A 233,296-nucleotide genomic window follows, 5' to 3' on the forward strand; every position below is an offset into this window, starting at 1 on the left:
GAACGCCGCATTTTAAACTGAGAATTAGAATATTTGAATTAAAATTAGCCTTTTTTTCTAAAGATGAATGCCACCACCATGATTTGTGCAAAAATAGCCTCAAACCAGTTCTGAAATCTTGAGTTGACCTTTTTGCCCATTACTATCTTGTTTTTTGAAACTGGACATAGCAAGTGAGAGATGAATCTGAGTGAGGAACCAAGAACACTGGACTCTCAGATGTTTGTCAAGCACAAATTAAGTATACTCTAAAACATTTATTTGATCTTAAATTTAACCAACAAAGCAAACATTAAGTTGCATTTAGTGAATATTACACTAAACTCACGAAAAAAGGTTTCTATTTACAAAAAGTGAGTCCTATAGTTATTTTTCCACAGATTTATGTACAACCAGGCTTCAGACCTTTCTCAGACCTGAAGGTCAGAATCCTTCTTATATTTATCATTTACATTCAAGTTTCTAAGAAAATAAGAGGGAACAGCATAAGTGAGGTGTGAGTCATCTTCTTTGCAGACGCTATTATCTCAAATAGTTTAACAGAAAATGTTTGTGTGCTCCTATGTTACCCTCCAAAGAAAAGCTGGTTAAGGTTCTAATTTTCAAGAATTTCCATGTAAAACTAATTTGGCACTAATAACAGGGAAATATCAGGCTTTTATCTATCCAGTAAAATTAGATTAGCAAGTAACTGTACCTAATGGACACTGCTTTTATTTCCCCTATAATTAGTACCAAATTGCGCAGCTCTTTCCTGGCAGCCACACAGGAAATTACCAACCCATAATTTAGTGTCATCTTCACATCCAATAATGGTTGCACTTTTTAAAAACACAGGTAGCAGGAGGTTTTTCAAACACACACACACACACACACACACACACACACACACACACACACACACACACACACACACACACACACACACATATATATGTGTGGATTCTTGTGTCAGTATTGTGTCACTGCTGCCTATTGCATGCAGTAAACCACGGTCGTTGTCTGGTATTGCAGGTTGTGATGTTATCCTTGCAGACACGTTACATAACAGCTTGGCACACATTTTTATTCCGCTTTCTGAGACAAGTGAACATATTGTTGAATGCACATCTCAGTGATAGACTGCAGGCAGACGGACTCCTGGAAAATTTACTCCAGTTGCTTTGTGCACCTCCACCTTTATGTCTCACTTTTACCATCTATCTCTTGCTCCTTTGTTTGGCCACCTCCCTGCTGTCTTTGGCAGGGCCCCAGTCAGTCTGGCATGGTCCCTGCTGCAAGGTTCCCTTCTCCCCATCTATCACCATCATTGGCTCAGATTTTCTGCATAGTGGAAGCACCTCTCCGGAAGACCTGCCGGAATTCCACACAGCGATGCAGTCTCACACACACACACACACACACACACACACACACACACACACACACACACACACACACACACACACACACACACACACACTGTTCATTTAGACACACAATCACGACTTGGACAAAATGCTGCTCCGCAAGGAATAGACAGGTGGATATATCATTTTTATCTTTTTATTTATTCATCTCTATCTGTCCAAGTATCCCCTGGCTTTTTGTCTCCTGGGCGGAAATCAGCCTGTTGAATAATTTAGTGCTGTTAAAAAGAGACCACCTGAGGGGAACAGAAGGGGGAGAGAAGGAAACAGAATAAGGAGAGATAAAGTGAGGAAGGAAAGACAAAAAGAGAGACCTTTGGAAGAGAAACGCAATCCCGATTTGGGAGATAGTGGGGCACACCGATGCAAAGCAAAGCACACAGAGAGACATGATCATGTTTAATTAATAATGGAGAGATCAGCCTATTTAACAAGGACACAGGCTGAAAGACTAGCCTGAGAGGAAAGCATGGGCTGGTGGGAGGAAGAGGTCAGGGAAGTGGCAGATAGTTTTCCTGCTTGGGTGTAAATGAGCAATGAAGAGGATGCTGGGGTCTGAGAGAGGAAAGAGAGGCATAAGGTTCCACCCGGGCTCGTCTGCTGTTCTATTAATAGAAGCCCTTGCACATTGGGGAGGGAAATCCAGCCAATTAGAATCAAGCTCCAGTACCAGCGGTAAACCCCTTACTCAGTCTCTCTCTCGAACATTCATAGAGATGTCAGCTGCGTTGTCTTTGTCACTTATTGTCACCTGGATCTTCTCTTCAGGGACCTCCGTGGGAAGCTTTCCACCAAGAACACTAATGATGTCCCCTCACCGATGTTTGGTTGGTTGTGTTGTGAGAAGGAACATCACAAGAAATGGTTGAAATTCACAGGTCTGATTATGTGATGCTGTGCTGGTTTTGGGGAATTTTGAAAGTAATGGTGATCTAAATTAGGAGTTGCAGCAATTGATACACAAGCTATGAATTTGTTTTGTGTAAGCATAATTACTATACAGAGGCAATAGACTAGGAAATTTATTTTATCTAGATCATCCCCTTGAAATGCAACATCTCATTTTCAATTAGTCTAAAAATGTCTTTATTTATATCCGTTAGCCAGTAAACACTAGATGCTGAATGGTGTTTGGAGATTACACTTCAAACCGTATAGGTTTTCAATGAGGAGAGCCTAATGAAAAAAGGCAATTATTTTTGATAGGCAGACAAGGCTGTCTGCCAATCACACAATCATGTCCTTGGTTCGCACACAAGGACGTTGCTTTCCGAATTGTTTCGGTCTGTTTACAACAATTCGTTCATAAGGAGGTGTGTGTTTGCTCTCCAGGAAAAGTGGGGGGAAGTTTCATTCACAAAACTGCAACCTAAGAAGAAGCTGCCAAATTGTGACACATGGAGGCGTGTTGTCTGCAGTCACTTGTGTCACTATAAGAAATGCTGCTAAATAATAAATGCTACTACTACTGCAACTAAGATGGGCATGAAATATATCTTCATTGATCCAGGCAGAGACGCTCCAGCTTTGCATATTATATATCAAAAGTATAAGAAGCAAGGTGCAGCCAAGGTTCAGCTCCTCGGGATCAGGATGTAAGCCACCACCTTGTTATAGGCCGCAACAACATGAGAATTTACCTACTTTGTTTTTGAGAAATCAGAAGAATCCCACAATCCCAGGTTTGAATTCATAGTTAATATTAGAGTTGTAGGAATGACTGAATATTATATGATGTTGAGGTTACAGGATGATCGTTTACACCAAACTGCATAAATAAGGCAACAGCAATGATGCTCTGCTGAAATATATCAACAAAGCCTGAAGAAAAACTGATTTTATAATAATTTTACATTACATAAATCTTTGTTCATGTAAATGTTTCATTTGCTTTTGGAAGTATTAAGAAAATTCAGCAAAGAAACCAGGAATATAGTTTCACCATATGGGGTAAAACAAATGTTTCTTTATCCTTCTTCAAAACAGTTATGAGCGATACAATTTACAAAATTAGCATCATGTTGTCTTCAACAAGATGTGAAGCCAGTGATTAAGCACAATTATTGATCAGGAAATTTAAAGGGCATATTCCATTGTTATAGATCAACTTGTGACTATTTTTCACCCACAGAGGTCGCCCCCTGCTGCCATTACTAAATATATTCAGCTGTTGGCTTCAGTTTTGTGCTCCAGAGGTATGCCCGTGTTTTATCTACAGATAATGGTCCACTTCAAGAATATGCCAGTGATCTTTGATCATATTCTCTATAAACTCATTTTACATCGTGGGCCACATGCAGTTCATTTTGATCTTAAGTAGGCCACACCAGCGAAACTGTCCTTTCTGTCAGTGAAAAGAAGTTTAACGGCACATTTAGCGGAGATGTTATTTCAGCTGTATTTCTTAGTTTCTCTACATGATAAAGAAATTCTGCCGCACTAAATGAAAGAAATGTGTCAGCATGACTCTTTTGGCTTATGCTGTAAGAAATAAATGAGTAGAACTGCAGAAAAAGTGCTGTCAGACTGTGCTGTAACAGATAGTTTCTGTTAATCAACAGTAACGAACATTAGTTTTCTTTTTCTTTCTTTCTTTTTTTTTGTTTCTTTACCATGGGCCCAACCATTTTCCAAAGACGTCCAGTGGGCCAGTTTGGAGTCTTTGCCAGGCCGATTACAGCCACCAGGCCTTATGTTTGACACCGTACAGCATTAGATACAAGTGAACACTGTATAATGCAAATGATTTTATGTTGCTTTTCTTTTCAGTTGAAAGTAGCAAAACATTTAGTTTGTGACAAGTTGGAAAAGTTTAATTATAAATTTTCTGACTCAGTTATCCAAAAGCCTAATTTGGATGCAAAAGTCCCCTTTTAGAGCTGCAGATCTGTTTAATTCTGTTAAACTGACTTTGGATGATTTAACTGCGTTGGTTTGTTTTGGTATCACATACTGTATCTTTACTGAGATGAAGGGTCAATGACTGTAGGGTTTATGCGTTTTTGATCTTTGCAGCTGTGCTTCATGCAGCTTGTTGACATGCCAAGTTGGAGACATCATCTCTCATACCGTAGTCAGGAATCCAGCACATCTCATTTGTTCCACAGACTCGAGGCTGAGATGAAAAGTGAACACTTGCTGCCTATAATTCGGTCTGAACTAACCAATGTATATACAGTGAAGGCATGACTCACATCACTTTCATACTCATCAAACCATTCAGTGAGCTTCTTTGCCCTTTAGGGAAGCATTTGTTATGCTTCACAAATCATTTATTCAAGTTATTCATGTTTGTCACGCCTCTGTAGTTGTCAGACATATCTGGACCTGCTCCCGAGAACTTTTTGTTTAATTCAAGTCAGACATCTGAGAAAAGAAAACTTTTTAAAATACAATTAAATAGGTCTAGGTGTAATTTAATCTAATGGTTTTGAATAGTTCAGGGTTAAATTAAATTACACTGAACACCAAAGCCTCTATATTTAAATTTATTTGTACTTGAATGACAATATAAATGACAGGCATGCAAGAAATAAAGTCCACACAGACAACACTGTAGAATCACTGGGGAAACATAAACCTCGTGCTGACAGCAGCAGTCGCCTTTCGTATGAGTTATGATGACAGAGTTTTCAAGCTTGATTGTGTCCTGCGTAACAATATGCGTATTCTGCACGAACTGCGAAGAGAGTCCACCAATTTGCATGTAATACAGTTCCACTTGCTGTGTAACATTAAAAGTCTAAAAATATCAGCTCACATAAAGCAGGACAGTTCATCGCTGTTGTTGTCTTGGCAAGAACCCAGCTCTTAAGCTCGAAATATCGCCTCGCTTCATTCAAGTGAATTTGAAAGCTGAAACCATAGACTGTATATAAAGATGGATAACATGACCACGTCCTGTTCAGTCGTCCCCTGGTGGCTGGTTGCAGTATAGGTTAAAAATATCTACCAGCTCCATGTTTAACATGGATGGAATTTTTCTCATCTCGATAGATAGATAGATAGATAGATAGATAGATAGATAGATAGATAGATAGATAGATAGATAGATAGATAGATAGATAGATAGATAGATAGATAGATAGATAGATAGATAGATAGCTAGCTAGCACTGGTCACATGTATTACAATACCAGAAGGGAAAAAAGGAACTACATGGAAGGTGTAGGTTATCTGTGCCAAACAAGTGTACTATTGGAATAATACACAGGCCTACTACATGCATCAGGGTAGTTGGAAAACAGTGCTTGGATGCATGAGTCACTCTGTCACTTCTGTCTCTCAGCTACAGAGTCTCACTGACCTCACACCTATGGCTCTGCCTCACAGTGTAACAAGGAAGGACCTCTGCACTCTTCTATTCTCCTGACTCTTCAGCCTCGTCTAAGGAGAGGAATATAGTTTTTCTTATTATAAACTTCAGTGGTTCACACATCCTCCAACCACACACCCCCATATTTTGCTTCATTGCAGTTTATTTCACACCTCAAACATTTAGTAAACAATTAAGCAAATACAAGTAATCTGCAATAAATTACAGGTAATAATAAAATAAACTACTAACTCTTTTACGCTACGTCAGCACCTACACGGGTATCTTTGAAAACGCAGCTGTTTCGTCTACACGTAAACAGCGTTTGGAATCAAAGGTATGTGCCTTTTTTCATGTCACGCTGTGCGCCACGTTATTGTTTACATGAGATGAATTGCAGAATGGCAGATAGAGACAAAATACTGTTAATCTGACTATCTGCAGTTTTTACACGCAGTTACTTTCCCTCTATTTACAAAGGCAGAGGCGTCACGGTGTGATTATTTTACGTGTAGTTTTTTTTCCCTGTGTAATAAAATTCAACATTGCTAGCAATACATTTTTCAAAAAATGCCTCTCTGTGCAAAATGGGTTTAAAAACATAAACAGCTGTGGGATACTGTTTGTCCGTGATTTGAACCAGGGGAACAAATCGTGGCAGGATCAGCCTGATATCATTTGTATCCCGCTGTAACTTTACTGTACAAAGTATAGTATAGTATGTATATCTCCAAAATGTCAGGAGTAGTCATTACAAGAAGTGTTTGTGAACTAAAAATCATGAATGTGGGATACTGTTTGTCCGTGATTTAAACAGCCCAGCGCTGCTCCTGATGAAGGGAAAACCAATTCTGCAGGGAGACCTACCTCGGCACTTGTGCACGTGAAACCAAAGGGCAGATATGCTTCACCATATTTTATAGTCTTTGGCTTAGAATGAAGTTGGTTTGGAAACATATTCAGTGATGCCTCATCTCCTGCTTTGCGTTTCTGTAGGCGCCCGTGCTAGCAGTGTCCAAGTGTTTTGTTTTTTTTCCCCCCTTTTCATGCCACGCCCCCCCTGCCATGGGCCCCAAACTTTGGGAAGGTCTGTTATAAACAAACTCTGCTGTCTTCAAGCTCTTTATTTTTATTTTTTCACAGTACTCATATTAGTGACTCACCTCATATTAAGCCACTTAAAATGAAGAAGCAAAGTATTTCTGCAGCAGAGATGATTTTATCCACTTTGTTCATACTTGGATGGAAAGTAACAGAAGAAAACCGAACACAGCTCATAAACACAAACACCTCATACTAACTGCAGAGCACGATGGTGGAGGTGTGATTTGTTTTGTAGCGTGGGCACAAGCTTCAGTCAATGAGTCGACCATGAAATCCGTCTGATAGGTAAGATGTGGGTATAACTGGGTCATGCAGCAGGTTTACGATCCCAGATACAGCAGCAAATCTACAACAGCATGGCTGAAAAAGAAAAGAATCAAGATGTTGCAATGACCCAGGCAAAGTCCAGACGTCAACCTGAAACCCTGTGATGTGAAGAGAGCTGTGCATAAACAAATGACCGCAGTCTCTTTTATTTTCTTTATGTAAAGAAGATGGGCCAGAATTCCTCCACAGAAACTGATAAAGAGATAACAGAAAGCAATTACTTAAATTATTGCCGCTAAAAGCTGTTCTATAAGCTACTCAACGCTTGGCTGTATTTGTTTTGTTTTATTTTATTTTTTATTTTTTCACAGTTCTCGGTCTTCAGAGAGGTACTTCAGTGTGTATATCACCAGATGCAGGAAATGTTTGCTTTTCTGACTTATTACCTGGTACTGGACTTTAACCCTGAGCTCCTGGAATATACTGTGTCCTTTGTCCGGGACCTCCCCTTCACTGAACCACTACAGGCGAGGTTCCCGCTCAGCCCACATTATTGATTCCCTGCATTATTCCATCCTCGCTACCTTGCCTCTTGTTCCCCTTTCATCCTCTAATTTGATCTCTCTCCCTCCCACAGAGTCTCTCTTCATTGAGATGCCGTCCCCTTCCCCACATCCATCAGAGCATCGCCTCCCTCTCCCACTCCTCTTATCTCATTACTCTCTCTAATTAGCCCCAAACGAGCCCGTAGGAACCAATAACACGCCTTTGCTCACACATATCAATGAGTTTCTCACACACGCACAGACACATGCACATCTGCAAAGCCACATTTCATTTGTGTCTGTGTGTGTGGATCTGCGAGTGTGACTCACATCAGTCTTTTTGACTATTTGAACTTGCTGATATGGCCATTAGTTTAGACAGACCTTTCTTTGGTTCATTATGCAAGTAGGAAAGGAAGTGTGTGTGTGTGTGTGTGTGTGTGTGTGTGTGTGTGTGTGTGTGTGTGTGCTCGCTGGTCACCTCCTGGTATATAGTTCTGCCTGGGACAGAGTGGTTCACCATCAACTGTTCCCAAACAAACACCCATTTCCTGTGCCCAACTGAGATGCAAGCTGGTCTCACACACACACACACACACACACACACACACACACACACACACACACACACACACACACACACACGGTGTTCACACATGCAAACCCATGTGCAAACACGCAAGCAAACAGACAAGTGTGCAAGTCCATTCATGCGATTAACTCTGAGCCCCAGCAAAAGTAATGAGATAATTTCCTGTTTGTTGGTTTTTTTTACTGTCATTTCACCAAATGTCATGTTCCTCTGTTTGTGAATGTGTTGTTGGGACATTTTATAATGTAAACATTGCGTGTTGACAGTCAGACAGTTTTAAATGGAGCACTGTGTTTAATTATGGCAAGAGAAAATCGTGTCTGACCGAGAATGGGAAGCAACCCAGGCACAGCTGCAAGTGCAGCTAAACAAACACTCATACATAAAAGATGAGTCCCCCAACCCCACCGCCCTCCCCACGACATACACACATACACGCGCTGCACTATATCTATAAGTGTTTACCTGAGTCTATTGACTAATCTCCTTTTCGTGGGATTTCATTTACCACCTCTCCGTGTACCCTGGAAGTGGACAAACAAGGTTCCTCCGTTCCACTTGTTATTTTAAACCTGTATGGATCTGTGCACCTGTGCGTTTATTTCCGACTTTTCCGTCTCTCCTCTCCGTTTTCCTCTCCCCTCCTTCAGGCCCCAAGTCGGTCTGAGAGGACAGAAAAATACCTTTAGGTGTTTTTCATCAGCGCCACTCACCTATCTGTGTATAAAATGGGTTATATGCTGCCTCACCGAGCCTCAGCTCAGCCTGTTTAGCATTGTGTAATGAATTAAGAGTGCTGCCCATTATGAGTGTGTGTGCAAGCAGGTTAGAGTGGATCAATAGCATCCGTGGAGTGAAAGGAAACTAAATCTCTCATCTCTGTCCCCATCTCACTCAGCTGTATCTGTCTCCTTTATTATCGGTGCTCCCCCCATCCTCACCCCCAACCCCCTGCTATCCCTCTCTCCTTCTATTTCTCTCTGCCTCTCTCTCTCACCCAGAAGCAATGAGTGACTTGAAGGGCAGAGGGTGAAAATAGGAATTAACCACAGAGAGCGAGTGAGTGACAGAGCCTGAGAGGAGAAGGAAACGGAGGGATAGACCATGTAAAAGAGATGGGAGAGAAAGATTGTCCCCGATATTGATCTGGTAATCCTCGTTGTGCTCTCTGGCGATTCTAATCTTCCTCCTACACAAGATAAGGAGACGTAAGGAAAGGGCAAGAGAGAGAGGGAGAGAGAGAGAAACAGACTACATGGTGGGAGGGAGTCGTGGGTGAAATGAAACTGTGGGAGGAGGAGCAGTGCCATCCAGTGGTTCAGAGAAACCCTGCACTCAGGGTTTCTTATTATGTCATTATCATACACGTGATAGTGCTCGTGGTAATGTTTCGTCAACATTGAGAGGTGCCTATTCGTAATGCCGTGATCAAACACTCGAACATATCACCTCCTTTCCCCTCAGCACAGAAGGAGCTACAAGAGTTCAACATGCTTTAAATGTAGGGCGACATGTGTGGCATTATGTAGACACAAATACACGTTGAGATACACAATTTGTCCCATTAAACACAGTAAAATACTGTCAGATATCGCAGGTGTTTTAATGTGTTTAAACTGTTTTCATGCACTTTCTCACTTGTTTGTTTCCTTGGTTTTCTGCACATTATTTAACTTATTTTTTTTCTTGAGCGAAGACAAAATCACAGCTTCCGTGGCAAATCCTGTGCGTTTACATTTCCCACAGGGGTGCAGCTTAGTTAGTGTTCAAGTGACCGCTCTGCAAAAGAACGCTGACTGGCTGACTACATGTAGTTATTCAGCCAGAGTGTTGATGTCCCCACATCCACACACGTCCCCACACACTCTCTGCCACACAAACATTAGAGACCACATTACGCACCCATAACAAATACAGTACTTTAGAGCCCGAGCATTTACACTGGCATCAGTCACTACTTTTGCCACTGCAGACCTGAGGGACAGCCTCTGCAGTTCACTTTGTCATTTTACAGCTTTTTAAAGATCACTTGTTAAACAAGGTCAAGGAACTTGATATAACGTGATTTCACACAGATGAGTTATGGGTGGACTCAAGCAAAAGAGGACTCGAGTGTGACTTAGAAAGAATAAAAAAGTACTGTATAATACAATACAGTGGTGTACACTTGGAAAAGCACCAAGGTCACTGCAGTTAAATAACACTAAAATAACTTCTGAAATTAACTGTGGAAAAAACTATTTAGTTTGCTGGCACAAAAACTTGCACAAAAATATATCTGAAACAACACTGTGTGTCAAAATAACTCAAAAAGCATACAGGAAATGTGTCTTCACTTTGAATTTTGCTCATTTTTGTCACATTTGTTAACACAACACTTAGTGCTGCATATGTTTACTTAGAGTGGAGCTATCTGTGTGAATGGTATATTTCAGTCACATTGCTGCCTCCAGTTTCACTCATTTGCATCTTCAGTTGTAAGCTACATGTATGTTACCTGCCCAGCTAACACAGTCAAAGACTAGCTGGTGAACCTATTGGAGCATTAAGTCGGTCTATATTCAGATATTACCATTAAAAGTTGACAGAGTTTAAAAACAGAAGTAAAAAGAGAATTTGTATTGATCTGCAGGCTTGAAACTCCAGATGAATTGTAATGCTGCTCCACATCTACTGAATGCATAATTAAGCAGCTGCTTGCTCGACATTCCACCATGACAGTTTTATAAGGTAATGGGTTTTGGCCACTAAAGTTAAAATGTAAAGTGCAGCCATCATCAGATCATTCGCTCTGAGAATGAATTCCTAGACCTGAATATCAGCATTGCTTAGGAGGTGAGACTACATGCAGGGTCCAGGTACTACCTGGAGGTACCTGGAACTCCTGGAAATACCTGGAAGTGTGCTGTTGATTAACCCCAACCACACTTTACTATTGCAGCTGCCTCAAGTGTGTTTTCTGATGCTAAAAAAGAGGCCCAGTTATAGAAAAAGGGATCAACATAAGGATTTTTTTATTATACTGTCTGCAAAATCAACATAAATCATCATAGGACATAAAACATAACTAACATTGATATAGAACATTTAAAACATTAACAGTGACAAAAGGCAGGTTGCTTACCATATTTGCACTACCTTTTACCTTTTTATCACAGAGCTAAGTCATCCTGAGTGATAACAACCCTTACATGTGTGTTTTTTGTTTGTTTTGTTGGGTTTTTTTGGACAAGCTGGACTATTTTGAGATGAGTTTTTTAAAGGGTTTTCGATATGTGGGTAATTCCATGTTATGCAGCCAATTTTTAGGACATTTTCAGCTCAAATATCTTCAATTTGCAATATGGTATAAGGTCTGAACATATACAAAGAGTCCTGTGAGATTTTAGCTTCATATATCAAATAGTTTTCAAAATATATATTTCTGAAAAATGATCCTTTGACCCACTTGCAAATTATTTTTTACACTTTGAAATCTGTGGCAACGTTTGAACATGAATATGTCAACAACTATTAAAGATGAAAGCTGATATTTTCACTGGTCTTTTGTGCCATCACAATGATTTACGATCTGTAATTTTGGACAGATACATCACAAAACTTCTGAGCGTTGGCTAATACTGTCTATGGATATAACTTTCTGAAGTGTTTAACTGAGAACTATGGTCATGTTCCGGTAACTCTCAAGACTTTGAAAAACCGAAAAAACACAAATATTTTAGAAATCTGTCAAAAACTTGTTTAAAACTAAAAATTATGGAATATTCACAGAACTCACATTTTTATGCTCAAATCTGAGCCGCCACACTGGACTAACAGAAACTAATCAAGCATAACATCCAATCACTGAAATGATTTTTCCTCTCCAGTAAGTAAATAACTATAATTTTTCATCTCAATCAAAATAATAATAATTTACTTTACTATTTTTTCTGCTTTTGGACAACAACAGTTTTAGCAATTAGATTTAATAGCTTGAACAAACTAGATGATTAACCATTATATAAACATAAATTAAACTGAATTACCAATGCTGGCTTAAACCTTACTTTAGGTGGTGGTGTGATAAATTTCTTTTAAGCACTCTATGTATTCTGAAAGTACAGGTTGGGGTCATCAGAGGTGATGACTCGGATCTCACTGGGTTAAACCTGGAAAAGTGTTGCGTTATCAACTAAGAATGGAAATAAAGAACTTGTTTGCTCACAGTATGTCACGGTTCTGGGTCCGTTGGACCCAGTATTTTGAGTTTATTATGTTTTGGTTTATTTTTGCATTATGGATTGTTTTCTGATGTTCTGGTGCTTTGTTTATTATTATCATTATGGATCTGTTTCTGTTATTCTTGGTGAGGGATCAGTTCTTGGGTTTTGGGTTCTCATGTGTGTTGCAGTTTCTGTTCAGTGTCTAGTCTGTCTCTCAGTGTCATGTCTGTATCTGGTTTAGTAATTCTTGTTTCCTGTCTTATTGTGAAAGTCTTTGTCTTATGTTAGTGTGTGCAGCTTAGCTCCCCCGTCTCGTTAGCCCTGATCTCCCCCAACTGTGTCTCCCTTCTGTTGCCCATTCCCTCATTACTACCCTGTGTATTTAAGCCCTGTGTTTTCCCATGCTCGGTGTCGCGTCGTACCATCAGATTATGCCTGTGTGTTTCTGTTCTCCATAGTTCGTGTTCACTTCATGTTTTGTTTTCGTACCAGCAATAAAGCCGAGGTTTTTGAGTTTCAAGTTAGTGTCTGAGTCCTGCGTTTGGATCCTCCTTTCCGTCTGCCCGCACACAGAGCCCTGACACAGTAGCTTACTTAAGTTGCTTACTAAACAGCAACAAGGAAATACTGTATGTGCTCCATCTGAAACATGCCTCTGTATAAACTACAACAGTTACTCAAAGAGCAACCAGGTAATGGGAATCCCTCAAAATCTTGTGGAGCTCAAACTTAAAGGCTCTTTTAGGTGCACTTTCAACCAATATCTCTAGCTGGATACAACATTTTGGACAATATGTGAACACTCTTAATTTAACACAAACACTCCTTTTCTTCCTTCCTTTCTATCTCCCCTTTTCCTCCAGCCGCATTTGACATCCTCAAGGGCCATTTATTAACATGGATTATTTGTCGAAACGAACAAAACCTGGCAGGAAAATAGCAGCCTCTCTACCGACCCCTCATCCCCACCCCTTTTCTCTGAGCCAATACACCACCAGAAGCCCCGCAGCAAGACTGAGATAAAATGAAAGAAAGACAGAGAGACATGTGAGAACAGCAGAAAGAATCCACTTTTTTATTGACCTTTTCTTGGAACATCATTCACAAGGCCCTGGGTTTGATTGCATCTCTGTGTTTGAGATTAGCCATCAATAACTGTGTCGTTAATGTCAAGCCACCGCTGACCTGACTTCCTCTGGTAGGCAGATAGGAAGGAAAAAAGAGAGAGCAGCTAGCTGTCTAGTAACCCAAGCACCACAAAAGCTGGATCACAACTCCAGTGTTTGAACTGTGCAGGAAATCAAATAAAAAGGAGCCACATCCAGAAAGCACTGGCATTTGTACAGTATAAGACAATATCGATCCCTTTATTCACCACACCTGCTGCTGTACGTCCTACGAGTGATGTAACAGTTTCAGTTCCACTGCAGTTGATTTTGGTCAGAAAATTAGGAATGTTGCCAGGGAAACAGGACTGTAAAATCAGTCAGTAAACGTGACAACATGACACACTGGTACATTACATGCCCAACATTTTTTACATATAATCAGTTACAGTTACATTTTTGTCACTATAACAAGACTATGTGAGGAATAATAATATTCACATTTACTACTGTTACAGGAAAAATGATTCTATGTTTCTTTACCTTCTTTTAAATGTACAAAGATGCCTTTTGTCTGCCCTCTGCCTATGGTTAGATTAGTTTAGAATTATCTTTTTAGACTTTCCCAGCAAACACATCTTGTTTCTGGGACATATTGTTTTAGATTGTTTTATCTTCCCTAGCTCTCTGCTGACGAGACTAGCACCATATATGGAGTTGTTTTATTTTATCTGTTTATTATTTGTTATCCTGTTCTCACTGTCTCTGTGCTCTGTGCCTATAAAAATTACCAAGCCACTGTGCATGGTGTGAGTTGTTCTTCGCAGCTCACCCGTGTACACGTTTGATAAAGAAAGTAACTTTGTCTCATTGTGTCTTTATTTCTCCTGGGTCTTTTGCAGAGTTTTCCCCCAACAACTACTGTACATTCCATGAAATATATTACATGAAATTTTAACATCCTGTTTCCTGCAAATATTTTAGAAATGTTTGTTAATGTAATGTTAAGCTGTTTTGTTTTATAAGCAGTTAATTTGTTTTACTTTACTATTATAAATAAATAGATATTTATTAGCATTACTACATTATCTGTATTTGAAACCACAATATTGTAAATGAAAGAATAATGTATAAATGTTTATGTATGGTATGACGTTGATAAGTTTGATAATACATTTAAAAATTACATTTCTTTACCATATTCCCACAGACATGCATTTGTAGCTAACTGGTATGAATGTGAGAGTGAATGATTGTCTTTCTCTCTGTGTGTTAGCCTTGCATTAGACTGAACAGCTGTTAAAACCATGGTGTAACTAGCCTTTCTCCCTATGACAGCTGGAATAGGCTCCAGCCCCATTGCAAACTTGAATTAGACGAGCAGAAGAAAACGAATGGATGATTTATATATTTTGAATTGTATGATTGGAAGATATATTTGTACAAATTATTCTCAGGTTGAACTGGGTCCTGAAAACCTTGCAGACAGTGAAGTAGATGAGACAGATGTTCTGTAGATATTTTGTATATAAAGCACCAGGTGTTTCTGTGTGACCAGTCACTGCTTCAGGGAGCAGATCAGGGAGACTGGGATATGCTGGAAGGTAATATGTTAAGATTTTGCAGAACTGGGTGAGCTGACTTCAGATCATGACGTTGGGGATCAAAGGTTGCCAGGTTTGCCTCTTTGGAGCAGGAAAGAAAAAACAAGTTTACTGTACAGATGATGTGCGCGCCCTGCACTGTCTGCAGGATGTGAATTCCAAAAAGGCTGACAATCTTGAGAAACCTTAATAATAACATGGAATTTGATCAAGTGTGTTTATTTTTATCATTTTCATCATGTGGATTTTATTTATTAATTAATTTTTATTTTTTATTTATATTAGGGGAAAATCCCAGACCAGTACAAACCATTTACACTTACACAGTATGACACTGCTGCCTACCTGTAAGCAAGGATGCAGACCGGGAACACCATGCTAGCGTGATGAGGAGGAAGGCCGAGGCACCAAAGCTACGGTCGAATATGGGGATAGCAACAGAGCTGTTGGCAAAATTGGTATTATACATAAGGAGACAGACGCAGAGGAAATCAACGGCTGCCAGGTCCTTCAGGTAGATCCCAATCCTCCTGGAAGCCTGCTGATGAGCTTGGCAGAAGTGAAACGCCTTGCCAGCGAAGAGAACAGAAGCTGAGGGAGCAGATTTACAACTGAAGGAAAAAGTTTCAACAGTTTGAGATTGGTTTAATTACTCGTGAAATTCTGCAAAGGAAAATAAATTAGGTCCCTGTGTCTGTGATCCTTTTCCTTTAGTCAATTAAAACATAAAACTAATGAGCAATGCTCTGCTGAGCCACATGTGACACACTCTACTGTTTATGAAATACCCAAGATCCAACAACATCGCTAAACATCAACATGAGAATGATGGACTCAAATGTCAAGCTGTGCACAGATCACAGCCGAGAAAATACGAGTCCAACAGAAGAGCCAGACCATCCAGTGCAATTCAAGTTCATTTTTAGAGCAATTTAGAATAAATAAAACTAAAAAAGTCTGAAAAAAAGATTATTAAGTGTCAAATAACTGAGTAGAAGCTAACTCTAATCCCGTGGAGAACATGTTTGTTTTCAAAAGGGATTTTAAAATGTCAAGTGTAGGAGCCATCTTAATATAGAGAGGCAGTTCATTCCATTATTTGTAACCACAACAGGAAACGCTCGTCCCGTGGGTGCTTCAGTCTTCACAACAAGAAATGACCGGACAGAGGATCCGAGAGATATGTGCAGAAGATGTGCCAGGTAGGCAGGAGCCAGACCGTTTCAAAATTTAATGAAAAGCGGTTCAGGGCACTTTCCCAAAGTGATGGAACTGTTTCCTACAAAGCTAATGTGACTTTGTTTTTTGTTTCTCACTAATCTTAGTTACTTTCACATTAACACTTGGTAAAAACTTAACTTTTAATTTCACAGAGGTGAAAATTTGCTTTGCATTCAGAAGTCAATTAAGAAAGCTCATGTTAGTGTCTTAAAAGTTTGAGTTAGGTTTCCCCAAACTTTTACTTACAAGCTCTCAGTTCTGAAAAAGCAACTGAAAATTGCAAAATCTAATTTTTCAAGGGCAGCATTTTTTTCCAGTGGCAGAAGCAAGCTTCTATAGTCAGCAGTATAGCCTGTAGAAAAACTAGGATTGTAACGTATTCCTCTGCCTTTGTTTGCCTGCACAGTGAAGGTTTGTCATTTTTCACTTACAAATAACCTTCTTCCTTTCTAGCTTTGATGGCTAAAAGACTTCACACAAGGCTGATTGGATGCCTGTTTGAGTCGAGTTTTTCAAATTACACTATAAAAAGAGTTTTTTCCTTCAGCGAGTAAAAGAGAAAGCTCTCTGGGCATCTTCAGGGCAAAGAGTCAAAATTCAGTAAAAATCCTTGGATCTTTTTCTTCCTACATTTTCAAATGGTCTTAGTAACGTCTTCATAGTATAAGGGACACATTTCAGAATATTGATTTGATAATGTCAAATATCTGTTTAATAATTCAGAGTATTAAACATAATATTTACATATTTTCTTTAAACTAAAGCAGAATGCTGGGAGCCAAAGGTATAATTTAAGCACTATAGTATAGTAATACTATCCAAGTATGCTAAAACATCAGCATTGTTGCTACTATTACTAACTGGTTTTGCCTTGTTACCAAATCTTTATTTTCACATTATCACCCCCAGTTTCTGGCCACATTTCAGTGGAGTCAACTGTAATCACTGTTCCTACCATGTTATTACTGATAATTAATTAATAATTTAGAAATTTCCACATTATTTCCTTCTTGATTCTAACTTGTTACCGTGCTATTACCACTTTTTAACAATTGTGCTGTGCTGAAAAAAAAGTGCTACCCAGAATGTTTTGGTTTGTCTCATTAAAAAAATAAATCAGAGTTAGATATGAATGTAACAAAAATTGACCAGTATATTTTATCAGACTGTGGGTGTCTACAGACAAACGCCCATGTCACATGACTCCACAGACAGACCCTGCTTGGACTATTTAAAACTGTCCCTCCTCTGAGATCCTTTACCATAGACTGACCTGAACAGGAGACCCACCTCCACATTACGATGATGCAGGTAAGAATAATGCAAGCTACACATTAACGACACCCCCCCCCCCCCCCCCCCCCCCCCAAAAAAAAATGTTAAATTTAAAATGATATGATGATAGGGTATGGTATATTCTGCATCTGACAGAATATACCATATATACTTCAATATTGGGGTTGAAGGCTGCAGACATCAACAAAAATGCCAGACTACCTCGTCCTAACAGACAACCTACGTGTGCTGCCTGTAATCTCTTTCTACTGTTGACTTTATCCTGTTACCTGATATTTTTAGTTAACCATTAGCAGGCACTCCCAGTTCCGCTGACAACGTGTCATCAGTTTACAGACGCCTGACCTGTGACCTCACTCTCTGTGACGCATGCACAGAACAAATGTGGGGGAATAAAACAGATTTTGCTTCACTGAGCCTGTGTAACACCCTGTTCTCCAGAGAAGTTACACAAATAATTGCAAAACTTTATGGCAAACATCAGAGTCATCCTGCAGGGAAACCCCAAATGTCATCACTGCTGGATACTGGTGGTATCATAGCAGAGGTGGCAAAATTACACACATTGCTTACTGAAGTAGAAGTACAGGAACATGTGTTAAAAAATATACCAGTAAAAGCTGGTAAGTACTGAAGGATCTTCTTTTCTCAGGTACAAGTGAAAAAGTACAGACTCTGAAATATAAGTATTTTTAAGAGGCGATCAAAAGAACAAAATATCTGCATGATTTTCCGTGATAAATAAGACAAACATTTTTCTAGGGTACAGGAAACCAGTGTAGATACTGGAGGTGCTATAATCTCTTTCCTCTCCTCTAGGAGACATTCCTCGTAGCTCTGCTCGTTCTTGTGGCCTCAGTCCACTCCAGCTCCCAGTTTTACCTTCCCATTGACTGTGATGACATATATCGCAATGACAACACAAGCTCCAGTGGAGTCTACAAAATCTACCCAGGAGGTCCCACTACTCCCCTGCATGTCTACTGCGACATGGACACTGATGGAGGGAGATGGACTGTCAGTATCAAATCCTATCATCATATTTTCAAATAAATGTCAAAGTTTTTTGGGGGGTGGGGGGGTGTCACCGTGCTGCAGAATAAAACATGTATTTTTGTGCTGACAAACATGTCTGTTTGTCAGCACAAAAATACCAAGCTGAATTTCACGAAACCCTCTGGAGTGGTGGCACCTGGGCAAAAATGAAAAATTACATCTTTAATTATGATATATGTTTTTGGCATCAGTGGAGAATGCAGATGTGACCAACTAATAATGTTAGATAAATATATAGCATTTAATGTTAGTAAACATTAAAGGTCTCAGTTTGTTTCGTATTCTCCCTCTCAGGTATTTCAGAGGAGGATCGATGGGACAGAAAGCTTCTTCAGGCCCTGGAGGCACTATAAGACAGGGTTTGGGAATGTGGCTGGAGAATATTGGCTGGGTGAGTGCAGGAAGGAGAAGTGCATTAAATACAAGGCGCTTGTGCTGCTTTTAATCTAAACTTGGTGTGGCGAGATGAAATGATGGAGCCTGGGAAAGAAACAGTGTCAGAAATAGGATGCTGGTGCACGATGCAAAGTGAAACAGAGCTGTGTGTGTGTGTCTTTCCAGGTCTGGAAAACATCTTCCTGCTGACTATGAGGAAGGAGAACGAGCTGCGGGTCGACATGGAGGACTGGAACGGAGAAAGGAGGTCCGCACAGTACTCCTCTTTCTCAATTGAGTCTGAGACTGTTGGGTATCAGCTTCACCTGGGCAGCTTCACTGGCGGTGCAGCAGGTGAGGAGTGTGTCGAGCACAAGAGACTGTGGATCATTTTTAAACCTGGCCAAAAATAAAATTATAATAATGAAAGAACATACTGATTTTTAAAATTTTGTTTAAGTGGAAAAATCCTATTAAAGAGATATGCCAGTGTAGCTTATTAATTTGAATAATGTTTTTTTTTTTTATCTTAATGGTTTGCAAAGTGCAGTATTTGGTCTGTACAGAGTCATTCTCTTCCTTTGAAAGGAAAAACAGCTAAAGAGACAATTGTTAAGATAATAATTAGGAATTAACTGCTGAAAATAAAGGCTGAGGAAAAGTTCCAAACTATTTTCCTCTACATATTATCTCCAAGTAAATTAACTACTTCTGTCAAACACAAAAAGCCAAATAACAAATACAAACCCGTGTGAGAAAAGTAAAAAAGACCATAGAACCTTCTTAGTCTTGACTGCACTCACATTTTCCCTGTTTTCTTCTTCTAGGGGACAGTTTATCTGAACACAACTCCATGAAGTTCACCACGTACGACAAAGATCAGGATCTGTGGGATAAAAACTGCGCTCAGCATTATTTGGGTGGGTTCTGGTACAATCAGTGTCACATCACTAACCCAAACGGCATGTATGCGCCTCATGGTGCCATTGGGTATGATAACGTCCACGTGATTTGGCATACATGGAAGGGCTGGAACTACTCCCTCAAGACCATTGCCATGAAAATTCGATTAAGACCTAAGTGTTCATGCAGAAATTAACCTGATTTTCTAAAGATAAACAAGATTATGATAGTACCCACCCTCCATTGCACGAGAAGAGCTGGGATGTGTGGGGACACCATCTCTAACACCCAAGTTGTTCTTGCTGAAATTAATTTACAAGCAATAAAGAAACAGTTAAAACACCCATTTATTTCCTTTTTTTTTTTAGTTTAGTGCCTTGTTTCAAAAATACAAACTGTAATAATAGTTTAAATCTGCATACATCTACTTTTGAAATTTCTTATTACAATATTATGTTATTTAATAACATATCGACCCAAATATCAGTAGTATTGATACTAACGCTGGTAATGGCATCTGATCGATACTAGCGCTACAGGACTGGTGCTTTCTCTCTATCCTCTAAGATAGAGTAGACTAAGTTTAAAAGTTGCAGTTAGTAGGAGGAGGAGAAGGAGGTGCCATTCAGCTCCTATTAGAAACCCAATGATATGCTACTGGAAAAGGTGAAAGGCATTTTCATTGTGCTAGCTCTTTCATAAATATAATAAATGGTGTTTTTTTTTAACTATCTCTGTTCTTGACTTCTGTCATTTTTCAAAGAGTCTACATGCTTGCCAGGAGACTAACATCAGGGGCAGCAGAGCTTTGAGCTTAAAGCTAATTTCATCTGGCTAACTAGCTAACAGGGATAATGCTAGCATGTTCGTCGATGGCTTTCTGATGGTTTTTTAATTCTTATTTTGATATTCGCTGTTTTCACACTCATTTAAAGTCCATACCTTGTACTTCACCATTTTCATTTACTTACTATTAGTAGCGGCCTCTCACAAAGCACATTATATGTTCCCAATTTTTAGTTGAATCTGCCAAAGATAACCCAGTTAGACAGGTATTAAATATTATATTAGCAATATTTATTAATATTCCCAAGTGTAAATTGCCCTATGGAGTTACAAATCAAAGTTAAAAATTTTGGGGACAAACGGGGAAGTTTGGGAGAGAGGTAGACATCTGTTAAACATGGTGGACGCTCTGTCATGGTTTAGGGCGAAATTTCAGCCTGTGGTATTAGAGAGATCTCCAAAATTGATGGAATTATGAACTCAGAAAAGTACCGTCAGGTTTTGGTCCATTAAGCAATATTATTTAGAAAGCATCTGAATGGCAAATGCTTCACTTTCATCATGACAATGATCCCAAACTGACTGCCAATGCAGTGAAAGCATACCTGGATGTAACACTATCAGTCATGTATGTCAGGAAGAGTTCAGGCTGTGTTGAAGAATAAAGGTGGTCATACTAGATTTGACTCTGAAGCTCATTAGAATTGCACAAACTCTGTTTGTGCCTTATATGGTGTATTTCCATGTTCATTTACATATTTCGGTAAATCACTGCACCTATTTTGCGTTTTCATAGCAAAACATAGAGGAATGTCTAAAGACTTTTGCAGTGGTATAAAAAGAAGAGCCCGAGTGACACTGCCCACTAGTTAGTGAAGTGACTCTTATTTTTAAAAAAAACCCAGAAGTCACAGGTTTAGACTGCTATATCATCTGTTTTTCTTTAAATTTGACTATAATTTACAAAATTAACACCACGTTACATTATCAGAAACTAGTGAGATCATAAACACATCTGGAACGTGTGCACTGATGTCATAGAACAACACAGCTGGAGAATTTTTTTCCCCAAAATGGGCTATACAAGGGCGCTCCTTGAGGTCGCCCCCTGCTGGCCATTAAAAAACTTTTATACTTTTTAAACACAAAAAAGGGCCCTCACAAGGAAGGTGCTGTTTTATGTTACAACGAGGGTAAAAAAAAAAAGAGTTTTAAGTAGCTTAAAGAATGTTCTTACTTCCTCTATCAGTGCTGTGGGGGAAAAAGTTAATTAGTTTATTTGGTTTAATCTTATGTGTAATGTTGTGAGTTATCTGACGAGCACTGGATACATCATTGGGTTAAAGTTTGGAGCCCAACACCAGCTTTTATTATGAAAAAAACAACAACCTCAAGCTGCTTCTTTAAGATAAAACAAACAGAAAGGCCGCTTCCTCCTCCTCCTCCCTCTCTCGGACCCAGAGTTGTTTCAGGAACACTTTTTTTTTGCGCTCGCTGCCTGCTGGAAGAAACAGGACAGTCGCGTCCGTGCCAAGGAGAAGGCGTAGACTTCCTTCAAACATTTCCTCTACCATCTCCGCTTTCGTGCCTCAAAGTTTTGTTCCGAGAAGAGTTTTACTTTAAAGAACATACTAATAATTAAAAAACAATCTCTGCCTGATCGCCTTTTGCCTTTGCTTTAACACACCGAAGAGTCCTGCTCTGCGAATCTTCTCGCATCTGAACTTTTTTGGCGACATGGACTGGGGAACACAGCTCTGGGTAAGTTGACAGCTGGCTCAGAAGAAGCGGAGGAGCCTTCTGGGATAAGTCCTTAGAGGACAGCGTTCCGCCTTTTCACTGTTTCTTTAAGTGCGGTGCCCTCTTAATTGTTTTCGTCGACATTCACCGTAGCACACGGTTGTTTTTCAGTAGCTGGCCTTGGCTAAGCAAGACAACAGCAGGAGTCTATCTGTAAAGCCTGCAGCGACAGGATTTCGCAACTCCTGCTGCATACCTTATCATAAGCAGAGGGGAAAGGAGAGGTTTATTACTCTTTTCTGGTGCACTTTTGTGTACACACAGTGAGCTTAGGGTGTGCTCCACCACACACACTGTTTTATCCTCTTCTTTCATATGAGCTCAAACCTGAAATTTTCCTTTGTGACAGGAAGTGTCCTGGCTGCAGATACAAACAGTGCAATGTTTAGGAAAGTATAACCTCCTTGCTCTTGCCCGTGTCTCAGTTGTTGAATCATCAGTACAGTCAGCTCCCTCATCAGTCACGGCACACCAACACCAGCGCCTTCAGTTGGGTGACAGGGCATTTAAGGGACTGTGGCTACAAGCCACAAGATCTAAGGCACTGACTGATAAAGATCTCTCTCAGCGTTTGGCTCTAAAGATCAGAAATCCTCTTCCCCAAAATCCTAAAGCAAAGTTCTGTCCTGCCCGGTGTCACAGAACGACAGGAAATCCTCCCATCTGGAAAGCTCCAGATAGAGATCGTTCACCATCTCTGCTTCTTGAACAGTTCATTGATTATCAGAGTAGTTCCTAGTTAATCAGATGAGTGAAGGTGGCTGCATGTGCCTTTGACTACACATTGTTGTATTTTAGGTCAAAGAAAATGAAAACATTTGGGCACAGCGATCTGAAATGATTGCACAGATAGAGTTAGACTTAGTGAGGCTGATGGCCTGAATCTAATGTGTGTCTGTTCCAAAAGAGTTGAAAGTCATTCAACTGCATTCAATTGCTTGCAGTGGGTTTGGCTGCATACCATAAACTTGGGTGTATGACGCTTCATTGATACTGGAGCAAGAGTTAGAGGCCTAGACCTGAAACGATGAGAAAAGCGTTATTTATTTATTAGTTTAGTGAGTAAATGTCTTGTAGACAAAAGCATGATGTGACATTTGAGAATTCTTTCCAAAATCAGAAGATATTTGGTTTGTCATGGAACATAGAAACAGGTATGATTCTCACGTTCGAGGATTTGAAACCATAGCTTTTTTGCATTAAAATTGAGATAAGCGGTACTGAAATATGAAATTGAGCCTGCACAGTGCAGTGGTTAGCACTGCTGACTCATAGCAAGAAGTGTCCTGAGCCTTTCTGGGTGGAGTTTGCATGCTCTCCCTGTAGCAGTATGCTTTCTGTCCAGGTGTCCCAGCTTCCTCCCACAGTCCAAAGACATGCTGGTGATTCTAAATTGGCTCTTGGTGTGAATGTGAGCATCAGTAGATATCTGTCTCTGTGTGTTATCTCTGCAATAGACTGGGGACTTTTCCATGGTGTACCTCACCTCTTGCCCTATGATAGCTTGGAGAGGTTGAAGCCCTCCCCCTGATTTGGATAAACAAGAGAAGATAGATGGATTGATCCAGTTTTAGGTTAACATGCTCTCTCTCTGTTTGTGTAAACTGAATATCTTGGGGATGAGGAGAGACAAACCCTGGAAACACGTCATGCATTTCTTTTTCAGCTGATTTAATAGTGCTGTTTTAATTCTGGAAGAACCTTCAGCTGTTCCGGCTTCTTGGTTGTGCATCGTCACCATCTCATCAAATTAAATCATAAAAGATTTATTGGGCCTGATTTCAGACACATGCCCTCTAAAATACGCTCAGACATATTAATTGTCTTTGGTGAGCGTTCGACTCTGTGCTTGATGTCAAAATAAAGTCCTGTGGGTTTAGACAATATTTTGTTGCACGGCATAGCTTTGTAATGACCGACTTACTGGCTGCTTAGTTAAAACCACCACCAGTTCTTATTAAATATGACGCAATCCAGAAGGTGTCGAATCACCGCGGAGCCAAGTCAATCGCATGTTGTTCAAAAAAGAAAAAAAATCTTGCAATTTGTAACAAGAACGCATGATGTAAGCAGCGTACTTTGTGCAGAAGGTTCAGCATTTCTATTGTCCTATCAAAGATTTTGATTATTTAAAGCATGAGTTATCCCATTAATAGAAGTGAAACATCTCAGGTCATGTGGATTTAAACTCTTGCTTGAGGACATGCAGCTCTGTCACATTGAAAACCATCTACTTCGCAATCAGGATGATTGTGTGTCCGTGTACGTGCGTTTTGCTTTTTGCCAGTTCAGTTGGAAGAAATCTCCCTGATCACATGATGACACTAAAACAAGCTAGCTGTGGAAAATAGTGGAAACTGACTCGTTCATTTAGGTCATTTTGATAACAAATATTGTACATGTTTGCACAGAGCAGGTAATCAAACTTAAAGAATGATGTTGCTGTGGAATGGTCTCTCTTTGTTGACCTGCCTGCATCCTGCTGATATGTAATTCAGGGACCTAGATATAAATCAGCTACATCACTGCTTCCTCCATTGTGCCCAATTTCTCCTTTATCTTGATCCCAAGTTGTATTGGCATGTAAAGCAATGGTGGTTGTATAAGAAATATTAATTGTATGTTATGCATTTCTGGAAATTACGGCATGTTTATTGATGTAACGCCTATTTTGCACACAGAGCAGTGTAGTACAGTGTTTTAGGACACCACTCATTTCTTTATATTCTACTATGAAAGTTGCAAATGGGTGCAGCGATTTATTAATGTGCAAACATGAATGGAAATACAGTATATAAAGCAAAAGCAGAGTTTGTACAATTCTAACAAGCTTGAAAGTCAATATGTGGTTTGACTACATTTTTTTTAACACCGCCTGAATGGATACACACAAGTATGAAGGCGTAGTAGAGAAGGTATTGCAGGCAGCTTTCTTGTCATTTCTTTCAGCAGTTTTCAGGAATAGTTCTCCAGGCTTCTTAAAGGACTTTCAAAGCTGTTCTTTGGTATTCTGGCTCTCTTTTATTCTGCTCTCTGTCAGGATGAGCCCACACTGCTGGTTGAGGTCTCTGGCGAGGCCAATCCATCACTGATAGTGTTTCATTGTGTGTTTTCTCTATCCTGATATGATTTTAGTGCCTTGGCCGTGTGTTTGAGATTTGACAAATTAAGCATTTGGCAATAAGATGCTTTCCAGATGGTATTGCATGGTCAATCAAAATCTCACTATACTTTTTTGTGTTCATAATTCCATCACTTTTGGAGTTTTGGAAGATGCCCAACACCACTGGCTGAAATGCAGCCCCGAACCATGACATGCTTGACCAATTTTACACCTGTCAAAGTAGGTTATCTTTCAACTAACGAAATGGGAACAAATTCGTTGCAAAGCAAAGTCTAAGTTTTAAATGGTTTCTTTGGTTGAGTTGCCTGTTATATGTAAACACAGCACTGGTTCATCTTTTGAGTTAGGGGCCTTTTTTTTAATCTTTGAATGATTTAGAGAACAGTATTTAAGTGGCTTAACAAACGAAAAAGATTCCTCTGCAAATGCTCAGTTACATTGACTGCAATTTGCTAAAATATTTAACTTAACTTATTTAACTGTGCATTACGTTTTCCAGTAAATACACAGAATCCCACACTGCATATCTTTAAAGGGTGATTTCTATAAGTCATGCTTTAAGTGACAGATTTCCACTTTGGCAAAATTGACATCCACTAAGCTTTCAGCTTTTTCTTTAATTCTTTGCTGTCCATATTCTAAATTTACATTTATCGTATTTTGTAAAAATAACAACAAAAACAATTCTAAAAGAGCCTCTTTGAAAATCTTTGACTCCAATATGTCAATTAAATTCAACATGTATCTAATATTTCAGTGACAGTGTATTCAGTTTTCTGAAAATGGGTATAACATTTAGATAATTAGCTTTATTTGCACGGACAATTTAACATGAAATTCACATTCAAAAGTTGTATGATTTAAAAAAAAAAAAAATTGCAAAGTAAGTAATAGAATTCATAGTAATGCGTAGTAAACCTGCCTGGACGTGGTCTTTAAACACGAGTCGTACAACCCATTTGAGTAAATTACCACTCTGACAAAAGCTATTAATAACTTAGAAGCTGACTTACAAGTAGTTATTACAGTAAATGTTGTTGGGTGGCTTTTATGAGTAGATGAGGTAAAAACCTGACACCAGATCAGCTGCAGTCAGGAAGCACGGCTGCTGCTGGCAGTACTGTGAGGGCAGGACCAGTCAGACTGGTTCCAGGGTTTAGATAGGCCCCTGGGAGCGTCAGTCACAGGGCGGAGGTTCACGCTGAGCTAATCATTATCTCATTCTTGAACGCTCTTTGTCTTACAATCAGTTTCCTTTTGTCACACAAGCATGCACATGTATTCCAGTAAAAGTGAGGTAGTGCAACAGAAGTGGGAAATGCACGCATTAATCTGTGTCAAGAACTCGTCATACACTCTTTAATCTCTTGCATCGAAACCTGCATTAAATAATTCAATCTGATTTCCACGGTCATTTTACTTCCTGGCATAAACTATGTTGCTTTATCATACTTTCCTATTTTCTTATCCCGTTCGCCTCCTTCATGGCCTCTCATATCAAACTGTGTTACTGTGTGATCTCCATTTAGATTCCCCCTCCTCTGAGGACTCTGTATCTGTGTCTCTGGTCCCAGAAGGCCCTCCAGCACCAACGCATGCACTTAACCACACACACACACCACAACAAAGAAAAAGGTGGAGCCCTCCTTTGTGCTTCACAAGAGACACAACAAGGGACCCACCCGTGGGGCTTTATTACGTGTCCCAGACTCTCATGTTTCCATGTAATCAGATTGTTTTCTCCTCCGAGGTGCTTCTCACTGTATGTCATTAAACAGTGTAAATAAAAGCCAGCAGGGCTCCCTTACCGGTCCAACAGGTTTTTGTGTGTGTGTGGATTGATTTGCACAGATGTGTCTAAAGCGAGGGAGGAATGCTGACAGGAGAGTACTGTTGGAGCGCTTTTATTCTCTACTACACCTTCATACTTGTGTGTATCCGTGTGCAGTGAGTTATTCTTAGGCCTCCATTTTCTATTTGTGGCAGATCGACAGCCTGATTAAATGAGTTGCGAAAGGCAATTTAATTAAAGCTCAAACGATTAGCTGAGCCACAGGAAATTAATCAGTGTTCGTCTTAATAAGGGATCAATTTTTGTTGTTTTAATTATTTTTTTAATGCAAAATGGCACAAGTGAATGTTTTCTGCTTATTGTTTTATGAAGGAAATAATTTTGTTGTTTTTAAAAATTTTAATGGGCAAAAAATGAGTTACATGAAGGCATGTTGGACTGTGGGAACTTACAGCCCAACTTACATTGAGAAAAAGACCTAATATTAGCTTGATAGAAGAAGAAAAATTAAGAAGAACAATCAATAATGAGAATATTAAGTTAACTGCAACCCTAAATTAAATGCAGAATATGCGCCTTGTGAAATACATCCCGGGTTGAGCAATGAGTCTCATTTTGTGAACTAATTGTGTAAGTCAAGCAAAAAGGCCAAATATTCTCCAATGTCTGCGCTGTGAGAACTTTTGCTTCCTTTTGTGATTGCAAACTGTGTATTCTGGGCTTTCGTGACCTTGTGTCAGACAAAAGAAACAATTTCATAACATCTGTTATGGCTTCGGAAAATTCTCGTGGGCATTTAAAAGTATTTCCTGACATTTTCAAGAGCAAGTCGTCTCACTGAGAAAATACTCAGCAGCAATGATAAAAACAATAATTTTTTGCAGCCCTGCAGCACACGGCGCTGTGGATGTTTGCTTTATCAGAGTGGCTGTTGGTGAAAAACTCTTTTAAGTCCTGTGTCATAGTTTGCTGAAGCCGTGTTTTTGCTTGTGCATGGTCAGCTTACAGAGTTTTAAAAGGCAATCTGACCTACTGACATGCTATGGCATTTGTATAGTTAGGGAAGTAACAGGATGAGGAAGGAAGGACAATTTCAATGGAAGGAGAAGTTTCCATTGAAATTGTCCAGAAACCAAAGGTGATATTTTGATATAAAACATGTTTCTCTGTGCTGTTCTTCTTTCAGGATCAGTATGATGTCATCGACAAGCATACACAGTCGGGCCTTGACCTGCTGGACCGCTACATCAAATTTGTGAAGGAGCGGTCGGAGATAGAACAAAATTACGCCAAGCAGCTCAGGTGTGGTCCTTCTGAATGTTTATTCATTTTTATATGAAATGGGATCTTGAATTTATTTTTTGTGTGTGCTCTTACCCTATGCATGCTAGTCAAGTGGATGTTTTTACACTTTTCCAACAGAAATCTCACAAAGAAATATGCCAAACGAGGAAACAGGGAAGATCAAGACTGCAAGTAAGAAAACAAAAACTCGTTTCCAGCTCCAGTTTGAGTTGCATTGTTACATTTCTCCATTTCAGCTCTTATTTTTTTATTTGTATATAACATTTTCTTGGTTTTTGAGGTTTTTCTGATATAACCTTTAACTATATACTTTAATGACTGCAGATAAGTTGCAAATGGTGCAAAGTTTTTGCAGAAATGACTGAAGATTGTATGTAAGAGAATGCTGTGATCATGTGGGCTAACATTTTCAAGTTTCACGTTTAGCATCTTTTTTTCTTCTTTGCATTCACACATTCGGATAAAAAGCTTGAGCTAGTGGAGTAGCATGGCACATAATTATATATGATACTAAAAATTGTGCTAACTGTGGTTTGGAGGCTTAAAAGATTTTGAACAGATGGTCCAAAACTATGCTAATCAGTAGATAGCTATAGCTTGGTAGCATGGTAGTTAGCTTGAAGTAATAAAGGCTGCATGTCAAACATAGAGAATATGCAAACCATATACGAAACTATATCATTCTGAGTCTGAAAAACAAAGCAAATGAAGAAGTGCCTTATACCTGAAACTATGATGTCCATTATAACCTCACTCATTAGCATGTAGCGCAACTCAGTTTCTCAGTCAGACGTGCTGCTCGCCACGTCTGGTTTAAAAACACACAGACGGCAATGCAAAAACACTCCAACAGGACTTCAGTAACCAGTATGTGACATGTGATGCTATGATCACTATGTCCATTTTTTAATAGTTTGTTTATTACTTTTTTTTTTTACAACTGCTGTTCAGAGTAGGGTTTGTTTTGTTTTTTTTACCAAATAGTACGTTAAATCTTGACCTTTGGAGCCAACACTTTATCCCTTTGCCATCTTCTCGCAGGTTCAGCAACCATGCTTCATTCCAGGAGATCCTCAACGAGCTCAACGATTACGCCGGGCAACGTGAGCTCATTGCTGAAAACTTGATAACTGGCATCTGTGTTGATCTCTTGAAGAAGCTTCAGGATTTTAAACAAGAACGGAAAACGGTGAGAGAAGGAGGAAGCGAGTGTGAGAGGGAGATAGGGAGGGAGGGGGAGAAAAAGAAAGGAAGAACTGACGGGAAAGTTTGGCAGGTTAAAGACTGATTTGCACACTTTGCCGTCATCATCTTGAACCGCCTGACATTTATTGCATCCTCTTCCTTCCTCAGCACCTGGCTGATGTCAAGAAGGCCCAGCAGAATTTAGAGAGCAGCTTTAAGCACCTAGAAAATGTGAGTCTTGTGTTGTTCGCGGTTTTAGTTTGTTACTGAGCAGATCACTCAAGTGGTACCTCAAGATGAAGATATTCTTGGTAGTAATTCTTATTCTACAGATGTTACAGCAATATCTCAATGACATCATTTTTAAATTGTTAATACTACTAGGGCTGAAATTATTAAAAATAAAGTTTGTGTTTAAGTTTAATATGTGTGTGTTTATGCCTACAGACGAAGAAGCGCTATGCCAAGGAGTGGGCGGAGGCGGAAAAAGCCTCACAACAAGCAGAGAAAGCGGAGTGCGAGGTCTATGCCACCAAAGTCGATGTCGAAAAAGTAAACACACACATGCACGCGCTAGCTTTACTTGAGCAGTGTTTCGTTTTTAGTTTGTTTTTACCACTTTTGGATTTTGTGATATTTTCCCTCCATGAACTTTTACTTTCTGTCTCCCGCTCACCTCCTTGTGTATCCTCCCATCACCTCCGTGCATCTATTCCTGCATTCCACTTTGCATTTTGTTTTGTCTCTCTTCATTTCTTTTTCTTGCTGAACCCTTTTATCCTCCCATCTCTTGTTTCTGTTGTTCCATCTGCCCTTCACTCTGAAAGGCCAAGCAGCATGCCCATGCTCGCACTCACACGGCAGAGGAGTGCAGGAACGACTATGCAGCAGAACTCCAGAAATACAACAAGGAACAGAACAACCACTATTACACCGACATACCGCAGCTCCTCAATGTAAGGCAAACGTATTCATAAAAACACTGTGATGATGTAGCACAAGTGGACAAAGCTAATATGACATATGTCAATATAAACAAAACAATTCAGTGAGTTCATACATTGATGAGTGGCCATTGTAGAAATCAGCAAGTCTGATTGTGAAAGGAGGCCCTTTAATTTGTGCTGTGAACAGAAATTGCAAGGCATGGATGAGCGGAGGATCCGGAGCCTTGCGGATGGCTACTGCAAGTTTTCAGATATTGAGAAGAAGGTGCTGCCCATCATCTCGAAGTGTCTAGAAGGAATTTCTGCTGCTGGGACAAAAGTTAATGAGAAACAGGCAAGTGTGAAATGTTTGTCATATTTTTTTTCTGTCAGGTTTAGAGTCATCTCCACGAAAACACAACTTTAAGCAAAACTTGGAGATGTCACTGTTAACATTTTCGATATTGGTTAGTGGATTGGCCAATCGCAAGCCATTAGCCACTGAGTGTGTTTGGGGTCATGACATCAAGGCTGCAGCCATCTTTTATACTGTCTGACTGTCACACAGATAACGGCTAATTATTAAGCTACAGAATTTCTCTTAACGTCTGGAAAATCCAGATCTGTCATGTAAAACGTTAAGTGAAAAAAAAAAAAAAAACTCTCAGGCTACAAATTGGAAATGAGTCACTTATACAGAAATTCACCTCTTCACTGTTTTTACAGAGGGGTAAAAATGTACCTAAATGCATTTACTTCTGACCAGCGTATGTAGACAGCATCTAGTGGAAGGAATGGTGGTTTTTGACTTTGATGTTGCTTTTTAGCTGTAAAATTTGTAAAATAAAATAAATAATTAAATAAAAAGATTAAACGCCTCTAATTGCTGCACTTAAAAATCCAGTGTCACTGCCAACCCTTTTAAGGTCTCCGTTTGTTGCTTTGATGTGACTGAGTCTATTTCTTTGTTTTGTTCTCTGGAGGACTCTATTCTGGTCATCGAGCAGCACAAATCTGGTTTCGAGCCACCTGCAGATGTGGACTTTGAAGACTACTCCCAGGGCATTAAATCGGCAACCTCAGAGTCCAGCCTCAACCCGCCAAAAGTGCGCGGCCTGATCTGGCCGTTCAGCAAGAAACACAAGGTGAACTTGTACCGCACTCTTCTCTTCTGCATGTAAAAACCTGAATATCATTTCTAATCTGGGCTAAGATGATCCCAACATTTTTAAAAAGATGTGTAGCTAACTTAGTTAGTTTTGTTAGTCTTTCCTAAAATAGTACATGTTTTTACATTATTTTGAAATGAAGACACAGAGTTGATTTCACGATTGGGCATGCTAATCAACTTACAAAGACACTCTTTTTCTTTTGCCTTGAGTTATTTAAATATGGAGCTTGAAATTACAAATCTCATCAGGATGTAACATAAACCTTGTTGTTAGTATTATAGAGAGAATTTTAACCTGACAGGCAGTTTGTTTTTGTGTTGCAAGTCTCTGAAATTGTGATGAAAGACCTTTTTTTCTCTACAGACCTTTATGACCTTTTATACTGTAATACAGAAAGCACAGCCCATTTCCTTTCAGTGTCCCATTAAGCCACTGCATGGAACAAAAGCAGGACCTCCCTTAAGTGGAATGCAGCCATCATTAAGGCATCTGTGTTTTCCCTGCTGTGACGTGTCAAGTTATGAAAAAGGTCTATTATCCAGCAGACTGCAGGAAGAGCTTCATTCTGTATTTTCTTTTCATCAGCAGGTCCCATTCAAAGTCCATTTACAATACAGTGTTAGTCAGTCTCTCAACACTTTTACAGAGTTAATCTCCAAACTCTAGAAACAGAAAACCTGCAGGTGCTCGATGCAGTGTGGGACTCTGGCTCCTGTCAACCTTATCAAGAATTGCAAATACGGTCCTGTCATAGTCTTATAACAGCAGTTTCGAACAAACGCACACACGCATACATCAGACTCAGCTCACATTCCACTCATGTCGTACCCCACTACCCCATTGCCTAGGGGGCCGATTCTGATTCCAGGCTGCTGCACAGACATGCCCCAAACATATTTCTCACTGTCCCTCTTTACACACATTATTTCAAGCTGTGCACCTCTTTCACCCGCTCTCTCCCCTTTCTTCTTTTCTCATTACCATTGTTATTTTATCCCTCCTATTCTCTGCTCCCTTGCTCCTCCACCTTGTCTTGTTCTGTTCTCCATCTTCCCCTCCTTCTTTATTCCACCCCAACCCTCAGCCTCTGTCAAACTCAGGATTTCCACCTTAAAGACATTAAACAAATGTTGCTTGGTGAGTGACGCCCCCGTCTTGGTTCACGTCTGACCTCCATCCCCTCGCTTGCTGTCGTGTTCACGCCCTTGTTTTGCTGTCCTAATCTGTTTCATGTACACAAGCTTTTGTTGATATTGTATCTGTGCGTTCCATGCCATGTGTTTGATGTGTACCTGCCTCATAGTCTTTGTTTCTTTCTGTCTAGATAATGCAAGCTCACAAGCAAATGGTAACAATTATGATCACTACATAGAGGGTATACCGGTAGAACTTGATCTGGTGCTGGATTCTTTTCAAGGGGAAGTGATATATAAGGAGTAACTCCACACTAATTAATGCTGCACTGACCTTTGTGGGTAGAAAGCACAGACACCCTTGCTGTCAAGTTATCCCAGTAGCCACTCAGTAAAAAATGTCCCCTATAGACCACCACAATAATAAAAGAGACAGAGAACTGTTAAGAGGACATAATCAATTGCAAAGAAGTTTAGTTTTTACTATTTTGATCGCTCATCGCAGCTGAGGGGCATATCTGTTTCCGTTTGACAGCTTCTGTTCGTGACTGACCCCACTTTCTTGCGCTTAGCTACAGTTCAGTTGGCTTTCAGTACCTTTGACCCCTACAAAGCAAGGAATTTACTTTCTGCTTGACTTTAGATTCCTGACACAGGGAGGCATCTGCTCCAAGTCATGTCATTCAGGAAATAAATGTCACCGGATAGCTGGTTGATGTTGTACTTCCTCCAACTCTTCCAGTCACTGCTTGCAGGGGGATGCTGCAACACATTACACTGCTCATAATTAAGGAACACTTTGAAAATACATCATATCTCAATGGGGGAAAAAGTCATACTGGATATCTATACTGTAATGGACTAGGTAATGTGTTAGGACTGAAAGGTGGCCACATTGTGTGATGGAAATAAAAAATTATCAATCTACAGTGGGCTGAAAAAATGAGGTGGCAGGCGAGTCCATTTTAATTGCAATTTCATTTAATTGCAAGAGCTCAGAATGGCACTCAGTAGTTCGTTTGTATGCCTGACAACATCCTAATGATGGGTTATTACCTGGGGGATCTCCTCCACGATCTGGTCCAAGGCATCGCTGAGCTCCTGGACAGTCTGAGATGCAACCCAGCACCACTGGATGGACTGAAACATAATGTCCCAGTTCTGTTGGATTTAGGTCAGGTGAGCTTGGAAGTCAGTTAATGGTATGAAGTCTTTCAACTTCTAGGAACTGCCTGCATGCTCTCACACATGAAGCCGGGCATGGTCTCGCACCAGGAGGACCCCAGCACCCACTGCACTGATGTAGGGTCTGCCAGGTGATCCAAGGATATCTAATAGCAGTCAGGGTGTTGTTGCTTAGCCTGTATGGGTCTTTGTGTCCCTCCATGGATATGCCTGTCCAGACCACCAAATCGGTCATCCTTAACAATATTATGGGCAGCATAACACTGTCATGGCCTTTCCAGTCCAATGGCCTCCTCCTCCTGTTCCTCCTTGCAAAAAGGAGCAGACACTGGTCCTGCTGATGGGTTAAGGACCTTCTACAGCCCTGTCCAGCTCTCCTAGAGTAACTGCCTGTCTGCCGAAATCTCCTTCATGCTTGTGAGACAGTGGTTGGAAACACAGCAAACCTTCACGCAATGGCACATACCGATGAGCTATCGTGAGACTACTTGAGCAACCTCTGTAGCGTCCAGGTATCACCTCGTGGTACCAGTAGTGACACTGACCTTAGCCAAATGCAAAACTAGTTAAAAAAGCAGTCAGAAAAGATGAGGGGAAAATATCAGTGTCCTCCACCTGTGAAACAATTCCTGTTTTTGTAGTATCTCATCGTTGCCCCTCTAGTGCACCTGTTGTTACCTTCTTTAAAAACAGAACAGCTGAAACTGATTAAACCCCCCCCCCCCCCCCACCACCACCACCACCCCCCGCTAGTTAACTGAGCACGTCATTAGCCAAGAAGTTTAAATGACTTGATGCTTTTCTCTCATTTAAAAAGTGTTCCTTAAATATTTTGACCAGTATAGATGTAAACTAGAGCTCCTTCCACAGATGGGAACTATTTCCTCCAGTCATATGTGTATATAAACTACAGTTAGGTCCATAACTATTTGCACAGTGACTAAATTGTTGTCATTTTTCTTGATACATCGCAGCTGAGGATTTAAATAAAAAAAAAAAAAATCAAGATGTGATTGAAATGCAGACTTAATTAATCCCCTACTTTAACAAAAGTATGGCATTAAGTGTTTTCGAATTACAGACATTTCTTTTTTCCCAAAGCTCAAAAGCAATTGTTGAGTGACAAGCATAGCCACAGGAGGGCAGTTTCCTCTTTATCTTACGATTTAAAAATAAATTGAGTTGATCACAAACATTGAACTTGTGTTCAGTTGTTTACTGGAGCTCTCGGTTCAAAACCAAAAGAGATGTGATGGAACATCATTAGGTTTATTTTGTTTTTTCAGCCTATCAGAGAGACCAGAAAAAAATCACTGACAAACCTATCAGCACATAAAGCCCTGAAAGACCACAGAAGACCACTGAAATGGATGATTAAATAATTTTTTTAATGGGTAAGAATAACTTCTCAATATCTAACCAAGTCACGAACATTCAGAATCCCAGGTGTTCTCTAATGTGTTAGATATGCTTCAGAGTAGCCTTATCTAAGTCAAGAACAAGAGACGCCTTCGTGAATAAAATACGGGGCATTTACAACATAGCGCAAACTACTAGTTACATTCAACAACAGAAAGGCAAGATTTAACTTAAAAATCATTAGACAGATAAAACCAAGATTAACGGAGAGAAATCGCTCATGATCTGAAGCATACACATTATCTCTCAAACATGTTGGGGGCAGTGTTATGGTATGGGCATGCAAGGCTGCCAGCGGAACTGGGAAACTAGTGTTTATTGATGTTGTGCCTGCCGACAGAAGTGGCAGCATGAATTCTGAAGTATACAGAGCCATACTTTGCTCAGATTCAGCAGGTTCACTGAGCAGATAGCTAATAACCAACAACACACTGCAAAAGCAAACCAAGAATTTCTCAAGACAAAAAAATTGGATATTTCTAAATACACAAGTCAGGTACGTGATCTCAAAGCAACAGAGAACGCATTTGAGTTACGGAAGACAAAACTGAATGCACAGAGACCCACAAACAAACAGCAACTGAGTGTGGCTGCACTAAAGAGCATCTCAAGGGAGGAAACAGGGTTTCAGACTCCAGGCAATCATTGACTGCAAAAATAACTACATGGAAAAACACTATATGACTAAAATTTCTAAACATCTAATAGAATACATTTGTTAAACCCCTTTGAATTAAAACTGAAAGCCTGCACTTCAATCACATCTTGATTGTTTGATTGTAAAATCCACTGTGGTGGCGTGCAGAGGAGAAATTACAAATGTTGTCATTGTCCAGATGCTTGGAACGGCCGTACCTTTATAATTGTGTGAGCATGTAGCCTGTTTGAAGAAGAGAAGAAAGGTGCTGTTAGCATAATAGAAACGTGTCTTTTGAATCCTTTGGTAGCTCCAGGCAGTATCCAGGTACAGAGAGGGCGAGACAGCGCGAGTGCAGCTTTCATTTATCACTGACCGTGGGAAAGGAAGCTTCGCTTTGTGGGGTAATTTTCAAACAACACCAGTTCCCCGCGCTCCTAAAGCCACATGCCATTTAATTTACGCTATTATAAAGACGTTCTTATTATATAATTAATAAGCACACTTGTTTTAAAATGAAAGCGCAAGTAAGGAAGTGATGAAATAACTAATTGCCACAATAAAGAGCTCTGTAAAGGTCGGGCTGCATTGTGGGAGTTGGGCTGGTAGTGAAGCTTGTTTCTGGGCTCCCGTCTCATCAGTTCAATAAAATATTTCTCAGTTTTATTAGAACGCCTCTGATGGTGGAATGGCTGTTTTATTGCCAATATTGTAAATGTATTCATGTGTCATTTGCTTCCACCCAGCGCTGACGGATGCACATTTGAACAGCACATCATGTCATAATTTTATATAAACCAGAAAATGCTGTGTAACCTGCAGATCCCAGTCGTCTTCTACACCTGCTGGTGCATTTCTAGATGCTCCACCCTAAATGAGATTTAGCTTTTGTAGGCGATTCTCCAAGAGCAGCAGCTCGCTGCGTTTACTGTCCATTTACTGTTTCTGGACATGGAAAGTTTTGAAACACAGTCGCTGTTATCAGCATTAGTACTGGTGGCACCAGCGTGGGTTATGCTAGATAAGAGATCTGAAAGGAAATAAGTGATATGGCATTACACCTGTAATCACAGTCGGGTGTGGTGTGTGGAAAAAGGCCTAGTGGGCAGTGCACGCAGGGTTCTCAGTGTGGTTGCAGTTACTCTTTAATTCCCCCGATCAAATGCTGTTATCTCATGGGAAAATCGACTGTTTTTGTTTTTGTTCTATTGAGGACGTCCTCTGAATTTTCTCTCTCTGTGATGACATACAGGTATGTAACATTTAAGGTGAAACATTGAAGTAAATTCAGATCAATTTAATTTAAAGATTTATTTTACATACTATTTACAGTATATGTATATTATAGCTTGACCATCCAATCCAGGAAAAAGCTTAATAAAAAGTTACAAAATATGACATTTTAACCTGGAGGTTCACTTCACAAATATATTAAAAACAACAGTGAAGACAGCCAAAGTGGTTTTTATTAACTATCATGTATAACGAGTGCGCATAAAGCAGTAAAGACCCAACATTGATTGTTGCTGCTCCAGCTGTTTCCAAAAATAGATTGGACTAGATTATTGAGTCCAAAGTCCAGATTAACATTTGTTTAATGTTAAATGCTTGTGCATGTAGGCATAAGGAGCTCCTTACCTTTTCTAACTACGCTCCTTCTCCTACTTTTTAGTAGTTTAAAACATATTTCTTTTAAACTGGTGTGCCAATATTATTATTATTATTATTGTCTTACTGTAGAATCAGTAGTGCTGGCACTTTACCTTCCAGTGTAGCTTAACACAACACCTGCTACCTTCACAGAAGTCCTCGCTCTTCGTGTAAAACACTTTTTGGTTCGTAAACTAAGAACCAAAACCAGCAAGAAAGTCCCAGTATCATAAATCATACAGGGTCATATTTTTCCCAATTAGGCACATTCCTAAAAACGTATAATATAAAACAGTATTCTGTAGTTTGCATTTGCATTGTGTGTCATATTTTACTTGTTTGCTGTGCCTCTTTGTTATATTGTCTTTTAAAATTTACTATGTGTAATGAATTGAATCTTTTCTGCTACTTAAATGCGTACTTGTATACCATCACAGGAGAGAGAGTCGGCCTTGTTCTGTCTGTAAACTGTTCATCCAGTATAAACTGTAAATGCATTATTACTTACTGGGTTTTTACTATAAATGTCTCTCCCTCGTTTCTGTTTCCTTAACTAACAACCTGCATTTGCTGCATTAACCTGTGTGTGTGTGTGTGTGTGTGTGAAGATGTCTGTCTAGAGGTGGGAAAGATGAAGACAGCCGGTGGTCAGAATTCATATGATTGTTGTATACGTGATGCTCAGGAGATTTAACTGTTTGCGTGTGCGTTTCCGTTGTTGTTGGTGTCGTGTGTGTGTTTGTGTAGCAAACTCCTGCAGAAGATTACTCTCACCTTCCTCCGGAGCAGAGGAAGAAGAGGCTGCAGACGAAGATTGACGATATCCACAAAGATCTGCAGAAGGCACAGGACCAAAGGTGAAAGCGTCGGCAACACTATGACAGACGTCTCTGAAAAATGCTTTTGACTGTGACAGACAGCCGAGTGCGAGCTCCTTTGTGCATGAACTAACTTTGAAATGAAACGCGGCTGCCCGAGGCTATATCTCCCACACATGCTTCTTGTTTAAACCAAAACAGCAGCAAATATATAAGAGAGAGAGAAATGCAAAGTCATCATTTCATATCTTAAATAAATGTGTACTTCTAACTTTGTGGAAGCTTAAAAAGGTTATTTTCTGTTTGAACGTAATAGTACCTAGAGCTCATGTCAGCTCCATTAATAGATAACAAAATAACTTCACCAAGCTCTGACCCCGACCCCATTCAACAGCTTTGCAGTGATTTAAAACAGCAGCTCAACAAGTGTTCTCAAAAAGACTTCCTTAAACATCACATTCCCCAAACATTAACACCTCTCTCTTCTTGTTTCATCACTTTTGTCAGTGAAGCCCTGGAGAAGATGAAGGGTGTGTATGAGCAGAATCCACAGATGGGAGACCCCTCCAGTCTGGAACCTCGGATCCTGGAAATGACCAAGGACATGGGCCGCCTGAGGGGAGAGCTCGCCAAATACGAGGTTATCGCGCACATACATATGCACACGCAAGCTAATACCGTACTGTATTTTGGGGCAATTTTCATAAACATTTCAAATCTTCATGTTCTTGACAGACGTGGCTCTCAGAAGCTCTGGGAGGAGAGGAATCTCCATTTCCTGTCAACAACAACACAGAGTATGGGTAAGTTTAAAGGAAACGTACGAGGAGACTTCCAGTTTGCTTAGCTTAGCTTAGCTTGATGTAAATAGCACAGTACTAAAGAAATGTAGACCACCTGTCATAAAAAGAGAAGAAACTGTCCAAAACACGTTTAAAACTGAAATCACATATTTATGCTTATAGAAAATCATAATTTTCTAGTTCGGTGATCAGATTTGTGACAAAAAAGTTTGGCTGGGCCACTGAAGATGTTCACATTTTAAACTTGGCTGTGGTGGTCTGACGTTTATGTGACTTTTTTCCCCTCTCAAAAAAGCAAGGCACCTCCTTAGGAGCTATTGCTTGATGTAATTTTAAAAAGTCACATGGCCATCACATGACAGTTGTCTGAATCAGGGGTGCCTTGTGTCCTGAGTCAACTGACTGCTGGCTGTAGCTTGATGTCTGCCTTTTAGACACTGATACCAGTTACCTTAGCGTGTGAACATTTAAAGTGAAACAGAATGAGTAATCTTTTTTTTTTCCATCTGAGGACGAGCATGTCCAGCAGGGTAACACATGATCCTGATGCGAACATCTACGCAGAGTTCGATGAAGAGTTTGATGAAATAGAAAGTCCTATTGGCCAGTGCACGGCTCTGTACAGCTTTGAAGGTGAATTTTATGACTGACATGAAACTTGTTAATAAATAGGTCTCCATTTAGCCTATTATACATCTCTTACTTGGGTGTTTATGTGCAGGCAACAGCGAGGGCACCGTTTCCATTAAAGAGGGAGAGCTATTGAGCATAATGGAAGAGGATAAAGGCGACGGATGGATGAGAGTCCTTAGAGCCAGTGGAGACGAGGGCTATATACCTTCATCCTATGTCAAACTCGCATCCTAACTTCCATCACAGAGCTTGTGATGGAAGTTAACAGCCAAAGGTGAACACAAAGTCATTCCAGATAATTGGAGCTGCTCTCTACATCTTTTATCTCAGCTAGTGATGTGTATGGAGAGATGAAAGTGAGTGATTATAAAGCTTGTTATCGAGGCTGATCGCAATATCATACACTCCATCTCTGCTCGCCGTGGCAGACGTTGCCTCTAAACGCAGACGGACGACACTTTGACTTTTATAGATCTCAGCTCTTTTAAAACAAAAAACCCCAAAACTTTTGAATGTATGCCTGAACATTTTGTCACGTGTGAAGTGACCACTCCTGTAACATACTTTGATATGTTTATGGCAATGTTTGTATCCATCCACTTGACTTTCCCACTAATGATTTGAATTAACCTGCTGAACCTTTTCTTGTTTTAACACCAACTATTTACCCAATTCCTTCATGTGAGAGGATAATGTGAGGGTTTTTTATTATTATTGTTATTATTATTATTTAGAAATGTGATGTTTAATTATTTTAACTGAAAACCACTACTCAGTAGGGAGTGCACAATGACCCTCCCAGTAGACGGTGAGAGGAAAGGATAGGTTTACGTGTGTTTATGGTCTGTTTGGAACAGAACTCGGGCTCCATGTGAAGATTAGTCATTTTTCTCCATGGCTTCACCAACCGGTTATTCAAACACTTTCACTTTGTTGCTGACTCCTCCTGACCTGATTCAGACATGCCGCGACAATGATGGAGACAGTCACGCTATGGAAGTGTAACTATACTTTTGAACATTTAGATCTCGCAGCGATTGTCATGCAGAGCACAGCGTCTCTGTCTGCACGGTGCCTCTCAGAGACCTGTAGCTTGCCCGTCACACGCAGGCCCTGACAGCGAGCGAGATTTCTCTTCTAGATTGGGAATGGGGAAACTGCAGAGGTCTGTCTTAATCTTATTGGAAATTAATAACTGACTTGGCCAGATAACGAAAGCACAATGGTTGTTGCTGTCTGGGGCATTTTCTGGTGAGTCAAGCAACTCACAAAGAGCCTGTGCGCGGTCTAATCCGGCGCACGCTCCTCGGTTAACCCGTGGCATGCGTTCAGGCTCGTGTCGCGTAAAAAGTGATGTTACACATTCTAACATAGTGACGTTTACAGAAGTGTCCATGAAGCTGTCAGAATAAAGGAAGGTGGCTGAAAGGGGGCTTATGCAGGATCTGAGTACTGTGAAGACAGACTTTTTAAACCATGTGAACCTATCCTTTGTCTTCACACCAGACATTGTAGTTTCTCTGTGACAGAGGGTTGGAAGGGAACTTGCTTTGCGGTGCTTTTTGTGAATTAAAGGTTTGTCCGAAGCGAAAGGAAAAGTGCTGGCAATGAAAGATCAAAGTTGTGAAAAAAAAATGCAGAGTTTATTAATTTTTGATCCCTGTGAATTGCTTGTGTTTGAGGGTGCAGCTTCACTGGCTTTATCATATCTGTTAATACAAATGTGGTCTACAGGCAGTTTTTGGCGGTGGTCGGACTCACGCTGGAAGGGTTACAGCTCTCATGGTCAGCTGTTTGCTTTCTGTTTCTCATATTCTCAAATTGTTTAAACTGCATGTTTCCTGAATGTTTGCCTGGTCAGATTGTCTAAAATGAGGTCCTTTAAAAAGCAAAACTCTTTCCTTTTCTTTTTTTCTTTAAACTTGAAATGCCGATGGCCCCGTTCAGCCAATATTATGAAGAATCACGGCATCAGTGGAAAGGAAATGAGTTTTATGATTCACCTCCTCACTGGAATCCCTCCCAACAGCTATCAAATATTTCTAAGATCAAATCTGAAACGTTTAAAGATGAGCCACATAAGGTTTACGCACGTCTTCTCCAGCACTCTGACCCGCACGAGTAAATGTTTTCTCAACATTCAAAAGGAATCATTGTCATTTTTTAAAAGAAAATGTTTGTATTTACTTGTATCATAAAAAAGGAAAAACATTTGTCTCGTTTTATTGCAGTGTTACTCATAAGAAACAAATGACAAAGGAAAACTTATTTATGCTTCGAAACACTGAAGTGAAAAATAGAGTATCCAGTCAGGCTTCTTTAAACAATGATTTTTAAAAAAAGGATCAGAAATGTACATTTTGTAAACACATTCCAGTTTTTGGAAAAGCAATTTTGAAATCTGGCGCAGGCCTATTTCACAATAAAGGTGTGTGCACACATTCCTGTTTAAAAAAAAAAAAAGAAAAGAAAAAGAAAGTTGTTAAGCTGTTGTTTGACGAGCTCGACATACAGTCTTTTCTCAGCAAGTACAGGAAGAAAAAAACAAAACAAAACATTTCTTTCTCTATTTTATCTCCCAGTAGAAATGTCTCTTCCTTTACCTCCACAGCACGCAGAGGCTCGGCTGAAACCTTTTCTCGTTTTCCTCAAGTGAAGAAAGTGCCGATTTCGCTCTCTGCTCAGAGAAACGGAGGGCTGAGGCTCAGGTTAAAGGTTCGGGTTGTCTTTAGATTCCAGTTTTTTTGAGAGGACACAAAGAACCTTATCAAACTTCTCATATCGCTCCTTCCTCTCTGCTCTTGCGCCCAGCTGACCCCAGAACAGCCGCAGGGCGAACTCTGTGCGGAAAGCCTCGAGCAGTTCGGGGATCGGCTCCCAGCCTCCTGTTGGAACAGTGCGTTGGACACTTAGTCAGATCAGATACCACCAAGATACAAGTTTCACAATGTACACAGTTTTTGAGCATAATGCTTTTTACTTTTCCACTTCCTGTCTCAGCCAGTGTTTATTTTATATTACAATGGGCTCGGTGCAAAAGCTACTCAGATGAACCAATTATCTGTAGCCTGTGGGAGCAATCCACTTCATTTCCATATTTCACAAAACACTCTCTCGACTTACTTAATAAAGCTGAAGGAAATTGATGCACAGTGAATATTCTGCTCACCATATCACCAGGTTGCCAGTTTTGGCTTCAACATTTTCTCGACTTGAATTTCAGCTCAGTAACACAGCTGCCTCCCAGCATCTTTACACAAGCTGTATTTGCCTTAAACGTTTTACTGAATATTATTTCCCCCCTCATTTGGACTCACGTGCACTGACATTTTTGTTTCCTTAATAACACTAATGATAATGTTGTACTGTATTGTGTGGATGAACGTGCATACCTGAGAGCAGAGCGTGTGCGTGCTCCTGATAATCATGGGCATGCAACGCAGCGCTGCGAGCAGATTGGAGGACATCATAGAGTAGCTGACAGCCTCTTTCACTGTCCTCTACTGGGTCCTCACCCTCCATTAGCATCAGCAGTGGAACCAGATGTGGCAAGGCTATGGGGCCCTGGACCACAGAGCCTGCAAACAAAAGCACTGCACCCATTAATCTCACAGGGGTAATGCAAAGATTTTACACATCAGTGTTTGCTTACACATTTCAGGGAATACTACATCAACTGCATATTCATAAGAGCTTAACATATAATTAAAGCCTGACTGATGTATCAGCCAATATTAGATATTTGCCAATATTTGTATTAGCTGGCAACTGAAAATTTAGTAAAGGGAAAAAAAAGGAAAGCGATTGACCATGCTATTCATGTTGATGTTGCATAGTTTGTCTGTGAGACGGCATTCTGCAACTTGATGTTTTTGGGACACCACAAACAGCCAGCTGATGCAAGGAGAACTGTGCAGATTGTAAATGACTAATTCACAAATTGTTGCGACAATAAAGGAAAAACTGCATTGTCACATTATCTAAGAAAGGACTGATAAATGATTACATATGTCAAATTTTAGTGAAAGTTATGTTTTGTGTGTTTGCCAAAATACATCAAATCGCCAAATATTAGTATTGGTCTTGATTGTTGATTTGATTGTGCTCTATATGTAATTTCACTAGTTGGGACCACATTGTCATTTAGGTTTGACAGCTTGTCCAGTAGATGATGGCAGACGGCTTGACCATGAATTGAGGCTGCGGTTTAGGGAAGGCCGGGCAGATCCTCATGTAGTAATGAGGAGTGGCTGCATTGAGAAAGGGAGGGAGAGTGAGTGGGGCCTGAAAATGAGAATGCACAGCTTTCACACAGGGTCATAGACAGAGAACAGGAAGTGTATGGAGGCGTGGTCCTGCTCCTGAAATCCAGATAAACTATTTCCAATTATATTAAAGTTTAACCAAATGTGCACAGTACTGAGCAGAGTTACATAAAGTTCATTTTCTTGGTAGGCTTTCAAACTTAAGACTGTCCAGAGAAGAGAATGAATGATGCTGCAGGGCTTCTAGACAGGTCTTCATTATCCAGCTGCATGAAGTTATTTCATTTCTTTTTCTAACCTATACATGCTTAGCAACAATAATGAGAAAGTCTTGTTATTAATAAACCTATACATTCAAGAGGACATATTATACTTTCTTTGAATAATTAAAAAAAAATATTATTACTAAATTAGAAAAGCTTTAAATGGGGGAAAAATCCCATGCTGGTTCAGGCAGAGAAAAGCCCTCAGCTCCAGTCTCTTTCTCTCTCTGAGAGACTTTCTTCTAATTAGCTGGACCTCACCAAGCAGAACCTCCTTAGAGTTATATATGAGGAGCATAACAAGCATAACTGGACCTTAAATGAATTTGAATATTACACAGAAATCCTTGTGTTGTGAATTTACAGTGCTGTGCAAAAGTCTTGAGCCACCACTCATTTCTTTATATTTTGCCTCTAAGGAGCCAGACATCATTAATCGTTCTCCAGGTTTTTCTGATGCTCTTTCAAAGTTTCGGGCGTTGGTAGCTTTTTCACTCATTTTCGGTCCAGGCCTTGTACCTGACCACTTTCAGATGAATGGGAGTTTTTGTTTGTTTGTCAATGTTAAGATTCATCACCTAACTCATGTGATGAATCAGTGTTGTATCTGCATGTAACAGACAACTTAGCAAAGATGCACTTTAAAATTGTATCTTTAGGCACTTTGTACAGCTTGTGGGGGAAAAGTAGATAATTGTTCCTATTTCTTTAGCCGAATCTATGAAAAATGCCAAAGATAACAGTTTGACAGGCACAGAGTAGTATTTTTGCACCAGCAAGTTTTTTCCCAAAGAGCTGTTAGCTGTAAACTTGCCATATCTCAGCATTTTCTGCAGTCTCTCCTTAAAAAAGAAAGGAGGAAGGAAAGAAGGAAAACTATGCAAGTGGAGGACAAAAGAAGAAGTGGGAGGCATAAAAAAACTGTCTACAGCAGATAAACAGTCTGATATTCATGTCCTTAAGAAACAGAAAAAATACAGCAGAGGACTGAGACAGGACCTGAGTGACAAATTGATCCATTTACTGTTTGCTGAAGCCTCATCAGAAATAAGTTAGCTGTCAAGAAGCCATTCTTACGCAAGGGAAATGAGGAGAAAGGGCTGAGGTGTGCCAAATTACACTAGAGGTAGACTGAAAATCACTGCCAACTGCTAGTATAAGGAGAAGGGATACTGCAGCAAAATCATGACAGAGAGAAGAAAAGAGGGACCAAAAAGCTTCCAAAGAAGAGCTTTGATTGTTCTTCAAGAAGCCTGGAGAACTGTTCCTGAAGACTACTTAAAGAAGTTACAAGAAAACCTGCCTAAGAGAGTCTAGGCCAGGTTGAAGAATACGCTCATTAGAAATGTACAAATTCTGTTTTTGCCTTACATACTGTATTTCCGTGCATGTTTGCACAGGTTTCAATAAATTGCTGCACCTATTTCCCCATTTTACAAGCCAAATCTAAAGAAATGAAGGGTGCTCGAGACTTTTGCACAGTACTGTATCTTTGTAACGCCTGATCAAACCACAAGAAACAAATATTTCTAACCGCGCTGAACAAAAGTAACTTGCATAGACGATGTAAACACAGCCACTCACCATCTCCCTCATTCAGCGACTTCATGAACGGTTTGAGATTCTTCTCAAATAAAACTGCGCTCTCTGTGTACTCCCTCCTCAGCTCTTTCCATGTCGCCTCCAGTCGCGTTATCTGCACATTTGTATGTAAACAAATATTCAATATATGCAAGAAAACTTGAACCGCATTTTACTTTGAATAATTTTACATCCAGCAATCACAGTCCTCTGTCATAAATACTCCACCTGAGGCATCTCCAGAGCCTTCATCACAGCTGAGAAAGAGTACAAGTTGTGGGTGTGCTCTTTCAGGGCCTGAGCCAATAAGATTACTTTGTGTAAAACAGATGCTCTCTGTTCCACCCTCCCTGTGCAGCCCAGGATATCCACTGCGACTCCCAGTGCTATTAGATGATGCCTAAAAAATTCACATTGAGTGGATTAGAGGCGTCTGAGTGGACAGAAGATTGAATGCAGTAACTGGTAAGGGACATTTTTCATTTCTGAACACTGGCTTTCACCCAACCAGAGTCCAAGCAAATACAGTTGAGGTGAAACGAATTTTGTGGTACCCAGAGAATTAAAAAAAAAAAGATGTGCAAAAAACCCCAAACAAAGAAACAAACAAATAAAAACTGATCCTTTTACAGTTTCTGTGTACAGCCACGAGATAAACCAACACCTCCAAGGATGACTGACAAAGTGTAACCTTGGATTGATTTTTAAAATAGTGTGCAGGCTGCGTGTACCTCTCTAATAAATCCTGTCTTAACTGGTGTCCATGTGGCAGAGTGACAAGCTCCAGCCCTGAGCCAACTCCCATTAGCCTCTTCTGCTCATCGGTCACCCCGATGATGCGTGCAACCTGCACAATGAGCGATAAATGGCCAGTCAGATTCCTGATCCAAGAATTTCAACAGCTCATGTGTACATAAAGTGTTTATCAAACTACTCAAGATTAGAAACTACTGTTAAATTCAACACAGCTAAAGTTTTAAATGAGAAAAGAGTAAAAACCAGGGACACCTGGCAGTCAATGCTGAGCATGTGCAAAGCCATGGTTTTAGGGTCTGATCGGGTAAAGAGCTCTTTCAGCGTCACCAGGACGCTGTTCTCCAGAGGTCGGTTATTCTCAGGTAGGAGCAGCGACTTAAACTGATCCAACTGAAAACACGACTGTGACTCCATCTGTAATGAAGGCAGAAGAATATCATATACACACATGATACACATCATGCACATTAGTGTGCAGTTCTATATAACTGCACACTAATGTGCATGGATTGAATTTATTGTGAATATGAAGTTAAGACGGCAGAGTCAGGCTTTACAAACTGGCAAATACAATATGATTCTGACACCTGGTGGCAAAAAGGTAGTAAGTCAGTAATTAAAACTGCAGTAGAGAAACAACAGGAAATATGCATGCAATAGTGCAAAAAAAGTGTCACCTTTAATAACAGTCAAGGTCAATGCTGACATGATCTTAGGAACAATGGAAAACTTCCTCTTACGTCTGGGGTGGGGATCTCCAGGCCTCAAGGGCCGGTGTCCTGCAGGTTTTAGATGTGTCCTTGATCCAACACAGCTGATTCAAATGGCTAAATTTCCCCCTCAACATGTCTTCAAGTTCTCCAGAGGCCTGGTAATGAACTAATCATTTGATTCAGGCGTGTTGACCCAGGGTGCGATCTAAAACCTGCAGGACACCGGCCCTCGAGGCCTGGAGTTCCCTATTACTTTTAACTGGCAAGACTGGTACAGATACAGTTTCTGACACTGTCAGCTCTGTGTAGCTGACCAAACACTGATGTGGAAGTTGGAGCTGCTGTGCCTGTAGACGTATGCAACTATATCTAAGGTAAAGCAGATTTGATAGCACTGTGATGGATTACACAACTCCAACAATTTAAAGAGTACTCTTTTCATAAATCATAATCAAATAATTGGAAATCAACAGCCTCCCAGGGGAGCATAAAATAGATTTATGTACAGATAAGAACTTAATAGTTCCAGAAGCCTCAGAACCAATGGGAAATGTGAAAACTACAAACTGGAAGGTAATTATTATGTATACAAACATGTGGTCGTTCAAAGCACCAGTCCTCCACTTCCTTCTCTGCCTTTTTCTGGAACTGTTTGTCAAACAGCAGCTGTGAGGAGGCTTTTCTTTTCTCAGCCTCCAAAAAGCCAAAGGAAGTCTCTGTGAGGCGGGCACGGCTCTGCCACTTTTCTTCCGCACGCAGCTGATCCACATGACCTTTCCGCCGGCTCTGTGGCACCTAAACAGAACAAGAGGAGGGCTTAAGTCTCCACGGAGGATTTAGTTGTAGCTTGAAAGGCCTTCCTCATTTCTGCAAACATAAACAGTTACAACAGAAAGATGACATCAGCTGTGAAATTTTTTTCTTTTACCCGGATGACCAGCTCATTGTAGAAAGAAGAAGGGTCTTCATCCTGGTCTCTGGGTGGGGGAGGTACAGTATTGGAGAAAACAGTAGAAACCCTGAGAGGCTTAGGAGGAGCTCTGGGGTGTAGCTGCCCATCTGAACCTCTTAAAGTTGCACCACCACCTGCATCAGAGAGAGGGAAGCATGAGCTTTGTTTGTTAGATAAAGAAGTTCTCCATGCGCGTGGCTCTCCACGTTACCTGGATGGGAAGGTCGTGCGTGTCGTGGCTGTGGGCTCAGAAGGGGCTCGCTGCCTGTCCGAAACACTGGGGAGATTTGGGCAGGGCTAGTGTCCTCAGACTGAAGGTTCTGTGGAACACCTGTATGAAGAAGGTGACAGAGCACTGAAGATGGAGCGTGGATGAGTCTCCAAGCATGACAGTGACCCAAAACATATCCAAGGCAACAAAGAAGTGGCTAAAGAAGAAGCACATTAAGGCCATGGAGTGATGGAGGGGCTGAAGCTTCGAGTTGGCCTAAAGGATTTAGAGTGTTTCTGTACAGAGGAGGGGGTCAAGATCCCTCCTGAGGTGCGTCCAAATGTATGGTGACCAACTACATGGAACCTCTTACCTTTGAGCTTGCCACCAAATACTAAGTCATGTCGGGGATCAAATACTTATTTCACTTAACGTAAATTCATCAAATCAATTCATAACTTTTATATAATGTGTTCTTTCTGGATTTGTGGATAAAATCCCCCTCTCTCCATAAAACTACCATAAATACAAGAGACTGTTCATTTCTTTGGAAGCGAGCACACTTACAGCTTCAGCAGGGGATTAAATAATCATTTCCCCACCACTGTATGTGTATAATGATCTTTGAAACCCTTATCACAATCCAACACAGAAAAACAAAAACATATCAAATGTTTAAATTCCAAAAAAGAATTTAAACATATTCCTTTTTTCTGAGGGGGTCAGAACTGGTTTGGCAGCACGAGTGGTACATCAAGCAGCTGACATTAATGTTGCTGTTCTGCAAATACGCTGCATGTTTGCAATACTGTACCAGTTCGTAGGTTGCTGTCAGACTGTGCAGTCTGAAGTGAAGGCCTCCGTCCCACGTTCTCCAAGTTAGCAGGATGACTTCCACTTCTGCCACACATCAAACAACGCTCAGTAACTTTGCTTTAAATCTCAGTTCTGTGTATGAATGTGCACCACACCAATTACGTTCTCGCACCTCAGCAGCGGATTGGCAACTTCCAGTGTGTCGGCATGTGTGGAGCTGAGGCTGCGTCTTTTGCCGTGCTCGGTCTGTTTTTCTCCACCTGCAACTTTATTACAGCTGCTTTTGGACGTGGCCTGTCGCTCGGTGATGACACGCAGAGGAAGGGTCCGTGTGATTGGGTGAAAGATGACAGCGCCCGAACCCTGGGAGATGGGCCGGCGCCCGCCCACGTGGAAACGAACGAGAGCGGGAACGCTGTCAAAGCGATCCTCCTCAAACTGGAACAGCTCCCGAGAGTAGCCCTGTCACACAGATGGAGGCGCAGTCACACACACAAACTTACACACGTGTCAAGCAAAGGCAGTAAAGACGTATTGTTAACAACAACAAAAAATGGCTAGTGTAGCTTGCAGCTGTGGTGACCCAGAATCATTACTGTTACTTTTAAGTTGGTATTGATTAAAAAATAATAATAATAATTACAATTTATATGTGTATATATATACAAACATCACACAAGATCTCAAACTTCTTTAGCAGCATTAATATTTTTATCAATTATTTTTATTTATATTTGTTTTTTCTATTGATCTACGGCCAGACATATGGTATGTGCTGTGTGTGTTGTTTGAGACATGGATTGTTGTCAGGTTAGCATGAGCACACGTAGCACAGACACACCTTTTTTGGTCGGAGGACCACTCGTATGACTTTAAAGTGCATGGGGCTGTTCTTCCAAAAGCAGGTCAAAACATAGTCGCCCGCGGAGGAGCTCGATTCTCGGACCAGAAAGTCCCCATCCCTCTCCAGCAGAGACTCGGCAGCCTGGAGAAGAGTCAGCAGGTTAGCTTTGACAGCCAGACAATTACCACACACACTCTCATGTCTGTGTGATAGATACAATGAGTTGCCAGTCAGCTAAAGATAAGTGTTTTAGATGTTCAAGAATGATGTATGATTACTGTAAAGGATATTTATGGTGAGCTATGCTGTTAAACTTAGCCTTCATTTACTTATTCACCTGTTTTTAAACAGGAAGTGGCACTTGAATGAAAACTGGCAATAAGTCTGTATACTGAAGAAAACGTCAATGCTACCTTTATCCAAATGTAATAACAGTAGCAGCTACACTCATTATATCCTGTTTGCTTGTTTGATCTGCAAAATCCAAAAACTGCGAGAACAAGAAACAACTTCCTTGAGGTTTCACTGAATGCCTGACAACCCCAGATGAAGTCACAACTGCAGGAAGTTGGTTTTTTGTGTCTATTTCTGCACTGTCTGTTTACAGTCTTCATGCTAGGCTGACACACAATAACGAGCTACTAGGTGTAACTTGATATTTATTTTGTACAAACATGAAAGTCTAACTTTTCACAGTACAGCAAATAACCATATTTCCAGAGGGGAAGTAAATCTGTTGCTTAAACGTGTAGATCTGATGTGCACCTCTCGGTTCAGCGGTCCGTGGTACCACGCGTGGCTCCTTGGGTCGTCAGTGCTAAGCTTCAGCTCTTCTTCCAGCTCCTTCTTCAGTGAGTCCATCTCTTTTCGACCTCCAAACACCTACAGCACAAAACACAGCAGCCCCCGCAGAGGCCAGAGATACACTGCTGATTTCGTGCTCATATTCTGCATGAACGAGGATTTAAAGGGAAATTTATAGAATGAAAAAGAAAACAGCCAGAAAGGCCATTTGCTTAAGCTCTTACCTTCAGCTGGCTGAAGTATGCAGCAACACTTCTCCTCTTGCTGAAAAACAAGAAGTGATTCGGAGTTACTCGTCTGAACCCCAGAGAGCCACAGATGATGGTGCCATGTTTTTCCTCTGAACAAAAGCAGCACGAGGATGGAAGGTCCAAGGTCTGGGTGTGCGATTAACACCAGAAAATCTGAACAACTTTTAACAGCCTGCCTTCATTTTCTTCCTTCCTTCCTCCCCAAGCTTCCACCTTCCTGCCTCTGTATACACAAGGCTTGCAGATGAAGAGGTCAGACAACTTATAACAGGGCTGGAAAAAGATACCTCCCACAGATTATATTAACTATTCCATAAAAGGTCCATCTGTGTCACTGGAACAAATGATCTGTTTAGGGATTGCTTGTGCACAAACAGTGATGGAAGGTGATTTGAGCCTGGACATCACCACTATCAACATCTAAACAAAACCCGCCACATTTCTTATGGTTTTCTTTGGTTTATGCAGAGAAGTATATTCTGATTACAAAAACAAATTTAGGATCCTCAAATCATACGAGTGCAATTGTTCTGATGAGTCCTGTTTTGTGTCTTTTAATTGTTTGTTCAGTTTACTGTTAAATTAACCTCATCAAACTGAGTCTTTATTTTCAGATCTATACCTTTGCAAAAACCTTTGCAAACAAGTCATAATTTTATATCCCCAAATCACCAAAAATGTTCTTTTCAGACATATAATCTAAAAAACTAGAATATGCATATTTTTAAATGACAACTAAGTCTTTAACACGAGAGTTATTCAACGGTTGTTAAAAAAAAGTCCACCAACCTTCCAGAAAAAAAAAATCATATGACCTCCATGACCTCAGAGTCCTCAGTGCCGCTCATCCTACCTGCTTTCACTAGCAATGAAGCCTGACAGCAGCTTTCTCTTCCATGTTTGTCCTCACTGAATTCAAGAGCAGGCGTCCACCAGACTGACAGCAGCCCTTGAAAACTTGCTCCCTGAACAATTTTGTAACATCAGAAATCTTCATCCTGTATGCCTTTTAAATATTCCACTCAGGAGTTTTCTTCTTATTAACTAATCCACCTGTCATTTGATCTATAAATTTTACAAAATGGCAAAATAATAATAATAGTAATCACACTTTCCTAAAGCCAAAAATCCAACTTCCACATAACACAAAGCAAAACAGCAAATCCCCCAAACTGAGAAGCTGCAAAGATCTAAAAACAATTAATTAACTGGGTATGAAGCTCAATCCAAAACACAGGCCAGAGAAATAGCCTTTAATTGTGCTAAGAGGTAGTTTCAGTCTGTGTCTAAACCCTGTGGCAGTGGATAAGTACACTTTAAAAAAAAAATGAAAGGAAACACTTAAATCTCCCACATGTTTGCACTGAGGAGGAGACGCTCTGTATCTCATTGCACATCTGGATGGTGACAATAAAAGCATTCTGTTCTCTATTGTAAATCACACATCAGCGTTTGATGAAGGAAATACTCAAACTGAAAATCTTTACTGACATACACTGAGTAATTCAAAGAGAACAAAATGATGTCACAGTGGTCAGTTGGGACGATTAATCATTAACCCCTTGAAGGTTGGAACCACAATCAAACCAAAAATCTGAGATAAAAACTGAAACCACAGGCTGACACACTACAGGGAGTGCAGAATTATTAGGCAAATGAGTATTTTGTCCACATCATCCTCTTCGTGCATGTTGTCTTACTCCAAGCTGTATAGGCTCAAAAGCCTACTACCAATTAAGCATATTAGGTGATGTGCATCTCTGTAATGAGAAGGGGTGTGGTCTAATGACATCAACACCCTATATCAGGTGTGCATAATTATTAGGCAACGTCCTTTCTTTTGGCAAAATGGGTCAAAAGAAGGACTTGACAGGCTCAGAAAAGTCAAAAATAGTGAGATATCTTGCAGAGGGATGCAGCAGTCTCAAGATTGCAAAGCTTCTGAAGCGTGATCATCGAACAATCAAGCGTTTCATTCAAAATAGTCAACAGGGTCGCAAGAAGCGTGTGGAAAAACCGAGGCGCAAAATAACTGCCCATGAACTGAGAAAAGTCAAGCGTGCAGCTGCCAAGATGCCACTTGCCACCAGTTTGGCCATATTTCAGAGCTGCAACATCACTGGAGTGCCCAAAAGCACAAGGTGTGCAATACTCAGAGACATGGCCAAGGTAAGAAAGGCTGAAAGACGACCACCACTGAACAAGACACACAAGCTGAAACGTCAAGACTGGGCCAAGAAATATCTCAAGACTGGTTTTTCTAAGGTTTTATGGACTGATGAAATGAGAGTGAGTCTTGATGGGCCAGATGGATGGGCCCGTGGCTGGATTGGTAAAGGGCAGAGAGCTCCAGTCCGACGCCAGCAAGGTGGAGGTGGAGTACTGGTTTGGGCTGGTATCATCAAAGATGAGCTTGTGGGGCCTTTTCGGGTTGAGGATGGAGTCAAGCTCAACTCCCAGTCCTACTGCCAGTTTCTGGAAGACACCTTCTTCAAGCAGTGGTACAGGAAGAAGTCTGCATCCTTCAAGAAAAACATGATTTTCATGCAGGACAATGCTCCATCACACGCGTCCAAGTACTCCACAGCGTGGCTGGCAAGAAAGGGTATAAAAGAAGAAAAACTAATGACATGGCCACCTTGTTCACCTGATCTGAACCCCATTGAGAACCTGTGGTCCATCATCAAATGTGAAATTTACAAGGAGGGAAAACAGTACACCTCTCTGAACAGTGTCTGGGAGGCTGTGGTTGCTGCTGCACGCAATGTTGATGGTGAACAGATCAAAACACTGACAGAATCCATGGATGGCAGGCTTTTGAGCGTCCTTGCAAAGAAAGGTGGCTATATTGGTCGCTGATTTGTTTTTGTTTTGTTTTTGAATGTCAGAAATGTATATTTGTGAATGTGGAGATGTTATATTGGTTTCACTGGTAAAAATAAATAATTGACATGGGTATATATTTGTTTTTTGTTAAGTTGCCTAATAATTATGCACAGTAATAGTCACCTGCACACACAGATATCCCCCTAAAATAGCTAAAACTAAAAACAAACTAAAAACTACTTCCAAAAACATTCAGCTTTGATATTAATGAGTTTTTTGGGATCATTGAGAACATGGTTGTTGTTCAATAATAACATTATTCCTCAAAAATACAACTTGCCTAATAATTCTGCACTCCCTGTATTGTCGTAATGTGTCACGGTAGTGTGTATTGGCTGTGCAAACCCACAACAACCTCGGTGTGTGGGTCTATTCGGTGGAGTCACCGATACATGACATTCCAGAGGCTTTCAAATGGATTCAGGTCAGGGAAGCATCAGAACCGTAACACCATCACAGCCTTCGTACAGGTAGCAGGTTTAGTGTAATATACGAGTTATGTTGAGGGGTGTCCCATGTTGATAATAAAAACAACAACAGCAACAATAATAATAATAATGGACATTTTGAACAGAGTGAAGGAGGTTTCTTCCTGTTATAAGGGAGTTTTTCCTTTCCACTGTCGCCAAGTGCTTGTTCATAGGGGGTCGTTTACTTGCTGGGGTTTTCTCTTTGTTATTGCAAGGTCCTTACCTCACAATATAAAGTGCTTTGAGATGACTGCTATTGCGATTTGGCGCTATATAAATAAAACCGGGGGGTAAAAAACTAAAATTGAAGGACATCCGAATAAATCACAGTTGTAAGATTTTCTGTGTGGTTCTTAGTTCAACATCCGGTCTGAGGGGCGTTGGTCTGGGCAGAAACACCTGTACAACGCGCTGGACAGCCAGCTATTGAGAAATGTAACCTGACACCACATATTTCTATGTTTGATACAATTTTATTAAAGTTCTCTGGAAATTTGGCACACCAGAGGAGACAGCTGCCATTATATCCTCTAACAGCTCTTGTTGTCAACCTGAACATTCTTCGACAGCGTCTAAACTTGCCAGTGCCTTAAAATTGTGCAACAGGTCGTTAGTTCGCTGGCAGAGGTACAGGTAACAACAACCCAAAAGTAACCACTCTCGACTTTTTGGTTCTAGCTTTACCACTTCGTGTGCTGAGTTCTGAGTACTGCATGTTCAGAAAATGTCCAGAAAGCCTTGCACAATCCGCAATAAAAGGTAAATTAACTGTTGAGAAAACACCCGTCTTAACCTCCAACATCTCGCGTTAGTTAAAGTTGTTCGTTGTTTAAAAAAAACGGCACTGACGGCGGTCAGCGGTCCGTCCTACCTGTCAGCCCGACTCACAGCTCACTCTCCGCGGACATGTTTTACTGTTTGCGGTCCGAGTTCACACCAACAAACAACAGCTGGGAAGTTTAACGTTGTGTCCGTCTGTGCTGCGGTCCCTCCCAGCTCCCCCCTCCTCTCTTCTCCCTCCTGCCTGAGTCGTGCTCAGTACGAGTTCCCACAAGTTGCCCTCAGCTCTCCTCCTCCCCGCCCCTGGCCCCGGTGCTGAAACGCCGCTATCTGTCTGGCATTCCTCGGATACCGACGCAAGGTGAGCTGACACAGCAGCACCTGGGACGACAGGAAGGTGGGGAGCTGTATGGGGGTATATCCTACATGTGGAGCTGGTTTAGATGTCAACTTGGCCAACATTTTATTTTATCACACAAACTGAAGGTCGGTATTGGGCAAAACACGGTCAAGGGCGAGCATAGGATTTAAAAACAAAAGAAGCAGTTGAAGGCTGGGGGGTTACCATGAATAGAAATTAAAAAAAAAATTAAAGTAGAAAATAGATATTATTGTTATTATCATTATTATTATTATTATTATTATTATTATTATTGTTAGAAGAAGAAGAAGAAGAAGAAACAAATGGAAATTTGCTAATAGTATTGCATGAAAAATGACCTAAGCAATAATTTGGAATTGGGGTGAAAGAAGTGTTAAGACGATTTACCAAAACATACACATTACTGCACTACAGTCTATAATATTTGCACAAGTAAAAGTCCCTGCATAGAAAAGCAATAGCATCCAAATATGGCCTAAACATAGTTAGTATAAAGAACAGAGCAGTTCACAATGTTGCAGCTGCTGTTTGTTTTATTTACTTTATATACTGCTGAGTAGCTGGTACCTTTTACAATCTGGCATGATTACTGAGTTTATATTTTATATGAATAATCTAAGCAGTATTTAGTAATCAGTGTTACGTGGAGTAACTAGATTTGCCTCTTTATGTGGGAGTGGACAACATGTTTGTCCCTAGTCCTAGGAACATCATGAAGCATTGTCCCACATTTTGACTTGTTTTTGCAGGTCATGCACTTTTCTAGTCAGAAGAAGCTTATCCTGTCTAGTAACATCAGGGAACGCTACAAGTCACCAAAAAGCTTTTTTGTTGAATATGATGGGAAAAAAATAACGTAAACGTAGTATATGTGTTCATTCTTGGATGAAAATGGTTAAAACTGTCAGATATTGCTCAAAACAAGGTATGCTAGTCTATGGATAGATAGAGTAGCATACCTTGTCTATGTACCTGTCTGTCTCTCAGCATTGTTGACATGTCCCACTTTGTCCCACACAGACACAGTGTTTGCCCCACATTCAGTTTATTGGAAACCGATCACCCTGCTATTGTAGCACTCCTGCACATGCTTTCCTCATCAACAGATTTTACTAAGTCTTTCTTCAGCACAACAAATGCTGTTTGTTTTATGCCTCTTTATACTTTAACAGATGTTGATAATAGAAAGATAAATTGCTCCTGACCTGTCACATCCACTGAGGAGGAGCAACAGAAACCTTACACACAGGCATCTCAAAATTTAAAAAGTAAGTGCATGACTGGATGTTATATATTGGATATAAATAGCCTTTGGATCAGTAAAACTGATTACAGGTGAGGTGATGAGCAGACCTATAGAAAGGAGGTGATATGCTAATATGTAAACGGTCACTTCACACATTATAAAACTATCTTTTCACACACACTTGAAGCTGTATTTAGCCGTGCAGGTGGGTTTGGTTTTCCGTGCTCAAATGTTCAAATATCCACATCTACAGCTGCCCTCAGACATAGGATGCTAAACTATTGTTTATCCATCTCAGATCTGCTGAAAAACTCCATCGCTGCCTGTTTTGAGAGAAAATAACAGTTAACTGATTCTTTTATGGAGATCTTCTTCATAAGGTCTCTGGATGATTCAAACAAACTGGAACAATGGGTTTAGGAAGGACATGACTTGGTCAAGGTTGCCACTTACCAGGAATAGGGTGAAAATACATGCTTTTTGTAATTTGAATGAACTGGATTTTGTTGCTGGAGATAGTCTGGAGCTAAATCTTCTTCTTTGTAATTGTTTGGACTGTAAGGATTGAACACTTGCAGACGCGTACTTTCACTTTGTCACTGAGTTCTTGACCTTCGTCAGTGGGAGGTGGGACTCAGTGCAGCGTAACATCCTGTCATTTAATATTCATAAAGGCTTTTCATTCGTAATGTCTTTTCAGGCCCATTTATGGATAACTGATTGTTTGCCCCGCCTTACAAACTCTGAGTTAGACTTTGTGAGGTCAAATGTAATCATTAGCCAGAAGGTGGAGGCGGGGGTCACTTTACCTGTGTTTGCTGTCCTGACAGGTGTTGTTACTGATGTTGTCCTCGTCCAGGGGGCGGAGCTGCGAGCAGGAGGCCGACAGGCGATGTTTCTTGTCAGCGCGCTGGAGGCGGGGCAGAACACTCTGACGAAACAGATCCTTCGGCCTCTCCTGCACGCAAAGGCAAATCCCCAGTTAGTGTTGCCTCTGGAGCAGCTGTCTGCATTGCGTTAGGACTTCAGCTGTTTTGTGATGTTCACAGCTTGCAGTGCAAACTTTGCGAGCTCACCAGATCCATGGACGATCCCAGCGAATATTTTCGGCTCACTCTGCGCTTTATGACTTGCCCACCTCAGAGGACAGAAGGACATTTTTAATGGCACAGGTTGACATGCTGGAAAACAGAGTTAAAGAAGAGTTGAAGAAGACAAGATCCGTACCGCTGTCTTGACTGTCCGTTAGAATTGAAGCTGGAATTTAAAAAAAACATAGTCAATGTTAATTTAAATTAATTGGTGATTAAAGTCTGTTAGTTTTTGTCTTTTCATCCACAGAACTGTTCAGCATATTTGTTTATTTCCAAGCATGCACTGTGCCAGATATTAAATAAGTTGTGAGTTCATCATTCGTTCAGAGATCTTCACCTACTTTCATTTATACTAAGCACCAAGAGCCAGAAAAAACCCTAAAAAGATAACATTTGACTTCATAAACCGACTCGTCACGCACTGCGTTAATTATTCTAACAGATTCTGCTCTGTGAAAGTTAAGGATGAATCAACCCAAGATAAGATGTTATCTTTCTGTCTGTGTTCTTTCGTAACAGAGACATACACTCACTGGCCACTTTGTTAGGTACACATGTTGATGCATATATAGCACGGCGTGGTCGCTGCCTCCCAGGCTGGTCTGATTATTTCAGAAACTGCTGATTTCCTGGGATTTTTCCACACAATTATCTCAAGAATTTACAAGTGGCAGTTCTCTGGGTGAAAACGACTTGTTGATGTCAGAGGTCACGAGCGAATGGCCAAACAGCTTTGAGCTGATAGGAAGGCAGCAGTAACTCAAATAACCAGACATTAGAGGCGAGGTACTCAGAAGAGCATCTCTGACCACACATGTCAAACCTTAAATCCCTTCAGAGCACAAGACCACACAGGGTGCTACTCTATTTAGCTAGGAACAGGAAACTGAGGCCTACAGTGCGCTTGAATTCACCAAAATTGGATAGTAGGAGATTAGAAAAAACATTGCCTGGTCTGATGAGTCTTGATTTTTGCTTGGATGCAAGGTCAGAATTTGGCATAAAAAGACATGGATGCAAGCATGGATGCATCCAATAGAGCATGTTGTAGGATGTGATGAAACGGGAAATGTGGTCATGGATGTGCTGCATGTTTATTGGCTGCACATCCATGACCACATTTACTTTTGTCATGTCAGTATGAACCAAAATCTTCCAGGATATAAGTGGAGTGGGATAAACTATTGAAATACATGATTTACCAAAAGAAAGCCTGACAAAACTGTAATCTGTGATGTGATAATGCTCCACTTTATATGCTGTCGTCCAGTACGTTTCAATATTTAATCAGCATATTTATACATAATCTCCAAACTTCCCAGCCCTTGTGTGTACGTGCAAATGCATCTAGCGAATGCATGTCACCGTAGTGTGGGTCCATTCGCTCTCTCTGTTTTGAAAGCTGGTTGAGGATGGTTTCTCTGTGTGTTGCATCTTCTATCCCTGCATCCTTCAACTCTCCGTCCGTCACATTCAGCAAACCCTGTAAACAAGTAAACAAACAAACAAAGCCAGGCCGGGGAACATCATTTAAAAAAAGGCAATGATTAGGGTACAAGAAAAAAAAAGAAAAAATATGCATTTTGAATATTTACTGTTCATACCTCCAGACCATAATATTCATTTTCAAGTATCTTGGTGTACTGGGGCAGGCCAATCTGTCTCAGCCACCAGGCGATGGAGCGATTATTCATGTCTGAACAGCAAGTTGGGGGGAAGATACGGATTACATACCAGCACATATGCAAACACGCACATGCTTGCACATGTTTCTGTGCATAAGAGTTTTAGAAGAAACACAAATGAAGGATCAGCCTGATTATCAGCTTACTTCCAGAAAGCAGCCAGCTAGAAACACAAGCAGACAGTCCAGTTTGCCTTGCAGCAGCTACAGTATGCAACGCCTACCTGTTTACTGGGTCCCCCGTCTCACTCTGGGAGTCTTCTCTCTCTTCTCTTTTTAATATCTCTCTTTCATTCTGCTTTTTTCTTTCCTTACTTTTCCTCCCTTCTTTGAGTAGTCCTTGTCAAAGTTTCTTATATCATTAAGTCTGCCTCTCACTTTCTGTTTGTGGTAACAGCTCCCCCTCAAACCTGCGGGGTCAACAGAAAGCCAATCAGATTTTACACTGGGAACACAGCACCCTGCCCAAAACGGCAAATCACATCACAGGAATCCTCTTGAGTTCTCGGTAGGTGGAGAGCGCAGGTAGAGACATGCCGTGAGATAGATACAGAGTTCCAAAAAACAAGAAGGGGGATATTAAATGTTAGGCAGCTGTCAGCATGTCAAGTCAGAGATAGGCATGCAGGCCCAGCGGTATGTCTTCCAACCTGTCTGACTGTCTGTTAAGGTAGCATGTTGTGAGATACAGTCCCTGCAGGAATACTGGTGCTTTGCATGAGGCTGACACCCAGTGTTGAAGTGAAAAGTGACACAGACCTGCCAGTTTTATACAACAAAAGGCAATTTACTCAACTTGATGGCAAGTGCTCAGCATATGTAAAGCCGCAGTATGTTAATCTGAAAGTAAAGAGTGTCAGTAACTAAGGAAATTAAATGGGGACAGTTTGGGTGTTTACTTTTTCTACAGACACTATGGAGCAATAAGTATTTTTGAAGTTTCATACAAAATGCTGTTTTGTTTTTGATATGACTTTGATGTGATCGTGTTATATCATCATATGGTGCAATATTGATTTGGCACAGATAATTATCTTGGCAACTGGCACCAGTGAGTGTGTTCTTGTTTGCTGATAAGGCTGATTGCATTCAGCAAGGCCAATGCTGGCCAATACAGAGCCAGAATAGTTGTTGGAAAGTGAAAGGCTACCTGCAAAGGGGGAAAGTAAACAGTGCAGGATTAATGTCTTATTAGAACAAGACTTTTGAAGCTGTTTGGCCTCTCAACATAAAGGTTTGAAATCCCTGCTGAGCCGGGTGCTTTTCATTAAACCAGCATGTCTTCCTGTTTCCCTCCCTCTCATCTCTTTCTCTCACCGTAGCTCCTCCCAGCGAGGATGTTTAAAGGCGCATATGTAAGGGAGGCTGTATCAGTGTTTGATCGAGAACCCTCCTCGCTTTTTGATTCATAAAGGGGAACTTAAGGGATTTCAACATCTTCCATGATGGTGGTACAGTGCCAGGTTCTTGACAGGAAACATCCCCCTCTATTGTTGCGTGTGTACGAACCAAGACTGAAAGGGTTACATTGAACACATCTGTCTTTTAAGTATGGATGACTTTTAGTGAGGTGAGCCCAAAGAATACCAAGAGCCACAATCTGCCACTGTACCACCAGACTTCACAGTAGTTCATTTCCTCAGGCTGAAATCATCCTGCGCGTTTCACCATGAATAAAAGCTTTTTTCTTCTGGATGAATTATTTATTCCAACATTATCTTGCGTCTTGTTTTACAACCTAGTGCTATATAATTAACATGAATCTTAATTTTGGGGGGGAGTGGAGCACAGAGGATGCTATGAAGCATGATAAAAGCATAATGAATTTAACATTATGAGAAGCAGCAGCAGGTCTGTGGACAGAGTGTGAATAGTCAGACGCTGCTGCTTACATTTTGGGTGCCATCATTTATTTGCATAGTCTGGTTTCAAGGCTTCACTCCACATTTGGACCAGTCTCTCCAGCAAGATATGAGTTTGATGTCCGTTTTGATTGAATGTGGATTGTGAGTTGTTTTTTACTTTTAACATCCTGTGAGAATTTAGTTCAATTATTTATCTCAAAGTGCTTTTTGAGATTTTAAGGTAAACACCCTACAATAATACAGAGAAAACCTCCACAATCAGATGAGCCCCTTTGAGCAAGCACATGGTGACAGTAGGAAGGAAAAACTCAGTTTTAACGATATTGTATTACTGATACGGTTACACCCCAGGGATCAGGAAAAAGTTGTAGTCTTGTGACTCGACAGCATTAAATTCTGTTTAGGTGGTAAACTTCCTAATCTTCAGTGGAGTAAAGGTTATCATTTACCATAGTTTCAGTCATCCAGGTCATAGTAGTCTTGAGAGCTTAAAAAAAGGCAACTGTAGTTTCTCTGACAAACTTGCTACATAAAGGACGACAGTTGTTCCATTTGGTATTCATTTTGGTTTCTGACATTTTTTCCTGTGCATCTTTGCTGATTTGATTTAGGCCAACATGTGTGTACTCCTCTTCTTTTTGTCCTCCCTTAGAGATAATGTTCTTCTCCCATGGTGTAGAGGTCCTGATCACAGCTACTTTGAGTTCCAGTGGGTGATGAGAAATCCACTTTTTGTTTTGAGGACTGAAGAAGCCCTGAATGAATGAAGTATTTTCTCCAAAAATGACATCACAACCAGATACAAACTGGTTTGTCCCGAGGGTAAAACACAAGCTAAACAACATAGTGTTTGCTGTGCAGGGCAGTGAGGAGTGCTCGGACCTCTATGTAGATGAAACACCTGCTCTATAAACACAAGGTTCAACATAGAATAGCCTCATCAACAGGAGAGGACTCCGCTGTACAAACGCACCTAAAGGACAAAGGATACTTTTGAGGATGCCACATACAGCCCACTTAAGTTAGCCGGACCAGTGGTAGTCTATTTTCTGTCAGTGTAAAGAATTTTAAATATACATTAAATCAGTGAGATTAAAAATAAAGAAGAGCAATTTCAAGAATGCACATCAGTCTCTCTACACAACAAAGAAATGCTGCTGCAGTGAATGAAATAAATCTGTCAGCTGTATAAAATAAATGTGTAAAACTAGAGAAAAAGCTCTGGTAGCTCAATGCACTCAATTCATTTAGTTATAAAAGAGAAAGTCTTTGTTAACTGACAAAAAACAAGCAAAAATTATTGTACAACGAGACCTTTTCTGTCATTTAAATTTCTGAATTTAACTGTTTATCTGTTACTTGATTACTTTGGTGCAGTATGAATGGCCATGGGAGAGTCTTTACCTGTAGGAAAAACTGTAAAACATTAAAAAAAAGTAGAGTTAAAAATCCAAAATTTATGCTGTCCTTCACATTTTCCAGAGCTATCCAGTGGGCTGGATCGGGCCTTATGTTTGACACCCCTGATCTATGTCCACTGTGAACAACCAGCGTTGAATACAGGTGGTAATTTATGACACCAGCTATCAGCCCCCGATGATGCAGTCTTCCCAGATGCTTCACCCCCACTCACACCTTGTGTCAGGTGACCTCAATAAGTCTCATGATGGTTTGGGGACAAGGTCTCACAGTAGTGATGGTAATGGCCCATGTCTTTTTTTTCCACACCTTAGCTCATGTTATGACTAACATGATCAATAGTGGCTCAACGACCTGGTTCACCTCCAAAGGGGACAATGCCCACTAGGGGTTAAATACCTGGGACTCTCCATATTGCTTTTTAGAGCTGAAGAAGCCTCTTGGACGAGCTGTGAAACAGCCTTACAAACCTCCAGAAGATCTGCTGCCTTTTTTTTAATCTAGCTCTCAACCCAGGGCTTTAGGGTTCCATCATAATCACATCATTAGCACCCGTTTGAAATTTAAGATATGTAATAGCCTTGACTAAAACATGAGGGAGGTGCGTCATACCCTTCATCAGTCACGTCTTCTCTTCTGTTTCCTGGTCTACATGAATCAGCTCACTGTCCCGTCCATATATTTTAAACCAAGACTATGCCACCATAAGAAGAAATACCCATAAAACCCTCCCTCTGTGAACGCTTGGGTCAAATGTGTGTAACGCCTAATGTTGCTCAATCATCAGTAATGCTATTACTGTAATCCTGCAATTTCATCTTGTGGCCACAGTGGTTGCTGTTCACCATAAGTTAAACCGACTTTTCTTGCAAAACAGCTCTTCCATACTTCTTTCTTTTTTCCCCTTCCAACTCTAACCTAGACACTCAGATCATTTTGACACATTTCCTGCCACCTCAGAACAGAGATTTGAGTGAAAAGTTATCGGCCATTTTAAAAATAAATGCATATTTGAAAAAAAGCTCAGCAGTCTCCAAGAAGCCATACCACCAGCATAAATTTAGAAAGATAAATCTGATATTTAAAAATACAGATAACTCACAGTGGAAAGCGTTCCGGACTTGAATAGACGTGTTAATATTGCAACTTTATAGTTCTGAGGAAAGGATTGTAATCTAATTTTATCTTTATTATGATAAGTAACAGTAACTACAATGCCCCCCAAATTGCCAAAATCAACAGTGTTTACATTTTTATGTGGCTCTATCTATTATTTACTATGTGACAAATTTGTAGTCATGTGCACAACACTGCATGAAAATTCAATGTGTGGATTTTGCATATTATCCTTGTGACTGCATAGGCTCTCTGTCTGGGTACTTTGACTTCCTCCCACAGTTTAAGGGCTTGCACGTTAGGTTAAGTGGTGATTCTAAATTCACTGTAAGTGTGAAGCCGAGTGTGAGCAGTTGTCTGACTCTCTGTGTCAATCGTCCTGTAGACTGGCAAGCTCTTCATGGTTTACCAGCTTCCTGTCACTCTGAACTGGACAAACCGTCAAAAAAACATAGATGGCATTGAAATTTGAAATCAACAGTTGTATGTTTTGCAAGTAAAATGTGCAAAAGCCATTCCATTTCCTTCTCATATATTGGATGGAGTAAAAATGCAAAGTACCAGTGGAAGTACTTATATGGATAACAATATCCCAAAATTGTACTTGACTAAATACTGCTCTCCTGCTTTATTGTTAATGAGTGAAGGCTTAAATTACTGATATCACTAGACGGTACTTCCACTGTTTTTAGTCGCACAAAAAGAAATTCGTAAAGATTTAGTTTGAGATGTTACATCTGAATGAGTTTTGATTTTGGGGCGTCTCAGCTGTGAATTTTTTTTTTTTTTAAGTGCCAACATGAGGGTAAAATCACCCCTGGGTGCTGTCAGAGTGTTTGAGGAGATGTTTCATTATTCATTAGGCAGCTCGAGGATTTTCCTTTGATAGACAGTGTGTCTCTCTGCTGTTGAGCTTTAGGACAGATTAAATATGAACTCTGCAGTGTAATTTTGAATTTCACAGATTTATTGATGTGTGTTTGGTTCCTGCAGCGTTTTACTGCCACAAAAGTGGATAAAAAATCCTTATTGAGGCGAAATATCAGTGCGTAGATGACTAGACAAGTAATGTTTCTTTGTTGACAGTCCAGCGGCTTACTTGCTGCTTTTCTGTCTCATGTCTCACATACATTTTCATCAAGTCTCACTCTTTTTTTATCAGCTTGTGCCAGTTGTCACAACAGCAGCAGCAGCAGCTTTTTGAGTGTGTATGTGTGTGTGTGAGTGTGTGTGAGTGAGAGAGAGAGAGAGAGAGAGGGTGCGTCAGAGGAAAAAGGAAGTTGCGGGAAAAAAGTTAAAAGCCTTCAACACAGTGCAGCTCTGCAGAACACCCACCACGGAAGAACGACAGAACAAGAGCGCCGAAGTCTGAAAATGAGATAATGAAAGGAAGACAGGGAGGTTAACATCAGAAAGAACACATAGAAGTGCCGGGAGGAACCAGTGAAGGTAAGGACCGATGGTTAAATGGTCCTGTGTTGATTTGGACTCGTACGATCAGGTTTACTGAGACAGCGGCAACTTTTTTTTTTGTTGCATTGAGTTTCAACAAAGGTGTTTCACTGAATGACGGCGTGATAGGCATTGCTGAGTGTCTGCTGTGCGCCTTTCTGATTGAACATTCATTTTGCTCTCCATTTGATTGAACGCCGCATGTCTAAGTTCTGTCTGTGTGTTTGCCCTTTTTTCTATTTTTCATTCAGAAAACCAAGATGGAGCTGTGGCGGCAGTGCGCGATGTGGTTGATCGACTGCCGAGTTCTTCCAGAGAACCACAGGGTCACTCTGGAGGGTGCACAGGTAAATAAGCAGCGACACATTCATATTCACCTGTGTGTGAATACACAAACTCGTTTCAGTTCCTCAAATTAATTCTGTGTGTGCGCTATGACAGGTGTGCGACCTGGCTCAGGCTCTGAGAGATGGCGTGCTGCTCTGCCAGTTGCTCAACAACCTGCTGCCTCAGGCTGTCAACCTGAGAGAGATCAACCTACGCCCACAGATGTCGCAGGTAAGACACAATGCCAGAGACACACACATACGCACACACCCAGACTTTTTCCTGATGCATTTCCATAGGACATTGCTATTGTTACCACCATGGCTTACTGAGGCCCTGATGCTGCATGATAGGAAAATGCTTCAGTCATTATCGGTACATCCGGGAGCATGTAGTGATCAGGATAATGATAATGAAGGAGAACAAAAGGAGACAACTAGAAGACAAAGAGAAATAATAAATAAATGTTTAAAAAAAACTCTAAAATTTTTGTTATTTAATTATCTCTTTATACACAGGGGTTTTGTCAACATTTTCCAATTTAAAAATGTATTCTTCACTTTTATAGGATTTGATGATACCAAATTGCTGCATTGTAATCCAGAATAGTCACAGCTCAGGAAAATTCAGGATTTGTGCTCGAAGCAAGACTCTTTGTGATATGTCAACTATTTTCTTATTTGACAATTAGAAACTTTTGGACTCATATGAACGACTTCGAAGCACCGTAATCGCACTGGCAGCTGGAAAGTGCTTTAATTTGATCATATTTCTACAGAGTATACTCCACAAGGGATATGATAAAAATACTTTCACCTCTTATCGTTTCTCCTCACTTTGAATATGCCTAATATTTTGTGTATACCTTTGTTATAGACAGTCAAATGAGAAAACTGATACCATTCTATGGTTAGCTTAGCTTAGCATAAAGATAAGAAACAGGCTGTTTGTGTGAAATGGGAGCAGAAACAGCTGACTTCAGTTTTTGCAGAGATTTCACAAACTACAAGCAATGTTTTTGAGGTATGGCATGTGGTTAGGTGAACCTTTTTTTTCTGGATTGTAGCAGGCAGAATACTTTCCTATCTTCTTACATTTTCTGCTACACTACGTTAGCCAGGTGTTAGCTCCAGTACATTTACAACACAGACATAAGGGCGTGATTTCTTATATATTGCTAATATATTCATTTTTAATACATACTTAAGCTATGCATTTTTTAAATATAACTCTCAAAAAGTCCTGTTGATTCCTGCCTACATTTCCTCGTCTTTTCAACTTTGTCCAAAAAATTGTTTTTGACAGTGCATGCAAGCTAAAAAACACATTAGCTAAAAAAACAAAACAAAAAACAAAAGGGTTGAACGGCATGAGATAATTAAAAGGGTGGCAAATATGAGTTAAAAACATTTGAAAGACAGGATGGTAGAATATCATAACCTAAAGTAGAGCATGTTGGGCCTTTTTAAGCTGAAATCTTAAGAAGGCCCTCCTTACTGGAGATCTGCAAACAGTGCAGGAGTTAATGGCCTTTGACATATGCATGGGAAACTCTGGGAAATCCTATGAGGTCAAAAGTGGTTAAGAAACATCCGCTGATTAACAGAAGGCCGGACGTGTACACTGTGACGTAGACTCACAGGCGTATACAAATGTGCATACACACACACACACACACACACACACACCTGTTGACACAATTACACAATTAGACAATCTTGTCTGTGCTCTTGCAATAAGGATTATTTTAGTAGTGTAAAAACAAATACTTGATTGCATGTTAATGTGATCTCCTGGCAGGGCGACATGATGTGTGCAGCAGTATCAGTCAGAACTAAACGTTTCCCCTTTTCTCAAATTAGAGTTCCGCATTTCCCACTGCTGAAGAGACACAGAGAGAGAGACACACACACACACACACACACAGAGAGAGCAGGAAGTTATGTAAAGCGGCATATGTCTGACCACCATGTCAGTTGCACTGCACACTCTGCTCCGTGTGGTTTCTTCTGCAGTCATATTTTAGATGTCCTTCGAACTGCTTCTTTTTAGTGGCACACATTTTAGCTCATTGTGCTTGATGGTTACGTGGTCCGTGCTGCTGATGAGTATTTACAGTCTGGTCAGGGCTGTAACAAAGCGTATGTGGAATCTAAGTGTTGAAAGAAAGACAGCAGCTTGTTCCTTCTCAAACAGGCTCGTTGGCTTTGAAGATATTTATTATTAATTTGTAATCTTTCAATTTTCTAAACTTGTCAAGTTTTTATTGATTTGTTACAATTGTAGCTAAAAAAGACGTGTTTTCTTTTCGACTGCTTTTGATTTGCTTCTAAATTATTTTTAACTATTGAGAGAAATCTTTTTTTTTTTTAACTTGTTAATATAGTTCCTGTTTTCATGGATCTGTTCATTAACATTTCTGTTAATATTTTGAACTACTAAATATTACACTAAATATATACTAAGTATTTGAGCACAGTCATAAAGGCTGATCACACGTTCCCAGAGCCCATTGTGGCATCATCAGTTGCTCGTTTCATTTGATTGTCACTTCTAAAAAACACGAGACATTTCGGAACTTAAACCATCTGTGTTTAACAAAGATTGGAGGTTTTGATGGCCTTCCAGTGAAAAATCACTATAACAGTGTTTTTGGGGGAAGTTTGGTCAAACATAAAACAGGAAAATATAGATTTCTGATAAGTAAGATAAGAAATACAGTCAACACCGCTGAAGACCAGGAAAAACCCAGTAGACCTGTTTCATGGCTGCCATTCGGACACAAAGTATGGAGCTTTTCAGATCTTACTAATAATATTAATCAAGAGTTCTTCTCAGATTAAGTACAGAGCCTTAATTAATGTGATTACCAACACCTGTGTTTACCTACATATTTAAATCAGTGAGAAATAAGTCTGTTGAATTATACACATTTATTTAACTTGACTGATTGAAAAACAGATTACTCAGGATCCAGAGTAAGGCTAGAATACACTGTATGGACAAATCTACTGGACCACAGGAGCTGCTCGGCCATTTAAACCCATTACATGAAGCTCCCAGCGTACAGTTTTTGTGTTGATGTTAATGCCAGAGGTGGTTTGGAGCGCTGCAGTTATTGAGTCAGCAGAGTGTTGGAAATTTTAGTGCACCATGTATCCGTGTGTCTCTCAGCACTCTGTGACCTCGCTCTGTAACCTTATGTGCACCGAATCTTTGTAGCCGAGTTGCAGCATGTAGGAGGGAAGAAAACTCACAAATTATTACGATACCAACACATTCAGCGAGCTCTTTAGAACAACCCATGCTTTCATAAATGTTCAAGTCAAAGTCAACTTTATTGTCAGTTGTGCAATATGTGCGGGACATCCACGCGATCGAAATGCAGCTTCACTCTGATCCACACTGCACAAGCAGAATGCATCTAAAACAAAAACAACTAAGTATGAGTTTAAATATTGCACTACTACATATTAAAGCCTAGATACAAGAGGTATGGCCCAATGCCCATATTTGTTATCATGTAAAAATTGCACATGTATATTTATGGTTATTTGGTTTATAGATCAGCTGAACTGAATTGAATAATATAACTTATAAAAAAAGTGATGATTGTGTTTCTGGTTTTTTTTAGTTCCTGTGTTTAAAGAATATCCGGACATTCCTGGGAGTTTGTCAAGACAAGTTTCATCTGAAGAAGAATGAACTATTTGAAGCCTTTGATCTGTTTGATGTTCGGGACTTTGGAAAGGTATGACCATGCAAAAATCTATCTTTCGGACATATTCCCTGAGTTAATTTTAATTACTGATTAACTTTAAACAAAGTTGGGTTTGAATCTGCCCCGAACCATCCAGCACGTGTCTTCTCTCTCCTCACCCTTCCTTTCTTCTCTCCACTGCGCTATCACGATGAACGCTAAAAGCTCCAAAGCTTTTAGCTTTACACTAAATGTAGTAAACAGGAAAAACTACATTCATGTTGTGACCACATTTTACGTTTGCTTTTGAAACAAATTCTCCAGGCACTCTTGCACTTTGGAGAATCGCACTACAGTTCTCCTGTAGATTTAGCTTGCCTCAGTGTCCCATCATGCTGCCTCAGGCTGACTCTGTTTGACTGAGTTTGAGATCAGGTCCAGGCCATCATTTGTGGCACTCCTTGCTTCTCTTGTCCCAGAGGATAAGTGTTTATTACTTTGTGTCATCGTCTTTTTACGGTCGTTTATTTGCTGTATCTTGCACGGATGAAATCTCTTCCTGATGGTTACACGATGAATAAAAATTTAAAGATCTGAAGAACCCAAAATTGTACCTGAAAGGGGAACTCATGATGCACTCGTAGCTCAGTCATTACGGCAGACGTCTAAATTGAAGCATGAAGTCCTAACGCCTTACTGCAGCTTGCAGACACCCACAAAGCCCTAACAGGAAGTAGCTTGGTGATTTTCTAATGTGAAGTGTCAGAGCAAAGGCATGAATGCAGTACTCAACAGTTCTCTTTCACTTTCTATGCAGTGCAGCGATTTAAAGCAACCAAGAGTGGATTTGAAATGAGCACTTTTTTTTGTCTGTGCAAGCTAAGATGAAGCCATGTCCTCAAAATGAGTCATCAGGACATTTTATTTTTGGAGGGGGGGGGGGGGGGGTCATTTCATCAACTTTACAGTGTGTTACTGTCACTAAGCTTCTCGTTTCACTTTGCAGCTTCCACTCAGTCACCCATAACAATTTAATGTAGAAAACATGGGTGTGGTAGATCCTGTACACAAGTAAATAAAGTCCATCGGCACAAAACCTGCTCCGAGAGATATCTTATTATAATCTATTGCTTTATTAAACTGCTAACGCTTACCCGTCGGTGTGTGAGCTCTACTTTGCTGTTATAGCAGAGCTTGCATCACAAATTGCTTTTGATACAGCTTAGTTCAGTGGTTTCTAGCCATCATCTCAAGATTTAACATAGACATTTCTCTTAAGTGGAACTTCTGATAACCTATGGTGGATATAAGGATGAAAGAAGGGGTTGATGCATTTAAACAGAAAGCAAGCAGACAGCAGACGATGGGCTTAGCTAAGCATAAAACATTTTAGTATGGGAAACATCTGTTCTCTCACACAGCTGTTTGGATCTTTTTTAACCACCACTTCATCAGAAAGCTAATTAGTGTTTTCTATTGAATTCTCTGCTACTAAGATAGCAGTTTGAATTAGTTCACTGATTTCTTTTCCACAGGACTTCTCAGAACCACAGACTTTCACTTCTTGTTGGATCTTTACTCTTTTTTTCTGTCTTGAATGAAAGCAGAAATTAGACCGAAAAATGCTGACTGAGAAATGTATTCCTTAGTCCTTTTTTTTTTTTTTACTTAACCAGAAGTGTTGGAAGACAAGTTTCAGCTGAAACAAGTCAAGTGGCATCACACAGAAAGAAAACATGCTGAAAAGTGAAAAAGCGTGTCAAAGAAGCTCAAAATGTGTGACAAAAACAAACTGCCCCTTACTTACTTGGTTAGTAAGTTATAAACCAACATTTAAACTCGCTAATACATGCTTTCCTTTAAACAAAGAGCGTTCACTTTCATTTTAACCACTGTTTTTGTATGTTTCTGATCACATTTCACATGAAATTTCAACACCCACCGTGATTATGCTCTTTTTAATTGAACTGTCAAACAGAGCGAGAGTGAAACTAGGCCATTATTTAGTGTTCACATTTAAAGTGTTAAACAGTTTTACAGTTTCTCTGCCAGTGTGTGTTCCCACACTCTGTACAAGATTGTTAATTGTGTACTATACTTCTTTGTGTGTTTCTGTCTGTGTAAGGTCATAGATACGTTGTCCACCCTGTCTCATTCGTCCATTGCTGTCCAAAGAGGATTTCAGTAAGTACATTCCTGCCTGTAACTAAAATTGAAGTTTAAAGGGACCACTTGTGCTAACTGCTAAGTCCATGCTTGTATTCTTAGACTATCACCTTCCATCCAGCTCTCCTTTTAAGACGACTTTCTTATGATAAGCCCTCATATCCTAATCATATTCAGGATATCTGATCCAGTGTTGTGCAATACTGGAAATTTTGGTCTTGATCTCATGCCAAATAAATACAGGGCCAGTACTGCCAATACCAGTAGCAATACCCGTAACTTATAAAGGCAGCTCATGTATGGGAGAGCAGTGTGTCATGAATTTTTAGATGAATCATCATCAGTTCGCAAATTCTGAACACATTTTAATGACCACCAAATCACCGTGAGTTTTACTTTCCACAATAATGGGTTAACACAACAAAACACAACTTTCAGCTTTTGGGGTATTTAAATGTGCCAGTCTCCAAAGCACTTTGGGTCATCTTCTGTTGTGTAAATGGGCTATAAGCTATAAATAAAATAGATGTGACAGTCAACACAAAAAGTTTCAGACATTTTTCATGGTGCACGTCTGAGGTATATTCTCTCATTTCCCAAAAAAAGAATTAATTTAAAGCAGTCGATTACATACTGGACTTAGAATCGATACATTGTTTCTATGCTCTATCATGCTACTATCGATTTGATACCAATACTATTGTTGGTGCCGATATCTGGATCGACCTACCTTTAATGCGATCTCACTGACATCATCCAGAGCCAAACGTAACAACAAATGCCTTTAAATGCAATTGTAAAAAGCTTTATCAGCATTTTTAAATTTGTAGTATTTTATTAATTATCTGATGTGTGTGTTATCTGTTAGTGTGAAGCATTTATTATTTGTCTGTTTGCTTCCTTGAAATATTTGGGGTTTATAGAAATCACACAGACGATTTCGTTGCTGGCAGAAAGAAAACAGATGCGTTGGCAGAGAAGGGAGAAGTAACTTGTTTAAGATGGTCAACTTTTTTTTTTATAATAAATGTCCTAATCATAACTGTTTTCTGTAGAAATGTGGAAATTATGGAGTTTTAAATAACTAGTCTCAAATGGTTTATTGCACAACATGAAATTATACCCTTATCCTACCACGTGGATGTGAAAGTGCTTACTTGGGATTACTTTTTTGTTGGTCTGTGGCCATGCCACCCTAAAAGCGAGAATATAATTTTTATACAACTGAAATTGGTTATATGGACCAGAGACTTGTGGCTGTTTTTTTTCTTAGGCTGAAAGTTGGTGTAGCAGATAACAGCACTTCCTCAGTGCCAGATAAGACTGTTGTTTCTTAACTTGACAGAACGTTCCCGAAAGTTTCAAGTTTTGTAACTCATTAATTTAAGTGGCATTTAATCTTTATATTTTGAGCACAACAGGTTTTTGTTAGATTTCTGGGCACTTAAAAATTTTAATCCTTTCCATTACCATTAAATACGCCGGCTCATCAGGAAGTCAGCACCACAGTAATGGGGTTTTGTCCTTCAGCCTGGAACCTAAATTCATGCTTAATTACTAATATTATATTAACCTTTATTCAGTTGTAATTTTCACTCTCTTTTTTTGTTGCTTTAACACACTCACCTTCCCTTCAACAGGCCTTTTCCTTTAGAGGGATGCACTCTTGATGAGGAGATCTACAGCGGCCTGTCTGACCAGATAGAGTAAGCCTTTTTCTCTATAATGTCTAAATGGAGGGAGAGAGATTGTTTTAAATAGCTGCCAATTTTTCTCTCTCTCTTTTTGTTGTGTGGCTGTATGATTTGAGGATTTTCCTATAAAACTTTAACATCTTCACAAGGAAATGCTTTCATAATGCCACATTTTGACCTGTAGAAAAGTTCAAAATACTCAAACAGAAAACTACCAGCAAAAATTCTGCATTATTTTACTTTTAAGAATTCAATTTAAGAGTCTTGTCAGGACATTTTGAATTTTAATTGAATCAAACTGGGAGATGTGATGGTTTATTGCAAGTGGAGAAATGTTATATTCCACCAGCTATACAGGTGGTGTACAGGTTAGTGACGCTCCGTATACAGCACAGATATATTTAAGAAAAAAAGCCAAAGGTGATAACAGTAAGTACTTTGCATGTGTTTTGTGTATTAGTGATACAGTGGATGAAGATGATGACTTGTACGACTTTGTGGAGGATGAGGAGAACGAAGGAGATGAGATCTATGAAGACTTGATGAGGACAGATGAACCGCCTGAAACTGTGAGTGGTTCCCATGTGACCTGTAACCTGCAACAAAAAGGAGGGTGTAGCCTTCACTTGCAACCTGCAAACTTTGCAGGTCTTCCAACAAAGTACTTCTGCACTAAAATCTGGGTTTCACTGTGTTTCTTATCACCTCATGTGAGGCTATGACTCGGTAGGCAGAGTAGTCCGCATATCAAAGACTCTTAATCAGATTAGAGTTTTACTTGCAGATGTCTAATATATACACCTTCACCCGAAGCATGTTATTTTAGATTTTTTAGAAACCTTTTAGTCAGAATTATTCAGTAAGAAAAGAGCAAGAAGGACAGTTTGAAATATTAAATACAATTTTGTGTAGCAGGAATAATAATTTTTCTTTGTCTTTACAATCTTATTAATGTTCTTAAAACCTCCTTTGGTTTTTGAAAGTCTTTGTGGGTCAAGGAACCGCAGTGCCTCAGAGCCTATGTGCCAAAGTTTTCTGTTTGACTTTGATAGGGGTTGTTTAAACTTCTCTGTTAATGTTTAAATAACTACTGCTACTTAAACACCATAACCCATTTCTTTTGTATAAGGCAAGTACAAACAAAAGCAAAAAAACCCTCATTTGACTTTTTTTGTGCCCTTTAGCAGCAGAAAACTGGTGTGGACAAGAGAGAGTGCTGCCTGCAGGAGATCAGACAGACGGAAGAGAAATACTCAGAAACACTGCAATCTATACTACAGGTGTGCACACACCCACAGTCTGATCAAAGAAGATCGGTGCATTCATATGGCAATAAAAAAAACGACTCATAATGACGATGACAGAGCCCATCTTAAAAAACATAAAGGAGCTGGGGGAGAAAAAATGTGAATTTCTGAGATCTTTTAAACTTAACACAAAAATGTTTTAATATTTCTGAAATTCAAAGCTCACACATTTAAAAAAAAAAAAAGAAATCTGAATTTCTGTGAAATTAAAATCACAAATTTGCATTTTTACGTAAGTAACAACATCACTTTTTATACACCTGTTCCACACCTCTTTCAATCCTTCATCATACATCACAAGCACACAAGTATAGAGAACTCGTGCACAAAAAAAATTAAAAATAACACTCATACTCGCTCTTCTGTGCAGCACTTTATGAAGCCTCTTCAAAGGTTTCTCCAGCCACAAGACATTGAAAGTATCTTCATCAACGTACAGGTAAAGAAGGTGTTTACCTCTACACCTGCATGATATACCCACTTCATGGAAAACCTTTGTTTACATTGTGTGTGTGTGTGTGTGTGTGTGTGTGTGTGTGTGTGTGTGTGTGTGTGTGTGTGTGTGTGTGTGTGTGTGTGTGTGTGTGTGTGTGTGTGTGTAGGATTTGAATAAGACCCATTCTGAATTGCTAGAAGAAGTTCAGAACTCTATCCTAAATAATGGAGCCAGGAATCTGTTCCAGGTGTTTGTGAACTACAAGGAGAGGTATATCGCTCGTGCAGAGACACACACACAGATCCACTTGTTTATCTTACAAACAAATGTATGAAAAATATGTTTATGTATCCCATCTCTCGCCAGGCTGTTACTGTACGGTCGTTACTGCAGTCAGGTGGAGGCGGCAACAAAACACCTTGACAAGCTTTCAAATGCGAGGGAGGATATCAGGATGAAACTGGAGGTGAGGAGGAAACACACGCTCCATTTTAGACATATTTAAATAACTTCATGCAAATTTATTTGATCATCATTTCTTGTTGTTTAATACTAGTTCGCTCTGTCTGTCTCTCTCTCAGGAGTGTTCAAAGAGAGCAAACAGTGGACGTTTTTCTCTACGAGATTTACTCATGGTCCCCATGCAGAGAGTCCTCAAATACCACCTGCTATTACAGGCATGTGTTTATACTTCATACATGGTACTTACTGTATCTTCAGTTTCCAGTTGGTTTTATCCAGCAGCTTTAATTTGCCGTGGCTTGCTTGTGTCTGCAGGAGCTGGTAAAACACACCACTGACTCAACAGAGAAGGAGAACCTGCGAACAGCTCTAGATGCCATGAGAGTAAGTGTGTGTATTTGTGTATTTCTACTTGTATGTAACCTGAAAGTATGATACTTAATCCTCGTGCATGCATGTGTGTGTGTTTCCAGGATCTGGCGCAGAGTGTTAATGAGGTGAAACGAGACAATGAGATCATCAAGCAAATCACCACATTTCAGCTTTCCATAGAAAACATGGTGCGGTTACACTATTTCATTTTTAATGAGTCTCTCTTTGGTTGTTGTTTGTATTTCCTTTCTGCTCATCCTCCCTCTCGTCCTCCTTCCTCAGACTCAGTCTCTAGCTCTCTACGGTCGTCCCAAAATCGATGGAGAACTAAAGATTTGCAGCTCAGAGAAAAGATCGAAACAGGACAGGTGCGTGTGTGGCTGACGCACGTCTCATCTGATATGTTACAAGCTGTTTTTTGACGTTGCGTTTGTGTGCGCTCTGCTGTTTGTCAGGTACGCGTTCCTCTTTGATAAAGCCGTGTTTATTTGTAAGAAAAAGAGTGGAGAAACTTTTGAGCTGAAAGAGATCATTGAACTACACAGCTACCAGATACGAGATGAAACCACAGGAGAGAAGGACAATAAAAAGGTCTCCAAATCTGCACTGAGACACCTGTTACACACAAAACAAGATCGGCATAAGGCATCTCAATAGGACTGACTGTGTGTGTGTGTTTTTGTATGTGAACAGTGGTCCTATTTGTTCCTCTTGCTGGATTGCTACGGAAGGTCTGGCTATGATTTATTCTTCAAAACCAGAGAACTGAAGAAAAAATGGCTGGAACAGTTTGAGATGGCTCTGTGAGTATTAAATGTGGACGTACAGCTGAGCACTAAAAACAGCAATCAGAGAACTATGAAGAATATTTAGCAGCTAAAGTTCCAGAAACTATACTCAGACTTATAGACTAAAAAAAAACAGTGAGCTCTTTCAAAACACCTCAATATGTCAGCAAACCAGAGCTGGGATAAGTTGCTGCAGGTTTTAGGTTGTTAATTGTTTTTTCCTCCAAAATATTACATTTATGTAATGACGGACTTTTGTGTTGTCGAACATACAAAATAAGAAGCGGATCTGAAAAAGGTTGGACATGGAAACGTTTAGTTTTATGGATTTCTGTTGTTGATTTAACGCATCAACCTGCTATTTGTTACATTATTTGCAGTCTCACTGCACTGGCTTTGACTGCTTTTTCATCGCCAGTCTCTCTAAACGGATACCTTATGATTTGTACTTTTACCAGAGTGAAAGTACCAAGTATCTGGCACTGAAAAGCAGCTGTTTGAATGCCTACTTCCCCCCAGCTGAGGTCAAAACAGTTTCGCTTTATGCTTACAGGTCAAATATGAGTCCTGAGAACTCCACAGCAAATAACCATGACTTCCAGATGCACTGCTTTGAGGAAACCACCTCCTGTAAAGCTTGCTCAATGTTGTTAAGGTACTTCTGTTATTCTATTATTCCTCCAACTAGTTAACAAGTTAGCTCCTGTGGAACTGTATTAACAAGTTAACAAAAAAAAAGAAAAGGAATCTCCTCTAAAGGTAAAATTTCTCAATGTGTCTGCAGGGGGATATTTTTTCAGGGCTATCGCTGCACTCGCTGTAAGATGGCAGCACATAAAGAATGTTTAGGCAGAGTACCCGCCTGTGGACGAAACTCAGGTCTGTATACGTGCACACATGCATATGTATGTGTTTAAACACCGCTACTAATTAGTCTAATGATCAATTCTGCTTTTAAAATTACAGATCATTCTGTTTCTGCAAAAAAGGTATGTCTACATATATTTCATACTGTAAACTTCCAGCTCAGCTGGTGGATAAAGCCTCTTTGGGCTTTTTATTCCCACTATTGTACGTGCCAGTTTTAATGGATGGATGTTCTTTGGGACTTGCGCAAAACTTTGCTTCACAGTTTCTTTCTTTTGCTCCTGCAGAATAAAGCTCAAAGGTCCTCTGGTCATTCCAGCATTGGTAAGCAATTCATGATATATCAGCTTATAAAGCCTACTTCTACCAGCATGTTGAAAGCATACAGCACAAGACTTTCAGGTTCTGAGGTTATGTTTTTGTTCAACACTCAAATATAAAGCTGTAGCGATGTGTCTTCCCTAGTTATAACCTACATACAATTCATATATCTTGTGAGTTGTGTTATCATAAAAGTGCTTTCTTTGTTTGTAAAGTTATAACCAAATCTATATATAGTGACCATTTTTAAAAGCCTCTCTGCCATCAGCTTTAATCTCTCTGTGATCTTCTCTGATAAAGACCCATACCCTATTATGTCGGACAGCTAGAACTTCAGCAGGGCAATTATCATTTTCTCCTCTATTAGCAGCAGAGTTCACCATAAATAATTCAGATAGTTATATATCACATTATCAGCAAGTATTCCCAGTCTGCTTTTCCTGCCTGTATGGTTGTATTTTATTGTGATGTGTTTAACGGTGATCTATTTTCTATAAGACACTAAGTGCAAAGTGACATAGGCGCTTGGCAACCATGCTGACCAAAATAGATCGCAGCGTGTTAACAATCTGTAACTAATCTGTCTGACTGATTGCAGTCAGTATAAGTTTGACTGTGACTTTTTTGAGAGCCATCAGGTGGCTGGTTAATTCAGTTAAGGTTGAGAGTGTTGCACACTTAATCTCTGGTCTCCCCAACTGCTTGCGGCTGTTGACCGAGCAACCTGATTTTTTTCCTCGTCAAAAGAAGGTATTTTTTTACTGTAGTGTGTCTGTGTGCACGGGGTCTTATTGTTTACATCAGCACTGATTTATATTAGAGGGTATGGCTGTCTCTGTTCTTACATGTGCATAAGAGTAAAGCATAAAGCAGGAAGAACAGCAACAAAAGCTCAGCACAGAACAGAGTAGAGATCATCAGACAACGAATGAAAAAGAGTGGGGTGGAGGTGGGTTGCAGAGTGGCTTGCTGCAGCTGCAGGATTAAATAACCCCACTTTATGAGGTTTGCCTGCTGAGTCATCTGTTGTTGTGAGCTGGCATAGAAATCAGCTGGTCTTCTGGAAATGCGACGGAACTAAACTTTGCAGCCTGTCTGATTCATTTTCTTTGACGCTGATAATCTTATCGCTAGATGCACGTTTTAATACCTTATCTTTTTGCCTCTTGACCAGAAGAAGATTATTTCCCTTACTAAGAAGGCATAAGCATGGCAGATAGCTCCACCTTTTTGATTCTGAAGATTTTTTCTTTCTGATGCAACCTCAAAGAGATTTATGTTTGTAATGCGATGTCTCAACTTTAGGAATTTACGAAAGCCCACGGAGTGACCAACGGATTTTTAGGTTTCATTTTATGTAATATTTCAAAAGTCATGACTGAACTGTGACTCACTGGTTGTAATGACTGGAATAAAAGCAACACTCTTGTAAATATTTTCATTCTTACTCTTTTTGTTTTGTCAATCAGAGTCCTGAGGTCAATATCTTGGTTTATCTCCCTCCAGTTCTGCCCAGAAACATCACAGCAAGTGATTTAGCTTCACCTGTCAAACATATCAGTGTACTATACCCCCAACCCGATTTATTCAAGTTGCATAACAGGGCTGGTAAATAAATGAGGATGGTTCGCTTACGTCTGAATGAAAGTGCTTTCCCCTCATTCCCTTCGTTTTTTTATTCTTACCGATTGAGCCGTGAGTTCAGTACTTGCAGCGAATGAGATGTTCTCACAGTCTTCTTTTCTGAACCCTCTTTTAAGGTAGAAAATATCAGAGCGACAACCATTAACTAGTTTGTGGACTATTTTCAACCAATTTATGCATGTTGATGGGAACCCCACTCGTGTGTGGTTAATGGTAGCCCAGTTTAATTTATCTAAACGGAGCATCATGGTAGGCGGGGATAGGGGATGTTTTTGGTAAACTTTGTCTATCTGAAATTAAAAGTTTTTAAAAATATGCAGAGAATAGTTTGATCCAGTTTGATTCGTTTTTCCAGGAGTACTTGCCTTATTGCAGCTCTTCCAAATATCACAACCTCTCCTTTTTCCTCTTTCTGCTGTCAGGATATCCTAAGATGGAGGTAAATCAGGAGTATTATGGCATGCCGCCGCCTCCTGTGGGCTTCGGCCAAGCGCTTCATCTCTCCAGAGGGGACGTCATTGAGCTGACCCGCGCTGACGCAGAGCTGCCCTGGTGGGAGGTAGGCCTAAAAAACATAGCCATATACATGCACTCCATTCTGCATTCAGTAAACTGAAGAAGGGGAGGGGTGAGGGGGGGTCATGCATTATTTTTTAGACTTTTCAAGGCTCGTTTCCTGTGGTTACCGTGTAGGTGTGAGAGGCTTTTGTCTTTTTTCAGTCTCTTTTGACATTTTCCTCTCTGCGTCTCAGTCTTCCACTTCCTCCCTCGTGCCAAACCTGCACTTGTATCTGCATGCAGTCGCGATGCTGTGTGACAGTTTTGATTTGGAAAATAAGCGTAATCTGACGGCAGAAATCCACAGAGCCGCTCAGGTTTCGCGGCCGTGCTTTTTGTTCCCGCTGGCTCACTGTGGCACAGTTTACTGAAAGTTTCATTCATGAGAAAGAAAGCATGCGCTGAGAAGAGTGAAAAACCTTCATGCGTTTGAACCGTCTCACTGTCAGCGCTGCATAAATGGGCTCAACACAGTGTCTGTGATTTTATCCATCAGGACTTTAAAACATGTGTGAAATAGTTTTTAACATTTTGTTAATAGTTAACCAAAAAAAATTGATTCACAAATCAGGTGTCAGCCAGCTCTTTCATGCTTCACAGTACTTCCTCATTAAACCTCTGCTTACAGATTTTTGATGTGTGACTTACCTCAGATTGCTATCTTTTGTATATGAGTAAATATTTTTACAATTGGGGTCGATTGCTTGATTTACCCTTCAGTGACTGATCGGTTGACTCAGTCTGATCATGTTATTTCCTATTATGTGACATAGGGAAGAAATCTAACCAGTGGTCTAATGGGATGGTTCCCTTGCCAAAAGGTTCAGCCCTACCTCACTGTGAGTACAATCCAGCAGCCAGTAAGCACCCTACCTTTTCCATTTTGAAAACAAAACAACATTTTCAAATAGATTTAATTTCCCAGAAAGGCATAAGCTCAGAACAGCAAACAAATAACTGACTAAATTTAGCACAGCCAAGTGGTTTTTGTCAGCTTGCATATTCCTGTAAAGAAAACAAACATTAAGCAGAAGGAAATGAAAACTTGTTATCAGCCTTTTTATATGTGACTTTTCTGTGATCTCACTACTTTCCAGAGGCCACCCCAAGACCTATCTGGCTTCAACTGGTGAGTATTGACAGGAACGGGGCACAATTGCTCGCTCGCCGAGCTTCTGCTTACCTTGGTTAACCATGGTCTGATTTTTTTTTTTTTTTACAGTGCTGCAGTGTTTGCAAAACTCAGTGGGAAACACCACTGAGCCGACACATAGAGTAGTACTAGTTAACAGACGCAAAAGCAGAACCCGATACTGAAAATTACAGGCGTTTTAATGGCAGCGTTTGGAACACTCTGTAACGCTCAAACTGATGGGATGTACCGTACACTGTGGTGATATGTGATTCACCCCCAGGCTCGTGTTGATGACGATGACGACGGCATTCTGAGCCCTTAAAGTAGTGATTATAAACAGCTTTTTAATCACACCATTGCCCTCCTGAAGGACAGCGTGTTAGAAAATGTGTCAGTTTGGCGACACCTGGTGGTAATGAAAAGTATGACATTAAGGACAGGAAAGTGAACACGACTGATCATGTACAGTCAGACAACATAATTTTTCTTATAAACAGAGCTTTCCATTATCAAAATAATTGATCAGAGTTTGTAGAGAACAACATCAGCTTAAAGCTCGTTTGAAAGTATTTTTCAGAATTATGTACGCTTGTGCAGGGAAATGCAACCGATACATTTAATTTGATAGCTTTTTAAGATGTGGTTAAGGTGTGAACTGATGGGCTTTCAACTAAAGCATTGGACTAAGTGTAGCCTACTATTTTTCTTTATACAGTCTTTCTGGTAAAAACCCCTAAAGGCAAAGCTTCTTTCACTAGCTGTCAGCGAAGAGCGAAGCCAGAGGTGTTTTGTTTTAGGGCTACCCACTTTAATGAAATATCTCACAAATGTCTTCAGGGGATTTCTTCAAATTTGGCTCAAAGCTTGCCATACTGACCATTTTTCACATTTGTCTGGATCCTAAATTTTTAACACTTTGGTGCTGTTTGTGAAATGATTGTTTCTTTGTAATGACACTCATATTTGAATCATTGTCTGCTCTCACGTCTATAACTGTCAAAGAAGGCCAAGTAATGCTGTAGTGACAAAGTGTGTGTTTGATAGCAGTGTAACTTGATTGGTCTTGTGACTGTTGTCAAAAAATAACTGTGTGAATTAATGTTGCAGAGGCTACAGTATTCACTCAAAATAAAAACTGACGCTCTCGTTCTCTCTGTGTGATTGAAGGTTTGCGGGAAACATGGACCGCACGGCCGCCAAAAACCTATTAATGTCCCGCTCTGATGGTACCTTCCTCGTGCGGCAGAAAGATGGAGGAGAGTATGCTATCAGCATTAAGTAAGACATATATCAGTTAAAGTACTGTTTGATTATCTATCTGTTGATTTGAAGATGGCCAAATTACAAGCAATTTTTTAAAATATTCTATTATTGGTCCGATTGCATTTCAAACCTTAATTGTTAAAGGATAAGCTGCATATCTGCCCTAAAACAATAAGAAAGAGCACTTTTTTTTTTGCACACGCTGGAGAGATTATATATCTCGACTGGCCAAGCTAGAGGAGGTGGCTGGGGAGAGGGAGGTCTGGGCTGCTCTGCTTGGGCTGCTGCCCCCGCGACCTGGCCCCCGGATAAGCGGAAGAAAATGGATGGAAGGATGAACATCTTTTTGCATCAAAGGAGCATTTAACTTAATAAAATCATACAAAACGTCATCAGGAAATATACTGCATTGTCATCCTCTTGTAAAATAAACCTCCTCTTTAAAAAGTTCCCCATCCATAAAACGGTTTGGAAATTTGGAGCTGTTTCACCAAACACGTGTAATGCGTAAATGTGCAGTAAACGAAGTATCACTTCCTCTCAAAACCAAGGGAAACAATCCAGACTGACAAAGCATTTAATGCATGATCTGTTTATAATTCATGAGCCAACAAAATCCATTCATCTTTGCAGAAGTGAAAAATTCTCGATTCTGTCGTTGGAGAGCCATCGCTATGTTTGCCGTTCAGCCTCCACGTGGACTGAGTTCCCAGACTGTGGCTTTTAATATTCACCTCTCTCCTCCCTCAGGTTCAACATGGACATCAGACACATTAAGATCACCTCTAGTGAAGGCCTCTACCGCATCAACGACAAGAAGGCCTTCAAGGAGCTAGTAGTAAGTCATACACAGTCATAAAGCTGAAGCACTGCCTCAGAGCAAGAGAAACCAAACCTACCGCTGAACATTATCTTTAGTGCTGGATTGCTGCTGACCTCAGCTCCTCCTCTCTAACCACAACTAACATCTCTCTTACGTTTCTCACGCTTCTTTTCTCCTCCCGCCCCCCTCCCATATTAGGAGATGATTCAGTATTACCAGCAGACCTCATTGAAGGAGTACTTTAAGGACCTGGACACCACACTTTGTATACCTTTCAAACAACCGGAGCAAAGCAACCTGTCTGACAACATGCCCAATTTCACACCAGGTACAGAAGATCTCCATCACCTCCTACAGTCCTCACTGTGATCACCAAAGTCGTCCTCTGTGACTTGCAAATGTCTGTGCAAAATGACAGAGCAACCCACCTCCTAGTTTTGGAAGTGCAGATCACTACAGATCATGGAGCTCTCATATTCATTTTTATCACGTTTCTTTATTTTGAACAAAAGCAAGAGTCTAGAAATGACTTTATGATAGCCGCATGAGTTCTTTTTGCCATCTCCAGTCTTTATTGTAAGTTAAAATCTGCTTTAACTCTGTTTAACATGAGTGGTGATGATAACGCTCATGAAAACTCCTCTGCGAGGAATGGGGTAAGACTGTTTCCCCAAAACTATTCCTTTAAGCTGTTCCATGCTGCAATGTGGGCTCTGTCTCACAGGGGGCAGCATGAGGAGCTTTGGCGTCGCAAGGGCCAGGTATGACTTCTCGGCCAGGGACCGCTCCGAGCTCTCGCTGCGGGAAGGAGACACCATCAAGATCCTTTCCAAGAAGGGTCACAGTGGCTGGTGGAAAGGAGAGGTGTACGGCCGGGTGAGAGCACGGAAAAAATGTAAAAAATATATTTTTTTTTTATTTGCTGTTTTCTTGTCTGACCTGCACTGCTCCTGTGTTTCCAGGTGGGGTTCTTTCCAGCCAACTATGTGGAGGAGGATTACTCTGACTACTGCTGATGTTCCTATGGATGTGATATGTACACTCGTTCTCGATGTGTAGGGGTCTGTGTGAGGGACTGCATTAACCAACATGCAGGAGTGTGGCTGTGTGTATGAACGAGAATGCCAGTAGCTACTTGTGATTATGTGATGAGTGTCTAGTGATGTGAATAAAATCTCTGTTCAGCCAGCTTGATGATGTCTGGTTCATGTATGGATTTTAACCATATCATTATATCTACTCGAAATTTACAGTTTACAACACCACCTCTGTGTTGTTTTTAAGCTCACGTTTAAGTGTTTGTGTGATCTCATGTGAAATTAAATTAAAAACTGAAAAAAGGGTGTTTAATGTACATCGTGTATGCAGCGGATTTCCGATTACCAAAGCAGCAAATGTGACTTCATGTGGTGCAGTCTTAAAGTTAAAGCTAAACCTAAAGCTAACTGACAATTCAGTTCAGCTCGATTTTATTTATAAAGTTCCAACATTTGCCTCGAGGCGCTGTATAATGCAAAGCAAAGACCCAAAAATAACAGTGAGACAGTGAGAAGGCAAAACTCATTTTTAACAGGAAGAAACCTCCAGCAGAACCAGGCTCAGGGAGCAACAACAACAAATAAAAAGGTTTTAAAAAGAGGCCGTGAACAAGACAGTTTTCTTTATTTGGACTGCAGTCTGCAACCCGTAAGAAACCAGGAGACCAAGAACATCAGTAGACCACCAAACACAGAGAAACATAGTGGGAGGTTGGGGGTTGCAAAGTAGGTGTTTAGTGGTTAAAAGGTTTAGCCAGTGTGGAGGACTGACACTAAAACCACTACAAGAGAAACGAGTACATGATGATTTGTTTCTGCCATTGTAGGGAAAAGGTGAAGAACAGTATGTGTGAACAAGTGCCCTTACTCTTTCTTTACAGTGCATGCATGTAACTAACTGCTGTGTTATTATTAATTATTAGTAGTAGTATTAGTAGTAATAGTATTACAACAGAGTATTTTAGGCTTGGTTTGCTGTATATAGTGTGTATTGTTAGAAAGTAATGCATAAAGATTTAGAATATTGTGTCACGTCTGACCTCTCCCTCAACTTCAATAGATACATGTGAAGGTCAAAGTGATAATAATACTATGAAGAGCTATTGTAAACCTTCTTACTGCTATTGTTTGTATTGACAGCATATGGAGAATGATAAATGGGGATTCTAATTATCACATTACTTTGGACGTTACTTTGATCTCTTCTTCAACGTCAAATAAGGTAAAACTTGCCTTTTATTTTTAAAAATGATTCAAATTCTTGTATTGGCAACAATTTGGAAATGATACTAGTATATAGGGATTCTAATTATCACATTTGACGTCTTCCCTTATTCAGCAGTTGTTGTTTGTCTTTCCACAGCTGTGCACGACTGTCCTCTCATTCTTTTCCTTCTTTGATGCAGTTTTAGTAAAAGGTTTACATCAATTGCCAGAAATGTCAGTTAACCTAGAATGACTGTTGGCTAAAGCTCTGAAGTGTTGGGACAGACAATATTATCCATGTCCAATAAGACTGAGTCTATAAGTAAGTGATTTAGGTCTCCATGGCAGCAGGACTTTGCTCTCACTTTGCCAAAAGTGCTGCTTCCACTTCAAACATGTTGGATGGCTTTGTTCAGTGCAGACATGTTCTTACACACCAAACTAGGAAAATGTTTGATTATGGGCCTGGTTTTGTGCCCACATCTGTGTTGTAATGCTAAATCTAAAATCTAAAACAGAGTTGCAGGCCATGGCACTTCTTTGTAGTAGCAGCATTTATTTAGCTGCAACAAAGGTCAAAGTATCAATGCCACGGGCTTCCTGACATGTAGTACTGCAAAAATAGTTTACACAATAGACCTTTTATGAATTCACGCTGATGCAGTGAATACAAGCAGGTGGTTTTTGTACTATAGCTGTCTTATCTGATCAGTACACTACAGAAAGGTTTCTAAAATAAAAGTACATGTTAGATGCACAAAGGTCTTATAATTTCCTCTGAAATGTGGTCCAGTACCAGAGTAATGTGGTAAAGAATGGTTTAACATATCGAGGTTAAACATATAGTGTACAGGGAGTTTTAGCGCTCATACTAATTCCCCCTGGTTGCCAACCCCAGCTCACAGTCTGAGAACTGCTGCCAAAGCTGATTAATCAGTTAGTATCACTTTTTTAAGTCAAAGGACTTTTTTTGTTGTTGAAAACAGCATTTGTGTAAATCGAGCTTCTGCAACGCATATATGCGATAAACTCATTAGCTATACTGGTCTTATGTACAGAGGTAAAGCTACGACTAATTAAAAGTTTGTGGAGGAGTTGGAGCAGAAGGCCCCTAGAAAACCTGATGGTCTCTATTTGCCTCCACTGAAATTATTCATATACATCCCCACGTGAATGGTGTTGGATGCACAGCCATAGGCAAATATCATTGCCAAGATCCACTGAGAAGTTTGTAAGTCCCATTGGCACCAATTAATCCCTTCTACTTTCTACCACCAACATCAAAAGCAACTAACTCCATGTTTTTTTACATGCTTTTGCCCAACACTTTACCTTCATCCAGCAAGCTGGAAAGCAAAGAGTAATTTGGAGAAGAGTTAGCGATACATAAGGTTTCCCAGTCTCACCCAGTATGAGAAAATAATTAATGGACAACAAAGACCAGCACTCACTCTCACAGTCAGGTAAATATCAGTTTTATTTCCAAAATATCAAAAAACAAAACAAAAAAAACCTCAACGTCTCTTTCACAAAGTAATTTGAGAGGAAAAATTAAAACTTGTTGCTGTGTGAGAGTCGCTCTCGCTCCATCATGTTGTGTGAGACCTTCAATTCCAGCGGCGCATGTGTGTTTGTGTTTGTAGCAAGAAACATCTTTACATCTGTACATCTGACTCGTAGTTCCCCTCTTGCTTACTGGTAGTACAGCTCAAGGTTCATCCCATCGTGGATTTCATCTGGAGAGTTTTTGGTTAAGTACAACAAAAATAATCTTGATCTTTAAATCAAGAAAAAAAAATATTTTTTTAACCGATTTAAACAATTTATGGATACATTTATGTTATGGATCATTGTGAGTGCAATAAAAAGAACTGCAGTTGTTCTGTGAGGGTGTAATAATGTCATGGTCATTATCATTATTAAATTAAAGGTAATCTAACTAAAACCACATAAGTATAACTACAGGAAAAAAAACCTTTAAAGGATACAGTCACCCAGAGACACGTGGTCCTTGAATATGGTGTACCTGTGGAAGACAAAGGACAACATTTAGGTCCAAATAGATGAGCTTTTGTCATCAAGCACATCAAATCCCATTTGAGCAGCTCACCATTTCTTTAACACGATCTTATCATGCCGTGTTCCTGTCTGGGCAGCTATGAGCTTCTTCAGATCTCCGATGGTATCCTCAGAGCTGAAACACCAAAGTTAAGGAAGGGCAGTGTAACAGCTTGGAAAACATCCAGAGTGTTAACAAATGCGTGGTTAAAAAAATCTGAGCGTTGTCTGCTAATATCATTTTGTTTCTTTTGATCTGCAGATGGACGGCGCAGCAGCTTTGGACGCTCTGCTTTCCTCAATCAAAACACACGCAGGATGGCTAAAGTGTTCTAGCTAAACTGGTCCAACTCTCTCTGTAGCCCCGTGACAGACTGCTCCTGAACCCATTATAGGCAAAACACATCTAACACTTGATCAAACAAGATCCCTTCAAGCTGCGACACCTAGAAGTTACTGAAAATCATCAGACTTTTAGCTGATTGTCAAGTGGCGTTCATTCAAGTGGTATTATATCTGCTGTCAAGAGTTGGCAAGTGGGGGCAAGCACCATTTTTAAGCATCATTTGATGATAATAAACATAAATAGCGTCATATATTAAAAGGTAAAAGAACATGAAAGACCAAAATGTAAGACACTGACGTTTTAAATAAAGTTCACTTACAAGCTGAAATCTCAAATATGACTATTATAATCACCCACAGACTTGCAATTGTGGGATTCTGTATTAACGGAATGAAATAAGTCATAAGAAATGCCAAGATAAACAGTGACACTGAATTTTAGTCTTATAACATACTCTAGAAACTCATATGTTAATAGATTCATTGTAAAACTATTCTCCACACCATTCTATAATATAAATGAGCTTTGCTTGCGTCTTAAAAGTAAGTCCATACTTTCAGAGCAGGCGTGCGTTGAAAGCAGATGCAGATGAATGCTGTACTGTTAAAAATCCTGACTTATGTTAACTCATCTCAAGACATCCCAGATGTCTGCACCTAAAACATTATTTTGACGTGTATGTTGAGAGACAATATTCAGCATCATTTTCAGAGTTTCAGCAAAGGATACTTGCACTTGACCCGGACTTTCTTGCCTAGACGGTCGTTGCAAACCACTTCGATCATCTTTACGTCTGCAGAAAAAAGGAAGAGATGAGACAACGTTAGACAAATGAAGGTATTAGATGATAAAGTAGGTGATAACCATAGTGAGTTTGTTTTATAGAAGACGCGCTGGAAATCACAGGCACAGAAATCTACTGAAATCAGCCAGGTTGTTTTGTTTAGCTAACGTTAGCTGTTGCTCACAACACCACGTTAATGTAACAAACGGGACTTATATTTAAATACACTCATGGGCAGCTTTATGTGTTCAAAATTCGAAACATTATGATACCGTATAAAAACCGCACGTTGAAGCTGTCATCCTTACCTTGAAACGTGCAGCAGAAAAAACAATTATTTCCTTCGCTGATATTTTCTGGAAACCTCTCGGTCCTGCTTACCGTAAAGCTGGTTTAGTTGCGAATTCGCCTTCCTACCAATCAAATGAGGACTACGATGATTGGCGCTCTCACTAGACCTATCAGAGAACAAAAACCCCCACCAATGGCGGACCTAATACTGGAAACAACTTTTACCATAAACGTCAGGCCAACTGTCGTAATCTGCCTAGCTGCAGCTTGGTTCGTCACACGGCTTCTAGATTGAAATCAAATTTGAAAACGCTGCTGCAGAAAGCAACATGGCAGACGAGGAGAACCTACCGCCCGGATGGGAGAAAAGAATGAGCCGCAGTTCAGGTGATAAAACACGAGCCAAAAGAAGCTAAGTGTCCTAAATAGTGAGCTAAACTGCAGTGTATAGTGAACTTAGCTCAGTAGCTAGCAACCTCAGCATCGTGCATTAGTGCTGAAACGAGGTTGGAGTGACGTGTTTAATCATTGCAGTCTAAAAGCAGCGAGGGGTTAGTCGCTGCTGTCATTGTCTTTATTTAATTGTGGCGTTTTCTCAGCTTGTTTTAGGCACTTTAGCTTCATTATCGCGCCAAAGCTGATTCATTCAACCTGGCTGCGGCAGGGCCCTGCATGACGTCAGCCCGCCCCAGCACCTCACCTGCAGACTGAACGAGTCCCAGCAGTAGGACGCTTTTCAGAATGCTAAACTTATGCATCCTCTCTCCTCCCTCCTCACGTGACACAGTTTATCGTCATAGCTCTCGTGCTGTGGTGTTTTGTAAGGACCAGTAAATTCTAATACAGCACAGTTACACGGAGAAACACTGTAATATTTAATATACAGTTAACCTAAATATTTTAGCATCCCTCAAGGAAGCTAATTACTTAAAAAAGAAAGAAAAACAAAACAGTTACTGTGAGGTGAAAATTGCTGGGGTCGTTGCTCAAAGTCTTAAAACACTTTTATTTAATTTGTTTTTGTTTAATTTTGCATTACCTAGTTACTCCTTGGAGAAAGTAATTTCTCGTTATACTTTGCGCTACTCCACCGCAACATGACTGACAGCATGTTGTGATGCATTATAAGCCTTAGGCTACATCCCACACAGTGACAAAAACCCCTATCATAACGGAGGCTGTAAGATTTTTTTTTTTTTTTTTTTTTTTTGTAGTGATAACACGTGGCAAAGTTGAAAACCAACTCAAGGAGCCTTCAGACACACACTGATTCTACTGTTGAAACATGTACAGGTAGAAATGGAGGCTGAGCCTGATGGCTCATCACTTCCTTTATTACCTGTTGGGCTCTGGCTGCTGACTAAGGGTCAGGATACACCGACTCTGGGTTCTTCACCGTGAAGATGTTTGTAAAAAGATGTTGCATTAACAGTATACTGCAGCAGTTTCTGCTCTGGATGCAGTTTGCGCTTCGTGATCTCATCCTTTCATTCAATGAAATGGCAACATCACCACTTCTCAAATGTTGTAAACTGCTCCACCATTTTCCTCCTCCCTGCAAAAATCTGAACTCAGCTGACAGCAGCACAGGAAGAAAACTGCTGGTTTGATTTTTTTTCCTCTCTTTTCGTTCAATCTGCCCATTGCTGAGATAATTGAAGAACCTTTTCAATGCAAATAGTGAAATGATGTAATGCAGTTGCTGAAATTAGTACAGTGATATGTTACAGTGCTGCCTGTCTTGTTACCTTGTAGCCTGTTATATCAACGACTAATAAAGATAAGTAAGGAAGTAGCAATAACGCAAGTAAATAAATCAAAGGTAAATATTTGGAAGATATAAAATAAAAAATACTAATATTTTGTTTTTGTTTTTTTTAGCATATCTAAAGATGGCTCGAGAGTTTTTTTTTTTTTTTTTTTAAATTGGCCTGTTAGAGATTTGAATGACTTTCAGACTGTGAAGGAGAAGCTGCTTTAAGCTTTGAAATCGTTCTTAAGTGAGGGCTTGTGTGGGAGTCTGTGAGTTGGACAGGTGGCCCAGCTGTGCACCGTGACTCACTCTACACTGACGATAAAACCACAAAGTTCTCATTTAGCAACAGCAGCTCCTCCATCGACACGTACCGCCTTCACATCTCTCTGAGATGGCTAGGAAGAGCCGTCTCCTAGTGACAGTGCTAGCAACTAGTTGCCAACTAGTACTGGACAACAAGCTAATTGCTTTATATGAAGATGGAGCCTGACCAGAGGAAGAAAGGAGGCATGCTTGAGTCATGGAAAGCACCCAAAGCATATAAAAGCTGGGCAGAGCCACTTTAATGTCACCCCGTGGTTTGTGGGCACCAGCTTTGAAACTTGCAGTGTGGCAGTTGGGCTTTCACCATCTTGGTCTTATGAAACCACACATGAAAATGTTAGCACTGCAAAAGAGCCGATCAGTGAACATTAGCGGTAGCAGGGTTGTGTGTCAGAGCGTATACCATTTAGCAGTTTACCTGGAAGTCTTTATTTGCAAAGATAAAAACAGTCGGGTTTCATGATGTTGGACTGCAGCTTTAAGGTCACATTTGGCCTAATAAATGAATCAGTGGTCCGTGAAAACAGTCTTAAAATAAGAATTACTTTTTAAACAGAAGAAACTGTATAGTTGACTCAGTGTTTGTTAAGTACAATCGAATCCTAAACTAGAGAAAGGTGCTTCTTTTAAAAGTGTACGGCCTCAGCAGCATTTTTTTTCCTTTTACACCTTTTTGCTGAAAGGCCGTGAAGGATTCAAAGGTGGTTCTTCTATGAAGACATCCTGCGATATTTATTTTCTCCTGTGCAGATGGCCTTTAATGTCTAATATAAAAGGCTTTGCTCATAGTTGTAAACTCACACAATAAGCTTTTTTTAGTCAGTTTGGTTATTGTGGCTTTTTGATAGCATCTCTGATGCTTTTCTCTCATTACCTTTATTTACAGTCATGGCAGGAAGCAGTTTGGTTGTTTTTTTTTTTGTTTTTTGTTTTTTTCTTTTTAGCAGCTCACAACAGTGGCTTACACACATCATCAGTGATCAGCTGTCAAAGAAAGGTGGACATTTAGCAGCTTAAATGATGGCTCTAAGGCTACGTTCACACTGCAGGCGAAAGTGCATCAAATCCGATTTTTCTGACCCTGTGCGACCCATATCCGATCATGCTATGACAGTGTGAACGGCGCAAATCCGATCTGGGTCACTTTCGTATGTGGTACTGAATCTGATACATATCTGATGTTTTAGAAAGCGACTGCTGTTTGAATGGTCATGTCGCATTAAATCCGTCTTTTACGTCACCGACACAAGACAGACGCCAATTATCAGCGCCGGAGAAGCGCCCAATAAGACATCGCGAACGCTTCCTGGCCATCCCGTGTAGATGTCAGTGAAACTGTTGGGAAGACAACGTTGGAGAAACGTGATTATTTTATTTGTACTGTATAATCTGCAGATTCTGACAGAAATCTGCAGCTATCCTTTGAAGCACCGCTCCTCTCTAAAACAGCAATAAGGATCATTATTAAGTTATCTACATTATTATGTAAATAACAAAATAAAGTCCGAAGTCTTTATATTAAGGGCCATCAGTCAAACAATACTGTTTGCTCTGGGTCTAAACAGAGCGCGTTGTGTGTGACGTCTTCTTTTGCGCATGCGGGCCGCTTTGAGCGTTCACACTAGAGCGCGTTTGCTGTCGCATTTTATTTGTAGTGTGAACACGCAGACAAAAAAATTGGATTTGATCAAAAAATCGGAATTGAGCATTAAGACCTGCAGTGTGAACGTAGCCTAACTCTCAGGTGTACTCCAGGATAACTTGTTAGGTTCAGCGTCGGCCATCCCTGTGTAAAACTCAAGTCTTAGACATTTTCGTGTGAAGTGAGGCCAGTTGCTGTAGCACAGTATCCTGTACTGGGTGAATGGGTAGCTGCAGAGTCCGTGTTGTGTTTACATGTGTTTAAAAAGATCTTAATAAAGCTTAATGAATTTACTGGTTCTCTGTCATTACTTCAACAGGCAAAGTGTACTACTTCAACCACATCACTAATGCCAGCCAGTGGGAACGTCCAGTGGGAGACGGACGTGGCGAGCCAGATAAGGTTGTGTGTAATGTTTAGTTTAGTTTTTTTTGTTTGTTTTTTTATGCACGTGATGAGTCAGTGCTACTTTCCCTAAAGAGGTACTGAAACACGTTTTACACGGCATGTTCAGATTCCAGCTAGGGTACTGGTAATGCCTGCAAATTATTTATGATTCGACAACTGTTGTGAAAAATCATTTTGGCCGGGGGATAGCGTTCTCCAGGATAACATTTGAAATGTTCCTGTAAGACATCAGGGAGCTGCCTGCAATATGACACGTATGCATTTAAATAGTGATAGGAGGAACGGTGCAGAGAAATGGAATCCAGTCATTAACAGTATTTAATATTTCACATGATTATTAATAAAGACTGATGGACAACTGTGTGCTTTTACTTAGCTAATGGTTATCGTCATTGCTGATCAGTATGTATCTTATCTTATCACAATACTTAGTTATGAAGCAGACAGGGGGGAAAAAACCATCAACAGCACCACCTGGTGGACTGAAACAGTAATTAATTTTATTATTCTAGGACTAAGCAATTTAGTTGTTGTTGTTTTTTTTCTTTTACACTTGCGACTTATGTAATGTTGATTGGTGTTCTTGTATGTTCATGACATCTGGTGGAAGGTCAAAGGAAGAACCAGTCAAATGTAGTTGTAGGGCTGCATGACTTGCTGTAAAGTTGAAATTCTGCCATCCAAATTGTAAAGTGGTTCTGATACTCCAACATCTGGAGTGTTAACACACAAATACTGATATATTTGTATATGTATATATTTTTTAAAATTCAGGTACGCTGCTCTCATCTCTTGGTGAAGCATAATCAGTCGCGTCGTCCATCTTCCTGGAGGGAACAAAACATTACACGATCTAAAGATGAGGCCTTGGATTTGATTCAGAGTAAGTAAGGCAGCATGGAGAGGAGATTTTACGAAGTCTGATGAATGCATTTAATATCTTCTGTCTTCTGTGCAGAGTACATAGAACAGATCAAGTCTGGACAGGAGAAGTTTGAGTCCCTGGCATCTCAGTTTAGCGACTGCAGCTCCGCTAAGAATGGTGGAGATCTGGGACTGTTTGGTAGAGGTATGCACGGCGTGATGTCATTCTCTGTTCAGTGCAGTCTCTCATTCAGCATCTCCTTCATCTGTTTTTCTGAATAAAACAAAATCCTGCACATAGCTCTCCATCAAGTGATCAAACATTCAGTGCATGAATAACTGATAGTAGTGACAAGTTAAACCAGCAGTTTGTGAGCACAGTTTAATTCCATATTTGTCACACGTTTCAAACATCAATCCCTAATTTCCCTCGGGATTAATAAAGTATTCTGATTCTGATTTTCAATATGAGACAAGGATAACCAGAGTAAATACAGAAGTTGCAGTTTTTACCCCTCGTCCGTAAAAAGCCGATGTGGTATTGTCGTCACTCCGCCTGATGCATGGGTGGCATGAATGCACAAGTTTGTGAATGCAATAACTCAAAGCAAAGTTCACACTATAGGTGTATCTCCTAAGAATCTCGGGCAAGTTCAAATTTCATTAACCTCAACCTAAATGTAGGGCTGCTCGATTATGGCAAAAATGATAATCACGATTATTTTCACTGAAATCGAGATCTCGATTATTTGACGATATTTATTTAACAATAACAATGTATTGAATAATGACTTTAAAAAATAATATAAAATAGTGTGCAAATACTGATAACAGTGCAAATGTTTGCAATATAAAAAATAAATGAAAAATGTAAACATCTATGTTTAGTGAACTTTGCAGTGTTGGCCTGTGGTGCAGCTACCACACTGTAGCAGAGTTTACACACTATGTCTACTTGATCCACATCTGACTCTGCGAACCCATAATGGTTTTTTGTTTTGTTTTGTTTTTAACCTCTCTTTTCAACCAGCGGCAGTCACTCTCCTCTCCAAATAACTTCTGCTTAGCTTTCCGAGCTTCCCTCGGGTCCTCTTAATTGTTGTGACGCGTGTTCGAAATGCAGAGAGGTGCGCTCGATTTGCCACACGGAGCAGCGCGAGAGTAAAGCACGAGGGAGGGGCTAATAATCGGCTCAGTCATTTTTAATGATCGTTGAAAGCCCAGATCGTAATCGTGATTAAAATTCGATTAATTGAGCAGCCCTACCTAAATGTCAATATTAGAGGTGAAGTTTTCTGAAAAATCTTGTGAATGCGATAAAGAAGGAAGTCTCAATTTTCAAATTTATACCATAGGAGCATCAGCCACGAGGCTTTAAGGCTTTAGGGGTAGCACTGGTGACTGCCAGTTATTTTAAGTGATGACCTCATTTATTATGATCATCTGAAACACCAGCAAGTCCACCTCTGAATGTAGCTTTGTGTTGAGCTGATCTGGCCATTGGTTCTTGAAAACCCTCCAATGTGGCTGAATTAAAACATTTTGCAAAGAAGAGTTGGCCCAAATTTGTCCACAGCGAAGTGAAAAAGATTATTGGCAGTTATTACTAGCATTTGTTTGACCTGAAACTGTACGTTAGGCTTGTAGGAGCTGTTTTTGTGTTGTTACCTTTGTGTGCCACTAGGGGTCACTTTTTGAATGTTTATGGTGTCTTACTTAAGGTATGCACAGGTAATTATCAGAGGGTGTTGTTGTTCGGAAGGAGCAAACGGTTTGTGACACGCTGGAAACTAAGAGAACTGTTGAACAACAAATGCAACCAATTGAAAGCATTAAAGGTGTTAAATGGGCAAGATAAGCACAGCTGGATTTATTGGATTTTCTCAAGTTTCATTCATAAGAGTGGCACCGCGTCACCCCCGCCATCGAACACCTAAGTGGCTTCAAGTGTAGGCTTAGCCTGTACAAGCCTGTTATCTAGCTGCACAAACTCTGTAGAACTGAATAAAAGAAATTAATGTAATTAATCATGTAAATTAGCTAATATGTCATTAATATGAAATAGTCATACAAATGAATGATTACCTATAGATGCACGTGCTGATGTGCATCATGTTGTATGAGTTTTTATTTGGATAATGGCTCAGTGTGTGTTTCTGCTTTAGGTCAGATGCAGAAGCCTTTTGAAGACGCCTCCTTTGCTCTCAAAGTGGGAGACATGAGCGGCCCTGTTTTTACTGACTCTGGAGTCCACATCATCTTACGCACTGGTTGACAAGAAGACTCCACACGTTGTACTTTCCTCTTCCATCATCAAGCACACATACAAAGTCTAACCCAGTCAATCCTGCAGATTATTTTAATGGCACATAGCACCCCAGTAAACAAAGCTTAAAGCCTGCATCGCATCATTTGAGGCAGGATCCGTTTGTTCCAAGCACCATTAAACGATTATTCTTTAAGATCTTTTATTAACGATGACAGTGCCTGTTGAAGTGACCGCCCTATGGAAACTTTCATATAAGTGAGGATTATTTAAAGTCTACTTGGTATGTGCATGACTTCTAAAGGACCACTTACTGTATGTTTCCCCATAAGATTTCCCATTTCCACTGTATGTGTGCCAAAGCAGTTCCTTAACTGTTTTGGAAAATAGGTTCAAATACTTTCTAATATTAGCAGCATCCCTGCAGATGGAGAAAGCACTGTTGTTCTGAGTTTACTAGAGTTAATCTTTGTGTTTTCCATTATTCAAAAAATGGAATTATTTCTTTACACAATCCACTCTGAAAACGCATGATTTCTGGCCTTTGGATATGCCTTGATGGCACCGCTGAAAGCTTGCAGGTTTTAACAATAATCTCCACAGCTTTTAAAACCATCAATGTTCAGATGAACTGTTAACACTGTTGTGTCATTGAGGCAAAAATAAAATCTCCTTTTGTAAGTCTGGTTTTTGTTATTTCCATGATTTAACCACCTTCAAGCGTTTCCAGTTTAGAAACTCTTTAGGAAGAGACAGGAAGTGACTAAAGTGTAGATTGTATATCGGTTTTAAGATAAGATAAGATAAGATAAGATAACTCTTTATTGTCATTGCACAGTCATACATAGTACAGTAGTACAATGAAATTGGAAAAACTGTCCTACGTCGGCACTACATATAAGACAACACGACACGATATGACACATCACAACGTAACAAACAACACAACACAGTATATTAACTTAGTATAAAAAAGAAGAATAAGTGTATGTGTATTGCACACTGTTATTATTGCACATTAATTATTATTGCACCTTGTTATAAATATAAATATTATTGTTATCGTTTTAAACATTGTTACCTCCCCCTAAAAAGTCCAGGGAGGTATCCAGTCAGGTCAGCTATTTACATTGATCAGGGCTATTGCCCTGTTGTAAAAGCTGTCCTTGAGTCTATTTGTTCGGGACCTCAGCAGCCTGAACCTCCTGCCAGACGGCAGCAGCTTAAACACCCGGTGTCCTGGGTGTGTGCAGTCCCGTAGGATGCTGCGTGCCCTCTTGAGACAGCGAGTGCTGTACAGGTCCTTCAGGGAGGGAAGAGGATGTCCAATGATTTTTTGGGCCATGTTGATGACCCTCTGGAGTGCCTTTCTGTGTGCTGTGGTGCAGCTGGAGAACCACACACCGATGCAATATGTCAGCACACTTTCAATGGAGCAGCGGTAGAAGACGGTCAGCAGCTCCTTCTTCAGGTCCATTTTTCTGAGGATTCTCAGAAAGTGGAGACGCTGTTGGGCCTTCTTTAAGACCGCAGAGGTGTTAGAGCTCCATTGGAGGTCTGTGTCTATGTGCACACCCAGAAACTTGAAACTGGAGACCCTTTCCACGCACTTTTAAACCTCTGATCTGGTGTTATGTGTTGGGTCTTCAAAACAGGTGTGTATAGATCCTTAGTTTTTGTATGCGAGGCTTTTCTTTTTCATAGCCTATAAAAATAAAGACCTTTCAAACATGTGAGCAATGCAGCGCATTAAAGGAAAACTACTTCTTGCTTCTCATCCCAACAAAGGACATCTATAGGGGAAAAAAGGTTCCAAATGAAAAATATTAAAGGACAAATGGAAACAACAAACCGCATAAAACTGATGTAATTAAAATCTGTAAAAGCTGCTGTCAAATACTCATATTTAGGCTGTCATAAAGCACAATAATAGACATTAATTTCTGGGATGTTAGGTTTGTTTTCAAGTTGATTTATAGAAATGAAAAACTGTTTGGTGTCAACCATTGATTGGTGTAGTGGTTAACACCACACATATGTTTGACCTCGTTCAGTGCCCAAGTCTGTTCTACATAAACCTTAGTGTTGCAATTTAGTCATATCTTTAAATGTATCTTTTTAATGTACCCACAGACATGTACTGGTGGTTCTGTAGTCTCTAGACGTCTTGACTGTAAAGCCCTGGTTCTCCCTTGGCAAATGTTTTCAACATTTCACCACTATCTCCTTTCACTTTTCATACGTAAGTTGTCTTGGAGTCCTCCCAATGCTTTTATGTGTTTCCCATTCTCAGAATCAGCTCTGTTTGTAAACACACCTGACCTCTTTCACAAGCTGTTTTCTGCAGTGAAAATAACAAATCACAAGTTTTTATTGGTCAATTATTGCTTAAGCATGCGTGTCAACTTCACTACGAGGCATGTACATAAAATTAACGTCTAAATCTTTAATCTGAATTTTTATAAATAATCATGCTAATCATGATTGGGCCATTTGACACCATCACATCTGGACAAAAAACATTTCTCTTATAGAAAATGTTATAAAGGCTGTGTGGAAGTTCCTCAAACCATATGCATTATAGTGCTGTGAGATACAGCAAGTTTTGGTATTGATCTGATATCAAATACAGTCCCAGGACTGCTGATGCCAATACACATGTGCACATATACACATACTTTTAACATAAGAAGGGCAGCTTTGTTGGGGAGATTATGGAGTGTGTCATGACTTATTAATCATCATTATTCTGAACATATTTTAATGATCCCTAACTCACTGGGATTTTTACATTGCACTTAAATTAGTTAACACGACAAAAAACACCTTTTTGGAGATCTGGCGTGTAAATATGCCTGAAAGTCAGAAATTGACCCATTTCTGTTGTTTAAATGTGCAAAAGACTATTAACATGTGACAGTCAACACAAAAAGGTTCAGACAGTTTTCATAGTGTGTTTTCATTCAGTGGGCTACAGACTGAACTTGGAGGATAGAAATAAAGTATTGATCGTACGTTGCTATTATTGATCCGATACCAATACCTGCATTGGTATTGATACTATCGACTGCCGTGTTCTTTCTAAAGGCCAGCAGAGAAAAACTCCTGTAGATCACGTTATAAAAGAATATATGTAAGTAACCACAGAGAAAACTGTGGGGTCCTTTTATTTTGAGAGAAGATGAGTAAAGTCAAAGTATAAGTTTTCGAAATTTATTAGGCGGGTAAAGGTTCAAATTAAGATGGCTGCTGTGCCTCTTCCTCTGTTTAGTGAGCCAAACGGACAAAGGTCACTGCATCCAAGCAGTAAACACTTTTATCATGAGTCACACAAACAGAATATTAATATGATTGGTTAAAAAGTTGGGGAGTAGCTGTGGTTTATACTTGGCTTTTCCCTTATTTGGGATTTGGTCTGGCTCTCGCTCATCATACATCTCCAGCAGTGGGCATCTCCCTGTGGAGAGATGGAGAGAAAACTCCTCCCTACACACACACACCAGAATTTACAGCCTCCAGTACTTTTCCAGGGCATCCTGACTCCAGTCTGCACACGAGTGTGTATTCTGCTGCACACCCTGCACAATGCACAAATAGAGTAAAAGAAATCAGTTCCAACAAAACACTAATTTGATTCATGCTATGCAGTTTGAAGCATAAGCTTGTGTCGTTTTGGTCATGTTAGTGTTTTGGAGCCAGAAGTTTGCATACTTGGACAACATGATGGAGTGCTAATTTAGCAGCTCATTCTAGTTACCTTGATTCACAAGCTGTCTTCATAAACGGTGTCAGTGCAACAGGCACACATAAAAGCTATTTAGTGCTAAAGATTAGACTAATATGACACTAAGATGTATAACAATATAAGTATTTCCCCAAAATAAAGCACAAACCTCTACACCACCCAGAAATTTTGTTAATATAACCACAAATTCAGCTCAGGGTACAATTTAAGAAAAAAAATATTATTGACCATTTTGAAAATAGACTCAAAATTTTGACATAAAAGTCAAAATGTGGAGATTACACTTGTTCTTTCAAGACAAACTGCCACAGTTATTAGTGAAATCGTATTTCAGAATCGGTTTTAATAAGGAAATAATTTCTCTTTCAGCACATAAACACAGTGTGGTGATAAATTAAAAAGATTGTGCACGAAGATTCACCTGGTCAGATGGATAAACCACACAAACTTGGAAGAGTGGATTGTACAAAATGAAATGGATGGTAAAGGACAGATGAAAGGCTTTCAGTGGTCACAGCCTCGTGCTATAAAGAGGATGCTCTAGATTAAATATGAATCCTGACTTTATGGAAATCTATGAGAAAATGACCACTTGAATAAGATAAGATAAGATAAGATAAGATAACCTTTGTTAGTCCCACACGTGGGAAATTTGTTTTGTCACAGCAGGAAGTGGACAGTGCAAAAGTTATGAGGCAAAAATTAGAATACAATAAGAATAAATACAGTACACAACTGTACAGAATAGAATAAAATAAAATACTATATACAGTAGAATAAAATAAAATAAATATACAATAAGATAAAAATAGAATACAAATACAAATACTATATACAACTGAGTAAAAATACAACGATGACAGAAAGGATTATTGCACTTAGTATAGTGACCTAGTGACCTAGTATAGTGACTTAGAATAGTGACCACGGTAAGGAACCTTATTGTTGATGTGTCTCAATTACTAGTTTAAAGTCTCCTTCAGTACAATATAATGTTTGTTTTTTATATTTTGTCTGTCATGTTAGGTCTCATAGTATTCTCTACTCAAACTCCAGAAAGATTTAAATGTTACCTGTGGGTTGACTCTTCAAATGTGTGTGTGTGTGTTTATTTACCCACAAATATTTACTGTTGGTTCGGCAGTTTGTAAATATTTAATCTAAAGTCTGTGTTCTCCAAAGGCAGATGTTTTTACCATTGCTATCTTTGCCCTGTTTGTTTCCCCTTGTTTCACCCCATCTCCTGTCACTTCTCGTACGCAGTGTACTTGGATTCCTCCCAGTTGCCTTTATATGTTTCCCATTCTCAGAATCAGCTGTTTGTGAACAGGCCTGACCTCTTTCACGAGCTGTTTCCTGCAGTGAAAATAACAAAATATAACTGTTTCTTTTACATGTTTAACCCTGGAGAACCCATGGGGTCAGAGCCGACCCCACTGGTTTACTAGGGAAACCATGGGGTCAAATTTGACCCCATGGGTTCTCCAGGGTTAAGTATGCATTACAAAGTGTTAGCTTCTTTACTACTTTTAATTAGCATAGCATAAAATCCAAGGTAAGGTCCAAAGATAGTATTTTTCTAACTAATTTGGCCATCAAAAACTATTCTATACAGGCGAAACAGTTTAGAGGCTGATTTGGTTTGTTTTATCAGACTGTATATAAAAGATGGACATGGATTTCAGGTCTGAAACATGAAACCACTGAAAATGTCCTAAATCTGCATTTTTTTGTTTTTGTCCTCTGCATGTAGGTGGAGGGTTTACATTTTTCCTACACGTTTCCTGTAGCTTCTCTCTGACAAGCAGAAGCTGAATTTCTTGCTCATAGGGGGTCATATGATCGTTGGGTTTTTCTCTGTATCTATTATTTTACGATCTACTGCACAATATAAACCGCCTTGAGGTGACTGCTGTTGTGATTTGGCGCTATATAAATAAAATTGAATTGAATTGAATTGTGTTAAATACACTTGAGAAATCAAAGAAAGTGATCCTTAATGTGTAGGTATTGCTATCAAGGGGGAATTAAGGCCTCTAGATTAGATTAGATTAGATTAGATTAGATTAGATTAGATTAGATTAGATTAGATTAGATTAGATTAGATTCTATAGAACTTTATTAATCCCTCGGATGGGTTCCTCCAGGAAATTCAGTTTCCAGTTGCAGAATATCGAGAGAAGTTCCATGTTACAGAGTTAGAATATAAATATAAATAGAGGGGGATGTAAATGCATGTAAATGGTCCAGTCATCCACTTTCAGATTTGGCATGTCTGTGAATTGCACAGATGTTTCACCTGTGGTCTTCAGCAGGCTGAGACTATTTTCTCCAGTACCATCATCACAGTGATGTTAGGGAAACAGGTCAATAAATAAACCAGTGCTGTGAAACTCATCCTGGTTTTTACACTGAAAAAGTCACAAGCATCTCAGTTTAGCAACTATCAACTGTTACATCACAGCTGATGAAAGTTGAGTCATTTCTCCTTACTTTTGATTCATAGCACTGTAATATAAACTGGATCACACAATGGTTCATGCGTGATAATAAATTGATACAATACGGTCACTCTACCCTAAATATGTTGTCAGAGACTGGGTGGGTATTAAAAGGTAAATAGGATTATAAATTGTATCAATAATGCAAAATATTGTATCAACTATTGTAACGGAATTCCTTGGAAATGTTAAATACAGAGTTAAAAAGTTTTGTATTTACTAATTAGATTGTGTAAAACGTCATTCTGACTTAACTCTGCTTTAAGTCAGTTTAGTTTTAGGTTGTTTCCAAAGTGGATTTTCTTGTTTCAGTTTAGTTTTTATTGTTTGAAATGTTTTTGTTTTACTTTATTAGTTTATTAGTTTCTGTGTTTATTTTGTTCTTTATCATTTATTATTTATTATTAGTTTTATTATTGGATGAAGAGTTCAGTACAGCCATTACGTCTTGAAAACAGTTGACTGCAGTCTTTTAGCTAAAGTCTCAATGAACACATTTAAAGCCTCATTAGGCAAGTTGTGATTAAATCCTTACCAAACTAACAGATGGTAAAACTAAGAATATTCCCTATATTTATTATTTTTTTTATTTTGCTTTTTTAGTTCTCCAATCTTACAAAATTGTTTCAGTTAATTACATTTTCAGAAATGTCAAAAGTCTAGTCTAGTTCTTGTTTTTATTTTAGTTAATTAATATGTTTTTTCACATTACAAGTTTATTCACATTAAAAAAAATCATTATTATGATTACTGGTGGCAATTTTGAAAAGAAAACTTAAATGAAAGACCAATTAACTAGTGCAAATGAAAGAGCCAGTGTGACACGCGCGCGCACACACACACACACACACACACACACACACACACACACACACACACACACACACACACACACACACACACACCTTTCTCACGCATTCAGCCACTACCTCTGTGCAAATGTAAAAGATACAAATGGCAGTGGAACAATTTTAATTTTTTTATTTTTGTATAAATTGTGTAGGGGAAAAGAGAAAAAAAACATTTTTGTTCCATCCTAGAAAATGTTGCCAAGTCTTCGTTGTTCATGAAAGAGAGGAGATGCGTCAGTGCTCACCACGAATGCTTCCTGGATGCTGGTTCACATTTTGTGTATATGTATGTTTGCTACTGGAGGTCTTAGAGGGAAAGGCGACGTGATGTTTAACTGCACGTGTATGCACAAGAGACTCGGCATCTGATCTGTTGTTGCAAAGAGCTACATTCAAGTGATTGTCTTTTACCTCCTTGCACAGACTAAAGTTACATATATATATATATATATTATAAATATATATATTTCCATATATATGAACCTATTAACAAAGTGTCTTGAAAATATACCCAGGAATACAAACATCAGTAACAAATAGCAGTCTGTACTTTTTAATGTTTTTCTTTTGTTTTTTTAAGTCATTGTATAATTGACATACTTTGTGTCACCGATGAATGAATCATGGCAGTGTGTTAGTGTGCGCTGGATGAAGATGATTGTAATTAAGTCCACATTCCAGGATGAAAAAGCCTGGGATGATATCCGTGGCCTTGGATTAGCCTACTGCAGGACACCCTGGACAGGAGCTGGGGCTTTGTTCTGAAACTCTTCTGGAGTAGAGACAAGCTTCTGTGAATTTCCGGTCATCCTCTAAAAAAAAAAAGAACCTGCGACCAGTAATTAGCCGAGAACGGTTGCTTTCAACTTTTGTTCCTCGTCTTTTGATTGTAAACATACTTTCAGGAAAGGCCAGGGAGACCGTCTGATGGTACGTACTTCTGTGGGAGGTTGGATTTTTTTTTTCTTTCCTTCACTGTATGTAATTACATGGACATGTAATTTAGGTTAATGCTCATTGTTAAGTGCATTCTCAGGAAGGAGACTGATCGGCTTCCTGATAAGCATTCCTTTCTCCATTCCTTTGCTTTGCTGCTAACCATCCGGATTTTTAGTCTGGGAAGTGTGGCTCTATGTCTCACTGCTCACCGTATTGCTTTTAATCACCTCAGCTTGTCAGCCATACCTACCATATCACTGCATGGTGCTCACACACACACAGACACACTTAACCAAGAGGAAACTCTGGCTTTAGTCCTCAAATGTTAACAGTATTCATCACATTTTTTCTTTAAATTCTGTTTTTTTTTCTTGCTTATTTGCTTTTAACATCCTGCTCTGTTAAATCGCCATGTAAGTTGGAACAATCATATTTCATTTGGAGAATTTCTTTAACTGGCAAAAACCCACGTTTGTGGTTCTGATTGTTTTGTTATAATTCGATTTCTTTTTGATATAAGGAATTAAATGGATTTTTATAGTAGAAATGTACGATGGCCGTGTCTGTCATTTGGAAAGATGGAGAGGAGAAGCAGTCTACTTCATACTTCAGTACATTAGGAAATAGCCTCACTTATCATTAAAGAATGAAGAAATAAAACACAAACATGTAGAAAGCACTTGTTTGGATGTTGCTTAATCTGGAAAGGCTTCTGAATTGTAATGAAAGTCTTTGGTCTTGTTACATAAATCATCATATTTATTAAACAGGAAGTGTTGTCTTTCAGTCAACAGACAATCCCAAGAATAGCTTTTTCTTAAAAAAAAAAAGTATGTTTCTTTTGATTTCAGTACACACAAGAATAGTGTTTTATACAATCTTGAGCCAAATTTAAGTAGTGTTAAGATGTATTGCTCCCTTTGTGCCAATGTCATGCAAGTCTCTAAAGCTGTTAGGAGGAATAATCTGTATTAAAACGGATAAGAAAAAGAAGCTTTAAATGCACTTCATCCTTCATCTGTTAATACATTTAGAGCAGGCTAACCAAACAGCAAGTGTGCCTTTGAAACAGTAGTCCACCTGGAGTCTCCTTCATGCGTCTGTCACCTCCTAACTGTCACGCACGGTGTGACAGGAAGTGTTATCAAGGCACGTAATATTCTGTTTTTAACCACCACTTGGTCAAGGCACAAAACTCTGGGGACTCTCGTGTCAGCTGTTCTGATGTACTAGAGGTAAAAAGGAACTAACATACCTTTAAGCTTTTTTTGTGCCTTCAACTTGCATATTGTTGTCAGGATTATAAGGCTAATGTTATATTACAAGGCGGTAAAAAATACAATCTTTACCAAATGAAAGATGTAAAATAAACAAATTATGGCTGACTGACGAGAAATAACACAAAAAGGCACTTCTTAAGCGGAACATCAAACTTTGGAGTAATTTGGTTTGTCTAGCTTGACAAGAACAACCAGTACAGTGATGGTCTTTGCTCCCAGATACAATCAAAATAAACAATATTAAGTCTGATTGAAGGCGTCTCGAAGACTTGGCGTAACGCTGCGAAACAGTCCACGAATGTCTGTTATAACATCGCACCTCCTCTGTTATTTGCAGGAGGCTTTTGCAGGTGTCTTAAAGGCAGGCGTCCCAGCAGCAGCAGAAGAGTCGGCAATTTATCTTGGCTGCCTCCCAGTTTAAATCCTGCTATGACTGCGTAACCTTCGGATATTAATGGGTTTTAGGAATGTCCACATTAAGATCCACATGCTAGCAGGCACTTGTTAGTGAAAGCACAATTCCTCCTCCAGTCCTCAGATGGCCTCACCTGTGCTCTGGTCATCCTCCCAAAGGTCAGTGCCGACAGAGCAGGGAAAGCCTTCTGCTCGCGGTGACGAAGGAGTAGTAGCGCGTTGTGCTTCTGTAATCATGCCTGCTCATTTAAAGTGGTTGTAAAAGGGCATCCATAAATAAATAAATTACCGGGCTAAAACAAGGGCTTTGTCCTGTCCTCGCTTTTCAGTCTTTGTGATCTGCAGCCTCAGGGTTGAGATGCGCCACTGGGACAAAGGGAAGGGTTACAATAGGGAGGGATAAGTGACGAATAAGTGGTTTAGGGTCTCTTCCAACCGCTCCGGATCAACGCGTCCGCTCGCAGGAAAGGCTGGTTTCGGAGATCTGTGAGTAGGCATGGAGAGGGGGGGTGAGAGACAGGGGGACACACATGTTAGACGACCAAGAGGTCAATCTGGACATTTGCTTCTGTTTACATCTCAATTTCTTAAGAGTGTTTTTAAGCAAGAAGAGCAGAGGATGTACACTCAGTTCTCACTTTATTAGGTACACCTAATTTATATCAGTTGTTCCCTCATTTCTGTAAATGAGGTTAAGCTAAAAAAAGAAAAGCAAATAGGAACACCTTACTGTATAATGCAGTACATGAAAACAGCACCACAAACACTTCCTCTTTTTTACAATGAAGATGAAACTATGAAAAGTTGCCTTTATTGCAGGACTGTTGTTAGTCTGCATTAGTTTGAGCTCCCTAATAAACTGACAACTGAGTGTTTATTGTTATAATTTTCAAATCCAGAAAATCTGGAAACACTTGTGCAGTTAAAACTTTGGGTTAAAGCTGAAATTGTCCATAAGAGCTACAAAATTAGCAAATGTGGCAGGAATGCCACATTCCCATAGCCTTGTATTTCAACTGCTAGAAGTTGTGCTTCAAAACGGAGAAATTCAAGGCTTTGAGACGGTGATTTTGGCAAATCAGTAACACTAAACAATGAGGACGTTACAAAGTAACCACTCTGGTTACGATACAGTGGTCAACAAGCTCTTGAGTTTGCAGATTACCAAACAGGATGGCTGTCACAGAGGAAACAAAAGTGTGGATACAGACTGTGTTCACGTAAGTTTGATTCTGTTTTCTTCTAGAGCCTGTTGACCAAATAGCTGTTGAGCACACCGCAGATGACATTTAGCACAGACAAACATGGCGGACGCTGCCGACTGGTGAGAGGTAAATAAACAATGGACAACATGCAACACGTAACAGGAAGGGGTGAGGATGCCATGGGTTACCGGTCCGTTGCCATGGTAACCGGTCCGTTGCCATGGGTTACCTGTCCGTTGCCATGCGTTTACATGCGTTGTTATGGGTTAACTGTCCGTTGCCATGCGTTTACATGCGTTGTTAAGGGTTAACTGTCCGTTGCCATGGGTTACCGGTCCGTTGCCATGGTAACCGGTCCGTTGCCATGGGTTACCGGTCTGTTGCCATGGTAACTGGTCCGTTGCCATGGTAACCGGTCCGTTGCCATGGTAACCGGTCCGTTGCCATGGGTTACCTGACCGTTGCCATGGGTTAACTGTCCGTTGCCATGCGTTAACTGTCCGTTGCCATGCGTTTACATGTGTTGTTATGGGTTAACTGTCCGTTGCCATGCGTTTACATGCGTTGTTATGGGTTAACTGTCCGTTGCCATGGGTTATCTGTCCGTTGCCATGCGTTAACATGCGTTGTTATGGGTTAACTGTCCGTTGCCATGGGTTACGGTCCGTTGCCATGGTAACCGGTCCGTTGCCATGGTAACCGGTCCGTTGCCATGGGTTACCTGACCGTTGCCATGGGTTAACTGTCCGTTGCCATGCGTTAACTGTCCGTTGCCATGCGTTTACATGTGTTGTTATGGGTTAACTGTCCGTTGCCATGAGTTTACATGCGTTGTTATGGGTTAACTGTCCATTGCCATGGGTTAACTGTCCGTTGCCATGCGTTAACTGTCCGTTGCCATGCGTTTACATGCGTTGTTATGGGTTAACTGTCCGTTGTCATGGGTTACTGGTCCGTTGCCATGGTAACCGGTCCGTTGCCATGGGTTACCGGTCCGTTGCCATGGTAACCGGTCCGTTGCCATGGTAACCGGTCCGTTGCCATGGGTTAACTGTCCGTTGCCATGCGTTAACTGTCCGTTGCCATGCGTTTACATGCGTTGTTATGGGTTAACTGTCCGTTGCCATGCGTTTACATGCGTTGTTATGGGTTAACTGTCCGTTGTCATGGGTTACTGGTCCGTTGCCATGGTAACCGGTCCGTTGCCATGGGTTACCGGTCCGTTGCCATGGTAACCGGTCCGTTGCCATGGTAACCGGTCCGTTGCCATGGGTTAACTGTCCGTTGCCATGCGTTAACTGTCCGTTGCCATGCGTTTACATGTGTTGTTATGGGTTAACTGTCCGTTGCCATGCGTTTACATGCGTTGTTATGGGTTAACTGTCCGTTGCCATGGGTTATATGACCGTTGCCATGGGTTAACTGTCCGTTGCCATGCGTTAACTGCCCGTTGCCATGCGTTTACATGCGTTGTTATGGGTTAACTGTCCGTTGCCATGGGTTAACATGCGTTGTTATGGGTTAACTGTCCGTTGCCATGCGTTTACATGGGTTGTTATGGGTTAACTCTCCGTTGCCATGCGTTTACATGCGTTGTTATGGGTTAACTGTCCGTTGCCATGGGTTACTGGTCCGTTGCCATGGTAACCGGTCCGTTGCCATGGGTTACCGGTCCGTTGCCATGGTAACCGGTCCGTTGCCATGGTAACCGGTCCGTTGCCATGCGTTAACTGTCCGTTGCCATGCGTTTACATGTGTTGTTATGGGTTAACTGTCCGTTGCCATGCGTTTACATGCGTTGTTATGGGTTAACTGTCCGTTGTCATGGGTTACTGGTCCGTTGCCATGGTAACCGGTCCGTTGCCATGGGTTACCGGTCCGTTGCCATGGTAACCGGTCCGTTGCCATGGTAACCGGTCCGTTGCCATGGGTTAACTGTCCGTTGCCATGCGTTAACTGTCCGTTGCCATGCGTTTACATGCGTTGTTATGGGTTAACTGTCCGTTGCCATGGGTTATCTGTCCGTTGCCATGCGTTTACATGCGTTGTTATGGGTTAACTGTCCGTTGCCATGCGTTTACATGCGTTGTTATGGGTTAACTGTCCGTTGTCATGGGTTACTGGTCCGTTGCCATGGTAACCGGTCCGTTGCCATGGGTTACCGGTCCGTTGCCATGGTAACCGGTCCGTTGCCATGGTAACCGGTCCGTTGCCATGGGTTAACTGTCCGTTGCCATGCGTTAACTGTCCGTTGCCATGCGTTTACATGTGTTGTTATGGGTTAACTGTCCGTTGCCATGCGTTTACATGCGTTGTTATGGGTTAACTGTCCGTTGTCATGGGTTACTGGTCCGTTGCCATGGTAACCGGTCCGTTGCCATGGGTTACCGGTCCGTTGCCATGGTAACCGGTCCGTTGCCATGGTAACCGGTCCGTTGCCATGGGTTAACTGTCCGTTGCCATGCGTTAACTGTCCGTTGCCATGCATTTACATGTGTTGTTATGGGTTAACTGTCCGTTGCCATGCGTTTACATGCGTTGTTATGGGTTAACTGTCCGTTGCCATGGGTTATATGACCGTTGCCATGGGTTAACTGTCCGTTGCCATGCGTTAACTGCCCGTTGCCATGCGTTTACATGCGTTGTTATGGGTTAACTGTCCGTTGCCATGGGTTAACATGCGTTGTTATGGGTTAACTGTCCGTTGCCATGCGTTTACATGCGTTGTTATGGGTTAACTCTCCGTTGCCATGCGTTTACCTGCGTTGTTATGGGTTAACTGTCCGTTGCCATGGGTTACTGGTCCGTTGCCATGGTAACCGGTCCGTTGCCATGGGTTACCGGTCCATTGCCATGGTAACCGGTCCGTTGCCATGGGTTACCTGACCGTTGCCATGGGTTAACTGTCCGTTGCCATGCGTTAACTGTCCATTGCCATGCGTTTACATGCGTTGTTATGGGTTATCTGTCCGTTGCCATGCGTTTACATGCGTTGTTATGGGTTAACTGTCCGTTGCCATGCGTTTACATGCGTTGTTATGGGTTAACTGTCCGTTGCCATGGGTTACTGGTCCGTTGCCATGGTAACCGGTCCGTTGCCATGGGTTACCGGTCCGTTGCCATGGTAACCGGTCCGTTGCCATGGTAACCGGTCCGTTGCCATGGGTTAACTGTCCGTTGCCATGCGTTTACATGCGTTGTTATGGGTTAACTGTCCGTTGCCATGCGTTTACATGCGTTGTTATGGGTTAACTGTCCGTTGCCATGGGTTATATGACCGTTGCCATGGGTTAACTGTCCGTTGCCATGCGTTAACTGTCCGTTGCCATGCGTTTACATGCGTTGTTATGGGTTAACTGTCCGTTGCCATGGGTTAACATGCGTTGTTATGGGTTAACTGTCCGTTGCCATGCGTTTACATGCGTTGTTATGGGTTAACTGTCCGTTGCCATGCGTTTACATGCGTTGTTATGGGTTAACTGTCCATTGCCATGGGTTACTGGTCCGTTGCCATGGTAACCGGTCCGTTGCCATGGGTTACCGGTCCGTTGCCATGGTAACCGGTCCGTTGCCATGGTAACCGGTCCGTTGCCATGGGTTACCTGACCGTTGCCATGGGTTAACTGTCCGTTGCCATGCGTTAACTGTCCATTGCCATGCGTTTACATGTGTTGTTATTGGTTAACTGTCTGTTGCCATGCGTTTACATGCGTTGTTATGGGTTATCTGTCCGTTGCCATGCGTTAACATGCGTTGTTATGGGTTAACTGTCCGTTGCCATGGGTTACTGGTCTTTTTAGCAGCTCACAACAGTGGCTTACACACATCATCAGTGATCAGGTGTCAAAGAAAGGTGGACATTTAGCAGCTTAAATGATGGCTCTAAGGCTACGTTCACACTGCAGGCGAAAGTGCATCAAATCCGATTTTTCTGACCCTGTGCGACCCATATCCGATCATGCTATGACAGTGTGAACGGCGCAAATCCGATCTGGGTCACTTTCGTATGTGGTACTGAATCTGATACATATCTGATGTTTTAGAAAGCGGCTGCTGTTTGAATGGTCATGTCGCATTAAATCCGTCTTTTACGTCACCGACACAAGACAGACGCCAATTATCAGCGCCGGAGAAGCGCCCAATAAGACATCGCGAACGCTTCCTGGCCATCCCGTGTAGATGTCAGTGAAACTGTTGGGAAGACAACGTTGGAGAAACGTGATTATTTTATTTGTACTGTATAATCTGCAGATTCTGACAGAAATCTGCAGCTATCCTTTGAAGCACCGCTCCTCTCTAAAACAGCAATAAGGATCATTATTAAGTTATCTACATTATTATGTAAATAACAAAATAAAGTCTGAAGTCTTTATATTAAGGGCCATCAGTCAAACAATACTGTTTGCTCTGGGTCTAAACAGAGCGCGTTGTGTGTGACGTCTTCTTTTGCGCATGCGGGCCGCTTTGAGCGTTCACACTAGAGCGCGTTTGCTGTCGCATTTTATTTGTAGTGTGAACACGCAGACAAAAAAATTGGATTTGATCAAAAAATCGGAATTGAGCATTAAGACCTGCAGTGTGAACGTAGCCTAACTCTCAGGTGTACTCCAGGATAACTTGTTAGGTTCAGCGTCGGCCATCCCTGTGTAAAACTCAAGTCTTAGACATTTTCGTGTGAAGTGAGGCCAGTTGCTGTAGCACAGTATCCTGTACTGGGTGAATGGGTAGCTGCAGAGTCCGTGTTGTGTTTACATGTGTTTAAAAAGATCTTAATAAAGCTTAATGAATTTACTGGTTCTCTGTCATTACTTCAACAGGCAAAGTGTACTACTTCAACCACATCACTAATGCCAGCCAGTGGGAACGTCCAGTGGGAGACGGACGTGGCGAGCCAGATAAGGTTGTGTGTAATGTTTAGTTTAGTTTTTTAGGGCCCGAGCACCGAGAGTGCGAAGGCCCTATTGTATCTGCTCCGTTTCTTCTTATTATTAGGGCCCGAGCACTGATAGTGCGAAGGCCCTATTGTAATTGCTCCGTTTATTATTATTATTATTATTATTAGGGCCCGAGCACCGAGAGTGCGAAGGCCCTATTGTATCTGCTCCGTTTCTTATTATTATTATTATTATTATTATTATTATTATTCAGGCGAAACAAGGGCCTTTTTGAGGGCCTAAACATGCTCAAAAACTCATGAAATTTTGCACACATGCCAGGTCTGGTGAAAAATTTTGTATTTTAATGGTTTTACATATGAGCACTGGGAAATGGCTCTAGAGCGCCACCTATGCCTTGTTAAATGCATCCCTACGACCACATCGTTTGAGCTACATGTATGAAATTTGGCACACCTGTGTATCATGCCAAGACGAACAAAAAAGTCTGTGGGCCCATTGACGCAAACCCAACAGGAAGTCCGCCATTTGGAAGAGAATGTGACATTTTGGCTCTAATTTTGCCATTTCCATGCCTCGAACTTTTGCGAACTCCTCCTTGGGGTTTGATTTCATAACCTTCATATTTGGTCAGTGTCAACTACACCCTTGTGCCATGTTAAATTGCGGAGCTTTTGAGTTTTCACAATACTATGAGGCCGTGGCGCCATGGCGAATTTCGATGACTCGCCATGAAAATCTTATTGCCTCTCATTTTGTCATACATTTTCTGACCTTGACCAAAGTGAACACATATGATAAGGCTCCACCCCTGAACATATTTCAACTGCCATATTTGACACCAGGGACAGCGCCACCTAGTGGGAACAGGAAATGTCATGTTTTACACTTTGGGGTACAGTATAGTGATGGGTGACACCTGCAGCCTCAAATTTCTCCAGGAAAGCCTTAAGGAGTTGGTCTTGGGTTACAGTGAAAACTGTGACTTTTCGCAAAAGGGTGTGACCCCAGCAGCATGGCGAACTTTGATGTCACGCCATGAAGAAACAAATTAGTATAACTCAATGAAATCCAGTCTGTTCAGTACCAGACTTTACAGGCATGATGTCAGACCCGCCCTGAACAGATTGATGTGCCCATTGTCGGGAATACGTACAGCGCCACCTAGTGGCAACAGGAAATGTCATGGCTTTCATTTTGTTGTACTGATTTTCACAGGTTCATCGTGGCCACCTCAAAAGCGGTGAATATCAACATCAGTCCCTCGTGATGGTTCAGTGCAAAAATTGTGACTTTAAACTGAACGGCGCACCCTGGTGGCAACGCTGTTCAACATGAAAGATGAAGTGGCTTTTGAGGGTCTTGGAAAGTTTATAGAGGCTTGAAATTTGGCACACACCTCCAAATGGATGAAGGCATTGTTGTTATGTAACCATTTTCCTTGAATAGCGCAAAATGGCTCCACAGCGCCCCCTACAATATTTCAAAACATCAGCCCCAGCTCTGTGTTTTATGTATGAGTCTGAAACCTGGTAAGCTTATAGGAGATATCAAGATGTACAAAAAAGTCTCTTGGAGCAATATCCCAAATCCAACAGGAAGTCAGCCATTTTAAAATTAATGTGCAATTTTGGCAACATTTTCCCCTCTTTTCAGGCATCGTTCTTTGACGAACTCCTCCAAGGGATTTCATCAGATTGGACCGATCTGCAGTTTGTGGAATCTAAAGACCTTTGTGATGTTAAATTGCGAAGCTTTTTACGTCCAGGGAAACGGGGTGGTTATGGCGGCACGTGGAGTTTCAATCACTCGCCAAAAAGCAGTAATCTGCTGTCACTCAAAAACACAATGTCCAATCTCTCCCAAACGTCTCAGGTGTGATGAGACTCGAGCTTGGAAGTGTTTGTTATGCCATTTGTACATAATGGTTAGAGCGCCACCTAGTGGAACGACTAACTAATCATGAATGAATGAGTTGAAATGTTAGCTGGTGGTTAAATGCATGAATTCCATCAATGTGACATCACATCGGACGTGCTGGTTTTAGGTGTTGGGCGTGGCTCGACGCGCCGGGGGTGCGAGGGCCCTCATAACGCTGCTTGCAGCTTTAATTAGGGCCCGAGCACTGAGAGTGCGAAGGCCCTATTGTAATTGCTCTGTTTCTTATTATTATTATTATTATTTCGGCAAATGAATCGGCCTTTTGAGGACCTAAACATGCTCGAAAACTCATGAAATTTTGCACACGCGTCAGGTCTGGTGAAAATTTACGTATTTTAATGTTCTCAGACATGACCAGGGAAAATTAGCTCAGTAGCGCCACCTAGAAAAATGAAAAACGCGAGCCCCCGGTATGAGTATGACCTACATGTATGAAATTTGGAACACATATGTATCATGCCAAGACGAACAAAAAAGTCTGTGGGCCCATTGACGCAAACCCAACAGGAAGTCCGCCATTTGGAAGAGAAGGTGACATTTTGGCTCTAATTTTGCCATTTCCATGCCTCGAACTTTTGCGAACTCCTCCTTGGGGTTTGATTTCATAACCTTCATATTTGGTCAGTGTCAACTACACCCTTGTGCCATGTTAAATTGCGGAGCTTTTGAGTTTTCACAATACTATGAGGCCGTGGCGCCATGGCGAATTTCGATGACTCGCCATGAAAATCTTATTGCCTCTCATTTTGTCATACATTTTCTGACCTTGACCAAAGTGAACACATATGATAAGGCTCCACCCCTGAACATATTTCAACTGCCATATTTGACACCAGGGACAGCGCCACCTAGTGGGAACAGGAAATGTCATGTTTTACACTTTGGGGTACAGTATTGTGATGGGTGACATCTGCAGCCTCAAATTTCTCCAGGAAAGCCTTAAGGAGTTGGTCTTGGGTTACAGTGAAAACTGTGACTTTTCACGAAAGGGTGTGACCCCAGCAGCATGGCGAACTTTGATGTCACGCCATGAAGAAACAAATTAGTATAACTCAATGAAATCCAGTCTGATCAGTACCAGACTTTACAGGCATGATGTCAGACCCGCCCTGAACAGATTGATGTGCCCATTGTCGGAAATACGGACAGCGCCACCTAGTGGCAACAGGAAATGTCATGGCTTTAATTTTGTTGTACTGATTTTCACAGGTTCATCGTGGCCACCTCAAAAGCGGTGAATATCAACATCAGTCCCTCGTGATGCTTCAGTGCAAAAATTGTGACTTTAAACTGAACGGCGCACCCTGGTGGTAACGCGGTTCACCATGAAAGATGAAGTGGCTTTTGAGGGGCTTGGAAAGTTTATAGAGGCTTGAAATTTGGCACACACCTCCAAATGGATGAACGCTTTGTTGGCATGTGATCATTTTCATTGAATAGCATGAAATGGCTCCACAGCGCCCCCTACAATATTTCAAAACATCAGCCCCTGCTCTGTGTTTCATCTATGAGTCTGACACTTGGTAAGCTTGTGTAAGATATCAAGATGTACAAAAAAGTCTCTTGGAGCAATATCCCAAATCCAACAGGAAGTCAGCCATTTTAAAATTAATGTGTAATTTTGATGACATTTTCCCCCCTTTTCAGGCCTCATACTTTGACGAACTCCTCCAAGGGATTTCATCATATTGAAGCATTCTTCAGTGTGTAGAATCTAAAGACCTTTGTGATGTTAAATTGCGAAGCTTTTTCCGTTCAGGGAAACGGGGTGGTCATGGCGGCACGTAGAGTTTCAATCACTCGCAAAAAGCAGTAATCTGCTGTCACTAAAAAACACAATGTCCAATCTCTCCCAAAGGTTGCAGGTGTGATGAGACTCGAGCTTGGAAATGTTTGTTATGCTATTTGTCAATAATGGTTAGAGCGCCACCTAGTGGCATGACTATGATCCTGGTTGAATAAGATGAAATGTTAGCTGGTGATTAAAAGCATGAAATCCATCAATGTGACATCACATCGGACGTGCCGGTTTGAGGTGTTGGCAGTGGCTCGACGTGCCGGGGGTGCGAGGGCCCTCATAACGCTGCTTGCAGCTTTAATTATTATTATTATTATTCCGGCAAATGAATCGGCCTTTTCAGGGCCTAAACATGCTCGAAAACTCATGAAATTTTGCACACGCGTCAGGTCTGGTGAAAATTTACGTATTTTAATGTTCTCAGACATGGCCAGGGAAAATTAGCTCAGTAGCGCCACCTAGAAAAATGAAAAACGCGAGCCCCCGGTATGGGTATGACCTACATGTTTGAAAGTCGGTACACCTATATAACGTTCAGAGTCGAACAAAAAAGTCTATTATGGCAATGTCCTAAACCCAACAGGAAGTCCGCCATTTTGGATTGAAGGTGACATTTTGGCTCTGATTTTACCGTTTCCATGCCTTGTACTTTAACGAACTCCTCCTTGGGATTTGGTCCTATAAACTTCAAATTTGGACAGTGTCAACTACACCCTTGTGCCATGTTAAATTGCGGAGCTTTTGAGTTTTCACAATAGTATGAGGCCGTGGCGCCATGGCGAATTATGATGACTCGCCATGAAAATCTTATTGCCTCTCATTCTGTCATACATGTTCCGATCTGGACCAAAGAGCACACATATGATAAGGCTCCAGCCCTGAACATATTTCAACTGCCATATTTGACATCAAGGACAGCGCCACCTAGTGGGAACAGGAAATGTCATGTTTTACACTTTGGGGTACAGTATAGTGATGGGTGACATCTGCAGCCTCAAATTTCTCCAGGAAAGCCTTAAGGAGTTGGTCTTGGGTTACAGTGAAAACTGTGACTTTTCGCAAAAGGGTGTGACCCCAGCGGCGTGGCGAACTTTGATGTCACGCCATGAAGAAACAAATTAGTATAACTCAATGAAATCCAGTCTGATCAGTACCAGACTTTACAGGCATGATGTCAGACCCGCCCTGAACAGATTGATGTGCCCATTGTCGGAAATACGGACAGCGCCACCTAGTGGCAACAGGAAATGTCATGGCTTTAATTTTGTTGTACTGATTTTCACAGGTTCATCTTGGCCACCTCAAAAGCGGTGAATATCACCATCAGTCCCTCGTGATGCTTTAGTGCAAAAATTGTGACTTTAAACTGAACGGCGCACCCTGGTGGCAACGCTGTTCACCATGAAAAATGAAGTGGCTTTTGAGGGGCTTGGAAAGTTTATAGAGGCTTGAAATTTGGCGCACACCTCCATTGTCCTTAAGGCTTTGTTGTTATGTGATCATTTTCATTGAATAGCGCGAAATGGCTCCACAGCGCCCCCTACAAAATTTCAAAACATCAGCCCCAGCTCTGTGTTTTATGTATGAGTCTGAAACCTGGTAAGCTTATAGGAGATATCAAGATGTACAAAAAAGTCTCTTGGAGCAATATCCCAAATCCAACAGGAAGTCAGCCATTTTAAAGTTAATGTGTAATTTTGGCAACATTTTCCCATCTTTTCAGGCACCGTACTTTGACGAACTCCTCCAAGGGATTTTATCAGATTGGACCGATCTGCAGTGTGTGGAATCTAAAGACCTTTGTGATGTTAAATTGCGAAGCTTTTTACGTCCAGGGAAACGGGGTGGTTATGGCGGCACTTAGAGTTTCAATCACTCGCCAAAAAGCAGTAATCTGCTGTCACTCAAAAACACAATGTCCAATCTCTCCCAAACGTCTCAGGTGTGATGAGACTCGAGCTTGGAAGTGTTTGTTATGCCATTTGTACATAATGGTTAGAGCGCCACCTAGTGGAACGACTAACTAATCATGAATGAATGAGTTGAAATGTTAGCTGGTGGTTAAATGCATGAATTCCATCAATGTGACATCAGATCGGACGTGCTGGTTTTAGGTGTTGGGCGTGGCTCGACGCGCCGGGGGTGCGAGGGCCCTCATAACACTGCTTGCAGCTTTAATTAGGGCCCGAGCACCGAGAGTGCGAAGGCCCTATTGTATCTGCTCCGTTTCTTATTATTATTATTATTATTATTATTATTAGGGCCCGAGCACTGACAGTGCGAAGGCCCTATTGTAATTGCTCTGTTTATTATTATTATTATTATTATTATTATTATTATTTCGGCAAATGAATTGGCCGTTTGAGGGCCTAAACATGCTCGAAAACTCATGAAATTTTGCACACGCGTCTGGTCTGGTGAAAATTTACGTATTTTAATGTTCTCAGACATGGCCAGGGAAAATTAGCTCAGTAGCGCCACCTAGAAAAATGAAAAACGCGAGCCCCCGGTATGGGTATGACCTACATGTTTGAAAGTCGGTACACCTATATAATGTTCAGAGTCGAACAAAAAAGTCTATTATGGCAATGTCCTAAACCCAACAGGAAGTCCGCCATTTTGGATTGAAGGTGACATTTTGGCTCTGATTTTACCATTTCCATGCCTCGAACTTTGACGAACTCCTCCTTGGGGTTTGATTTCATAACCTTCATCTTTGGTCAGTGTCAACTACACACCTGGGCCATGTTAAATTGCGGAGCTTTTGAGTTTTCACAATACTATGAGGCCGTGGCGCCATGGCGAATTTCGATGACTCGCCATGAAAATCTTATTGCCTCTCATTTTGTCATACATTTTCTGACCTTGACCAAAGTGAACACATATGATAAGGCTCCACCCCTGAACATATTTCAACTGCCATATTTGACACCAGGGACAGCGCCACCTAGTGGGAACAGGAAATGTCATGTTTTACACTTTGGGGTACAGTATAGTGATGGGTGACACCTGCAGCCTCAAATTTCTCCAGGAAAGCCTTAAGGAGTTGGTCTTGGGTTACAGTGAAAACTGTGACTTTTCGCAAAAGGGTGTGACCCCAGCAGCATGGCGAACTTTGATGTCACGCCATGAAGAAACAAATTAGTATAACTCAATGAAATCCAGTCTGTTCAGTACCAGACTTTACAGGCATGATGTCAGACCCGCCCTGAACAGATTGATGTGCCCATTGTCGGGAATACGTACAGCGCCACCTAGTGGCAACAGGAAATGTCATGGCTTAAATTTTGTTGTACTGATTTTCACAGGTTCATCGTGGCCACCTCAAAAGCGGTGAATATCAACATCAGTCCCTCGTGATGCTTCAGTGCAAAAATTGTGACTTTAAACTGAACGGCGCACCCTGGTGGCAACGCTGTTCACCGTGAAAAATGAAGTGGCTTTTGAGGGGCTTGGAAAGTTTATAGAGGCTTGAAATTTGCCGCACACCTCCATTGTGCTTAAGGCTTTGTTGTTATGTGATCATTTTCATTGAATAGCGCAAAATGGCTCCACAGCGCCCCCTACAAAATTTCAAAACATCAGCCCCTGCTCTGTGTTTTATCTATGAGTCTGAAACCTGGTAAGCTTATAGGAGATATCAAGATGTACAAAAAAGTCTCTTGGAGCAATATCCCAAATCCAACAGGAAGTCAGCCATTTTAAAATTAATGTGCAATTTTGGCAACATTTTCCCCTCTTTTCAGGCATCGTTCTTTGACGAACTCCTCCAAGGGATTTCATCAGATTGCACTATTCTTCAGTGTGTGGAATCCAAAGACCTTTGTGTTGTTAAATTGCGAAGCTTTTTACGTTCAGGGAAACTGGGTGGTTATGGCGGCACGTAGACTCTCAATCACTCGCCAAAACGCAGTAATCTGCTGTTACTCAAAAACACAATGTCCAATCTCACCCAAAGGTCGCAGGCATAATGAGACTCGAGTTCGGAAATGTTTGTTATGCCATTTGTACATAATGGTTAGAGTGCCACCTAGTGGAACGACTAGCTAATCATGAATGAATGAGTTGAAATGTTAGCTGGTGGTTAAATGCATGAATTCCATCAATGTGACATCACATCGGACGTGCTGGTTTTAGGTGTTGGGCGTGGCTAGACACGCCGGGGTGCGAGGGCCCTCATAACGCTGCTTGCAGCTTTAATTATTATTATTATTCACCCCAAACAAGGGCCTTTTTGAGGGCCTAAACATGCTCAAAAACTCATGAAATTTTGCACACATGCCAGGTTTGGTGAAAAATTTTGTATTTTAATGGTTTTACATATGAGCACTGGGAAATGGCTCTACAGCGCCACCTATGCCTTGTTAAATGCAGCCCTACGACCACATCGTTTGAGCTACATGTATGAAATTTGGCACACATGTGTATCATGCCAAGACGAACAAAAAAGTCTGGGGGCCCATTGACGCAAACCCAACAGGAAGTCCGCCATTTGGAAGAGAAGGTGACATTTTGGCTCTAATTTTGCCATTTCCATGCCTCGAACTTTAACGAACTCCTCCTTGGGATTTGGTCCTATAAGCTTCAAATTTGGACAGTGTCAACTACACCCTTGTGCCATGTTAAATTGCGGAGCTTTTGAGTTTTCACAATAGTATGAGGCCGTGGCGCCATGGCGAATTTTGATGACTCGCCATGAAAATCTTATTGCCTCTCTTTCTGTCATACATGTTCCGATCTGGACCAAAGAGCACACATATGATAAGGCTCCACCCCTGAACATATTTCAACTGCCATATTTGACATCAAGGACAGCGCCACCTAGTGGGAACAGGAAATGTCATGTTTTACACTTTGGGGTACAGTATTGTGATGGGTGACATCTGCAGCCTCAAATTTCTCCAGGAAAGCCTTAAGGAGTTGGTCTTGGGTTACAGTGAAAACTGTGACTTTTCACGAAAGGGTGTGACCCCAGCAGCATGGCGAACTTTGATGTCACGCCATGAAGAAACAAATTAGTATAACTCAATGAAATCCAGTCTGATCAGTACCAGACTTTACAGGCATGATGTCAGACCCGCCCTGAACAGATTGATATGCCCATTGTCGGAAATACGGACAGCGCCACCTAGTGGCAACAGGAAATGTCATGGCTTTAACTTTGTTGTACTGATTTTCACAGGTTGATCGTGGCCACCTCAAAAGCGGTGAATATCACCATCAGTCCCTCGTGATGCTTCAGTGCAAAAATTGTGACTTTAAACTGAACGGCGCACCCTGGTGGCAACGCGGTTCATCATGAAAGATGAAGTGGCTTTTGAGGGGCTTGGAAAGTTTATAGAGGCTTGAAATTTGGCACACACCTCCAAATGGATGAAGGCATTGTTGTTATGTAACCATTTTCCTTGAGTAGCGCAAAATGGCTCCACAGCGCCCCCTACAATATTTCAAAACATCAGCCCCTGCTCTGTGTTTCATCTATGAGTCTGACACTTGGTAAGCTTGTGTAAGATATCAAGATGTACAAAAAAGTCTCTTGGAGCAATATCCCAAATCCAACAGGAAGTCAGCCATTTTAAAATTAATATGTAATTTTGATGACATTTTCCCCCCTTTTCAGGCCTCATACTTTGACGAACTCCTCCAAGGGATTTCATCATATTGAAGCATTCTTCAGTGTGTAGAATCTAAAGACCTTTGTGATGTTAAATTGCGAAGCTTTTTCCGTTCAGGGAAACGGGGTGGTCATGGCGGCACGTAGAGTTTCAATCACTCGCAAAAAGCAGTAATCTGCTGTCACTAAAAAACACAATGTCCAATCTCTCCCAAAGGTCGCAGGTGTGATGAGACTCGAGCTTGGAAATGTTTGTTATGCTATTTGTCAATAATGGTTAGAGCGCCACCTAGTGGCATGACTATAATCCTGGTTGAATAAGATGAAATGTTAGCTGGTGATTAAAAGCATGAAATCCATCAATGTGACATCACATCGGACGTGCCGGTTTGAGGTGTTGGCAGTGGCTCGACGTGCCGGGGGTGCGAGGGCCCTCATAACGCTGCTTGCAGCTTTAATTAGGGCCCGAGCACTGAGAGTGCGAAGGCCCTATTGTATCTGCTCCGTTTCTTATTATTAGGGCCCGAGCACTGACAGTGCGAAGGCCCTATTGTAATTGCTCTGTTTATTATTATTATTAGGGCCCGAGCACTGATAGTGCGAAGGCCCTATTGTAATTGCTCCGTTTATTATTATTATTATTATTATTATTCCGGCAAATGAATCGGCCTTTTGAGGGCCTAAACATGCTCGAAAACTCATGAAATTTTGCACACGCGTCAGGTCTGGTGAAAATTTACGTATTTTAATGTTCTCAGACATGGCCAGGGAAAATTAGCTCAGTAGCGCCACCTAGAAAAATGAAAAACGCGAGCCCCCGGTATGGGTATGACCTACATATTTGAAAGTCGGTACACCTATATAACGTTCAGAGTCGAACAAAAAAGTCTATTATGGCAATGTCCTAAACCCAACAGGAAGTCCGCCATTTTGGATTGAAGGTGACATTTTGGGTCTGATTTTACCGTTTCCATGCCTTGTACTTTAACGAACTCCTCCTTGGGATTTGGTCATATAAACTTCAAATTTGGACAGTGTCAACTACACCCTTGTGCCATGTTAAATTGCGGAGCTTTTGAGTTTTCACAATAGTATGAGGCCGTGGCGCCATGGCGAATTATGATGACTCGCCATGAAAATCTTATTGCCTCTCATTCTGTCATACATGTTCCGATCTGGACCAAAGAGCACACATATGATAAGGCTCCACCCCTGAACATATTTCAACTGCCATATTTGACATCAAGGACAGCGCCACCTAGTGGGAACAGGAAATGTCATGTTTTACACTTTGGGGTACAGTATAGTGATGGGTGACATCTGCAGCCTCAAATTTCTCCAGGAAAGCCTTAAGGAGTTGGTCTTGGGTTACAGTGAAAACTGTGACTTTTCGCAAAAGGGTGTGACCCCAGCGGCGTGGCGAACTTTGATGTCACGCCATGAAGAAACAAATTAGTATAACTCAATGAAATCCAGTCTGATCAGTACCAGACTTTACAGGCATGATGTCAGACCCGCCCTGAACAGATTGATGTGCCCATTGTCGGAAATACGGACAGCGCCACCTAGTGGCAACAGGAAATGTCATGGCTTTAATTTTGTTGTACTGATTTTCACAGGTTCATCGTGGCCACCTCAAAAGCGGTGAATATCACCATCAGTCCCTTGTGATGCTTCAGTGCAAAAATTGTGACTTTAAACTGAACGGCGCACCCTGGTGGCAACGCTGTTCAACATGAAAGATGAAGTGGCTTTTGAGGGTCTTGGCAAGTTTATAGAGGCTTGAAATTTGGCACACACCTCCAAATGGATGAACGCTTTGTTGTCATGTGATCATTTTCATTGAATAGCGCGAAATGGCTCCACAGCGCCCCCTACAAAATTTCAAAACCACAGCCCCAGCTCTGTGTTTTATGTATGAATCTGAAACCTGGTAAGCTTATAGGAGATATCAAGATGTACAAAAAAGTCTCTTGGAGCAATATCCCAAATCTAACAGGAAGTCAGCCATTTTAAAATTAATGTGCAATTTTGGCAACATTTTCCCCTCTTTTCAGGGACCGTTCTTTGACGTACTCCTCCAAGGGATTTCATCATATTGAACCAATCTCCAGTGTGTGGAATCTAAAGACCTTTGTGATGTTAAATTGCGAAGCTTTTTACATTCAGGGAAACGGGGTGGTCATGGTGGCACGTAGAGTTTCAATCACTCGCCAAAAAGCAGTAATCTGCTGTCACTCAAAAACACAATGTCCAATCTCTCCCAAAGGTCATAGGCGTAATGAGACTTGACCTCGGAAATGTTTGTTATGCCATTTGTCAGTAATTGTTAGAGCACCACCTAGTGGGACGACTAACTAATCATGAATGAATGAGATGAAATGTTAGCTGGTGGTTAAATGCATGAATTCCATCAATGTGACATCAGATCGGACGTGCTGGTTTTAGGTGTTGGGCATGGCTCGACGCGCCGGGGGTGCGAGGGCCCTCATAACGCTGCTTGCAGCTTTAATTATTATTATTATTATTATTATTATTATTATTATTATTTCGGCAAATGAATTGGCCGTTTGAGGGCCTAAACATGCTCGAAAACTCATGAAATTTTGCACACGCGTCAGGTCTGGTGAAAATTTACGTATTTTAATGTTCTCAGACATGGCCAGGGAAAATTAGCTCAGTAGCGCCACCTAGAAAAATGAAAAACGCGAGCCCCCGGTATGGGTATGACCTACACGTTTGAAAGTCGGTACACCTATATAACGTTCAGAGTTGAACAAAAAAGTCTATTATGGCAATGTCCTAAACCCAACAGGAAGTCCGCCATTTTGGATTGAAGGTGACATTTTGGGTCTGATTTTACCGTTTCCATGCCTTGTACTTTAACGAACTCCTCCTTGGGATTTGGTCGTATAAGCTTCAAATTTGGACAGTGTCAACTACACCCTTGTGCCATGTTAAATTGCGGAGCTTTTGAGTTTTCACAATACTATGAGGCCGTGGCGCCATGGCGAATTTCGATGACTCGCCATGAAAATCTTATTGCCTCTCATTCTGTCATACATGTTCCGATCTGGACCAAAGAGCACACATATGATAAGGCTCCACCCCTGAACATATTTCAACTGCCATATTTGACATCAAGGACAGCGCCACCTAGTGGGAACAGGAAATGTCATGTTTTACACTTTGGGGTACAGTATAGTGATGGGTGACATCTGCAGCCTCAAATTTCTCCAGGAAAGGCGTAAGGAGTTGGTCTTGGGTTACAGTGAAAACTGTGAGTTTTCGCGAAAGGGTGTGACCCCAGCAGCATGGCGAACTTTGATGTCACGCCATGAAGAAACAAATTAGTATAACTCAATGAAATCCAGTCTGATCAGTACCAGACTTTACAGGCATGATGTCAGACCCGCCCTGAACAGATTGATGTGCCCATTGTCGGAAATACGGACAGCGCCACCTAGTGGCAACAGGAAATGTCATGGCTTTAATTTTGTTGTACTGATTTTCACAGGTTCATCGTGGCCACCTCAAAAGCGGTGAATATCACCATCAGTCCCTCGTGATGCTTCAGTGCAAAAATTGTGACTTTAAACTGAACGCCGCACCCTGGTGGCAACGCGGTTCACCATGAAAGATGAAGTGGCTTTTGAGGGACTTGGAAAGTTTATAGAGGCTTGAAATTTGGCGCACACCTCCAAATGGATGTAGGCTTTGTTGTCATGTGATCATTTTCATTGAATAGCTCGAAATTGCTCCACAGCGCCCCCTACAAAATTTCAAAACAACAGCCCCTGCTCTGTGTTTCATCTATGAGTCTGAAACCTGGTAAGCTTATGGAAAATATCAAGATGTAAAAAAAAGTCTCTTGGAGCAATATCCCAAATCCAACAGGAAGTCAGCCATTTTAAAATTAATGTGTAATTTTGGCGATATTTTCCCCTCTTTTCAGGCTTCATACTTTGACGAACTCCTCCAAGGGATTTCATCATATTGAACCATTCTCCAGTGTGTGGAATCTAAAGACCTTTGTGATGTTAAATTGCGAAGCTTTTTACGTTCAAGGAAACGGGGTGGTCATGGCGGCACGTGGAGTTTCAGTCACTGGCCAAAAAGCAGTAATCTGCTGTCACTCAAAAACACAATGTCCAATCTCTCCCAAACGTCTCAGGTGTGATGAGACTGGAGCTCGGAAGTGTTTGTTATGCCATTTGTACATAATGGTTAGAGCGCCACCTAGTGGAACGACTAACTAATCATGAATGAATGAGTTGAAATGTTAGCTGGTGGTTAAATGCATGAATTCCATCAATGTGACATCAGATCGGACGTGCTGGTTTTAGGTGTTGGGCGTGGCTCGACGCGATGGGGTGCGAGGGCCCTCATAACGCTGCTTGCAGCTTTAATTATTATTATTATTATTATTATTATTATTATTCACCCCAAACAAGGGCCTTTTTGAGGGCCTAAACATGCTCAAAAACTCATGAAATTTTGCACACATGCCAGGTCTGGTGAAAAATTTTGTATTTTAATGGTTTTACATATGAGCACTGGGAAATGGCTCTACAGCGCCACCTATGCCTTGTTAAATGCAGCCCTACGACCACATGGTTTGAGCTACATGTATGAAATTTGGCACACATGTGTATCATGCCAAGACGAACAAAAAAGTCTGTGGGCCCATTGACGCAAACCCAACAGGAAGTCCGCCATTTGGAAGAGAAGGTGACATTTTGGCTCTAATTTTGCCATTTCCATGCCTCGAACTTTTGCAAACTCCTCCTTGGGGTTTCATTTCATAACCTTCAAATTTGGACAGTGTCAACTACACCCTTGTGCCATGTTAAATTGCGGAGCTTTTGAGTTTTCACAATACTATGAGGCCGTGGCGCCATGGCGAATTTCGATGACTCGCCATCAAAATCTTATTGCCTCTCATTTTGTCATACATTTTCTGACCTTGACCAAAGTGAACACATATGATAAGGCTCCACCCCTGAACATATTTCAACTGCCATATTTGACATCAAGGACAGCGCCACCTAGTGGGAACAGGAAATGTCATGTTTTACACTTTGGGGTACAGTATAGTGATGGGTGACATCTGCAGCCTCAAATTTCTCCAGAAAAGCCTTAAGGAGTTGGTCTTGGGTTACAGTGAAAACTGTGAGTTTTCGCAAAAGGGTGTGACCCCAGCAGCATGGCGAACTTTGATGTCACGCCATGAAGAAACAAATTAGTATAACTCAATGAAATCCAGTCTGATCAGTACCAGACTTTACAGGCATGATGTCAGACCCGCCCTGAACAGATTGATGTGCCCATTGTCGGAAATACGGACAGCGCCACCTAGTGGCAACAGGAAATGTCATGGCTTTAACTTTGTTGTACTGATTTTCACAGGTTGATCGTGGCCACCTCAAAAGCGGTGAATATCACCATCAGTCCCTCGTGATGCTTCAGTGCAAAAATTGTGACTTTAAACTGAACGGCGCACCCTGGTGGCAACGCGGTTCATCATGAAAGATGAAGTGGCTTTTGAGGGGCTTGGAAAGTTTATAGAGGCTTGAAATTTGGCACACACCTCCAAATGGATGAAGGCATTGTTGTTATGTAACCATTTTCCTTGAGTAGCGCAAAATGGCTCCACAGCGCCCCCTACAATATTTCAAAACATCAGCCCCTGCTCTGTGTTTCATCTATGAGTCTGACACTTGGTAAGCTTGTGTAAGATATCAAGATGTACAAAAAAGTCTCTTGGAGCAATATCCCAAATCCAACAGGAAGTCAGCCATTTTAAAATTAATGTGTAATTTTGATGACATTTTCCCCCCTTTTCAGGCCTCATACTTTGACGAACTCCTCCAAGGGATTTCATCATATTGAAGCATTCTTCAGTGTGTAGAATCTAAAGACCTTTGTGATGTTAAATTGCGAAGCTTTTTCCGTTCAGGGAAACGGGGTGGTCATGGCGGCACTTAGAGTTTCAATCACTCGCAAAAAGCAGTAATCTGCTGTCACTAAAAAACACAATGTCCAATCTCTCCCAAAGGTCGCAGGTGTGATGAGACTCGAGCTTGGAAATGTTTGTTATGCTATTTGTCAATAATGGTTAGAGCGCCACCTAGTGGCATGACTATAATCCTGGTTGAATAAGATGAAATGTTAGCTGGTGATTAAAAGCATGAAATCCATCAATGTGACATCACATCGGACGTGCCGGTTTGAGGTGTTGGCAGTGGCTCGACGTGCCGGGGGTGCGAGGGCCCTCATAACGCTGCTTGCAGCTTTAATTATTATTATTATTATTATTATTATTATTATTATTATTATTCACCCCAAACAAGGGCCTTTTTGAGGGCCTAAACATGCTCAAAAACTCATGAAATTTTGCACACATGCCAGGTCTGGTGAAAAATTTTGTATTTTAATGGTTTTACATATGAGCACTGGGAAATGGCTCTACAGCGCCACCTATGCCTTGTTAAATGCAGCCCTACGACCACATCGTTTGAGCTACATGTATGAAATTTGGCACACATGTGTATCATGCCAAGACGAACAAAAAAGTCTGTGGGCCCATTGACGCAAACCCAACAGGAAGTCCGCCATTTGGAAGAGAAGGTGACATTTTGGCTGTAATTTTGCCATTTCCATGCCTCGAACTTTTGCGAACTCCTCCTTGGGGTTTCATTTCATAACCTTCAAATTTGGACAGTGTCAACTACACCCTTGTGCCATGTTAAATTGCGGAGCTTTTGAGTTTTCACAATACTATGAGGCCGTGGCGCCATGGCGAATTTCGATGACTCGCCATGAAAATCTTATTGCCTCTCATTTTGTCATACATTTTCTGACCTTGACCAAAGTGAACACATATGATAAGGCTCCACCCCTGAACATATTTCAACTGCCATATTTGACACCAGGGACAGCGCCACCTAGTGGGAACAGGAAATGTCATGTTTTACACTTTGGGGTACAGTATAGTGATGGGTGACATCTGCAGCCTCAAATTTCTCCAGGAAAGCCTTAAGGAGTTGGTCTTGGGTTACAGTGAAAACTGTGAGTTTTCGCGAAAGGGTGTGACCCCAGCAGCATGGCGAACTTTGATGTCACGCCATGAAGAAACAAATTAGTATAACTCAATGAAATCCAGTCTGATCAGTACCAGACTTTACAGGCATGATGTCAGACCCGCCCTGAACAGATTGATGTGCCCATTGTCGGAAATACGGACAGCGCCACCTAGTGGCAACAGGAAATGTCATGGCTTTAACTTTGTTGTACTGATTTTCACAGGTTGATCGTGGCCACCTCAAAAGCGGTGAATATCACCATCAGTCCCTCGTGATGCTTCAGTGCAAAAATTGTGACTTTAAACTGAACGGCGCACCCTGGTGGCAACGCGGTTCATCATGAAAGATGAAGTGGCTTTTGAGGGGCTTGGAAAGTTTATAGAGGCTTGAAATTTGGCACACACCTCCAAATGGATGAAGGCTTTGTTGTCATGTGATCATTTTCCTTGAATAGCGCAAAATGGCTCCACAGCGCCCCCTAAAATATTTCAAAACATCAGCCCCTGCTCTGTGTTTCATCTATGAGTCTGACACTTGGTAAGCTTGTGTAAGATATCAAGATGTACAAAAAAGTCTCTTGGAGCAATATCCCAAATCCAACAGGAAGTCAGCCATTTTAAAATTAATGTGTAATTTTGATGACATTTTCCCCCCTTTTCAGGCCTCATACTTTGACGAACTCCTCCAAGGGATTTCATCATATTGAAGCATTCTTCAGTGTGTAGAATCTAAAGACCTTTGTGATGTTAAATTGCGAAGCTTTTTCCGTTCAGGGAAACGGGGTGGTCATGGCGGCACGTAGAGTTTCAATCACTCGCAAAAAGCAGTAATCTGCTGTCACTAAAAAACACAATGTCCAATCTCTCCCAAAGGTCACAGGTGTGATGAGACTCGAGCTTGGAAATGTTTGTTATGCTATTTGTCAATAATGGTTAGAGCGCCACCTAGTGGCATGACTATAATCCTGGTTGAATAAGATGAAATGTTAGCTGGTGATTAAAAGCATGAAATCCATCAATGTGACATCACATCGGACGTGCCGGTTTGAGGTGTTGGCAGTGGCTCGACGTGCCGGGGGTGCGAGGGCCCTCATAACGCTGCTTGCAGCTTTAATTAGGGCCCGAGCACTGACTGTGCGAAGGCCCTATTGTATCTGCTCTGTTTCTTATTATTATTATTATTATTCAGGCAAAACAAGGGCCTTTTTGAGGGCCTAAACATGCTCAAAAACTCATGAAATTTTGCACACATGCCAGGTCTGGTGAAAAATTTTGTATTTTAATGGTTTTACAAATGAGCACTGGGAAATGGCTCTACAGCGCCACCTATGCCTTGTTAAATGCAGCCCTACGACCACATCGTTTGAGCTACATGTATGAAATTTGGCACACATGTGTATCATGCCAAGACGAACAAAAAAGTCTGGGGGCCCATTGACGCAAACCCAACAGGAAGTCCGCCATTTGGAAGAGAAGGTGACATTTTGGCTCTAATTTTGCCATTTCCATGCCTCGAACTTTTGCGAACTCCTCCTTGGGGTTTGGTTGTATAAGCTTCAAATTTGGACAGTGTCAACTACACCCTTGTGCCATGTTAAATTGCGGAGCTTTTGAGTTTTCACAGTACTATGAGGCCGTGGCGCCATGGCGAATTTCGATGACTCGCCATGAAAATCTTATTGCCTCTCATTCTGTCATACATGTTCCGATCTGGACCAAAGAGCACACATATGATAAGGCTCCACCCCTGAACATATTTCAACTGCCATATTTGACATCAAGGACAGCGCCACCTAGTGGGAACAGGAAATGTCATGTTTTACACTTTGGGGTACAGTATAGTGATGGGTGACATCTGCAGCCTCAAATTTCTCCAGGAAAGCCTTAAGGAGTTGGTCTTGGGTTACAGTGAAAACTGTGACTTTTCGCAAAAGGGTGTGACCCCAGCAGCATGGCGAACTTTGATGTCACGCCATGAAGAAACAAATTAGTATAACTCAATGAAATCCAGTCTGATCAGTACCAGACTTTACAGGCATGATGTCAGACCCGCCCTGAACAGATTGATGTGCCCATTGTCGGAAATACGGACAGCGCCACCTAGTGGCAACAGGAAATGTCATGGCTTTAATTTTGTTGTACTGATTTTCACAGGTTCATCTTGGCCACCTCAAAAGCGGTGAATATCACCATCAGTCCCTCGTGATGCTTCAGTGCAAAAATTGTGACTTTAAACTGAACGGCGCACCCTGGTGGCAACGCTGTTCACGATGAAAGATGAAGTGGCTTTTGAGGGTCTTGGCAAGTTTATAGAGGCTTTAAATTTGGCACACACCTCCAATGTGACGAAGGCTTTGTTGTCATGTGATCATTTTCATTGAATAGCGCAAAATGGCTCCACAGCGCCCCCTACAAAATTTCAAAACCACAGCCCCAGCTCTGTGTTTTATGTATGAATCTGAAACCTGGTAGGCTTATAGGAGATATCAAGATGTACAAAAAAGTCTCTTGGAGCAATATCCCAAATCCAACAGGAAGTCAGCCATTTTAAAATTAATGTGCAATTTTGGCGACATTTTCTCCTCTTTTCAGGCTTCATACTTTGACGAACTCCTCCAAGGGATTTCATCATATTGAACCATTCTCCAGTGTGTGGAATCTAAAGACCTTTGTGATGTTAAATTGCGAAGCTTTTTACGTCCAGGGAAACGGGGTGCTTATGGCGGCACTTAGAGTTTGAATCACTCGCCAAAAAGCAGTAATCTGCTGTCACTCAAAAACACAATGTCCAATCTCTCCCAAACGTCTCAGGTGTGATGAGACTCGAGCTTGGAAGTGTTTGTTATGCCATTTGTCAGTAATGGTTAGAGCGCCACCTAGTGGGACGACTATAATGATGATTGAATGAGATGAAATGTTAGCTGGTGGTTAAATGCATGAATTCCATCAATGTCACATCAGATCGGAGGTGCTGGTTGTAGGTGTTGGGCGTGGCTCGACGCGATGGGGTGCGAGGGCCCTCATAACGCTGCTTGCAGCTTTAATTATTATTAGGGCCCGAGCACTGACAGTGCGAAGGCCCTATTGTAATTGCTCTGTTTATTATTATTATTATTATTATTATTATTATTATTATTATTATTATTATTATTCCGGCAAATGAATTGGCCGTTTGAGGGCCTAAACATGCTCGAAAACTCATGAAATTTTGCACACGCGTCAGGTCTGGTGAAAATTTACGTATTTTAATGTTCTCAGACATGGCCAGGGAAAATTAGCTCAGTAGCGCCACCTAGAAAAATGAAAAACGCGAGCCCCCGGTATGGGTATGACCTACAAGTTTGAAAGTCGGTACACCTATATAACGTTCAGAGTCGAACAAAAAAGTCTATTATGGCAATGTCCTAAACCCAACAGGAAGTCCGCCATTTTGGAGTGAATGTGACATTTTGGCTCTGATTTTACCGTTTCCATGCCTTGTACTTTAACGAACTCCTCCTTGGGATTTGGTCCTATAAACTTCAAATTTGGACAGTGTCAACTACACCCTTGTGCCATGTTAAATTGCGGAGCTTTTGAGTTTTCACAATACTATGAGGCCGTGGCGCCATGGCGAATTTCAATGACTCGCCATGAAAATATTATTGCCTCTCATTTTGTCATACATTTTCTGACCTTGACCAAAGTGAACACATATGATAAGGCTCCACCCCTGAACATATTTCAACTGCCATATTTGACATCAAGGACAGCGCCACCTAGTGGGAACAGGAAATGTCATGTTTTACACTTTGGGGTACAGTATAGTGATGGGTGACATCTGCAGCCTCAAATTTCTCCAGGAAAGCCTTAAGGAGTTGGTCTTGGGTTACAGTGAAAACTGTGACTTTTCACAAAAGGGTGTGACCCCAGCAGCATGGCGAACTTTGATGTCACGCCATGAAGAAACAAATTAGTATAACTCAATGAAATCCAGTCTGTTCAGTACCAAACTTTACAGGCATGATGTCAGACCCGCCCTGAACAGATTGATGTGCCCATTGTCGGAAATACGGACAGCGCCACCTAGTGGCAACAGGAAATGTCATGGCTTTAATTTTGTTGTACTGATTTTCACAGGTTAATCGTGGCCACCTCAAAAGCGGTGAATATCACCATCAGTCCCTCGTGATGCTTCAGTGCAAAAATTGTGACTTTAAACTGAACGGCGCACCCTGGTGGTAACGCGGTTCACCATGAAAGATGAAGTGGCTTTTGAGGGGCTTGGAAAGTTTATAGAGGCTTGAAATTTGGCACACACCTCCAAATGGATGTAGGCTTTGTTGTCATGTGATCATTTTCATTGAATAGCGCGAAATTGCTCCACAGCGCCCCCTACAAAATTTCAAAACAACAGCCCCTGCTCTGTGTTTCATCTATGAGTCTGAAACCTGGTAAACTTATGGAAAATATCAAGATGTACAAAAAAGTCTCTTGGAGCAATATCCCAAATCCAACAGGAAGTCAGCCATTTTAAAATTAATGTGTAATTTTGGCGACATTTTCCCCTCTTTTCAGGCTTCATACTTTGACGAACTCCTCCAAGGGATTTCATCATATTGAACCATTGTCCAGTGTGTGGAATCTAAAGACCTTTGTGATGTTAAATTGCGAAGCTTTTTACATTCAGGGAAACGGGGTGGTCATGGCGGCACGTGGAGTTTCAATCACTCGCCAAAAAGCAGTAATCTGCTGTCACTCAAAAACACAATGTCCAATCTCTCCCAAAGCTCATAGGCGTGATGAGACTCGAGCTCGGAAATGTTTGTTATGCCATTTGTGCATAAGGGTTAGAGCGCCACCTAGTGGAACGACTAACAAATCATGAATGAATGAGCTGAAATGTTAGCTGGTGGTTAAATGCATGAATTCCATCAATGTGACATCAGATCGGACGTGCTGGTTTTAGGTGTTGGGCGTGGCTCGACGCGCCGGGGGTGCGAGGGCCCTCATAACGCTGCTTGCAGCTTTAATTAGGGCCCGAGCACCGAGAGTGCGAAGGCCCTATTGTATCTGCTCCGTTTCTTATTATTATTATTATTATTATTATTATTATTATTATTATTCAGGCGAAACAAGGGCCTTTTTGAGGGCCTAAACATGCTCAAAAACTCATGAAATTTTGCACACATGCCAGGTCTGGTGAAAAATTTTGTATTTTAATGGTTTTACATATGAGCACTGGGAAATGGCTCTAGAGCGCCACCTATGCCTTGTTAAATGCAGCCCTACGACCACATCGTTTGAGCTACATGTATGAAATTTGGCACACATATGTATCATGCCAAGACGAACAAAAAAGTCTGTGGGCCCATTGACGCAAACCCAACAGGAAGTCCGCCATTTGGAAGAGAAGGTGACATTTTGGCTCTAATTTTGCCATTTCCATGCCTCGAACTTTTGCGAACTCCTCCTTGGGGTTTGATTTCATAACCTTCATATTTGGTCAGTGTCAACTACACCCTTGTGCCATGTGAAATTGCGGAGCTTTTGAGTTTTCACAATACTATGAGGCCGTGGCGCCATGGCGAATTTCAATGACTCGCCATGAAAATCTCATTGCCTCTCATTTTGTCATACATTTTCTGACCTTGACCAAAGTGAACACATATGATAAGGCTCCACCCCTGAACATATTTCAACTGCCATATTTGACACCAGGTACAGCGCCACCTAGTGGGAACAGGAAATGTCATGTTTTACACTTTGGGGTACAGTATTGTGATGGGTGACATCTGCAGCCTCAAATTTCTCCAGGAAAGCCTTAAGGAGTTGGTCTTGGGTTACAGTGAAAACTGTGACTTTTCACGAAAGGGTGTGACCCCAGCAGCATGGCGAACTTTGATGTCACGCCATGAAGAAACAAATTAGTATAACTCAATGAAATCCAGTCTGATCAGTACCAGACTTTACAGGCATGATGTCAGACCCGCCCTGAACAGATTGATGTGCCCATTGTCGGAAATACGGACAGCGCCACCTAGTGGCAACAGGAAATGTCATGGCTTTAATTTTGTTGTACTGATTTTCACAGGTTCATCGTGGCCACCTCAAAAGCGGTGAATATCAACATCAGTCCCTCGTGATGCTTCAGTGCAAAAATTGTGACTTTAAACTGAACGGCGCACCCTGGTGGTAACGCGGTTCACCATGAAAGATGAAGTGGCTTTTGAGGGGCTTGGAAAGTTTATAGAGGCTTGAAATTTGGCACACACCTCCAAATGGATGAACGCTTTGTTGGCATGTGATCATTTTCATTGAATAGCGCGAAATGGCTCCACAGCGCCCCCTACAATATTTCAAAACATCAGCCCCTGCTCTGTGTTTCATCTATGAGTCTGACACTTGGTAAGCTTGTGTAAGATATCAAGATGTACAAAAAAGTCTCTTGGAGCAATATCCCAAATCCAACAGGAAGTCAGCCATTTTAAAATTAATGTGTAATTTTGATGACATTTTCCCCCCTTTTCAGGCCTCATACTTTGACGAACTCCTCCAAGGGATTTCATCATATTGAAGCATTCTTCAGTGTGTAGAATCTAAAGACCTTTGTGATGTTAAATTGCGAAGCTTTTTCCGTTCAGGGAAACGGGGTGGTCATGGCGGCACGTAGAGTTTCAATCACTCGCAAAAAGCAGTAATCTGCTGTCACTAAAAAACACAATGTCCAATCTCTCCCAAAGGTCGCAGGTGTGATGAGACTCGAGCTTGGAAATGTTTGTTATGCTATTTGTCAATAATGGTTAGAGCGCCACCTAGTGGCATGACTATAATCCTGGTTGAATAAGATGAAATGTTAGCTGGTGATTAAAAGCATGAAATCCATCAATGTGACATCACATCGGACGTGCCGGTTTGAGGTGTTGGCAGTGGCTCGACGTGCCGGGGATGCGAGGGCCCTCATAACGCTGCTTGCAGCTTTAATTATTATTATTATTATTATTCACCCCAAACAAGGGCCTTTTTGAGGGCCTAAACATGCTCAAAAACTCATGAAATTTTGCACACATGCCAGGTCTGGTGAAAAATTTTGTATTTTAATGGTTTTACATATGAGCACTGGGAAATGGCTCTACAGCGCCACCTATGCCTTGTTAAATGCAGCCCTACGACCACATCGTTTGAGCTACATGTATGAAATTTGGCACACACGTGTATCATGCCAAGACGAACAAAAAAGTCAGTGGGCCCATTGACGCAAACCCAACAGGAAGTCCGCCATTTGGAAGTGAAGCTGACATTTTGGCTCTAATTTTGCCATTTCCATGCCTCGAACTTTAACGAACTCCTCCTTGGGATTTGGTCGTATAAGCTTCATATTTGGTCAGTGCCAACTACACCCTTGTGCCATGTTAAATTGCGGAGCTTTTGAGTTTTCACAATACTATGAGGCCGTGGCGCCATGGCGAATTTCGATGACTCGCCATGAAAATCTTATTGCCTCTCATTTTGTCATACAATTTCTGACCTTGACCAAAGTGAACACATATGATAAGGCTCCAGCCCTGAACATATTTCAACTGCCATATTTGACATCAAGGACAGCGCCACCTAGTGGGAACAGGAAATGTCATGTTTTACACTTTGGGGTACAGTATAGTGATGGGTGACATCTGCAGCCTCAAATTTCTCCAGGAAAGCCTTAAGGAGTTGGTCTTGGGTTACAGTGAAAACTGTGAGTTTTCGCGAAAGGGTGTGACCCCAGCAGCATGGCGAACTTTGATGTCACGCCATGAAGAAACAAATTAGTATAACTCAATGAAATCCAGTCTGATCAGTACCAGACTTTACAGGCATGATGTCAGACGCGCCCTGAACAGATTGATGTGCCCATTGTCAGGAATATGAAGAGCGCCACCTAGTGGGAACAGGAAATGTCATGTCTTACACTTTGTTGTACTGATTTTCACAGGTTTATTGTGGACACCTCAAAAGCGGTGAATATCACCATCAGTCCTTCATGATGCTGCAGTGCGAATATTGTGACTTTATACTGAACGGCGCACCCTGGTGGCAACGCTGTTCACCATGAAAAATGAAGTGGCTTTTGAGGGGCTTGGAAAGTTTAAAAAGTCTTGAAATTTGGCGCACACCTCCAATGTGCATAAGGCTTTGTTGTTATGTGATCATTTTCATTGAATAGCGCAAAATGGCTCCACAGCGCCCCCTACGAAATTTCAAAACATCAGCCCCAGCTCTGTGTTTTATGTATGAGTCTTAAACCTGGTAAGCTTATAGGAGATATCAAGATGTACAAAAAAGTCTCTTGGAGCAATATCCCAAATCCAACAGGAAGTCAGCCATTTTAAAATTAATGTGTAATTTTGATGACATTTTCCCCCCTTTTCAGGCCTCATAGTTTGACGAACTCCTCCAAGGGATTTCATCATATTGGACCGATCTGCAGTTTGTGGAATCTAAAGACCTTTGTGATGTTAAATTGCGAAGCTTTTTACGTCCAGGGAAACGGGGTGGTTATGGCGGCACTTAGAGTTTGAATCACTCGCCAAAAAGCAGTAATCTGCTGTCACTCAAAAACACAGTGTCCAATCTCTCCCAAACGTCTCAGGTGTGATGAGACTCGAGCTTGGAAGTGTTTGTTATGCCATTTGTACATAATGGTTAGAGCGCCACCTAGTGGAACGACTAACTAATCATGAATGAATGAGTTGAAATGTTAGCTGGTGGTTAAATGCATGAATTCCATCAATGTGACATCAGATCGGACGTGCTGGTTTTAGGTGTTGGGCGTGGCTCGACGCGCCGGGGGTGCGAGGGCCCTCATAACGCTGCTTGCAGCTTTAATTAGGGCCCGAGCACTGAGAGTGCGAAGGCCCTATTGTATCTGCTCCGTTTCTTATTATTATTATTATTATTAGGGCCCGAGCACCGAGAGTGCGAAGGCCCTATTGTATCTGCTCCGTTTCTTATTATTATTATTATTATTATTATTATTCAGGCGAAACAAGGGCCTTTTTGAGGGCCTAAACATGCTCAAAAACTCATGAAATTTTGCACACATGCCAGGTCTGGTGAAAAATTTTGTATTTTAATGGTTTTACTTATGAGCACTGGGAAATGGCTCTAGAGCGCCACCTATGCCTTGTTAAATGCAGCCCTACGACCACATGGTTTGAGCTACATGTATGAAATTTGGCACACATGTGTATCATTCCAAGACGAACAAAAAAGTCTGTGGGCCCATTGACGCAAACCCAACAGGAAGTCCGCCATTTGGAAGAGAAGGTGACATTTTGGCTCTAATTTTGCCATTTCCATGCCTCGAACTTTAACGAACTCCTCCTTGGGATTTGGGCGTATAAGCTTCAAATTTGGACAGTGTCAACTACACCCTTGTGCCATGTTAAATTGCGGAGCTTTTGAGTTTTCACAATACCATGAGGCCGTGGCGCCATGGCGAATTTCGATGACTCGCCAAGAAAATCTTATTGCCTCTCATTTTGTCATACATTTTCTGACCTTGACCAAAGAGCACACATATGATAAGGCTCCACCCCTGAACATATTTCAACTGCCATATTTGACATAAGGGCCAGCGCCACCTAGTGGGAACAGGAAATGTCATGTTTTACACTTTGGGGTACAGTATAGTGATGGGTGACATCTGCAGCCTCAAATTTCTCCAGAAAAGCCTTAAGGAGTTGGTCTTGGGTTACAGTGAAAACTGTGACTTTTCGCAAAAGGGTGTGACCCCAGCAGCATGGCGAACTTTGATGTCACGCCATGATGAAAGAAATTAGTATAACTCAATGAAATCCAGTCTGATCAGTACCAGACTTTACAGGCATGATGTCAGACCCGCCCTGAACAGATTGATGTGCCCATTGTCGGGAATACGGACAGCGCCACCTAGTGGGAACAGGAAATGTCATGGCTTTAATTTTGTTGTACTGATTTTCACAGGTTCATCGTGGCCACCTCAAAAGCGGTGAATATCACCATCAGTCCCTCGTGATGCTTCAGTGCAAAAATTGTGACTGTAAACTGAACGGCGCACCCTGGTGGCAACGCGGTCCACCATGAAAGATGAAGTGGCTTTTGAGGGGCTTGGAAAGTATATAGAGGCTTTAAATTTAGCACACACCTCCAAATGGATGAAGGCTTTGTTGTCATGTGATCATTTTCATTGAATAACGCGAAATGGCTCCACAGCGCCCCCTAAAAAATTTAATAATCACAGCCCCAGCTCTGTGTTTTATGTATGAGTCTGAAACCTGGTAAGCTTATAGGAGATATCAAGATGTACAAAAAAGTCTCTTGGAGCAATATCCCAAATCCAACAGGAAGTCAGCCATTTTAAAGTTAATGTGCAATTTTGGCGACATTTTCCCCTCTTTTCAGGCTTCATACTTTGACGAACTCCTCCAAGGGATTTCATCATATTGAACCATTCTCCAGTGTGTGGAATCTAAAGACCTTTGTGATTTTAAATTGCGAAGCTTTTTACGTTCAGGGAAACGGGATGGTCATGGCGCCACGTGGAGTTTGAATCACTCGCCAAAAAGCAGTAATCTGCTGTCACTCAAAAACACAATGTCCAATCTCTCCCAAAGGTCGCAGACATGATGAGACTCAAGCTCGGAAATGTTTGTTATGCCATTTGTCATTAATGGTTAGAGCGCCACCTAGTGGGACGACTATAATCATGATTGAATGAGATGAAAGGTTAGCTGTTGGTTAAATGCATGAATTCCATCAATGTGACATCAGATCGGACGTGCTGGTTTTAGGTGTTGGGCGTGGCTCGACGCGCCGGGGGTGCGAGGGCCCTCATAACGCTGCTTGCAGCTTTAATTATTATTATTATTCACCCCAAACAAGGGCCTTTTTGAGGGCCTAAACATGCTCAAAAACTCATGAAATTTTGCACACATGCCAGGTCTGGTGAAAAATTTTGTATTTTAATGGTTTTACATATGAGCACTGGGAAATGGCTCTACAGCGCCACCTATGCCTTGTTAAATGCAGCCCTACGACCACATGGTTTGAGCTACATGTATGAAATTTGGCACACATGTGTATCATGCCAAGACGAACAAAAAAGTCTGTGGGCCCATTGACGCAAACCCAACAGGAAGTCCGCCATTTGGAAGAGAAGGTGACATTTTGGCTCTAATTTTGCCATTTCCATGCCTCGAACTTTTGCGAACTCCTCCTTGGGGTTTCATTTCATAACCTTCAAATTTGGACAGTGTCAACTACACCCTTGTGCCATGTTAAATTGCGGAGCTTTTGAGTTTTCACAATACTATGAGGCCGTGGCGCCATGGCGAATTTCGATGACTCGCCATGAAAATCTTATTGCCTCTCATTCTGTCATACATGTTCCGATCTGGACCAAAGAGCTCACATATGATAAGGCTCCACCCCTGAACATATTTCAACTGCCATATTTGACATCAAGGACAGCGCCACCTAGTGGGAACAGGAAATGTCATGTTTTACACTTTGGGGTACAGTATAGTGATGGGTGACATCTGCAGCCTCAAATTTCTCCAGGAAAGCCTTAAGGAGTTGGTCTTGGGTTACAGTGAAAACTGTGAGTTTTCGCGAAAGGGTGTGACCCCAGCGGCATGGCGAACTTTGATGTCACGCCATGAAGAAACAAATTAGTATAACTCAATGAAATCCAGTCTGATCAGTACCAGACTTTACAGGCATGATGTCAGACGCGCCCTGAACAGATTGATGTGCCCATTGTCGGAAATACGGACAGCGCCACCTAGTGGGAACAGGAAATGTCATGGCTTTAATTTTGTTGTACTGATTTTCACAGGTTCATCGTGGCCACCTCAAAAGCGGTGAATATCACCATCAGTCCCTCGTGATGCTTCAGTGCAAAAATTGTGAGTTTAAACTGAACGGCGCACCCTGGTGGCAACGCTGTTCACGATGAAAGATGAAGTGGCTTTTGAGGGTCTTGGCAAGTTTATAGAGGCTTGAAATTTGGCACACACCTCCAATGTGACGAAGGCTTTGTTGTTATGTGATCATTTTCATTGAATATCCCAAAATGGCTCCACAGCGCCCCCTACAAAATTTCAAAACCACAGCCCCAGCTCTGTGTTTTATGTATGAATCTGAAACCTGGTAGGCTTATAGGAGATATCAAGATGTACAAAAAAGTCTCTTGGAGCAATATCCCAAATCCAACAGGAAGTCAGCCATTTTAAAATTAATGTGCAATTTTGGCGACATTTTCTCCTCTTTTCAGGCTTCATACTTTGACGAACTCCTCCAAGGGATTTCATCATATTGAACCATTCTCCAGTGTGTGGAATCTAAAGACCTTTGTGATTTTAAATTGCGAAGCTTTTTACGTCCAGGGAAACGGGGTGGTTATGGCGGCACTTAGAGTTTGAATCACTCGCCAAAAAGCAGTAATCTGCTGTCACTCAAAAACACAATATCCAATCTCTCCCAAAGGTCGCAGGCGTGATGAGACTCGAGCTCGGAAATGTTTGTTATGCCATTTGTACATAATGGTTAGAGCGCCACCTAGTGGAATGACTAACTAATCATGAATGAATGAGTTGAAATGTTAGCTGGTGGTTAAATGCATGAATTCCATCAATGTGACATCAGATCGGACGTGCTGGTTGTAGGTGTTGGGCATGGCTCGACACGCCGGGGGTGCGAGGGCCCTCATAACGCTGCTTGCAGCTTTAATTATTATTATTATTATTATTCACCCCAAACAAGGGCCTTTTTGAGGGCCTAAACATGCTCAAAAACTCATGAAATTTTGCACACATGCCAGGTCTGGTGAAAAATTTTGTATTTTAATGGTTTTACATATGAGCACTGGGAAATGGCTCTACAGCGCCACCTATGCCTTGTTAAATGCAGCCCTACGACCACATCGTTTGAGCTACATGTATGAAATTTGGCACACATGTGTATCATGTCAAGACGAACAAAAAAGTCTGTGGGCCCATTGACGCAAACCCAACAGGAAGTCCGCCATTTGGAAGAGAAGGTGACATTTTGGCTCTAATTTTGCCATTTCCATGCCTCGAACTTTTGCGAACTCCTCCTTGGGGTTTCATTTCATAACCTTCAAATTTGGACAGTGTCAACTACACCCTTGTGCCATGTTAAATTGCGGAGCTTTTGAGTTTTCACAATACTATGAGGCCGTGGCGCCATGGCGAATTTCGATGACTCGCCATGAAAATCTTATTGCCTCTCATTTTGTCATACATTTTCTGACCTTGACCAAAGTGAACACATATGATAAGGCTCCACCCCTGAACATATTTCAAGTGCCATATTTGACATCAAGGACAGCGCCACCTAGTGGGAACAGGAAATGTCATGTTTTACACTTTGGGGTACAGTATAGTGATGGGTGACACCTGCAGCCTCAAATTTCTCCAGGAAAGCCTTAAGGAGTTGGTCTTGGGTTACAGTGAAAACTGTGACTTTTCGCAAAAGGGTGTGACCCCAGCAGCATGGCGAACTTTGATGTCACGCCATGAAGAAACAAATTAGTATAACTCAATGAAATCCAGTCTGTTCAGTACCAGACTTTACAGGCATGATGTCAGAACCACCCTGAACAGATTGATGTGCCCATTGTCGGGAATACGTACAGTGCCACCTAGTGGCAACAGGAAATGTCATGGCTTTAATTTTGTTGTACTGATTTTCACAGGTTCATCGTGGCCACCTCAAAAGCGGTGAATATCAACATCAGTCCCTCGTGATGCTTCAGTGCAAAAATTGTGACTTTAAACTGAACGGCGCACCCTGGTGGCAACGCGGTTCACCATGAAAGATGAAGTGGCTTTTGAGGGGCTTGGAAAGTTTATAGAGGCTTGAAATTTGGCGCACACCTCCAAATGGATGTAGGCTTTGTTGTCATGTGATCATTTTCATTGAATAGCTCGAAATTGCTCCACAGCGCCCCCTACAAAATTTCAAAACAACAGCCCCTGCTCTGTGTTTCATCTATGAGTCTGAAACCTGGTAAGCTTATGGAAAATATCAAGATGTAAAAAAAAGTCTCTTGGAACAATATCCCAAATCCAACAGGAAGTCAGCCATTTTAAAATTAATGTGTAATTTTGGCGATATTTTCCCCTCTTTTCAGGCTTCATACTTTGACGAACTCCTCCAAGGGATTTCATCATATTGAACCATTCTCCAGTGTGTGGAATCTAAAGACCTTTGTGATGTTAAATTGCGAAGCTTTTTACGTTCAAGGAAACGGGGTGGTCATGGCGGCACGTGGAGTTTCAGTCACTGGCCAAAAAGCAGTAATCTGCTGTCACTCAAAAACACAATGTCCAATCTCTCCCAAACGTCTCAGGTGTGATGAGACTGGAGCTCGGAAGTGTTTGTTATGCCATTTGTACATAATGGTTAGAGCGCCACCTAGTGGAACGACTAACTAATCATGAATGAATGAGTTGAAATGTTAGCTGGTGGTTAAATGCATGAATTCCATCAATGTGACATCAGATCGGACGTGCTGGTTTTAGGTGTTGGGCGTGGCTCGACGCGATGGGGTGCGAGGGCCCTCATAACGCTGCTTGCAGCTTTAATTATTATTATTATTAGGGCCCGAGCACCGAGAGTGCGAAGGCCCTATTGTATCTGCTCCGTTTCTTATTATTATTAGGGCCCGAGCACTGAGAGTGCGAAGGCCCTATTGTATCTGCTCCGTTTCTTATTAGGGCCCGAGCACTGACAGTGCGAAGGCCCTATTGTAATTGCTCTGTTTATTATTATTATTATTATTATTAGGGCCCGAGCACTGACAGTGCGAAGGCCCTATTGTAATTGCTCTGTTTATTATTATTATTATTATTATTATTCCGGCAAATGAATTGGCCTTTTTAGGGCCTAAACATGCTCGAAAACTCATGAAATTTTGCACACGCGTCAGGTCTGGTGAAAATTTACGTATTTTAATGTTCTCAGACATGGCCAGGGAAAATTAGCTCAGTAGCGCCACCTAGAAAAATGAAAAACGCGAGCCCCCGGTATGGGTATGGCCTACAAGTTTGAAAGTCAGTACACCTATATAACGTTCGGAGTCGAACAAAAAAGTCTATTATGGCAATGTCCTAAACCCAACAGGAATTCCGCCATTTTGGATTGAAGGTGACATTTTGGGTCTGATTTTACCGTTTCCATGCCTTGTACTTTAACGAACTCCTCCTTGGGATTTGGTCCTATAAACTTCAAATTTGGACAGTGTCAACTACACCCTTGTGCCATGTTAAATTGCGGAGCTTTTGAGTTTTCACAATACTATGAGGCCGTGGCGCCATGGCGAATTTCGATGACTCGCCATGAAAATCTTATTGCCTCTCATTTTGTCATACATTTTCTGACCTTGACCAAAGTGAACACATATGATAAGGCTCCACCCCTGAACATATTTCAACTGCCATATTTTACATCAAGGACAGCGCCACCTAGTGGGAACAGGAAATGTCATGTTTTACACTTTGGGGTACAGTATAGTGATGGGTGACATCTGCAGCCTCAAATTTCTCCAGGAAAGCCTTAAGGAGTTGGTCTTGGGTTACAGTGAAAACTGTGAGTTTTCGCGAAAGGGTGTGACCCCAGCAGCATGGCGAACTTTGATGTCACGCCATGAAGAAACAAATTAGTATAACTCAATGAAATCCAGTCTGATCAGTACCAGACTTTACAGGCATGATGTCAGACCCGCCCTGAACAGATTGATGTGCCCATTGTCGGAAATACGGACAGCGCCACCTAGTGGCAACAGGAAATGTCATGGCTTAAATTTTGTTGTACTGATTTTCACAGGTTCATCGTGGCCACCTCAAAAGCGGTGAATATCACCATCAGTCCCTCGTGATGCTTCAGTGCAAAAATTGTGACTTTAAACTGAACGGCGCACCCTGGTGGCAACGCGGTTCACCATGAAAGATGAAGTTGCTTTTGAGGGGCTTGGAAAGTTTATAGAGGCTTGAAATTTTGCACACACCTCCAAATGGATGAAGGCTTTGTTGTCATGTGATCATTTTCATTGAATAGCGCGAAATTGCTCCACAGCGCCCCCTACGAAATTTAAAAACCACAGCCCCTGCTCTGTGTTCTATGTATGAGTCTGAAACCTGGTAAGCTTATAGGAGATATCAAGATGTACAAAAAAGTCTCCTGGTGCAATATCCCAAATCCAACAGGAAGTCAGCCATTTTAAAATGAATGTGTAATTTTGGCGACATTTTCCCCTCTTTTCAGGCACCGTTCTTTGACGTACTCCTCCAAGGGATTTCATCAGATTGATGCAATCTCCTGTGTGTGGAATCTAAAGACCTTTGTGATGTTAAATTGCGAAGCTTTTTACATTCAGGGAAACGGGGTGGTCATGGCGGCACGTAGAGTTTCAATCACTCGCCAAAAAGCAGAAATCTGCTGTCACTCCAAAACACAATGTCCAATCTCTCCCAAACATCGCAGGCATGAGTCGAGAGTCAAGCTCAGAAATATTTGATATGCCATTTGCCAGTAATGTTAGAGCGCCACCTAGTGGGACAAAAATAATGATTGTTGAATGAGATTAAATGTTAGCTAGTGGTTTGGCCATGGTGCCACAGTGAGTTTTGATATATTGCCATACAAATGATCTGTTTTCCTATTTTATTCATCTTTTATGGTTAATGTCAGGGATCAATGCAAACATTTTTGCATGTTTTTGACTTTAAAATGTGATTCTTTCAGCATTCTGTTTCACATTTTAGGCCTTGTAATTTCCCTCATGTAACATCCTAACACACACAAAATTGTGTTAGAAATGTGCCCTCAACCAGAATTTAGTGTTCCATTTGGAATTTTTTTGGTCATTATGACACATTTTTGCAATTTCCAGGTTGTATACTTTTGTACTCATTGTAGAGGTCTGCGAGTCACATGGAGTTCCTTTCCCTTTCAGCTGTGGCTTCTACAAGAATTGGGTGAAAAACATAAAAACAAATAAAAAACAAATAAAAAACAAATTAATTAATAGCCTTGAAACATAATATAATCTGTGCCACAGATTCAATGTGGTAGAGAAGACAAGGACAACCTCTCTTTGTGTGGTGTTTGCACATTAGCGAGTGAGAGTTTGCAGTTAAAGTTTACAGAGAGTGACAAAAAGAAAAGTTACTGTAGAGTTTCTCAAGAGCCCGTTTTGGGTGAAATATTAGTGTTCAGCTGTATATTGTGTTCACTGCCTCAAAAGGAATAAAGTTCTGCTGGTGCATTCTTACGTCATTCCTCTCCATCTGTCTGCTAAGGTTTTGCAATTTGATGATATGGGCGATTTATTTATTTGCCCATAAGTAAGTTTGCTAATAATGATGGAGCTAATAGAAGCAGTTAACAGGATAGAAATTACAGCACTGTTTGAACACCACCTTTTTTGCACTCTCCTCAGAGTGTGCCGAAGTGCAGTGATTTAATTACTGAAATTCAAAACAGACACAAAGAAAGGCACGAGCCTATGTTAGAAAAAATGTTTGGATGGTGGACACATACATGCTCATGCAAGTTAGTCGTGTTTGATTCCTTTGCTTGCATTATACATCTGCACAAGTAGCACACTGTTTTGGTAGTCAAATAAAATCCTAAATTGGTGACTTTATTTTTTATGGCAATTAGTTTGGACTTCTTTGTTGTAAACGTTCAAATCAGTCTGTGCATGATTACATTGCCCCGCCCATCAAAAAGTATGCACATGCATGTATATATATCTTATATTGTTGATTGTTGGACTTAAAATTGTTGGTTGGCAAATTTTTACATATCACTTAACCCTACTTTACACTTTGCTATTAGACTTTATTTGCCCAGACCAGAAAGCTAATTACAAGCTACAAACCAAACTCGAAGCACTAATCATCAATCAGAAGCACCCTCGATATAGATGTAACTGGATCGACATGGTTGTTTATTACTTTAATGTAAATGTAATGGTCAATAGCATGTATTAGTCCGTTATAGCCATAAGCAAGGACACCACAGGGAGTCGAACCCTATCCCAGTAAACCAGGAGTACCATTACCAGTGTCTTTTTGCTTTTTAAGGCTAAGTGGATAAAGCAAAACCTGCATTAACAACATGTGAGCATGACTACTCTGTTTGATAGCACAACTGTACTATGTGCTATTTAAAAGTGAATACTTACTGCTATCTTTAGCAAATTGTACATTTTATTTTTCTATGTGTGATGCATACGTTGTATCTGAAAGATGAATGAAAAAACAGTTACAGTAATTTAGAAGTCTATGGACAGAATTTCCTCATGTGCACAAGAACCCAGTAAATTATTGTGAAATACCCAAAGATATCTACAAAAAACTTTAAAATATTGCGTTTATTAATTAATGGTAAAGTCACTTAATGCAGGAAAAAAAAACCACTGTAATAGCAATTGGCTGAGGTTAGTCATTAAGAATGAGTGTGCACAGAATTGGGCTGACTAACATATAAAGCATAGCTAGAAGTGAGGTGTAACCTTTCCACTTCCCTCCCTTACTCAGCCATTGTGATTCAGTTAAAGGACTAGATATTACAGTCCCTGATAATGCATTGCTTTAGGATAGGAGAGAGCAGAGAGGAGAGCTAGAAGGGGGGCTGCACCAAGACACCAGACGTTCAACCTCCCTCCTGTAGGCAGACTCGTCCCCGTCCGAGATGAGTCCAATAACGGTGGTGTCATCTGCAAACTTGATTAGCTTGACAGACTGGTGGGTGGTGGTGTCATCTGCAAACTTGATTAGCTTGACAGACTGGTGGGTGGAGGTGCAGCAGTTGGTGTACAGGGAGAAGAGCAGAGGAGAAAGAACACAGCCCTGAGGGGAGCCGGTGCTGATGGTCCGGGAGTCCGAGACATTCTTTCCCAGCCTCACATGCTGCTTCCTGTCCGTCAGGAAGTCAGTGATCCACCGGCAGATGGGATCAGGCACATTCATCTGGGAAAGCTTGTCTCGGAGATGGTCTGGAAGGATGGTGTTGAAGGCAGAGCTGAAGTCCACAAACAGGATCCTGGCGTAGGTTCCTGGGGAGTCCAGATGCTGCAGGATGAAGTGTAGGGCCATGTTGATGGCGTCGTCTACAGACCTGTTGGCTCTATATGCAAACTGCAGGGGGTCCAGGAGGGGGGCGTCCGAGATGAGTCCAATAACGGTGGTGTCATCTGCAAACTTGATTAGCTTGACAGACTGGTGGGTGGTGGTGTCATCTGCAAACTTGATTAGCTTGACAGACTGGTGGGTGGAGGTGCAGCAGTTGGTGTACAGGGAGAAGAGCAGAGGAGAAAGAACACAGCCCTGAGGGGAGCCGGTGCTGATGGTCCGGGAGTCCGAGACATTCTTTCCCAGCCTCACATGCTGCTTCCTGTCCGTCAGGAAGTCAGTGATCCACCGGCAGATGGGATCAGGCACATTCATCTGGGAAAGCTTGTCTCGGAGATGGTCTGGAAGGATGGTGTTGAAGGCAGAGCTGAAGTCCACAAACAGGATCCTGGCGTAGGTTCCTGGGGAGTCCAGATGCTGCAGGATGAAGTGTAGGGCCATGTTGATGGCGTCGTCTACAGACCTGTTGGCTCTATATGCAAACTGCAGGGGGTCCAGGAGGGGGGCGTCCGAGATGAGTCCAATAACGGTGGTGTCATCTGCAAACTTGATTAGCTTGACAGACTGGTGGGTGGTGGTGTCATCTGCAAACTTGATTAGCTTGACAGACTGGTGGGTGGAGGTGCAGCAGTTGGTGTACAGGGAGAAGAGCAGAGGAGAAAGAACACAGCCCTGAGGGGAGCCGGTGCTGATGGTCCGGGAGTCCGAGACATTCTTTCCCAGCCTCACATGCTGCTTCCTGTCCGTCAGGAAGTCAGTGATCCACCGGCAGATGGGATCAGGCACATTCATCTGGGAAAGCTTGTCTCGGAGATGGTCTGGAAGGATGGTGTTGAAGGCAGAGCTGAAGTCCACAAACAGGATCCTGGCGTAGGTTCCTGGGGAGTCCAGATGCTGCAGGATGAAGTGTAGGGCCATGTTGATGGCGTCGTCTACAGACCTGTTGGCTCTATATGCAAACTGCAGGGGGTCCAGGAGGGGGGCGTCCGAGATGAGTCCAATAACGGTGGTGTCATCTGCAAACTTGATTAGCTTGACAGACTGGTGGGTGGTGGTGTCATCTGCAAACTTGATTAGCTTGACAGACTGGTGGGTGGAGGTGCAGCAGTTGGTGTACAGGGAGAAGAGCAGAGGAGAAAGAACACAGCCCTGAGGGGAGCCGGTGCTGATGGTCCGGGAGTCCGAGACATTCTTTCCCAGCCTCACATGCTGCTTCCTGTCCGTCAGGAAGTCAGTGATCCACCGGCAGATGGGATCAGGCACATTCATCTGGGAAAGCTTGTCTCGGAGATGGTCTGGAAGGATGGTGTTGAAGGCAGAGCTGAAGTCCACAAACAGGATCCTGGCGTAGGTTCCTGGGGAGTCCAGATGCTGCAGGATGAAGTGTAGGGCCATGTTGATGGCGTCGTCTACAGACCTGTTGGCTCTATATGCAAACTGCAGGGGGTCCAGGAGGGGGGGCGTGAGGGTCTTGAGATGGGAGAGAACTAGGCGCTCAAATGACTTCATGACCACAGATGTCAGAGCCACGGGTCTGTAGTCATTTAGTCCAGTGATCCTAGGTTTCTTGGGGACAGGGATTATGGTAGAGGACTTGAAGCAGGCAGGCACATGACATGCCTGCAGTGAGGAGTTGAAGATGCCAGAAAACACTGGGGCCAGCTCGTTTGCACAGTGTCTGAGGGTGGCAGGAGACACACCGTCTGGGCCGGGAGCTTTCCGAGCATTCAGACTCTTAAACTGCTTCCTCACATCTGCTTCATGATTTACGGAGGATTTACGGAGGATAACTTCTTCAACGGGATAGAATAGGTGATAGAGAGAAGTAAGACAAAAGGGACAAGATAGGAGAGAGCAGAGAGGAGAGCTAGAAGGGGGGCGCCTGGTCTGGCTTCCCACACCTCCCCGCCGGTTTAGGCTGTACGCTCTACCTCCCCACTGCGTTCCAGAAAAGGGAAGAAGAGTAGAGGGGAGAAGAGCGGAATATTTCTTTTCTCTTTAGCATTTACGGAGGATAACTTCTTCAACGGGATAGAATAGGTGATAGAGAGAAGTAAGTCAAAAGGGACAAGATAGGAGAGAGCACAGAGGAGAGCTAGAAGGGGGGCGCCTGGTCTGGCTTCCCACACCTCCCCGCCGGTTTAGGCTGTACGCTCTACCTCCCCACTGCGTTCCAGAAAAGGGAAGAAGAGAAGAGAGGAGAAGAGCGGAATATTTCTTTTCTCTCATGGTTAGCTGTGCTTTTTGTACTTTTAGGTCATTATTTACATAAATTTACACACACACACACACACACACACACTGCTGCTCACTGCCCTTTTGTCATGTAGGAGTCTTGGATTTAAACGTACACAAAATCCCTTCATGGTCACTAAAATATGTTGGAAAGACTACAGCTTTTACATTATAATGTGTTGTTTTAACATACACATGATCAATTAATGTGCCCTTCTCTGTGGTGGGCTGTGTTACATGTTGAATGAATCCTTTGTCTGTGACAAACTTGCAAATACTTGAAGATTTTAGAACATTGTCATTAAAATCTCCCATTACTACTACTGTATTACTTTTTTTATCTAGCCAATCAAGTAACTTTCCTAGGTTTTGTTTAAACAGTGCCATGGTATAAGAAGGAGGCCGATAAATAACTGCTATTAAAATGTTCAATGTACAATAGTTGCAAAGTAAACATTCTAAATTGGCATCTGGTATAGCTATAATTTCAGATGTCAAACTGTCTGCAGTATACATGCCAACGCCACCATGCTGTTGGCTTTGTATTTCAATAAATGTTGGGTTACTTCTAGTGTAAGATGCACTTCGTGGATTATGCTGAAACCCATAACCGTCAATTTTTACAGTGTCTAATGAAGAATCGGCAGACATCCATGTCTCTGTAACAGCAATACAGTTAGGCTGCAAATGCTGTGTGCACAATACCAGATCAGCTACATGTAGAGTTAAATTCTGCACATTCATTAACACTACTGTGAAATCACGTGTCTTAGTACATGCTGTATTTTCAGACAAAAATTGGGGCATTCTTTCGATTACATCCTTTACACCACCTTTAGAGTAAATAGCTTTTTCATTGAAATCTTGAATTATTAAACCTGACAGACTCCTAACACGACTTAAGGCAACATATGCCTGTCCTGGAGCAAACACATTTTTAAGAGACACTACTGCATCATCAACAGTAACTCCTTGTACCTTATGTACTGTACAAGCCCATGCAAGTTTCAGTGGAAACTGCCGTCGCAATCCACCTTTCTCAGTTACCTTTTCTTCTTCTGCTTCAATACCTGTAGAGCCTATTTCAACTGCTGGGTAATACACACAGTTTTTCCTCCTTTGTGCACCTATATGATTGTCATCGAATTTTACATAAATGGTTTTGGGAAGCTTCTTGTCCTCAGTAACATAAACTATGTGTGTTACCGTACCACATACACCATTAACAAGACCATCCATTACATCTACATTTTTACACAACATTACGCGGGCACCTTTCCCCAAGAGAAGCTTTTCATTCAAACACGTGTTATATGTTTTGGCATGATGTCCAGTTTTTAACTCCAGTTTCCCTGTTTTCTTACTATTGACAAAATCCTGAGCAGGTATCTCAACATAATCAGGACACATCTTAAACAACTGCTGCATATTATGCTCATTTACTTGTTTGTTTGTTGGAAAAATGTGTAAAGCTGAGCTAACTTCACCAGTTTCACAATGCTTCAAGCTTTTAATGTCCTTTTCTAATAATGGAGCCCCTTTAATGTGAGTTCTTAACCTGTTTAATAATTCTGCAAACCCAACATCGCTCTGCCTTACTATTTTATTTAGTTCAACAACCCTAAATAGACTAGACCACAAGTTCATACCAACATCCTCAACATACAGGGGTTTTCCTTTTACTGGAGGCAACTGAAAAAAGTCTCCAACAGTAATAACACTAACATTTCCAAAAGGCGAAAAATCTCCAATTTGTTTAATCTGTCTTAATCTACCATGGATGTAAGCCATTAGTCTCTGATCAACCATGGAGATTTCATCAATTATCAGGATCTGCAGATCACAATATTTAGCACGTAGGCAATTTAACTTTTCTTCACCCAGAGGGGTGTAAGGTAAGCGGACATCTTTACCAATGCTAAATGTGTTGTGGATTGTTGTTGCATGTAAGTTATATGCAGCAATCCCAGTAGGCGCAGTTAATAAAACACAAACATTTTCAGGATGACGACACATTGGTGACAATAACCTTGCTGCTTCATAGTGAATTGCTTTAATCAAATGGCTTTTCCCTGTTCCTGCACCTCCAGTAATAAATACATGCAATGGATCTGGGTTTTTGCCTACTGTCTTATCCAAGCACCACTGCCTAATCTGATAAAAGACTGAAAGCTGTGTCTCATTTAGAGATCTAATTAAAGCCAAACCGTCTCTTCTGGGCATAATGTCATTTCTCTTTTCTAAATGTGAAACCTGTTGGCTGCACACAGCTAAATCTGGAATATTCTCATTGTCTTCTTCCCCTATTTGCTCTTTATCTTTCCATTCCTGCTCACACTCTAAACGCTCCAACTCCTGTTCTGGACAAAGCTCACACCAGGCATCTTCTGTTACACCATCCAAATCAATTGTATTTTGAATGTTATCCAGTTTATCTGCGTTTATTTCAAACTTACGTCTATTTGCATCAACAACTGATTTCACTGAATGCAGAAATCCATCGCTAAACTTCACAACGCCATTCTTGTAAAACTGTTCAAATGTTGTATAGTTTGAAGGCTTTAGTTCCTGATCTACACGATATGGCAAAAACAACTGCATGATACTATGATAAAACAATTCAGCATTTTTAGTCTCTGAAAATCGTGCATAACGAACAACTGCAGGTTGTGACCGTGTTCTCTTAGTAACAAAACCACATCTATTGTTCAACTGTATTGGCTTAGTGGATTTTTCACTTTTACTCAAAACACGATATTCGGAGGCAAATGTGGCCATACACATATCATTAAAATCAATGTTTTTTGGTCTATTCTTATACCGGTCTACAATACTAGTCATCCACATGTCCTCTGCTGTTAAATCCTGTGATGTTGCTTTTTGTCTTAACACTTTTAAGGGCAAACTCATTTTAACTACACTGTCCCCTGTTGGCACAAACACAACTTTCCTAGAACATTCTTTTAGATGCATATTTGTTAATCTATACACAGCCTCCTGAGCACTAACATCTCTGTTATGAAGGTATACACTGCCTAATGACTTCAAAGCCTCCCTTGCACTAACATTTCCATCTTTATATGCTTCCTTCTGAGTATTACTTAACAACAAACCCATCTCTTTTTCAGATTTTGACATGTAAGAAATTATATAGACACAGCAGGCATAAGCATCAATTACAAATTGAATATCCAAATTAGCATTGTAACATTTCAACAGTGGCTTATTATATTGATTTATCCAAACCTCGTTTAACTTCCTTTTCAACACAACATGTGTATTTCGACTAAAGCATTTGTATGCCTCCTCAAAAGTTGCCTGATTCATACCTAAACTCTGAAACAAATGCTCCACACTTTCAAAACTCCTACTCTCATCTGAAAGAGCCTTCTTGATTGTTGTTAAGATATCACTTGCCTGCTTTCTTCTCATCTTAATAGAGTCTTGCTGACGCTGACTTTCACAGGCACATTGTTGTAAATCATCTTCTCTCTTATCGACTTGACACTTGCATTTTTGCTCGGAAACATCACTTTTCCTACGACATATAAATGTTCGACTAGATGGTGGCCTGGGAAAATTAAACCGGCAAACTGTGTTCTTTTTTTTGCAAGTTTTAGAATGCCGCTTTGAATGCTGTTGTACAGATGAGACAATGTCCAATAAAGTCTCATCTTGTGAAGGCAATTCACATGTTACATATTCATCTATAAACTGAATCACCTCTTCATCTGTATTTTTATCAATCTGCGGAGCATTCTCTATCCAAAACAGACAGTGCACATGTGGTGAACCTCGCTGTTGAAATTCCACTCTGTAAAAGTAATCCTTAATCTTACCAATCGGATGCAATGGAGACATGAGTACCTCCTTCAGAAAACAATGCCACCGAAAGTCAAACATCCTTGCTGCAGTCACAGGATTTCGACGCAGCAAATCACACCTGTCTGCCCACTCTAACTGTTCAACTGTTTCTGTTCTACCTTGCTGATTCAAAATACTATAAAGAAGATTTGTCCATCGCATGTCAGCTGACGAAAATGAACAAAACCAAGTGGGGATACCAAGCTGACGAACACAAGCTAAGAGGTCACGCTGTGCTGCCTGCCAAAAAGCTGGAGTACCTCTAATAGGCTTAAGAAAACGGTACCCATCATCAAACTCCAACAACTTCTTCAAAGACTCTTCATCTTTCAACAACTCATGGCTAACATTCTGATATGTACAATCACCTTTTCCTTTTCGCAATGCTATTGAAACATTTGAGATAACCTGTTCAATCTCAGACATATACTGAGCAAAAAAGATATATTCGACATTTTGTGCAAACCTACCATCAGCGTGTAAAATCCGGTTATTAAAATAACGGGACAATGTCAAACGCTTCTCTCTGTTTTCATGATACGTATTCAACCCATTTGGAAACAACACTGGGAAACATTTGGCTTCATTTGCATGATCTGAAAGTAATTTTACAGGATTATTCCCTTCTGCTGGAGCTAGATTTAATATGTTAGTAAAATATTGATCTAGTGCTTCCTGTCCAATATCAACAGGCATGAGACATGTGTCCTGAAACATACAGTGCTGCTGTCTGTCATGCAAAAGCTCATCATCAACATTTGAAGATGCAACACCGCTTACTGCATTTTTATCACTCTCCTCTTCCACAGCTTCCTCTTGCTGCATACAAAACTGATTTTGCCAACTTTTATTGAACTCTACATCTTTATAATGCACATTTGACCCTTTTAAATATTGCAAAGCCTGTCTTATGTGGATAGTGTCAACAAACTGGTATTGATAGTGGCCTTTATAAGTTAACTTGCGCTTCAGTTTTACTGGTAATAAAGAGCCTTCCATGCTAGAACGGGGTAAGACATTGGTGGTTTCTACAATGTTTGCTGGAACACATGTCACTGGTCCATGTACTCCATTTTGTCCACCCTTAGGTAAGGCTAGCATTTTCATAAATGGTATATGTAAAGCTATTAAATGTTGTTCTAAGCTATTTAAACATGCCAATTCAGGTGGAATTGGATGCACTTCTAAATTATTTTTTACAGACTCTGGAGGCACTTCATTTTTATTAATTTTATAATGGCATGTATAACAGATCCACAGTTTAGCTTTAGCTGTGTCCAACCAGTGACATGGATTTATACAATCTTTATTACATTTGTGTAAATAGTCTTCAGTTATACATTTTTCTGCAATCAGTGCTGCAGTTTTAGTTTTGTTATAATAGTTTTTTTGACAATGTAACACCTGATGTCTAAATAACAACCTATGGCAGACACAGCAAACAAAATCTGGTCCATCTTTTACTTTATCTAAAAAAAATTCCATCACAAAATCAAACTGCTCTGCCTTTTCTTTCATTTGCTGCCTTTTTAATTTGACACCAGCAATAACACGCATCTTATGTTCTGGATTTCCATGATACTTTCTAGCTGCCATTGCATTTATTTTTTTCCTGTGCAACTCATTTGATCTGTATTTACTAATGCTCATTTGTTTTACCTTTTCTTTATGCGACACATTTTGTTGATATTTACTAATGCTCATTTGCCTTACCTTTTCTTTATGTGACATGTTTTGTTTATATTTACTAATGCTCATTTGTTTGACCTTTTCTTTATGCGACATGTTTTGTTGATATTTACTAATGCTCATTTGTTTGACCTTTTCTTTATGCGACATGTTTTGTTGATATTTACTAATGCTCATTTGTTTTACCTTTTCTTTATGTGACATGTTTTGTTTATATTTACTAATGCTCATTTGTTTTACCTTTTCTTTATGCGACATGTTTTGTTTATATTTACTAATGCTTTTTTGTTTTGATCTTGCTTTACACATGACATGTTCATTGTAGGTCAGTTGACTGTGTAAACATCGTTTAGTTTTTAAATACTTTGAAAAACAATAGTTAGTATTTGAACTAAAGGTATCTGAATTATCCTTTGCTTGTTCTTTTGTTTTTATTCTACACATATTCTGTTGTGCAGATGAATTAGTCTTGCTACATAAACCAAAACAAACAGCCTTATGAACATCTTGCACACAAATTACTGGCTCAAAATGACCATTTTGACACGTTAAATATATCCCTTCATTTATGACAACAGGAGTCGTGCAGCTGTACTTTTTCCATTTGTCACCATTATATATTAATATGTCCAATCCACAAGCATTTGCTGCAGCCTGAAATTCTGTGTCAGTAGCAGAATGTCCAACATACTTTATCTTTGACTTTAAAACATACTCTGATATTGAAGCATAATCTTTTCCCACAAACTTCATGTACTTTTCACCATTATTCTCTATATACTTTACAACAGCAAGCCTTATCTTCCTATGACTCTTCTGAGAACCACTGATTATATGAGACAGAGCCCTGAAGAAACTATTTCCATCCTTTACAACCTTATCTGTTTCACAAACAACACCTAAAGGACCATACACAGAATGAACATTTTTATCCTGCTTCTCAAATTCAACATTAAATTTGCAGCATAAAGTATGTGCAACTCCATTAGAAAGAGGACTAAAGCTAATCTTTTTCTGACCTTCATCATTCAAAACCTCAACATCAGCATCTGTATCTAGTACTACTGCATCTGCACAAAATGTGTGATCCTGTGTTTTCTCAAAAGTACTTTTATCCTTACTGTGAGACCTAGTGCTGTATCTTCCGATAACAGATGGACTGGTTTTGCAGTAGCCATAACAGGTCTGCTCTTCGGGCTTAAGAACACAAACCACCGTCTCATAATGATTCCCATGACGATTTTCTAAATAGATTCCCTTTTCTGACAAAAGCTTGCCATTACAGCCATATTTTAGCCAACGCTCATCATGAAATGTAAATACATCAACTCCTAAACAATTAGCAGTTGCTTGGATTTCAACTTCTGTAGCCCAGCTGTTAACATTTCTCATTTTAGATTTCTGAATGTAGTCTGCAACTGTTGAATACTCTGATCTTAAAATATTTCTATATATTGCAGCATTCCTCTCCAACTCTTTCACAATGGCAAGTCTTATCTTGCGATGGTGCTTTTGTGTGCCAGTCACAACCTGAGAAATAGCTCTGAAGAAACAGTTCCCATCAGCCACTATACTTTCATTTTTGCATGGAACACCTAACAAACCAACACATGTAGACGCTGGTACACTAATTTTTTCAAACTCCACATTTAACTGTGTGCACAAAGCCTGACAAACCCACTCAGAAATGGGACTAAACACCAGCTTGTTGTTTGTCACTTCACTAACAAATTCAACATCTGAATTCACCTGAGACACATCATACTGTTTTAACTTCTTAGCTTCACTGTGACCCACTGAAATCTTGCGCTTTCTTGTTGCATCATTACATAATAACCCCAAATTATACTCAGAACAACTCAAGGTCTTTCCAGACATTTTGCAACTCTCTGCCTCTATTAAAGACTCCACGATGATAACATCTCTGATGTTTGGTTCATTCTGGATTGAATCACAACTTGATTCTGGTGTAAAGGTTTTGCACGTTTTTTCACAACTGTCTTTGGGTGTGGCACTATCAGACACCATAAGGTACCTAACACAAACACCAGCTACTTCAAAAGGCTTTTGCTTCTGACTCAGGCCCGTTGCCAGCTGGCAGATGTGTCTGACCACATCTTCAAGTGACCTGAAGCACAAAACAACACTTCTTCCCTGCTCACTGACCAAACCCACAGCACTGCGTGCATGAGAATCAACTAGTGCATATTGTCCATTCTCAGAAATGACTGCACATGTACTGCCACACAATGTCAGAAGACATGTATTATACATGGCACAGATCTTTTGCAGCCCAGTCTGCAGGGTAGTGTAGACACCACTCTCAATGAGTTCCCCTTCAAGCACATCAATATCCCCACTGACAAAATCTCCATACTCAAACTCAAAGTTTTGCCCATCAATACAATACTTTTTAGGCAAATCAGGGACACACAACACACTGGATGAGTTGCTTATCATGTTGCAGTCTCTCAAATTGGTGTACAAAAGGTCACCTAAAACTACAACTCTGTCAAGAACTTTTGTCTCCCATGAAAAGACGCTATCAACTTTATGTTTTGCCAGGCTAACCAGACCTATAGCCATACACTGAACTCCTCCATATTTAAATCGATCATCAGCCTGGTGAAATGATCCTCTCACACTCTTTATAATGCAACAGCTATCCTCTGCTCCAACTCCTGTGACAGCATTAACAGTTTCAAGGTTGACAGAAGTGTTATCAACTTTAGCTGTAAGATTCGTGTCAACATCCCTGTCCACAAACACTGCACTGCTCTCCACGTCAACATCAACTTGACCTGCCTGCACAGAAATGCTGCTAACAGCATACCATTGTGCATCTAAAGACGTCTGTAAATTTCTGATGTGAAGCATCAGGTCGTCAAGGCATGTGTTAAAAACAGCCACAGCTGTGCCAATCTCAGATGCCAGCCCAGCTGCATTACGTGTGCCACAATCAACAACAACAAAATAATTCTTGTGATGAATGATGACACTAACTGCAGTGTGAAGATCCAACAGACACATGCCATCCCTCAACAGATGTTCCTGCAGCTTTTCATACAACACAGCCTCCCCTTCCGACAGCCCAAAATCTATGTAAACTGGCGGGCCAATATCAACTTTCCATTTTTGGCCAAACACAGTGTGCTGTCCAATCAGCCTGCAAACGCTATGCTTGCTGCCAATGTCCTGTCTTGCCTTAGCTATATACCTAACTAATTGGCACCCCTCTACACATATATCATCAACATCCTCCGGTTTCCATGTACACACTGGAGCTATCATATGCTTGATTGCAGCCACAACACTGCAGGCAATTAAGGCATTCACATCTGAAGTGGATGGTGCACATTGAACAGCAGTCCCAGCAACAATGGATGCTTGCAACTTCTCTGCACAAATGCAAACATTTGGGTTAGCATTGGACTTACCAGAGGGGATTCTTGGTGTGCGCCGCATGCGAAAACCCTTTTTTCTTGGCATCTACAATAAAAAGAGAAAAAAAATATATTAAACAAACATCCACACTCCAGCTCACATGTTAGTTTGCTCCAAGCATTTACACAAAGGTCAGTGTTTTGTAGTAGCTAATATGTCATTCTTCATAACAGAATTGTTGATATAGGTTACAAGCAAGTCTGGCGCTGAACAGAAATTGTCGCGCTATGCGCCTGTGTTTATTGTGCATAAATACTGAATTGTCCTGACACAATATTGCGTTTCGTTTCTTTTATTACCATGGTACATTAACAAAAACATATACTTTTATTCACAGGATAAAACTTTTTTTTTGTATCACTAATTGCCCAGTACGATTACAGCATACAATATTATTGTCACTGCTACATTTCTGTAATGAACCAGAAAATATTTCCACTACTAATTAATTACCGTTGAGCTTAAAGGTCCTATTAATAAATGGTTAACGAATGTGTATTTATGAAGACGATTTGTGAGACTGGTAAACTTATGATAGGTACGATGGTCTTTCATTCTACACGGTGCATTTCAAGGTCCTGTACCCATCTGTCGGTAAACTAGACCTGGGCTTGTTAAAGTGACCTGAAGTTACTAAAAACTTCATGAGTGTATGCACTCACTCCAAGAACCGTATGATTATCAATTTGAGCGTGGTGAAAGTTGGGCTCTCGCTAACTCTTTTGTCCACTCTGTGTGCTCGTAAGGGTCTAACCCTTTCACTCTTTTGATTTTTTTCCTCGTATCTTTTCTTTGACTTTTCATCAAGTTTGTCTTTGTACGGAGCGGTATTGTTCTCCTTCGTTTTTGTACATACCTCTTTTGGGGGGCAAAGTAAAAGCAAGAAGGTATTAGAACCGGAGAATGAACGTTTTGCGGTGCTGCAAATGCTTGCATTTGATGCATTGCTTTAATTGTTTTGCCACTAGTGCCCGGCATGCAATGCATGAAAGTCATGTGGTCTGTCAATCTCTATTATGACTACGAACACTAAAGTAAGGGGGTGGAACATGACCTTCCAGTCATGTTCAAATCAAACCTGACCATTTTAAAACTTAAGACACTCATAAATATTGTCATTTACATTTGATTGCCTAAAGGCTTTATGAGATTCTCCACACTATTAACTTATACAAGTGATGTGGGGGGGGGGGGGGGTGAGTGCATTGAGATTAGAATCTCACCCCCCCTGCCATTGACTGAACAAACGACTGAATAGCCCACTGAACGACTACTTAACGACCCACTGAACAATACTGGAGAACATTTTTTAAACCTTCTCTTTCCACTTTTTGCTCTTAACAGGAAGCATCAAAAAACGTCAAAAAACCCTTGTTAAAACCTCAAGCATGTAAGGCTATAGTCAGCATTTTTAATAACTTACCTTGGTTCACACCAAATCCAGCTGTTCTGCTGAAAGTTCACAGCAAGCCTTCTGAAGTATCTGTACGTGATGTCCCTTAGGAAGTTTGATCTCCTAATACAAAAAAGATATTGTACAATTAAACATTATTGACATAAGATCAGAAAAAGGTCATTTTCAGACTGAAACAGAAATAAAGAAACCTTAACCCTAGCAATTAAAATTGTGACAAAGACAAAACCCCACCCATAAATGGCATGGTTTTTTTAATGACCAGTTATGCTCAGGTTAAAATCTATACCTGTGCACCTACCAAAAATAATTAAACATCAGATTCACAAGGCTAAAATAAATGTGAGACAATAACAAAATTTTCTCAATACCTGCATAATTAGCATGATGCAAATTTAACAACTCACAATGAACGCACAACAAATCACAGCTATGTGAAAAATTACAATTATCCTCTTACGCTCTATAGCCACCAGTACTGTGGCTCAAGAGTTATGCAAAAACCTCCATGTATCACACCTTTCATGCAAATATCACGTAGTATCCACAGAAGCCTTATAATTTTAGCTAAATGGTCATATAAACCATTTCTAAAACTACCAAAGACAGCAGAAACAAGCATGATTGAAATAGCAGTTACTAAATTGCTTAAAATCTGCTAAACACACATAAACCAGCCAAAAATGTTCCACACTTCATGTATTTCATTATATTCATGTTGTGCTTTACTTGTAATAAGAAATCAGTGGCTAATTACCCGGCCTAGCTTTCACAGATTTCAGTCTTTCAAAAAAGACCACAAAATGGCTTAATGGCCCAAATTCACTAAAACAGAAAACCAAACCAAAGACTTTTCACCGGTAACCCTCCCACAAACAATAAAAAAATAACTTAAATACAAAGTAAATTCTGTTACTGAAATTTAAAATGTGGTTTTACACCAAAAATAAAATTCAATTTACAACAAATAAAACTTACCAAGAATTGCACAAGGGCAGGGTTTTTCAAAAATAATCTCTTGTGATGTTTGTTATAGTGGTCTAAAATGATGTCCTCGAATCCTCAGAATGTTAAAATCCAAAGCTCTCCTCTTCTCGTTTGCTAAAAGCAAAGTGGCTTACAAACCAGTGGCACAGGTATTTATTGAAATCATGAGGGACATTCAAAAAACTTCAAATGATCCAATCACAGAAGCCAACAGGGGAGGGACTGTCACAAAGTAACCAGTGAAGTTACAATGCAATAAACAGTACTCAACACCTTTTTTCCCTTGAGTAGTTAAAACCTTTATTCAGCAGTACACTAATTTCCATAGCTGTTGTCCACACCCTTGGCCTTGCCAAAAGACACAATCCAATCTTTTGTCTCAAACTCAGTCTCACCTTCGTTTCACAGCCTTACAACTTATTCATTTCAACAGTGTGACCTCAAGTTTGCCCCCCGCTTCCCCTTCACACATGAAAACAAAAGACAGCCATTGATAGTCTCTACCACTAACTGTCTCACCACACCTATTTCTGAATTAAAAATTACCCAAAGTGACCTAAAACATGCCACTTTGGGTCAAATGTGAAAAAATATATTAATCTAAGAAAACTTAGCATTATTATAAAACATCTGTCACAAGTCTTCGTCTGTCTGAGTGGTGGCCTCTGTCACATCTGAACAAAACAAAAACAAAGGGGGAAAGGTGAGGGGTTATACTTTTCTACATCACTGGTTGTTTGTTGTTGGCTTTAAACAAAATAACCAATAATTATTACAACAATTAAGCAGCATTACTCAATTTCTTCCTATTATATAAAAATGAAGCCAATATCTGGATGAGCTCTAATTACATGAATTAGCCGTGATATATGCCAATATGTCAATATGTATGAGAAATACAATATGTCAACATAATTTAAAAAACACAATCAATGAAGATTATTCCAGAGTCTCGGGCATGCCAGGGCATGTCAGGGTAAACTTCATTCAACTACAGAGGATACTTGCAGTCAAACTAAAAGAAGCTGTCAAAATGGACAGCAAAGTTGCTTTCATGTTTTAATTAAAAACAGTCTGGAAACACAACAAACAGTAGTCAAGACCTTTTTTCCCCTTTAGTAGTTAAAAGCTTTAATCGGCAGGGCACTAATTTCCACATCTGTAGTCCACATCTTGACCTTCTCAATAGACAGTTTTAACAGCTTCTCCCCCCCCCCCCCCCCCCCCCCCCCCCCCCGCTTCCCCTTCACACATGAAAACAAAAGACAGCCATTGATAGTCTCTACCACTAACTGTCTCACCACACCTATTTCTGAATTAAAAATTACCCAAAGTGACCTAAAACATGCCACTTTGGGTCAAATGTGAAAAAATATATTAATCTAAGAAAACTTAGCATTATTATAAAACATCTGTCACAAGTCTTCGTCTGTCTGAGTGGTGGCCTCTGTCACATCTGAACAAAACAAAAACAAAGGGGGAAAGGTGAGGGGTTATACTTTTCTACATCACTGGTTGTTTGTTGTTGGCTTTAAACAAAATAACCAATAATTATTACAACAATTAAGCAGCATTACTCAATTTCTTCCTATTATATAAAAATGAAGCCAATATCTGGATGAGCTCTAATTACATGAATTAGCCGTGATATATGCCAATATGTCAATATGTATGAGAAATACAATATGTCAACATAATTTAAAAAACACAATCAATGAAGATTATTCCAGAGTCTCGGGCATGCCAGGGCATGTCAGGGTAAACTTCATTCAACTACAGAGGATACTTGCAGTCAAACTAAAAGAAGCTGTCAAAATGGACAGCAAAGTTGCTTTCATGTTTTAATTAAAAACAGTCTGGAAACACAACAAACAGTAGTCAAGACCTTTTTTCCCCTTTAGTAGTTAAAAGCTTTAATCGGCAGGGCACTAATTTCCACATCTGTAGTCCACATCTTGACCTTCTCAATAGACAGTTTTAACAGCTTCTCCCCCCCCCCCCCCGCTTCCCCTTCACACATGAAAACAAAAGACAGCCATTGATAGTCTCTACCACTAACTGTCTCACCACACCTATTTCTGAATTAAAAATTACCCAAAGTGACCTAAAACATGCCACTTTGGGTCAAATGTGAAAAAATATATTAATCTAAGAAAACTTAGCATTATTATAAAAAATCTGTCACAAGTCTTCGTCTGTCTGAGTGGTGGCCCCTGTCACATCTGAACAAAACAAAAACAAATAATATTTTTTGACAGTTAGTATTTATAAACAACTTTAACAAATATACATGGGTAAAACAGACATTTGCATATATCTAATCCTTATAAAATCACAAATGAAGAAAACAAAACATGATACTAATCATGGATTTAATATTTTCTCCAAATGATTTATCATAAACTAAAATAAATAATTCGCATTTATGTTTATTTGTATGTAGACAGTCGTTCAATAGTAATTCATAGAGTATTTTTTCTAAGTCCCATTTCTTAAAATAAGACACTGAAGCCAACATTCACTGTTTATACCATCCAAACAATACATTAAGACTTACCATCACGTGCGAATGTAATCGAAGCTTGCAATGCATCCAGCTCCTGGGCAGTGTTATTCAGCATTTCTTTTTCAGCATCCAGCTGTTCTTTTAAAACAGAAATCTTTCTTTCGGCTGCACGCCTGAGCCGCACCTGCCGAACCAAGAGGTCCATTGCCTTGGCATGAAGTTGCAAGCACCTTGTATATAGATCCTCTCTGCTGACCCCTGGGTCCAAGCAGGCATACTGAAATTACAAAATATTTTGGATCATAACAAAATTAGAAAACAGTTATTCGCTTCAATCTATGCTGCCGCTACAATGTAATGTTTGTAGTGCCAGATCACAACAACAGCTGTATAAAAGTCTCAGCTTAACCTTGTGCCATCCTTTAAAAAACTTACGTTGATCACCCTGGGGACCCAAAAAGGCCCCAGTATGGCACAAGGGTTAACAGTGACTTATATGAAAGAGCAAACAAACAAACAAACAAACAAACACAAGAAACACTAAACACAGCATCCTGCCCAGCTCTGTAACAGGTAATGTAGCGTAAAAACAAATTTTTCTACACTATAAATAAAATTTAAGAAATATTTGTTACTTACAGTTGATAGTTGAAATTCTTGACGCAATGATTCAACTTCAGGATCATTAATCCCAGCAAACTTCGTTGGGGAAGCATATGCCATTCTCTATTTATGATAAAGTATGAGGTTAATTAGTTACATTTTACACAACATTCAAACAATATACAAACATGAGAGCATCAAAGAGACTTTACTTACACATAAACATGTAGTTAGTTCACAATAATGATCAGTAATGCAATTACATTCATTCAAAAAACACAAAACATATATATAAATGGTAAATGGCCTGTATTTGTATAGCGCTTTACTAATCCCTAAGGACCCCAAAGCGCTTTACACATCCAGAATGAAGGTGTAAATTAGTCAATGTATGACATTAAGATAATGCTCACCAACTCTTGCTGTCTGCTGCTCAAATTTGCTTAAAGAAAAGGATTGAACGCACAACAAATCACAGCTATGTGAAAAATTACAATTATCCTCTTACGCTCTATAGCCACCAGTACTGTGGCTCAAGAGGTATTTATTGAAATCATGAGGGACATTCAAAAAACTTCAAATGATCCAATCACAGAAGCCAACAGGGGAGGGACTGTCACAAAGTAACCAGTGAAGTTACAATACAATAAACAGTACTCAACACCTTTTTTCCCTTGAGTAGTTAAAACCTTTATTCAGCAGTACACTAATTTTCATAGCTGTTGTCCACACCCTTGGCTTTGCCAAAAGACACAATTCAATCTTTTGTCTCAAACTCAGTCTCACCTTCGTTTCACAGCCTTACAACTTATTCATTTCAACAGTGTGACCTCAAGTTTGCCCCCCGCTTCCCCTTCACACATGAAAACAAAAGACAGCCATTGATAGTCTCTACCACTAACTGTCTCACCACACCTATTTCTGAATTAAAAATTACCCAAAGTGACCTAAAACATGCCACTTTGGGTCAAATGTGAAAAAATATATTAATCTAAGAAAACTTAGCATTATTATAAAACATCTGTCACAAGTCTTCGTCTGTCTGAGTGGTGGCCTCTGTCACATCTGAACAACACAAAAACAAAGGGGGAAAGGTGAGGGGTTATACTTTTCTACATCACTGGTTGTTTGTTGTTGGCTTTAAACAAAATAACCAATAATTATTACAACAATTAAGCAGCATTACTCAATTTCTTCCTATTATATAAAAATGAAGCCAATATCTGGATGAGCTCTAATTACATGAATTAGCCGTGATATATGCCAATATGTCAATATGTATGAGAAATACAATATGTCAACATAATTTAAAAAACACAATCAATGAAGATTATTCCAGAGTCTCGGGCATGCCAGGGCATGTCAGGGTAAACTTCATTCAACTACAGAGGATACTTGCAGTCAAACTAAAAGAAGCTGTCAAAATGGACAGCAAAGTTGCTTTCATGTTTTAATTAAAAACAGTCTGGAAACACAACAAACAGTAGTCAAGACCTTTTTTCCCCTTTAGTAGTTAAAAGCTTTAATCGGCAGGGCACTAATTTCCACATCTGTAGTCCACATCTTGACCTTCTCAATAGACAGTTTTAACAGCTTCTCCCCCCCCCCCCCCCCCCCCCCCCGCTTCCCCTTCACACATGAAAACAAAAGACAGCCATTGATAGTCTCTACCACTAACTGTCTCACCACACCTATTTCTGAATTAAAAATTACCCAAAGTGACCTAAAACATGCCACTTTGGGTCAAATGTGAAAAAATATATTAATCTAAGAAAACTTAGCATTATTATAAAACATCTGTCACAAGTCTTCGTCTGTCTGAGTGGTGGCCTCTGTCACATCTGAACAAAACAAAAACAAATAATATTTTTTGACAGTTAGTATTTATAAACAACTTTAACAAATATACATGGGTAAAACAGACATTTGCATATATCTAATCCTTATAAAATCACAAATGAAGAAAACAAAACATGATACTAATCATGGATTTAATATTTTCTCCAAATGATTTATCATAAACTAAAATAAATAATTCGCATTCATGTTTATTTGTATGTAGACAGTCGTTCAATAGTAATTCATAGAGTATTTTTTCTAAGTCCCATTTCTTAAAATAAGACACTGAAGCCAACATTCACTGTTTATACCATCCAAACAATACATTAAGACTTACCATCACGTGCGAATGTAATCGAAGCTTGCAATGCATCCAGCTCCTGGGCAGTGTTATTCAGCATTTCTTTTTCAGCATCCAGCTGTTCTTTTAAAACAGAAATCTTTCTTTCGGCTGCACGCCTGAGCCGCACCTGCCGAACCAAGAGGTCCATTGCCTTGGCATGAAGTTGCAAGCACCTTGTATATAGATCCTCTCTGCTGACCCCTGGGTCCAAGCAGGCATACTGAAATTACAAAATATTTTGGATCATAACAAAATTAGAAAACAGTTATTCGCTTCAATCTATGCTGCCGCTACAATGTAATGTTTGTAGTGCCAGATCACAACAACAGCTGTATAAAAGTCTCAGCTTAACCTTGTGCCATCCTTTAAAAAACTTACGTTGATCACCCTGGGGACCCAAAAAGGCCCCAGTATGGCACAAGGGTTAACAGTGACTTATATGAAAGAGCAAACAAACAAACAAACAAACAAACAAACACAAGAAACACTAAACACAGCATCCTGCCCAGCTCTGTAACAGGTAATGTAGCGTAAAAACAAATTTTTCTACACTATAAATACAATTTAAGAAATATTTGTTACTTACAGTTGATAGTTGAAATTCTTGACGCAATGATTCAACTTCAGGATCATTAATCCCAGCAAACTTCGTTGGGGAAGCATATGCCATTCTCTATTTATGATAAAGTATGAGGTTAATTAGTTACATTTTACACAACATTCAAACAATATACAAACATGAGAGCATCAAAGAGACTTTACTTACACATAAACATGTAGTTAGTTCACAATAATGATCAGTAATGCAATTACATTCATTCAAAAAACACAAAACATATATATAAATGGTAAATGGCCTGTATTTCTATATCGCTTTACTAGTCCCTAAGGACCCCAAAGCGCTTTACACATCCAGAATGAAGGTGTAAATTAGTCAATGTATGACATTAAGATAATGCTCACCAACTCTTGCTGTCTGCTGCTCAAATTTGCTTAAAGAAAAGGATTGAACGCACAACAAATCACAGCTATGTGAAAAATTACAATTATCCTCTTACGCTCTATAGCCACCAGTACTGTGGCTCAAGAGTTATGCAAAAACCTCCATGCAAATATCACGTAGTATCCACAGAAGCCTTATAATTTTAGCTAAATGGTCATATAAACCATTTCTAAAACTACCAAAGACAGCAGAAACAAGCATGATTGAAATAGCAGTTACTAAACTGCTTAAAATCTGCTAAACACACATAAACCAGCCAAAAATGTTCCACACTTCATGTATTTCATTATATTCATGTTGTGCTTTACTTGTAATAAGAAATCAGTGGCTAATTACCCGGCCTAGCTTTCACAGATTTCAGTCTTTCAAAAAAGACCACAAAATGGCTTAATGGCCCAAATTCACTAAAACAGAAAACCAAACCAAAGACTTTTCACCGGTACCCCTCCCACAAACAATAAAAAAATAACTTAAATACAAAGTAAATTCTGTTACTGAAATTTAAAATGTGGTTTTACACCAAAAATAAAATTCAATTTACAACAAATAAAACTTACCAAGAATTGCACAAGGGCAGGGTTTTTCAAAAATAATCTCTTGTGATGTTTGTTATAGTGGTCTAAAATAATGTCCTCGAATCCTCAGAATGTTAAAATCCAAAGCTCTCCTCTTCTCGTTTGCTAAAAGCAAAGTGGCTTAAAAACCAGTGGCTTAAAAACCAGTGGCACAGATATTTATTGAAATCATGAGGGACATTCAAAAAACTTCAAATGATCTTTTGTCTCAGTCTAACCTTTTCAACAGTGTCACTTGCCCCCCCCCCCCCCCCCCCCCCCCCCCCTTGCTTGCCCTTCACACATGAAAACAAAAGACAGCCATTGATAGTCTCTGCCACCAACTGTCTCACCACACCTAATTCTGAATTAACAATTACCCAAAGTGACCTAAAACATGCCACTTTTGGGTCACTTTAGGTCACAGTCCCAGTGGGTGACAGCATATAAAAGTAAGAAAGCTTAGCAAGTACCTGATGCTGTCAAATCATAAGAAATTAGCAGAAATATCGTAAAACCAAAACAGTCAAATGAAAAAGCAGCATAAGCCAAAGTTCCTTCAGAAGTACAGTATCAGAGAATGGTGAAAGACTGTTGGAATAATTGGCAGTGGATTTTATCGTGTGGTCTCTGTGTTTTTCTGTCAGTTAATCAGGCTGAATCTGCCAAACTGCGAGATCATTGAAAGGCCCACAACGAATAGACACAACGAAGGTTAAATCAATTTGGTAGCAAAAGACTGTTATTTAGCATCTTCATTGATGTCAATGACAAACAAAGAAGAATAGTTCATTCTGGTGAAAAACCAGCACGAGTTATCTACACAAATCTTCCATAGCTCTAAGGATTAACGGCAAGTCTTGTTCCTTACTGTTCATATTGAGCTTCTGTTTAATACATTGGCAGTGCAATAGCATAGTGTTTAGGTTTATATCAACAAAATACAGGAATCTTAATAGAACAACTAGAGAATGAGAAGAATACATAAATATGAAAAAATATATTTCAGCTTCTCCTCTCTGTTGTGTTGCAACATAGCCATTCGACATGGAAAATGAAGTAGCTTTCAAGAAAGAGAAAGCTTGAAAAACTTACAAACACTGACAATCAACTAGTGTACAGCTTTCAAGTGTAATTTATACATTTTAATAGTAATGTCTTTAAAACTATCAGTGACATTGAAAGGAGTTATTAGTTATTATCAAAACATCAAATTGTTCATAAAACATAAGTTCGCTTTTTTTTATTTTAAAGCCAAAATGACACCAGTGACACCACTAGTGTTTTATAAATCTTGATTCATAAACAATTATGTTAGAAACTTATTTCCTATTCACAATACTTGTTATTATTAAACATTTAATGTGAAAAAGTTTCATCCTCCTCTTAGTCTTCATACATCTCTTTTTTTAAACTTGTAGAGTTGTAGAATTTAAACTAATAACACATATACCATAAGGATGAATAAACAGTCAAAGAAAACCAAAATTTAAAACAGGAACATTTATTATAAAATATTTACACATCTGTCACAACTCTTTGTCTGTCTGACTGGAGTCCTCTGTCACATATGTACAAAACAAACCAAAACAATATTTTTCACAGTTGAGTATTCACAGTATTTATAAAGCAATTGTAAAAAAATTGAGTAGTTAAAATCTTTATTCAGCAGTACACTAATTTCCATAGCTGTTGTCACCTTGGTTTCACAGCCTTACAACTTATTCATTCAACAGTGTGACCTCAAGTTTGCCCCCCGCTTCCCCTTCACACATGAAAACAAAAGACAGCCATTGATAGTCTCTACCACTAACTGTCTCACCACACCTATTTCTGAATTAAAAATTACCCAAAGTGACCTAAAACATGCCACTTTGGGTCAAATGTGAAAAAATATATTAATCTAAGAAAACTTAGCATTATTATAAAACATCTGTCACAAGTCTTCGTCTGTCTGAGTGGTGGCCTCTGTCACATCTGAACAAAACAAAAACAAATAATATTTTTTGACAGTTAGTATTTATAAACAACTTTAACAAATATACATGGGTAAAACAGACATTTGCATATATCTAATCCTTATAAAATCACAAATGAAGAAAACAAAACATGATACTAATCATGGATTTAATATTTTCTCCAAATGATTTATCATAAACTAAAATAAATAATTCGCATTCATGTTTATTTGTATGTAGACAGTCGTTCAATAGTAATTCATAGAGTATTTTTTCTAAGTCCCATTTCTTAAAATAAGACACTGAAGCCAACATTCACTGTTTATACCATCCAAACAATACATTAAGACTTACCATCACGTGCGAATGTAATCGAAGCTTGCAATGCATCCAGCTCCTGGGCAGTGTTATTCAGCATTTCTTTTTCAGCATCCAGCTGTTCTTTTAAAACAGAAATCTTTCTTTCGGCTGCACGCCTGAGCCGCACCTGCCGAACCAAGAGGTCCATTGCCTTGGCATGAAGTTGCAAGCACCTTGTATATAGATCCTCTCTGCTGACCCCTGGGTCCAAGCAGGCATACTGAAATTACAAAATATTTTGGATCATAACAAAATTAGAAAACAGTTATTCGCTTCAATCTATGCTGCCGCTACAATGTAATGTTTGTAGTGCCAGATCACAACAACAGCTGTATAAAAGTCTCAGCTTAACCTTGTGCCATCCTTTAAAAAACTTACGTTGATCACCCTGGGGACCCAAAAAGGCCCCAGTATGGCACAAGGGTTAACAGTGACTTATATGAAAGAGCAAACAAACAAACAAACAAACACAAGAAACACTAAACACAGCATCCTGCCCAGCTCTGTAACAGGTAATGTAGCGTAAAAACAAATTTTTCTACACTATAAATAAAATTTAAGAAATATTTGTTACTTACAGTTGATAGTTGAAATTCTTGACGCAATGATTCAACTTCAGGATCATTAATCCCAGCAAACTTCGTTGGGGAAGCATATGCCATTCTCTATTTATGATAAAGTATGAGGTTAATTAGTTACATTTTACACAACATTCAAACAATATACAAACATGAGAGCATCAAAGAGACTTTACTTACACATAAACATGTAGTTAGTTCACAATAATGATCAGTAATGCAATTACATTCATTCAAAAAACACAAAACATATATATAAATGGTAAATGGCCTGTATTTGTATAGCGCTTTACTAGTCCCTAAGGACCCCAAAGCGCTTTACACATCCAGAATGAAGGTGTAAATTAGTCAATGTATGACATTAAGATAATGCTCACCAACTCTTGCTGTCTGCTGCTCAAATTTGCTTAAAGAAAAGGATTGAACGCACAACAAATCACAGCTATGTGAAAAATTACAATTATCCTCTTACGCTCTATAGCCACCAGTACTGTGGCTCAAGAGTTATGCAAAAACCTCCATGCAAATATCACGTAGTATCCACAGAAGCCTTATAATTTTAGCTAAATGGTCATGTAAACCATTTCTAAAACTACCAAAGACAGCAGAAACAAGCATGATTGAAATAGCAGTTACTAAACTGCTTAAAATCTGCTAAACACACATAAACCAGCCAAAAATGTTCCACACTTCATGTATTTCATTATATTCATGTTGTGCTTTACTTGTAATAAGAAATCAGTGGCTAATTACCCGGCCTAGCTTTCACAGATTTCAGTCTTTCAAAAAAGACCACAAAATGGCTTAATGGCCCAAATTCACTAAAACAGAAAACCAAACCAAAGACTTTTCACCGGTAACCCTCCCACAAACAATAAAAAAATAACTTAAATACAAAGTAAATTCTGTTACTGAAATTTAAAATGTGGTTTTACACCAAAAATAAAATTCAATTTACAACAAATAAAACTTACCAAGAATTGCACAAGGGCAGGGTTTTTCAAAAATAATCTCTTGTGATGTTTGTTATAGTGGTCTAAAATAATGTCCTCGAATCCTCAGAATGTTAAAATCCAAAGCTCTCCTCTTCTCGTTTGCTAAAAGCAAAGTGGCTTACAAACCAGTGGCACAGGTATTTATTGAAATCATGAGGGACATTCAAAAAACTTCAAATGATCCAATCACAGAAGCCAACAGGGGAGGGACTGTCACAAAGTAACCAGTGAAGTTACAATACAATAAACAGTACTCAACACCTTTTTTCCCTTGAGTAGTTAAAACCTTTATTCAGCAGTACACTAATTTTCATAGCTGTTGTCCACACCCTTGGCTTTGCCAAAAGACACAATTCAATCTTTTGTCTCAAACTCAGTCTCACCTTCGTTTCACAGCCTTACAACTTATTCATTTCAACAGTGTGACCTCAAGTTTGCCCCCCGCTTCCCCTTCACACATGAAAACAAAAGACAGCCATTGATAGTCTCTACCACTAACTGTCTCACCACACCTATTTCTGAATTAAAAATTACCCAAAGTGACCTAAAACATGCCACTTTGGGTCAAATGTGAAAAAATATATTAATCTAAGAAAACTTAGCATTATTATAAAACATCTGTCACAAGTCTTCGTCTGTCTGAGTGGTGACCTCTGTCACATCTGAACAACACAAAAACAAAGGGGGAAAGGTGAGGGGTTATACTTTTCTACATCACTGGTTGTTTGTTGTTGGCTTTAAACAAAATAACCAATAATTATTACAACAATTAAGCAGCATTACTCAATTTCTTCCTATTATATAAAAATGAAGCCAATATCTGGATGAGCTCTAATTACATGAATTAGCCGTGATATATGCCAATATGTCAATATGTATGAGAAATACAATATGTCAACATAATTTAAAAAACACAATCAATGAAGATTATTCCAGAGTCTCGGGCATGCCAGGGCATGTCAGGGTAAACTTCATTCAACTACAGAGGATACTTGCAGTCAAACTAAAAGAAGCTGTCAAAATGGACAGCAAAGTTGCTTTCATGTTTTAATTAAAAACAGTCTGGAAACACAACAAACAGTAGTCAAGACCTTTTTTCCCCTTTAGTAGTTAAAAGCTTTAATCGGCAGGGCACTAATTTCCACATCTGTAGTCCACATCTTGACCTTCTCAATAGACAGTTTTAACAGCTTCTCCCCCCCCCCCCCGCTTCCCCTTCACACATGAAAACAAAAGACAGCCATTGATAGTCTCTACCACTAACTGTCTCACCACACCTATTTCTGAATTAAAAATTACCCAAAGTGACCTAAAACATGCCACTTTGGGTCAAATGTGAAAAAATATATTAATCTAAGAAAACTTAGCATTATTATAAAACATCTGTCACAAGTCTTCGTCTGTCTGAGTGGTGGCCTCTGTCACATCTGAACAAAACAAAAACAAAGGGGGAAAGGTGAGGGGTTATACTTTTCTACATCACTGGTTGTTTGTTGTTGGCTTTAAACAAAATAACCAATAATTATTACAACAATTAAGCAGCATTACTCAATTTCTTCCTATTATATAAAAATGAAGCCAATATCTGGATGAGCTCTAATTACATGAATTAGCCGTGATATATGCCAATATGTCAATATGTATGAGAAATACAATATGTCAACATAATTTAAAAAACACAATCAATGAAGATTATTCCAGAGTCTCGGGCATGCCAGGGCATGTCAGGGTAAACTTCATTCAACTACAGAGGATACTTGCAGTCAAACTAAAAGAAGCTGTCAAAATGGACAGCAAAGTTGCTTTCATGTTTTAATTAAAAACAGTCTGGAAACACAACAAACAGTAGTCAAGACCTTTTTTCCCCTTTAGTAGTTAAAAGCTTTAATCGGCAGGGCACTAATTTCCACATCTGTAGTCCACATCTTGACCTTCTCAATAGACAGTTTTAACAGCTTCTCCCCCCCCCCCCCCCCCCCCGCTTCCCCTTCACACATGAAAACAAAAGACAGCCATTGATAGTCTCTACCACTAACTGTCTCACCACACCTATTTCTGAATTAAAAATTACCCAAAGTGACCTAAAACATGCCACTTTGGGTCAAATGTGAAAAAATATATTAATCTAAGAAAACTTAGCATTATTATAAAACATCTGTCACAAGTCTTCGTCTGTCTGAGTGGTGGCCTCTGTCACATCTGAACAAAACAAAAACAAATAATATTTTTTGACAGTTAGTATTTATAAACAACTTTAACAAATATACATGGGTAAAACAGACATTTGCATATATCTAATCCTTATAAAATCACAAATGAAGAAAACAAAACATGATACTAATCATGGATTTAATATTTTCTCCAAATGATTTATCATAAACTAAAATAAATAATTCGCATTCATGTTTATTTGTATGTAGACAGTCGTTCAATAGTAATTCATAGAGTATTTTTTCTAAGTCCCATTTCTTAAAATAAGACACTGAAGCCAACATTCACTGTTTATACCATCCAAACAATACATTAAGACTTACCATCACGTGCGAATGTAATCGAAGCTTGCAATGCATCCAGCTCCTGGGCAGTGTTATTCAGCATTTCTTTTTCAGCATCCAGCTGTTCTTTTAAAACAGAAATCTTTCTTTCGGCTGCACGCCTGAGCCGCACCTGCCGAACCAAGAGGTCCATTGCCTTGGCATGAAGTTGCAAGCACCTTGTATATAGATCCTCTCTGCTGACCCCTGGGTCCAAGCAGGCATACTGAAATTACAAAATATTTTGGATCATAACAAAATTAGAAAACAGTTATTCGCTTCAATCTATGCTGCCGCTACAATGTAATGTTTGTAGTGCCAGATCACAACAACAGCTGTATAAAAGTCTCAGCTTAACCTTGTGCCATCCTTTAAAAAACTTACGTTGATCACCCTGGGGACCCAAAAAGGCCCCAGTATGGCACAAGGGTTAACAGTGACTTATATGAAAGAGCAAACAAACAAACAAACAAACAAACAAACACAAGAAACACTAAACACAGCATCCTGCCCAGCTCTGTAACAGGTAATGTAGCGTAAAAACAAATTTTTCTACACTATAAATACAATTTAAGAAATATTTGTTACTTACAGTTGATAGTTGAAATTCTTGACGCAATGATTCAACTTCAGGATCATTAATCCCAGCAAACTTCGTTGGGGAAGCATATGCCATTCTCTATTTATGATAAAGTATGAGGTTAATTAGTTACATTTTACACAACATTCAAACAATATACAAACATGAGAGCATCAAAGAGACTTTACTTACACATAAACATGTAGTTAGTTCACAATAATGATCAGTAATGCAATTACATTCATTCAAAAAACACAAAACATATATATAAATGGTAAATGGCCTGTATTTCTATATCGCTTTACTAGTCCCTAAGGACCCCAAAGCGCTTTACACATCCAGAATGAAGGTGTAAATTAGTCAATGTATGACATTAAGATAATGCTCACCAACTCTTGCTGTCTGCTGCTCAAATTTGCTTAAAGAAAAGGATTGAACGCACAACAAATCACAGCTATGTGAAAAATTACAATTATCCTCTTACGCTCTATAGCCACCAGTACTGTGGCTCAAGAGTTATGCAAAAACCTCCATGCAAATATCACGTAGTATCCACAGAAGCCTTATAATTTTAGCTAAATGGTCATATAAACCATTTCTAAAACTACCAAAGACAGCAGAAACAAGCATGATTGAAATAGCAGTTACTAAACTGCTTAAAATCTGCTAAACACACATAAACCAGCCAAAAATGTTCCACACTTCATGTATTTCATTATATTCATGTTGTGCTTTACTTGTAATAAGAAATCAGTGGCTAATTACCCGGCCTAGCTTTCACAGATTTCAGTCTTTCAAAAAAGACCACAAAATGGCTTAATGGCCCAAATTCACTAAAACAGAAAACCAAACCAAAGACTTTTCACCGGTACCCCTCCCACAAACAATAAAAAAATAACTTAAATACAAAGTAAATTCTGTTACTGAAATTTAAAATGTGGTTTTACACCAAAAATAAAATTCAATTTACAACAAATAAAACTTACCAAGAATTGCACAAGGGCAGGGTTTTTCAAAAATAATCTCTTGTGATGTTTGTTATAGTGGTCTAAAATAATGTCCTCGAATCCTCAGAATGTTAAAATCCAAAGCTCTCCTCTTCTCGTTTGCTAAAAGCAAAGTGGCTTAAAAACCAGTGGCACAGGTATTTATTGAAATCATGAGGGACATTCAAAAAACTTCAAATGATCTTTTGTCTCAGTCTAACCTTTTCAACAGTGTCACTTGCCCCCCCCCCCCCCCCCCGTTCAGGGAAACGGGGTTGTCATGGTGGCACGTGGAGTTTCAGTCACTCGCCAAAAAGCAGTAATCTGCTGTCACTCAAAATCAAAATGTCCAATATGTCCCAAAGCTCGCAGGCGTGATGAGACTCGAGCTCGGAAATGTTTGTTATGCCATTTGTCAGTAATGGTTAGAGCGCCACCTAGTGGGACGACTATAATCATGGTTCAATGAGATGAAATGTTAGCTGGTGGTTAAATGCATGAATTCCATCAATGTGACATCACATCGGACGTGCTGGTTTTAGGTGTTGGGCGTGGCTCGACACGCCGGGGTGCGAGGGCCCTCATAACGCTGCTTGCAGCTTTAATTAGGGCCCGAGCACTGAGAGTGCGAAGGCCCTATTGTATCTGCTCCGTTTCTTATTAGGGCCCGAGCACTGACAGTGCGAAGGCCCTATTGTATCTGCTCCGTTTCTTATTATTATTATTATTATTATTATTCAGGCGAAACAAGGGCCTTTTTGAGGGCCTAAACATGCTCAAAAACTCATGAAATTTTGCACACATGCCAGGTCTGGTGAAAAATTTTGTATTTTAATGGTTTTACATATGAGCACTGGGAAATGGCTCTAGAGCGCCACCTATGCCTTGTTAAATGCAGCCCTACGACCACATCGTTTGAGCTACATGTATGAAATTTGGCACACATGTGTATCATGCCAAGACGAACAAAAAAGTCAGTGGGCCCATTGACGCAAACCCAACAGGAAGTCCGCCATTTGGAAGAGAAGGTGACATTTTGGCTCTAATTTTGCCATTTCCATGCCTCGAACTTTTGCGAACTCCTCCTTGGGGTTTGATTTCATAACCTTCATATTTGGTCAGTGTCAACTACACCCTTGTGCCATGTTAAATTGCGGAGCTTTTGAGTTTTCACAATACGGTGAGGCCGTGGCGCCATGGCGAATTTCGATGACTCGTCATGAAAATCTTATTGCCTCTCATTTTGTCATACATTTTCTGACCTTGACCAAAGTGAACACATATGATAAGGCTCCACCCCTGAACATATTTCAACTGCCATATTTGACACCAGGGACAGCGCCACCTAGTGGGAACAGGAAATGTCATGTTTTACACTTTGGGGTACAGTATTGTGATGGGTGACATCTGCAGCCTCAAATTTCTCCAGGAAAGCCTTAAGGAGTTGGTCTTGGGTTACAGTGAAAACTGTGACTTTTCACGAAAGGGTGTGACCCCAGCAGCATGGCGAACTTTGATGTCACGCCATGAAGAAACAAATTAGTATAACTCAATGAAATCCAGTCTGATCAGTACCAGACTTTACAGGCATGATGTCAGACCCGCCCTGAACAAATTGATATGCCCATTGTCGGAAATACGGACAGCGCCACCTAGTGGCAACAGGAAATGTCATGGCTTTAACTTTGTTGTACTGATTTTCACAGGTTGATCGTGGCCACCTCAAAAGCGGTGAATATCACCATCAGTCCCTCGTGATGCTTCAGTGCAAAAATTGTGACTTTAAACTGAACGGCGCACCCTGGTGGCAACGCAGTTCATCATGAAAGATGAAGTGGCTTTTGAGGGGCTTGGAAAGTTTATAGAGGCTTGAAATTTGGCGCACACCTCCAAATGGATGAAAGCATTGTTGTTATGTAACCATTTTCCTTGAATAGCGCAAAATGGCTCCACAGCGCCCCCTACAATATTTCAAAACATCAGCCCCTGCTCTGTGTTTCATCTATGAGTCTGACACTTGGTAAGCTTGTGTAAGATATCAAGATGTACAAAAAAGTCTCTTGGAGCAATATCCCAAATCCAACAGGAAGTCAGCCATTTTAAAATTAATGTGTAATTTTGATGACATTTTCCCCTCTTTTCAGGCTTCATACTTTGACGAACTCCTCCAAGGGATTTCATCATATTGAAGCATTCTTCAGTGTGTAGAATCTAAAGACCTTTGTGATGTTAAATTGCGAAGCTTTTTCCGTTCAGGGAAACGGGGTGGTCATGGCGGCACGTAGAGTTTCAATCACTCGCAAAAAGCAGTAATCTGCTGTCACTAAAAAACACAATGTCCAATCTCTCCCAAAGGTCGCAGGTGTGATGAGACTCGAGCTTGGAAATGTTTGTTATGCTATTTGTCAATAATGGTTAGAGCGCCACCTAGTGGCATGACTATAATCCTGGTTGAATAAGATGAAATGTTAGCTGGTGATTAAAAGCATGAAATCCATCAATGTGACATCACATCGGACGTGCCGGTTTGAGGTGTTGGCAGTGGCTCGACGTGCCGGGGGTGCGAGGGCCCTCATAACGCTGCTTGCAGCTTTAATTAGGGCCCGAGCACTGACAGTGCGAAGGCCCTATTGTAATTGCTCTGTTTATTATTATTATTATTATTATTATTATTATTATTATTATTATTATTATTATTATTTCGGCAAATGAATTGGCCGTTTGAGGGCCTAAACATGCTCGAAAACTCATGAAATTTTGCACACGCGTCAGGTCTGGTGAAAATTTACGTATTTTAATGTTCTCAGACATGGCCAGGGAAAATTAGCTCAGTAGCGCCACCTAGAAAAATGAAAAACGCGAGCCCCCGGTATGGGTATGACCTACATGTTTGAAAGTCGGTACACCTATATAACGTTCAGAGTCGAACAAAAAAGTCTATTATGGCAATGTCCTAAACCCAACAGGAAGTCCGCCATTTTGGATTGAAGGTGACATTTTGGCTCTGATTTTACCATTTCCATGCCTCGAACTTTGACGAACTCCTCCTTGGGGTTTGATTTCATAACCTTCATATTTGGTCAGTGCCAACTACACCCTTATGCCATGTTAAATTGCGGAGCTTTTGAGTTTTCACAATACCATGAGGCCGTGGCGCCATGGCGAATTTCGATGACTCGCCATGAAAATCTTATTGCCTCTCATTCTGTCATAGATTTTCTGACCTTTACCAAAGTGAACACATATGATAAGGCTCCATCCCTGAACATATTTCAACTGCCATATTTTACATCAGGGACAGTGCCACCTAGTGGGAACAGGAAATGTCATGTTTTACACTTTGGGGTACAGTATTGTGATGGGTGACATCTGCAGCCTCAAATTTCTCCAGGAAAGCCTTAAGGAGTTGGTCTTGGGTTACAGTGAAAACTGTGACTTTTCGCCAAAGGGTGTGACACCAGCGGCATGGCGAACTTTGATGTCACGCCATGAAGAAACAAATTAGTATAACTCAATGAAATCCAGTCTGATCAGTACCAGACTTTACAGGCATGATGTCAGACCCGCCCTGAACAGATTGATGTGCCCATTGTCGGGAATACGGACAGCGCCACCTAGTGGCAACAGGAAATGTCATGGCTTTAATTTTGTTGTACTGATTTTCACAGGTTGATCGTGGCCACCTCAAAAGCGGTGAATATCACCATCAGTCCCTCGTGATGCTTCAGTGCAAAAATTGTGACTTTAAACTGAACGGCGCACCCTGGTGGCAACGCGGTTCATCATGAAAGATGAAGTGGCTTTTGAGGGGCTTGGAAAGTTTATAGAGGCTTTAAATTTGGCACACACCTCCAATGTGATGAAGGCTTTGTGGTTATGTGATCATTTTCATTGAATAGCGCGAAATGGCTCCACAGCGCCCCCTACAATATTTCAAAATATCAGCCCCTGCTCTGTGTTTTATGTATGATTCTGAAACCTGGTAAGCTTATAGGAGATATCAAGATGTACAAAAAAGTCTCTTGGTGCAATATCCCAAATCCAACAGGAAGTCAGCCATTTTAAAATTAATGTGCAATTTTGGCAACATTTTCCCCTCTTTTCAGGCACCCTTCTTTGACGAACTCCTCCAAGGGATTTCATCAGATTGGACCGATCTGCAGTTTGTGGAGTCTAAAGACCTTTGTGATGTTAAATTGCGAAGCTTTTTACGTCCAGGGAAACGGGGTGGTTATGGCGGCACTTAGAGTTTGAATCACTCGCCAAGAAGCAGTAATCTGCTGTCACTCAAAAACACAATGTCCAATCTCTCCCAAACGTCTCAGGTGTGATGAGACTCGAGCTTGGAAGTGTTTGTTATGCCATTTGTACATAATGGTTAGAGCGCCACCTAGTGGAACGACTAGCTAATCATGAATGAATGAGTTGAAATGTTAGCTGGTGGTTAAATGCATGAATTCCATCAATGTGACATCAGATCGGACGTGCTGGTTTTAGCTGTTGGGCGTGGCTCGACGCGCCAGGGGTGCGAGGGCCCTCATAACGCTGCTTGCAGCTTTAATTATTATTATTATTATTATTATTCACCCCAAACAAGGGCCTTTTTGAGGGCCTAAACATGCTCAAAAACTCATGAAATTTTGCACACATGCCAGGTCTGGTGAAAAATTTTGTATTTTAATGGTTTTATATATGAGCACTGGGAAATGGCTCTAGAGCGCCACCTATGCCTTGTTAAATGCAGCCCTACGACCACATGGTTTGAGCTACATGTATGAAATTTGGCACACATGTGTATCATGCCAAGACGAACAAAAAAGTCTTGGGGCCCACTGACGCAAACCCAACAGGAAGTCCGCCATTTGGAAGAGAAGGTGACATTTTGGCTCTAATTTTGCCATTTCCATGCCTCGAACTTTAACGAACTCCTCCTTGGGGTTTCATTTCATAACCTTCAAATTTGGACAGTGTCAACTACACCCTTGTGCCATGTTAAATTGCGGAGCTTTTGAGTTTTCACAATACTATGAGGCCGTGGCGCCATGGCGAATTTCGATGACTCGCCATGAAAATCTTATTGCCTCTCATTTTGTCATAGATTTTCTGACCTTGACCAAAGTGAACACATATGATAAGGCTCCACCCCTAAACATATTTCAACTGCCATATTTGACATGAAGGACAGCGCCACCTAGTGGGAACAGGAAATGTCATGTTTTACACTTTGGGGTACAGTATAGTGATGGGTGACATCTGCAGCCTCAAATTTCTCCAGAAAACCCTTAAGGAGTTGGTCTTGGGTTACAGTGAAAACTGTGACTTTTCGCAAAAGGGTGTGACCCCAGCAGCATGGCGAACTTTGATGTCACGCCATGAAGAAACAAATTAGTATAACTCCATGAAATCCAGTCTGATCAGTACCAGACTTTACAGGCATGAAGTCAGACCCGCCCTGAACAGATTGATGTGCCCATTGTCGGGAATACGGACAGCGCCACCTAGTGGGAACAGGAAATGTCATGGCTTTAATTTTGTTGTACTGATTTTCACAGGTTCATCGTGGCCACCTCAAAAGCGGTGAATATCACCATCAGTCCCTTGTGATGCTTCAGTGCAAAAATTGTGACTTTAAACTGAACGCCGCACCCTGGTGGCAACGCAGTTCACCATGAAAGATGAAGTGGCTTTTGAGGGGCTTGGAAAGTTTAAAAAGTCTTGAAATTTGGCGCACACCTCCAATGTGCTTAAGGCTTTGTTGTTATGTGATCATTTTCATTGAATATCCCAAAATGGCTCCACAGCGCCCCCTACAAAATTTCAAAATCACAGCCCCTGCTCTGTGTTTTATGTATGAGTCTGAAACCTGGTAAGCTTATAGGAGATATCAAGATGTACAAAAAAGTCTCTTGGAGCAATATCCCAAATCCAACAGGAAGTCAGCCATTTTAAAATTAATGTGCAATTTTGGCAACATTTTCCCCTCTTTTCAGGCATCGTTCTTTGACGAACTCCTCCAAGGGATTTCATCATATTGCACTATTCTTCAGTGTGTGGAATCCAAAGACCTTTGTGTTGTTAAATTGCGAAGCTTTTTACGTTCAGGGAAACGGGGTGGTTATGGCGGCACGTAGACTCTCAATCACTCGCCAAAACGCAGTAATCTGCTGTTACTCAAAAACACAATGTCCAATCTCACCCAAAGGTCGCAGGCATAATGAGACTCGAGTTCGGAAATGTTTGTTATGCCATTTGTACATAATGGTTAGAGTGCCACCTAGTGGAACGACTAGCTAATCATGAATGAATGAGTTGAAATGTTAGCTGGTGGTTAAATGCATGAATTCCATCAATGTGACATCGATCGGACGTGCTGGTTTTAGGTGTTGGGCGTGGCTCGACACGCCGGGGGTGCGAGGGCCCTCATAACGCTGCTTGCAGCTTTAATTATTATTATTATTATTATTATTATTATTCACCCCAAACAAGGGCCTTTTTGAGGGCCTAAACATGCTCAAAAACTCATGAAATTTTGCACACATGCCAGGTCTGGTGAAAAATTTTGTATTTTAATGGTTTTACTTATGACCACTGGGAAATGGCTCTAGAGCGCCACCTATGCCTTGTTAAATGCAGCCCTACGACCACATGGTTTGAGCTACATGTATGAAAATTGGCACACATGTGTATCATTCCAAGACGAACAAAAAAGTCTGTGGGCCCATTGACGCAAACCCAACAGGAAGTCCGCCATTTGGAAGAGAAGGTGACATTTTGGCTCTAATTTTGCCATTTCCATGCCTCGAACTTTAACGAACTCCTCCTTGGGATTTGGTCCTATAAACTTCAAATTTGGACAGTGTCAACTACACCCTTGTGCCATGTTAAATTGCGGAGCTTTTGAGTTTTCACAATACTATGAGGCCGTGGCGTCATGGCGAATTTCGATGACTCGCCATGAAAATCTTATTGCCTCTCATTTTGTCATACATTTTCTGACCTTGACCAAAGTGAACACATATGATAAGGCTCCACCCCTGAACATATTTCAACTGCCATATTTGACACCAGGGACAGCGCCACCTAGTGGGAACAGGAAATGTCATGTTTTACACTTTGGGGTACAGTATAGTGATGGGTGACATCTGCAGCCTCAAATTTCTCCAGGAAAGCCTTAAGGAGTTGGTCTTGGGTTACAGTGAAAACTGTGCGTTTTCGCAAAAGGGTGTGACCCCAGCAGCATGGCGAACTTTGATGTCACGCCATGAAGAAACAAATTAGTATAACTCAATGAAATCCAGTCTGATCAGTACCAGACTTTACAGGCATGATGACAGACCCGCCCTGAACAGATTGATGTGCCCATTGTCGGGAATACGGACAGCGCCACCTAGTGGGAACAGGAAATGTCATGGCTTTAATTTTGTTGTACTGATTTTCACAGGTTCATCGTGGCCACCTCAAAAGCAGTGAATATCACCATCAGTCCCTTGTGATGCTTCAGTGCAAAAATTGTGACTTTAAACTGAACGCCGCACCCTGGTGGCAACGCGGTTCACCATGAAAGATGAAGTGGCTTTTGAGGGGCTTGGAAAGTTTAAAAAGTCTTGAAATTTGGCGCACACCTCCAATGTGGTTAAGGCTTTGTTGTTATGTGATCATTTTCATTGAATATCCCAAAATGGCTCCACAGCGCCCCCTACAAAATTTCAAAATCACAGCCCCTGCTCTGTGTTTTATGTATGAGTCTGAAACCTGGTAAGCTTATAGGAGATATCAAGATGTACAAAAAAGTCTCTTGGAGCAATATCCCAAATCCAACAGGAAGTCAGCCATTTTAAAATTAATGTGCAATTTTGGCAACATTTTCCCCTCTTTTCAGGCATCGTTCTTTGACGAACTCCTCCAAGGGATTTCATCAGATTGGACCGATCTGCAGTTTGTGGAATCTAAAGACCTTTGTGATGTTAAATTGCGAAGCTTTTTACGTCCAGGGAAACGGGGTGGCTATGGCGGCACGTGGAGTTTCAATCACTCGCCAAAAAGCAGTAATCTGCTGTCACTCAAAAACACAATGTCCAATCTCTCCCAAACGTCTCAGGTGTGATGAGACTCGAGCTCGGAAATGTTTGTTATGCCATTTGTACATGATGGTTAGAGCGCCTTCTGGTGGAACGACTAACTAATCATGAATGAATGAGTTGAAATGTTAGCTGGTGGTTAAATGCATGAATCCCATCAATGTGACATCAGATCGGAGGTGCTGGTTGTAGGTGTTGGGCGTGCCTCGACGCGATGGGGTGCGAGGGCCCTCATAACGCTGCTTGCAGCTTTAATTATTATTATTATTATTATTATTATTATTATTATTCCGGCAAATGAATTGGCCGTTTGAGGGCCTAAACATGCTCGAAAACTCATGAAATTTTGCACACGCGTCAGGTCTGGTGAAAATTTACGTATTTTAATGTTCTCAGACATGGCCAGGGAAAATTAGCTCAGTAGCGCCACCTAGAAAAATGAAAAACGCGAGCCCCCGGTATGGGTATGACCTACATGTTTGAAAGTCGGTACACCTATATAACGTTCAGAGTCGAACAAAAAAGTCTATTATGGCAATGTCCTAAACCCAACAGGAAGTCCGCCATTTTGGATTGAAGGTGACATTTTGGGTCTGATTTTACCGTTTCCATGCCTCGCACTTTAACGAACTCCTCCTTGGGATTTGGTCCTATAAGCTTCAAATTTGGACAGTGTCAACTACACCCTTGTGCCATGTTAAATTGCGGAGCTTTTGAGTTTTCACAATAGTATGAGGCCGTGGCGCCATGGCGAATTTTGATGACTCGCCATGAAAATCTTATTGCCTCTCATTCTGTCATACATGTTCCGATCTGGACCAAAGAGCACACATATGATAAGGCTCCACCCCTGAACATATTTCAACTGCCATATTTGACATCAAGGACAGCGCCACCTAGTGGGAACAGGAAATGTCATGTTTTACACTTTGGGGTACAGTATAGTGATGGGTGACATCTGCAGCCTCAAATTTCTCCAGGAAAGCCTTAAGGAGTTGGTCTTGGGTTACAGTGAAAACTGTGACTTTTCGCAAAAGGGTGTGACCCCAGCGGCGTGGCGAACTTTGATGTCACGCCATGAAGAAACAAATTAGTATAACTCAATGAAATCCAGTCTGACCAGTACCAGACTTTACAGGCATGATGTCAGACCCGCCCTGAACAGATTGATGTGCCCATTGTCGGGAATACGGACAGCGCCACCTAGTGGGAACAGGAAATGTCATGGCTTTAATTTTGTTGTACTGATTTTCACAGGTTCATCTTGGCCACCTCAAAAGCGGTGAATATCACCATCAGTCCCTCGTGATGCTTCAGTGCAAAAATTGTGAGTTTAAACTGAACGGCGCACCCTGGTGGCAACGCTGTTCAACATGAAAGATGAAGTGGCTTTTGAGGGTCTTGGCAAGTTTATAGAGGCTTGAAATTTGGCACACACCTCCAAATGGATGAAGGCTTTGTTGGCATGTGATCATTTTCATTGAATAGCGCGAAATTGCTCCACAGCGCCCCCTACAAAATTTCAAAACCACAGCCCCTGCTCTGTGTTCTATGTATGATTCTGAAACCTGGTAAGCTTATAGGAGATATCAAGATGTACAAAAAAGTCTCTTGGTGCAATATCCCAAATCCAACAGGAAGTCAGCCATTTTAAAATTAATATGTAATTTTGGCAACATTTTCCCCTCTTTCCAGGCACCGTTCTTTGACGAACTCCTCCAAGGGATTTCATCATATTGAACCAATCTCCAGTGTGTGGAATCTAAAGACCTTTGTGATGTTAAATTGCGAAGGTTTTTACGTTCAGTGAAACGGGGTGGTTATGGTGGCACTTAGAGTTTGAATCACTCGCCAAAAAGCAGTAATCTGCTGTCACTCAAAAACACAATGTCCAATCTCTCCCAAACGTCAGATCGGAGGTGCTGGTTTTAGGTGTTGGGCTTGGCTCGACGCGCCGGGGGTGCGAGGGCCCTCGTAACGCTGCTTGCAGCTTTAATTATTATTAGGGCCCGAGCACTGACAGTGCGAAGGCCCTATTGTAATTGCTCTGTTTATTATTATTATTATTATTATTATTCCGGCAAATGAATTGGCCGTTTGAGGGCCTAAACATGCTCGAAAACTCATGAAATTTTGCACACGCGTCAGGTCTGGTGAAAATTTACGTATTTTAATGTTCTCAGACATGGCCAGGGAAAATTAGCTCAGTAGCGCCACCTAGAAAAATGAAAAACGCGAGCCCCCGGTATGGGTATGACCTACATGTTTGAAAGTCGGTACACCTATATAACGTTCAGAGTCGAACAAAAAAGTCTATTATGGCAATGTCCTAAACCCAACAGGAAGTCCGCCATTTTGGATTGAAGGTGTGATTTTGGGTCTGATTTTACCGTTTCCATGCCTTGTACTTTAACGAACTCCTCCTTGGGATTTGGTCCTATAAGCTTCAAATTTGGACAGTGTCAACTACACCCTTGTGCCATGTTAAATTGCGGAGCTTTTGAGTTTTCACAATACTATGAGGTCGTGGCGCCATGGCGAATTTCGATGACTCGCCATGAAAATCTTATTACCTCTCATTCTGTCATACATGTTCCGATCTGGACCAAACAGCACACATATGATAAGGCTCCACCCCTGAACATATTTCAACTGCCATATTTGACATGAAGGACAGCGCCACCTAGTGGGAACAGGAAATGTCATGTTTTACACTTTGGGGTACAGTATAGTGATGGGTGACATCTGCAGCCTCAAATTTCTCCAGGAAAGCCTTAAGGAGTTGGTCTTGGGTTACAGTGAAAACTGTGAGTTTTCGCGAAAGGGTGTGACCCCAGCAGCATGGCGAACTTTGATGTCACGCCATGAAGAAACAAATTAGTATAACTCAATGAAATCCAGTCTGATCAGTACCAGACTTTACAGGCATGATGTCAGACCCGCCCTGAACAGATTGATGTGCCCATTGTCGGAAATACGGACAGCGCCACCTAGTGGCAACAGGAAATGTCATGGCTTTAACTTTGTTGTACTGATTTTCACAGGTTGATCGTGGCCACCTCAAAAGCGGTGAATATCACCATCAGTCCCTCGTGATGCTTCAGTGCAAAAATTGTGAGTTTAAACTGAACGGCGCACCCTGGTGGCAACGCGGTTCATCATGAAAGATGAAGTGGCTTTTGAGGGGCTTGGAAAGTTTATAGAGGCTTGAAATTTGGCACACACCTCCAAATGGATGAAGGCATTGTTGTTATGTAACCATTTTCCTTGAATAGCGCAAAATGGCTCCACAGCGCCCCCTACAATATTTCAAAACATCAGCCCCTGCTCTGTGTTTCATCTATGAGTCTGACACTTGGTAAGCTTGTGTAAGATATCAAGATGTACAAAAAAGTCTCTTGGAGCAATATCCCAAATCCAACAGGAAGTCAGCCATTTTAAAATTAATGTGTAATTTTGATGACATTTTCCCCCCTTTTCAGGCCTCATACTTTGACGAACTCCTCCAAGGGATTTCATCATATTGAAGCATTCTTCAGTGTGTAGAATCTAAAGACCTTTGTGATGTTAAATTGCGAAGCTTTTTCCGTTCAGGGAAACGGGGTGGTCATGGCGGCACGTAGAGTTTCAATCACTCGCAAAAAGCAGTAATCTGCTGTCACTAAAAAACACAATGTCCAATCTCTCCCAAAGGTCGCAGGTGTGATGAGACTCGAGCTTGGAAATGTTTGTTATGCTATTTGTCAATAATGGTTAGAGCGCCACCTAGTGGCATGACTATAATCCTGGTTGAATAAGATGAAATGTTAGCTGGTGATTAAAAGCATGAAATCCATCAATGTGACATCACATCGGACGTGCCGGTTTGAGGTGTTGGCAGTGGCTCGACGTGCCGGGGGTGCGAGGGCCCTCATAACGCTGCTTGCAGCTTTAATTATTATTATTATTATTATTCAGGCGAAACAAGGGCCTTTTTGAGGGCCTAAACATGCTCAAAAACTCATGAAATTTTGCACACATGCCAGGTCTGGTGAAAAATTTTGTATTTTAATGGTTTTACATATGAGCACTGGGAAATGGCTCTACAGCGCCACCTATGCCTTGTTAAATGCAGCCCTACGACCACATCGTTTGAGCTACATGTATGAAATTTGGCACACATGTGTATCATGCCAAGACGAACAAAAAAGTCTGTGGGCCCATTGACGCAAACCCAACAGGAAGTCCGCCATTTGGAAGAGAAGGTGACATTTTGGCTCTAATTTTGCCATTTCCATGCCTCGAACTTTTGCGAACTCCTCCTTGGGGTTTCATTTCTTAACCTTCAAATTTGGACAGTGTCAACTACACCCTTGTGCCATGTTAAATTGCGGAGCTTTTGAGTTTTCACAATACTATGAGGCCGTGGCGCCATGGCGAATTTCGATGACTCGCCATGAAAATCTTATTGCCTCTCATTTTGTCATACATTTTCTGACCTTGACCAAAGAGCACACATATGATAAGGCTCCACCCCTGAACATATTTCAACTGCCATATTTGACATGAAGGACAGCGCCACCTAGTGGGAACAGGAAATGTCATGTTTTACACTTTGGGGTACAGTATAGTGATGGGTGACATCTGCAGCCTCAAATTTCTCCAGGAAAGCCTTAAGGAGTTGGTCTTGGGTTACAGTGAAAACTGTGAGTTTTCGCGAAAGGGTGTGACCCCAGCAGCATGGCGAACTTTGATGTCACGCCATGAAGAAACAAATTAGTATAACTCAATGAAATCCAGTCTGATCAGTACCAGACTTTACAGGCATGATGTCAGACGCGCCCTGAACAGATTGATGTGCCCATTGTCGGAAATACGGACAGCGCCACCTAGTGGCAACAGGAAATGTCATGGCTTTAATTTTGTTGTACTGATTTTCACAGGTTGATCGTGGCCACCTCAAAAGCGGTGAATATCACCATCAGTCCCTCGTGATGCTTCAGTGCAAAAATTGTGACTTTAAACTGAACGGCGCACCCTGGTGGCAACGCTGTTCACGATGAAAGATGAAGTGGCTTTTGAGGGTCTTGGCAAGTTTATAGAGGCTTGAAATTTGGCACACACCTCCAATGTGACGAAGGCTTTGTTGTTATGTGATCATTTTCATTGAATATCCCAAAATGGCTCCACAGCGCCCCCTACAAAATTTCAAAACCACAGCCCCAGCTCTGTGTTTTATGTATGAATCTGAAACCTGGTAGGCTTATAGGAGATATCAAGATGTACAAAAAAGTCTCTTGGAGCAATATCCCAAATCCAACAGGAAGTCAGCCATTTTAAAATTCATGTGTAATTTTGGCGACATTTTCTCCTCTTTTCAGGCTTCATACTTTGACGAACTCCTCCAAGGGATTTCATCATATTGAACCATTCTCCAGTGTGTGGAATCTAAAGACCTTTGTGATGTTAAATTGCGAAGCTTTTTACGTCCAGGGAAACGGGGTGGTTATGGCGGCACTTAGAGTTTGAATCACTCGCCAAAAAGCAGTAATCTGCTGTCACTCAAAAACACAATGTCCAATCTCTCCCAAACGTCTCAGGTGTGATGAGACTCGAGCTTGGAAGTGTTTGTTATGCCATTTGTCAGTAATGGTTAGAGCGCCACCTAGTGGGACGACTATAATGATGATTGAATGAGATGAAATGTTAGCTGGTGGTTAAATGCATGAATTCCATCAATGTGACATCAGATCGGAGGTGCTGGTTGTAGGTGTTGGGCGTGGCTCGACGCGATGGGGTGCGAGGGCCCTCATAACGCTGCTTGTTAGGGCCCGAGCACTGACAGTGCGAAGGCCCTATTGTAATTGCTCTGTTTATTATTATTATTATTATTATTAGGGCCCGAGCACCGAGAGTGCGAAGGCCCTATTGTATCTGCTCCGTTTCTTATTATTATTATTATTATTATTATTATTATTATTATTATTATTATTATTATTAGGGCCCGAGCACTGACAGTGCGAAGGCCCTATTGTAATTGCTCTGTTTATTATTATTATTATTAGGGCCCGAGCACTGACAGTGCGAAGGCCCTATTGTAATTGCTCTGTTTATTATTATTATTATTATTATTATTATTATTATTATTATTATTATTATTTCGGCAAATGAATTGGCCGTTTAAGGGCCTAAACATGCTCGAAAACTCATGAAATTTTGCACACGCGTCAGGTCTGGTGAAAATTTACGTATTTTAATGTTCTCAGACATGGCCAGGGAAAATTAGCTCAGTAGCGCCACCTAGAAAAATGAAAAACGCTAGCCCCCGGTATGGGTATGACCTACATGTTTGAAAGTCGGTACACCTATATAACTTTCAGAGTCGAACAAAAAAGTCTATTATGGCAATGTCCTAAACCCAACAGGAAGTCCGCCATTTTGGATTGAAGGTGACATTTTGGGTCTGATTTTACCGTTTCCATGCCTCGCACTTTAACGAACTCCTCCTTGGGATTTGGTCCTATAAGCTTCAAATTTGGACAGTGTCAACTACACCCTTGTGCCATGTTAAATTGCGGAGCTTTTGAGTTTTCACAATACTATGAGGCCGTGGCGCCATGGCGAATTTCGATGACTCGCCATGAAAATCTTATTGTCTCTCATTTTGTCATACATTTTCTGACCTTGACCAAAGTGAACACATATGATAAGGCTCCACCCCTGAACATATTTCAACTGCCATATTTGACACCAGGGACAGCGCCACCTAGTGGGAACAGGAAATGTCATGTTTTACACTTTGGGGTACAGTATTGTGATGGGTGACATCTGCAGCCTCAAATTTCTCCAGAAAAGCCTTAAGGAGTTGGTCTTGGGTTACAGTGAAAACTGTGAGTTTTCGCGAAAGGGTGTGACCCCAGCGGCATGGCGAACTTTGATGTCACGCCATGAAGAAACAAATTAGTATAACTCAATGAAATCCAGTCTGATCAGTACCAGACTTTACAGGCATGATGTCAGACCCGCCCTGAACAGATTGATGTGCCCATTGTCGGAAATACGGACAGCGCCACCTAGTGGCAACAGGAAATGTCATGGCTTTAATTTTGTTGTACTGATTTTTACAGGTTCATCGTGGCCACCTCAAAAGCGGTGAATATCACCATCAGTCCCTCGTGATGCTTCAGTGCAAAAATTGTGACTTTAAACTGAACGGCGCACCCTGGTGGCAACGCGGTTCACCATGAAAGATGAAGTGGCTTTTGAGGGGCTTGGAAAGTGTATAGAGGCTTGAAAGTTGGCACACACCTCCAAATGTATGAAGGCTTTGTTGTTATGTGATCATTTTCATTGAATAGCGCAAAATGGCTCCACAGCGCCCCCTACAAAATTTCAAAAAGTCAGCCCCAGCTCTGTGTTTTATGTATGAGTCTGAAACCTGGTAAGCTTATGGAAAATATCAAGATGTACAAAAAAGTCTCTTGGAGCAATATCCCAAATCCAACAGGAAGTCAGCCATTTTAAAATTCATGTGTAATTTTGGCGACATTTTCCCCTCTTTTCAGGCTTCATACTTTGACGAACTCCTCCAAGGGATTTCATCATATTGAACCATTCTCCAGTGTGTGGAATCTAAAGACCTTTGTGATGTTAAATTGCGAAGCTTTTTACGTTCAAGGAAACGGGGTGGTCATGGCGGCACGTGGAGTTTCAATCACTCGCCAAAAAGCAGTAATATGCTGTCACTCAAAGACACAAAGTCCAATCTTTCCCAAAGGTCGCAGGCGTGATGAGACTCGAGCTCGGAAATGTTTGTTATGCCCTTTGTCTATAATGGTTAGAGCGCCACCTAGTGGGACGACTATACTCATGGTTGAACCAAATGAAATGTTAACTGGTGGTTAAATGCATGAATTCCATCAATGTGACATCTGATCGGACGTGCTGGTTTCAGGTGTTGGGCATGGCTCGACACGCCGGGGGTGCGAGGGCCCTCATAACGCTGCTTGCAGCTTTAATTATTATTATTATTATTATTATTATTATTATTTCGGCAAATGAATTGGCCGTTTGAGGGCCTAAACATGCTCGAAAACTCATGAAATTTTGCACACGCGTCAGGTCTGGTGAAAATTTACGTATTTTAATGTTCTCAGACATGGCCAGGGAAAATTAGCTCAGTAGCGCCACCTAGAAAAATGAAAAACGCGAGCCCCCGGTATGGGTATGACCTACATGTTTGAAAGTCGGTACACCTATATAATGTTCAGAGTCGAACAAAAAAGTCTATTATGGCAATGTCCTAAACCCAACAGGAAGTCCGCCATTTTGGATTGAAGGTGACATTTTGGCTCTGATTTTACCATTTCCATGCCTCGAACTTTGACGAACTCCTCCTTGGGGTTTGATTTCATAACCTTCATATTTGGTCATTGCCAACTACACCCTTATGCCATGTTAAATTGCGGAGCTTTTGAGTTTTCACAATACCATGAGGCCGTGGCGCCATGGCGAATTTCGATGACTCGCCATGAAAATCTTATTGCCTCTCATTCTGTCATACATGTTCCGATCTGGACCAAAGAGCACACATATGATAAGGCTCCATCCCTGAACATATTTCAACTGCCATATTTTACATCAGGGACAGCGCCACCTAGTGGGAACAGGAAATGTCATGTTTTACACTTTGGGGTACAGTATTGTGATGGGTGACATCTGCAGCCTCAAATTCCTCCAGGAAAGCCTTAAGGAGTTGGTCTTGGGTTACAGTGAAAACTGTGACTTTTCGCAAAAGGGTGTGACACCAGCGGCATGGCGAACTTTGATGTCACGCCATGAAGAAACAAATTAGTATAACTCAATGAAATCCAGTCTGATCAGTACCAGACTTTACAGGCATGATGTCAGACCCGCCCTGAACAGATTGATGTGCCCATTGTCGGGAATACGGACAGCGCCACCTAGTGGCAACAGGAAATGTCATGGCTTTAATTTTGTTGTACTGATTTTCACAGGTTCATCGTGGCCACCTCAAAAGCGGAGAATATCACCATCAGTCCCTCATGATGCTTCAGTGCAAAAATTGTGACTTTAAACTGAACGGCGCACCCTGGTGGCAACGCGGTCCACCATGAAAGATGAAGTGGCTTTTGAGGGGCTTGGAAAGTTTATAGAGGCTTGAAATTTGGCACACACCTCCAATGTGATGAAGGCTTTGTTGTTATGTGATCATTTTCATTGAATATCCCAAAATGGCTCCACAGCGCCCCCTACAAAATTTCAAAATCACAGCCCCTGCTCTGTGTTTTATGTATGAGTCTGAAACCTGGTAAGCTTATAGGAGATATCAAGATGTACAAAAAAGTCTTTTGGAGCAATATCCCAAATCCAACAGGAAGTCAGCCATTTTAAAATTAATGTGCAATTTTGGCAACATTTTCCCCTCTTTCCAGGCATCGTTCTTTGCCGAACTCCTCCAAGGGATTTCATCATATTGCACTATTCTTCAGTGTGTGGAATCCAAAGACCTTTGTGTTGTTAAATTGCGAAGCTTTTTACGTTCAGGGAAACGGGGTGGTTATGGTGGCACGTAGACTCTCAATCACTCGCCAAAACGCAGTAATATGCTGTCACTCAAAAACACAATGTCCAATCTCACCCAAAGGTCGCAGGCATAATGAGACTCGAGTTCGGAAATGTTTGTTATGCCATTTGTACATAATGGTTAGAGTGCCACCTAGTGGAACGACTAGCTAATCATGAATGAATGAGTTGAAATGTTAGCTGGTGGTTAAATGCATGAATTCCATCAATGTGACATCGATCGGACGTGCTGGTTTTAGGTGTTGGGCGTGGCTCGACGTGCCGGGGGTGCGAGGGCCCTCATAACGCTGCTTGCAGCTTTAATTATTAGGGCCCGAGCACCGAGAGTGCGAAGGCCCTATTGTATCTGCTCCGTTTCTTATTATTATTATTATTATTATTATTATTATTATTATTATTATTATTATTATTATTATTATTATTATTCACCCCAAACAAGGGCCTTTTTGAGGGCCTAAACATGCTCAAAAACTCATGAAATTTTGCACACATGCCAGGTCTGGTGAAAAATTTTGTATTTTAATGGTTTTACATATGAGCACTGGGAAATGGCTCTAGAGCGCCACCTATGCCTTGTTAAATGCAGCCCTACGACCACATGGTTTGAGCTACATGTATGAAATTTGGCACACATGTGTATCATGCCAAGACGAACAAAAAAGTCTGTGGGCCCATTGACGCAAACCCAACAGGAAGTCCGCCATTTGGAAGAGAAGGTGACATTTTGGCTCTAATTTTGCCATTTCCATGCCTCGAACTTTTGCGAACTCCTCCTTGGGGTTTCATTTCATAACCTTCAAATTTGGACAGTGTCAACTACACCCTTGTGCCATGTTAAATTGCGGAGCTTTTGAGTTTTCACAATACTATGAGGCCGTGGCGCCATGGCGAATTTCGATGACTCGCCATGAAAATCTTATTGCCTCTCATTTTGTCATACATTTTCTGACCTTGACCAAAGTGAACACATATGATAAGGCTCCACCCCTAAACATATTTCAACTGCCATATTTGACATGAAGGACAGCGCCACCTAGTGGGAACAGGAAATGTCATGTTTTACACTTTGGGGTACAGTATAGTGATGGGTGACATCTGCAGCCTCAAATTTCTCCAGAAAAGCCTTAAGGAGTTGGTCTTGGGTTACAGTGAAAACTGTGACTTTTCGCAAAAGGGTGTGACCCCAGCAGCATGGCGAACTTTGATGTCACGCCATGAAGAAACAAATTAGTATAACTCCATGAAATCCAGTCTGATCAGTACCAGACTTTACAGGCATGAAGTCAGACCCGCCCTGAACAGATTGATGTGCCCATTGTCGGGAATACGGACAGCGCCACCTAGTGGGAACAGGAAATGTCATGGCTTTAATTTTGTTGTACTGATTTTCACAGGTTCATCGTGGCCACCTCAAAAGCGGTGAATATCACCATCAGTCCCTTGTGATGCTTCAGTGCAAAAATTGTGACTTTAAACTGAACGCCGCACCCTGGTGGCAACGCAGTTCACCATGAAAGATGAAGTGGCTTTTGAGGGGCTTGGAAAGTTTAAAAAGTCTTGAAATTTGGCGCACACCTCCAATGTGGTTAAGGCTTTGTTGTTATGTGATCATTTTCATTGAATATCCCAAAATGGCTCCACAGCGCCCCCTACAAAATTTCAAAATCACAGCCCCTGCTCTGTGTTTTATGTATGAGTCTGAAACCTGGTAAGCTTATAGGAGATATCAAGATGTACAAAAAAGTCTCTTGGAGCAATATCCCAAATCCAACAGGAAGTCAGCCATTTTAAAATTAATGTGCAATTTTGGCAACATTTTCCAGCCTTTTCAGGCATCGTTCTTTGACGAACTCCTCCAAGGGATTTCATCATATTGCACTATTCTTCAGTGTGTGGAATCCAAAGACCTTTGTGTTGTTAAATTGCGAAGCTTTTTACGTTCAGGGAAACGGGGTGGTTATGGCGGCACGTAGACTCTCAATCACTCGCCAAAACGCAGTAATCTGCTGTTACTCAAAAACACAATGTCCAATCTCACCCAAAGGTCGCAGGCATAATGAGACTCGAGTTCGGAAATGTTTGTTATGCCATTTGTACATAATGGTTAGAGTGCCACCTAGTGGAACGACTAGCTAATCATGAATGAATGAGTTGAAATGTTAGCTGGTGGTTAAATGCATGAATTCCATCAATGTGACATCGATCGGACATGCTGGTTTTAGGTGTTGGGCGTGGCTCGACGCGCCGGGGGTGCGAGGGCCCTCATAACGCTGCTTGCAGCTTTAATTATTATTATTATTATTATTCCGGCAAATGAATCGGCCTTTTGAGGGCCTAAACATGCTCGAAAACTCTTGAAATTTTGCGCACGCGTCAGGTCTGGTGAAAATTTACGTATTTTAATGGTTTTACATATGAGCACTGGGAAATGGCTCTAGAGCGCCACCTATGCCTTGTTAAATGCAGCCCTACGACCACATCGTTTGAGCTACATGTATGAAATTTGGCACACATGTGTATCATGCCAAGACGAACAAAAAAGTCTGTGGGCCCATTGACGCAAACCCAACAGGAAGTCTGCCATTTGGAAGAGAAGGTGACATTTTGGCTCTAATTTTGCCATTTCCATGCCTCGAACTTTAACGAACTCCTCCTTGGGATTTGGTCGTATAAGCTTCAAATTTGGACAGTGTCAACTACACCCTTGTGCCATGTTAAATTGCGGAGCTTTTGAGTTTTCACAATACTATGAGGCCGTGGCGCCATGGCGAATTTCGATGACTCGCCATGAAAATCTTATTGCCTCTCATTCTGTCATACATGTTCCGATCTGGACCAAAGAGCACACATATGATAAGGCTCCACCCCTGAACATATTTCAACTGCCATATTTGACATCAAGGACAGCGCCACCTAGTGGGAACAGGAAATGTCATGTTTTACACTTTGGGGTACAGTATAGTGATGGGTGACATCTGCAGCCTCAAATTTCTCCAGGAAAGCCTTAAGGAGTTGGTCTTGGGTTACAGTGAAAACTGTGAGTTTTCGCCAAAGGGTGTGACCCCAGCAGCATGGCGAACTTTGATGTCACGCCATGAAGAAACAAATTAGTATAACTCAATGAAATCCAGTCTGATCAGTACCAGACTTTACAGGCATGATGTCAGACCCGCCCTGAACAGATTGATGTGCCCATTGTCGGAAATACGGACAGCGCCACCTAGTGGCAACAGGAAATGTCATGGCTTTAACTTTGTTGTACTGATTTTCACAGGTTGATCGTGGCCACCTCAAAAGCGGTGAATATCACCATCAGTCCCTCGTGATGCTTCAGTGCAAAAATTGTGACTTTAAACTGAACGGCGCACCCTGGTGGCAACGCAGTCCAACATGAAAGATGAAGTGGCTTTTGAGGGGCTTGGAAAGTCTATAGAGGCTTGAAATTTGGCACACACCTCCAATGTGATGAAGGCTTTGTTGTCATGTGATCATTTTCATTGAATAGCGCGAAATGGCTCCACAGCGCCCCCTACAATATTTCAAAACATCAGCCCTTGCTCTGTGTTTTATCTATGAGTCTGAAACCTGGTAAGCTTATGGAAAATATCAAGATGTACAAAAAAGTCTCTTGGAGCAATATCCCAAATCCAACAGGAAGTCAGCCATTTTAAAATTAATTTGTAATTTTGGCGACATTTTCCCCTCTTTTCAGGCTTCATACTTTGACGAACTCCTCCAAGGGATTTCATCATATTGAACCATTCTCCAGTGTGTGGAATCTAAAGACCTTTGTTATGTTAAATTGCGAAGCTTTTTACGTTCAAGGAAACGGGGTGGTCATGGCGGCACTTAGAGTTTGAATCACTCGCCAAAAAGCAGTAATCTGCTGTCACTCAAAAACACAATATCCAATCTCTCCCAAAGGTCGCAGGCGTGATGAGACTCGAGCTCGGAAATGTTTGTTATGCCATTTGTACATAATGGTTAGAGCGCCACCTAGTGGAACGACTAACTAATCATGAATGAATGAGTTGAAATGTTAGCTGGTGGTTAAATGCATGAATTCCATCAATGTGACATCAGATCGGAGGTGCTGGTTTTAGGTGTTGGGCGTGGCTCGACGTGCCGGGGGTGCGAGGGCCCTCATAACGCTGCTTGCAGCTTTAATTATTATTATTATTATTCACCCCAAACAAGGGCCTTTTTGAGGGCCTAAACATGCTCAAAAACTCATGAAATTTTGCACACATGCCAGGTCTGGTGAAAAATTTTGTATTTTAATGGTTTTACATATGAGCACTGGGAAATGGCTCTAGAGCGCCACCTATGCCTTGTTAAATGCAGCCCTACGACCACATGGTTTGAGCTACATGTATGAAATTTGGCACACATGTGTATCATGCCAAGACGAACAAAAAAGTCTGTGGGCCCATTGACGCAAACCCAACAGGAAGTCCGCCATTTGGAAGAGAAGGTGACATTTTGGCTCTAATTTTGCCATTTCCATGCCTCGAACTTTAACGAACTCCTCCTTGGGGTTTCATTTCATAACCTTCAAATTTGGACAGTGTCAACTACACCCTTGTGCCATGTTAAATTGCGGAGCTTTTGAGTTTTCACAATACTATGAGGCCGTGGCGCCATGGCGAATTTCGATGACTCGCCATGAAAATCTTATTGCCTCTCATTTTGTCATACATTTTCTGACCTTGACCAAAGTGAACACATATGATAAGGCTCCACCCCTAAACATATTTCAACTGCCATATTTGACATGAAGGACAGCGCCACCTAGTGGGAACAGGAAATGTCATGTTTTACACTTTGGGGTACAGTATAGTGATGGGTGACATCTGCAGCCTCAAATTTCTCCAGAAAAGCCTTAAGGAGTTGGTCTTGGGTTACAGTGAAAACTGTGAGTTTTCGCAAAAGGGTGTGACCCCAGCAGCATGGCGAACTTTGATGTCACGCCATGAAGAAACAAATTAGTATAACTCCATGAAATCCAGTCTGATCAGTACCAGACTTTACAGGCATGAAGTCAGACCCGCCCTGAACAGATTGATGTGCCCATTGTCGGGAATACGGACAGCGCCACCTAGTGGGAACAGGAAATGTCATGGCTTTAATTTTGTTGTACTGATTTTCACAGGTTCATCGTGGCCACCTCAAAAGCGGTGAATATCACCATCAGTCCCTTGTGATGCTTCAGTGCAAAAATTGTGACTTTAAACTGAACGCCGCACCCTGGTGGCAACGCAGTTCACCATGAAAGATGAAGTGGCTTTTGAGGGGCTTGGAAAGTTTAAAAAGTCTTGAAATTTGGCGCACACCTCCAATGTGCTTAAGGCTTTGTTGTTATGTGATCATTTTCATTGAATATCCCAAAATGGCTCCACAGCGCCCCCTACAAAATTTCAAAATCACAGCCCCTGCTCTGTGTTTTATGTATGAGTCTGAAACCTGGTAAGCTTATAGGAGATATCAAGATGTACAAAAAAGTCTCTTGGAGCAATATCCCAAATCCAACAGGAAGTCAGCCATTTTAAAATTAATGTGTAATTTTGGCAACATTTTCCCCTCTTTTCAGGCATCGTTCTTTGACGAACTCCTCCAAGGGATTTCATCATATTGCACTATTCTTCAGTGTGTGGAATCCAAAGACCTTTGTGTTGTTAAATTGCGAAGCTTTTTACGTTCAGGGAAACGGGGTGGTTATGGCGGCACGTAGACTCTCAATCACTCGCCAAAACGCAGTAATCTGCTGTTACTCAAAAACACAATGTCCAATCTCACCCAAAGGTCGCAGGCATAATGAGACTCGAGTTCGGAAATGTTTGTTATGCCATTTGTACATAATGGTTAGAGTGCCACCTAGTGGAACGACTAGCTAATCATGAATGAATGAGTTGAAATGTTAGCTGGTGGTTAAATGCATGAATTCCATCAATGTGACATCGATCGGACATGCTGGTTTTAGGTGTTGGGCGTGGCTCGACGCGCCGGGGGTGCGAGGGCCCTCATAACGCTGCTTGCAGCTTTAATTATTAGGGCCCGAGCACTGAGAGTGCGAAGGCCCTATTGTATCTGCTCCGTTTCTTATTATTATTATTATTATTATTATTATTATTATTCACCCCAAACAAGGGCCTTTTTGAGGGCCTAAACATGCTCAAAAACTCATGAAATTTTGCACACATGCCAGGTCTGGTGAAAAATTTTGTATTTTAATGGTTTTACATATGAGCACTGGGAAATGGCTCTACAGCGCCACCTATGCCTTGTTAAATGCAGCCCTACGACCACATCGTTTGAGCTACATGTATGAAATTTGGCACACATGTGTATCATGCCAAGACGAACAAAAAAGTCTGTGGGCCCATTGACGCAAACCCAACAGGAAGTCCGCCATTTGGAAGAGAAGGTGACATTTTGGCTCTAATTTTGCCATTTCCATGCCTCGAACTTTTGCGAACTCCTCCTTGGGGTTTCATTTCATAACCTTCAAATTTGGACAGTGTCAACTACACCCTTGTGCCATGTTAAATTGCGGAGCTTTTGAGTTTTCACAATACTATGAGGCCGTGGCGCCATGGCGAATTTCGATGACTCGCCATGAAAATCTTATTGCCTCTCATTTTGTCATACATTTTCTGACCTTGACCAAAGTGAACACATATGATAAGGCTCCACCCCTGAACATATTTCAACTGCCATATTTGACACCAGGGACAGCGCCACCTAGTGGGAACAGGAAATGTCATGTTTTACACTTTGGGGTACAGTATAGTGATGGGTGACATCTGCAGCCTCAAATTTCTCCAGGAAAGCCTTAAGGAGTTGGTCTTGGGTTACAGTGAAAACTGTGACTTTTCACGAAAGGGTGTGACCCCAGCAGCATGGCGAACTTTGATGTCACGCCATGAAGAAACAAATTAGTATAACTCAATGAAATCCAGTCTGATCAGTACCAGACTTTACAGGCATGATGTCAGACCCGCCCTGAACAGATTGATGTGCCCATTGTCGGAAATACGGACAGCGCCACCTAGTGGCAACAGGAAATGTCATGGCTTTAACTTTGTTGTACTGATTTTCACAGGTTGATCGTGGCCACCTCAAAAGTGGTGAATATCACCATCAGTCCCTCGTGATGCTTCAGTGCAAAAATTGTGACTTTAAACTGAACGGCGCACCCTGGTGGCAACGCGGTTCATCATGAAAGATGAAGTGGCTTTTGAGGGGCTTGGAAAGTTTATAGAGGCTTGAAATTTGGCACACACCTCCAAATGGATGAAGGCATTGTTGTCATGTAACCATTTTCCTTGAATAGCGCAAAATGGCTCCACAGCGCCCCCTACAATATTTCAAAACATCAGCCCCTGCTCTGTGTTTCATCTATGAGTCTGACACTTGGTAAGCTTGTGTAAGACATCATGATGTACAAAAAAGTCTCTTGGAGCAATATCCCAAATCCAACAGGAAGTCAGCCATTTTAAAATTAATGTGTAATTTTGATGACATTTTCCCCCCTTTTCAGGCCTCATACTTTGACGAACTCCTCCAAGGGATTTCATCATATTGAAGCATTCTTCAGTGTGTAGAATCTAAAGACCTTTGTGATGTTAAATTGCGAAGCTTTTTCCGTTCAGGGAAACGGGGTGGTCATGGCGGCACGTAGAGTTTCAATCACTCGCAAAAAGCAGTAATCTGCTGTCACTAAAAAACACAATGTCCAATCTCTCCCAAAGGTCGCAGGTGTGATGAGACTCGAGCTTGGAAATGTTTGTTATGCTATTTGTCAATAATGGTTAGAGCGCCACCTAGTGGCATGACTATGATCCTGGTTGAATAAGATGAAATGTTAGCTGGTGATTAAAAGCATGAAATCCATCAATGTGACATCACATCGGACGTGCCGGTTTGAGGTGTTGGCAGTGGCTCGACGTGCCGGGGGTGCGAGGGCCCTCATAACGCTGCTTGCAGCTTTAATTATTATTATTATTCACCCCAAACAAGGGCCTTTTTGAGGGCCTAAACATGCTCAAAAACTCATGAAATTTTGCACACATGCCAGGTCTGGTGAAAAATTTTGTATTTTAATGGTTTTACATATGAGCACTGGGAAATGGCTCTACGGCGCCACCTATGCCTTGTTAAATGCAGCCCTACGACCACATCGTTTGAGCTACATGTATGAAATTTGGCACACATGTGTATCATGCCAAGACGAACAAAAAAGTCTGTGGGCCCATTGACGCAAACCCAACAGGAAGTCCGCCATTTGGAAGAGAAGGTGACATTTTGGCTCTAATTTTGCCATTTCCATGCCTCGAACTTTAACGAACTCCTCCTTGGCATTTGTTCCTATAAGCTTCAAATTTGGACAGTGTCAACTACACCCTTGTGCCATGTTAAATTGCGGAGCTTTTGAGTTTTCACAATACTATGAGGCCGTGGCGCCATGGCGAATTTCGATGACTCGCCATGAAAATCTTATTGCCTCTCATTCTGTCATACATGTTCCAATCTGGACCAAAGAGCACACATATGATAAGGCTCCACCCCTGAACATATTTCAACTGCCATATTTGACATCAAGGACAGCGCCACCTAGTGGGAACAGGAAATGTCATGTTTTACACTTTGGGGTACAGTATAGTGATGGGTGACATCTGCAGCCTCAAATTTCTCCAGGAAAGCCTTAAGGAGTTGGTCTTGGGTTACAGTGAAAACTGTGAGTTTTCGCGAAAGGGTGTGACCCCAGCAGCATGGCGAACTTTGATGTCACGCCATGAAGAAACAAATTAGTATAACTCAATGAAATCCAGTCTGATCAGTACCAGACTTTACAGGCATGATGTCAGACGTGCCCTGAACAGATTGATGTGCCCATTGTCGGAAATACGGACAGCGCCACCTAGTGGCAACAGGAAATGTCATGGCTTTAACTTTGTTGTACTGATTTTCACAGGTTCATCGTGGCCACCTCAAAAGCGGTGAATATCACCATCAGTCCCTCGTGATGCTTCAGTGCAAAAATTGTGACTTTAAACTGAACGGCGCACCCTGGTGGCAACGCTGTTCACCATGAAAGATGAAGTGGCTTTTGAGGGTCTTGGCAAGTTTATAGAGGCTTGAAATTTGGCGCACACCTCCAATGTGGTTAAGGCTTTGTTGTTATGTGATCATTTTCATTGAATATCCCAAAATGGCTCCACAGCGCCCCCTACAAAATTTCAAAATCACAGCCCCTGCTCTGTGTTTTATGTATGAGTCTGAAACCTGGTAAGCTTATAGGAGATATCAAGATGTACAAAAAAGTCTCTTGGAGCAATATCCCAAATCCAACAGGAAGTCAGCCATTTTAAAATTAATGTGCAATTTTGGCAACATTTTCCCCTCTTTTAAGGCATCGTTCTTTGACGAACTCCTCCAAGGGATTTCATCAGATTGCACTATTCTTCAGTGTGTGGAATCCAAAGACCTTTGTGTTGTTAAATTGCGAAGCTTTTTACGTTCAGGGAAACGGGGTGGTTATGGCGGCACGTAGGCTCTCAATCACTCGCCAAAACGCAGTAATCTGCTGTTACTCAAAAACACAATGTCCAATCTCACCCAAAGGTCGCAGGCATAATGAGACTCGAGTTCAGAAGTGTTTGTTATGCCATTTGTACATAATGGTTAGAGTGCCACCTAGTGGAACGACTAGCTAATCATGAATGAATGAGTTGAAATGTTAGCTGGTGGTTAAATGCATGAATTCCATCAATGTGACATCAGATCGGACGTGCTGGTTGTAGGTGTTGGGCGTGGCTCGACGCGTCGGGGGTGCGAGGGCCCTCATAACGCTGCTTGCAGCTTTAATTATTATTATTATTATTATTATTATTATTATTCAGGCGAAACAAGGGCCTTTTTGAGGGCCTAAACATGCTCAAAAACTCATGAAATTTTGCACACATGCCAGGTCTGGTGAAAAATTTTGTATTTTAATGGTTTTACTTATGAGCACTGGGAAATGGCTCTAGAGCGCCACCTATGCCTTGTTAAATGCAGCCCTACGACCACATGGTTTGAGCTACATGTATGAAATTTGGCACACATGTGTATCATTCCAAGACGAACAAAAAAGTCTGTGGGCCCATTGACGCAAACCCAACAGGAAGTCCGCCATTTGGAAGAGAAGGTGACATTTTGGCTCTAATTTTGCCATTTCCATGCCTCGAACTTTAACGAACTCCTCCTTGGGATTTGGGCGTATAAGCTTCAAATTTGGACAGTGTCAACTACACCCTTGTGCCATGTTAAATTGCGGAGCTTTTGAGTTTTCACAATACCATGAGGCCGTGGCGCCATGGCGAATTTCGATGACTCGCCAAGAAAATCTTATTGCCTCTCATTTTGTCATACATTTTCTGACCTTGACCAAAGAGCACACATATGATAAGGCTCCACCCCTGAACATATTTCAACTGCCATATTTGACACCAGGGACAGCGCCACCTAGTGGGAACAGGAAATGTCATGTTTTACACTTTGGGGTACAGTATTGTGATGGGTGACATCTGCAGCCTCAAATTTCTCCAGGAAAGCCTTAAGGAGTTGGTCTTGGGTTACAGTGAAAACTGTGAGTTTTCGCGAAAGGGTGTGACCCCAGCAGCATGGCGAACTTTGATGTAACGCCATGAAGAAACAAATTAGTATAACTCAATGAAATCCAGTCTGATCAGTATCAGACTTTACAGGCATGATGTCAGACCCGCCCTGAACAGATTGATGTGCCCATTGTCGGGAATACGGACAGCGCCACCTAGTGGGAACAGGAAATGTCATGGCTTTAATTTTGTTGTACTGATTTTCACAGGTTCATCGTGGCCACCTCAAAAGCGGTGAATATCACCATCAGTCCCTCGTGATGCTTCAGTGCAAAAATTGTGACTGTAAACTGAACGGCGCACCCTGGTGGCAACGCGGTCCACCATGAAAGATGAAGTGGCTTTTGAGGGGCTTGGAAAGTATATAGAGGCTTTAAATTTAGCACACACCTCCAAATGGATGAAGGCTTTGTTGTCATGTGATCATTTTCATTGAATAGCGCGAAATGGCTCCACAGCGCCCCCTAAAAAATTTAATAATCACAGCCCCAGCTCTGTGTTTTATGTATGAGTCTGAAACCTGGTAAGCTTATAGGAGATATCAAGATGTACAAAAAAGTCTCTTGGAGCAATATCCCAAATCCAACAGGAAGTCAGCCATTTTAAAATTAATGTGCAATTTTGGCGACATTTTCCCCTCTTTTCAGGCTTCATACTTTGACGAACTCCTCCAAGGGATTTCATCATATTGAACCATTCTCCAGTGTGTGGAATCTAAAGACCTTTGTGATTTTAAATTGCGAAGCTTTTTACGTTCAGGGAAACGGGATGGTCATGGCGCCACGTGGAGTTTGAATCACTCGCCAAAAAGCAGTAATCTGCTGTCACTCAAAAACACAATGTCCAATCTCTCCCAAAGGTCGCAGACATGATGAGACTCAAGCTCGGAAATGTTTGTTATGCCATTTGTCATTAATGGTTAGAGCGCCACCTAGTGGGACGACTATAATCATGATTGAATGAGATGAAAGGTTAGCTGTTGGTTAAATGCATGAATTCCATCAATGTGACATCAGATCGGAGGTGCTGGTTTTAGGTGTTGGGCGTGGCTCGACGCGCCGGGGGTGCGAGGGCCCTCATAACGCTGCTTGCAGCTTTAATTTTGTTTGTTTTTTTATGCACGTGATGAGTCAGTGCTACTTTCCCTAAAGAGGTACTGAAACACGTTTTACACGGCATGTTCAGATTCCAGCTAGGGTACTGGTAATGCCTGCAAATTATTTATGATTCGACAACTGTTGTGAAAAATCATTTTGGCCGGGGGATAGCGTTCTCCAGGATAACATTTGAAATGTTCCTGTAAGACATCAGGGAGCTGCCTGCAATATGACACGTATGCATTTAAATAGTGATAGGAGGAACGGTGCAGAGAAATGGAATCCAGTCATTAACAGTATTTAATATTTCACATGATTATTAATAAAGACTGATGGACAACTGTGTGCTTTTACTTAGCTAATGGTTATCGTCATTGCTGATCAGTATGTATCTTATCTTATCACAATACTTAGTTATGAAGCAGACAGGGGGGAAAAAACCATCAACAGCACCACCTGGTGGACTGAAACAGTAATTAATTTTATTATTCTAGGACTAAGCAATTTAGTTGTTGTTGTTTTTTTTCTTTTACACTTGCGACTTATGTAATGTTGATTGGTGTTCTTGTATGTTCATGACATCTGGTGGAAGGTCAAAGGAAGAACCAGTCAAATGTAGTTGTAGGGCTGCATGACTTGCTGTAAAGTTGAAATTCTGCCATCCAAATTGTAAAGTGGTTCTGATACTCCAACATCTGGAGTGTTAACACACAAATACTGATATATTTGTATATGTATATATTTTTTAAAATTCAGGTACGCTGCTCTCATCTCTTGGTGAAGCATAATCAGTCGCGTCGTCCATCTTCCTGGAGGGAACAAAACATTACACGATCTAAAGATGAGGCCTTGGATTTGATTCAGAGTAAGTAAGGCAGCATGGAGAGGAGATTTTACGAAGTCTGATGAATGCATTTAATATCTTCTGTCTTCTGTGCAGAGTACATAGAACAGATCAAGTCTGGACAGGAGAAGTTTGAGTCCCTGGCATCTCAGTTTAGCGACTGCAGCTCCGCTAAGAATGGTGGAGATCTGGGACTGTTTGGTAGAGGTATGCACGGCGTGATGTCATTCTCTGTTCAGTGCAGTCTCTCATTCAGCATCTCCTTCATCTGTTTTTCTGAATAAAACAAAATCCTGCACATAGCTCTCCATCAAGTGATCAAACATTCAGTGCATGAATAACTGATAGTAGTGACAAGTTAAACCAGCAGTTTGTGAGCACAGTTTAATTCCATATTTGTCACACGTTTCAAACATCAATCCCTAATTTCCCTCGGGATTAATAAAGTATTCTGATTCTGATTTTCAATATGAGACAAGGATAACCAGAGTAAATACAGAAGTTGCAGTTTTTACCCCTCGTCCGTAAAAAGCCGATGTGGTATTGTCGTCACTCCGCCTGATGCATGGGTGGCATGAATGCACAAGTTTGTGAATGCAATAACTCAAAGCAAAGTTCACACTATAGGTGTATCTCCTAAGAATCTCGGGCAAGTTCAAATTTCATTAACCTCAACCTAAATGTAGGGCTGCTCGATTATGGCAAAAATGATAATCACGATTATTTTCACTGAAATCGAGATCTCGATTATTTGACGATATTTATTTAACAATAACAATGTATTGAATAATGACTTTAAAAAATAATATAAAATAGTGTGCAAATACTGATAACAGTGCAAATGTTTGCAATATAAAAAATAAATGAAAAATGTAAACATCTATGTTTAGTGAACTTTGCAGTGTTGGCCTGTGGTGCAGCTACCACACTGTAGCAGAGTTTACACACTATGTCTACTTGATCCACATCTGACTCTGCGAACCCATAATGGTTTTTTGTTTTGTTTTGTTTTTAACCTCTCTTTTCAACCAGCGGCAGTCACTCTCCTCTCCAAATAACTTCTGCTTAGCTTTCCGAGCTTCCCTCGGGTCCTCTTAATTGTTGTGACGCGTGTTCGAAATGCAGAGAGGTGCGCTCGATTTGCCACACGGAGCAGCGCGAGAGTAAAGCACGAGGGAGGGGCTAATAATCGGCTCAGTCATTTTTAATGATCGTTGAAAGCCCAGATCGTAATCGTGATTAAAATTCGATTAATTGAGCAGCCCTACCTAAATGTCAATATTAGAGGTGAAGTTTTCTGAAAAATCTTGTGAATGCGATAAAGAAGGAAGTCTCAATTTTCAAATTTATACCATAGGAGCATCAGCCACGAGGCTTTAAGGCTTTAGGGGTAGCACTGGTGACTGCCAGTTATTTTAAGTGATGACCTCATTTATTATGATCATCTGAAACACCAGCAAGTCCACCTCTGAATGTAGCTTTGTGTTGAGCTGATCTGGCCATTGGTTCTTGAAAACCCTCCAATGTGGCTGAATTAAAACATTTTGCAAAGAAGAGTTGGCCCAAATTTGTCCACAGCGAAGTGAAAAAGATTATTGGCAGTTATTACTAGCATTTGTTTGACCTGAAACTGTACGTTAGGCTTGTAGGAGCTGTTTTTGTGTTGTTACCTTTGTGTGCCACTAGGGGTCACTTTTTGAATGTTTATGGTGTCTTACTTAAGGTATGCACAGGTAATTATCAGAGGGTGTTGTTGTTCGGAAGGAGCAAACGGTTTGTGACACGCTGGAAACTAAGAGAACTGTTGAACAACAAATGCAACCAATTGAAAGCATTAAAGGTGTTAAATGGGCAAGATAAGCACAGCTGGATTTATTGGATTTTCTCAAGTTTCATTCATAAGAGTGGCACCGCGTCACCCCCGCCATCGAACACCTAAGTGGCTTCAAGTGTAGGCTTAGCCTGTACAAGCCTGTTATCTAGCTGCACAAACTCTGTAGAACTGAATAAAAGAAATTAATGTAATTAATCATGTAAATTAGCTAATATGTCATTAATATGAAATAGTCATACAAATGAATGATTACCTATAGATGCACGTGCTGATGTGCATCATGTTGTATGAGTTTTTATTTGGATAATGGCTCAGTGTGTGTTTCTGCTTTAGGTCAGATGCAGAAGCCTTTTGAAGACGCCTCCTTTGCTCTCAAAGTGGGAGACATGAGCGGCCCTGTTTTTACTGACTCTGGAGTCCACATCATCTTACGCACTGGTTGACAAGAAGACTCCACACGTTGTACTTTCCTCTTCCATCATCAAGCACACATACAAAGTCTAACCCAGTCAATCCTGCAGATTATTTTAATGGCACATAGCACCCCAGTAAACAAAGCTTAAAGCCTGCATCGCATCATTTGAGGCAGGATCCGTTTGTTCCAAGCACCATTAAACGATTATTCTTTAAGATCTTTTATTAACGATGACAGTGCCTGTTGAAGTGACCGCCCTATGGAAACTTTCATATAAGTGAGGATTATTTAAAGTCTACTTGGTATGTGCATGACTTCTAAAGGACCACTTACTGTATGTTTCCCCATAAGATTTCCCATTTCCACTGTATGTGTGCCAAAGCAGTTCCTTAACTGTTTTGGAAAATAGGTTCAAATACTTTCTAATATTAGCAGCATCCCTGCAGATGGAGAAAGCACTGTTGTTCTGAGTTTACTAGAGTTAATCTTTGTGTTTTCCATTATTCAAAAAAAGGAATTATTTCTTTACACAATCCACTCTGAAAACGCATGATTTCTGGCCTTTGGATATGCCTTGATGGCACCGCTGAAAGCTTGCAGGTTTTAACAATAATCTCCACAGCTTTTAAAACCATCAATGTTCAGATGAACTGTTAACACTGTTGTGTCATTGAGGCAAAAATAAAATCTCCTTTTGTAAGTCTGGTTTTTGTTATTTCCATGATTTAACCACCTTCAAGCGTTTCCAGTTTAGAAACTCTTTAGGAAGAGACAGGAAGTGACTAAAGTGTAGATTGTATATCGGTTTTAAGATAAGATAAGATAAGATAAGATAAGATAACTCTTTATTGTCATTGCACAGTCATACATAGTACAGTAGTACAATGAAATTGGAAAAACTGTCCTACGTCGGCACTACATATAAGACAACACGACACGATATGACACATCACAACGTAACAAACAACACAACACAGTATATTAACTTAGTATAAAAAAGAAGAATAAGTGTATGTGTATTGCACACTGTTATTATTGCACATTAATTATTATTGCACCTTGTTATAAATATAAATATTATTGTTATCGTTTTAAACATTGTTACCTCCCCCTAAAAAGTCCAGGGAGGTATCCAGTCAGGTCAGCTATTTACATTGATCAGGGCTATTGCCCTGTTGTAAAAGCTGTCCTTGAGTCTATTTGTTTGGGACCTCAGCAGCCTGAACCTCCTGCCAGACGGCAGCAGCTTAAACACCCGGTGTCCTGGGTGTGTGCAGTCCCGTAGGATGCTGCGTGCCCTCTTGAGACAGCGAGTGCTGTACAGGTCCTTCAGGGAGGGAAGAGGATGTCCAATGATTTTTTGGGCCATGTTGATGACCCTCTGGAGTGCCTTTCTGTGTGCTGTGGTGCAGCTGGAGAACCACACACCGATGCAATATGTCAGCACACTTTCAATGGAGCAGCGGTAGAAGACGGTCAGCAGCTCCTTCTTCAGGTCCATTTTTCTGAGGATTCTCAGAAAGTGGAGACGCTGTTGGGCCTTCTTTAAGACCGCAGAGGTGTTAGAGCTCCATTGGAGGTCTGTGTCTATGTGCACACCCAGAAACTTGAAACTGGAGACCCTTTCCACGCACTTTTAAACCTCTGATCTGGTGTTATGTGTTGGGTCTTCAAAACAGGTGTGTATAGATCCTTAGTTTTTGTATGCGAGGCTTTTCTTTTTCATAGCCTATAAAAATAAAGACCTTTCAAACATGTGAGCAATGCAGCGCATTAAAGGAAAACTACTTCTTGCTTCTCATCCCAACAAAGGACATCTATAGGGGAAAAAAGGTTCCAAATGAAAAATATTAAAGGACAAATGGAAACAACAAACCGCATAAAACTGATGTAATTAAAATCTGTAAAAGCTGCTGTCAAATACTCATATTTAGGCTGTCATAAAGCACAATAATAGACATTAATTTCTGGGATGTTAGGTTTGTTTTCAAGTTGATTTATAGAAATGAAAAACTGTTTGGTGTCAACCATTGATTGGTGTAGTGGTTAACACCACACATATGTTTGACCTCGTTCAGTGCCCAAGTCTGTTCTACATAAACCTTAGTGTTGCAATTTAGTCATATCTTTAAATGTATCTTTTTAATGTACCCACAGACATGTACTGGTGGTTCTGTAGTCTCTAGACGTCTTGACTGTAAAGCCCTGGTTCTCCCTTGGCAAATGTTTTCAACATTTCACCACTATCTCCTTTCACTTTTCATACGTAAGTTGTCTTGGATTCCTCCCAATGCTTTTATGTGTTTCCCATTCTCAGAATCAGCTCTGTTTGTAAACACACCTGACCTCTTTCACAAGCTGTTTTCTGCAGTGAAAATAACAAATCACAAGTTTTTATTGGTCAATTATTGCTTAAGCATGCGTGTCAACTTCACTACGAGGCATGTACATAAAATTAACGTCTAAATCTTTAATCTGAATTTTTATAAATAATCATGCTAATCATGATTGGGCCATTTGACACCATCACATCTGGACAAAAAACGTTTCTCTTATAGAAAATGTTATAAAGGCTGTGTGGAAGTTCCTCAAACCATATGCATTATAGTGCTGTGAGATACAGCAAGTTTTGGTATTGATCTGATATCAAATACAGTCCCAGGACTGCTGATGCCAATACACATGTGCACATATACACATACTTTTAACATAAGAAGGGCAGCTTTGTTGGGGAGATTATGGAGTGTGTCATGACTTATTAATCATCATTATTCTGAACATATTTTAATGATCCCTAACTCACTGGGATTTTTACATTGCACTTAAATTAGTTAACACGACAAAAAACACCTTTTTGGAGATCTGGCGTGTAAATATGCCTGAAAGTCAGAAATTGACCCATTTCTGTTGTTTAAATGTGCAAAAGACTATTAACATGTGACAGTCAACACAAAAAGGTTCAGACAGTTTTCATAGTGTGTTTTCATTCAGTGGGCTACAGACTGAACTTGGAGGATAGAAATAAAGTATTGATCGTACGTTGCTATTATTGATCCGATACCAATACCTGCATTGGTATTGATACTATCGACTGCCGTGTTCTTTCTAAAGGCCAGCAGAGAAAAACTCCTGCAGATCACGTTATAAAAGAATATATGTAAGTAACCACAGAGAAAACTGTGGGGTCCTTTTATTTTGAGAGAAGATGAGTAAAGTCAAAGTATAAGTTTTCGAAATTTATTAGGCGGGTAAAGGTTCAAATTAAGATGGCTGCTGTGCCTCTTCCTCTGTTTAGTGAGCCAAACGGACAAAGGTCACTGCATCCAAGCAGTAAACACTTTTATCATGAGTCACACAAACAGAATATTAATATGATTGGTTAAAAAGTTGGGGAGTAGCTGTGGTTTATACTTGGCTTTTCCCTTATTTGGGATTTGGTCTGGCTCTCGCTCATCATACATCTCCAGCAGTGGGCATCTCCCTGTGGAGAGATGGAGAGAAAACTCCTCCCTACACACACACACCAGAATTTACAGCCTCCAGTACTTTTCCAGGGCATCCTGACTCCAGTCTGCACACGAGTGTGTATTCTGCTGCACACCCTGCACAATGCACAAATAGAGTAAAAGAAATCAGTTCCAACAAAACACTAATTTGATTCATGCTATGCAGTTTGAAGCATAAGCTTGTGTCGTTTTGGTCATGTTAGTGTTTTGGAGCCAGAAGTTTGCATACTTGGACAACATGATGGAGTGCTAATTTAGCAGCTCATTCTAGTTACCTTGATTCACAAGCTGTCTTCATAAACGGTGTCAGTGCAACAGGCACACATAAAAGCTATTTAGTGCTAAAGATTAGACTAATATGACACTAAGATGTATAACAATATAAGTATTTCCCCAAAATAAAGCACAAACCTCTACACCACCCAGAAATTTTGTTAATATAACCACAAATTCAGCTCAGGGTACAATTTAAGAAAAAAAATATTATTGACCATTTTGAAAATAGACTCAAAATTTTGACATAAAAGTCAAAATGTGGAGATTACACTTGTTCTTTCAAGACAAACTGCCACAGTTATTAGTGAAATCGTATTTCAGAATCGGTTTTAATAAGGAAATAATTTCTCTTTCAGCACATAAACACAGTGTGGTGATAAATTAAAAAGATTGTGCACGAAGATTCACCTGGTCAGATGGATAAACCACACAAACTTGGAAGAGTGGATTGTACAAAATGAAATGGATGGTAAAGGACAGATGAAAGGCTTTCAGTGGTCACAGCCTCGTGCTATAAAGAGGATGCTCTAGATTAAATATGAATCCTGACTTTATGGAAATCTATGAGAAAATGACCACTTGAATAAGATAAGATAAGATAAGATAACCTTTGTTAGTCCCACACGTGGGAAATTTGTTTTGTCACAGCAGGAAGTGGACAGTGCAAAAGTTATGAGGCAAAAATTAGAATACAATAAGAATAAATACAGTACACAACTGTACAGAATAGAATAAAATAAAATACTATATACAGTAGAATAAAATAAAATAAATATACAATAAGATAAAAATAGAATACAAATACAAATACTATATACAACTGAGTAAAAATACAACGATGACAGAAAGGATTATTGCACTTAGTATAGTGACCTAGTGACCTAGTATAGTGACTTAGAATAGTGACCACGGTAAGGAACCTTATTGTTGATGTGTCTCAATTACTAGTTTAAAGTCTCCTTCAGTACAATATAATGTTTGTTTTTTATATTTTGTCTGTCATGTTAGGTCTCATAGTATTCTCTACTCAAACTCCAGAAAGATTTAAATGTTACCTGTGGGTTGACTCTTCAAATGTGTGTGTGTGTGTTTATTTACCCACAAATATTTACTGTTGGTTCGGCAGTTTGTAAATATTTAATCTAAAGTCTGTGTTCTCCAAAGGCAGATGTTTTTACCATTGCTATCTTTGCCCTGTTTGTTTCCCCTTGTTTCACCCCATCTCCTGTCACTTCTCGTACGCAGTGTACTTGGATTCCTCCCAGTTGCCTTTATATGTTTCCCATTCTCAGAATCAGCTGTTTGTGAACAGGCCTGACCTCTTTCACGAGCTGTTTCCTGCAGTGAAAATAACAAAATATAACTGTTTCTTTTACATGTTTAACCCTGGAGAACCCATGGGGTCAGAGCCGACCCCACTGGTTTACTAGGGAAACCATGGGGTCAAATTTGACCCCATGGGTTCTCCAGGGTTAAGTATGCATTACAAAGTGTTATCTTCTTTACTACTTTTAATTAGCATAGCATAAAATCCAAGGTAAGGTCCAAAGATAGTATTTTTCTAACTAATTTGGCCATCAAAAACTATTCTATACAGGCGAAACAGTTTAGAGGCTGATTTGGTTTGTTTTATCAGACTGTATATAAAAGATGGACATGGATTTCAGGTCTGAAACATGAAACCACTGAAAATGTCCTAAATCTGCATTTTTTTGTTTTTGTCCTCTGCATGTAGGTGGAGGGTTTACATTTTTCCTACACGTTTCCTGTAGCTTCTCTCTGACAAGCAGAAGCTGAATTTCTTGCTCATAGGGGGTCATATGATCGTTGGGTTTTTCTCTGTATCTATTATTTTACGATCTACTGCACAATATAAACCGCCTTGAGGTGACTGCTGTTGTGATTTGGCGCTATATAAATAAAATTGAATTGAATTGAATTGTGTTAAATACACTTGAGAAATCAAAGAAAGTGATCCTTAATGTGTAGGTATTGCTATCAAGGGGGAATTAAGGCCTCTAGATTAGATTAGATTAGATTAGATTAGATTAGATTAGATTAGATTCTATAGAACTTTATTAATCCCTCGGATGGGTTCCTCCAGGAAATTCAGTTTCCAGTTGCAGAATATCGAGAGAAGTTCCATGTTACAGAGTTAGAATATAAATATAAATAGAGGGGGATGTAAATGCATGTAAATGGTCCAGTCATCCACTTTCAGATTTGGCATGTCTGTGAATTGCACAGATGTTTCACCTGTGGTCTTCAGCAGGCTGAGACTATTTTCTCCAGTACCATCATCACAGTGATGTTAGGGAAACAGGTCAATAAATAAACCAGTGCTGTGAAACTCATCCTGGTTTTTACACTGAAAAAGTCACAAGCATCTCAGTTTAGCAACTATCAACTGTTACATCACAGCTGATGAAAGTTGAGTCATTTCTCCTTACTTTTGATTCATAGCACTGTAATATAAACTGGATCACACAATGGTTCATGCGTGATAATAAATTGATACAATACGGTCACTCTACCCTAAATATGTTGTCAGAGACTGGGTGGGTATTAAAAGGTAAATAGGATTATAAATTGTATCAATAATGCAAAATATTGTATCAACTATTGTAACGGAATTCCTTGGAAATGTTAAATACAGAGTTAAAAAGTTTTGTATTTACTAATTAGATTGTGTAAAACGTCATTCTGACTTAACTCTGCTTTAAGTCAGTTTAGTTTTAGGTTGTTTCCAAAGTGGATTTTCTTGTTTCAGTTTAGTTTTTATTGTTTGAAATGTTTTTGTTTTACTTTATTAGTTTCTGTGTTTATTTTGTTCTTTATCATTTATTATTTATTATTAGTTTTATTATTGGATGAAGAGTTCAGTACAGCCATTATGTCTTGAAAACAGTTGACTGCAGTCTTTTAGCTAAAGTCTCAATGAACACATTTAAAGCCTCATTAGGCAAGTTGTGATTAAATCCTTACCAAACTAACAGATGGTAAAACTAAGAATATTCCCTATATTTATTTTTTATTTTATTTTGCTTTTTTAGTTCTCCAATCTTACAAAATTGTTTCAGTTAATTACATTTTCAGAAATGTCAAAAGTCTAGTCTAGTTCTTATTTTTATTTTAGTTAATTAATATGTTTTTTCACATTACAAGTTTATTCACATTAAAAAAATCATTATTATGATTACTGGTGGCAATTTTGAAAAGAAAACTTAAATGAAAGACCAATTTACTAGTGCAAATGAAAGAGCCAGTGTGACACGCGCGCACACACACACACACACACACACACACACACACACACACACACACACACACACACACACACACACACAGTGCAAGGACTTTTTTAGTCTTAAGATGTTCACTGTTCATTGACCTGCAATTCACTTTTTCTTTAAATTGAAGTATCTGAGAGGAAACAACTTTGAGACAGCAAAAATCACTTTAAAAAAATTCAATGAATGTAAATATCCTGAGTGACGCAAGCGTTAATTTGAATGCTGCTGTTGGACTTTAACACCTGTGGCAGACTTTAAATTCTGCCGCTGCTGCAGTTCACGAACAGAATTTCACTTTGCATTTGGATGCGTTTTTCATAACAGCTTGCCAGTTCATGAGAACGTGAGTACTAATTACATTTATTTAAGTTATCTATTAGCACACATAACCTCATTCTGAGTGGTTCTCTGGCAAGTGGAAGGATATTAACAAAATAAAGGGATTTTGCCTTCCAGTAGAACTGCTAACGAGCTGGATCTGGAATTTGGGTGCGTTTCAGGTTTGGTGGTGGGTTGTTGGATCCACTGCCAGTAGTCCAGTGGATCACTCCTCAGGCAAATCCTTCACTCCACACTCAGCCGAGTCTACTACACTTGATCTGTCGGCCAGCACTGCAAATTGCAAATTTACCTCTCAGCCAATCATATGCCAACTTGGCCTGACCTGGCTCCATGTCTTTGGGCCAAGTGTTTTTGTTCTGGCACGCAATGTTAGGCTCACAACAGATAAAATTTTGTTATCTGTAGCTTTAGCTGAGAACAGTCTGAACCGATTACAACAGCGTGACTCTTAGTGAAAGACTCAGGGTTTCAAATGGACCTGCCAGGAGTCCAGACTTATCACCCAAAGCAATGCAAAAAATGGCTGAGGAGATGCCAAACTATCTGGCAGCAGAAACCCTTTCAGAAAATATGACAAAACCAACTAGTGAACAAAAAATATTTGGATTTCAAAACCCAAAAACAAAGAGTGCTATTGAAAGATGAGGTGATGCAACACATGCTGCATGTGCTGTCCATAATTTTTTAACACGTGTTTCTGGCATGAAAGTAAATTTTATATTTTTTTTACATAAAACATGTCTCAGTCTTTTAAATATGGTACATTTACTATTTTCAGTTAAGCATAGAGTTTAAATGGTATTCACTCTGCTTTCATTAAATTGTACACAGCTTCCCAGCTGTTTTGGAAATGAATTTGAACTATTGTTACAAATACAGTGAAAAGATTAAAAGATTTTTTCATATACAGGATAATATGTTTAAATTGAGCTTAAGCTTAGTTTGGTTTCAGCACACCCTTTTTCATCTATAACAGCTTCAACTCTTCTAGGAAGACTTTCCACCAGGTTCGGAATGCTTTTATGGTAATTTATATCCAATCTTCCGGAAATGCATTTGTCAGACACTGACTTGCAGTATCTGCTCTAATTCAACCCAAAGATGTTTTATCAGAAAAATAATCCCACAAATTTCAACTTTAGTATATTTCATAGATATGCATTTTTGGGTACAAAACTAAAGTTACGAAATATGTGTTGCTGTCTAAAAGAAAATATGGAGCTAAATGAAAATCCTTCTCTCTCCCACCTTTCAGTCTGTGACTGAAGCCATGCTCTTCTTTTCAACCCCACCTCCTCTCTGCCTGATCCTCCTTCTGTCATACATCTCCCCTGTTCTCTCCTGTCAAACTGGGAACAACAGCGAGTGCGAGTCTGCTCCCTTTGTACCAGGTCACAACCTGGTGGGGGAGGGATTCGACTTGGTCACCCTGAGGCGAACATCAGCCTATGTGGTTGATGTGAGGACCTACATGACTCCAAACGGCCACTGTACTCTCTGTACCAACCCCCTTCAAGGCAACAGGCTGCAGAAAGTAAAATAAATAATTCTGTGCAGTGAGTTAAACATGGCTTACACATAGCTTGTACTTATTAATCATGGTATTCTGTCTTCTATTTTCAGGTGCCAGTCTCTGTAGTGGACTGGCGTGCATTCAGCCAGTGCAGCACTCCGGTTGACAGCAGTGTACACGACAATGTTGGGTATAGTATTATAACATGTTATAATTACTAAAAGACTAACAGCCTTCATGTCTTTGATGTAACACAGACTTGTGCCTCACCATAAAAGCTAGCATCAAATTTGCCATGGACAAATAAAATAATGTAACAATATTCTTCTGGATCCTAATTTGTCTTTAATATCTTTAATAAAGTGTAAAAGCTAAATGTCCCATTAACATTCTCTGTCAATTTATGAACAGAAAATTTGATAAACTGTTTGAAGAAATCAGTAGTGAAATTTAACAGAGATCCCTTCCTTTGCATTGTATCCACAGCTCACTGATGACGGTATGAAACATATTACACCTATTATTGACATACAATTAATACTTTAGTCAATTAAATAATAAAACACTGCTTGCTGATTTTTTTTAATCTCCAGCATGGCACTAAAGAAAACATGAAATCTTAAATAATTCATATCTCAACATATTTAATTTCACCCAATGCTAAAACGTATCTGTTGTTAAATGAAAAATATAATTTTCTTTTAATAATGTGATCAGGAATCCATGACAAATGAGATACAGCATCTGAACAAAGGAACCTAGAAAAAAAAGAAGTGATTATGTTACGTTCCCCTAATTGATGTAACTTATAATGTATGTAATGCAGGCTACGCTTGATCACGATGGCCTAAATTTGAATATAGTTCTGGGTGATCGCTTGTTTGTGGGAGGAACACGTTCCGAAGCATTTAAATTTGCTGTAGCCAGGGCTGAAGAGGATCGGTACACCTTCAGTGTACATGGCATCACCTGCAAATATTATAGGTAGGCTCTGAAAATAAGTTCCTGTCAGTTAGTTTGTTTCAGTTAAGATAATTACCTAATTAGTCTCTTTGTGTCTAGTTTCCGTGTAGCAAGCAGACCACCTTTAAGCCCAGAGTTCAAGAGGGATGTGGACAATCTGCCAAGTCACTACAATTCCTACACCAGCGATCAGTATGACAGACTGATAAAAACCTATGGCACGCACTACATCCACAAGGTTAAGACACACACGCACATGCGCACGCACGCACGCGCGCACGCACGCACGCACACACACACACACACACTTTTTTTAAAAGATAACAATATACCAAATTGCAGGTTTTCCTTGGGGGCCAACTAAGAAGAATCACAGCTGCACGAACCTGTTTGTCCACCCTGAACAAGTTCAACTCACATGAGGTACATGTACATGAAGCAGATGTGCCTGTCCACAGACTGCACACACTCCACTTACACACATTACGTTACCACTGCCATGAAAGACCCGGTGCGCACAGATTTACAGTGATGGCAGTCGTCTGTGTCTAGTCGATGATTAAACTAAATTGTTTAAATTACATTCAATCATTGTGGAATTTCACATCCAACAAATCCAACTATGAATAGTGGTGCACATTGAAAACAATGCAAGCTCAATAATGATTTTAGTTCTGTATGTAATTGTTCTTTGCCCTCAGTAACCTTATTAAAAAATCTTATTCTAAATAAAGTATACGCAGATCAGTTAGACCTTCAGTTAGATGATCTTTTCCAGACAAAATCTAATGTATTCTGTCATATAACATGCTGAGTATGATGAAGGAAAAAACATCTTCTGCTATAAAACAAGATAAACTGGATCAGATCAAAACATAAATGTCTTTAATTTTCTGCATTGCTTCCTGACTGAAGAATTGTAAAATTTTATTATGTCTATAGTTAAATATCTACTATTTTACCAAAAATCTTCTTCTAGCTGCCAATGATAAGTGGTGGAGAAAACCATTATTTTAGGAAAAGCAGCAATAAAATACCGAAATATAGCTATTAAATATACATGGCATTTGTGTTTCTCTCTTTCAGGTTCACGCCTGTTTATCGAAGGGATTTTCGGTTGGCTTGGGGAAGGAAAAATTATATAGTGTTGAACAGTCTTGTATGAAGGTCCTACAAAACCAGGATTACACTACTAGGTATGGTGCTGGTCTCCATCAACACCACACTGAGGTGATAGGAGGCAATGATTGGTCAGGGGATTTTGCCCTCAATGTTGATGACTCCGTGGGCTTCAGAAACTGGCTGAACAGCTTGAAGAATCTCCCAGATACAGTTTCGTACTCCCTTCTGGCACTGTATGAGCTGATGCCAACTGAGGCAAAAAAGGAAGGGGTAAAGACTGCCTTGAATGAGTACTTATTTGGTAACATCGCGCTTTCCTTAGAAAAAAACCCAACTTGTCAGGACCTTGATAACCTGGATACAAAGTGCTGTCCTATAAAGCATAAGAGGGGAGTACTGGTTGTGAACAAAATTCAAGCCTGGGACCTGTCGGGAGACACTTGGGGTACGTCTGACAGGTGAGTAAGCTGAGGTCAGGACCTGAAAGTTGATAGAATGTTTTTAAATTCTCAGAATACCAGGACATCTTGAGTTGTTTCCTTATCCAAAACCAGGATAATTAAATTCACAGTTTGTGTCCCTGCAGAAGGACTGGCCTGTATCCCACCTCAGTGGGCTCACATCTCATGTGCTACCCACTGCTTTGGCACGATGCTTTGCCCTAATAATATGCCCTAATAAATATAGGAAAGTACAAGGAGCATCATTTTGGTTCAGTTTCAAGAATTCAGCTACTTGAATCATTGTTAAAATCATCTGTAATATATATATGTACTGAGATTGTAGATTACATTTGTGTAACTATAGTCACCAGGGACAATCCTGTACTGTTTGTTAGGAACATTTGGGGCTAAAATACATAAATGATCTACACAGCTTGAATTGGTAGTTATATCCAGTCTATGTAAGCTTGGTCAGTTTAACAAACATTTTATGAGGAGATGGCAGTTACAGTGAATTTACAGTGGTTAGACAGTGATTAGTAAGCAACAGAGCCACTATGACTGAGCTTGTGAGAGTGAGTGGATTTAAGAAAGTAGGTGACTGTTGCTGTTTGTCATGTCCCTGCACAAGGAAAGTCAATGCACACTGTGTGCTACCACTTTCCTCTTCCAGTCTGGAAAGAGATAACTTTCATTTTGTCAGCCGTTCATGTAAAGTCAGGTTGTTGAATGAAGCAATTAAAAATGTTTACATGTACAGTCACTGCAGATTTCTGTGCACAAGTCTTAGCTGTGGATCGCTGTATGTGTTCATGTGTCCTTCAAGTACGCCAGTGTCTTTAAAGTGCAAAGGCATGCAGGTTACCTGAACTATACGTTTTCTGTTGGTGCATCAAAATGGCATTTTACCCAGTGATGTTGAGGTTCCCCATTCAAGGTGATTCAGTCTTAGGTATTGATTTGGTCATCTTACCCACTCATCATTGTCTGCACCAAAGCTTCTATCGCCACATGCAAACCCACATGGAAAAGATGTATATAAATCTTCTAAAGTTTATATCTGTCTTGTGTGAAACTTGTATGAAAAGCATACAAGAGTGAAAACAGACATAAGATCCCTTAAAAAAATCATATAAATGAAACTTGTATACTTACTAGAACAATATATGAAAGTGGCCACTTTCATGAGTAAATCACATAAGCCTTATATGATGTGATTCTAATTACAGTGTTCTATCGCCCACCTAAAGATAATGACTTTCCTACTTAATACTAGCTGTGTATCAAAAGATTTATTAGAATCGAGAGCATACAGACAAGATGTGAACTTTCATTATACAGAACTTTATTTAATGTGATGGATGTTCTTGAGCACAGGCACACAGCTCTTAAATGTTTGGCTCAATTTGGGAAAGGTCTTAAATTGTTTTCCACAGAAAGTCTTCTTCTGTATTTTGTTTTCATGTTTGTTAAAGCAGAAAATCCACTTTTGCATAAGTGTGTGGTGGCCAAAGGCATCAGTCTTGACAGCACGCTTAGCCAACGCAGGGTTTTCAGTGCACAGTACTATCCAGAAATCTGCCAGGGTCTTTTGAGCACATTCAACTTTTAGAAACCTATCTCAGGCGATCTCAATCAGGCTATCCTGGTCAGCCACTGATAATAAAGTAGGCATGGCCTTGAATACGTGACACATCCAGTCATTTGACCCTTCCGTTTCTGGAAAGTATTGGCATAACTGCGCCACCAGCTCCTCAAGGTGCATGTTACAGTTGTGCTTCACACTGTGTGAGTGTGAGATAATTTAAGCACAGAAAATCATGCAGCACGGGAAAGACTTCTGTGTTGTTTGTGTCCATGGAGTTCTTCCAAAGGTTTAACTCCTTTATCAGGGCCTCAACTTTATTCTGAACATTGAATATGGTTGCAGAAACACCTTGTAATCCGAGACGGAGCTTGTTCAGACAAGAAAATGTGTAAGCCACAGATAAGCCAGGCACGTAAGGTACTCTTCATTATGCAAATGTTCAGGCAGCTCAGAGGGATAGTTACAGAAGAAAACTTTAAGTTCATCCCTCAGCTCAAAGAAATGGGTCAGCACTTTCTTGATAGCCAGTGAACCTCTCTGTGCAGTAATAAAGTCTCATGTTCCCTGCTTATTTGTTGCATTGGAGCCTGGCTTTCACAAAGTTAACCATTTTTACAGTGGTGTCCAAAACATGTTTCAGATGGACGGGTATTCAAGGACTGCCTTTTATCACCTAAGAAGCATCGCTAAAATCATACGAGTTTCATAACTTGACACTCCAGAGGTTCTTGTCCGTGCATTTGTGTCTTCACGCATTAATTATTGTAACGCTGTCCTTTCTGGGCTACCAAAGAAAAGTTTTTGACGTTTACAGATGGTACAAAATGCAGCTGCTCACATTTTAACCAAAACTGGGAAATATGAGCACATTACTCCGGTACTGAAATCTCTTACTGGGTGCCTTGTCAGGTTTAAGAAGATTTTAAGGTGCTGTTGCTCACCTAAAAGGGTTTAAATGGTTTGGCACCCTCATATCTCTCTGAACTTGGCACCTCTATGTTCCTTCCCATGCTCTCCAATCTCAATACTCTGGCCTTCTAAAGTTTCCTAAAGCCAGGAGAAAAACTGTTGGGACCATGCTTTTTCTTTTTTCAAAGCTAAGTTAAAGACCCACTTGTTCACCCTATTCTACGTGTCATAATGCAGATGAATAATGGCTCAAACCCTACAGCCAAAGCAACCCAGCAGTTTATTAAAGCGAAAAAGTGGAATATTCTTGAACGGCTAAGTCGGTCAAGTAATCTCAACCTAAGTGAGCATTTCACTTCAGACAGACTAAACTTTGGACACAAAGACCCACAAACAAACAGCAACTGAAATCTGCTGCTGTAAAGGCCTGGAAGAGCATTAAAAAGAAGGAAATCCTGTATCTGGTGATGTCAACCAAGTATTAGAAACAAATATTTTATCTTGAGTTATTTAATTTGTCCACTTACTTTTGAGCCCCTGAAATGAAGGGATTGTGTTAACAACATGCTTTAGTTTCTCACATTTTCTGCAATCTTTTTATTCAGATACTGCATCTCAGTTGTTTCATTTAAAGTTTATTGTGGTAATGTACAGAACCAAAAATGGAAAAAAGCTGTCTTTTTCTAAATATTTATGGATCTAACTGTACCTTGTTACCTTGCTGCTTAGCTGCTTCTTGATTGCTTTGGCAGATTTAAATTTTTTTTAACCCAAATGGTTTGTTAGCTTTCTCTTTTCTTTATCGCCTGTTCTACTCTGCCCTCTTCATGCCTGTGAACTTCTTGCACAGGATGCTTCACAATGCTAAAAGCATTTCCTTCAAGCAGTAATATTTAATCAACTTGTCCTCTTTGTTTCTTTACTTCTTCACAGCTATGTTGTATTAAAGATTGATTCCGTCAGAGGCAGGACTAAAATGATCGAGTCAAACGACCCTACTTGGACTGGTGACTATTTGCTCGGCACGGTCAGTAAACTTTTTTAAGGAAGATTAAAGCTGTTTTTCATATTTGTGTCTTTTTATCCTATAATTATTTCTTTCTGTATATTTAATTGTCAAAAATATCTTATTGTCAGATGTCTGGGTCTATGACCCAGATATTTTAGCTTATTTTCTATTTGATTCGTTCTTTGGGTTTTAATGATTTAAGTTTTATACATTTTAGTCTTGAGTTTACTTCTTGTTGTGTCTCCAAGTTTATATTCATATTCTGGTTTATTTTGTTCTTGTCAACTAGGCCCCTTTTGTGTCTTTGTCTCTCATGAGAGTCTGTCATGTCATATGTCTTTACGTCTTCCTCTGTGTGTGTGTTCAGGTCTCTCACTTTCTCACTCTCAGTTTGGGATTTTCCAATTAAAATCAATTTTTAGCTTAAATAACACAATATTCATTAAATCCTGAATCAATTTTTAAATCTAAATGTATTTTGCCAGAAATGCCAGAATCTCAGGTTAAAACTCACAAAACTATTTCAACAACCACCAAACAGCTAAAACAGTGAGAGCAGGGCCCTATTTCAGGAAGCCGGTTTAGAGCAAAATCTGAGTAAGTATACCCTGAGTTAACGAAAACTCTGGGTTTTCGGTTTCACAAAGCGAGTTTAGATTAATTCTGAGCGAGTTACTATGACAACACACTCCGTGAAGCTAACCTGCCCCCTAGCAGGTTTACTTCAACTAACCCTAACTTTCTCCGCCTCTTTGTCGGAAACCTGACTGTAGGAAGTGTCAGACATGGCGTGTCTCTTCCTTGAAGAGCCAGTAGATGTTGAAGCCCAAATTCTCCGCAGAGCTCTCCGCCGGGAGAGAGTGATTAGAGCGCGTTTGGACATTTTATCATTTCCTGATGATTTCCTGTGTGAACGTTACCGTTTTTCAGCACAATCTATAATTTATTTGAATAACATCCTCAGGCCTAATATTGCTCATGTGACACATCGCGGACATTGTCTCAGTTCTGTACATATTATTTGTATTGCACTTCGGTTTTTTGCAAACGGGAGCTTTCTGTATAATATTGGTGATGCTGAGCACGTTTCCAAGGCTACCGTCTGTCGGGCAGTCAGGAATGTTACAGTTGCACTGAAACGTCTCCTGTACTCGTTTGTGGTGTTCCCCGGTCATAGACCCACAAGATTTATCAAAGAGGGATGCCACAAAATTGCAGGTATCAGGATGAACAAAACTTAATTCATGATGTGGTGATACTTGAACTACTACTTAAATTTTACATTTATTCCCACGGTTCCCAGGCGTGATTGGCTGTATAGATGGCACTCACATTCCAATCATTGCTCCTTCAGTAAATGAAGGAGACTATGTGAACAGGAAGTCTTTCCACAGCATTAATGTACAGGTACATAGTTCCCTGTAGCATTTCAAACTAACAAATTATTTCATTATAGTAATGGATGCTAATTTGTGTTCTCTGCACTGTGAAGATCATATGTGATGCTGCCAACATTATCACAAATGTGGAAGCCAACTGCTCAGCCTCTGTGAGTGGTGGTGGTGGAGGACCCCCACCTGTTTTTCAGGCCTCCGCTTTTTTTCTGTTGGCTATAACGGGTCACATTTGAGCATACAGAGTAAGCAAATATGTACTTGTAATGTGCTCAGATAATTTCAATAAGTGCTTACAGAAAGAAAATTAATGTAGCCTCTAACTGCAATTGATTTATATAGGACAAACAGACCAAGCACTATGGCTCATAATACAATTACACCTTACCTGTTTGGACTATATTTTTATATTTCATTTTTACTTGCTGCCAGGAACGTTTGGGGCCTGTTGGGTTGCACCTGCGCTCACATCACATCACAAAATAAAATGTATGAAATAAAAAATAAAATAAAATATAATAAAATAACGTGTTAAATGGGTGGAAATCCCTAGATCAATGTTTAAATTAACACTCATGCATTGACTCTGTCGGCCATGTTTTGCCATGCATGCTCCCTTTCTTTTGCAGCTGAGGCTGTGTTACTTTTTTTCCGCAAAATTTGCATGTTATCGCCCACCCCCGTGACATCACGCTCCAAAGCCCTATACTGCCATCAGAATTTCGGCCTCAAGCGCTGTAAAATACATTGACCGCGCCTTCTTTCCCTCCGTCTCCATGGTGACTCGCTTAATCTGTGCTCCACTAATCAGGGCTTTATGTATCCTCGTGCGTGCGCTTAACTTGGGGTTAAAGCAACTCCGCGTTGATTGAACTAATTGTTATCAGCCTTTCTGAAACCGAATATTCCGAGTTGGAATTCACTCTGTTTTCTAAACCGGCTTCCTGAAATAGGGCCCAGGTAAACGGATTCTGCACAAAGATGTAAACACAAAGCTTGGACGCGACACATCAGAATCTGTGAAATGTCTTTTTCTCAACCAACAGACTCCTGTTTTTTTTTGACAGTCACTCTTCCTGTGTTCAGTGTGAAGTGAGCTTTTGAGTCTTACAGTTTTTTCTGATTGCTTAAGCACATTTTTTGTAACTATTGGCTAATTTTGCAAAACTCTTCACACAAATAAGAAAACCTGTCACCCAATAATCAAAACATTGTAGTTCTCTTGCAAAAGCAAACACAGCTAGATTAACTCTTCACACCTTCGTAAAAATGGTGTTTCCGTATCAAACAGCCATAATGACTATATGGGTTACTTGGTCTGCAGTGAACATGCTTCCTCTGCCCCCAGCATCTGGTCATCTAGCAATTCTGTAAAGTAACAATTTCAGTATTTTTACATCAATGGTATTGGTGTGTTTCTCATTGGCATATGGCAGTGCTACAAATCTTTGTGAGAAGTGACTGTACTAACCGATTCTCATTTCAAGATGTCCTTATGGTACTTGCTACAGTGTAGCGGCTCGAGTTAGGCTGGACCCGTTGGCCAGCTACCCTCAGGGTCATTCCACGGTTGATTACATGGTCCACTATTGTAGCTCTGATGTCATCAGCAATTCTATTTCTTACTCTTCCTACCCTTCCTCTCCCCCCTCCTCATCTTCCTCTTGCTCCTCCTTGTCCTTGTCGTCCTCTTCATCCTACTTCTTCACCTCCACGTCCTCTTCCTCGGCCTCCTCTACTTCTCACTCTTTCTGCTCCCTCCATTGTACTCCGCACACACAGCTTACCTGTATTATAGTGCTTAGGCTGATTGCAAAGTGAACTAATTATCTAAAAAAGTTTTCACATGTGAAAGTGTGCCAGACAGTTGGCAAATTAGTGTTAATGATAGCCATACATGTGTATACTTTTGCTAGGAGTGTGCTGGAAATTTGGTAATTGAGTGTTGTTCAGTGGATTGTGCCTACAGTTTTGCAAAGTGTGTGTTACAAAATTGCAAACTGAGTGCAAAGCAGTTTTTGTGCTTTTAGTTTTGCAAACTCAGTGAGTGGTTTTGCTATAAGTCTGAATAGTTTTAGAGATTGTGCTACAGGAATCACAGTTAGGGTTTAAGCATTCAGAAAAAACTGTAAACTGTTTTGGGAACATTACAAAAATGGCTTTAAATACAGGAGAGCAGGGTGTGAAATACAGTCTGAAGTTCTTGCACTTCCTGCACCACTGAGGAATCAAGTGTAAAAACAGCAGTATTGTCATCATAGACTAGTTTTTTGGGGATGCCCATACCCAAATAATTTATAAACATAAAGAACAAAATCGGTTTAAAATGATTTGCCATATTTGTTTATTTCCAAGCATGCACTGTGCAATCCCGTGGGAGCTTAAGAAATCAGATAAATGGTCTTTTTTATGACATCGACACACTGAATTGTATTCATAGGGAAAATTCTGAACCAAATAGCAGCCTTAGAATGAACACAAGCATTAATACGTTTATTCAGCAGCAATTAATGATCCACTGCATCCAGCACCTTAGACAGATCCACAGATAATATGGTACAATGCAATTCTGTGCTCAGAGCAGCTTTGTCTCTGTATCTGTATTACCTATTTGTTTGCTGTACTGCACAAGGTTTTACTTTACAATGGGACAGCTATATTTTGGTATCACAATTCATCAAACAGACCTTCTAATTTGGGGTGTGTATGAGAGCATTCATGTGTAATTGTGCAAAGAGTATGCTTTCAAGAATCAGTGTGATTAAATATTTTGCCCTTTAGGTCTGCTCTTCTCACCATTTCTATAACCCCCAAATCTCAGCTGAATATTTAAAGTATGAGTAAATCACATCTTGTTTTAATTTTTTTTTCTTATCAAGGTAAACACAGAGTCACTTTTGGAGGTCCAGATTTGGGACGAGGACACATCCTATGATGATCTTTTAGTATCATGTCAGAAAGACCTGTGGGCGGGGAGCAACACATTTAGATGCCCATCCAGTGGAGGTCGCTTTGCGCTTCATTATACTCTGATCTGCGACCCTCATCTGACAGGAGAGAAGTGTGAGCGCTATAAACCTTCACCATAGTTACAAATGCTGTAACTAATATCTGTATCAGATCTGTTGAACTTACAACGTAAAGGATCACATGAGTTTATTTACAGATGAGTGTATGTACTTGATCTCTTAGCACTGGGATATGATATGATTCAGGTTTACTTCATGTAATGTATATTTTTATCACTTAGTTATTCATTGATCAAATAAATCATGATTATAGTCATTCACTGACTAGCATTACATATAGTTGAAATAAAAAAAGCACTTTCTAAATTTCAACATGTTAATTTTAAATATAGGTCTGTGAACACACATATCTAGAAAAGAAACCATCCATCATTTATATAATATTTTTTTTCATAAATGAAGTAATTTACTGAAATGTGCAAACATACATAAAAATATAGTATATAAGACTGAAACAGATTGCATATTTAGGTTTGGGCTGTTTCTGGGGTTTCGGGGTACCTGAGGATATTTTAATTCTCATTCTAAAAAATAAAGCAATGGCTTATCAGACACTTTCCAGATGCTATTCCATGACTCCTGAATCAATGATGATCATTTTATGTGTTCATAATTCCCCAACACCACAGGGTGAATGCAGGCCCAAACTCTAACAAAAGAATTGCATAAATTGCTTTTGGAATTACAGCCACTTTTGTTTATAGTCCATTAGTTCAGAGATAAAAATATAATTGGGCTATTGATTGAGAAACAATTTCAAGACCTTCTATTACTACATAAGACCTGGTTCATCATCATCATTCTATGATTAACAGCAATTACAATTAAGAATGTAAACCATTTTTAATTGACTCCAAGTGTTGCATATGTATTCTGCAGTTTTCCACAGGAACTCTCAATATGAGGGCCAAAGATACAGTTAGGTCCATATATATTTGGACACTTAAGTCAGCTTTATTTGTACACCACACTTACAAGACATCAAGTGTCGGCTTAAGTGCTGAACAGAGGGAAAATGCAGTCAAAAAAAGAATTAAAATAAATGGCGTAAAAAGATACACATACATACATACATTATATATAAAAAAAAAAAACACCCAGCACGCCCCTGCGGGCGGTTTTATCCTTCAAGCTCGGGTCCTCTACCAGAGGCCTGGGAGCTTGAGGGTCCTGCGCAGTATCTTAGCTGTTCCCAGGACTGCGCTCTTCTGGACAGAGATCTCCGATGTTGTTCCCGGGATCTGCTGGAGCCACTCGCCTAGCTTGGGAGTCACCGCACCTAGTGCTCCGATTACCACGGGGACCACCGTTACCTTCACCCTCCACATCCTCTCGAGCTCTTCTCTGAGCCCTTGGTATTTCTCCAGCTTCTCGTGTTCCTTCTTCCTGATGTTGCTGTCATTCGGAACCGCTACATCGATCACTACGGCCGTCTTCTTCTGTTTGTCTACCACCACTATGTCCGGTTGGTTAGCCACCACCATTTTGTCCGTCTGTATCTGGAAGTCCCACAGGATCTTAGCTCGGTCATTCTCCACCACCCTTGGGGGCATCTCCCATTTTGACCTCGGGACTTCCAGGTTATACTCGGCACAGATGTTCCTGTACACTATGCCGGCCACTTGGTTATGGCGTTCCATGTATGCCTTGCCTGCTAGCATCTTGCACCCTGCTGTTATGTGCTGGATTGTTTCTGGAGCATCTTTACACAGCCTGCACCTGGTGTCTTGCCTGGTGTGATAGACCCCAGCCTCTATGGATCTTGTACTCAGAGCTTGTTCTTGTGCTGCCATGATTAGTGCCTCTGTGCTGTCTTTCAGTCCAGCTTTGTCCAGCCACTGGTAGGATTTCTGGATATCAGCCACCTCCTCTATCTGCCGGTGGTACATACCGTGCAGGGGCCTGTCCTTCCATGATGGTTCCTCGTCTCCCTCCTCTTTCTTGGGTTTCTGCTGCCTGAGGTATTCACTGAGCACTCGGTCAGTTGGGGCCATCTTCCCAATGTATTCTTGGATGTTCGTTGTCTCATCCTGGACTGTGGTGCTGACACTCACCAGTCCCCGGCCCCCTTCCTTCCGCTTAGCGTACAGCCTCAGGGTGCTGGATTTGGGGTGAAACCCTCCATGCATGGTAAGGAGCTTTCTTGTCTTTATGTCAGTGGCTTCTATCTCCTCCTTTGGCCAGCCTATTACCCCAGCAGGGTACCTGATCACGGGCAGGGCATACGTGTTGATGGCCCGGATCTTATTCTTACCATTCAGCTGACTCCTCAGGACTTGCCTGACCCTCTGCAGGTACTTGGTGGTTGCAGCTTTTCTAGCGGCCTCTTCATGGTTCCCATTCGCCTGTGGGATCCCCAGGTACTTGTAACTGTCCTCTATGTCTGCAATGTTGCCTTCTGGTAGTTCAATCCCCTCAGTTCTGACTACCTTCCCTCTCTTTGTTACCATTCGACTACACTTCTCCAGTCCGAACGACATTCCAATGTCATTGCTGTATAGCCTGGTAGTGTGGATCAGTGAATCGATGTCTCGTTCACTCTTGGCATACAGCTTGATGTCATCCATGTACAGGAGGTGGCTGACAACTGCTCCGTTCCGTAGTCGGTATCCGTAGCCAGTCTTGTTAATGAGCTCACTGAGGGGGTTCAGGCCTATGCAGAACAGCAGTGGGGACAGAGCATCTCCTTGGTAGATCCCGCACTTGATGGTGACTTGTGCTATGGGCTTGGAGTTGGCCTCTAGTGTTGTACGCCACATCCCCATTGAGTTCCTGATGAAGGCTCTTAGGGTCCCATTGATCTTGTACAATTCTAGGCATTCCAGTATCCAGCTGTGGGGCATTGAGTCATAGGCCTTCTTGTAATCAATCCAGGCAGTGCACAGGTTGGTCAGTCTGGTCTTGCAGTCTCGGCTGACTGTTCTGTCTACCAGTAGCTGGTGTTTTGCGCCTCTGGTATTCTTGCCAATTCCTTTCTGTGTCCCGCTCATGTATTGACCCATGTGCCTGTTCATCTTAGCCGATATGATGCCTGACAGGAGCTTCCATGTAGTACTGAGGCAGGTTATTGGTCGGTAGTTGGAGGGGACCGGTCCCTTCTTGGGGTCCTTGGGGATCAGGACCGTCCGGCCTTCGGTTAGCCATTCCGGGTGTCTCTCGTTAACTAGCAGCTGGTTCATTTGTGCTGCCAGACGCTCGTGGAGTGCAGTCAGCTTCTTCAGCCAGTAGGCGTGAACCATGTCGGGCCCTGGTGCTGTCCAACTCTTCATACTGGAGACTCTTTCTTGGATATCTGCCACTGTGATGGTTACTGGACCCTGTTCAGGGAGGTCGCTGTGGTCAGCCCTCAGATCCTCTAGCCACTGAGCATTGCCGTTATGGGTTGCATCCTTCTCCCATATGCTCTTCCAGTATTGCTCCGTCTCCAGCCTTGGTGGTGCTGTTCTCTTATTGTTCCCTTGCCACTGAGAGTACACCTTTGCTGGTTCTGTGGAGAACAGCTGGTTTATTCTCCTGCCTTCTATCTCTCTGGTGTACCTCCTCAAGCGGCTGGCCAAGGCTGTGAGTCTTTGCTTGGCAGTTTCCAAGGCCCCAGGTATGGACAGCTTGCTGTATTTCTTAGGCACCTTATTTGTCGCACCTTTCTGCAACTCCGTTAGTTGGCTAACCTCCCTCCGTGCTACTTTGATCTTGCCCTCTAGCCTCCTTCTCCATGGAGGGTACTGCCCCTTGTCGCTGTTCAACTTGTAGCCAAGCATCTCACTGATCACTGTTGCCGTATTGTAGATCAGCTTGTTAGTGTCGGTAATCGTGGTTGTAGGTATTGCCCGTAGTGCTGCATTAACATCATCTAGCAGACCTTCTGAGGGTACTTCACGTAATCTTGGTAACCGGCTACGGGGGATCCAGGTTTCAAGCTTGGCCATGATCCTATTTTTCAGGTCAGTTCCTCTCGCACTCAACGATCCTTCTCCTATTGCACTTGGGGCTATGTACCCAATCTCGGGTGGGGGTGATGATATCTCCCCCCTGACCTGGCGTCCTGAGTCCTCCTTGCCGTAGCATTTGTGTTGTACCTCGTCAATCTCTAGCTGTGAGAGCAGTCCCTTCTTTCGAATGTTGGAACACTGAGCTACTAGTTGTTTCGCCGTCATTGTGGATGTTGGGTATCGAAGAATCCATAGGTCCCTCATCCTATTCATGTAGCCCCTTCCGCCGGGGTTACTTGCGTAGTAGCATTCCAACAACGCCCTGTTTTCGTCTCTTGCCCACCGATGCCTTCTTGTTCCAGTAGCCCACTTTTCGTCAGGGTGCCCTGGTTCCTCAACACCTGACGCGGACCTTGTTGATCCGGGCGACGTCCGAGCCAGCATGCCTTCATATTTATCTGTCTCGCTCATGTCTGCGGTAGGCTTGCTTAGCATAGGGGGTCTAG

General features: G+C 40.8%; 8 protein-coding genes across 12 annotated transcripts; 6 read left to right on the forward strand and 2 right to left on the reverse strand.

Annotated features, from left to right (window-relative positions):
- Positions 1-16,742: 16,742 nt before the first annotated feature.
- LOC101464850 (microfibril-associated glycoprotein 4-like) lies at positions 16,743-20,726 on the forward strand. Its single transcript, XM_004569001.6, has 5 exons — positions 16,743-17,679; positions 18,484-18,681; positions 19,015-19,111; positions 19,282-19,449; positions 19,923-20,726. Exons 1-5 carry the CDS (start codon positions 17,671-17,673, stop codon positions 20,192-20,194), a joined length of 744 nt encoding a protein of 247 aa, XP_004569058.1. The 5' UTR covers positions 16,743-17,670; the 3' UTR covers positions 20,195-20,726.
- Positions 20,727-22,252: 1,526 nt separating this feature from the next.
- LOC101487139 (cdc42-interacting protein 4 homolog) lies at positions 22,253-42,577 on the forward strand. 2 transcript variants are annotated; one of them, XM_023154208.3, is made up of 15 exons: positions 22,253-22,545; positions 28,687-28,802; positions 28,923-28,976; positions 29,847-29,994; positions 30,159-30,221; positions 30,438-30,542; positions 30,818-30,946; positions 31,125-31,271; positions 31,900-32,061; positions 33,413-33,436; positions 38,860-38,969; positions 39,438-39,570; positions 39,666-39,733; positions 40,245-40,366; positions 40,455-42,577. In XM_023154208.3, the coding sequence occupies exons 1-15, from the start codon at positions 22,522-22,524 to the stop codon at positions 40,598-40,600; spliced, it is 1,551 nt and encodes a 516-aa protein (XP_023009976.1). In that variant the 5' UTR covers positions 22,253-22,521; the 3' UTR covers positions 40,601-42,577. The 2 variants fall into 2 exon arrangements, with proteins under 2 accessions (XP_023009976.1, XP_004569148.1); XM_004569091.6 differs by lacking the exon at positions 33,413-33,436 and having other exon boundaries at positions 22,256-22,545.
- Positions 42,578-42,617: 40 nt separating this feature from the next.
- On the reverse strand, positions 42,618-60,755 carry sh2d3a (SH2 domain containing 3A). The gene is made up of 20 exons (XM_004569000.3): positions 60,589-60,755; positions 60,285-60,376; positions 60,046-60,163; positions 58,814-58,843; positions 58,663-58,724; positions 58,396-58,544; positions 51,796-51,835; positions 51,533-51,649; positions 50,765-50,908; positions 50,096-50,385; positions 49,922-50,007; positions 49,108-49,227; positions 48,873-49,030; positions 48,539-48,739; positions 47,484-47,645; positions 47,207-47,322; positions 46,704-46,875; positions 46,479-46,590; positions 43,759-43,944; positions 42,618-43,251 (listed from the first exon to the last, which is right to left on the reverse strand). Exons 2-20 carry the CDS (start codon positions 60,372-60,374, stop codon positions 43,076-43,078), a joined length of 2,529 nt encoding a protein of 842 aa, XP_004569057.1. The 5' UTR covers positions 60,375-60,376; positions 60,589-60,755; the 3' UTR covers positions 42,618-43,075.
- Positions 56,034-85,268, forward strand: vav1 (vav guanine nucleotide exchange factor 1). Of its 4 annotated transcripts, none has more exons than XM_076884722.1 (31): positions 56,034-56,319; positions 57,513-57,608; positions 65,927-66,213; positions 66,468-66,563; positions 66,658-66,774; positions 70,178-70,294; positions 72,369-72,427; positions 74,050-74,115; positions 74,564-74,672; positions 75,288-75,383; positions 75,781-75,849; positions 76,013-76,116; positions 76,213-76,312; positions 76,428-76,523; positions 76,624-76,692; positions 76,782-76,868; positions 76,963-77,048; positions 77,136-77,271; positions 77,374-77,483; positions 78,022-78,123; positions 78,253-78,347; positions 78,435-78,457; positions 78,623-78,659; positions 80,723-80,859; positions 81,632-81,718; positions 81,956-81,987; positions 83,161-83,271; positions 84,007-84,094; positions 84,278-84,407; positions 84,804-84,955; positions 85,042-85,268. In XM_076884722.1, the coding sequence occupies exons 4-31, from the start codon at positions 66,477-66,479 to the stop codon at positions 85,093-85,095; spliced, it is 2,556 nt and encodes an 851-aa protein (XP_076740837.1). In that variant the 5' UTR covers positions 56,034-56,319; positions 57,513-57,608; positions 65,927-66,213; positions 66,468-66,476; the 3' UTR covers positions 85,096-85,268. The 4 variants fall into 4 exon arrangements, with proteins under 4 accessions (XP_076740837.1, XP_004569055.1, XP_004569054.1 ...); XM_004568998.6 differs by having other exon boundaries at positions 75,291-75,383; XM_004568999.6 differs by having other exon boundaries at positions 56,035-56,319; positions 81,632-81,697.
- A 2,513-nt stretch (positions 85,269-87,781) lies between these two features.
- ubl5 (ubiquitin like 5) lies at positions 87,782-89,958 on the reverse strand. Its single transcript, XM_004568996.6, has 5 exons — positions 89,819-89,958; positions 89,456-89,519; positions 88,433-88,516; positions 88,311-88,348; positions 87,782-88,058 (listed from the first exon to the last, which is right to left on the reverse strand). Exons 2-5 carry the CDS (start codon positions 89,509-89,511, stop codon positions 88,015-88,017), a joined length of 222 nt encoding a protein of 73 aa, XP_004569053.1. The 5' UTR covers positions 89,512-89,519; positions 89,819-89,958; the 3' UTR covers positions 87,782-88,014.
- Positions 89,959-90,029: 71 nt separating this feature from the next.
- On the forward strand, positions 90,030-97,742 carry pin1 (peptidylprolyl cis/trans isomerase, NIMA-interacting 1). The gene is made up of 5 exons (XM_076884723.1): positions 90,030-90,188; positions 93,843-93,925; positions 94,706-94,814; positions 94,890-95,000; positions 96,961-97,742. Exons 1-5 carry the CDS (start codon positions 90,131-90,133, stop codon positions 97,068-97,070), a joined length of 471 nt encoding a protein of 156 aa, XP_076740838.1. The 5' UTR covers positions 90,030-90,130; the 3' UTR covers positions 97,071-97,742.
- A 10,316-nt stretch (positions 97,743-108,058) lies between these two features.
- LOC112435019 (peptidyl-prolyl cis-trans isomerase NIMA-interacting 1) lies at positions 108,059-210,174 on the forward strand. The gene is made up of 5 exons (XM_076884724.1): positions 108,059-108,122; positions 112,814-112,896; positions 207,138-207,246; positions 207,322-207,432; positions 209,393-210,174. The coding sequence occupies exons 1-5, from the start codon at positions 108,074-108,076 to the stop codon at positions 209,500-209,502; spliced, it is 462 nt and encodes a 153-aa protein (XP_076740839.1). The 5' UTR covers positions 108,059-108,073; the 3' UTR covers positions 209,503-210,174.
- A 6,629-nt stretch (positions 210,175-216,803) lies between these two features.
- On the forward strand, positions 216,804-229,415 carry LOC101465185 (perforin-1-like). The gene is made up of 10 exons (XM_004576090.5): positions 216,804-216,892; positions 218,147-218,425; positions 218,515-218,594; positions 218,891-218,903; positions 219,231-219,388; positions 219,467-219,605; positions 219,710-219,790; positions 220,454-220,947; positions 224,363-224,456; positions 228,712-229,415. Exons 2-10 carry the CDS (start codon positions 218,162-218,164, stop codon positions 228,919-228,921), a joined length of 1,533 nt encoding a protein of 510 aa, XP_004576147.2. The 5' UTR covers positions 216,804-216,892; positions 218,147-218,161; the 3' UTR covers positions 228,922-229,415.
- Positions 229,416-233,296: the final 3,881 nt, after the last annotated feature.

This window comes from Maylandia zebra, linkage group LG6 (assembly GCF_041146795.1).
Source record: "Maylandia zebra isolate NMK-2024a linkage group LG6, Mzebra_GT3a, whole genome shotgun sequence".
In the NCBI taxonomy this organism is placed as follows: Eukaryota; Metazoa; Chordata; class Actinopteri; order Cichliformes; family Cichlidae; genus Maylandia; species Maylandia zebra.

Excerpts from the sequence above, each read along its gene's own strand:
- LOC101464850 (XM_004569001.6), top strand. Across the intron at positions 18,682-19,014 it reads CTGATGGAGGGAGATGGACT|GTATTTCAGAGGAGGATCGA; the intron begins GTCAGTATCAAA and ends TCTCCCTCTCAG. Across the intron at positions 19,112-19,281 it reads GGCTGGAGAATATTGGCTGG|GTCTGGAAAACATCTTCCTG; the intron begins GTGAGTGCAGGA and ends GTGTCTTTCCAG.
- LOC101487139 (XM_023154208.3), top strand. The coding sequence starts at position 22,522 with ATGGACTGGGGAACACAGCTCTGG. Across the intron at positions 28,803-28,922 it reads AATTACGCCAAGCAGCTCAG|AAATCTCACAAAGAAATATG; the intron begins GTGTGGTCCTTC and ends CTTTTCCAACAG. Across the intron at positions 31,272-31,899 it reads CAAAAGTTAATGAGAAACAG|GACTCTATTCTGGTCATCGA; the intron begins GCAAGTGTGAAA and ends TGTTCTCTGGAG.
- sh2d3a (XM_004569000.3), bottom strand. The coding sequence starts at position 60,374 with ATGAATAATCGCTCCATCGCCTGGTGGCTGAGACAGATTGGCCTGCCC. Across the intron at positions 47,646-48,538 it reads GGTGCTTTGAACGACCACAT|ATGGAGTCACAGTCGTGTTT; the intron begins GTTTGTATACAT and ends CCTTCATTACAG. Across the intron at positions 43,252-43,758 it reads CGCACACGCTCTGCTCTCAG|GAGGCTGGGAGCCGATCCCC; the intron begins GTATGCACGTTC and ends CTGTTCCAACAG.
- vav1 (XM_076884722.1), top strand. The coding sequence starts at position 66,477 with ATGGAGCTGTGGCGGCAGTGCGCGATGTGGTTGATCGACTGCCGAGTT. Across the intron at positions 76,117-76,212 it reads TTTGTGAACTACAAGGAGAG|GCTGTTACTGTACGGTCGTT; the intron begins GTATATCGCTCG and ends ATCTCTCGCCAG. Across the intron at positions 77,484-78,021 it reads GAACAGTTTGAGATGGCTCT|GTCAAATATGAGTCCTGAGA; the intron begins GTGAGTATTAAA and ends TTATGCTTACAG.
- ubl5 (XM_004568996.6), bottom strand. The coding sequence starts at position 89,511 with ATGATCGAAGTGGTTTGCAACGACCGTCTAGGCAAGAAAGTCCGGGTC. Across the intron at positions 88,517-89,455 it reads AAAGTCCGGGTCAAGTGCAA|CTCTGAGGATACCATCGGAG; the intron begins GTATCCTTTGCT and ends TTGGTGTTTCAG. Across the intron at positions 88,059-88,310 it reads CCACGTGTCTCTGGGTGACT|ATGAAATCCACGATGGGATG; the intron begins GTATCCTTTAAA and ends AAAACTCTCCAG.
- pin1 (XM_076884723.1), top strand. The coding sequence starts at position 90,131 with ATGGCAGACGAGGAGAACCTACCGCCCGGATGGGAGAAAAGAATGAGC. Across the intron at positions 94,815-94,889 it reads GGCCTTGGATTTGATTCAGA|AGTACATAGAACAGATCAAG; the intron begins GTAAGTAAGGCA and ends TCTTCTGTGCAG. Across the intron at positions 95,001-96,960 it reads TCTGGGACTGTTTGGTAGAG|GTCAGATGCAGAAGCCTTTT; the intron begins GTATGCACGGCG and ends TTTCTGCTTTAG.
- LOC112435019 (XM_076884724.1), top strand. The coding sequence starts at position 108,074 with ATGACATTTAGCACAGACAAACATGGCGGACGCTGCCGACTGGTGAGA. Across the intron at positions 112,897-207,137 it reads GACGTGGCGAGCCAGATAAG|GTACGCTGCTCTCATCTCTT; the intron begins GTTGTGTGTAAT and ends TTTAAAATTCAG. Across the intron at positions 207,247-207,321 it reads GGCCTTGGATTTGATTCAGA|AGTACATAGAACAGATCAAG; the intron begins GTAAGTAAGGCA and ends TCTTCTGTGCAG.
- LOC101465185 (XM_004576090.5), top strand. The coding sequence starts at position 218,162 with ATGCTCTTCTTTTCAACCCCACCTCCTCTCTGCCTGATCCTCCTTCTG. Across the intron at positions 219,606-219,709 it reads GCACGCACTACATCCACAAG|GTTTTCCTTGGGGGCCAACT; the intron begins GTTAAGACACAC and ends ACCAAATTGCAG. Across the intron at positions 220,948-224,362 it reads ACTTGGGGTACGTCTGACAG|CTATGTTGTATTAAAGATTG; the intron begins GTGAGTAAGCTG and ends ACTTCTTCACAG.